The following is a 227,563-nucleotide window of genomic DNA, read 5'->3' as shown; positions in this document are numbered from 1 at the left end:
TTTAAGGAACTCTCGTTTTCCATGAGTGAGTGTGAAGTACCGTTTTTATGACACGATTTCCTCCTTGGAAATGTTGTTTTTTGGAACTTGTTTTATATTTGGAGCATCGAGCAGAAGGCACTGGAGCTGTATTTTCCTCAGTGAAGATAGTTTTCTAATAAAGTGTGGAGGTGAAGGATGTTCAGAGGAGGTGTTCGGTGGAAGAGCTTGAAGGGGAAGCATTAGGATTCATCTCCCATGCCATACCTCACCCCCTTAAAAACCAGCAAGGTGGTTACAAGAAAGCCACATTTTTAAAGGCATATTCGACCAATTTTAACCAGTGTGAAAGCCCACTCGATGCTCTCTTTGGCAGACTTTGTGTGGTTACACCTCTCTCTTGGTTTTATCCAGTTTCAAGGATTTGTTAACTTGAAGTTCTCACAGCCACCATCTTCCCAACTCTCCTCGCCTGCTTGTGATTTATGACCGAGGAAAGCGTGCAGTTCACCTCTTACCTGGCATTCCTGAGTTTCTTCAAGTTTTTCAGTTATTATCAAAGTTGTGATGACATTTTTTATGGAAGTACAATCTAAGAAATTGTTAATAATAATAATAATAATTAAAAAAAAATGTTTCAACATTATAGTACAAATCTTTGTGTCTTATTTATGGTGCTTTTGATTTATGTACTGATTTTAAATGAATGTTGTGCGTCAGAATTGCCAAAATATGAGTCACATTTTAAAGGTCAAAAATACTGGTAACGCAGTCAAACCAATAACTACACATTTATTTATTTATTTGATTAAAATGGTTAAAAATGCAGAACACTCATTAGACCAAAGCCTTAAAAGGAAAATCACAAAAAGCTGCAGTCCAAATCTTTCAAATCCACATTTGAACCTTGAACATCGGTGTTAAGAAAAAACTCGTCGGCTCCACAGTTCTGTTCTTGAATCTCATCCGTCCACATGCAGAGCTGAACGACGGGCAGACTGGACAGTTGTCAGGTGGGGCAGGGTGTGTCGGGGTTGGCGGTGGGGGTGGGTAGGGGTCAGGCGGGGCGGGGCGGGGCGGGGCGGGGAGGGGAGGGGAGGGGGGGTTCATGCTGGCTGGAGCTGAGATGAACAGAAGAAGCCTGAGTTTGTCCGCCAGGGAGCGCTATCCATAGAGCTGGAGCAAACAAGATGGCTCGTACCCAGAATTGTCGCTAGTGGGGCTAAAACGTACTTACGCACTACTCTCGGCCAACGAAAAATCTAGAAATATTATTTTATCGACAAAAATAAGTGAAGGAAAACAGGGTCAGGGCAGAGCGATAGTTGTTTAGGAGGCCCAGAAATCTTGTAGAAATTGTTGGTTGCACTATCAGAAATGTAACAGGTGTAGGAGTGATTCACAAGTTTATTCATTGTCCACCAGAGAGCCCAGTTCACTGGAATGGATACAGGAAAAATGCCCTTTCTGCTCAGTTTAATAACAGAAGAAGATAACACAGGGGATGGTTAAAGGAGCACAAATTAGTCAAGAGAGATGAACGGTAAACCATTACAGAAATGGGTTACTGGGAGAGGCTCTGTGAGGTATTGTGACAGAAAAAAAGGAGGTTGTGTGTGTTTGATGCCTGAGAAAAGTACGGTACAAGGTAAGGGTGTGTTTAAAAAGAAAAAAAAAAAAAAAAAAATCAAAACGAAGCTAATGACTGAAAGGAGACCGATATTTTGATGAGAATGGGAGGACAAAGGCAGAGAAGGAAATGCAAAAGGCCTGAGACCCACTGTAGAAAGAGAGAGATGGAAAAGACAAAATGGAAGAAGTCTGTTGAACATTTCTGGAGTAGAAAGAGCAGAGCTGTTGGGACTGAGGGAAGGGAAGGCTGGAGGTGAGGTGGATGAGAGCTAACGGCGGTCGGGCACACTGAATATTGAGGTAAAGGCTGGCAGGTCTGGTCCTCCTGTGGAGTGGAGCTCACCTGGGAGAGGATGGGCCTTTCTAGGCGTACATGGTCAACTGGAGCCACTGCACATGGAGCGAAGGGAAAGGTTCAATAAATCGGGCTTGCGCGCCTTCGCAGCGTTTTACTTGACATGCACTTGGAATGAGAAAAACCGGCAAATTCGGCTCAGTTCCACTTTTCAGTACCGAGATTCACAATTACAACCACCACATGACAGACTGTCTGTTTTCTTACTAAAAAACAGTGAATTTATGTTATGAGGTAACAGTGGTTTTACTCTTCCTGAGTGTGTCGTAATTAATACATTTCAGAGAGAGACAGATGATGGGCAGCACTCATTAGAGCAAGTGGTTCCCCTCCATTTGTTGCTGTGCAACACCAGTCCGTTGTTGACAGTAGCGCGCAGGGCCGATAACATTAATACTGCATAAAAAGTTTTAGGTCAAGAAGGAGTGACTTTCTCCTCTCGGACTGTTTCATTTTCACCTTTTTTTGAAGGCCTGAAAAAGTCAACCTACACGGTATTTATAAAACGACGCAGCAAAGATTCGAGAAAAGTCGGAAAATGTGACGATTTTGTGTTGCTGAAGGTCGATTCTTTCATCTGGCAACCCTTTGTGTGGGTCCGAGCCACTGCATTAGATGTTCCCTCACACAACATCTTGCAGAGCAAAACCCCTGGGACAGCGTTAAGATGTGAAGAACATCTAGAGCAAACCTGACTCGAGTTGGTTTCAGTGGTGGATTCCAGCTTCACGCTTACTAAATAAACTTTACCGAGCCCTTGCGCCTCTGACGTCGTATCAAAACCACCAGCCTACTGACTTCAATCCCATTACCTCGCCAGTTTAGAACGGCCTCTCTCTTGCCGCAGGTTGGTCCTTCGTTTAGATCCACCTCGGCAGCAGTAATGGACTTTAGCCAGCGCTGGGAATCAACCCAAATCGGCTGCCCCAGAGGAATACATGTATGTCTGTTTGTGAAGCGGAAGACGCTAGCATATCTAAACTGCGGTTGTGGAGTGAGTACGGTTCACCTCTTACCTCCAGGACACTTAGTCTTATTGTACCATCTCCATCCTGATCAAAGGCCTGGAACGCTCCTGGAGAGGGGAAAAAAAAAAAAAAGAAAACATCACACTGCAACTGCGATTCAACGCAAGCGCCGTTCGCCTCATTCAAGAACACAGAAAGCCTTCGGCACCTAGTATTAGGCAACAGGAAATTTCAAAAACATCGTATGGAGGCTGAAAATTAAATTTGGCCACGTTTTACTACTCTACACAAAAGGGTACCCGGGTTTTTGCACCTTCTTTTCTCTCCAAGAGCGAGGGAGGGAAGCCATCCATAGATTTAGACCAAACACAGGCGGCACTGTGCTTTGACCTACAGTTTTCCCCCCTGCAGTACATTATGAGCTGCTGTTCTGCTGAACAAAGGCATCTGCCAGGAGCAAAGTTTCACGAACAAAAAAAAAAAAAAAAAAAAAAAAAAAGGTTCAAGTCCAAGTCCCTTCCTTCTCTGCCACAAACGGACAAGAGCGGATGGGAGAGGAGGAAAGGAGTTCCTTCCTTCTCTGGACACACATGGGGGACCCCCTGGTCCCTTCCCTTTCCACGCTTATTTAGGAGGAGAGGAGGGTGTGTGTCTGGCATCTCTCTCCATCTGGTCAATCTAATTGGTCAGTCTCAGTTGGGAGGTTTCGGCCTTGCTTTTTGATTTTTTTTATTATGAAGGATTTTTTTTTTTTTTTTTTTTAGACTTTCCCGACCTGTCCTGTGCATACTACCATACATACTACAACCAGATTTCAGCTCTTCATTCTTCATTAAGGCTTTATGAGGTTTATGTTACATTCCCCCATAGGTCAATGTGTAACTGATAAAATATGTTTATGCTGCTGTGCTGCTCCTCAGGCTCTGCGGGCCTCAGCTCTAGTTCCTCCTCCCCCGTGCTGTTGGCTCAACCTGGGGATCTACGGCCAGCCACAGTCCATCTGGGGGCGCGTAAAGGCTGCGGAGTTGCACCTCTGGGCCCCGAGGCCACTTTTGCTGCCTTCCCACCCCCAGAGTACTTGTGTTTCGCGAGCTATTTGGTCAGGACTCAGTCCGTGGCTCTCTTGTACATTGTGGTAAAGGTTAGGTTCAGAAAAGTGGAGATTTTTGCAGTTAAATTTCAGTTAACCAATGAATTATTTTAAATGACTGTTTTTTTGCGTCTTAACTCCCACCTGACTCTTTGCCAGGAAGCCCTGTAGAGCAGCGCCGCCATTTTTGTTGCATTCCTTACTCTCCTGTTATTTTCTGTTGACAGGGAGTTAGGTTTATGATTGTAATTTTTCTTTTTTTTGGGGGGGGCAGTTTATTTAGGATTGTGATTTTATTTCTTCTAAGGGCTGTTTGGTTTATTATTTTGGTCAGGGCTCCACCTGAAGTTACATTCAAGCTTCTTTATCTGGCAATAAAAGACTGAAATCCTGAACAAACTGCCTCCTCATATTCTTCACCTAATTTTATTTTACTCCCCTCTCCCCTAGCCCAACTTGTGGTTGTACCATAATCCGTCCGGGTCCTACATTGGCAAACTATCTGGTGAATTTTTGGGGTCTTTGTTTTTAGTGTTTGTTTCCTTTTGGGTGTATTTGGCGGATTGTAGAAGCATAGAACTGGTGCTTTTGATTTGAGTGCGTACGATACATTTGCGAAATTCAAACCCTAGAATCCTCGTTTTCCTTGACTTCGCAACCAAATGAGGAATGTTCCAGATGTCTTGTGCATCATTTGATACGCATTTCCCCCAAAATTCAGCCCGAGACATTTGGCATCTTTGGAAACCTTGGGATCGCCACTGCAATTTAAAACAAAGTTTGTGGTGACAACTTAAAAATGCATACAGCACTTCATGGGTTACAAATGAGAACAGGAATGTGACATTTTGGTAAATGACAAAAGTTAACCGCTTTCTAAAACCTGAGACACTAGATTAAATACAACTGCAAGGCCGGAGAAGTTGCTTTATCAAATACAAGCTCTAATTTTACTGTAACTGTAATCTATTACACCTAGCTTCTTCAGCACAAACCGCATGTTCTCTCACAGTGTGCGCCAGGCGCTGACTTACTGAACATGGCTTCGAGCCGAACCAGGCAGCTGATGAAGCTGTCGAAGTCGATGTTCATGTTCTCGTTTGCGTAGCGCATGGTGATGATGTCGTACAGCTGGTTGTTGAGACGGAAGCCTGAGCGGGACACAAGACACATGACTGTACAGTGACAAGAACATTTAGAAGGATGAGTTCAAGCTGTAAGTTCGTCTGCAGCACAGACTGAATCACTCCTGCTGTCTACAAACGGCGCCTTTACATCGCAACCCGCCAAATCTGAAGAGAACAACATGAAACAAATCATCTCTGAAAGGGTATAAGGGACGGTAAGTCGATGATTGATTCATATTTTAGATATTAATATTCTTAATATTTTAGAGGAGTGATTGCCAAACAAAAAATACTTGTGATTATAGAACATTGGCATCAAAAATCTTTTTTTTCCAGCAGCTTTAATCAAATTTTTTAAAAAGAATCTGCATCAGATTTTTGGAAACCCATTGATAGTATTTTTCATATATATATATATATGTAGATCTTAAACAATTTCAAAGGATCAATTCACCCTAATCAGAAAACATACTGTTTCTCTTATCCTTAGTTTTTTTTTGTTGCTCTGTATAATGTTCAATTTTTTTAAATGTCACTTTTCAATGCTTTGAGCGCCACAGATTGACTTTCACTCACGGTCATTATATTTGGGTGGTGGACGAAATCTCGGCTGCAGATATCTGGGCAAATAAAACCAAGAGTACCAACCTGGAGCGGTGCCACTGGGACTAATTTGAATAATATGTCTGTTTGTGATTTGGATGAACTGACCCTCTAAGATTTTTCTGTGCGTGTCATTACCTGCATCATTTACAGCATTTCTCATCTCGTAACTGTTGATGCTCCCGGACTGGTCAGCGTTATAGTGTTTAAAGATTCCCTGAAAGAGAGAGCGTATGTCAATTTGACGTAGAGCGCGCAGCTGCTGAGCAAAAACTGTTTGTGCTAATTTAAAGATCTTAAAGTTCAACCGTGGATAGATACGGACATGAGTTGTCGTTTTGAATGTTTCTCCCATCAGTGACGACATAAGACGTAAGAAGAGAGGAGAGAAAGACGGAAGGTGTTTCTGCTGTCATCAAAAATGAGAGAACGGGGGGGGGGGGCTGCATTCCCACCTGCCATTGTTTGATCTTATTCCACAGATGTCTGAACTCCTGAAGATTGAGTCTACCTGTCCCGTCCATCTGAAAAGAGGCAGTTAAGACCAAAATCGTTGTAATAGAAATAGTAGTAAATAGTAAACTGACATTTCATTTAAAAACATTGTTTCAGTCTCACATTTGAGAAGTTAAAAACATTGGATTTCCACCAAAACGAGGTCGTGTTGGTTTTTTTCGTGCATCCGGGAATAACATCACTAACATATTGTATCAGCTGAGTGGATTATGTAAAGTAAAAATGAACAATTTAGAGTTTTCTCCATCATTTCAGTTTTTTTTTTCTCTGAGTGAAGTATCACGGGGTTCGTTGTGGGGTGACAAGGAGGTAAAATGGAGCCTAGGCCCTGTGAACGTCCATCACAGACCCTGCCATGGGTCTCGGCAGGTTGTGCCTCTTACAGACAACACAGCCAGCCCGAAGCACTCGATACAAAGGATACGTCCATCAGAGCAATCATGCTCCTGCAGCTCTCCAGACTGAAGCCCTCCGTGTTCAGGTCTTTATCTGGAGGGGATACACAGAGAGCGAGCTGTGAAATTATTTCAACGGGGGGCAATCGATAGAGACAGAATGTCCATATCAGATCTGTGGGAGGCCGCGATTTCCTGCATTCAGTAGTCAGTTCAGAGCTGAAAAGTGTTTTAAAATAAAAATCTGTCCCCACGCTTGAGTTTCAGGAGTCTTCCAGGATCCCTAAGTTATGTTTTTACGTTCACAGCCTGGGATTTAAGTCGTAGCAGACTAATAATACTCAAGCTGCATAAACCCTGACTGAAACCGATGGGAAATACTAAAAAGAAACACACAAATAATATTTAAATCAACTGGGAAAACTCTTCTCTCTTTCTCCTCTTCCCTCCGGAAATACAAGGTTGGCGCATTTCTCACCACAAGTCAGTGTCTTGGTAACTAACATCATTTATAATATGTCCCGGAAATTGATTGTGAAAATGATTGTTGACTTCAAGAGATATTTAGGCTTAAAGATAAGTATATTTTGAGATGCATTTCATTGACCGACAGGTGTCTCAGCTTATTATACTCGTTCCACCTCAGCAGGTCGTCGGCTAAAGCTCGTTGCACCAATTTGTATTTTCCAGGTCCGGCAACTGATGGAAATCACGAAACGCCATAGGCCGCTTTAGGCGGTCTATGACATCCGGGTATCACCGCTCAGTCAGGGGGGCTTAAATTTCGCTTAGGCGCAAAGCTGAGTTAACTGGACTCACGTTTGGTGATCACTCTGTTGAGAACATTTTTCAGTTCGCTGGCTGTGATTTCCATGTCCTGTGAGAGAAAACAAAGAGGAAGGAAAGAAGAAAAAGAGGAAGAAGAGAGAGAAGAGAGGGATTTTAATGCATCTTCATATCTCTCAAAGACACCAACAGTTACATAAACAGCCCCTGAATGGGTCCACAAGAACCCATGTTATTAGACACCAAACTTAACCGTAAATGGTGGAAAAACCTATTGTTTCCTGTCATCTTTCAATTAAAAGCGAGGGATATCGCTCTACGTTGTAAACACCTGCACCAGGACACTACTAAGGTTCTTCGCTGGTGCAGGAGAAGCTCTGTCCTTCCTGTACTCACATCTCCAGCTATCTCCTGAAAAATAGTCCGGAACTGCTGGTCCTCCTCGCTCTCTTCCCCCGCCGCGGCCGGCGCCGGCTGAGGCATCACGGAGCCACAGAGGAGAAGGAGACGGGCGAGACAGGAGGGGGAAGATGGGAAAGGAAAAATGTGGAGATCACGTTTGTGAAAAACGTCCCTTTACTCATCCGCCCCATTCTTTATCACTATCAGGAATAATGATGCTCGGTGAGCAAACTGAAGGAATAGTTTTTAATACAGGTTTCAATTCGACTCCAAACGCGGAGCTGTACGCTCCTTGGTTTGAGTTAAATGCAAAATCAAAAAAAGCTAATGGAATTTTTTTAGACAATCAACTGTTCCTAGAAGAAAACTGAGAGACCTTAATATCCTAACTCTGCAAACTCACTCAAGACACTTACCACTGGATGGTCAGCCTCGATCCTGTTCTCTATCTCCCTGGATGAAGACGAACAAACAGCAGTCACGATGGAGACAACAACATTCTCATCTGGACCATAAGCCTGTACAATTATGTTTTACTGCAGCAAGTCCTGTTATTGTTATCGGACATCGAACAAATAGTCAAATAGTCAAAGTTTAAAATCCTGAGATGAGTCATAAAAGAGGTATTTAACCAACTCCTGATACCATTTCTAAAGGCTCCTAGTCCCATACTCACATCGGACTAAAAGGGCAAAAACGATTCCAAAAAGTCTTAAAGAAGCTGTGAATAAAATGTGTTAGTTCAGTACCACCTGTTGCCTCCTCCAGTGACAGTGCTTTCTCTCGGCTTTTCTTATTTTGGGTAATCGTGCTCGCAGAGGGCGTCGTCTCCTGACTAGTTGGGGGTTTTTCTGTCAACCCGCAGTTGAAACTGTGCAGCTTGTCAGGGAACCTAACTGGGCCAAAATGAATGTGTTTAACCTACATGAAGGCAGGTGGGCAGTCGATCAAGAAATCGTTTTCAGTGAGATAACCCATACCGATCCGGTATCCAAGGAGGTTAAAACTTATGGTATTGATATTGTTTTGTTTGCCAGAAGTGGCCCAGGTATTTTCTACAACCATGTTTGGTAACTGAAAGCCCATCACAGGGATCTGTTTGCTGCGTGCACATCGATCCCCACGGCCTGGTTCACAGCCAGGTCTCGATCCATCAGAGTGCAGGCCGGCTCTGCACGCTGTCTGGTCCTCCAGGGCAGCGGGGGTGGGGGGTGGGAGTGGGGGTGGGTTAAATGTTTGCTGAGGCTTGAGTATGCAGTATTGAATATTTGGAAAGTTTACCAGATCCGGCCCAAATCTGAAGTCGCTTGTCCTAAAAAAGATTCCATAACAGCTTCGAACTGGGGCCGATTTCTTCCAGCTCTACAAATCAAATTGCCGTTAAAATTGTTTGTTCTTGGTGGTTTGTGTCCCACCCACCAAGCACCCCGACAAAACCCCACCCTCACTAACAACAACACAAACCTGCACTTTCAAATGCACATAGAGGGTAGATTAAAAAAAAGAAATCACTGTTAAACTTGGTACTTTCTAGGCTAAATGATCCTGCTGCTGCTACATTGAATATAAACAAGCAGGGCTGGGTATTGTTGGACGGGGACCTGTAGTAGCTTTTGTTTGGCTTCTATAATGTTACTTTGGGGATAGTTCCAGTGCAAAACAAAATGTACATTTCATTATCTACTAAAATAACGTTTGAGACTTGACTTTTTCAGTTTGCAAAACACACGCACATCTTTCTTTCCTCACAAAGACTTGCGATACTTTTGAAATTTTCAATCTTATTAAAGAAGAAAGAGCGCAACATTTTTAGCTCAAACCGACTCTTCCTCAGGTACAGAGGAATTAAAACAGTTTTTTATTCAAACAAGGATCGAAAACGGTTTTTATTCTGATTCCTCTGTACCTGAACAATAGCTAATTTGGGTTTGAAACATACTTTTACACATGTAGCGTTAGGGCTGAAATGATTAGCCAATTGATCAACTTGCTGATCCACGTAAAATGAATTTGGCAACAATTGTTTTCTGAACAAAAAAGCCAAACATTTGCTGGTTCCGCTTCCGTGAAAGTGAGGATTTGCTGCTTGAATCCCTTTTAGGTTTGGACTGCTGGTGGCACGAAACGAGAGATTTGTCGAAAATCACCTCCAACCGGGAGAAACGTGTTGGACATTTTGAAAAATGTACCGACAGAAAGCTTAGAGAAAATAATAAACAGATGAATCAGTAATGGAAATAATCAGTGGCTGCAGCCCTAGACAGTGTCATGACTCCTCTTGAGGAGGAAATCGTAACTTGTTTTTCCAAAAAGGGTCATGTTCAGTTAAGAGAAATACATTAAAACTACAAACAACCCCTTGATCTTGATGTGAAGCCAAACATTTGATGTTTTTTTTTTAACCTTTCATTATCCTCTAATGCCAAAAAATGACTATCAATACCAAGAACCAATACGGTTCTGATATCTGTTGTTTTTCAATACCCAGCCCTACTCAGAAACACGGGATCGACATCAATGGAATGAAATAAGCATCTACTAACAAACGTATCTAACTGTAACTGTATCATTGTAACAGGGGGAAAACCATGAACCCAGTCCCTCCTCATGCAGCCCAGCTCGCCCCCCTGCAGGCCACCCCGATCGCCCTCACCCACTCACTCTGAGGTGTTCTTCTTTTCAGAGAAGACCCGCAGGATGAACTCTCCCTCCTGGTGCGGCTCGTACGTGGAGGGCACGATGACGTACTCTCCGGGGCTCAGGCGGAAACGCTGGGTCACCTCGCGCAGGTTGATGTAGGACTTGCAGCGCGCCTTGGAGGAGTTGAACAGGAAGAAGTCCTTGTGCATGTGCTGCTTGTTCCCATGCATCTGGAAGAGGGAGAGCCACGGTGGCAACAACGGGAAGGGCTGAATGGAAACCGTTCTAATGCTCACATATAGAAAATAGACATAAACAAAAACAAAACTCTAAAAGGAACAGAGGAATTCCCTCATAGTCCAGGACTACTGTATTAACACTGGCGATGATAATAAAACCTGGAAACAGGGATAAGAAAAGAAACAGTGTAGAGTGTAATTAACTTGCAAACTGCTGGTCCACCTTGACGGTTTCGTTTGCACCTTCCTTACCTCCCTGGGCACCTGTGAAGAGACGGAGAGAACATCAGCGTCTGTGTCTCTGTTGGATGCAAATTAAAACCGAAAACCTATGATGTCCTCGTGGTGTTAAAATGATTAATGCTGGTCCAAAAAAATATCCAAAATAAACAATTTGGAATTCACTCTGACTACATACTGTGCTGTGTGCACATTTCTTGTCAGAACTGCGACTAATAGTAATTTCTAAAAAAAGATAGTTTGGTTTTTTTCATCTCGAATTGTGATGAACGACTATGGTCTTTGCAAAAAAAAAAAAAAAATTCAACAAGTGCTTTGGAGTTTCCTGACTGAATTTACATGAAAATGTTTAAAATACCCTGATAATATTAAAAAAAAAAAACCCTAGTATTTTCTAAGTGGGTTTTAACAAGGATACTGAGGATTTTGTGAAAATAATTTACCTCGGTATTAAACACAGTGTCTGAATAGGAAATGAGAACGAAAGCGGACACCTCATAAATAGCGAATCCGATGGTGAAGAGGTTGGCTCCCATCTTGCGCTCTTTCCGCCTGTTCTTCTGCATCAGAGCCACCACGAAGGTGCAGCCGACCTCGTTGTCCTCTGGATCGTCGTCCTCCTCCAGCAAACGAAGGCGGTACTGAGGGTTGGTCCAGAAAGTGTCTGCAGGACGTTTATGAGTATCTTCACAGGTGCAATAAATGGCTTTTATTCATCTTGTTTGTCATTTTGGAACTTTATATCACTTCGTATTCTGAAGATTAGCGTTTTTCTGCCATGTTCCTACGTCTTTGCTCTTTGACACATCAAGGTATTTTGAACGAGTATTTTTTCGGTGATCATAAAATGATATATCTGGCCACTGAAAGGGAGACAATCCGGGTCACTCTACATTGTCATGGCTTTTCTCAGTCATAAGAAAGAAGCAGAATTCTTGAGCTGACAAAACGCTTTTTTAGACTGTGTACCAGCACTGCGTTCCTTTTTATACATGATCAGAAAGGAAAAAAGTAACCAGACAGTATGACCCTGCTCTCCTATCTGTGAAGGTACGAACCTCTGTGAAAGAAATAAATGCATGTAAACGGATGTTATGGTTTTTTACAGCAGTATACCTGGGTAGTTCCGGCAGCCTCCGGCGGAGCAGCCTCTCACCCAGCGGCCCTCGTTCACAGAAACTGTCCACTTGTGGATCTTGTCGTCCTCCAGGGCATCAGGGGTGAGGTTACAGATCTCGATCTTGGTGTAGTTCTTCTTGAAATCCTCGAATGACATCCTGGATTGGGGAAGCGAAGAGAGCAGGACAGGGTTGGATAAAATCTCGGCGTCTGAGAAAAGCCACCGTTAAAATGTTAGCAGGGCACACAAACAGCAGCCGTCACCTCGCTTGACTCTTAAATGACAAAAATCGACACCCACACAACTTAGTGGAGGAACGTGTCGCTGGAGTCCACACGTCACAACTGGAGTAAAAAGGGTAAAAACAAGCCACTCACCAGAACTCTCCATCCTCGGCGCTCTGGTGCTGCAGCTTGTCTTTTTCAGCCCTGGACAGTGTGGTCCACTCCTTAGAGCTATCAGAGGGGAGAAAAACAGTAACATTACTTGAGGTTGAGACATAATTTCGAGCAAAAACCGAGCTAAATGTTGTAATGAAAAAAAAAAAAAAGAGAGAAAAACTATAAGATACTACAACTGTACCCTCATCAAAGTCCAGCTCCAGTGTAACAGAAATGTAAGGCTGAAAATAAAGGACTTATGGGTAAAGATGGTTAAAAACTCTACTTGTCACTCCAGGGACCGTTCCATTCCACTTGACCCCACGGGTTCCTGAGACGCACCAGACGAACTTTAACGTCCTTGTGCTGAGACGGTTTACACTGTAGGAAAACACAGATTTGCACGTCTAAACTCACACGCACTCCTGCTGTCTTTGCAAGTTCTGGACACATCAATGTAAGAAACCACGACCCCAGAACCAACTGTCCCCCTAGCACCGGCCTTGTTACTGCGCCGTCCCGTTCGGCCACTTGATGCGCAGCCGTGCAGGGCCACAGACTCAGAACAATGCCGGTGCATCACACACGTTACTGTCCTCTTTGCGCGGCGGCCGGTTTTTTACCTCCTCCACTGCCGTCACAGAGTAGGCGTGACCCTTCACAAGTCCGGTCACAGTACGAGTCTCAAAGCGAGCGGGAACCAGGGACTGCACGAAAATATGTAAGACAGCACGTAAGGACCAAAAACAAGGAGAGAGCATTTTGAGAGAGAAATACTGTAAACGCGTCCAGCATTACATTCCCAAAGAAAAAGGTGACGTTAGAAGGAATTCCCGAAGATTTTCAAATATTTTCCAAGATACTTTTTCAGATTTTTATAGTTTTAGTTTATGTGTTGGCTAATAAAACTTTAAGGAAAAAAAAATATAATTTTTTTAAAGTGTTAAATATATTCTTTGGGAAATAAAACAGTTGTTGTCAAATGAAATGAATAATGCCGGCAACAGCAATATAAAGAAGCAGGAGGCTGTTATTTAATGCAATGTTTAAGACATGCAAAGAGATTCTTTCCAAAATGATCCTTCCCAAAGTGATTTAAACACTACACTTCTGGAAGACCATACTGAGCCTGTGAAATCTGCAAACGAAACACTAATGAATAAATGCACTAATGCATAGAAGTGACCTTAGAGGAGCAAATTAACACGGGCTGAAGCTCCTGTTTTTGCTGACCTCTAGTGGTTGAAGTTCTCGGCTGATGTAGATGTAATCAGAAGGCACCCCCCCCCAACCCCCTGCACACACACACACACACACACACACACGCACACACACACTTCAAGCGGATAACCGCCGATGACGGCAAAGAGCTTAGACTTTCCCAGACTTTCGCTGAGATCCTGACCCCGAGCGAAGCCCTCACCCGATAAAAACATCGCACTCACATCAATGGAGCAGCCCATGAGGGAGCCTCTCTCCAGAGCTTTCTTCATGATCTTGTAGAGCTCCTTGGGAGCTTCCTTCATCTCGTAGAACTCAGTGACTCCACCGGTGAAATCCTCCATGGCCTCGGTGGTGTTTCCGCCCTTCAGGGCCTCGTAGGAGCCGTGCAGCCTGGACGGGGAAGGGGCACAAACTCTTTCATTTAGACGTATCCATCCCTGGTTAAATGAAGGCACTTTCTTATTATTATTATCTAGCCCTGACCTGAGTAGTAGGGTGTTTGTACGCCAAGAAGGACGTATTATATGATACAAATTGGAAAAAAAAAGCACAGCCCTCAAAATCAGCTTGGAACCAAAAAGCAATGTCTGGAAAAAAATGTAAAAACTGCAAATATACTTTTTGTAGCTACAAAATAAAATAAAAAATTGCAGCTATAACCCCTCCTAATTCACAAATCTGCAATCCAATAAAACAAAAAAGTGCTGTGTGCTCTGTAGCAGCTAACTGTAGTTGAGCCCTGGTCTTCCATGTGAGCGTCCAGGAAGAGGTAGATATTCAGAGAATACTGTACCAGCGAAAACCCAGCTCGGGAGCTCCTCTGTCCTTCACTCCGGGAAAAAATATTCAGCACACTCACTTGGCATAGGCCTTCTCCAGCAGGGCGCTCCAGAACTCGTTCCTCTCGGCGGACTTGGTGAAGACCAGCTGGTTGTTGAAGGTTGGGATGCGGTCGTCGATGACGACATCGACCCAGTCGCCATAGCGCCAGAACTGAAGCACAGGAGGAGGTCGGGGAGAGCAAACAGTACTGAGGGTCAAATACCAAAAAGGACGAGAAGCCACTGAGTTTCAAACAACTTTTACAGACTTGGAACGAGACGTCCTTCATCAGGATTATTTTCTTTGTTTGCCAAGAACATTTTAAAAGTCTAGGCAACGATTTCTCCCCTCATCTGTTTCGGCAGACGTGAAGGAAGGAACGAGTGTAAGGACGGGGATGGAGAACGTGGAAGCTTTTTTGTTTTTTTCTTTTCCTGACCTGGAAGTGGAAGATGCCGGCATAGCCCTCTGAGAAGCTTTGCTCCTGGGGAACGACACGGTAGAGAAGCTTTTCATTCAGGGTGAGACAGGCAATGGCAGCCAGCAACCAGCAGTCACCTGAACACAGGAAATCATTTCAATCAGAGCAATTTTCACCGCAGTCACGCGTCACACCAGCACACCAGCAAACAGTAACCACAGCCGGGACGACTTCCTCTACAGCCTCCGGCTCAGAAACGATTTTAAAATGTGTGCCACTGGAGTTCAAGCCGCGAGGCAAATGTAACTCGGCAGATCGAGATGGGAACTGTTTGAACTTTTCAAGCACAGACACCGATTCGCAATTGGTGAGATTTGGACGGAAATGTATCCACAGTCCCTCATTCAGCAAGAAGTCAGCTGCCACGGCAAAGAACACGTACCTTTGCGACCGTTATTTCACGCATGACAAAAAGAAAGACAGACAGGAACTTCTCTGATGGCTAGATTTTGTTTTTCAGGAGGAAAAGACCATCACTGAGTGCTGACATTTGATTTTTTTCTGATTGCCCAGGTGTGTGATAGGGTGTTAGCTGCCGGGCCGGGAAACAATGTAAGTTTTTCAACAGGGAATGGTTAACAGTGTCTGCCAGGACCTTTGTCCCTTTGGTCCCCTTTATTTGCAGTCTGAACTGGACAACAATGAGAAGTGCTGCTGGTTGGATTCCCTTCCAAAAGAGTAAGCACAATATGGGGAGGCCGCTGCAGGCAGGGAGGCCGTGTGCGGGGGATCGACGGGAGATTTGCTACCCTGTTATCCCCCGGGCTGCCTGAATACAGACTGACTGAATGTTGAATACACGGAGAGCGATTCCATACAGTATGTACAGCTCACTGTCTGTCCATGCATAGTTCTGTCACAATATATTTCAAATCCAAACGGGTCTTTTTGAACGCTCTCAAAGGAAAAATGCACCTCAGTCACGCGGCCATTAATTATTTCCCCTTTTCCCAACTCTCCTTGAGTGTTTCTGCGTCTGTCTGTGGTTAAACCGGAAAAATAACACACTACCAATAACAAGAGACGGCTGATTCAGACCTGGAAATGGAGGATGCCGGCATTTTAAGCATTTTAAGGTAGATTCCTTCCTTTCTTTTTGTTCCAAAGAGGCCGTGTTCGAGTAATTAGTTGACTTTCACTTAAATCCATGGTGACTTCAATCCGCACCGATAAATTCAAATCTCTGGGTTCATCCTAAAACCTTTGACCCATAGTGAAACTTCCACATCACAGAAAGAAGGAAAATAAACATCAGTTGACACTGTGACGCTGTAATGTTATTACTCTGTTAAAAGAAACATAATTTACCAAGATCTCCCTGGCAGATGTCTGTCCTACTGGCTCCCCCAACAATGAACTGAGGATTCTCACAGATTTCCTGCAGACAATAATAAACACAAAGAGGAGTTAAGGATCAATCTCATATTAGCTCTCTATTTAATTTAGTCAGTCCACAGACTGAGGATGCTGTACGCTGTACAGACTGTAAAGCCTTCCGAGAGAAACTGGGCTGTATAAATACCGACTGGAGCAAAAATGACAGTCATCTTTAAATCGCTAAGTAGTAAAACATCCGTTATATTAGAGCCATAAAGCCGAAAAAGTAGGAGCCAAAGGCAAAGCGACACTCGAGAGTTTGCGTGGCAATAGGGTCACTTAATTCCAATCCGTCCGTGTAGAAAGGGGGGTGGGGAGTATTTTGATCGCATCCGCATCTCCAGGTAAAGTCCCACAGTAGCAGCAGTTAGTTTCCAGCGTAAGATAATCCCTTATGAGGTTGGGAAAATGTGGTTATTTCCATGCCGCATTGCTGTTGCTTTTTTTATCAGAAATAACGTCCCACCTCCCACATGTGCGATCCATCCCCTCTTTATTTAACTTTGCCGTCACCGCGCCTCTCCGTGTGCCAAACCCGGTCTAACCCCCCCTCCTACCTTGGGCCTCTTCCAGACGATGTTCTTGACCTTGTTGGACTTGTGTCCGAGCTCCTTGAAGCCCAAAGACTCCACAGTGGCCGGGAAAGAGTCGTCCTCAAACAGGTTCCTCCTCTGAAGGCAGTCCTGTCTCAGGGTGCTAAAGTCCTGGCAGTTGAAGCGGAGGGGCTTGTTCAGAGACCCTTCCCCGTCTCTCCTTTCTCGTTCCCGGATCAACCGGTCGCAGAAGAAGCCAGACGGTGTATAGGGCATCGTCTCAGCTTTTTTTTTTTTTTTTTTTTTTTTTTTTTTAAACTGGTTTTTTGCCACTTGTACTAAAGTCTTAAAAGCCTAAAAACCCTGGCATAAATCCAAACAGCTATTGTCTGATTGGCTCTTTCTTTGTGTGACGCCCCCCTTCCCTTCGTCACAGTGTAGATGCAAAAGCTTGGTGCGAAAGAGACATTCACTCCACATGCGTTCACCTTTGCATTACCACGGACATACACAGACACATATGCACAGAAACTCACACATCACATTAATGTCTATTTGTTGCTTTCCCATTGGCCCTACTGAACAATGATCTCTCCCTGGCCGTGGTGCTGCGGTGCCATCATTGTTGGGTGACACAAAGGCCAGCGGGCCGTGCCAGAGGGCATGTAAAGAGTGGTTGGTAGATGCCTTGCCTCAGCAGAAGGCATTCAACCCCATAAACCTATTCTCAATGGAGCTCAGCATTGAGCAGTCTCAGCATAACTAGAGCAGGCTAATGCTAGGAAGAGGAGTATCATCCATTTTTAGCACTGGTCGGAAAAGAACAACTTCAGTCCGGTGTTTTGGGTTTTTTGTTAAACAGCAGAGATGATCACCAATAGCCTGCCCATGCACATGATGTATATAAAGGCCACATATGGCCCTGTCTCAAAGAGCTGTTGGTGATGGTCTATATAATTCCTCAGAGGTGGGTTTTCCTTTAAGATATGAAAGAAATTCCGGTGGGAAAAAAAAAAAACACAGAATAGGTAACAATCTCTGGCATGAAAGCAGAAAAAAAAACCCATCAAAAGTACTGAATACATCAGTCTTATCACTGTTTAGTCCGATTACTGTTGTTGCTCCTTGCCTCAGCAACAGCCTCCCACATTGTCTTAAAGAATCCAGATCAGTGCACATGTTTAAGAAGCATCTTGAAGCCAATTTGCTGTCTTCGGCTTTGTGGGTTAAACACTTATTTCTCCTTGTATAAGGTCATCTCTTTCTCTTCCGTCTCCCTATTTCTCTTACTTTCTTCCTCTCAAGCTGTTTGTAACTTTTGTTGTAAGAAGTGCTACATTACCTCAGTGTTCTTGCTTGCCTGCTAGTCTAATACATTATTAAACTATAGACTATCTCTCTTCTTATAACTCTTGTAGCACTTCCTTATCAAGCATAATCATTCCTGGAAAATAAAGGTCTGTCACAAGGATACATTACAATGTCGGGGTGTTTTTTGCTCCGATTCTTACGCTCGCTGCAGTTTCTTTGTAATGTCTCATATAGGGATTCAGCTTGTTCCAGCATTTCCTATTGTACTGTTTTGTGTCGCTTTTAAGTAAGCAAACATCTGCTTTGGGAAGAAGTCAGGTGACACGAAACAATATTGTTGAACAAACTGTTTTAGTTAACCATGACGACGTGCTAAGAATAAAAGGGTCTGTGACAGCGGGCAACATTTGAAGCTGCACATCAGTGCGTCATTTATTCATTGGAGGGAACTTTCGCCCCACTGCTTTAAAATCAGACGTAATTTTGTAATCATAATTATTATTTAGCACCCGTACTTTCATGATCCTTCGGAGCAAAAATAACTCACCGCTCACACATCAAAATAATCAGCTTTTGTTTTCGTTTTCCACGACAGATTCCCTTTTATTCACGTTTTATTAAATGTGCTTTAAAAAAAAAAAAAAAAAAAAGTACAGTGCTAAATGAAACAGAGGCAAATGGAGGGATCGGCCAAAACGTTAATCTTAGGTTTTTTCTTTAAAATGCGCAAAAAGAAAATGGGCATAATAATTAAAATACATGCAGAATGGTGCACGTGGCACAATTGCAATTGGAAATGTACTGCCGTTAGCTCTCCACGTGTAACTATGTGCTGTGAACTCCATCAGTGTCGTTCTATCAAGTATAATTCAATCAAATATTGTGTTTGCCCATTGAAACTTATGTTGATGATTTTAACCTGACACTCTCCTCACCTCTCCTATCTGGAATAACAAACCCAGGGGAGGGGGAAAAAAAAATCAGTCACTGACACTTTCTCAGTTAACGCATCTGTATCTCCCAGTCCGCCGCCACTCCGAGGTTCAGGTTGCTCAATGTCAGCGTGCAGCAGGTCTCCGTGTACTGAAATGCTGCAGAGGTGTCCTTAGAACCTGGTGATTAAAAGAAAAGATGTACACAGTTTGAAAGATTTATGCTATTCCTTGGCCTCTTTTACAGTTAAAAGGGTTTATGTTTTTCCTGAAAGACCAAACAAAGCTCTCAACTTCCAGAATGAACCTGGCTCCTCTAATTGTGCTTCATTTTATGATTTCCCACAGGAGAAATGACATTTTCATGGCCCTTCCTCTTCTGTTGTGCGTATCTCCCTTTATAATAGTTTAACAACAGAACAGAACAATGAATGTGGCAGAAATCTCTGTTTGTTTGTTTTTTGTGTTTTTCTTCTTTGAAGGACAGATACCAAACATGATGTCGTCTGTTTGGCCACTTGGATGCAGAAAAATAAGAAAAATAAGTTAAAAATAAGGCGGCATTTTTAATCCTCCCCTTTATTTTTTGATAATGCATCTCGCTGCATCATTATCCTTATGACATTATTACCCCTCCGAATGTCAGCTGCTACAGTCTATACAATGCGACAGCTGTGAATACATGTAAGTATAATGCCAGAGATCCTCACCTGACGCATGCACAATCACAGTGGACGGTTTGCTCTTCACCCCCAGGACGGTGACCGAGTGGACGGCAGTATCACAGTCAAATGTTCCCTCTTCCCTGGCAGGACTGAGCGAGGGCGGCATCAACAACAGATCTCAAATTATCATGACAAACATGTGGTCCAACACTGCATCGCTCTTCAGGGGGTGTGAGTGTGACTAACCGGCAGAGCAGCCGACCTGACCGCATGTCGAACCTGCGCAGACAGAAGGCCTTGCTGTCCCGGTAGTTGAAGGAGTGGCCGTCGTCCAGGAATAACTCGCCGTCAGCAGCACCCTGCAGAGAGGAGGGACTGCAGTCTGGACTTTGCCGATTAAATGATACAAAGGTCACAATTTACTTTACTAAAAAGTTACCAAACCGATTGGGCACGTTACAAACTAACTGTGCATCAATACAGAAATTGTCTTCTCTTTTTTCAGTAAATACACAGGTAAAACCGCTGAAACACTTAAGCAGCTACGCCTAGTATTCGTTAGTTTAGTATACTGTATTGAATATGGAGCGGGAGTGATTAGTCAATTAATTGATTAATCAATTAGTGGAACGACAGAAAATGAATCAGCTTCTCTTTTGACTAAAAACACACAATATGGATAACATCACCTTGGTTTTTTCACTATTTTCTGATATTTTTTTAGACAAAAGAATCAATCGAGAAAAATAATCGGCTCATTAATCGGGGATGAAAATAATCTTTAGTTGCAGCCCTTATTAAATACGGAATCGAAAGTCATGTAGTTAATTCACAAAGAGCTTTTGTTGCCATACCACCTCTGTATGACCAATGTCTATTGTTACAGTGCACAACAACACGATAATGTGGTGTTCTCTAAGTAAACAAACTTGTTACCATCTCAAGAGCAAAGTGTTTTCTACCATTTTGTCCATTCCTAATTACATAATGGGACTGGGAAAAATATTAAAAGGACTACTGCATTAGATTTTGCAGGGGTTTCTATTTTTCCCGTATGTGTATATCTACATATTTCTAAGTGAAATTCGAGCTCATGGCCAGAATGAAAGCCGATCTCAATGTGAATCCCGGTACACCGACAGAAGCCGGCTTTCCACATCCTCCGATTCTAACCTGAGAGCTTAGAGCCACAGTGATGGAGAGGGGCAGCTGCTGGAGTTCGGCTGTACAGGAGCCACTTCCTGCCCACCTGCAGACCACCGATCCGCCCCGCTGGAACACAGGAACCTGTAAAGAGGAACCACCTTCACTCCATCATGTCATCTTTGGCTTTATTTCAGTTTCAAATAATCCGCACTAGAACCACGACAGGAATCCAAACACTATGATTTATGTGAAATAATTAAGCAGAAATTCCCCTCATTAAATAAACCAGATAACTTCCCATTAATTCTTCTGACTTAAAAATTCATATGAAAACTACTGACAGTCCAGTCCCACCCTCCCCGCTACTGTGCGGATCATGGTAAACACTAACTGTGTCCAGGGTGACTGGAAGACTCAGAGTCTTGCCTCCTTTGTACGCCTTTGCAGAGTGGACATCATACCAGATCTAAAAGAGAAAACAAACCCTCATAAAACATCCACACTGAGGTGTAACATGAATGTATTAGAATATATAAACATGTTACTTGGAGGTTGATTTACCTCAGCAGATCCAGGAAGTAACACTCTGACTTCTTGAAGACCCGGTTCAACGACAGGACAGGCCAGCAGGGCTCCCCCTGCATGGGATCAAAGACCGTTGAACTCTGAAGAACCCCAATGCAAGGATTACAGGGTATGGCTGTGTAATAATGCAAAATCAGAGGGGTATTTATCACCAATCATATATTGGTTGTCCACAGTGAAGGTGCTCTGTTCTCTGGAGAACTCCACCCACAGAGGTCTGTTTTAAACGAAATCAGTGTTTCTATGATTCTTTGCCGACACTTAATTAACAAAACATGACAAACATATTGACCTCTAGCGCCTGAAAAACTCAGCGTTGATCCCGCAGGACCAACAGTGACGTCTGTCGTTGCAGTACGTCCGCTGAACAGCGGACGGCAGCAACACTAACCTGAGTGGAGGCAGACCAGAGGTGTGAGCCTGGTGGAACAGAGTGTACCAGTAGGGCAGCAGGCAGTATCTGAGTACAGAGGAGACGGGTCACTCACCACTGAAACCTGATCTGCACTCCTGATTTCATTATTAGATACTCGAGCTCGCCCAGTTACCTCCATAAGGATTATTAAAGTATTATTTTGTCTTGTTAAATGCATTAGTAAATTTGCACATTTGTGTTTGTATCAAGTTGAGATGAAACAGCCTTTGGAGCCTTGCTGGTGATGTGCTCATGTCCTTTGACGAAACTGGTCAATCGACCATCATTTCATCTTTCTTTCCACGCAAAGTGCGCTGGCAGCAAAGAGAAAAGCGACAGAAGGCTGCTGAAACACTTGGAAACACCGTGGTTAATGGACAATGTGTCATTTGTAATTTTGGCAAAAAAAAAAAAAAAAAAAAAAGCTCTCTTAATCCCTGTTTCAGAAATGGAAATTCAAAGGTGCTTTATTGGGATGAAAGTTAAAAAAACAAAAAAGAAAAACAAAATAACGATTTTGCCGAAGCATCAAAATATAATCTGATGCATGAGTGCACAAAAATGAACAATAATCATCTCTGGTCTCTATCGTCAATCATCAATAAACATCTCATGTGGCTGCCACCCCTTCTGACAGTACCTCTGTTGGATTACGGTGCGGATTGCAGCAGTAACCTCCTCTCCAAACAGCCAGGGCTCCCGGCGCTTTGTCCCCTTTGCAGAGTGACCGCGGAAAAACGGCTGCAGGGCGGCTGCCTGGTACCAGCGCACCAGCAGCTCTGGATCCGGATCCTTAATAAACCCGCCAACATCAGCTAAAAACGCAGAGGACGAAGGATAGAAGAGCTCGCAACTTAAAGTGTGAGACTTGGCAGTGATAAAAAAAATAAAACAGAATAATAGCAGCACATGACAATAAGTCGGAACCTTTCCTGTACTTAAATTTATACAAACTACTCAACTAGTTGACTAGTTTTTTGGGAAAAGCTATCACAGTATGTATTTTGTTAATGTCTCTGTACCAAAACTTACTTCACAAAATGACTGTCTACTAAACAAGTCTGGCAAATAAAAGCCAGCCATTCTGGCTCTAAAAAACACACTCATTCACAGGTCTAGTTGTGATTTTTCCATTTAAAAGAAATGAATCCAGTATCCACAGTACTGTGCTCACCTCCACAAAATGCTATGCCTGCCACACTAAGAGACAAAAGCATCGGGATCGAGATCTTCAGATACTCCCAAGTGGCAACGTTGTCACCTGTCCATATTGCTCCTGTGCACCAATCAAAGTCAGTGACAACATGCAACACAGCTAAGGATATGACCCTGAATGCAAAAACATGTCTGACATTTTTCCGTTTGAATAACTCACCAAGTCTCTGTGACCCAGCAAAGAAGGAGCGTGACAGAACAAAGGGTCTCTCTGAGCCGCCTGAGCGAGTTATCAGACCCTCCACTGTGGCCATGTGCTTTGAGACAAAGCATAGGTCGTTTAGTAAAGTTGTCCCATGTGCACAACAGCCTCAGGGAGTCAGTCTGTAAAAACTGCCTCACCGGCCAGAGAATTCCCCCGTTCGGGATTTCACTGGGAAGTTCTAGTGTCACTTAATGGTCTAAGATATTGTTTTGTTTTGTTTTTTTTTTTACACCCTGACAAATTTTCCTGCACAGACGATGTTGATATCACACAGGTGGAGTAACAACACTAATATTGCATGTCAGCAGCTTTAATCCAGGAAACATTGGAGCTTGATCTGCGTAAAAATAAGATAAATGAGCCCACTCACCTGGTAAAAGCCATACAGGTTGTGTAATTCCCGGTGTTCCCAGCCCCCGCAGTGCACCGCGTCCTTCGGCATCGTCTGCTCCGGCCCGTCGAACACAGACGGTTCGTTCATGTCGTTCCACACAAATAACGATGGCGTCGATCCCTGCGTCAGACATAAGGCACTTCAACAACGGCAAAACTGCCTGCTGAGAGTTTACGTGAGAAGATTCTAACTTAGAATAATTAGTCGGGCTGTAAGGTGCCGGAGTGTCAAAGCATTTGTTGATGGTGATTGCAAACATCTTAAAAGCATTTATTTCGCATCTTCTACAAAACATTTAAAAAAAAAAAGGAAAAAAATATTATTATATTATTGATTTGTGGATTATTTTTATACTTACTTTGTACTTATCCAGGGAGAAGCATCTGGAGTACCATGCTCGAGCGGCTGGGCTGCTGAAATCAAGGTAACAGGACTCACCTATGAGAGAAGATTATAAGGATGGTTATAGAAAGCAAAAAACCAGGTATAGAGGAAATAACTGTGCATTTATTTGTGTATAATGTATACGGAGGGGTTCCAAAATGCCACAGAGTCATCTTATAATAAGTGTAAAATAATCCGATGATTATATCCTGGAAAATGTCTCTAATGTGGAAGTAAAAGACACAACATACAATTTATTACAGTAGTATTTATTATAGTTAGAAAAACATTACCGGGCCAGCACGAGCCCTGATAGAGCTGTCCCTCTCTGTCTTTGACAAAGAGTCCACCGTCTCTGGCCTCACAGTACAGGGACCAATCAGGATCAGCTTTGATGTGGGGATCACTTATAACCACCAGCTAAAAGGTAGAAAAATGCACAATAAAATAACCTCAACTTTTCAGAGATAACAGCAGAAAAAGGCTCTGTGTTCCGTGCAACACACTGAAACTGACCTTCCTTTTCTTCTTCTCTAGGTGGCGCTGCAGGCCAGCCGGTTCAGGAAAAAGAACAGGGTCCCAGGTGAAGTAACGCTTCCCGTCCGTGTGCTCAATGTCCAGCCAGATGACATCGTAAGGGATGTTGTGGCGATCGAATCCCGCATCTACAGCCTTCACGTCAGCTTCATCGTTGTAGTTCCAGCGGCACTGGTGGTACCCGAGGGCAAACAGAGGGGGCAAGGCTTGGTATCCTGAAAAAAAGGGGGACAGAAAAAGTTGGGAAGGACAGTTTCACTGATGGACAATTCACAGGCATGTTGTCAACATCACACAGGATCCTTTCATTTTCCAACAATGATTCTATTCATGGGGGAATAAGGAGAAGAATTTTTTAAAAAAATGTTAATGATACCTGATCATTTTAAGTTAAACATTTAAAAAAGAAATATGTGTTTTGGTTTTTTTTTTGTTAAAAGATTAACTGGGGTTTAATCGTACGACGGACTTTACAAATATCTCTGACACCGTAAGGTGAAAACCTCCGTAATAATTCTTCTTAAGATTTCATTTACTCGTTTAAGGTAACGATTTGGTTTCATATGCAAATTAATAAGATAAAATACATCCAGCGCTGCAGACACACCTGTCAACTGAGCATACTGGCCGAAGAGCTGCTGTGGACTGGGCCCGAGCAGGACCACGCAGTCAATCACACCGCTCTCTGACAGCCAGTGGATGTCAGTCTGAGGCTGCAGCCGCCTCCTCTTTATCGGGGGTGTCTGGTCATCCTGGTTGAGGTAGGGGGGTTATTATGTGGTTATGAATATACGTTTTGGCACCTCTTCTAAAACTAGCTACCTTGGAAATGGTTTCTTTGGCTGAGCAGATTTATTTTTAGAACAATCCTGCTTTTAATAAATTTAAACAATCTTTATATTCTCAGTCACAGTCCTGCTTCTCTGAGTTTTGGGAACACGTAACTAGGCAGCTCCTGAAAAACTAGGCTTTTTGAGGGACAAGTAGACAGGCACTGTATGAGAACAAGGGTTAACAGGGGTTACCTGATGTTCAGCGGGGCTGTAATGTACGTTTACAAAAGTCTCAGATGCATTCAGCCAAAATACACCCAAAGTCCTGTCCAGTTTGTGGGCCACCAGCAGTGGCACAGACCCATACAGCCCGAGGCGACTGTACAAGTCGTAGGCAAAGACATCCAAGTTATACAGCCGGTAAGGTTCACCATCTCTGTGAAATGAAATAAATGCGTTGACAACTCTCTCTGGAAATTGAAAGCTGCAAGCCAGTGAGCCGAACGCAGCAGGTCCCACGGTTAGAAATAAAGACGTGCCGCTTTCGGCTCAAATACATGTGAGTACCTGGTGTCCCTGAGCCGCAGGCTGTCAGCATGTTCTGGAAGACCGAAGACATGGCTGAACCCATGAAGACAGAGGTCTGCCCCAATGCTGCTGGGACCTGGAGATGCACAACAAAGTACTTTAATTCATGGATTTCTTATTAGCTAGTATAGGAGTAAATCCCATTCATTTATTATTGGAAACTTTGCCCTCCATATTTACTGAAGTGTATGCCTGTATTTACGACCAGTAATTGGAACTTATTAATTGGAAGTGTACCGATTGAGCGTGTCATCATTTTCCCTATGATTAGCACCAAAATCAAATGCTTTCTAGGAAGCTTCTTGATAAATTACAGTTACGTCATTTCCTTCCCAGGACATCATTAGGAAACCTGGGGCCCACACAGTGTCATCTAATGGTTTCTTACAACATTATGTGCCATTTGCTCTCCTGGGTGGGCCTTCACGGAGAGACGCTGTGTCAAGGCAGGTCGTCTGGCTAAGATATCAACCATTTTACTTCCCCCGTTTGTTTGTTTTTTCATAAAGTGCAGTCCATAAATTAGCTGGGAAAAGTTTCTCTGCAAATATAGTTATCATTAGTATATGCATTTGGATTCACATTTTTTCATAACTTAAAACGGATCATTTTTACAGGTAAGCAGAATTAAAAAAAAAAAAAAAGACGATTTTCAAATGTAATTCGATTCAGGGTCAGTGTTATTGGGCTGGGAGGAGGACGTTCTTGGGAGTGGATTTTTAACAAGCTCAGGAAATGAGACCAAAACTATCCAAATGGCAAACATTTGGTCCTAACAGAATCACTGAAAGTTTGCCTTATAAAATATTTAACGGCAGGCACAAACCATTAGCTTTGATATCCACAAACTGCCTGAAAGTCTCTTTCCATAATAAACCCGTGGGGTCCTCTTCAAGCTGTTAGTGGAACAGAGTGAAAAAGAACAGAGGTGTTTACAGAGGGGATTGAGCTTCAATTAGGAGTAATATTATACTGGAGTTTGAACAGCACTGACATTCTCTTACCTCACTAGCGGGAGATGTGGCTCTGATGAGAAAGACACAAAGAAAAAGTGATTACATTATGTGTGGATTAGTTTGTCGTCCAGTACACAACCCGTCCCTGCAGTCCTCACCTGGGCCGATCCTGCAGTGTCTCAAACCACAATTTGCCTTTAGAGTTGAACGTAACCATCGCTGCATCTTCACACAGGATCTCCACTTGGAAAGGAAAATGCCACACACGAACCCCATGACGTCCTGAAGACCAAGAAAGGGCGACAAAGTCCTTAGTCTGCCTCTCCACTCTCAACCTGCCAGACGAGGAGGGAAAAGGTCAAACGCTGCTCGAGTGCCGCGGCAATGGCACAAATCAATACATAGTTTAAATGATTTCGCCACTGTTTGAAAAAGTAACTCAATCTATGTCGCACTTCACATGTTTTTTCACCTAAAATAACTGAACGGGTGCGTTTGAAGGAGTAAAATCAAAGATGCACAATTGTCCCGAAAGCAAGGAAAACTCATCTCAAGCAAGAATGTTTCCTGGAAATAAAGAGAAACTCATCAATTCAATTTTATCACAAAAGTTAGATTAAGATGTTGCTATTTGAACTTATAAACAAAAAACAACAGATGGAAAAGATCTCCGAGAGAAACTCCTAACCAGCCTAAAATTGATCTTGCCGACTAACATTACATGAGTATTACGGATGTGCAACACGACAAAGCCAAAAAGCTTTTAGTGCATCATGAGAGAGGAGGAGTGGATTTATGTTTTTTTTTAGTACATTGGTTGTGTCACTAGATATTTTAATAGAGGGATGATGCTGATGCAGATCTTACTGTTCACGCTGTGGTTCCCCGGTTATCACATCTGGAACTCGGTAGCGTGCTTTAATTGGCTGGAGTTCATCTATCGAAATCCTCACAGTGTCATTTTTGCAAGGTGAGACAGTGAGAAGCAGTCTGGTCTGTGAAATGAGCAAAGTAAGAGGTTTTTTTTTTTTTTATTGTAGAATTCAAAAGTGTACTTCATATATATACACAATGTATTCAGAAAATGAACACCCCTTCAGTTTTTCACATTTTATGTTGCAGCCTTATGCTAAAAAAAAAAAAAAAATAATTTTTTCCCTCATCCATCTAAGCTTAATACCTCACGACAACAAAGTGGAAATAGAATTTTAGAAATCTGTGTAAATTTATTAAGGAGGATAAACTGAAATATCACATTGACATAAGTTTTCAGACCCTTTGCTATGACACTTGATTTTTAGCTCAGGTGCCTCCCATTTCTCTTGATCACCTTTGAGATATTTCTACACCTTGATTCGAGTCCGCCTGCGGTTACATTAGTTTGAGATGATTTGGAATGGCACACACCTGTTTGTATAAAGGTCTCACAGCCGACAATGCATGTCAGGGCAAAAAAACAAGCCCTGGCATCCGTGGAACTGCCTGCAGAGCTCAGAGACTGTATTATTATGTATAGATAATTATAGTTATACTCTGAGATAATTATATTAATCACCTGCTATGTGGTTAACTAGCTTGGGTTATTGTCACCTGTAGGGAATTTCATTATTTAGCGTGAGTGTTCTGGTTACACGCAGGGTTCTGCGAAATTAACAGTCTCTGACTTCGATTTAAATTTATTACCTCAATTAAAACAAAAATCTGAATTCAAAAAATATTTCGGTTTGAAGATAATTATGACAATTCCCAACATTAATTCTTACTGAAAGATGATGCGATCTAACAAATTAGAAACAAAAATGCAATGTACAGAATTTGATTTTTTCCAATAAATAATTTTAGCGCCACAGACATGCACTAACTCAACAGAAAAATACCGGAAGCTTTTAAGTTTTTTTTTTAATGTTTCAAAGAACAACAGCTCAGAGGTTATTTTTTAGAACATTCTGCCAAAATTATGTCAAATATTTGAATAAATCGATCGTTCTTGATGTTGATTTTCAGTAATGCTAGTGTTCAGACCTGTGTGTCGGGCTCCAGCAGCTCAAAACGTGCCCCTTTCTCTGTGAGCACCATGGTGTCCAAAAGGGCTCGGTGCTGCAAGTTCGGACCCTGCATCTGTCGCCTCCGAAAAAAAAATAAAAAAAAATAAAAAAACAAATCAACATTACAAGGCACTGACATGATCTGTGGCCGAAATGCGAACTGAACACACACCAATGTTATGTTCCGCAAAATACACTTAATTGTAGGTGAGTGTAGAGTTATTTGTGGATACAAACTGCGTGTTATACTGTAACAGGCAATGCACCAGCATACCTGTAAAAAGCAACATGGTCACTTGTCTTGAACTTTTCTCTCCCTTCATCATCGGGGACAACACTGGGAAACGAGCAGAGAGAAAACCCATACAGTATACACACACAAAGGATACACATCATACACCAGGCATACAGTGGGAAATAAACCATTTCCTGCCTTTCCACCATGACTTTGACACATACACTTTTATAGGAACCACTTAGATTTCTGGAGTGTGAAACCCCCCCCCCCCCCAAATACTGGGTCACCTGCCGTAGGACTTCACATGTACCGACCAAATCTGCCCACAAAATGCAGAGGAGTTTCCTGTCATGCAGTCAGGTAAACACACATTATGAACAGACCCTAACATTTTTGCACCGCAGGGGACCCGGGCATTCGTGTGGCTTGTTTCTTTCTACAGGCTCCGTGTGAAAAGTCAAAGGTCAACAATGACACTTGCCCCTGTTGCAGAGTGGCAACAAACAGCACGTTGCCTGTACCTAATAACGGGTTGGCTCTCTTCCGCCATTTCGAGCAGACATCAAACAAAAATAAAAAATTAAATGAAATGAAATTTTAAAAATGATTTAAAAAAAAAAACCCCATCGGGCTTTTCACAGACAGGTTGTGGTCTTCAGGTCGGGGCACTGACTGCGGTATTTTTGCTAAACTTCTAAACGCTCCCTGACGCCGAGCTGACGGGACGGACGGACGCCCTCGACCCGCACGATCCGCACGGAGGACGTGACTGCACCGGCTCCACAGAAAGACCTCCGACTAAACATCCGGTGTGAATTTTCAAAGCAAAATCCCCACCGAAATGCGTACATTAACGTTGCCTTTATTTTTTTTTATAAGCCAAAAGAAAAAAAAAAAGAAAAAAAAAAGTTCCCTAACTTGCAAATCCAATGTCATTGTCATTTAAAAAAAAAATCCCCGTATCCGCCACACCTGTCCTTTGAGACTGGCGTGGGCCTGACTTTCCACAAAATTTCACCTAAATGTATTTAGCTGTCTTTTTCTTCAGACGTGATGAAAAAATGAAAAAAAAATAATAATTTGGCAGCGATGGCTATAAAATACGTGAGCTGTTTTATTGCATATGTAGCCCTTAAGGATAAAGCTAAATAAAAAATGGACGTGTGGCTTTGGCTAACGTTAACATACAAATCAGTGATAAGATGGATAAAACATGATCATTCAAAAAAAAACATGAAAACATTTTAAAAGTAATATACCTATGGTATATACATATGTTCTGCCCTTTAGCGGTGATCGTGTGAACGTGAACGAGCGGCACCCCGGAACTGGAGGCGGATACGGGTCTGACCTGCAGCGGACGCGCAAATGGAGATGCCAGATGCGGTTTCGTTGTGTCTGCTGCTTTCTGCGTCAGTTTTCCGCCTCGGGGCAGAGGCAGAGGTCTCCGTGTGGAACTTGATCAACTCGGTCAGTGTTACGCCCTCAACACGTCCGTTTTTTTTTGTATGGTTATCACGCTGTCTGTCGTGCTAAATTTACCGTAGCGGCAACTGTTAGCCGGGCTAGCTAACTAGCCCCCCCCCCCTTACAGCATCTCTACATTCCGCTGTCAGGTACCTGTCACAGATATGGACCCCGCATGCTGTGACAGTTCCGGTTTCGCCGGTCTGACAGGATGAGCCTCGTACTCTCGTACATTGCCCCTAATTCGTAAATCACAATTCTGTCCGTCAGCTATGGTTTTACCCCCTGCTACATAGCCCTGCTGAATCTGTTATGCTACCGGTGGGCTTTTTAGTGGAGGCAGGGTAAAACGAATTGGCAAATGAGTTACAGAGGAAACCAACAAGGACCTGGCTCTTCTGTCAGTGTTGTGCTGTGGTCGAGAATAACGGTAGCTCAACCGGTTATTGCCTTAGTTTATAACACCAGAGGCTACTGTTAACAATATATAGTAGTTAATCTTGACGGACAGGGCACAGTTAACCAGAAAAAGCCGCTGACTATTTATGTGTGATGTGGTTTAAAAAAAGTGCAGCACAACCTGTCTATCGTGTTATCGGGGACAGGGTTGTGTATCCTTTCAGGAAAAACAGACCGCGAGTGTTTCCAAAGGTCCTGCCTCCGTGTGTGTTTGGAAATAGGGTAGGTTGTGTGGACAGTACTTCAGACTGTACTACTGGCTGCATCGATGTGGCTCTAACAAGTGTAATCAGCCCTTGTTTCGTAGGTAACTGTTTATAAGAATGAACTACAGATGTGGCTTAATACGAGATAGCCACTTTCTTCAAAATGCATCGATGTTATCCTGGAATAGACATTGGCTTTCCCAGACATTTTGTTTTGTTTTGTTTGTTTTTTGTTCTTAAGACCTGCATTTCACAGAGTCTGCAGCTGTGACCAGTAGTTGATGTTGCACTGCACCTACAAAAAAAGGATGTGGTTTACTTTACAGCATGGTCATTTAGTAAGAAGGTTAAAATTTTCCTACTAGTTAAACAAGTACTAGTTAATCCATTTACCGGTCTCGTGGTCAACCCTTGTAGTTTGCACATTGCGCAGGGAGAAGCTGAGAGAGCTGCTCAGGGAAAAAAACAAAACACAAAGTAGTTACCAGAGATGGTAAATCAAAATCTCTGAAAACACATGACTACATCTTTCTAGTGACACAACTTGATGGGTATGGCATGTATTTTGTGGATGGGTTAAAACTGTATGGCGGATTTAATCTGTCTTTGCCTTAATACTGTCCTAAGTTTAAGGGTCTATGATTGCTTTTGCAAAGTAATATTGTTACGTTAGCCAGGTATCATCTTTTTTTCTTATTCTGTCACCTTAGAGGCTGGAAAATGTATTCTGATCACTGACTAAGAAAAGAAAGCTGTGCTGATATTATAACAGGTCATCTCTGTGAGACTGAGATGTTAGATAAGAGCCCAAACAGCAGCCGACTGATTTGTCTCTTTGTATTTTCAGACAGAAGATGCTGTGTTTCGGAAGACGCTGTACGCCAACACCACCATCTTCATTACGTGTAAGTAGTCTGACCCCTCCATCATGCATCGTTTTTTCCCTTCCCAAAAACAGGATTGGGGCATTGCATAATATATGCTGGCAATTAGAACACCATTTCCCCAGGTACATCCTTGACAGTCCTGTTCGGCTTCATATCCCTTAGTTTTGACCCAGTTATAATACACTTCAAGGTGGTTTTGGTTAAAAAAAAAAAAAACAAAACAAAAACAAACAAAATAAAAAGGAGTAACTCCAGTAGCTCCACTGTCTCAGTTTGAGAATGCCAATTGTTGTAATTACCTTGCTCAGGAATCACCACAGAGGATGCACCAAGACTGTTGGGTTTAACATTTAAATGTCAGCTGGAGTGACATTGCTGTGCTGAAATGAATGGCCCACTGAGTGTTTATGGCTCTCACTGGCCAAAATCCAAACATGACGGATAAGCGCAATGTCCTGCGACCTGAAGGGAAGATTTTCCTGGAAAGCCTGCACAGGGAACCTATTGACACTGGGAACAAAATGTCAGTATTAAAAAATGATACATAATGTTGGAAGGCATCTTACCTGCACTGCACAGATGAGTTGTAGTTTCACGCTGGAAAAAGTCTTGTTTTCCCTGCACAGGGCTTTTCATAGAATCCTATATGCTTCCTTGTTTCGCCTTCTGTTACCGTTAGTTTACAAGATGACGTGACATTACCTGACCTGAGCTGATTTGGTGGATGATTTTAAGAACAAGCACCCTTAAATTTCAGGAATTAAAACAAGGGAAATTTTGCCCTAAAACACAATACAATTTTTTTTTTTCTGGGACAATTTTATTTATGGTTGAGGTAGTTTTTATTCATGTTGATAAGTCTGTAGACATAGCCTAGATTATTATATTTTCAGCACAGCTGCAGCAGCGTTTGGGAGGAGAGAATTCAATTTAAACTTAAAATGGCAAATGTCAGGATTTGCTTTCAGTTCTTCAGAATCAAAGACTCCCTCTTCTCTCTAAGGCTTACAGTTTGCGTCAGCATTTAACAGCCGTCAGTGAGAAATCCATAATACTGTAAAGGAGGGAGAGTTACTGATTTCTACTCCCACAGTAGCAGAAAAATAGACCAGGATGCAAAGCAGCAACATGATGTAGGGAAATAGTAGAAGTCACTTCCTGGAATGCTTTCATGAAATGACTTGTGATGGTGTGTAACAGCAACAGTAATCCATTGCCTCACCCTCTGAGTAAACTGGTCGTCTTTTCACTCTCTGCAGTCCAGGGTGACCCAGCGTCATGTGAGAGAAACCTGGCGTTCAACATCAGTTGGTACCTGCGCTCCTCTGTTTGCTACAATGAGGTCTTTAACACACCAGTGAGTACTGACTTTTGTATCTTGATGTCCGACTCCTGACTGTTTGCTTTTGCCTCGAATGTATGGAAATCAGTGACACTTCTGAAATCTGAATGTCTCTAACCATTGATTTTAATTGTTCATCTCTCATATTACACTTGAAAAATACATAAAATTGAGCTGTGTATTTGTTCCATGGATTTTCTGCAAGAAAGACAAGTTTGTGTCACAGCTTTTAAGCACTTTTTGCCAACTTTCACCTTCAAAAACTTCATTTCACTGAGTTTTCACCAGTTCATCGGATTTGGCTGCACATTCAGTATCAGCAGTCTGTCAGTAGGAGCAGCTGCTGTGTCCTTCCTCAAGTGTTTTCATGGCCTCGGGCTTCACTTCCTTCTTGGTGCCAGTGCTGGCACTTTGTCCAGAAGCGTCTCAAACTCAGCAGTTGCTTTGGGTTTGATGTACTTCACCTTGTCGCTGATGGTCTCGAAGCAGAGGGTGAAAAAGCAAGGATATATTGAGGTCACCTGTAGCCCAGTCGGGATTTTTTCATTCAGATGGATTTTGAAATGTCAGGATCAACTCCAGTGTCTAGATGAGAGCAGCTGACATTGTTTTCTTCTTTGTGCCTCACTTTCTGCCAGATGACAAGTAGTGAGGATGTCCTAAACGCAACCTCCAAAAAAGAAGAGAATAAAGCAAAACAGTTTACAGTATCTAAGTTGGAGCCAAGTATTTCACTTAAACATTCAATAATCTTCAACTCTCAAACATCTGCTCATTAATTTCCCGGTAGTCATCATTAAAGTGCACTGACAACCTAATTGTCGCTTAGATGTGCAGCCAAGCCATAAATCTGTTGTGTGAGCGGCAAAGTAAGCCACATGTGTCATTGGGATTTTTGCAAGTAGTCTTTCAGTATTTATTTTACTGTATTTACCAGCCAGGGCTCTTATTTTGAGTTGTTATCAGACCTTGGACTTGCATTTTTTTTTTCCTTCTCTGTTCAATCAGGACAGACATGTTTATCAGAGGGGTTTCTTGTTGTTTAACTGATGTCTAATTTTTGCTGTATTTTATATGCGTTTCCACGAGTAACTGAGTCACCCAGTGTAGTGTGATTGGTTCAATTTAGAGTATTCGCAAGGTTGGGTGGTATTTCTAGGCATTCTTCATACTCTTCTTCACACTGTGTCTGGTTTTCACTTACTGAGTTCATTGCTGCGCCACACGTTTAGTTGTTTGCAGCCTCATGCAGCCTCACGTGTGGTTTTTGTTTTATTGCACAACGTAGTTGTCGGATGCAGCTTATACTCACAGCAGGTATATAAAGTCAAAATTTAAAATAATTGAGGTCTTTTTTTTAAACTACTGCCATGTGCAGTTTTTAATATTCATTATGCAGTTAGCATTTTAGAGATTTATATTAAAAACACATTCTTTTGCATTAATCAACCCTTATATACACTAAATTAATGTATACCTCCCATCCCTCCATGTAACCTTAAATATACATAACTACTTTTTCTAAATGTACCTGTTCATGGGTGATCAAATGACATTTTATCTTTTTTAATCATCAAACACTGTTGGATCATAATGTATTTTTCAGCCTGTTAAGTCTGCAGTCAATACATACAATGATAACCTTGAGAATCAGCTGACTGCATAGTTTAAGTAATTTCCCCCCACTTTTTTCTGCAGGACAGCAAAGCAAAGAAGATGTTTGGTATGGACCACATGCTGAAAGATGGCTGGAGTGGCTTCTACAGTCAGAGCTACATGTACTTCGACAACTGCTCCTCCCTCTTCTTACCGAAGGTTTGCTACGAAGACGAAGGTGCTGTCCTACAACGGATAGCATATAAACAAAGGGTTGCACAATTAATCATCACTATGTACATGAGTTTAACCTCGGTGTTTATCAGTGCAGCAGTTATCTAATGTCTGGGTATTTCAGGTACCTTCATAAACCTATTTGTCTTATGCATTTCTTATGTACTTCATAAGTCATTTCAGTTATTTTGCTACATGCAGTATATACATATATATGTATTTCTTTGCTCTATCCTCTCACCTAGGTGTATTATGCTGACTTCATCCCATATCAGCCCCTTACTAGCCCAAAGGTGAGTCACTTATCAAGCTGATTTACGGTACTTATAAGAAAAATATAAGTAAATATGGATTGACTGTATTGACCATGATATCTAAAAACCTTAGATATTATGGTCAATACAGTGTGTTCTGCATGTGTGTGAATTTATTTTGACTTTATTTTACACAGCCAAATCACCTAACACAGAAGCTTTTTTAAAATGTGTTTGTGTTGTCCATCTTAAAACTCTGTTCTCTTTGTTGTGTTTAGAGTGACTCATCAAATCAGAGCCTCATTTGGCCTGACAAGCCGGTAAGACCTGCTTTTATTACCTTTTAACATAAATGTCCTTAAATCTGTGTTTTTTCCAGAGGACAAGTCAAAGCATGCCCTTGGAAACCTTCGCTCTTGTCTGATATTTATCAAACTCTGAGGTACTTGAAAAACTCTAGCTCACAAAATTTAGCTCGCATACATTTTTTTGCAGGATATCGGTGCCGTGGCCAAAGCGTGGGAGGACAGTCCTTATCTGTTCATAGTAAAAGTGCAACCCTTGTTTCGTGGAGTTGAAGATGAAGACATTGGGGCAGAGCAGCTCAACTTTGCTTTCACAAGTTAGAAACAACACCTTTTATTTCACTTCAAGAGCTTTAGAATCTTTCATATTTACTCACTAGAGAAATTGGTTAAAAAAAACATAAAGAAACAGAAAATCTAACTACTGAGAATTTTAAGAAGGGACTCCTGTGTGTCAGCAGAAGTGACCTATTTTAGTTTTCTTTCCCTAGTGAGAGTTGAGATGAAGGGACCACATGACTACTCCTCTCCAGCAGACTGGCCTCACATGATGGTATGTACTATGAACTATACTGTAAGAAATGTCTCAAAGACAAATTGTATGGAAAGAACTAAATCTGAAACAGAAATTGTATGAATATATGACATTACCATCTGGAGCACACAGACCTTTAATAATAGTTGTCAAATTGAAACATACGGAATATTTAACAAAAAAACCCCAACTTAGTTATAGTTTCTGAAGCTTTTAACCACAGCTTGTGGTCTTTTTCAGTGATTGTGGAGTGTATGTGGTTGAAAGCTTCAGAAGCAACATGGAAGTTTGACCTTGGGTAGAGGTTGTTTTTTTTTTTGTCAAACTACTGTTTCCAAGGTCAAAAAATTATCTTGAAGGTCAATACTGAGTAAAGTTTCGAAGTTCACAGACTAAACAGGAGAATATCGAATGTTGGTCGGCATGAGGCTCATTTAAGACAGAGCTGAACTCTCCCCTTTCTTCTGTCCACAGTTCTTCATGGTAATGTGCATTGTGTATGTGCTGTTCGGGGCTCTCTGGCTCTTCTGGTGCGCCTGCTATTGGAGGGATCTGCTTCGGATTCAGTTCTGGATCGGCGCTGTCATCATCCTCGGCATGCTGGAGAAAGCTGTGTTTTACTCAGAGTACCAGAGTATCCGTTACAAAGGAGACTACGGTTGGTCGATTTTATACATTTTTCCTTGTTTGCATTGATGTTTCTTTGTTTCTCTCTTTACTATAGTCTGTTATAATCATTATTTTGCTTGTGTGTTTTTCTCCTCACAGTTCAAGGTGCTGTGATTTTTGCCGAGCTGCTCTCTGCACTCAAAAGATCTTTAGCCCGAATCCTGGTCCTCATTGTCAGTCTTGGCTATGGCATAGTCAAGTAAGTTCAATCTCTGCACTTTTAAGTTTAGCATTTTAAGATTCTTTTTACCAAGCAGGTGCATTTTTTTAAAAAGTGTATTTTTTTTTTTTAAAATATTGCTAATGCTCTCATTTCAGTTATTTGTCAGTAAAATTGACCTGTGTTTTCTCCCCACTTGTGTAGGCCCAGGTTGGGTACCACAGTGCACCGGCTGGTAGCTGTTGGGCTCCTCTACCTGCTTTTCTCCTCTGTGGAGGGTGTGCTGAGAGTGACAGGTGTAAGTGTCAGCTGTTAGCAAACAGCACAGCTTGTCCCACGGTCACCGCTAAACCATTATCATCCTCCATATTTGTTTCCACCAACTTGGAGTAACATGTAGGACACATGTAGGACACAGTAACAGTCACACAATTCAATACATAAAAGTTAACTACTACTACTATGTTAAATGTCCTTTTTATAACCCCTCTCATCTGGTATTTCAACCAACAATGATATGCAGATGCTTTTAAGAGGTATGCAAATCATAAAGTCATATGTCACACTCTGGCATATTGCTTATCTCTTATTTGCATTTCTATTTATTTTCTTAGTTGGTCACAAACACACAACGTTACTAACCTCACAGTTTAACTTATAAACGTTATAATCCCAAAATTTCAGTCCCGATTGATTGGATGACACCCAAGGTCACCGTGATAATAGCAAGTGCTTCATCTTCATCTAACAGTTTACTGTGACTGCTCCTTCTTTTTCCATTACTCTTATGTAATATTTAAAACTGAGCCGTTGTCAGAAAGTACCACAAACTGCCTTTTTTGCTGAGTGATAGCTGTTCTGCACTAACCTCTGCGACACATACATTGCATTTTTTTGAGACTGTGCAACATAATCCACCTCGTGTTTTGCTAGTTGAATCCTTTTTATTGTGAGGCCGCAGCAATGCGAAATCTTTGATTTGCATTAGGAGTAACTGAGGAGTGAACAGTAAATACTGAGGTTGATATGAAGGAGACAAAATTAGAAACAATAATGCTGGATTTACATGCTGCATTGTTACCTGTCAATCCCTCGTGTGTGTGTGTGTGTGTGCGGAGGGAATTTAAATTGCATGTGGGAATGCCGGTCTCCAACACTAACAATGAAAACCACCAAATAGGGAAGTTATTATAGAATGCAAATGCATTAAATGGCTATTGCTGAAAGAAATATGACCATAATTGTTAGCTTCAGATTGCAGCAAGAAGTAACTTGTTAGGAAGCATCAGTAGCCTCCACAGGACACACTAATCCAACTGAACCACCCGATGAAATATACTAAATGCATGAGAGAGGAAAAATACTTAACACTGAGTCTAGCTTTTTCTTAAAGGCACAGTCTCTCCCTGTTTTTTAGGAACACCATTTATACTTTACTTCTAAGCTTTACATATTAATTTCCTATGGCCACAGATGAATCTCACTCAGGCAGGTATAATGAACCCACTACATTTCAACTAGTGCAGATGGAGCATTATTTGTTGCAGCCTCCACAGGCTGATTGAAGCTGGTAGTGGCGGTGTATTTTTACATAAAAATGTTGCCTAGCGAAGCTTTCAAGGCACTCTGTATAAATAAATTTGATTTGAGTGGAGGAGACGATAGAGAGAGAAGGTTATGCAGGGGTTCAGTTTCCAGGAGGCAGACAAGTGATGATAATAGGGAATGACAAATTTGATCTGAGAGTGATTTTCAAACACAGCCAGAGACACTTCAGCAAGTTCAAAGAGTCATGAAAACACAGTTATAAAAACAAACATAAGATAAGGGAGATGGTAAGAAGAATGGGGAGAGCTCATGTAGTTTGGCGAGCAGATGTGTTTTGTCAGAAGGCATCTCTAAAGGCCAGAGACTTAAATCTTAACATCCAGATCTTAACACAAGCTTATCTTATGTTTAAAAAAAAAAAAAGCACCGTAACTCCCCTCGTGATTAAGTAAATCTTTTCTCTCTTAGTCTTGTTCACACACACTCTTTGTTTCTGCTGCCCACGCTGCTCTCCTTTGCCTACTTAAGCCTCATTTATTAAATCTGACTCTTGTCGTCTTTCTCCAGGGTTTCTATGGTACGGTCGCCCTGGTGGCTAATCTCAGCCTCTCCCTCATTGACTCCTGTGTCATGTGGTGGATATCCTTTACTCAAGCAGCCAGAAGGACTACTCAGGGCTACTCAGGATTTGCATTTTCAGAAGCACTGCAGATATAAGCCTTTAATTCTGCTTATTTGAATGTATATACAGCATGTTCTCCTTAATTTGCATCTACATTTTCATTAGTCTGTCTCAAACCACTCGTCTGTTGAAGCTCCGCAGAAATGTAGTGAAGCTGTCTTTGTATCAGCACTTCACCAACACTCTCATCTTTTCTGTTGTTGGTGAGTTGCAGCCATATACTGTCTATGATTACAGCTGCTCTAGCATCAGAAAAGAAGTAAGATTGCTTATTAGTTCAGATGTTAGTTCAGAAACACTTGCTACATATGAACAGTTAACAAAGTAAGCATCTGGAAATGAAATAATACATGTTTTAGTGTCTGTTGTTGAAATACTGTATGTATACTTCAGGTGCAGTAGTAAAAGTTGTGGCTGAAAGGAATAGTTCAACGTTTTGGGAAATACACGTATTTGTTTGCTTGTGGAGAGTTATATAAAAAGATATGAAGCTGGAGACAGACAATGATTATCTTAGCTTAGCACAATGACTTGAAATAGGCATGTATTTCCCAAAATTTTTGGGAAATATTCCTTTATTCCTTTAACATATCTGCCCTATACTGTTTTAATAGGCACCTTGTGTATTAAAATGCATTTATATTTTTGTCATCCCTCTGGCTGGGATAACCTTTTGTTCAATTTCTAACTCCGGTTTCACTGGTGGGAGGTTTCATGTGCTGTTTCTAAGCATTTGCATACCGTGTACAGACACCCAAATAAGACCAGTGTTTACTTTGCGTCCACAGCTTCCATCATATTCATTATCTGGACCACCAAAGTCTTCAAGCTGGTAGACTGCCAGACGGTCAGTTTGTTTTCTGTTACTGATTTATTGTCGTTTTGTGTTGCTGTTTTGTCCATGTGGTTTCCGTTTCTTGTTTATACAGAGATGTAAAATGAACTTTCCTTCCAACTTGATAAAATCCATCTCTGTATTTACTCTTTTCTATTTTTATCCTTTCCACAGGGTTGGAGGGACTTGTGGGTAGACGATGCCTTTTGGCGTCTCCTGTTCTCCACCATTCTGCTAGTCATCATGGTGCTGCTGCGGCCATCTGCTAACAGCCAGAGGTCAGTGTCAATCTGGAGCTGGAGTGACCCTGGAGTCCAAAAACCTTCTGTCCAAATGCATGGTTAACATGGTCTTTAGCAGCTAGATCTGAGCCTGTGTTCTCTTTCCTCTTAGGTTCTCCCATTCCCCTCTGATTGATGAAGACGACGAAGAGGATGAGGCCAAGGAACCCATGCTGAATGAAGCTTTTGGTAAGATGGATTAGTCCTGCTTTTCATTGCTTATTATTTAGGACACTTGCGTTAGACAATGTTTAGAATACAAAGAGAAGAGACAGCCTGTTGTGTTAGTACAGTTCAAATGCCCTGACAACCAGAGAAATATTGTATAAATATATAATCAGTATCTAAATCTTACGCCACAGCAACTGATTGCACCAGCTAACACCCTCCCTGGTGGCATTTGTTTAAAGTCTGTCATTATTAATGTTTGCCATCGAACAAGCCTATCTGCAGTGATAAATATGAGATGGTTTTCCTCATGTTTGTCTCACCAACACGAAATGTGGGAACACTAAAGTCAGTCTTTTCTGATGCCGTCTTTATTTCTCCATATTTAAAGTGGCAATCTCGAGGATCTCAGTCCTGGTTGATTTGGTGACACCTGTAGTACTACAGGTCACAGAACTCTAGGGGGGAAGAAAAACAAACTATTGTTATTTTTTATTAAAGATATCACGCATAAATTGGCCTTTTTCCATTATTCTTTGAGCAACCGTGATCTGTTTTATGCTGCACATGGCATGATCTTCAAACGGCAGGGAACAGAGAAGGAGTTGCTGAGAAGTTGGAGGTGTGCAGCCTGTCGCCTGCAGGTCATCGTCTAAGAGCTCACTGTAGCTGCTCCTTGTTGTTCTATTACTCCCTGGAATATTTCAAACATTTCCACTGTAGAAAATGCAGAAAGTGACTGTTGTCTTGTTATGATAAACAAGAGCAGGAAGTGCCAAGCTCACTGACAAACACATTGCGTTTCCTGTGACTACTTCATAATAAATTTAAAATGGTTTCGTCAGTTAAATACTTTTAATTTGAAGCTGCAGCAGTAGGAAATGTTTGCTTTAGCAGTAACATAAATACCACATTTTTTCCTGGAATGTCACCACAAACACCCTGTTCTGCAAATATATGAATACTGCAATACTTTCATCAGTGGGCCATAGGCTCAGTCACCACTGTGTTACTTCATTTGGCAATAGATAGTGAGTTAACAGACAATTATTTCAATGACAATCCTCGAGATTGCGACTTTAACCAAATCCACTAATTTATAAATAATCTAGGTCTGCCCACAATTTACCTCAGATACTCTTAAGACGATGTTGTCAGTTGGGGTGTAATGTTGTATAACCCAGTTCTACTGAGGCCATGATCTACATCTGTTCTTGCAGACATGTGGAGAAAAAATTCATTTCATTTTATAATCATATAATAGTATATATAAATGGAAAATTGAGTAACCTAGTTATGTTACAATCATGTCATTGGACAAGGGACTGTAATGTGATCTCAGCTTTTTTTTTTTTTTTTTTTTTTTTTCAGAGGGAATGAAGATGAGAGGCGCAAAGCCTGACACTAATGGCTCTCAGAAACTATTGAGTAAAGAGGTATGTTATGTCATCTCTCTTCTTTTATCCATTTATTGCTTTTTCCAAGCGTAATTCAATCATTTCGTATTTATAAACTCTTTTGTCGTCAGGATGAAGACCTGAAATGGGTTGAGGAGAACATTCCTACAACTGTTGCTGATGTGTAAGTAATACATTTATATTTTAGACATTGAACTGACATTCTCAGGGACAGTCTTTGTAAGGTCAAGGCTGCCTTGAAAATATCCTGTAATGGTTTCACAGTACAGTGTTATGCTACCTGGAACTTGTGAGAATAAGGTATTGGCTTAAAACTGTAATTCTTTTTAATATGTCATGTTGTCTCATCTTATCTAAGTGTATTAATGTAGCTTATAGCACCTCATCGAGGACATTTAAGACTAGAAAGATACACTGTTAATACCCAAATAGCAACACTTTGGAATCACAAAAGAGGTATAGAGAGTATCTTAAAATGTTTGTCTGTGTGAATGCATTGGCTGCCTCCTTCTCTAATCTCTCACTACTTTTTTCTCTCCATACAGAGCTCTCCCTGTAATGCTAGATGAGGAAGAGGTAAAGGCTTTTCCTTTCCTTGCTAGTCCCTTGATTACAGTCACATTTTTGTATTATTTTAAATGCTCTTGTTAATGACCTTTACTGTGCTATAATTCTACACCATAATATTACTGTAAATGCATTAATCTGTGTTCCCTTTTTTCAAGGAAATCCTGAAAACCAAAATGGAGAGATCCAAAATGGAGTAGAAGTAAATGTGAGAACATGATGTGAGAATCAAAAGAAAGAATTTCACTGAGGCAGCAATGAATGCATTCTGGGTGATCTGATTACCAAAAAATGTGGTCAAAGCCAAATGGTCTCTCAAGAAACTTTAACTTTTTAATTATATTTCACAGGTATTGTGTAATACCTTAATAAGCTCAAAGAAGCATGAATAGTGTGTTTTATTAAGGCAGTACTGTGCAACCCTGAGTTGGAGGGGTTGGCTGTTGTTGTTGATCTCTAGACTGCCATTCTGGGACTGGTTTGAAACTGAAGCAATTACACAGCAGGGAACTTCGATAAATGTTTTATTTGTTTCAAAGAAATTTCTTCACAGTCACAAACTTGGCCAAATTAAGCAGAAACTGGGCATTTTACACAATGCTCTCATGAAAAATAGAATATTTATCAAAATCCTGTCCTGTGGTTTTAGATTAATACAATACTTAATAGGTCATGTGGTTCTGTTTCATTCCTTTCGAACTTCAAATGGCAGTAAACAAAGTGGATATGTCTCCTTGTGCTCTGCACAGTTCGAGATCTTATATAAACAAAGTCATGTGTGTGATGTACATCTTGGCCTCTTTTATGTTCTCACTGTTCGTGTCCTCCTCTTATGCCGGCTGCTGCTGTCTTGTGCTGGCTTGTTCACCAGCTACACTAACTGTCTTAAGCCGTTGGTTGTGCAAGTGGATTCCTCCAAATGCTAGATATTCCAGTCACAAGCAGCTCTCCTCTGGTTTTCCTAGCTTAGCTTGGTAAGTTACAAGCGCAATTCAGGCAAACAGGCTGGCAGCAAGTTGGCAGAGGTTGTGATTTGCATCCTGTGGCCTTGTCAGAGTTCTCACTTGGATTAGCTGGCTACAAGTGCAATTCAGGGGAACAGGCTGGCAGCAGGTTTGATTAGCCAGACTGGCTGGCCATTTGTTTGTCTGGTTGCATTGAAATATAGAACTTCTAGAAGTTCTGATTGCATTCTGTGGCCAACCGCAGTTCTCGCTTGGATTACATGACATGACCCAGACATTTTGGGCACCACTCCAGTTTGCCTACCAGTTTGCTGTCCTTCCATTTGGCCTGTCCCTGGCTCCTCGCCTTTTTACAAGGTGCATGACGGCAGCCTTAACATCACTATGCCTGACAGGAGTAAAGAAACTCCCTTATCTCGATCACTGACTTATTTGCATCCCCTCGTTTCAGGAGGCAGAACAAGCAACGTCCAACGCCCCGCTCATATTGAGGCACTGGGCATGTCTGTAAATCGAGAGATGAGCTCGTTCCCTCCGACACAGCAGACCTTTGTTGGCTTGTCTCAGGATTCAGTGTCAATGCAGGCATGCCTGACTGTGGAGCGGGTGGAGAGGATTCATGGATTACTATGGTCTTTCCAAATGGGGGCAGTTTGACCGTCTAGACGTGGCTCAGGCTGCTTGGGATACTAACGGCAACCTCAGCATTCACACCCCTTAGGCTGCTGCATCTACGCCCTCTGCAGACGTGGTACAACAGCCTCCACATGAATCCACGTCTACACAGGTGGGTCAAGGTCAGAGTCGCTCACAAGTGCCTTGTTCTTCTCTGCCAGTGTAGGGACAGCACATTTCTGCTGCATGGTGTACCTCTTGGCTCAGTCTCATTGAGGCTCACCTCATGGTAGGGGGGCATTGTGGCAGAAGAGGTCAGTCCAGGGAGTTTGGAGCCCTCAGTGGGGAGAGCAGCGCATCAATGTCTTAGAAATCTGGACTGTCTAATTGGTGCTGAAGCACTTCTTGCCCTTTCTCAAAGGAAAGCATTAGCTCATTCGAACAGACAACACCTCATGAGTGTTTCATATCAACCATCAAGGGGGGACCAGGTCACTGGAGTCCCCAAGAGAAGCCCAGAGACTGTGGACATGGGCTTATCCTCGATTGGCCTCCTTGAGGGTGATGTATCTCCCAGGCAATACTAACTCTGTGACAGATTTGCCTCAGAGAGCACGTCTCATTGTCCTTTGGGGTTTTCCTTGGCAGAGGCCAGTGCCCGGCTTGGGATAGATTCTCTTGCCAATACCTAGCAGAGGGCTTTCTTTTATGCATTCCCTCTGATCCCCCTGATAATGCCCATGCTTCAGAGGGTGAGATTGTCAGATCACAGGGTCCTCCTAGGGGCCCCCAAATGGCCATCAAGGATTTGGTGCTCCACACTACTGTGTCTGTTGGACAGAGTTCCTTGGCAGCTCCAAGTGAGGATGGACCTCCCGTTCCAGCTGGATGGGAATGTTAGGCATCCATCTCCGACCCTCCTTCAGCTCTGGATATGGCCATTGATGGAGATTGACCACTTCTAACTGACCGTGAGCCCTCAGTTTATGAGACCTTGTAGAGCACAAGGGCTCCTTCCACAAATATGGTGTGTGACACTGTGGCCAGATATCTCTTTCCTACCAAAGGTTTTATCCCAAAGCCAAGTTAATCAGGCCATAGAACTAGTTTGCTGAAACAACCAAATAGGCTTATGCAGTAGCAGGTAAATCTGCCCCATTAGATGTTATCTGTCATTCTACCAGGGGTGTGGCCACATCCTGGACGGCAATGAGGGGGATGTCACTAGGGAAGATCCGTGTGGGAGCGCCCTGGACAGTACCTTGCACACTCTCCAAGTTCTGTTGCCTTAATGTGGCCTCTGGGTCCACGCTAGCATCAACCCTTCTGCCATTGGCTTCTACAAGTTGATCAGTAGGTGGGTATCGGTTCCTCATGACGCTACAGGTATGAGTCATGCACTTTGTTTACTGCCACAGTCAGGAAGGAATGAAATAGAACGGACGTTACCAGGGTAACTGGTTCTGTGAATTCCTGGATGACTGCCAGTGATGCCGGTCACGGGGAAGCTTTCAGGGTGAGAATATTCTGAGGCCGGAAGTAGGCTACCACATGGTATTTATAATGGGGACACCAAGTTATTGTGCATAAAAAGAGATTATATTTATGTCAACACAGCATCTGACACTTTAACTCTAGGTTATCTGCAGAGATGTGCTGTGCCATAAACTAAATGTAAAAAAATGCTGTTTTCAGCATGTGTTTTACTGCGTTACATATTTAATAGGTCACATGATGACACACGTTTAATTTTTAAATGAGCAAGCAACTGCATGGTATGATTAACCATTTAGCCAGATAACTAAAAAAGAGTAACGTTTTTACGCTTTTACCCAGCCATTGAACATTTCCTGAGCTCACTTTATGCAGCTAAACCTTTCTTACTGTTAACACATAACTAACACTTTGTTTTCTGGCTAACTGATTAATCTTGGATATCAGAATTCAGTATATTTGCCAATGTTACCGTATGTGAACACGGCTGCATTAGTGAATATTGATACATGAAGCATATCACAGTTTTCAGGGGAAAACGTGCTAACTCTGTGTTTTGGGGGATGCTGGTGTTAACTAGAAAACACTGTCTTTTGGGCTGGGAGAATGTAGTGACCCTGTTGGTGATGAAACTCTTTCGAAGCCAAGTATATGCTATCATAAACATCAAAAGTGTCCATTTTGTAGACACAAGTGCGAGACCAGATCACTTCTGAGATGTCATCTTTACACAGAACAGCTCAAGCAAGTGAAAATGCTACTCTAGTTCTGGTTATTTTCAAACTTTTACTGACAAATGAAAGATTGCATGGTCCTCAATGGGAACAATGTATAACCCTTATATAAAATATAATTTTTTTCCAGACCCATTTTCAAGCATAAGTAGTCATGAGTCCAAAGTTAAGTATGTTTATTTCATCTCTATAAAGAAGAAGATTTTGTAGATTTTCACATAACAGCAGAAATTTAGGTCTGCTTCATGTCACCAAAGTGAAAACTTTTTTTTAGTTACTGAATCACAGAATTCATTGATGAGCCTTGTGGATGTGGTGTGGGCCTAATTTCAAATATACACGTGACTGTCTATATGTATGTAATCCTTTCTCAATCACCGTCCACTGACTGGGCCAGAGCTTTATTTACGTCTTCACCTAAATTCAGTAGAACAGGGTAGTTTAAAAAAAAAAAAAAAAAAAAAAATACTGTACATGATAAATTCATATTTTTTATTTCACCAGAGGTCAAATTCCTTTAAGCCTATCCCATTCTCACTGCAAAAATAATTTTCTGACTTATCTAGCAGAATTGCACCAATCAGCCACAACATTAAAACCAGTTACGAGTTTTAATGTGGCTGAGTGGTATTTATTCCCGTCCTTGTGCAGTCTACTGCAGTATGTATGGATATTCTAAATTTCTTAATTTATGTTTTTTATATTTGTCCAAGTCTTGTTGAGGATATTTACATTTCTGAGAGATACTGAAGCCCAATTTCCGGATGTGAGTCTACATTGTAATGTGAAGCTGAGGAAATTGTATGGCTTTTTGCGAATGTCTTGCAAATAAAATTTATATTGAAACATTATTAAAATGTCAGTTCTTGTGTGTATTTAGGATGAATGTTTTAATGTACAGGGGCATTCTTAAGCATATTCTCTTTGGAACTGTTGTATGACTTATGGACTAGATGTTTTAGCACTTAAAGATGATACACATTCAAAAAAATAATGTTTGTGTTGTGAATGATTACGTCTTACTATTCTTGTAGCACTTGTATCTTTTTTTTTTTAAATCCTTTTTTAATCCTTTACTGTAACAGTTGATGGTAGTTAAGTATAAAAGTTTATCCTGAAACAGTATAACCATTACACAGAAAAAAAAAAAAAAAATACTGTACATGATAAATTCATATTTTTTATTTCACCAGAGGTCAAATTCCTTTAAGCCTATCCCATTCTCACTGCAAAAATAATTTTCTGACTTATCTAGCAGAATTGCACCAATCAGCCACAACATTAAAACCAGTTACGAGTTTTAATGTGGCTGAGTGGTATTTATTCCCGTCCTTGTGCAGTCTACTGCAGTATGTATGGATATTCTAAATTTCTTAATTTATGTTTTTTATATTTGTCCAAGTCTTGTTGAGGAGATTTACATTTCTGAGAGATACTGAAGCCCAATTTCCGGATGTGAGTCTACATTGTAATGTGAAGCTGAGGAAATTGTATGGCTTTTTGCGAATGTCTTGCAAATAAAATTTATATTGAAACATTGTTAAAATGTCAGTTCTTGTGTGTATTTAGGATGAATGTTTTAATGTACAGGGGCATTCTTAAGCATATTCTCTTTGGAACTGTTGTGTGACTTATGGACTAGATGTTTTAGCACTTAAAGATGATACACATTCCAAAAAAGAATGTTTGTGTTGTGAATGATTACGTCTTACTATTCTTGTAGCACTTGTATCTTTTTTTTTTTTTAAATCCTTTTTTAATCCTTTACTGTAACAGTTGATGGTAGTTAAGTATAAAAGTTTATCCTGAAACAGTATAACCATTACACAGAAAAAAAAAACGAGTTGCAACATTAAATTGATCCAAAATAAAAAAAAAACAACATAGCAGGACTCAAGGACAAAACAACTAAAATAATAATCATAATAATAAAACAACAAAAATAAAAGACTGGCGTCTTATCAGGAATTAAAACAAGTAATTTTGATAAATGTCCTTGGCTTATTTATGCACTTCGATGCTTTTTATAAAAAGCATCGAAGTGCTGATGGGAACAAAAGTTTAATACACTGTTACTTAAAGTCGACATCGGCAAATATATTATTACTTTTGCAACATTTCCGCTTGTTTTTTTTAGATGAAAATTCCGAATTTTTACGTCAAAAGTAATTTAAAGTAAATGGCCAAGGGTATCTTTTTTCCTTTCCTTTAAGTTTATCGTTGTTAGTTTCTGATTATGTTGCTTTTTGCGCCTATTTATCATCTTGTACTCGTCCTTAATGTCTGTTTCATGTTGCGATGTGAGACAATATTTCGTTTCCCTGTATGGTTGTCACGCACATGTAAACTTGAGCCTATTTAGTTTTGAAATGATTGTCATAACATTTTAATCACGGAAATCATTTAGGTTAAAAAAAAAAAACTCTTCGTTTCGATATCAGTGTCAAAGAAGTTGCAGCGGTTTTTATCCTTGTTGCCCAATTGTTTGCTAAAAAAAAAAAAAAAAAAAAAAAGCTTTACTTTTGCAAGTGTTTTGAAAAACTCTATGAACAAAATCTCGCGAGAATCACACACCACTATTTAGCTGCAACCACAACTTCAGTCACTTCACCTCTGCCTTTAACGCGTTCCTCGTGAGTGCAGTGACTACAGTCACGTGCCTGTCAAACCCCATTCCCTCGCGCAGCCCTCGTCAACACAACTGAGGAAGTAGCAAGAGGCTAACCTGGCTAACGAAAACAAGGTGTCAAGGCCAATGCGTTGTTCGATACCGGCCCTACTGAGTTGACTGACGTTACGTTAGTTGTTATCGACAAAGTAACTGACTGCCTTTGCTCGGTTTTCAGTTGACATGGAGTGAGAGGGAGCAATGTTTAGGGGCAAGTAGCCGTGGCTTGCTAACTTCCGAGCTAGCAGGCTAACGATCAGCTGTTGTTATGGTCGGAGAGATAGCTGGCTAACAAGCCAAACAGCATTTCATTACATCAGTCAGCGAGGTTAGGGGTTTACCAGACCAGATTTCCTCGTTGCCTGTCAAAACACTTAACTGCTCCGTCGGTTAATGGCAGCACATACAGGCGTACCAACCTAACAGATTGATCAGCGGCCAGTAAGTCAGCTGTTGTCCGACAGGCGTCAAATCCGTGGGATCGATCCATCAGCGCTACCTGTAAATTGAATCAGCAACATTGCTTCAACATGCATGACGCCTATGAACCAGTGCCTATTTTGGAAAAGCTTCCTCTTCAGATTGACTGTCTTGCGGCCTGGGGTAAGTTGTTAACACTTCATGTATCCCAAAGCTACTCTTTTATTCTTTGACATTGAACCGGTCTTTCTGGGCGTTTATGGAACTGCAGTCTCAGGTGTCCCACTTGTCTATGATGAGTTGTCTCACCACTGACATGAATGATCTTCCCGCAAGCGCTGACTGAAAAAGTTTGTTTTTCACACCATGATATGTCTGAAATGACTGACAGCATCATTTGACCTGTCATTGACTCTGAGTCTCTCTTCCCACAGAGGACTGGCTGCTTGTTGGAACAAAACCAGGGCATCTCCTCCTCTACCGAATTAAGAAAGATGCAGGTAAAAAGAAAGTCAAGGGGATGTGGGATCCGGTTGTTTCCCAAGGAATTTGAGTCTGATTCTTTCAGTTGTTCTCAACTTACTTACACATAGTTCCAAGAAAAAGATTTAGGGAAGACAGATAGCAAGAAAGAGAGAGACATACAGCTAAAAAGAAAACAAAGCTGAGGGCAGATAAAATGTAAATGCGAACATAGAAATGTTATGTACATACAAGTAGGCTGAAAAATAGATGCATTTATAATAAGCAACAATGAACAACAACATACAGTGTCTAATTTCAAGTCAAGTAGCTTGTGTAAATTATAATAAGCACACAAGAGTGCAGAGGAGTGCCAGAATAAATATTGAATGAGTAATGTAATAAGTTAATGTACATACATGAAATGGGCGGATATATACAGTGTAAGTATATAAACATTTCTATATACAATATATATGGTGTGTTTACATTTATATTTCAGAGTGATGATGATGATTTTTGATAAACATGTCTCTTTTCTCCTTAGGCACCAACCGGTTTGAGGTGACACTGGAAAAGTCCAATAAGAACTTCTCAAAGAAAATTCAGCAGGTAGATAAGACTGCAGGATGAGATTTAGGATAACCACAACTTATTTCTTCATAAATTAAAAACTCTGTGAGGAAGTAGCATTTGAAGTCTGGTGAGGGATGTTACAATTCAAATACTTCCACATTTTTAGGACTACATGCTGTATTTTCCTGTTATTGCCAGTAATAGGACTGTCTGATAGGAAACATAAGCCTCATTTCACTCTCTCCGCCTCAGTTCCTCTCTTTAAATTGCAAATGGCCATCTCCCTCTCTTTGAATGATTCTCTACACACCTCAAGACCCATCCACATGCCAACTTAGAATGCCAAACATGGTTGTTGTGATGGCTCAGATCAACCTTCAACTTGAACAGTATGGTTTTGTAAATTTATCATGCTAACGGATAGTGGCAGGAGTCCCAGCCAAATTGGGTTAAACATTTCAGCTCTTGTGTTTTCTCAGCCCACGTGTTATGTACTGTTCATGTTCACACTAATGCCTGGTTGGTCTTGGATTTATTTGGTTTGAACCCCTTTATCTGTGTTTCTTACTCTTTCTACAGCTCTACGTTGTCTCACAGTACAAAATTCTCGTCAGTCTTCTGGGTAAGTTTTTCTCAAGAACACAGTTTTAGGATTTAGAATGTGATTTTAGTGTAAGAGTTCATTCTTGACTTTTAGAACAGTATTTCACAACCTTTTTGGGACCTTGAGTTGAAAGGTCATACTTTGTTAAATCTTACTGCTTTGAAACTAAAATAAGCTTATGTATTGACACGCTCAGCATAGTATTTATCTACATTATCATCACAAATATACATAAAATCTCTTTGATTCTCTCCGGCAGAGAACAACATCCACGTCCATGACCTCCTCACCTTCCAGCAGATCACTGTGGTGTCCAAAGCCAAAGGAGCCACGCTCTTTGCATGCGACCTGCAGGTCGGTTACAGTGGATTTTAGGCAACATGTCAGCAGTATTGTTACTGCACAGCATTTCTATCATTTTGTGCATTTATATTGCCTCCCATTCTAAATTTCTACTCAGAACAGTTTTCACTTGTATAGTATGTACAATGCTACAGCCATACAGCTATACGTCAGTGGAAAAATAAAAGAGAAAAGGCAGATGTGTTAGTGACTTAATAGTAAGCTGTTTTATGACCAGGGAGCTTTAAATGAACTGGTTTATCGAGCGTGATCAAATTAGGGTTTGAGTGGGTCATTACTATTATTTTTAATTTTCTAGACAACTCATATTACTACTGACTGTTCCCTAGAGCTCACCATAGTCTGAGCAACCTCTGGCAATGGGCACCCTCTGTTTTCCAAATTGCAGTACATTTAGAAAAAAAAGAGAAGTAAAGACTTAAGATTGGTAATTTATCATTTTGAAAACCTTTGGTGCTGCTGAAGTAGTGTATGGATTAACAGATTCAAACAGAGGGCTCAAGACGTAAGAGTGGTTACAATCCTATACGAAGATTTGCATTACATGTCAGGGTCATTGTTCTTCTTCATGCAGTATCAACGCCGGCAGCGATCCTAAAATCTAATATCTGCTGCTTCTCACCAGCACATACACACACTATAAATCATAACATCTTCATTGACAAAAAAAAAAAGCAACATTATGTCTGATCAATATGAAGCTCAAGCGTCAGTCTCTATTTGCTGTGTACAATGGCTGCCTTGAAGATAGGAAAGTGCATTTAGATGTCTATTCAACAGAATATTTTAAGAATGTACTGTAATTTGCAATAAATGGACTAAAACAGGCAAAAGACAGTCATAACAATGATATTTTTCTTTTCATTTCCACATTTCTGTGTTGTACTCATATTTTCCCCGATTTTAAGTCATGAATTGTATATTTTGTCTCTTTTTTTTCTTCTTTTTCCTCAGCAAACCATCTCAGGAGAGGAAAGGTTGAGAATGTGTGTCGCAGTAAAAAAGAAACTCCAGCTGTATTACTGGAAGGATAGAGAGTTCCACGAGCTACAGGTAAAATAAAATAAATTTGAGATGTGACTCACTTCAGTGTGATCCAGATTGAGGAGGTTTTTTCCCAACCCTTTGACATATGTAGTCATTTTAATGTTTTCCTTTTGTCTATTAGGGGGACTTTGGTGCACCAGATATTCCAAAGTCCATGGCATGGTGTGAAAACTCCATATGTGTTGGTTTCAAACGAGACTATTACCTTATTCGGGTATGTGCTACAGGAAAGGTTATCGCTAAGCTTTTTAAACTCAGCTGTATTTTTCTGTCGCAGCCTACAGTTTAAAGTGATCCTCCACCCATAATCTTATCTTTTGCATTTGGAACGCTCATCCCTTTTAGTCTTGCAAGAAGCATTTTGGAGGTGCCTTTCACGGAGTGTGTCATAGACAGATCTTGAGAGGAGTATCACTTTAAAATGATATTTATATACCACTTCTGAAAACACACTTCAGAAGCGGGCTGTTAGTTCTTGTCTTGTCTGTTTTGTTGTCCTTGAATTTGTGTGTTTTAATTTAGGCATTTTTCTTTGTGTTTCTTATTCCTGTTATTTATATTATCAACTAATGCTTAGTAGAGTTATTCCTCATCTAATCGGCATTTTGTTAATGTTGTTTTATCTGTATAAAGCACTTTGTGACTGACCTTAAAGATAAAGTTTATGTCACTAAGGTATTATTAATAGTATTATTAATTATTAATGTATCTCTTGACTCACCCATATTATCTCTCCTGTAAAACCAGATGGATGGCCGTGGCTCCATCAAAGAGCTCTTCCCCACTGGGAAACAGTTAGAACCTCTGGTTGCCCCACTGGCTGATGGGAAGGTGGCTGTTGGGCAGGATGACCTAACTGTGGTCCTAAATGAAGAGGGCGTTTGCACCCAGAAGTGTGCCCTGAACTGGACAGACATCCCTATAGCGATGGGTAAGAAAGAAATGCAACATCAAATAGTATGAGGCCTTTTCTGTGGTTCGACACTGTTATGTTGTAGATGTTTGTCTATTTTATTTAAGGTTGCAGACTATAAAAATTTTAGTTGCTCAAGCTGTTATATATCCGTGCATATGAAGAACGAATTACTTCATACCTAATCGTAGTTGCTGTTTCTATCCTTTAATCACTCTTGATGTCTTTGCTAGAGTTAACTTGTATTCAGTATCAATAGAAACTGACAGCAAAGACAAAAGGAGACACACATGCAGAGTAACAATAGCCAAATATCCTCCCCCAGCTCTCTATAGTTTATTGTTAGTCCTCCAGATATCACAGAAAATGTTTTGCCAAAATGTGTCACTCCTGGCAGTTGATTTCAAAATCCGCTACATTTTTTTGTTGTGCTTTCCTTTCAGGCTTTATAAACAATAAAACCGTCATCTTAGTCACATTTCAATAATACATACTACATTTTATTAGAGTTTATTTCATCTGAAGGACAAGCATCTATTGATTTTGATGAGGACATTGTCTGTTATAAATTTGACCACTTAACTTTAACAAGCTCGCCCATGAGGATACCCCTCTGCACTGGCAAGAGAAAAATAAACACAGTAGACCAAACAAGGGAACACCACAGGGAGGCATTTTGGCACATGAGGACAGAAGACAACAATTATGACATTTAGTTTTAATGAAAGGTATAAAATTTACCTAATTCGAGGTCACACACTGGTTTTTGTTTGGCACAGAAATTAGAAAACATACTCAGTGTCTAAAATATCGTAATTGGAAGTCTTTCAGCACAGGTGTGAGCTTAGTCTGAGATTAATCTCCTTCCTCTTTGGTAAAATATAAAAGTCAAGATAAAAGTTTCTGTTCCTGTCTGATAATAGTGAGCTATTGAATTGTACAGTATGCAGCATTTACTGCATCTGTATAAAGTGTTTGGTATGTTGCTATTTGATTTCATTGACTGTTTAAGAAATGTTATGTATGCACCTTGTGCCTGTGACAGGACAGTATGTTCACTTTTTTTCCCATCAATTGAGCAGGTCTTTTCACATAGTAATCGGATATTAAAACAGACACCTGATAAAGCATTTGGCCTAAATACTGCCACTGTTCTGTCAGCTGTTGTCATCTAGCTGCTGTCTGCCTTTTCTTTTCTCTTCCTTAATCTTTCCTTCCCTTGTGTAAAGTCTTTGTTTCCAGTCTGTCTGAGCTGTGCTGCTGTTTTCCACATGTCAGAGGAGGAAAGACAGTTTTAGGACAGCTTTTTTATCCTGTGACTAAGACACCACAGGTCTGGGTTACTGATGAACTTTTCGACAGAAGTGATGCAGATGACGTATTGTTTTAAAGGCCCCTCTTTCTGTGCTCATTTGAATGCAGAGAGGAACAATATGAAGGGGAAATTAAGCCTTCAAGCATCGGTTTCATACAGTTTGCAATTTCCTCGTTTTGGTACAGTCAACACTGGCTTTGGCGTGCATCACCAGAGGATCAATGCCGGCCAATTTAAAATACTTTTAACTGACCGTCTGGACTGGTCGTGGCTGGAGCAGAGAGCCTGGGCTTCAGCCTCAGGCCTGTCTAGATGACTGTCTCCAGCTAGATTTCCTGCCCCATTAGCCTTAAGGTCGACACTCCATAATCAGAAACGAGGCACCTGCTCTCAAGACAGAGAGTTTATGTTGCATCGAAAGGCAAAACTCTCAAAGGGGAAAATTAAATAGAAAGAGATAAAAGTTATTGCTATTGCCCCCCTTTTTCTCAACGTCTGATTAAAAATCAAGAAAATAATTTGCCCACTTTTAAAGCCTAAAGAGCAACACATGCTGTATGATGCATGTTAAAACACCGTAATACACTGATTTCTCTGTGAATGGCCACACCACCAGCACCTTGATGGACACCAACTTGTCGTAATACACCACTGTCCTGTTTCCTAGCATTGAAATCTGCAGAAAAAGCAATTTTATCAAATTCACACCCATCATGGCTACTGTACTTCGACTACTACTTCTGTCTGTATGTGCTACAGGTGTCAGTTGATGTGGAGTGGCCGGTTTGTGTTCCATTATGGGGGGGAAAAAAAAACATATTGTAGGCAAAGTACTGTGTATATTACCCATTTTATACAAGTGTTATTTTATATCCAAAAACTTAAATTACCTTCTTTTCCTCAAAAAGTCGAACTGTCAACCAGACCTATGTATTAACAGTTATTAGCTGATTTGCAGAGGATATGTATTATTTTTTATATCACAGACCCACTTGTGTTAATTTGGTTGTGGTTGATGTGCACAAAAAATGTGATACTGTTGCCGCCTCTCTAATGTTCCCAGAGCACCAGCCTCCATACATCATTGCTGTTCTCCCTCGGTACGTGGAGATCAGGACCTTTGAGCCGAGGCTGCTGGTGCAGAGTGTGGAGCTGCAGAGACCTCGCTTCATCACCTCAGCTGGGTGAGGCAGGCAGTCCTCTGTGAAGTTTAGTTGTCATTAGTGAATTGTAATTTTTGTTAGATTTTTCTGTCAGTTAATTCTTGTAGAGGCAGTTATCTCAGTTGCAAACTGCAGTCAGATTTCCTGATTTTGATCAAGCTTCAGCATATACAGATTTTGCAGTCAACTGTTTACTTTAATGCAGAAGTCCAGCCTTTCACACAATGCTTTCCTTTGTTGCATTGTTGCACCTCCTAAAAAGATTTTTCTGTAGAATTCAGACTTTACCATTATATTTGTCAGACTTTGCAAAGAATGGTAGTAAATTGAAAGATTTATGATTAGTTGTGTGTACTTGTTTTATCAACATACCAACTTTTACCAACTTACCATGTTATAACGAGAAACATTTCTTGTTTTTAATGAGATACAGATTGTGTTAAAATGGGAACGTTTCAAGATATAACAAGATAAAATGATAAGAGGTTACAACAAGAAAAGGGTCTTGCATAATGGAATAATTTGCTATGTAGTAAAAAGAAAATGTCATAATAACATGAAAAATATAATGTGATATTGTGAAAAGAATCTCACTGAGATGAGAAATCTTTCATGATATAATGAGAAGCTGTGAAGTGTGTGTGTCCTTTTTTCACATAGTGGCAGCAATACCCATTCAGTGCTATAGTATTTTAGCTTAAAAAAAAAAAAAAGCCTGCAGTGGCTGTTGCAGCACTGTTGGTGTATAGTTACAGGTTTGATAATGAATGTTGACCTTTTTTTGATGATCCCACTCTGTTTACGATGCACAACATCCCTCAAAAGAATGAATATCATGTATCGTTTGCTGCTTTCATCAGTTCTCTTGTTTTCCATGTCTCCTGAGAATGAGACTGATAATGTCAGTTCCTCCTTACAAAAATAAAAACACTTTTGTTCCGACCTGTTCTCTCTAATCTTGTTTTCTCCTCTTATCTTTCACAGGCAAAATATTGTGTATGTTGCCAGCAACCACTTTGTGTGGCGCCTGGTGCCCGTGTCAATAGCCAGCCAGATCCGCCAGCTTCTTCAGGACAAGCAATTTGAGCTGGCTCTTCAGCTGGCGGTGAGCAACAGAACCATTCACTCTACTACGAAGCCTTGTTATTAAATTCCCGAGGATTCAATTTGTGCTTTTAGCTCAGAGGATAGAACACAAACACTTATCTTGATTAGGAGCAGTATGGTCAAACAGTAAGACGCTCGTGATTCGGTTCTTTATGGTCAGCTTATCTAACAATCTGGTTTTCCAGGAGCATTTCCAAGAACAAAGAAAGCCATTCATATGATTTTCTTCTCATTCTTGGAAGTTAGCATTCTGACTATTAATTTGGAGATATTTTTGCTGTAGCGTGATGAATTTTTTTCTCTGCTTTTTTTTTTTTTTTTTTCTTTTCTGCCAGAAGATGAAGGATGATTCAGATGGTGATAAGAAGCAGCAGATACATCACATCCAGAATCTCTATGCCTTCAATCTGTTTTGCCAGAAGAGATTTGATGACTCCATGCAGGTGTTTGCCAAACTCGGAACAGGTAGAGCTCTCACCTAAAATCTGTCAATTCAGGCCAAATTTGTAAAACAGAACCTAATGCCTTATTTTTAACCTGTAATACATTGTTGTAATTCACTAAGTACTGTAGGACTACACATTAAGTGTTAGACATCTGAGATTATTTTATGAAAATAATGTGTTCTGCCTTTGAAAGATTCTTACCTTTGGTCAGGTCAGCTGACTTTTACTAATGTAAATATCACCCATTTCACCCACATGATGGCAACTTAATTCAGGTGAATCGAGTCATAATTTGATCATGTTTATTCTGCCTACTTGTCTTTCCTTTCTTGTTGAACTCATTAGACATCTGTTGCTTATTGTATCTATTGATGGAAATATTTTAATTCACATATGAATTTGTACTGTATGTGTTGTGTTAATGTTTTGTGTTTATAATATAAACTCAGTCCTCAGAGCACACTTTCTTGTAATCAAGGACTGCTGAGCAAACTCAAGTGTCGTACAACGAATAAAATTTGACAAATTCTGACTCCTGTGCTCTGCAGACCCCACCCACGTGATCGGACTGTACCCGGACCTGCTCCCGTCAGACTACCGCAAACAGCTGCACTATCCCAACCCTCTGCCCACACTGTCCGGGGCAGAGCTGGAGAAGGCTCATCTCGCGCTCATTGATTACCTCACCCAGGTGTGTATGATGTCTGTCATGGCATTATGTCAGACTCCACATTATAAAGGATTTCAGCTTTAAATGAGGCTCTGTGTAAACTAATAAAAGCTGAAAGGTCGTAACATTAAAATAAAAACATATTAAGAGTGACAATAAAGGAAGTTCAGTATTCATAATCTACCTTTATTTTTTTATGTCCTCACAGAAACGCAGCCACCTGGTGAAACAGCTGAATGACTCTGACCCTTCCACAACATCTCCACTCATGGAGGGCACCCCGACTATTAAAAGCCGCAAGAAACTCCTGCAGATCATTGATACCACCCTACTGAAATGTTACCTGCATGTAAGGACATGATCTTCTTATTTTTCATTCTTTTACTTGATGTATTTAACAGCATTCTCTCCTTACAGTGTGTCAGTGTTTTGTTAATGGAACACTTAGGTGACCTACTGTCCTCTGCAATGTATCATTGTTTTTATATTATGTTTTAATTTTTCAGTTTTTTTTATTTTGGAAAGAAATACATAGTCAAAAAAAGAAATGAAAAAAAACATTTATTATAACCTTTGAACTGTAAAAGGTTTTTAAAAAAAATGTTTTTGTTCTTTTCCCTAATGGGCCTCAGTCTTTTCACTCTGTAGGTTTATGGATACACACAGGAAGGTTGGATTAACCGGGGACAGACAAATACCAGCCATTCAAGTCTAATATTGTACTTTTTGATTAACAACCAACCTGTAATTGTTAGTTCACTTTAAGTTATTTCAGCTCTTACAAACTTGGCAGTCTTCACCCTCGACTAACAGCAAAATGAAATGATTTCATAAGTAATTTCTAACACTGACAGAAACTGGCAGCAACACTAGGCAGTAAAATGTATTTCACATGTAGCCCTGATGGGTCCTGTGTTAAACAGCTCCTTGGCAGATTTACTTCGAAGCAACGAAAACTGAGTCACTGTTAAAAGTACTGTGAATTTGACTTTCATTCAGGTATAGTAGCTGCAGTAATTGGTTTCTGGTGTTTTGACGAAGTAGATACCTGGGCACCAAAGCAAAACCTTCAATTTACGAGGCAATCTATGTGTCAAACTTAATAAATGGTAAAGTTAAAAACAACGTGTTGTTTGAATGAGGAATGAGATCACAGACATAAGCATCCAAAGTAAGTTTCTCCACAGAATGGTTGGGCTCTGCTTGAGGAGTGTAACAGTCTAGATATGCATCAAAGTCTTTCTGCTGTTTCTCCACTATGAAATGGGGCAGTTCATTTGATTTGTGGACTCAGGGAACGTGCCACCAGGTGCTTCCATTTAGAGCTCATAATAAGACCTATTTCAGCAGTGAAACTCCCAGGGTAGACCCAGATTATGCTGGATGGACCTAGAAGTGCCTGGGGATCCTCTACGATAGTGCATGCTTCGGAGTGCCAAGCATCTGCACCAGATTATTTAAATGATAAACACATTGTGAAGCAGAGAAGATTCGGATAATCAGTGAAGCCACCTGCTTGTAGTCTTTGGGTGAAACACTAGCTGAAATCAGTTGAAAGGAAACTTGGAAATGTGCGGTGTTCATATTGTGTAATCTGCTTCTAACCCATCAGACCAATGTGGCCCTGGTGTCCCCCCTGCTGCGTCTCGAAAACAACCACTGCCACATCGAGGAGAGCGAGTATGTCCTCAAGAAGGCTCACAAGTATAGCGAGCTCATTATTCTGTATGAGAAGAAGGGCCTGCACCAGAAAGGTAAGAGTCTGACTGCTGGTCAACCACCTGTGCTGCAATCCATTCATGTGATATTGAATCTTAATCTGATAAATGATCCAGTGTCATCTGTAGAAAGAAGCTGTGTATAATTACGGGAGACGTCTATGCTCCTGTTGTAGTACAACAATTGTAAGACAGATCTTTGAGTCATGTCCACAGTCATTTCATGGTTCTAAGACCCCTATTAAATCTGTCTTGAATACAGCCTGTGCTTTGCGGCAGTTCTAACAATGTTTTACACTCTGGTTTTTTTGGCTTTAACAGGTCCACTGAGCCACAGATAACAATCTGAAAAGGAACAATATTTTACTTTTATTAGTTTTTTTTGTAAAATTACAAATTTATCTCAAAAGTATGAGATCATGACATTGTTTTTTAATTCAAACCAAGATATTTTGTGCATATTTTGAGTTTATACTTGACACAAGCAAAAGAAGTGATCCGCCTTACTTCAAGAGGACAGTTTATTTACAGAGTGACTTGACTTTTCACCCATCTCTGTCTAAAAGACATGCCATTAATGTCACGTCCTTAGGTGTGTATTTGCACTGATCCTTTGCAAAAGCAATTTGAATTCCATTTGATTGAGTGATTTGGTGCGTAATAATTCATTTGAAACGGTGGGGATTTATACACCTCTTTCAGCTGTTGTGGGCTCCTATGGAGAACTGGCAGATATCTCTCAGGTTCAAGTGCAGGTTCAAATATGCTTTTTTTTTTCTTCTTAATTTTCCATGAATGAGTAACGGGAAGAGGATAAACCTACAGTATAAGTAACTTTGAATAACAGAAACTGGTCAATGTACTTATGTTCACACAAGAATTTCTGTAAATCTAAGATACATGTTGGGAGTCACATTCAGACATACTGTATACTGTAGGATGGGTTCACAGGGGTATCAGACAGAATTTTTTCTCTCCGAGTGTCTTTTGGTTTAGTCTCCCTCTGTGCCTGTTTCATTCAGATGAGTTAACTGAAATCTGTATCTCTTATTCTAAAGAAATTTGCACTGACCTCAATTCGAGACGGAGCCAAACTGGTTTTAGACCTTTTCGGCAGCAGGCATTTTGACTTGTGAGACAAATTTTTTTGACGGTGGCTCAGTTCCATTAAGTGTCCCAGTAAGCCGTGACAGTACGCCTGCATGCACAATACAAGCACCCTGGAACTGGCTCACCTAAAGGAATTGCACTCATTATCAATGCTATTAATCACACTTGAGCTTTTCCTTTCTAATTTCATCCGAAATGTGAGAAAAGGAAATGTCAGCGGTGGTTTTACAATCTAAGCCATATTAGTGATCACTGCACTGTTGCTTTAATTAGAAATGTAAAAATGAAGATATGTAGACCATAATTTGTCAGCCGCAAAAGCTATATTACTGCAGAGATTCCTTTTTAGATATTTCCTCATTGGTTGACTGACATACTGTTTTCAAACTACTGGAAGTAAAAAACAGGCTTATTCTTTGTTTTGTTTTGTTTTTGTTTTTAATAAATTGTCCATATTGAAGAACAACGAAGCTTGAACAATGGCTTATTCTACAGCGAACGATCTACGGTAAATGATTTCAGCTAGTTAAAGTCCGTCCGTGAGAAAAGCCACATCTGTTGCATATAAAGTTGAGTTCATATGAAAGTACATACAGTGTCATTGTTCTGTGTATAAATCCTGCTGGTTAAAGAAATCGCTCTCTACATATTTTCAAAATGTTAAATTAAGGTTAAAAGAAAAAGAGTGTTTTATTTCAAACAAATAAAACACAATTCCGAATCACTTACCACTGACATTTCCTCTGAGATTATTGTTTTTTTCCGAAGTGGGAAATTAATCGTCCCGTGGCATACAACAGAAGTCAATCACTGGATATTGACTGATATCAGAGTTCAAGTTTATTTCTGTGGTTTGCGTAGGAGTATGGTTTATCTGTTGCACACCACAGCATGACAACTGAGCACGTCACATTAAAATGCAATGAAACATCTGTTCCCAATTTCTCTTTTAAATGGGTTGTTGAATTTGTGGTTTATTATTTAAATAAGGGATCACTTGATGCCAGACCTATGTGGGCCTTTGTCAGAATTCTCCTCATTATCTCCTCATTCAGATACAACAGCCATTGTAAGCTGGATTGTGCCATTTAAATTCACTAGGTACCAGTTATGTCCTTGTAACGAAGCCGTATAGTGGGCGTAGGTTGGAACAGCTCCGTCAGGCTTCACAGTTTGTCTCAGAGGTGGTTTCCTGCATGTGGTCGACTCGTCATCCTTTTAGATCAGGGCTGTCTTAATGTTGTTTGGTTTCTGGCAGTATTCCGTGATAGATTCTGGGCCGTTCTCGGTGTGAGTGTGGCTGGTTTTAATCGGCCCGCTGCAGTTTGTGCTCATGATGTCATGCTGCTTGAAGTCTGCCTCTCTCTTCCTCTGCCAATTCAGACCAGCTGTTCCCAGCCACCAATTAACACTGTTATGTGCTTCATCCAATTTCTGTTGACGGAGGAATTATGTACACAGCAGAGTAGATGACATCTTGCTACTTTCCATCCCTCAGACTAATCTCATATTTGTTCTTGCCCCCCTTTCACTTGCCTCCCCTCACTTCTCTACCCCCTGTTTGCCCTCTCGCAGCTCTGCAGGTGCTGCTGGACCAATCCACCAAGGCCAACTCTCCGCTGAAGGGCCACGAGCGAACAGTGGAATACCTCCAAAGACTGGGTAAGGATCAACCGCAAACTCAAGTCTGTTTTATCTTAGAGTGTCAAAGTATGTCATCTCCACTAGATATGTTAAATTTGTTGGCGTGCTTTTGGGAAAGCCTCTGAGGAAACTTTCACTCTGATTGATTGTGGATGTTGGATGAAATGTATTGTCTGCATCTGTCGCATGCAACTGTCTGTAGCCCTTCATACGTCTGGAACTGACTAAATGTGAGGCTTTTGTACAGTGTGTGCCAGTATTTTCTGTGCAACTCTGTGAATAGTTGTTGCACAATAGTTGCACAACAGTGATGCCAAGATAAATCCTGCACTCACTGGGTACTTGACAGTTAAAAGATGCTGTGTGTGTGTTTATTGTTAAAGGTGTCAGTGTCAAATTAATTGGTAAACTTTGGTATAAAGACTTGGTAACAAAGACTGTGCCCATGATTTGTTTATAAGCTTTCAGTCACAAAGAGTGTGTTATTTCTTCAGGTCGAAGGTTTTCTCTTGGCTTTAGAAAAAAAAACGTGTTGGAAGTGATTTTGTTTTGGTTTGCTCCCATCACACTTTCGCCTATTTTCTAATCTCTGATTAAATTGAAGAGCAATCCAGCAAATTTCCAACGAAATTAGTTGTAGAGGCAAAAAATATCAAACACTGTTTGCAGGCTTCTAGCCTCTGTAGCTGAGTTTTATTCTTTAATTGTAGTTAGGCTTAGTGATGGTCAATAAAATCATTACAACAATTAACTTTTTTTTTTTTTCTCGACGATTAAATAAAATCATGTTGATATTTTTTTAATAATGCATATATAGCAAATTTCTACCACTGGTATTTTATCCATCACACTGCATTGTTGGGCTGCACTTTATGGTTGTTTTCATTATAGATTAATGCAACAATTATTTTCATAATCTGTGTAAAATGCATAAGAAAATTGGATTGACGGTTTTTTACTATTTTTCCGAGTCCAGGGTGACATCTTTTAAATGTTTTGCTTTGGCCAAGATTTTACAATGACATAAAACAGAGAGACACAGCAATCCTCTTATTGCAGAGGCTGGGATTAGGGAATGTTAGTCATTTTTGCTGACAAAAAGGACTTAAATTTTTAATACAATGTCAACATAGTTGCAGTTTATTTTTCTTTCAATTGACTAATCCCTTGACTTGTGCTGCTGCCCTGGTTTTTATTTCAGAAAAATGTGCATTTATCAGAAGTAATACATTCTGATATATATTACTGTAGTATGATAGGGTTTTTATCATGATCAGCCAATTTGCCCTGTACTTCCTGTGTTAATGACTCACAGCCATTGTTGTAATCACTTATTGATGGTGCAGTGCTGCATATGACACCTTGAAAGAAGGTTTTCTGAAACTATGATGGCTGAATACAGCCATAATCGTGTGTTTTTTCCACTGATCTCCCTTGATGAAGTTAAACCTATTTACTGTAATCCTATGACACAGGAGTGGAGAATCTGGGCATAATCTTTGAGTTTTCCCCCTGGGTGCTGAAGATCTGTCCTGATGACGGCCTGAAGGTGGGACACAGAAACATTTACACAAAATTGTCACAGTGGGATGTTCAGCACGTTTTTTCCCCCACCATATTCATATGGAGAAAATTGCTTTATGTTTTTGTGTTTATATCTTGGTTTGGTTATGAATACAGGCACATTCTGTTAATTGTACCTTTTAATTCACATAACTTCCAGATATCACATCGAGAGTCAGCACCAAGAATATAAAAATAGCAAAAGGACCTCTCTTGATCAACTCTGAATTTATTTTCTACCCACTTCCCATAAGGAAAGCTCTGATGTAGGCTTAAAATCTCACTTTCCGTCCAGATTTTCACCGAGGACCTGACAGAGGTGGAGACTTTGCCCCGAGACAAGGTGCTGAATTTCCTGAAAGAGGGCTTTACCGAGCTCGCCATTCCATATTTGGAGCACATCATCTATGTGTGGGATGAGAAGGGGCCAGAGTTTCACAATGTGCTCATCCAGCTCTACCTGGAGAGGGTTCAGGTCCTTATGAAAGAGTACCTCAACTCGCTGCCAGAAGGTACAAGCAAGAGAAGGTCACAGTATCTGTAGGCGCATGAAAACTCATAAAAAGTTTTACATTAGCATATGTTTCCACTTTAAAGACTATGAAAAAGATTAATTAAATTAATGTTTTTAGACATTTCAACAAAAAAGAAATTAGGAGCTTTATTTTCATTTTTATCCTGATATAGATACTTAACATTCAGTGATGTCTACCTGAAGCAAAGCTAGAAAAGGAAATTAGTTAAATGGAAGTGTGTTATTGTAGTGTTAGAGATGCAAAGGCAATTTGACCTAAGAGCTTTAATATCTTTTTCCCAACATTTTTGAATATCAACTTAATTCCAAAAGAGTTATTTATTTTTCTAATTTATCATAGGATTTTTCACGTGATTAAATCACTTGTTCAGTTTGCCTTTGCTCCCCCATACTGAGAGCTGATTGCTTTTCAAATAAAGCCTGCGTCACGACTTATTATGAATCCGTTTATGTCTAAGTTTGTTCCTTTTAATGCTCATCCAGGGACTTTACTGTTTACATCCATGTTTGCTTGCTAGCATTCTTCCTCTTCACTGTCTTTGGCACATTACCACCACAAACACACATTGCACAATACAAAAAAAACAGGACAAACCAGAACTCGAAAAAATGCATTTTACTTAATTTTAATTTTTAATTTAACTTTGCTACTATGATTGAAACTTCTGGCTATCATAGTGTGAATGTGGCTAAATAAATCACAGAGGAATTAAAAAAGCACCAAAAAGTCACATCTAAGAAGGTGGAACCAGAGAATTTTTGGCATTTTTGCACGTTTCTGTTCCTGTACTGATCAATTAATTGAAGAACTGTTTCAGCTCTAGAAACTAGAATAAAAAAACCTCTGTGCTGTTGTAGGTGTTTCAGCCGTCGCTGCAGGAAAGGAGAAGGGCAAACTGGGAGAGTTCAGGAACAAGCTGCTGTCTTTCCTGGATATTTCTACCAGCTACGAACCAGCCAGACTCATCAGTGACTTTCCCTTTGATGGTAAGAGCTGAAGTTCCACTTAGATGACAAATATGTGGACAGAGGACAAACAGGACATTGTGTTTGCTTAAGAAATACAAAAAAGGATGTTGATTTTGTTTCTAAAGAAGCTGACTTTTTATTATGTGATCCTTTTTCGAAGAATGTGATATTGTTAAGATAATGTTTGTAGCATTTACTAGGTATTTTGTTTTGAATACAAATTAAAGCTATAATATGTAACTTTTCCGCATTAAAATGTCTAAAAACGATTAGACCTATTTAAACGGTGTATCTCCCATAGTTCCCATTACCTCATGTACATATGTTCTCAGTTATAGAGGAATGTTTTACCAAAGTTATGTACGTTTAAACTGAAGGGTGTAACTTGCACCTTTGACCTCGTTTTCGATCTCCAAGGCCTGCTGGAGGAACGGGCTCTGCTTCTGGGTCGGATGGGTAAACACGAGCAGGCGCTCTTCATCTATGTGCACATCCTGAGAGACACCCACATGGCTGAAGAGTGAGTTTTTCTGTCGTACAAACACCACATACTCCTGAACAGCTGGGTGGGACATTAACACCAACGGACAGCCAAATGTTAGCTGCTCAGTTTGAGAACTCTAGCAGCTAATTTTACTGACTGTCAGCAGTTATTTTATAACTGTAAAAGACAATAAACAGTAAGATAGTATTGAAAAGTTGTAGAAAGTTGTTTTTTGTGCTAAAACCATATTTAACTTTGAGCTTTTTCTGCCTGCTGGCCCTTAAAAAGTCATTTAGCCATGTGACCTAATTGAGCCATCATAATTACCTCATTACAGTGCTGTGAACGTTAGTCAACATTATATAAAAATAAGTAGAACAATCGTGCTTTATATTTGCTCACATTTTCTCTGTGTGCTCTGCAGATACTGTCACCGGCACTACAACAGTTTAGTTGAAGGAAATAAAGATGTAAGTTGCTTTTAGTGTATTTTCATTTTGATGTGTTTTGTCATCGTTTTGTTCATTTTAGATCCTATGACATTTCTACTTGAATGTTGTTGTTTGTTGTGTCATCTTGAATTTTATTATAGTTCTGATGTGTTTGTTTTTGGTTTTTTTGGTTTTTTTTATGACCACTTTTTTCATTTTGTACGCTCTGCCTTCTGTTAAGTGCCTTTGTGTTTGCAGAAAGTGCTGTACAAATATAATGGATTATTTATGGCACATGCACATTGCCAGTTCTACGGAAAAAACTAACATCTCCAGTTCTTCTTCTCTACCTAACCAAAAACGACAGCTCACATTGCCTACATTTTTTTTTTTTTTTCATTTTATTAAATGTTGCTTGACAAAGCCAATACTTTTGGAATACAACTGGTGCTGAAAATTAATGAATCCCAAACTCACAAAGATATAAGATGTCTGCTTGAACACTGAATATTGGGTGTCTGTGTTTAAAGTGTACTATTAAGATTAGAAGGCTAGATTTTATAAACTCAGCATGCCCTAGTCCTCTAGGTTCTTCCAACTTATTTTCTAATCTTTATAGGTTTCTTTTTTAATGACATTTTGATTTAATTTCCTGTGTGATCTCTCCCATCTAATCATTTATTCTCTAATTCGGTGTCTCGGCAGATATCACACATTGATTTATTTTATCTCCTGTTTTAAAACCTTAATCCTGTTTTTGTTCAGTAAAGGACTTTGTAATAATTATTCATTCAGTTATTCATTGTTGTCTAAAATCACATTTTGCTCTGTGTTGGCATTTACTGTGAAACTCTGAGACAAATCCCTGGTCATTTCATATATAAAAGATTCTGATTCGGATAAAACTTGGACTAAGATAACTATTAATAGTTATATTCCTGCCCTGCAGGTTTATCTGTCTCTGCTGAGAATGTACCTGTCCCCGCCTGACGTCCACTGCCTGGGGCCCATCAAGATGGAGCTGTCGGGACCTCAGGCCAACCTCCAGGCAGCCCTGCAGGTCCTGGAGCTGCACCACAGCAAGCTCAACACCACCAAGGTAAACAGCAGCAGAGCAGCACTCCATTCCTCACCAGGGTGACTCAAGACCAAACCCCAGTCTGGTAATACTGACAAATAATTGTGCTTTTACCTCCTTGGAGTATAACACATGCTTACTGCATCAAGACAGATCAGGCTGTGTTCGTATCAAGTAATTTGTCAGTCACAGAGATGAACTCGACGCTAAATGTATTTTGACTTTTGTGAGATTGGCAAAGTCTTCTGCACTTTAAATCAACTTTCCTATGCAGCAAACTCCATCAGGTTCTTCAAACCGATCATTAAACCAGAAAGCGAGAATTAGTTTCTAATTCAGTCCAAGGCTTTATTGTTATTAGACGTCGCTTTGCAATCGCTCAGATTTAGTAATCATTCCAAATTCAAACAAGATGTGTTAGTGAGATGAAACTCATAAGAGTCGGTTTGTTTCGGCTCGATTAAAATGAGATTAAATAACGTGATTAACGATGACACGCACTCGCACAAGATTAGTCATTTAGCATTTGGTGTAAAATTAAAGCAGAATGTGAAATGAAAGAACTCATTTAGAGATTTGATTTAGTTTATTTTTAGAGTGAGATCAGAAGGGTTCGCACTGTTGGGGGTGATCAAGCTGCTGCCTTTGTGACAGAGAAGATCCAGCGAACCAAAAAAGATTCCCACCAGGGTAATGATCTCCCACGGGAAGCGTCTATGTTGTAATGTGAATATCTCTAACGAAATACCTTTCATATATCTGTTTTGAATATCTGCAGCCATAACCAAAATACCAAAGGGTTAATTGAATAAAGGCTGTTCTGTTCAAAACTAGCTCATGACCTGTTTTTCTTGTCAAACCTTCATGTCACAATCCAGCGAACGCTGTCTAGTAAAGAAGGCATCCCTCGAAGAATGCTTTCTAAAGCCGTCTGCGTCTGTGGTTTTCAATGCCATCCAGCTGCCTACTGCAAAAAAATCTCCTAACACAGTCCAGATCAGCACGTTGTGCATTCTTTCTTTTCCTATCTTATCACAGAGGAGCAGACGCACAGTCTTTGAAAAGCCTCCACTGTGTCACTGTTAATATTTTAATACAGAAGGATAGCTGTTTTGAGTTATATTCTGGTCGTAGAATGCACCATAAAAACTTTGTAACTTTGATTTAAAGTCGATATGATTTTGTGCGAAAGGCACCACTGATCTATGTCCGACCATAGATATGTCAAATTAAGAGTCTCTCTAGGGGAACACTGCAGGTTTATGAGCATGTTTAGGTTCAGATCCCACGGATTGGAGCTCTCCATCTTGTCTTTCTGTGCTACTCTGCCCTGCTGTGCTCCCTCATTGATTTTAATGGCACCTTTCTTTCATTTCCCGTGGCCTTGCTCCCAGACTCTGCCTCGCCAAGAGTGAATAAGGGAGACAAGACTGTACAAAACGCCAGGAAAAACTTCTCACATGAAGCAGTTGATTTGTATGTTTATCATTTTTTTTAGCTCTTTTTTTTTTTTTCAACAATTCCTTTTGTCAGCATCACAGTTTTGTATGGATACAAGTAAAAACATTTCTTTACTTGTCGGCGGTCACATGGCCACTGAAATCTCTCAACCTGGTCTACTTCTGCTGGCTGCTCAGTGTCCGTACGTGACCAACAGGGGCCGGGCTCTGGCTCAAGGACACTTGGGCACAGTAGCTCTTGAGAGAGCAAAGCGTTTTCATTCACATCACCCAGACAGACAAATCCGCTACATTTTTCAGACCTGCTTCTTGTACCTCAAGGCCTGTGCTAAACCTCTCCTAATGTGACGGAAGGCTTATACACTCTGAAAATCTCCCTAACCTCAAGGACAAACATTTTTTTTCCTAACGTGGTAAAGACATCATTGGTCCTCTTACACAGGAAGAGTAACTGTAACTATTGATGGTGGCAGGGTGGGCTAATTGTCAGAAAGACAGTGACATATTAAAGATTAAAAACTAACAATGTCTGGTCCGCAGTGTTTAACAAGCCAACTATTCGGTTTCCAGGCCATCAATCTGCTCCCAGCAAATACTCAGATCCGAGAGATCCGGGTTTTCCTGGAGAGCGTCCTGGAGGAGAAGGCTCAGATGAAACGCTGCAACCAGGTGCTGAAGAGTCTCCTGCAGGCCGAGTTCCTCAGGGTGAGTCCCGCAGAATGTGTTCACATGGTAGTTCATGTAACTAAGATTAAAAATTTCAGTTGTTAACCTCTAATGTAGTGTCCAGGGAAGTGACTGATGGTTGGGTAAAGTCAAAGAAAACCCTTTCTTAGGAAAAGGTCATGTGGTTTCTATGCTTCACTCTGCTGAAGTCAGAGAGAAGGGGGCAGCTAAGAAATGGCTTTCCCCTCATCTGAAGGAGATTCAGGTAACTATTCAAGGACATTTCAGCACGGTGGATACTGTATGTGCATGTGTGACACAGGAAGCTTGAACCAGAGTGACCATCCAAATGTTGACCATTAGAGAGGAAATTGAAGCTTTGAACCCGGAGCAGTGAGGACAACGTCGGCATTCTCTGGCTGAGTGTCTATTGCTGAAGTACAGCAGTTTGGATTGAGTTTGTAACTCATGATAAAATGTAATAATTATAATTTATTAAATCCAACATTCCCTGGATCCTCAAATGTAATAATTTGCTACGTGTCTTTGTTGTTTATCATAGTTAACTCAATATCTTTGAGTTTTTGACAATCTGAGTATGTCGCCTTGAGCTATGGGAGACATTTTTCACCATTTTCTGACATTTCATAGACATGGCGAATAATTGAAAAAAAAATAATCGCAGAACAACTGGTGACGATAATAAGTGTTTATAAATTTATGGTTCATTTACGGTGTCGTTTATCTGCCTCTGCTCACCAAACATGTTCCTCTGTTTTCAGGTGCAGGAGGAGCGTATCTTCCACCAACAGGTGAAATGTGTCATTACAGAGGAAAAGACCTGCAGAGTTTGCAAGAAGAAAATAGGAAACAGGTAACATTGTCTCAGTGAAGGAATTAAAAACATTTTTAAGCAGGCTTTTTTGTCACTTGTATGAAAAACATTCACCTACTTAATATTTTTTTATATCTTTGAACTCTTGTACTATGTCCTTTTTTCTTATACCTTATTTATTTTTATTCCAATTATTATGGCACATTAGCCTTTTAGCATATTCTTTGGAGTACACCACCCTTGCATTTCACTGCACATATTGAAAATAGTGGGACAAAGAAAGTGCGACTCTTAAATCTGGGAAAAAGCAGGCTGAGGTTTTTTAAAGTGCTTTTCTTACACGTCGCTTGGGTTATCATCAACAGTCTCATTATTGTGGGGATTTTGACACCGTCCCTACATTGTGACCGCCCCATTTTATACCTATAATCTTTTTATAAGATTTTTTTTAATGTCTGCAGTCTCGGTATTATTAACTTGAACACAATTTTATGCCATGCGCTGCTGCTAATTTCATACCCTGTTCATTTTAAGTTTACTCTGAGTACATTTTAATTAGATGCTTGTTTATCTGCTGTGATGCAGTAAGTAATAATCCTACCCCCACAGTAAAGCGTTCTCTGTTTATCTTTCTCTAACAGTGCATTTGCCAGGTATCCCAACGGTGTGGTGGTTCATTACTTCTGCTGCAAAGACCGCAACGTGTGTCCCACTGAGCAGTAACAGCTTCTCCTCCCCAAGACTGTTTACTAATAAATAATCCCCCCATATTCCTTGTGGACTTCAGTGCTTGGACATCCATGAACTAGAAAATACATCAGAAGGTTGGAAGTGCCTGGAATTGGACGCTTGCACTATGAGTGAGGACGTTTTTTTTTAATCCCGAGTTAACCTTTGGCACTAATGTTGTCACGCTTGACTCATTGAGCAGAACCGGCGCTCCTTCTGAAAGCAAAGGCTGCGACTTTTTTGTCTCCCTGTGCGTGAGGTAACAGGAGGAATGTCCGGGGTCGCACAGCCGGAGCGGAGAAATAAAGAGACAGAGGGAGGTAAACTCTGACATTTGAAAAGCATGTGTCGCTGCAACGCTAGAGGGGATTCGTCGCCTTACGCGTCGCCTCGGAAGAAAACGGGGTGCTATTGACAGATGCCCAGAGGAAGAGGAGCTGTAACAAGAGAAGTTAGCGCTCCTTCTCACCAGGAGATGATTACAAGCCTTGGGTCAGTGCTTGTCTTTTTGTTTTTTGTTTGTTTTTTTTTCTCCCTGCCTCTCACTCTCTCTTTCCCCTCCTGTGACACTGTATAGGCCTCAAACACTGCTCGATATGCCATAAAGACTCTGCAGGAGTACTGTTCATTGCCTTCTGTGACTTGAAGATTGTACTTACAATAGAGTCAGATGTCTGTCATGAGATGTTCTTTGTTAGCATGTGCCAGTACTGATGAAGCAAAACGACATTCGTCTCAGTGTTTTGACGTTTTTGTATTTTGAGGTTTCTTCTCCAACCGAAGTTATTCACAGCTGTGTTTTTTTTTTTTTTTTTTCCATTTACTGGCTTTACAGCTCGTGAATGATTACTACCAGACAACATCCACACTTTTATGATATATATTTTGAAGTTCTCATCCAGCCCTCTTTGTGTTCATTTTCTGTTTTTTCTTTCCCAGTCGTATGAAAAGTTTGAGGTAGAACTAATTTTTTTAAAGTGGGACTATGTAACTTTTGAACAGCACCCAAGGTGGCAGTGAGTTTCGCTTAATTTCACAAGATTTGCTTGGGTCAGTGTAGAGCCGCAATGATTAGTTGATTGACCAGTTAGTTGGCTGACAGAAAATTAATCTGCAACTGTTTTAATAAAGGCTCCAGCCTCCTTAAATAGGAGCATATGCTCCTTTTCCTTGTCATAAATGAGAGTAAATTGAAAATATTCCGGTTTTGGACTGTGGATTGGACAAAACAACCATCAAACATTTAATAGATTAAACAATTAAGCAACGTGTCCGGAAAATTAACGGCAGATTTGTCAGTAAGGAAAATAATCATTTAGCCTAATCATCAAGCCTTGAATTACTGTGACAACGCTAAAACAGTGTTACAGTAGCACAAGTAGAGGTGAGTCACAAAGTCAGCAAACTGACTCAATAACGTCGGTTACACAACACCATCTTTCTAAAGTTAGTTGAGGTACTGGTGTGCACTGAATATAGAAAGAATTAGCTGTATTGCTTATGACTCCAACTTTTTATTTACAAGAGGAAGATGGTGTTACATAGTTTTGCTTTAAGAAAGACCAGACAAAAGTACAGCACTTTAAAAGTGGAGGGAGGCCTTGTTTATTTATTATCAAACCGCATATCTGCGCGATAAGAACTGGAAGTAATGTGAATAACTCGAGAGGTGTGATTGATCTGTTCATTTTAACGGCAATATTGTTATCAAATGTGACCGTTTACCGTCCACCTGGGAGGTAAGTCAAAAAAGCAGGACTCCCCAGTTTATTGAGAGCGAAATGCAAGCAATGAATGTAATGTTTTTAGAATGAATTGGGGTCCAGAGAATGAATGCTCATGACTTTCATGACTCAGACATGTCTGTTTTAACCACTAAGCCCATGTCTGAATAGTTGGAGACTTCTTGCGACTGTTTTAATTTAACGTTCCCACAAGTTGTAGCAATTTCTGCATCTCCTGCTCCTTTTTAAATACCCTCCTCCTCTGCTCCTGAAGGTCTGCACACATTCTCTGCTAAGACTGTTTCAGATTTTTTTGTTTTGTTTGTTTTGTTTTTGAGTGGGAACTTTTGTACCACTGTGTGTATACTGTATATAGACTGAGAGTGCTGATGACAAAATTCTCACTGAAGTTATTTGATTCTGAGGGGCAACCTAGCAGGTACCATCTGTGTGTCTGGCGTTAATCAGTAATAAACAAGCATTTCAACTTGTCTTTCTGTCGTCTGTGTGATACCAAACTTGTGCTGCTGGTTTTCACTGTGAAGGTGTTAACGTCTTATTTTTGCTTGCATTTAGATTTAGTAGATTCAAGGACTGTCCCTCTTTTAAGTTGAACATTCACGGGAACCCAATAAAAATGATGATGTCGGTTTTAAAATATACGTTATAAAATTTGCTCCAAACCTGCGGAAGCCGGTTAGCGCCGAGAGGAAAATGACTAAATGAATAAAATCGAAAGATATGATGTCAAGATTGTGAGAATACAAATCAAACTTATTAAGAGTCAACAAATAATGCGATAATATGTCCAATCCAATAATGGAATACTACAAGTAAATCATAAATGTTACACAAAAAAAATTAGATTTATCAGTCAACATTATTTTTTTATTAAGTAAAATCATTTAACAATTATTCAAATTTATGAAATTAAGAAGTTATTTATACATTTTTTTCATAAATTTGACGAGAATATCTTAATTTTGACTCAATCTAACTTTTGACTTAATGCCGTAATTGGGATTTAGTGTTTTTTCTATTTGACTAAGCAAACTACCACATTAAGTCATTAATTATGATGCACACTGTGATTATTCGAATCCAAATGATAATTCAAAGTTATGAAATTGTGAATTTTAAAAACTGTATTCCAATGTCAGCTATAATTTGTGGGTCAGAATCGGGATCAGAATTTTCAAGTAAAGTGTAATTATTTTTTACCGGTAAGTAAACATTTTTCACTTACTGATGATTTTAACATATCTCAATTGGTAGTTTTGACACAGGGTGAATAAAAAATTCTGCAGAGTCTCTTAACTTCATCACTTATCTTTTCTTGGTCAAAATTCTACTTTGTTTCCGAGTAGCTCATAAACACTGACCTAGTAACAGTTTTCTTTCAGCATCATAATTTGGATTTACCATGACTATTTTACTCATTACTTAATCTATTTTTATGGATTTTTATTTTCCTGGCAGTATTGGACCTCTATAAAATGAGAGATGAGCTAATTAAAAAAATTCTCTTTACACTATTAGAAAAATGAAATACACCATACAGTTATCTTTAGAGCCTGTGCAGATGCGTATGCTGACTGGATTGTGAGCTTATTAGTAACTAAGTACAGTTAATCCAGTACTGTACTTGAATACGATTTTGAGGTACTTGTACTTTACTTGAGAATTTCCATTTTATGTTAGTTTATACTTCTACTCCACTACATTTCTGAGGTAAATATTGGACTTTTCACTCCACTACATTTATTGAAAAGGTTAGTTACTAGTTACTTTCCCGATTCAGATTAATAGAACATTTAAGAAAAAGAAAATACAAAATATAAATATAAGAACTAATAAATTATTATGTGTTGTTATAATTTAAGCTGCCCGGGCAGTATATAAAGTTAGCCCCCCCCACTTACCAGCTGCATCATTAGTGGTGCTCACATATTAATGTGCCGATAATTATAATCCAGTAATGTATTTATTATTCTGAAATGGGCCATTCTAAATAATGAGTACTTTTACTTTTGGTACTTTAAGCACATTTTGATGCCAGTTCTTCTGTGCTTTTACTTTTTATAAGTAGGGTTTTAAATGCAGGAAAATTTCCTGCATTTAAAATTCTCCTGCAGTGTGGTATCGCTACTTTAACTTAAGTGAAAGTTCTGAGTATCTGTTCCGCCACTGATAGTGGATATTAAATGATGGTTTGCTTAATTGTAAAGGTATTTTCTAATAATCTAATGTGTGTGACATTTTAGATATAGAGCACTTCCTCCTCCTGTTCCCTTGAATAGAAGAGAGTGGCTCCACTCCTTATCTATTCGTGGACAGTCCAGCGTCCCCGTCTCATCTGGAAGCCTTTTTCCCAGATAGGCTCATTATCCTCGGGGCTGAGGCGCAGGAGAATACCCACAGTGTTCCTTGTCCTGCTAATGGACTTCCTACGCCGAGCGGAGCCAGCTGGAGTAACGGGGATCACAACAGCCCGACTGCTCAGCAACGCAGTTAGTCACGCACGCTCACAGCGAAGTCTGCCAACTGCTCTCCACATCGGGGCCTCGGATGGATCCCAAAGACTCCCTCGTCTGGGCAGGGAGACAGGATCGAGCCTAAGACCTCGGCCCAAACCAGTAGAATATGTTCGCCTGATGCGCCATTGGAGCACATGGAGAGTGCCAACACGATTGTGCGGAGGCTCCCCTGCGACTTTGGAAAAGCAGTGTCCATGAGGCTGAGAGAAACACTGAATTATTCACCACGCTCTGAATTATTGTAGCTCTCTTTTTGAGTGTGTGTGTGTGTGTGTTTTTACTAGGATGCTGTCATGTCTTGAAACGGTGCACCAGTGTGCAAATGGAAAAGATGTTCCAGCAAGAGTTTTCCCAGTTTCCTCCAGCCCCCCTCGGCTTTATGTTCTGTGTAGCTAGCAGGGAGGAAATAACTCCTGGGTTTTCATGGCGGGTGTATTCGTGTAAATATCGAGCAAATAATGAAGACGACGATGATGCTACGAGTGATTTTTAAGGTTCCGACAGGAAAGCGGTTTCGTTCCGGCCGGGCTCTATGAATGGCAACGTCGGTCTGCCCACCGCGTTGGTCCAGATTGAAATATGCCAACGACTATGGGGTGGATTGCCACGAAACATTATACCTGCTTGGCATCAGCATGTGAGCATTGTCACTGTGTAGCATTTAGCTCAAAGCACCGCTGTGCCTGAGCACAGCCTCGCAGCGCTGCTAGCTTGGCTGTAGGCTATAGTGCTGTTTTCTGTGGATCCCAACCTGCAGCCTGCAACCACAACAGCGATTTTTTTTTACAGTAGAAAAGTTTTTTTTTTTTTTTTCTTTTTTTCCTTTTCCTGGAGTTATTCTTCACTGACTGTGGCATATACAGTCTCTGACTTACAGTAACACACACACACACACATTGACAGCTGGCTGCGTGCTAAGCTACAGCAGGGAAAGAAGTGAGCTATTAATACCCATTTCTTAGAAAGTAAGAGCTCTGAATCAGCAAAAATACATTTCCTTTGGAATCTATTTCTCAGCAGACTGTGAAAAATGTCTTTGCAAGCCTCTTTTATTTTTTCTTATCTCACCTATACATCACTGTCTTCAGTGTGTTTGATTATGTTTGAGATGTGTGTTTAGGAGGTGTGTGTGTGTGTGTGTGTGTGTTGACACTGTGGCGGCCCCCTTTTCTTTCTTCCTAATTCCACATGTGCCTCGTTGTAACACGGCCCTCGGTGGCTTCCAGCAGTCCGCTGGCAGGTAGGATCGTTTGCTCCCTTGTGGCGAACCTGTATGTGGGACACGACAGCAGCCAAGTGCGGGTGTATCTCCCCACACGAACGTTTTAATTTATCTGCAAATATTGGCTCATGGTTTGTTTATGGTTCAGCTTAGGTGAGCGATGGGTGGGGTTTGAAATAGAGGACGCAAAAGTCAGTGGCACTATTTGACAACATGTGGATATATCATGTTAGTGTACTTTCCTGCTCATCATTTTTTTTGTATCTTGCAACTCCACTCGTCTGGTATGATTTACCTAAAACTAACCACAAATTATGTTGTTTTTTTTTTTCCATCGGACGTCACTGTTTGGAAAAAAAAGCTGTATCTACTCTTCCCAAATGACCGATTAAGAAAACAGTTGCACTTACAATGGTTAGAGTAACTTAATGAGACTATCCATCTTAAGAAAAACAACTGCTCGTGATATTGCTTAAGTGTTTTTTGGGGGGCTATTTAGTGTTTGGTGTGATATTTCACTTTTCTTACTGGTTACTGGCCAAAGGTAGAGGATGACAGACAAAAGATGTAATGTCTGAGTTTTATCCAGTGCAGCTACACTGGACATGTAGTGTAAATGCTGAGTTTCGGTGTCAAATCCCACAGAATCAAAGACCAGAAGCTTCCTATTCGACCCAGCCTTTTGCATCAACTTTGAACAATCATACGAGGATCAAATCCGTCACGGATGACACAAAGAGGCCAGTTTTTTTCATCCCCAGCCGCCTCAGTAAAACGGCTTCAGCGGCATCTGTCATTGATGTCATGTGAAACGGTCTGACTGGGTGTAGCGTGTCTGCAACAACAGAAACATCACATTAAAAAACATTTAAAAAAAACTCCACGTCAACTGAGCAAACTCCGTCCACTGATGCAGACTGTAAGATGTGGTTGAAAACCTCTGGAAAAAGCTGGTGAGCGGACATGGAGTTAGGATTATTTTGTCCAGCTACATTATCATATTCTCCACTAGCTGAAACAAGGCGATTTTTTTTTCATTGCAACCTGAAAAGTTGACCAAAGACTTTACTTACTCGATTCTTCTGTACACTCACCTTGAGACCTGAAAGCAAAAAACTCAGTATAAACCTGTTGACGACTCAAGACAAGTTTATTTCTTATAGCGCCTTTCAGTAACAGGGCTATTCAAAGAGCTTTACATAAGGCATAGAGTACAAGGCATTAAGAGAACTCGATCTCACCACAAGATCCATTTAGAAGCTGAAGCTTTCAACTGCATCACATGGTTTTCCTCGGATGGCGCTGTCCGGTTGTCATGGGTTTGTAGATGGTCACAAATCGGTTTTCCTGAGCAGCTTCCGTCCATTTCGGCTTAAAAGTTGAGATTGAAAGTGATGGGTTTAAAAGAGTCGTGAGTGAAGCTTCAAGCTCCACTTCTTAAAGAATAGGTCAACATTGTGGGAAAACTGCGTATCCGCTGTGTTGCTGAGAGCTAGATGAGAAGATCGTTGATACCTGCGTGTCTGTGTGGTAAATATGAAGCTACAGCCCGGACAGGGCTAGCCTAGCTTAGCACAGAGACTGGGAAAAGGGGGGAAAGCGCTAGCCCGGATCTGTTGTTTTTTTACACTTTGGTTTTTGTCCAGATTAATCGAGATACATTTAGCGAGCTCCGGAGGTGCCGGTGGCCAGATTTTGTCACCTGTGGACAGAGCCAGGCTAACTGGTTCCCCATGTTTCCAGTCCTTATGCGAAGCTAATCTAACCGTCCACCGGCTGTAGCTTCTAATTCAATCGGCAGGTAAGAGGGGGGCATCGATTTTCTCGTCTAATTATCGGCAAGAGAGCAAGTGAACATTGTCACCTGCCTTGAGACTTGAAAGCAAAAATCCGCAAGTGATTTTTTATTTTTATTTTTTATTTTTTTCAGCTGGTAAAATCGTGGAACAATAACAAACAAACAAGGCAGCAACAAGCTTGCCTCAAAAAAGCCGCAAAATAAATATATAACAACTTACATTCAGTTGTGTAGACACTCGGCAATATTAATGGTCAGCAAAGACATGCGTCTTATCTCGCAGTTTGCCTCTGAAGACTTGTGACTCGCCCCACGGCTGCCTGAGCAAAAAGAAGTGGATTTCAGCACAAGTGGTTTGAGAAGTTTTTGAAGTGGATGTCTTGTTTTTTTTTTTATTCTTTTCTTTCCTGCTTTGAAAACTTGTCGTCGTTAAAATCCACTGTAAAGCTACAATCTCTGTCAGCGATGGAGCAACAAAGCTTTACAGCCCCCCTCTCCAGCCTGCAGAGAGTGCTTCATACTCAGAGGACAGAGACTTTGGGCGGAGTGTGACTTTAAAGCTGGAACATGGGCTGTTGTTAAAAGACGTAAGTTACCCTGAGTTGACTCAGTAAAGCTGCTTATTGTTAACAGCCCCCTCTGGTCTGCAGCAAAGCAGCATGGGAAACCTGTGTGAGTCAACTGCTGCTCTGTTTGCCCCCACACACACACACACACAAACACACACACAAACACACACACATCAGGACAGAAACTCAGATACATTTCTGCTCGTGTGTCTGCTCTCTGACACTCTGTGTTTGCATAACACACACATAGACTCACAAGACTGAACTTGTACATCGCAGAGCTCGATGATCACTGGTGACAGCCTAGAGGCAATTGGCTGAGTTTCTATTATTATCATTGTGGAATTCCATAGAGGCTTATGGGATTGTGTGTGTGTGCGTGTGTGTGTGTGTGTGTGTGTGTGTGTGTGTGTGTGTGTGTGTGTGTGTGTGTGTGTGTGTGTGTGTGTGTGTGTGTGTGTGTGTGTGTGTGTTGCGTACCTATCCAACATAGGAGCGGCGGCGGCAGTGGCCCGAGCCTGCAGCAGAACTTGCTCTATTTTTTATAGCCTTGGAGTTTTTTTCTTCCAGGTGTGACTTCAAAGTACTCAGGGTGTTAGAGGACTGCGTGGAAGATCAGAGGTTTTGATTTTTATTAGGCTCAGTGAATTTTAAAATTCAACACCCAAAGTGAGGACTCAGAGGCTCTAAGTGATACGGATCATAATTGTCTGACCAAGCGGTTTAGGGTCCAAAGGATGAACACAGAAGGTGCAAGAAACGCGGCAGGTTTTCAGGGCGAGGGCACAATCATTGTGATGCTCACTAAATTTTGAAGTCCAGTGTCTACAACAGCAGAAGACCACGCTGGGTTCCACTCCTGTCAGCCAAGAGCAGCAATCTGAGCTGGTGTGGAGGCGCAGTGCAGGGCCGAGGCAGGTCCAAGCCTGTGTTGGGCGGTAGCGCAGTGGAGGCCGCACTACATACAGTAAAATTGCACACTACATACATGTACAAAACTCTTGCAGGTTCATGTTGCTGCAAAATATTAGCCACCCAAATTTTTTTTACTGCGTGACGCCCTGTTTCTATCTCCCTGGATGTCTGCAGGGGACCAGATAGGCAGACATCGGCCGGGGTCGCAGGTCCCCTCTTGACAATTTTTAAAAGAAAATTACAAAAGCAGTTTTGCCATTATATTATCAAATAAGACTATTAATAAAAATGTTGTATTTCTTTTTTCGTGTTTTTCAAAATAGCTCGAAATAATGATCCTCACTCGGTCGACGTAGACCAACAGTCCACTGCTGGTGAGGTAAGAATGTATGTATGTGTGTTTATGTGTGTGTGTGTGTGTGTGTGTGCGTGCCGGAATTTCTGTGTATATCTTTGTTAGCTTCTCTGGATTCACCATTTTGGCACAGTTGTCTGAAATTCCAGCAGTGATTCTCAGTGGAACTAAAAGGCTGGTAACGGTCTATGGGAGTGTCTGCGTAACGCAGACGAACACACACACACACAAAAAGAGACAAAGCCTCATCTACCATCTTACTTTCGGCAACAAATGTTGTGCATAACACAAGGCTTTGTGAAATCACTGTAGGTAAATGATCTTTTCCCAGGACGAAAAGGTCAGAGGTCATGATCAGAAGAAAAACACTCGAGCTGGTAGAGATTCTGGCTCAAGGACTCGGCAGGACACTCACTCACTCACCCCCACACACTCTCGATAACCGCTGCCTTATGTGCAAATAAATTCTTCTTGCAAAATTAATTCTCATTATCCTGTAGTATGTGGACGAATCCTCGTTTCGTGATTTACAGCCGTTCTAGCTAAATCTGCAAAACTAAGGCCCTTTCCATCAGCCTCGGCTGTGCTCTGGGTTCTGTGATAATTAGCAAATGTTAACACGCTTACAGACCAAGCTAACGTGGCAAACGTGCTAAACACTACACCTGTTTGACATCAGCATATAAAGATTGTCGCCGTGAACACGTGGGTGTGCTGATGTTAGCATTTAGCTCAAAGTTCTGCCTGACAGGAGCGTGGCTAGCACGGCCGTACTCCCTTAGCTCTGCTTGATACAGGAGTGCAGTGGCAGTAAACTTACCTGTGCCCGGCTGAATCTTCTCTCAAGTTCATGTAAAACGTAGATTTATTATTCTAAAAGTTTAATTTCAAAATTTGGTGTCCTTTATGAACAGCATTTTAACACTTCCAACCGTAAACTTGGATTATTTTTAGAAGCTTTCGTTCATGAGTTATTAGCATCCTGAGATAACGTACTAACATTTGCTGTTGGCTTATTAGAAAGTGAGAAGATCATGATCCTTTATCAGTGACTTATCAACAAACTAGCTAAAAAAAAACAAACGATTAACTTACTAAACGACCATTAATGACAGTGAGAGAAATGTTTTACAACCTGCCAACCTAAATGTTGCTGTTATTAATAGATAATATAATTGATCTATAGAGAACTGGCAGATCATTTATTAAGAATAGAAAATCCACTAGTTACACATCTTTATAAAGGAAAACGTATGGTACCATTGTTTTTCAGTTCTTTCATTTTCAATACGTCAGTTTCAAGAGAATAAACCATTTCATCATTTTATTCAGTTTTTTCAGCTTGTTGTGATTAGTGTGCTGAATCATGACTTGTCTTCGGCCAACTTTGCAGTCCTAGTTCCCACCTAGTACATTTAACTTTGGAAAGTCTCCCACTTTTTCCCTTTTTTTCACCGCCGACATGGGAATGCGGGGCTTTGTCTTTCCATGAGTCTCAGGAGAGGGACTGTTGACACGAGCAGCAGACCGACCCTGCTGGAAACTCCACATGCAGCAATCGCTTCCCTCTCGGCGCCCAGTAATCTTGACATCACCAAGCCAGTTCAGGGCTGGGTTGCCAGGTCCAGAGATCGAAAAAATGCAAGGGGGACTTCGGAGTGTGCCGTGTTCCCAACAAAGCTGGCAGTAGCAACACCTAACCACGACCGCTGTGTGCTTTTATCCTTTCCTTGTCTGAATGTGTAGAGACTTTCCGCTCCCTGCTTTGGGGCATCACTGTCTCTCCAAAAGATAACAGTGACAGCAGCGCCGCGAGGGGCGCAGCCCTGTCCGTACGAATGAAGACAAATATCTCCCAGCCTTGAGCCAGATGTGGCTCTGACCCCCGTGACCTTCCCTTTCCATAAACACAAGCTGGATGCGGAGCAGAGCTCGTTGGCTGACGGGTCTCTCGATGATGGGATGGAGGAGAGGGAATAGATGGCTCACATGAATAATGAGATTAACCTCCAAGTACAAAGCTTCAGAAAGGCAGCAGACACAGTGGCTAGATCCCTGCCCTGCAGCTTGTCAGACCTTTTTGATTTTTACATTGTGGTAATTAAATTAACTGAAGAAGAAAAGAAGCTATTTTCATGCAAATTACTGATACATATATATTTTTAAATATAAAATCCAACCTGCAAGAGTTTTACATTGTAATTGGTCATGCGCCTTTCATTTCTGGCTCTGTTTTGTTGCTGGCTATTGCATTATTCCTATTCCTGAAGTTAACTGGTAAAAAAAAAATGGGCAAAAGAATGTTAAATCAATATGTTTTCAGCAGCCAGGGAGTTTGATATAAAACAAATTTTTTTCAAGACTGTCAGTGTCAGAATGTCAGTTTTTCTCCTGAGGTGTGCACATATAACCTCCACAGCACTGAGGGTCATTTTTTATCCTATTGTCCTTTGACATTTTCCTTATTTCTCAGCCAATGCAGTGTAGCCACATTTTTATTACTTACTATCATTCTCCAGCTTACTGCATTGTACTGTACACACTCTCGCTTCTTCCTTTTTTTTTGGTTTTCTTTTGGCTAAATTTGATCTATTTTTTTCCTCAAAGAGGAAAGGCTTCTTTCTAGACTCAACCTTTTGCTCTGACATTTGATAATCGTACGAGACGAAATCAACCATTTCAACCCTGACAGCCGCCTCAACAGACCAGAATGCATTGTGGCAACACAAGCTGTTGTGTTTGTTGGATGCAAATCTTGCTTCTGTAAAACATTTTCGCTCGGTTAGAGTTATCAAAATTATATGAATACGAATCCAATAATACCATAAAAATGGTTTTCAAAAGTCAAAACCTAAATGGGAACCAACTCCTGATAGTCACTCGTTACGGTGTCTAATAACCTTATTAATGATTAATAGATCATTTACTCTACTAATACTGACCTAGTAGCTTATCATTTAGATTTTTTCTAATTTTGACTTAGTAAGTCACTTAGCATTTCAATTTTCACTCACCGTGTTTTTACTTCGTCATTCTATAATGACACCCAAAAAAAATGGCACAGGTAAATTGGCATTTAAGTGACACCGGGATGTTTTTAGAAAAACCCTCTGGCCAAACAATAGTCAATCAGGACACCAGTAGAAATCATCTTAGTTACAGACATTTCAGAGGGAACACGGTTGAATGGTTTCTGTTGGTTCTTGCAAGTCAGAAACCTAAAGGGGAAACACTTACTGATAATTAATTCTTTATAAAGAGTTTATAAGCTGCAAGTACTGGCTTTATTAATGGTTAATAGATCATTTACTAATACTCTATAGACTATAGAGCTGACATTAATAGGAGTCAATTTTGGGTTGGGTGTGGTATTTATCCTTTCTATTAGTATTATTGTAGTTATTTATGTGTTGGTTAACCATTAACTATAAATGCTGAATAATTTGGTTATTAAATGGAGTTTGGTCCAGATTCTCTGCAGCCCTTTCCCAGAGGTTTAATGGTCATATGGTCCAATCGTTCAGGTGCAATCAGTTTGTTTGTTTTTTAACTACCGAACATCTTATAACTGATGTATAAAACTGTAGTGAATGATCTATTTACCGTTAATAAAGCCAGTACTTGCAGCTTATAAGCCCTTTATAAAAGAGGCCCGTGGTAAGTTGTACTCTCAACTGTGGGGACTCACAGAGAAATAAAACCACGTGAGGCACTTTCAAACAGAATGTTGGTATAGCAACCAATTAAAGTTGCCATGTTCCATCATAAAATTATTGCCTGAATGCATCACAGATTAACGATACAACAGAGCACAGCTGCAGCTGGGATTTTTCCTTCAACTATCGATTTCATTTTACCCCATGTTGCCCCCCCTCTCTGGATCAGGTTTCTTTATGCTCATGTTCGTAATGAGGGAAAACTTGGCATTCCTAATTCCTGATGTGGTGCTGGTGGGCCCAGCTGTGTGGGTGTCGCCTCACACAAACACATTATTCTGCTGTTAGGTGGGGTTGGATGAGCTCATGCTGTGGACTGTTTTTATGTTTCTTCTAGGAGCCCAGGAATAAGACGAACATTTTCATCCTCCTCAGCTCTGTTATGCCTCTGGGGTGTTATTGCTCTGCTCTGATTCCTCTGCTGGTCTGTGTAGCCGTTTAAAGGCCGTTATGGATTTTTGGAGAGGGCCCCTCTCGGTCTAATGTATTCCGACGCCTCTGATTTATTCCTACACTGAATAAGTCATAGTCGCAGAGGTCATCCATGCAAATCCAGAATTAACTCAGGAGGGGTTGAATATTCATGGCGCTGGAGTTCAAAGACTGCAAAGGCATCCTTTCTCTTCATGATCAATTCAGCTGCATTGCTTAATGTTCTCCGCGTGAGCTGGAGGCTCTTCATTTAAATGCACAATTTAAAATGCATAGGCAGAATAATGAGCCTTCTTATAAGGTTTGAATAAACATGTTGCAGCAACTGCACAGATTCAAGTTGGATTCTGGCCGGTGGGCGAGCAGTATGGAAGAAATTAGAGGCTCGGTTCACTCAAATCAACATGTTTTCTCATTTATGTAGCGGCATGTAGCCATACGGATTGTTTTAGTTGCATTTGTCCACGTTTAACTTTCGGTTTTCGGTGAAACTACTTTAAACAGAAGAAGTACTCCATATGAAACGTGTTGAGGTTGAGATCCGTGGCTCGTTCCAGTGTACAACACTGTTTCTGGAAAAAAAAAGATGCTGCTGTTGAATTTCTTTAAGATGGAGGCAGACATTTAGGCAACGGGTGTCTCAAAAGGAGGACAAATAAAATAAAACTCGAATCCATCTGCATGGATTAGTAGCAGCGGACACAGATGAGGCATATGTCCTCAAAGGGTTTCGCTGCCTGTGCCCACTGCAGCCTCAGATTTCTGTTCTTGGCTGACAGGAGTCGAATCCAACTTTTTTTCTGTTTAATGTCACAGTAAACTGAATGTCTGCAGATTTTAGATCGAGAAAAAAAAAAAAAGACATCTGGAGACATTACCGTGGACTCTGAGAAACTGTGGTCGACATTTTGCACCATTTCCTCATCATTTATAGACTTTAATCAAGAAAGTACTTCGATTAATCAGTAACAAACATATTCCTTAATTGAGGCCATCTTCCCCTCAGGATTAAAACGAAAGATGGAGGACGTGCTAAGATACTGACTAAAGTAAAAGTAGCCACACGAGTAAAAATACTTGAACTAATACTAATAGTTATAAATCTAACTCGGTAAAAGACTTATGGGCAACAAAATTAACCGAAAGTATTTAAATGAAAAGACTCATTATGCAGAATGGTCCATGTCAGCGTTAGATTATTTTTGTTATAGGCCTGTTATTATCGCAATAACGTGCGAGAAGCACTTTAAATTTGGTAGTTGGTCGAGGTGCGGCTCATTTTTACTGCTCCATATGCTTCGGGGTGTGTCTGATCCGCCACAGTGCGTCCTGCTTTATAAACTGACCGTGTGTGTTGTGTGTAAAGTCTCAACCTGTAAAGCGACCAGTAGAAGTAAAGCAGATGTGCGAAGTGTCCGGAAATCTAAGTAGTCAAGTAAAGTAAAAAACCTCAAAACTACACTGAGGTGCAGTATCTTTGGAAATGTCATTAGTTTTTCTTCCACCGCTGCTTTTGATGCACACATTACACAAGGCGATTTAAACATGGGGAAGGGCTTTGTGTTTTAAAGGGAAAGCTGTGTTCCTGCAAGTAAAGACAACCACGGTGTTAAATGAACCGCGGAGGGAGTAAAAAAAACAAAAACAAAGGATAACGTGCATCGGAGGTGAAGAAGTGGAGACGCTAAACTCGCCCCGTCTCCCCGCCGATCTGCGCCCGTGGGCTGTGCGTCTGAAATCCGGATCTCAAGCCGCTGGATGCAGATTGGACATCCTCTCCTCGCTGTAGCCAATGGATGGATGATGTGTGAGTGTGCATGCGTGTGCGTGTGTGTGAGATCGTGTTTTTTTTGTGCAGGAGCCGGGGATGATATGCCTCGGCGCTAGGACCTCGGCTCTGTCAGTGCGCAAATCCCAGCGGAGAGGCAGCGCTCCGGCAGAGGAGCCTGTTCGCGGAGACATAGAGGTTGTCGGTCCGCGCTGCGATACATCCCATCACCGGCGGGGAGGCTGCACCTTCTGCCGCTGACGGACCTGAACCAGCCGGGCTCGCCTCCGGAGCCCTCCATATGGGCTCACCATGCGCAGGATACGGGCCAACGCCATCGCGATTCTGACCGTTGCGTGGATCCTGGGGACGTTTTATTACCTGTGGCAGGACAACAAGCCCCAGTCGTCGCCGTCGTCGTCTGCGTCGCAGACCCGCGGCAGGGGCCATGGGCAGAAGGTGGTGCCCGGTCGGCTGGAGATCCACCGGGACGACAGGACCATCCCCCTGATAGTGAGTGAGCGCGGCTGTGGGGGGATAAAGAGAAAGGGGGGAAGAGAGCGGACACTGCGCACGGCGCTGTCGCCGAAGGCGCCGAGCTGCAGGAGAGTGTGTGCTGCATGTTGATGTGCGTGCGTGCGTGTGTGTGTGTGTGTGTGTATGTGTGTGTGAAACCTGCGTTGATGAGGACGGAGGTGGAATGGTGGTTGTGGTGATGGTGCACAGCTGGGTGTCACAGCAGGAATGTGTTGCTTTTGACGGACATGTGTTGCTTTCAGCACCGTCCTCGACCTCCTCCCTGTGCAGTCGCACCATTAATCTACGGGCCGTGGATCCAGCAGCCGTGCTCATACCCCCGTTTTTGTCGGTGTTGTCCTGCCTCCCCGTGCCCTGCCCGAGCCTGAGAGAACCTCAAGTGCCCGTAAGAGGCTTTCCATAAGTCCTGTGCGTCGTGCGCAAACGCCTCGTAAACCATAATATGCTGAGACCTCTCTTGGATTGCACATGTGAGGCGAAAAACACAGGCTTTCAGGGCAAGAAGGGGCATCCTCCCTCTATCGCCTCTGCACCACAGTCTGTCATCAAAGGCCTATTTCAGTCAGGTCGGGTCCGTGTTCGCCTGTCGCTGCCTGCGCCAGGACGGAGCGGTGAAAATCCGCCCCCCCCCCCGGTAAACACTGTGACATGTAGGTGCGGTGGTGGTCGGTAACCTCGCCACACGGTCTGAAGAGTCTCTGCTGGGACTGTAGCTGGGTCCACGCCAGGTCAGATTAGGAGATCTGGTCTACTTGGCTCCAGGGGTTTCCGTTGCATTAAGTGTAAAGCGATACAAGATCTGTAGCTTGTGCTTTTAGTCTGTAAACAGGGATAAGGTGAAGAGGGCAGGGGTGCTGGAGGGATACTTGATTATTCCATTGACCAAAAAAAATAAATTAAAAAAAAGAATCAGTGGTGTTTAATCTGCCTTTTGACATGATAAGAGCCCATGAGACGGAGAGATTCACGTGAACAGAGGGAAGAAGAAAGAAAACCACAGTGCAATGCTGAATATTTCGTGGTTGCAGCCTCCCAGATGCGAGGGCATGCTGCTTTCCTGTTGCTTCACACCGCGGTAACCTGAACACCTTCGGGTTTGGGGCTGTGGGTTGGACAAAGCGCGCACTCTGAGGACGTCTCCTTTCCGCTTTTGGAAACTCGTCAGTGGCATTTTCACACTTTCCGGGCTGAGTGACCGACTATCAAAGGGAAACTAACCCAGAGAAGAACCGGCGATGAAGATAGTACTTGGTCAGCTGGAGCCTTAGAACAAACACAGAGCTGCAACTGACACTTGTTTTCATTATCGATTAATCCGCCGACTATTTTTTTTGGATTAATCGATTAATCCTTTCAAGTATAAAATGGTGAAAATAGTGAAAAATGCTTGTTATAATGTCCCACAGCTCGGGGCGATGTATTTGACCATTGGTATTTCTGCCATATATGACCATCAAAGCATCATAACCTCACATTTGAGGAGTGGAAGGAGAGAGGAAGCAGTGTATATTTGGCGTTTTCTCGTCCCGGGAAATGACATAGAAAAACAATTATTTGACTGTCAACATAGTTGCCAGTTCATATTCTGTCGGTCAACTAATGGCTGCAGCTCTAGGATAAACCCCGCTTATTTTGTCAGGTGAGTCCACTGTGTTTGGCTTTTGAGCCTGACAAAAAAAAAACTGCGAGATGCTCTGGACGTAAAAAGTGAGTGCAAATCTAGTTCAATTCTACCAGGATAGGAGATTTTAAGGGCAAAAACGTAATTTAGTTGGTTGTTTTTTTTCCCCTCTGCGGCTGCTTACTGCCACGACCCCTCCGAAACCAAGCTGACTGACCAATCAATGAAATATTTAGACCCCATTGCATTTTTAGAAGGCGGCGGCTGTTTACAGCGCACGGGAGCCTCTTTCACAATTTACTAGACCAATAAAAATTGCCTCGGCTGTTGCCGAGGATGTGTGCCAGCATGTCGGGATGTCTCGCTCCAGCAGCGGCGCGATCATTAAAACGGTGCTCACAGGATTAATTCATTCAAGGGCAAATGCCAGCTGTTGTGGCATTTATGCTACTTAGGCAGTCGCCTGGTGCGCAGAGAAAAGAGCAAACCGCGTCGGTGTGTGCGACCGCGGGCCGGAGAGTAGGGTGGGTGAGGTTTTTCGGAAGATGCGGGCCAACAAATGTGGAACCGCTCTGAACGATCAGAATGTCTGAAAGCAGTGAGCAGAGAGACGCTTCAACCTCTACCAGGACCGTTTGACGGGCTGATGCCCTAAACTGCTGCTGAACCAGGAACAGGCACCACTTCTAATCAGATCGGCCTTTGAACAGTATCCTCTGGACCCCGGCGTTTCCAAGTGGAGCTTTTTCTTTTGTGACCTTTGATCTACTCAGCGGAGTCGTTCACCTTTGTCACCAAACTGAGATTTCCTCGCTCCAGTTTGTTCTGGTGTTGTGACCTGAAGCTCAGAGGCTGCCAGACCAGGCTGGTACAGAAAGAAGGCCCTTCTTTCTTTCCTTCCTTCTTCCTTTCTTTACTCCCTCTGTCCTTCTATCCATTCTCCCTCCTTTCTTTTCTGACAGTCTTAATCTGTTTGTTTCTTTTCTTAATGCTTCAGTCCTTCCTTTAATATTTCTTCTTTACTCCTCCTCTTTCTTTCTTTCTGTCTCTTTCATTTCATTCCCTCTCTCTTTTTGCCTTTCCTTCTGTCCTTACGTCCTTCGTCTATTGTTCTTCTTCTGATCCTCTTTCTTTTTACTCCTCCTTATGTCCTCTCCTTTCAATCGTTCTTTCTCTGCTTCTCCTCCTACCTTCACTCCTTTCGTCATATCTATCCCTGGCTCCACCCCTCATTCTTTTTTCTCTCCCTCTTTCTTTTTCGCCATATGTCCCTTCATTAGCAGCATTTGATTTACAAATGACATCATCTGTGAAATCTGTTTGCCTTGGCTCCACTTTTCTTCCCTCCATTTCCTCTGTTGAGTGCTCCAAGTTCCCAGCAACACTTTTCAGTCTCTTTCTACAGTGCCAGTGTGTGAACACGCTTCTCTGTCTAATTCTATTTTAACGATACATCAGCAGTAATCGGCGGTCTCTCTCCGACCTGCACATCTGCTGTCGTGGCCTCATCATCGGCAGTTGATATAATGTAAACATCTGGCCACAGATCCACGTCCAGCCAATCCGTTTTGTCTTTATCCTCAGCTCTCACTGGATGTCACGGGTCCCATGTGTTTTCATTCAGTGTGCGTGGCCAAGTTTTCTAAGCACAGATGCAACCGAAATATTTTGAGAAACTTGCCCCACTTTTAATCAGTTATTCGATACTGAGCATTTGTCAGTGCTTGTCCTCGACTCAGGCTGCTGGTTTGGGTGCCCAGACTCCAGAGCGGTAGGTACTTTTTTCTGACTAACCCAGCGACGTTCATTTGAATGGAGCGTGTGACCGTATGAGAGGCAGGTTAAACGTGCTCTTGAGAGCGGTGCCTGAGCCAGAATTACCTACATCTTCCATTACAGTAATGCACAAAAAACCTGAAGACATTGTAAGAGTACGAACCTCCACCAATGCTGAACAATTTGGCAACTTTCGATACCCAATCCCTTTTTGTCAGTCAAAGCCCCTGAAAACATGAATTCGTAACATTAATAATCGTCAGAAAAATGTGCAATAATCCAGGTTAAAGTTCAGAAAAACACATCCATTTTAATAATTTATCAAGAGTTTAGCTCTCCAAAACTCAGCTAATCTGTTTCATCGGGACTGTGTGGGTTTTTTTATTTGATTTACAGTGGCATGATCACACAAACAAACAATCCAATTTAAATGTTGTTAAATCCCGCTTGGTCCAGGAAAATACACGACATCACCTCAAACGAGAAAGAAAAAGCAAATACAGAACATGAAATAACAAAAAAGTTTGGCAGGAGATCGTCTTCATGTCTCTTAGTTTACGTAAGAGAAACAGTGCAGGAAGAAGTCTTCGGGTCTTTAATAAACTTATCTGTACCAAAGTGTTCAAAATCTAGAAAATCTGATACATTTCAAGAAAATATGTACCAGAGAGTTTGAGATATCCTGCTGATTTTTTTTCGCACCGTGAACAACCACACCCAAAAGGCAAAATACGGAGTCAAACACAGTGAGATGCATTTCTGCAGCATCACAGAGTGAAGCGGCAGCAGCAATGCAGTGCCAACACACAGACAGAGGCAGAGCAGATGACATGTAGCACGTAGGATGGGAAGTTGCCCCGACAGTAAGTTAGGTTTTTGTAAAAACATCGCCATCTTGTCTGACGTCTGTATTGGAGTTGTCTGACGGTGTATATGATATATTGGAGTTTAGTAGAATGAAGGTGCAATGAAAGACTCCGAATTTTTCCCATTTTATTTCCCCCTTAGGTAGCCTTGTTTGCGTTTTTTTATGACTACAGTGAGTGAAATATTTAAAGCCACAGCTCCAAGTGGAAATATTCTACATATGCTGTGCCCCTTTTTAGACACATTTCTCCAAAACTCAGTGTGACTTCTTTAGTATCTTTGAAAACTTTGGGATCTCCGCTAGAAATTAAAATAAGGTATTGCAGGTTTCTTCAAAGTGCAGCTGTACAGTTTGAGTTTGTGATAATTGACCCACTGGCAGGTCACTAAAGTTAAGGTTATATGTAACAAGTAATTTAACTTTTTTATGCATTCGTGCCATATGAATCCCTCTCAGCTGCTGGTTTGCCAAACAGGAAACAAAAAAAAAATGTAAAAACTTGCAGATGAAAGTTTCTACTCGTACGCATGGATACGGTAGCTATGGTAAGGCGTCAATTAGTAAAAAACGTATTTCTTAGGGGAAATAACTCAGCAGTTTGGAGGCAAGAGGAGACTGAGCTCTTGACGGTGCGACACGTGAACGGATCCTAAATAGGACCCGAACCCACCACATCGCCACTGCGTGATCTGGTGTGCTGCGTGTCCTCGGTGGAACCTCGTCGTCTGTCACGGCAGACTCGGAGCCACAGCACTGCTTCATCCCCAGCCAGTCCGGCAGATTTTTACTTGTGTGCGACCGGTTGGGTCTTTTCACTGGGCTTGAAAGAGCCGGCAGACACACGTTCATCTTCCAGACGAGATTCATACTTTATTCAGTGCCACAAAGTGCTTTCTTTTATTTTCGTCTTATTACCCTCGGAGAACCTTTTTTTTTGGACTTAGTCATGACGACACTTGAGGATTACTGAGGGGATATGAGACACAAGATTTTGGGAAAGAGGTCTGAACTGTGAGGAGTAAAACGCCTTTACTGTCTAATACTGCTGGCGTGAGTGGCTCAGATGAAAGTTAGGATACAGTGGAATAAATGACTTGTTTAATATCATTTACAGTCGATAATCACATGAAGCTAGATGAGAGCAAATAATCACATAACAACTGAAAATGTTCAAACACTTGTTCCACTCTTCCTCCAATTTCTCTCCCCACTTTCCAGTTCATGGCCTGAATCTGTCATCTGACTGCGCTCGGTTCATGTCGGAAAAGATAAAACAGCTAAATTTCATAGTAGCGATAAATATAGGCATGTGGGCCTGCTAGTGTCCTTTCCAAGGTGATCTGGAAAATGCTAAGGGGACAGGCTAGAATCGTTTATCTTCAGAAGTGAGTGAATTTTGGCTTGAAGAGCTTGCATGGAACAAAAATCTGCATCTTCGCTCTGAAAGAAATCCACCGTGTGTGTGTGTGTGTGTGTGTGTGTGTGTGTGTGTGTGTTTTTCAATGCCTGTAAGGGGTTCGCTGAATAAAAGCACCGGCTTGGCTATCAGATCATACAATAAGATTTATTGAAGCTGTGCTCGGTCCTTGTCATGAAACCAGTGGGGTTGTGCTGTGTTGGATATTAGCTCCATATCTGTTTTACTGATACACACAGATAACTTGTTTAATCTGTGAAATGTTTGTAAAATGAATTGAGTTTCGGTAATAAACCATTTTTTTTACATGCAGAAGAGCAGCGTCATTGGACATGTAATTTTTAAATAGATGTAGAGAGGATAGAAAATTGTATCTCGTATTATTTGTCCGTAAATAGAGATGCTCCTGAAGTAAGCAGTGAAGGCCAAACATCTCGGTCGCCATTTTACGGGTGATTTGATGGACAGCGTTGAAAAATATGTACTCAGCGCAACATGGTTAGAAAACATGCCCTCAACGGATGTCGAAGCCTTTCTCTGCGGATCTAACTGCATGCAGTGTGCAGAGACCTACAGTCACATGTAACTTAAGATTTGTTATCATTTTGTGCCGCGATCTTAAGCTGCCAGTCATATTTTCATCTGCATAAATGTACCCACATGTCAGGACGTGACACAGCACCTTACGTATAAATAAAATGTATAAAAACAGGTCGGATGAGGTAGAGAACAGCACGAGTAGTGCCACCGTTACTTCAACCAAAGCTGCGCAAGAACAGTTAGCGACTCCACTGTTACGGTTTGACTTTTTTCTTTTAAATAAAGCTATATTGAAAAATTAAAAAAAACAAACAAAAAACATAAAAATACTAACCTGTACAGGTAGGTTTCTCATTATGGGTAGCCTCTAGCTATGCTGTTGTTAGGCTAGCTAGTTTGTACCTTTTAGTGTATTTTGTGCTTTTCTTTTGACAGCCTAAACAAGTCGTTTCTGTACATCTGTGAGAGCTGATCTTGTAGGATGATCTGCTGACACAGTGTGTGTGTCTGTTCGTGTTTATCAGCCCCAAAAGAGTCTGAACAGTTTGGGGTAAAGTGCCGGAGCTAATTCATCCGCTGGCTTGTGGTACATGTTTGCTAACACTGAGAGTGTCGCTCCACCTCCTCACCACAGAAGAAGACGGCAATTGTTTGTCGCCGGCCACCAGCCAGGCCAATTCAAACCTGCGTTAACTGATGTTCAGGCCACTTACAATGGTTATTTGTATAATAACAGTGTATCAAGTGACATAGCGAAAACTGTGACAGTGTGACAGGGGTTGCTCATAGCGATGAATTTACAATGGAGTGTTGCGTTTAAAGCTTGTTCCTGCTGCTCTCAAGTGGCCAAAAAACACACAACACTGACATATTATCACCTTTTAAGATGATACGGTGAATATATTAGCAAACAGTTGGGTATTTAAGCATCCGACAGAACCAGAGCAGAGCAACTTTATCATGTTTCTGGCCACCTGGGAATGTGAGTCTAATATTCACTCTCCTTTTAGCTCTTTTTTGGGTCTCTACCAATTCCTGGAGGCAATTTCCGGCTCGTTCCACTACGTTCATCGCCCAGTTGCCAACCGTATCGGTCTGCTGGTAGGTGCTGAGCAGGCAGTGTTCACAGTGGGTTTTTTAGCGCTTTACTCTTTGAAATGAATACGGCGATGTAGAAGTGGATCCGCGCTCTCTGTGCACGGCAGACGTGTTTGTGTCTGAACCTCTGAAACTTTCGGGGTCGTGCCACTCCTCTGGAGGGACCGTAAAATGCCATCGCACTCACCCGAACCTGGTCAGGAGCTTCCTCTTAATCCTCCATCTATACCGACTTTAAATAGAGCACAGAAGAAAGCCTCTGCCTCTCTGTCTTTTTCTCGTGTGTTCTGCTTCCATCTGTCCATCTTCTTGTCGTTTCTCTTTGATGAGGGCTACACCCATGTGTCTTTACGTATTCACCAGCTGGTTTAACCCTCCGCTCACCCGTCCCAGCCTGCCAGCGAGTGTTACACCTCCTTGCGAGGAAAATCCATTCATTACACAGGATTTATAGACTGTGCGTTCTGATTTGATGAGTTCCCATCCTATTTTGCTCTTTTAGCGCAGACACGGTGAGCTGAGGGGGGGGGAATGGCATTTAAATTTTAATCATTTGGCTGATACTTCTCTTCAGACTGGTTTAAGAGTTAGTGCAATAGAAGACTGCAATTTCTAGATGAGCAGTCTTGCAGCAAGATTGCAATGCAGCACCAAAGCAGAGGAGATTGTTTTTTGGCTTTTCGGTTTTAGAGACATTACCCGGATATAGAGGTGAAACAGCTGATTCGCTAATCTGGGCTGCTGAGGCTCAGGAGGTCAAGTGAGTCGTCCATTAGTCTCCGGGTTGATTTTTCGATCCGGTGTGTCCTTGAGCTGAACCCCAAATTGTTCCCAATTGGCCAGGCCAGCACCCTGCCCTGGTGTGTTAATGATTAGAGTCAAATTAGAAAGCGCTTTGACCACTAAGGTAGACAAGTGTTATCAGTCGATCAACAGAAATTTAATAAGCAAAGTTTTTGATTCGAATTGTTTAAGTCATCCAACATGCAAAATTGCCAAACACTGCAGCTTCCAAAACTGTTTCGCTCGTCATGGCTGAATAGCTCTAGGTTTTGGATTACCAGTCAAACAAAACAAGCAATTTGAATATGTCACCTTAGGTTTTTGGGAAACCTGATGGGTATTTCTCGCTATATTCTGACTTTTTATACACCAAACGCTAAATTAAAAAAGAAAATAATAATAAAAAGTGATTAATCAATAATGAAAATATTAATTTGCTGCAGTCCTAATAGAATATACAACATAAGCCTCAATCTCTACTTTGAAGCAAACTTGGACAACAAGTCCTTAAAGTGCTCTGAAAAATGGAGATTTGAATGTCTACAAGAGGGCAAACTATCTGCTGAGGAAGATAGTGTGATATGATCAAAAGGTGCTACTATACGGATCTGGTGGTGTAGCTATTTGTCAACTACTCTTTCCAAGGTCAAAAATGAACTTTCAATCTCAAGTGTGGTCTAGGCCTTAGTTGCAAATTGCTGAGATTGTAGAAAATCGTGTTTGTATTTCTGTTATATTTCTCTTTCCACTCTAGTTAAAGGTTTGCTCGGCCTTTTTATTGGCTTGTGAAATGCATTCGAAACCAACAGTGGAATTTAAGAAAATGAAATACAGATTTTCCATCTGAGCAACTTATTAACACAAACAGTTATTATATGAGGATGTTGCCTGTGGCATTCAGCCGTTTCACAGCAAATACCAGATTTGGCGGAGGAACAGTTTGTTGACAGACGCGATGGCAGCGAAGGAGCAGAGTGTTGACACCTAACACAACTCACGCTGGTGCGTTTGCCCCTTTTTGTGTGGACATGAGTGACAGAGAGAAGATTGTGTTTGTATTTCAGAACTTTCGTCATTTTTAATCACTTTTTCTTACTTTGATTTAACTTTCTAGCATTTATTTCTGCTTTGACATTGCTTTAGACTCTCAACTGTTCATACTACCCCTGTTTTTCCGGCTGATGTGAGCGCTTAAGCACGCCTCGCTTCCCTGTGTCCTCCGCAGGTGACCCAGCCCCCCCGGGCCGAGCAGCAGGGTCAGCTGCTGGGCGGCTTCGATGAGAAGGCCTACCTGGCGGGGAAGCAGCTGAAGCCCGGGGACGACCCGTACAGGGAGCACGCCTTCAACCTGCAGGAGAGCGACCGGCTGGGCAGCGAGCGAGCCATCAGAGACACCCGACACTACAGGTGAGCGGGGTTAGAGCCTCAGCCCCGGTGCTGTCTCTCTGCTTTGATCTGCACAAGTGGATCAGGGACTAATCTTATGCTTAGGGCTGGATGGACGGATTTGGCGCGTGTACAAAAAATCTGAGACATACACACACACACACGCACATATATATATTTCATCTCCGTGTCTTCTGACCTGGGTTTAAAGCTCCCACCCATAGGTAGCAGACTAAAGCAGAGGGTCAAAAATCTTTGCAACTGTTGCCGGGCAACCGGATATTTCCATGTCACTACAGCAACAATGCTGAGGCAACTCCAGAGAGCACCGTTGCTAATCGCAGCTCCCCGAAACCCTGCCCGGTGTGTGCGCGTGTTGAGGGACTGGCTATTTCTGTCACCGCGGCGGAGAGGAGTCTGAGAAAATGTCACACGTGCATGTGATCTCTGAAGAGAGAGAGAGGCTAAGCCTGCTCACACTCTGTGTTGTACTTGCCTCTCTGCAGGTGTGCCTCTCTGAATTATGACACCGACGTTCCCTCCACGAGTATCATCATCACTTTCCACAATGAGGCTCGCTCTACCCTCCTTCGCACCATCAAAAGGTAATGAGGTCGGACATAAACGGCCTGATTAGACAGGAGCAATGACACTGACTCATGCTTTTGCTCTCTGATCTCCGTCTCTCTTCTTCTCCCGCTTAGTGTCCTAATGCGAAGTCCTCCATCTCTGATTCAAGAAATAATCCTGATAGATGACTTCAGCTCTGACCGTGAGTTTCTGCTGTTTTTACTGCTGGTGAAAGCTAAGGCTAATGTGCCACTGAGCACGGTGAGGCCTTATCCTCTGTACTGTTTTCTGGAAATTGGAGAAGGAGTTCTTATAGGACTGATTCAGGCATTTTTCAAACACAATATTTTAAATTGGCTTTAGTCATATATTTTTATATGAACAATGGATCACGTGACTACTAGCATGTGAAAGGTGTTGCTCATAGTGATGAACCCACAGAGGAATATCCGCTCTGCGGTACCGCCCGGCTTTACGCAGCGCTTTATTGTCTTTCAGCTCACTGTTTTGGTTTTACGGCCCCAAACTTTAAACCCTTTTGGCTCGTTTTAAGCCACATCAGGCAGCTGTTTTCAGCTAAAAAAAAAGCTTAAAAAAAAAAAAACAACCCACTGTGCACTAACTGCTCAGCACCAAAGGGCAGACAGACAAAGTTAGCAACTAGCTGGCGAACATATCGGAGCACTTAGCGGCTAAAGAGACAGATATATCCCTCTGGAGCTAGTGGAGACCAAAAACAGAACTAAAAGTGGAGTGACTAATTGGATTTAAAATTCACTAGTTGGCCAGAAAAACGACTCTGAATAAATGATATGATGTTGCTCCGTGACTGCTGGATGTTTAAATAGGCTGAATTTTTTCTGCCCACCCAAACGGGCCAAAAGAACAGTTATACCAGGTTTACAATGGACTGTTTTAATATTTTTATAACGGCAGCATCCTGAGGCCGGGGGCCTCTGTTGCATGTCTCTCTCTCCCTCATTTCCTGTAATCTCTCCGCCATCGCTATCTAACAAAGGCATCAAATTCCCTAAAGAATAATTTAAGAAAAAAGGATTTATATTACTGGCGGTGTGGAGAAGGCTTTGAAGCGGCATTAAGGTCATGAGGCAGACACAGAAATTTACAGACGATATAATGAAACAAATGATTAAATGAAATGGGAGAAATAATCCGAATTTTACAAGCATTTTTGGTGGCTTATTAGAATTTTTTAGGATGGTGGGGCTGCGCTGAAGGAATTTGGTCTCACAGCCTGTAATTCTAAAATCCTGGCGTTAATCCTGGGTGCCAGTAGTTTAGCTCTTTTCACACTGCCATCTGCTATAAATATGTGTGATGCAAACGTCAAAGGAATATTCCAGCAGAGGAGAAGGCCCAATAATAGGAAAATGTAGGGGGGAGGATAATGTCAACAGACAGGAGTGGCTAATATCACATTCGTTCAGAGCATCCCGAGGATCTGCTCGCATTTTATGCAACTGTTCAGTGATGCCGCTGAGGGATGAAAACAACACAGCAAAAGCAGAAAGGAGCCGGAGCTGCTACAACCATCAGAAACTGCTTACTCTTTATTTAAAGGCAAATTAGTAGTCTAATTGACCTGGACATAAAGAAAACAGGGAGTTCAATCAGTTTAATGGGACCATAAAGAGTGGGTTATGCTTCTATGTAACTGACCAGGACTGTGGAATTCCAGGACAGCCACATTTTAGCAATCATTCCCCATTGTCAGCAATAGGCTGAAGATTTGCACAAGCTCATGCTTCTCACTGTTCGCGGCGCTTTCTGTAATTACCACTACATGCATCGTCTGTCTGTGGGCACAGCACAGCGACCTACATTCACTGTGTACTCGGGCACACGCGCAACACACACACACACACACACACACACAAACACACGCGCGCGCCCACACGCACACACGCAGACACACGAGACACACACACACACACACACACACACACACACACACACACACACACACACACACACACACACACACACACACACACACACACACACACACACACACACACACACACACACACACACACACACACACACACACACACACACACACACACACACACACACACACACACACACACACACACACACACACACACACACACACACACACACACACACACACACACACACACACACACACACACACACACACACACACACACACACACACACACACACACACACACACACACACACACACACACACACACACACACACACACACACACACACACACACACACACACACACACACACACACACACACACACACACACACACACACACACACACACACACACACACACACACACACACACACACACACACACACACACACACACACACACACACACACACACACACACACACACACACACACACACACACACACACACACACACACACACACACACACACACACACACACACACACACACACACACACACACACACACACACACACACACACACACACACACACACACACACACACACACACACACACACACACACACACACACACACACACACACACACACACACACACACACACACACACACACACACACACACACACACACACACACACACACACACACACACACACACACACACACACACACACACACACACACACACACACACACACACACACACACACACACACACACACACACACACACACACACACACACACACACACACACACACACACACACACACACACACACACACACACACACACACACACACACACACACACACACACACACACACACACACACACACACACACACACACACACACACACACACACACACACACACACACACACACACACACACACACACACACACACACACACACACACACACACACACACACACACACACACACACACACACACACACACACACACACACACACACACACACACACACACACACACACACACACACACACACACACACACACACACACACACACACACACACACACACACACACACACACACACACACACACACACACACACACACACACACACACACACACACACACACACACACACACACACACACACACACACACACACACACACACACACACACACACACACACACACACACACACACACACACACACACACACACACACACACACACACACACACACACACACACACACACACACACACACACACACACACACACACACACACACACACACACACACACACACACACACACACACACACACACACACACACACACACACACACACACACACACACACACACACACACACACACACACACACACACACACACACACACACACACACACACACACACACACACACACACACACACACACACACACACACACACACACACACACACACACACACACACACACACACACACACACACACACACACACACACACACACACACACACACACACACACACACACACACACACACACACACACACACACACACACACACACACACACACACACACACACACACACACACACACACACACACACACACACACACACACACACACACACACACACACACACACACACACACACACACACACACACACACACACACACACACACACACACACACACACACACACACACACACACACACACACACACACACACACACACACACACACACACACACACACACACACACACACACACACACACACACACACACACACACACACACACACACACACACACACACACACACACACACACACACACACACACACACACACACACACACACACACACACACACACACACACACACACACACACACACACACACACACACACACACACACACACACACACACACACACACACACACACACACACACACACACACACACACACACACACACACACACACACACACACACACACACACACACACACACACACACACACACACACACACACACACACACACACACACACACACACACACACACACACACACACACACACACACACACACACACACACACACACACACACACACACACACACACACACACACGCGTTTACCAGATATTCTAAACTCTCCAAGCAAATTATAAGTAAGGTTGCAAACACAGATACACATAAATGAATAATTTACACACATAGAAGCTATCTAACAATACAAATATGAAAATGTTCAAAAGACTTGAAATGCCCAAGAGTGAATGGCAGTGGCCAATCCGTAGCTGGCCAGCAACAATATCCAACACCACAGAAGCACATTATGTCAAAAAGTATCAAAGTAAAGGTGCATTTATTAATCTATACACAAGGTAAACTGACCATTCCTTGTACTGTTCACAAGCCCAAGATAGTTTAGGTTTTATTTGCCCAGATTTTTGCATTTGCTAGTCTGTCTCTGACATTTTTCTTCCACCTTAATACAATATATTTTGTAATGTATTTGTTTTTTTGTTTGCCTTTTTTATAGCGCCCATATTTTCACTATATTCATGTAAAATCAGACGGAGTGGGTTTGCCAGCTTTGTTTTTTTTATGCTATGGTTTTCACATAGCTAGCGACAACAATAAAACACACAGCAGCACAGAGATCTCACAGTTTTGCCTAGCATTAAAGATAGAGCGGCTGTCCCCAAAGTGCAGGTGAAATGCACACAGGGGGTGAGAGAGTGAGCCGATTTGTTAGTAGATGTGACCTGGCAGTGCAGAAAGCTAGAGAGGGGGTGGGGGATGTCGTACGGCAGCAGGAAGAGGAATCGTCCTGCCCGAGTGTAATCCTGTTAGGGCTCACTTTAATCATAAGCACCACGTCCTCAATCAAGGACAGTGATCTTAACTGTCCAGACGACAGCATGTGACTCCAATAGTGTTGAGACGAGAATACACTGCAGTAAACACAGCCTACGGACGTTGACAGTGCGCTAATGTGGCAATTAGGGTAGCAGAAATTAATGGAACTTACTGTGTTGTACTAACATGAAATCATACACAGTGTAGCCCGAATTACACCCACCAATTTGGATCACTACTGCTAATTTTAAATTTGATGAACTCATACTTAAAATTCACAATTCATCCATGTTTTCTTATTTCTTTATTTGCTTGTTGTTGAGTTGTTTACAGTCTTTTTTCAGTTTTCATCAGCTGGGATTAGCTCATATATTTCCATTGTGCAATGCATCATGGGACAAAATCTCCTATCAACAAAAAACTTAAATGTTTACATTTTTTCATGCAGCCTCACGTTTTTTAAAATTATATTTCATTTAGTCATGTTTTTCCCTGTGTGAACATACTTTATATTCAAAATATGCACAGTATGCAGTTAGATGCATGTAAATGTATAAAGCATGCAAGCACTCACATATGTAAATGTGCACGCACAGACACACACACACACACACACACACACACACACACACACACACACACACACACCAGCTGCCCCCTCTCTGAGAGCACTCCTGCTCCCACATATACAACAGCTTAAATGCAAATAAACAGGTTTGTAAACACAGCAAATTTAATCAAACAGGATTACGACTTGTCATGCTTGTTTCTGTCCGCATAGGGCTGTGTTGCTGTTGGGGAGGGGGTCCACTTTATCTACCCACAATCCCTTTGCAAGATCACACTCACTCTCTGCTGCTTATGCTAATCCTCTCAAGGGTGTGTGTGTGTGTGTGTGTGTGTGTGAGTCTGTGTGTGGTTACCTTTGGTTTCTGTCCGTGAGCATCAACAAAAAGGTCTGCGTCAGATATTGCTTATGTAGAGAAACTGAGTGGATGATGGGAATGGGCTGCTTACTGGATTTGTTTATGGAAAAAGGATTTTTGAATTTTACTATCCGGTGAAATGAAACTCTGTTGTTTGAGCACTCATTCGCTCTGAATAGTGCAGTTTTTTTGTGTGTTTATGTGTTTCTGATTATTTGCAGGGGGGTGATGGAGCGATGATGGATGTTGTGTGTGAATGTTATGTGTTTAGGTCATACTGCACTGTGGTTTTGAGGGGCCCGTACTGAGGATGTGCATAACCGTGCACTTGTGTGCTTGCGTTTATATGCGTTTAACTGCTCTAAATCCACGTAAGTGTGGGAATGTGGTGTGTTTGTGGGTTTGTGTGATTGACAGAGTGTGAGACAAGCCGATGAGGAGAAATGTTTTTCTCACTGTGTTCTGCTTCCACCATAATATCCCGTCCCCTCTGTTCTCCTCCTCCAGCCGAGGACTGCCAGCTGCTTTCTCAGATCCCCAAAGTGCGCTGCCTCAGGAACAGCAGGAGAGAGGGTGAGTGGAGGGACGGGGGGGACTGGGGGAAAGATGGGGAGGGGATGGAAAAACCCACGACGCTTAAAGGCGTTGTGTGTAAAATGCAAAAATGCAAGAAAAGTTTATTTGTATTTCAAACTAAGTCAATTTAAACTGGATGACATAAGGTCAAGAATTTCATTAGAACAATGTTTAAAAACAAGAAGTCCTCTTGTCGAAGTAAAGCCAATTAAAGTAAAAGAAATTGAAACAAAATTAACATAGACAAAAAATAATAGACAGGGATGAACCGTTTTCATGCAGTACCAATAGAGTAATATATCGTAAATCATCCCAAAGAAAACTGCTTGTTAACCAGGGCTGAAACTAACAAAAGGTTCATTTTTTCCAATAAATCCAATGTTTACTCAGTAAAATATAATAAAACAGTGATGAAATACCCGTCACATGTTTTAATAGCCCATGGTGACTTCTTCAAATAGCCTATTCTGTCTGAACAAAACCCAAAAATATTCAACTTGCAATGAAATAAACACATATATTAAGAGCAAATCATCACATCATAGAGGCTGGAGCCAGAGAATGTTTGGCAAAAACATAACATAACAAATACTGACCGCATTTGTATCACAGCCTCAATCAACACAAAACAACCAAAACCTACTGTATACTAAGACAGAGGGACAGCCGGCTGCCAAAGAAAAGAGAGAGAAAAAACTGAAAGTGGAAATAAATACAGTTCAAAAGTGGATAGTGCTTCTATTAAATACAGGGTCCAGAAGTAGATACATAGTCTTTTTTATTAAGTAGATACATTAAAGACTGACAAGAATGACTACTGTAGTGTTTTTTTTTCAAACGGGATAAACCGAGAAACACCACACAAAATGCAGCTGCCTGTGTTTTTACCAAAACAGGTAACAAAAGTACCAAAATATCAAAAAACAGCAGACGAACACAGTTAGAGATCAGTTGGTGAACATAGTGGAGCATTTAGCAGCTAAAGAACCAGAGATTTCCCTCAGAGATTGGAGGTGACCAAAAACAGAGCGACAAGAGAGTGATTAATGGACTTGTATGCAACAGGTGGCAGTTTAACAAAAAACTTTGTGCAAACAAAGGCACTTTGCTTAAAGTTAGGTAAAAATTATGGTTTTGGTTATATATTAATAAACCTGTTGTGTGTAAAGTAATTCTGAACTTTTTCTGTATTAAAACCGACCACAGTCTCTCCCTCAAGTGTTGTGAGTGCCTAAATATAACCATGAAAAAGTTTGGTAAAGTTGTTGTCACTACAAGTGGATAATGTACTGCAAGATCCGATATTTTGGTGGAAAACAAATATGTTGTCTGTAAATAAATTCAATTTCTAGAAGACGGCGTTGCTTGAGCTGTATCTTATTTATGCACAGTGCTTTACAAATACAGTTCTTATTATTTCTGCACATAAGTCAAAATCTGAAATCTGTCAGTAATTTTCTCAAACTTGACAAAGCTCCTACGGAGCCACAGCAGACATTTTACAACTGTTCGCTGGCCGAGGAGCAGTAAAGTAAATTGACTATGACGTGTGTGCAATTTTAATGGTGACCAAAAACATGCTTCGGTTTCATGGCAGCATGTTCTTTCCAACATCAGGTGACAAAAATGTTGACACCCTTCATTGCATTAAAGCAGCACTGAATTCGATCTAATGATGGATATCTGACCGGCTCCAGACTTCGGTATGATTTTCTACCTCGTGCTGCCCTCAGGTCTGATCCGGTCACGTGTGCGAGGAGCCAACACAGCCTCGGCCTCCATCTTGACCTTCCTGGACAGCCACTGCGAGGTCAACGCTGACTGGCTGCAGCCGATGATCCAGCGAGTCAAGGAGGTACAGACCAAACAGACTCACTGTCTGCGGTCATTCACACTCTCCAAATAGACACTTCTTACATGCAGCTGACACACACACACACACACACACACACACACACACACACACACACACACACACACACACACACACACACACACACACACACACACACATTTTGGAGGTGGAACACTTGATATTTCTGCCCCTGTGATGCAACGTGTCAGGGGATTTTGTTCCTTTTCAGGTTAGATTTTATTGGTTGTGATGTAATACGCTGGCATTGCGTGTTATTAAATAAACACTCAATTTGTTCAGCTAAGATTTAAGTCATTGTAGACCAGATGTCAGACTGCACTCTGCCACTGCTGGAAAGAGTACGGTGCCATTTTCCCAACCAATCTGTTTTCCACTTGATTCTGGATAGTTTTATTAGAGTAGTTGGTCTGTTTTGTGTTTCAGCAGTGGTTTGGGTTGTGTGTAGTGACAGCGTTAGCCCTGGCTTCAGGCTGCATGCTGGGTTCTTTCCTAACTTAAAATGCAGTGGGAAGATTCTCCCCATTCACCGCATCCTAAATTATGCAGCCCACCAGGGAAACTACCGTCACATCCACACATGAACGTTTCGCAATTCAAAACGAAAAGGCGAACAGGATGAATTGCAAAACAAGCCACTCTTCATTATCGGGGGGACATTTGGTCTGTCATTTTTAATTTCACTGGTATTTTCATGTGAATCTTCAAGGGAATTTTGGCTGTGAGCCCTCACTGTTTCCTTCCCAGTCTGCTTTTCTGTATCAGTTTCACAAAGTCATACAAGTGAAGCGCGCACAGAATGTGAATACAGATGAGCATGCGCACTTACAGAGACATGGCTGTCTGGTGTTTTTTGATAAAGAGAGATGTAGCCGTGGAAAGAGGCCTTAATCACTCCCTAATGAGTGATTGACTGGGCTCTAACCAGCACAGCTGCTCCCCAAATCTGCTGCCATCCCCCGTCACAGGCAAATATTCTCACTGACTCTGCAGCAGAAACTAGTCCATTTCATATTTCTCTCAGTAATCACTTCTCCTCTAATGTGTGCTCAGACTAAAGCCTGACACTCAGACTGAGCTGCTTCCAGTGCGCCTCATTTGTTCGTCCACTCCTTTTTCCCGTCTGGTTTTAAGGAAGCACTGCATCTCTCCCTACTGTCTCGATTCACTGTACGATTTATTCAAGGGACTCTATTAAAAAACAAGTTTATACACAAACAGTGAGCTATTTTATTGGCTCTCTCTCATCATCCCCTGCTTCTTTCCCGCGGCTCCAAATGCTTCTTCGGTCCTGTCAATTCACGGAAAATACTAGACACATTTTGGGTAATACGTTTTTTCACCTTCTTGCTGAGCGTTAGACGAGAAGATTGATATAATTTTTCATGGGAACCAGCAGTCGGTTAGCTTAGCTTAGCGTAAAGACGGGAAGCAGGGGGAAAGAGCTAGCCTGGCTCTGTCTGAAGCTAGATTTAGCCTATTACCACCTTTAACACATTATCTCAGTTGTTTCATTCTTACAAAATGACAATTTGCGGGTTACATGTTGGACTATTCTTATCCAACATTTCTAAACTTTGGTTTGTGTATAAAAAGAAGATATAATGTGTTAATTAGTGAGCGTTAGAGGTCCTGATAGGTGGGTTTCCATCCCTTCAGATACAGTCGTTTCCCTCTTTGTCCAGCCTTTATGTCAAGCAAAGTTAACTGTCTCCTGAATGCATGTTTGCTTTACAGACATGCGAGTGGTATCGATCGATCTTCTCATCTAGCTCTCGGCAAGTAAACAAGCGACGCAAAATGTTGAACTATCCCTTTATAAGAGAGCACGGAAAGTGAGCTGTCGCTTTGCTGAAGGACAAGAATCTTTGGTTTGTTCAGAAAGTACACCAGACAATAACGTAAACTCATTCAAAAACTCCGCATGCAACAAAACCTGTATTCAAGCCACATATTTGGATGTCTCTACCGTACAAAAACCTCTCGATGTTTTATTCAGAAGACTCTACACATTGCGAGTGTTTCCTTGGCTCTGGGCAGCTCTGGATCATCCGGCTTGCATTACAGTCTTGTAGTCTGGCATTCATGAGAGCGCCGGGCTCAGTGATAATTCTTCAGCTGCACCTGGCCTTGGATTCATTAATCTTCCTGGGTCACAGCCCTGTGTTCGTAAGGACCTTTGAGAGCAGGACTACCGATGATGGGTCACTGTCTAGTATATTCTAATGCGACGTAATGACGCTTTTCGTTTGTTAGTTCAGAACAGCAACTGAAAAAGCTTGAATTTAATGAATAATCAAGGACCAGTAATGAGCTCTACATGCACAAATGTTGGGGGATTGGAGTTGAAGTTCAGTAAAAGGTACGTGGTCATTTTCTGACTGAGTTTAGGTGGTAAACTAATTCCTCTTGGGTGATTTTATTTTTTAAATGTATTACGCTCTTGTAGACCATGGAAAATAACTGTAATGTGCTGAAGGTAATTTGCAACGGCAGTTATACCCCAAAGGCGTACAGTCGCTAAATATATATCATCAGGGGTTGTATGATCTTATTTTTATCCACTGACCACAGCTAATCCATTAGGCCACAGTCTTTTTGGCTTGTGACTCCTTAAACTCAAGCAGCTTGTGACCCCTCATCACCAGTTGCCAGTTATCGACAGCTCAAATTAATTCATAAGGAAAAAAAAAAAAAAAAAAAAAAGCATAGATTATGGGAAGGTCTGAAAAAAATAAACACAGTTTTTCTGTAGTAAAAATATGTTTTTTCTTCTTTCATATCCTGGTAAATCATCCTGCAACACCACAGACCTCTCAAGTTTATCTTGGGACCCGACCCCAGGCTGGGAACCTTGTTGTGTAATAGACCAAAAACAATTAGCACTTCAGTTAAGAACATTTTTTTCAGAAGCATACTGACAAGCAATTGACTTAAATAAATAGTCTCACTGATTACGTGAAAGTTAGTGCCCAAATGTTTTGTAGGCTGACATTAGCATGAGATCCAGTGAAAAAAAGAGAAAGAAGGGGAATTAAATATCATTGCAGCCTTGAATTTCCCACGTTAGCTGGTAATTTTAACTCTAGTCAGACAGGCCTATTGCCAGTGGTGGAGGAAGTATTCAGATTGCCGACCTGGGTTAAATTAGCAGTACCACAATTCAAAAATACTCTGTAACAAGTAAAAGTTGCATAGTTATAGTACAATAGTAGGCTACTATTAGTAAAATGTACTGAAAGTATCAAAAGTAAAGTTACTGTCAACCCCCCTGTCACTGTTATATTATTAAATATTATTACATTATTAAATCATGATTACTGATATTGTATTTCATCAAGATAGAGCTAAATTCAAGTACTTTATATACAGTTTGGCAATTTTATCTAAAGCAAAACGTCAAATATATGAGATCCTTTTATATTGCGTAAGTAGAGTAAAATCTTAATCTTTGAAGCTATCATTAAATACGCTTGTCAGATACCTATCAGGTGGAAAAGTACAATATTTCCCCCTGAAATCGAGTGAAACTGAAATATAAAGTGGCAGAAAATCAAAATACCCAAGTTTAGTACAGATACCTGTTTCACTCTTAATCACTCAAGATAATTTATGTTGAGGTTTAACTTTATCCACAGAAAATGCTCCTTCCATGTTTCTGTTAAGTAAAAAGTGTAATCTGTACCACAAACAACAGAATATCTCCACACAGCGTATGCCTAACAAGCGTGTCCAGCAGAGAAGGCGAATCAAGACGGAAAAACAGGAGTCTGGCTCTTGACCTTTAGCCCCAGCTGGACAGTGTGTCCACTGTTGGTCTCTTACTCAGACGCTGTTGCGACGTTGCTGGGTGATGAAGCGAGCGAACAGAGATGTCCACATGTCAAATGGCATGTGGACATTGTGAAATTCAGAGCGCACAAAACGCATGTCCATTACAGATAAAGCTTTCTATCCTATTCTACGGTTAATTCTTCATTTTTGTTCAGTTTTCTCTTTTTTCCCCCCCAAGTTTCATGGAAATCTGTGCTCTTTGCCAGAGCCATATATTGTATTTCGCAGTAGGAAAATAGGCTTAAATCACTTTATGAGTGACATTAAAATATAAGAGACGAAATCACCGCACTCTTACATTGTAATAAATTCAGACACAGAAGAGAACAAAAGAGGGTAGAGATACTGAGAGATCATCAGTGACATCCATTTTGGAACTGCAGCCACATCATGTATTATCAAATGACAGAGGCTCATTAAAAGCCCAATAAATGTCTACTGCTGAAAGCTGTTGAGAGCATCACTTTCCAAATTGCTCTCTGGCGGAGTGGCATTTCACAATCGCTCTTCCCCCTCACTTTTTTTGGTGCAATGGACACAAAGTTCAGGACGGGTTCAAATTCTGAGCAAAATGAGGGATCGCCCTAATTGGAAACAGTCATTTGGAGCGTCCCGATGCTAAGCTGTTCGACTAAACACACACACACACACACACACACACACACACACACACACACACACACACACACACACACACACACACACACACACACACACACACGCCTAGTGGGCAAATAGCAGTGTTGGCACAGACACACATTCACAGATAGATGCAGGCGACACTCACACACAAACTATCGGTGATCACCAGTTCTCTCCTCTGCTGTGTTTACTTATATGTTCGTGTTAGTTCTGCAGCAGGAGGTGGGTCAATGGTTCAGAGTTCATTTCTCATGCGTTTATGTCCATTTTGAACTGTGGGAAGAATAGGGGAGTTCGGCTCGCTCATATATTGCCCGTATGTTCTGCACAAACAAATGGTACATTAATTTATTCCCTCTCTTTTTAGTACTTTTTAGTCCAATTTTCCTCAGGCTAACACAAAAAACACTGCAACCGTACAACAGCGCTCAACTAAAGAGAAAAAAGTTGCCTTTGAGAATACATAAGTTTGTACAGTATGTTGTTCCAGTGGACCCGAAAGAGGGAGTGGGGCTGTAGTAATCCAGTAATCATCTCCGCTTATCGAAACCGGCAGTTAATCATCAAACCTGTCTTTAGTCACAAATTCCACTGGGGCAGTAATTCATTGCCCCCAGAGAGTGGTGCAATATTTAATATTCGTCAATATACATAGATTTATTCTCCTGACACACAAGGGAAAACAACTGTAGTTGTAAAGTAATTTGCTGAACTTTTACATCCTGAGAAAAATTCACGTCTGATCAAAACATTGTTTGATAAAATGTTCTCATCTTAGGCGTTGTTTTGTACCTTTTCTTACTTTTTAGCTTGGTCAGAAGTCAATTTTTTTTTTTAACGCAAAAATCCACTGTGGAATGAAATGTTTACTCTGACAAAAAGTCAAAATCCACCCAAGGCAGAAACAGCAATGCAAAACAAGTAATTGTCAGTTCTATTCTTTACTTACTGCATAGTTTGACCCGATTTCATTTTTAATCATTAAGGATAAACTGTGCCTCAAGGTTTAACTGTGTCTACCAATTACTTTTCTGCATGTAATGTTTTTATTAACATAAAATCTAATCTGTACCTCGAAAGGAGAGGAGGATATGGATAAAAGCCTTTATTGCAGTATATAAAATTTTAAATTGCGTCATTGACATACCTAATGATAAAACAGCATTTTCTGAAAAGGAAAGAAGGAGTTCAGTATTTGAATTTACACTTTTACCATGACTGTTGCAGAAAGATTTTTCGGTTGTTGATTCATCTGTTATTTAAAGACGCTATAAGTGGACGTCACAAGTTTTCGACCCTTCCAGCTTCCCTGTGAGGTTGTAACGCTCCTTGTAAAGAACCTCAAACAAAAGTTGAGGTTCAGGACGTTTTTGAACCTCAGCAGTCGTGGTGGCGTACATTTAAAGATGGCAGCGGTTGGTATGGTGATGGTTGTCATGCTGACCTGCTCACAGCAACAGTGTTAAGATGCTGATGTCTGCTGTGTTTGCATACATTGGGAAATATGAAAGTCTGCATCACATTTTGTCAAGATTTTGCGAAAGACAGCGCTGTTGGTGCCAGATGAAAAGTCCGAGGATCGGCAAAGTCGGCAATATTCATCCTCCAGGCACCGTGGATGAAAACTTCATGGCAATCCATCCGTTATTTGTTGAAATATTTCAGATGAGGCCAAAGTGGTGGACTGACCGACCGACCGACCGACCGACCCACCGACTGACGCTGCCATCCCTAGAGCCATGCCAGCCTTGTTAACATTACTCTAGCAGGATGGATATTACTATAACCACTATGACGGATAAATGTGACCATTTGATGTTGGTAATCTCTCCACAACATGCTTGTGCAGGTCTTTCATCAATGCATTTCATGATTACCCAGTTTCTGATGTACTAACACTAAAAATACGACCGGATCTAAATCTAATGGATTATAATATAAAACACAGATTAAAATGCTGACTTTAAAAACTTTTATGACTTCCAACCTTGCAGATCGGTTAAAACACAGCATATAAATACATGTACGAGTTTAAACATAAAATGTCAAATAAGTGTCTCAATGATAACGTTTCCGTCTGTCCTTCTCCCGCCCATGCAGGACCATACACGAGTGGTCAGCCCCATCATTGACGTCATTAGCCTGGATAACTTTGCCTATTTGGCTGCCTCTGCGGACTTGAGAGGAGGTCAGGGCACAAAGCACAACTCATGCACAGTAACACCTGATAACACACAGCTGCATTCAAGGAAAACCCCTGTTACACAATCCCCTTGCTATATTACATAACAAGTCTTTCCAGATCAACTCAAAACCCAGAACAGGAATTCAAAAATGGATTTAAGTCACTCTGGATATAAAGTTTGTGAAGATAGAGAGTTTTCATTCAACATCAGTAAATTATAAAAAGATTTTCTGCAAGGGGCTGATTGCTCTGATTGGCATGAATATTGGGCTCATTTAGAATCTGAAATCATGGAGCTTAGTTTAGCCAAAATCAGCAGGAGTTTCGTAACTGTCTTCTTGGCTGCTTTAGGGCTGATGTCTAGACAAGGTGACTGTAAATCTATTGTGTCGCTCGTGCTGCCTCTTTTGTCAGGATTTGACTGGAGCCTTCATTTCAAATGGGAGCAGATTCCCATCGAGCAGAAAATGGCGAGAAGTGACCCCACGCAGCCAATCAGGTATGTCTACAATGCTCACCATCACTCCTCTTCCTCCTCTTCTATGGTGTAGGGATCCATAGTGCCATAGTGCTGATTGCCAAGCTGAAAAATCCATCATGAACATACGTCATGTATGTGCATGAAATATTATGCATATTCATTAACGTACTGAAAAAACACACTGTTGTGACACATTCTGAAAATCAAAAATGATATTCATCTTCCTAGATATTCACCGCAGTGATCCGAGACTACAAAAAGGTCAAATTTTGCTCACACCAAAGTGAGTTATAGGATTGCTACTTGTTTAACGATACGAAATCTTTTTTTGCATGTCTTTCTGTAGGAACATTTGTGATATCTCTTGTTTACTGGGGGGACCCCCAGGTCTTCCAGCCCTCTGTCCACTGTTGCAGATAATGGTGGCGATATAGGAATCCAAGATTAATTACTTGCTTCAATTTGTTGTTTTCCCACGGAAACAACTCAATTCTTGGTGTTTTTTTTGTCATATAACTGGTTGAAGTACGGCAAGCTCATCTGCGGCGTGAGAAAGCTATTCAATCCTCCGGCCCGTGAAAACTCTCCAAGAAGTGGAGATATTGTAAATGACTCCCTTCCTCCATTCTCTGCAGGACTCCCGTCATCGCTGGTGGGATCTTCGTCATGGACAAGAGCTGGTTCAACCACCTGGGCCAGTATGACACCCACATGGACATCTGGGGAGGGGAGAACTTCGGTGAGCTCACTGATTATTTTGAACTTTTACTTGAATCAGAATAATGCCTTTTTATTAATCACCGTCCACAGACATCCCACTCAGAATCCCTTTAAATAAGTACAGAAAACCAGGCCTCACTCTGCCCTGCTTGCAAAATTCAGACATTGACTGTAAAACTGTTAAAATTCCCTAGGAATAAAAAACATACTGAATTGGAATATTTAACCAAATTTCCTATACGTAGTTGTCTCTAAACTTAAACATGCTACAAGTCACTTATTTTAAAAGGAATATTGATGATGGATAATGGATATGACTTGGATTCACCCCATTAATGTACATAATGAGAAGAATAATGGTTTTTTCCCATTCAGTGTATAAATAGAGAGTCCTGTGTTTGCAAGGTTTTGGAACAAAAATAATTTATCTGCGAAAATTCTGTTTATTTGGGAATGAAGAAAATCATGCTTATTTGTCAAGCTGACTGCTATGTTTATTTGGAAAACACACGACTGTTAACTGTCACCAGAGAGTCATGAAGTCAAATTCATAAACAACGATGAAATGTTCAAATTTAAGGAACAAAATAACGTTGACGACTGCAGATGCTTTTGGGTGCTGCGGAGGTCAAGCAGCCCGTGCCCCAAAATGCCCAATGTGTCCTTGGAATTTGCAAATTGGCAGAGCGTTAACTTATCAAAGCACTGATTCACAGATTATAGCCACCTGCTGCATGAAACGTGTAGCAGGTGAACGTGGCCGGGCTGATATTGGGATTGGTGCAAATTAAACTGTGTAATTTAGAGACAGACAGACAACACTTCAGATAAGCACACGCCTACGTTCTTGCCCCCCCCCCCATCTCTGTCCTCCTGCAGAGCTCTCTTTCCGGGTGTGGATGTGTGGAGGGAGTCTGGAGATTCTGCCCTGCAGCCGCGTGGGTCACGTGTTCAGGAAGCGACACCCCTACGACTTCCCAGAAGGCAACGCTCTCACCTACATTAAGTGAGCGGGTGGATCTGTTAGAACCCTGACATCCCGTCTGCTGTACAGCGTTATTACACCAGATAACAGTTTAGCAGCCGCAGAGAAGGTTAATCTTTCAGTCAGCCTTAAAAATCTTAAGTGGTACATGTTTCAGCACAGCTCAGTGGGGAGTTAAGTGCTTCACTGGGCAAATTTCACACTTTCACAAGTGGCAGCGAGAGATGAGTAAGCCAGTAAGTAACCTGGGCCTCATGTAACGATAAAACACTAGACGACTCAAAGCCAAAATTCTTCTTCCCGATGTCCAGGAAAATGTTGATAAAGATCTAACTTTCTCCGGATGGACTAGAGAAAGAGTTTAACAGGCCCCTGGCAGCAGACCAGTAGTTGGCCATGAAACATTTGTAGGAAATTATATGATTCGTCAACAAAAGCTCAACAGCAATAATATGACTTTTTTGGATCTCATAGGTCATTTTTGCTGAATTTTCCTTGAGCTTGGTGCAGTCCTTACTACATTTTTCCTCACCACTCCCTGTAATGCGCCTAACAACTACATAGTGATTGTTAACTACTTATTAGCATTCATCAGTATTAAGGAAGCCTGTGTGAGGCCACTGCCTGGGTACTGCGGAGAGCTCTATCTGTGTTTTCTTGTAGTTTAGCAAATTTGGCGGACAAAACGAATTTCTGGTGTCCGAAGGCTCCGGTGCGTGAGACGCTGCCATTACAGGTGGCTGCAGGAACGCCAGCAGCACCGTCATTACTGTGTCTGAGCAGGTGCTGTGTGTGTGTGTCCACACAGGAACACCCGGCGGGCAGCTGAGGTGTGGATGGACGAGTATAAGCAATACTACTACTCTGCAAGGCCGTCAGCCCAGGGCAAGGCCTTTGGGAGGTATGTCTGCCATCCTCTTCTCTCGCAATGTGTTATAGATACAGGTCCCATACAGGTTGGAACTTCACTGATTGCGTCTCTCTTCAGCATTGTATTGGATGAGTCTGACACCATATTTGTGCACAGTTTTTATATTGTTCCAGTCAGGCACTCCATGTGGTAAAAAACACTTGCTGATAATTCCCATAACAGTTGATGTCATACAAACTCTTGTAATAATAGACCCAGTGAGCAAGATTTCTTAATTTCACCATTTTATTGTATTCTCTTATGTGCACTATTTTCAGAGACATTTTTATGCAAAAGACCAGCACATTTGCCAAATTTGTGGATTAAAACAAAAAGCCCTGATTAGCAGAAATTAGTTACTGGCTGGGTTTTTCTTCACCAAGCTGCTAATTGTGGCTTCACAGAGTTGATATGTACAGTAGTGTCTGTCTCTCTCACCGTGTCAACACATTCTGTCTTCCTCTCTCCATCACTTTAACTCTCTTTGTCTCTACATCGCATGTTTTGTTCACGTAGCATTGCCGACCGTTTGACACTGCGGCGGAAGTTGAACTGCAAACCTTTCCGCTGGTACATGGAGAACGTCTACCCTGAGCTGAGGTACGACATGAAACTAGGCAGAAGTCACTGTCGCCCCTGCTGAATCAAGTTAATGACAAATAAATATAAAGATTCCCTCCAGACATGTTGAAGGATTTAGAAAAATAATCTTTGCGTCTGATGTGATTGTTCCACAAAAAAAAGTGAACTTACTTTGTTACAAATTCTTAAGATGACACTTACTCCTTGCCCATAATCTATGAAAACGCAAATAATTTTCAATTCAAAAGAGGTCTCCTCCTTTACTGAAACGTCCATGCTCGGTCTATGAGCCCTGGAGACCTCAAGTGTTCACATCACATTTTTCTAAGTGTCATACTGGACCCGGAATCGTTCTAAAAACTAGTTGTGGTGTCACGGGAAGTCATGTTTGAACGTCCTGATGTTCAACTCAAATTTAAGTTGAGCACAAGGAAACTTTCCCCCTTCAGCAGATGAATGTGAAAACAGCCTCCTAGAGTAAAACAAGAACGATGAGCAAAGCACATTTATGAGCAGAGGGGGACTTGAAATACGTATGTGTGAAGGTTTTCCTGAAATCTGTGGATGATTGTATGTCTGACCTGTGGCCTTTATGAAATTTTTTAATAATAATTTTGTGCTTTCTGTTATAAAACACCAAAAAGCAGCAGGGTTTTTCTTCCAAGCACCATTAAAAACCAACAAATGGAAAATGAGTTTGTTCACCCGTGTTTTTTTGATTGATTATTGGAAGAGGCCAAGGGGGAGGAAACGAGGCATAAAATGTTCATTTCAAAAAGAAAACTGAGAATGCAGTAGGAATTTCTTTTTTTTTTTTTTTTTTCCCAAGCACAAAATAGTCTTACAACCCCAATGGGGCGTCACGACCCCCAAGTCCAGAGCCAATAATCTAAATATTTATGATGTGAATGGGAATCTCTGCCTGGTTTATCAGTGTGTATCCCACCGGCTTGTTTTTCAAGCAACCCCCCCGACTCTCTGGCTGTATCTACTCTATGGCTTCTTTCCAAATAACTGTGGTCTCTCAAATTCTCATTGTATATTTTCACAAGTACGTGTTGTAATAGAGCAGATCACTTAGTGCGTTTCAGTTACTGAATAGGATGACTCATCAATTCAATCCATCTGTTCTTTACTGTTGTAATGAGATCTTCCATTGACCTCTCTCCTCTCTGTAAATGGTTCCCTCAGGGTCCCTGAGCAGGAAGCAGTGTCCAGTGTGCTGAAACAAGGCGGTTTGTGTCTGGAGACCCGCGGGACCGACATCCTGGGCCTGGCAGAGTGCAGGGGCATCGGAGCCAACAGGCCCCATTCACAGGTCAGGGCCCCCAGGAGACTGTGGGTCACACACTTAAAGTCTGAATTATTGCTATAAAATATGAAAATTGTGTGGGAATTTGACCCGATGACGCTGATGTAAGGGCATATTGACAAGCAATGCACTAATATGAGTGTATAGAAGGCACGGGGGCGATGTTAAACTTGAACAATTACGTGGATCCTTGGATGTGTACAGAACTTAAAGACTGTGGGACTTATGTGATGATATCGCATGATTTTTTTCAGAGTTCTTTGAGAAATGAAGTAACATAAATGCCTCAGTTACATGTTACCTTCATTTTGTAATGATTTTCTTTCGGAAAACATTAAATTTTTATCAACATGTTAATCGCAGGTTCCTTCAGTCTTCTTATTCCGTTGCCAAAATGAAAAAAAAACACAAAAAACTTCTGTTGCTGGGTTACACAACTGATAAAAACATGCTATTAATCATCACATAAGGAACAACATGCCAAACCCTAATTTAAGTTTAGTAACATTAGTCAACATTAATCACTGTTATGATTTCGCCATTATATTAATCATGAAGCATACAGCACCAGCTCACAGTTATTATTAGTTGTTCGGTTGGTATTTCCAACCTGTGGTTCAGATAAAGGCAGGCAAGTGATACAAAAAGATTCAAGAGCACGTCACTGACAAGGAAATGCGGTTCAAGCCAGTAAATGTGAGAAAAGCTTTGAACAGTTCTTCCCTCTACCGACCCCATTGTTAGTAGGAGACACTTGCCATCCAGCGAGGTTAGGTGTCTTGTGCGTAGCCTTTTGAGTTAGTAGCGCATGGAACCAGTGTTTACAAAAACCGGTTGGGTTGCCGCTCATTATGAAAATCATTGTACATTAGTGAAGAATACATGAACCCAAAGGTTGCTCTGACAATCACATGAACCCTAATACTGTCTGTGTCCTCTGTTTTTTTAAAACTCCTCTCAAACTGTTAACTGAGATGACAGCAGTCACCACGGTTATAATTGTTTCTGTGTTTTTGCAGAGATGGGAGCTAATAGAGCCACTGATCCGACAGCAGGACCTCTGCCTGGCCATTTCAGCCTTCACAGCGGGGTCAAAGGTCAAGATGGAGCCCTGCAATACAAAAGAGCCCAGACAGGTAAGAGGAAAATAGTGTCAGTTTCCAGTTTTGAAATAATTTTTTGAAGTTCCACAACATATTAAAAAAAGTGTCATTTCATTTGCTATAAAAGAGCCATTCTGTGAAGTTATGAAGTTAACTAAGGGTTAACAGAAGGAAACGTTACTCTAGGCTTTAATCTTCCACTATAAGTCATGTTAGCAGTAGGTCTTAGTTTTTCCAAATGGTTATGTCATTTTGGAAGCAAGCGCTTCATTTGTGCTTGATCTGCCGCTCACAATGCTGAACTCAGACATGAAAGATTTGGAGATAGGAGGTGGTTCCAGGTTAGGCGCTAAGCTGGCCCCCCTGCGGATGACGCCAGGAGCCTGGGACGATCGGAGGCGCGTTATCGATGCAGCTCCTGCCAAAGGAAGAGAAGAGTTGATTTTATAGGTGCCGTAGAACAAGCGCACCCGTAACTTCGGACCCCACCCTGTTCCTTCCTCGTTCTCCCCTTTGTGAATGTTGAACACTCACACGGTGGACTTAAGACTTCGAAGAGGGAGTATTAATTTGAACCATATGCACGAGCGTGTGAGATTCTTGCCAGACCATCCTCTCATCGCTCTGCAGGCCCATTGCAATCCTTAAAGAGTTCACTGGGAGATGGCCAATTGAAAAGCGAGCAGATTTTGCTGTGGGAGACATTTGGTCTCTTTGTCCCGAGTGTTAAATCCCCTAAAAAGGAAAAAGTTGCTTGTGTCTCTGACGTTGCTCTCTACTTGGCTGAGTGTTTAGCGCTTTCAGCAACAAGTGTTTTGTGGTGCCTTTTTAAAAAGGGTGTAAATATCTGGCGCATTTCAACATTAAACCAGAGCTAAAATTTACAGACAGAAGCATGATATTCTTTACTTCAGCACTGAATACTTTTCAGTGATGACATCCATTACCAGTATTATGGGAGGGTTTTCCCTGATCACTGCTGCATAAAAATAGTCTGGAACACTTTTGCGACATTTTATTTTGGTAGGCTAACTTTTTTATTGGGTTTTTTTGTAAATCATTTCTTAGTTTAATCCTGAAAGACTTTCGTTAGTTGCGGCTTGTATCTAAGTACTAAGCGTTGCTTTAGAAGTCTTCAGGAACTCGTATCAGCTACTAAACTGTTAAATATTCACTCTGACATTTCATTTCCTCCTTCTCTTTGTTCCACAAACATGCACAGAAACACCACACGCATGTAACAATATATGTTTACAGTAAGTGTCACACACACACACACACACACACACACACACACACACACACACACACACACACACACACACACACTCTCCCTCCTCCGGGATATTAAGATTAATAATAAGCCTCCAAGTGGCTCAAGAAATATCTACTTAGCACTTTATGCTCTGATGTTGCTCTAAATTCAGCTCTGGTGATTTGCCTGTTTATGAAGAACACACTTTCTCACTGTCTTTACTTTTGGTCTCCAGTTTCTTATCGAACTCGCTCCGGCACTTTTACACACAGTGACTAAACCCCGGGGAGTCCCTGTGGAAAGGAATATTAAATTTACCGAGAATCAAAAAAAATTGAGCCAAGGCGCTACTCAGAGGAAATACCTTACAATACAAATAAATGACACGGTGTGTTAATTAAATTAGATGTCTGAATCCCCCTTATCAGAGTGTCCTGTGATTGTTTTGGGAAAGGGTGAAGGAGTAACTAATTTTCTGACATTAGGATAAAGTACAACAATGAAAAAGAAATATAACAGCTTTCTCACACCAATTTTTGCAGCAAGGGTGATCATATGAACTTATCGCCTTTCGGTAAGAAGCACACTCCTCTGAGCTCTAGCCTCCAGTCACATACACCTCTGTACGTTGTCAGCTCACCTCAGTTTTAGATCATGTGCTGTATTCGGATTCTTCAGGTTGTCACACTGCAAAATACAGTCAGTTGCGAGCTTGTAGGTATACCTAGCTGAAAACAATACAGCAGCCCTGCCGTAAATCCAAACCTTCATCAAGGTTGTCATTTTCAGTTTTTGTTGAAACTACTTTAAGAGAGGCGTCGATTCTGCTGTATGGTCATTTTGGTGCATGTGGTTTGTTGTGCTGCTAAGTTATGTTGCGTCATGCGGAGAGGCGCTTCTAATATTTCGTCCACCCCATGTACATCGGTGAGGACAGGCTAAACAACAGAAACCCCTCTCTGTATAACGCAGTGCAGTTCAATATGTAAAATACTCCATGACAACTAGAGCTAGACCGATAAATTGGCCAGGTCGATATATATATATTGCAGATAAATTAGTGGTGTATGTGTTGGCTGATGAGTGACAAGAAGTACAGAAATGCCAAAGTAGGTTTGAGGTTGTTTAGAAACAATGTTATGTTTCCCTTAACACCACCTGCTGAGTGTGTATCTCGGTCACAGCACTTTAAAAAAAAACAAGACTAATGGGTCAGTATCAACGTTGTTGTTTATGTAAAATAAATACATTCATAAATAAACACTTATCTGCCAAAATTTCGCTATCAGATTTTTTTAAACTCTCAAATGTGGATATTAGTATCCACCTTAAAAAATCTAGCACTGGTTGCGCTATAATGCAGACAGCATTATGCCTATATATCCTGTACATATAGACATGATACATCATAACTAAAAGTCAAAAGTAAAAGTACACATAACACAAAGAAAATGGCCCCTGTGAGCGGCTTACTAATCATATTGCTTGAATATTATCACTGATATACTAATGTGTAAGTAGCATTTTACTGTTGCTGAGGTGGAGCTAATTTGACCTACTTTATGCAGTAGTAGAATAATTTATAACAGTGCGTCACATTTTATAATCTCATCGTAGTTTTTGCATCCAAAATTGTTCGGTAGCTTTGTATCTGAAAAAGTACCCGGTGGCTAAAGTTGTTGAATAATGCAGTGGCGTAGAAATGACACTATTGCCATCTGAAATGTAGTGGAGGAGAAGTATAGGGTGGTATGAAGTGGACCACTGCTGAACTCAGTACCAAATTGAGTACATACAGGACGTTTTTGCAGCAAAAACAATTTGTTTCTTCTCTTGTGGGATGGCAGGCTGCCATGTACTGCAGCTTTGCTGCACTATGATTTTTCCACTGCAAGTGCAGGAGGTCAATCGTTCGTGTGATAACTGTAATCCTGGTCTGACTCAGTCCATTACTCACCACTAACATGAACCTCCTATGCCGATACACATCATTTATACACATCAGGAAATATTTCAAACCACAGAATGCGCGAGGACGTCTGTGCTAAAGCTAACTGACGGAGATGAATTGATAGTTTTTCCCTTTTTTTCCTCTCCCTCTCTCTGCAGAAGTGGAAGCCGAAAGGCCCGGCTCTGCAGCACATGGTCAGCGGCCTCTGCCTGGACAGTCAGGCCCCGACGGGTCCTCCCGTCATCACGCAGTGTCGCCCCCAGATGGCCAGCCAGTCCTGGGAGCCACAAGTTATCACCTGAGCCACAGCTGACGGGGGAGGAGGGGGAGGAAGGAGAGGAGCAGATTCCGGACCCGGCCTTCAGAAGGACTCGGGGGATCACATCTGCACCCTGTCTGTCGCCGTGCTGAGGGATGAACAGAGTGAGAACTGTACTTTTGTGATGTCAACGTCAAGCTCCCGCTCGTTGTTTCTCGGTGACAAGAGCGTCACTGACAACATTTTACGGCCTCGCCGAGCAAAACACCTGAGGTCTTTCGTGTACAGTGCTTCATCCTTTGAGGATGCTGCAGTTCTTCTACGTAATCTAAGCTTTTCACTGAAAACTGTTGCACATCTCACTTTTCAATTCCTGTGTCTGTCCCTGGTCAACGATTTGCTTCAAATCGGAATGGTGTGGGCTGCCTCCGAACAAATGAGTGCATACTGTACTGTAGCAAGTGTGTTGAGGCTCACCTGACCGACGCTGAGTCAAAGTCGCTGCTTGTCTTGTTGCCTAGTGTTAGGTTGAGGCATGTCTGATGACGGTGTGGACCAGGGCAGCTTTATGTATAGCCAATTAAAAAAAATCCAAGTTTTTTGTTTTTCTTCATTGCTGAATAGCAGTCTTGAAAGCACCATGCAAAGCGCGGTCAGGAACATTATTTATTGTTTTGCATGGTCAGACCCAAAGAATGTTTTTTGTTTCTGTCTCTCTACAAAGTTTTATGTAAATATTTGAAGCAGACAATGGCTTGGTTTTTGTGTAAAGTAATCCATACGTTGTTTGAAAAATAAAATGTCGTAACAAAGAAGCTTATTGCTTTAGTCGTAAGTTGTAATATCGTTACTGTTATTGTTTGGTCTTGACTGTGATTTGGATCTACAGTGATGTTGCAAAGAGAAGTAACTCTCTGTAACACAATATCCTCTTGTTTCATGATTTTTAACAACAAAGACCTTTTTGCCACGATGAGTCATTTTGTAAATACTAATAAATAATGCAAAATACGTGTTTACGGTAGAAATGTCCTGGATTTTCTGATTCATCACGACGTGGGCGGCTGAATATTTAAGAGTGCATCAACCGTGAGACGTCTGTTTAACAAGTATTTCAAACAAGTAGTGGAGCAAATTTGAGGGGTTTTAGCAGTTTAGTTCTAATGCTTGGTCCGCCGGGCCACCTCTTTTCAGAGCAGCGTGAAATATTTCAACATCTATCGCATTAATGGCCGTGGAATTTGGCGCGGACATTGATGGTCCCCAGGGGATGAATACTGGTGACTTAGGTCAGTCCCTGACTTCTTATTTAGTGCCTTCAGCAGCTCAAACTTTCCGCTTGTCCAAAACTTGAGTTCATGGCAGGATAGCCCTAAAACCAATTACTAAATTGTGCCAACCTCAGCGGCACTTGGAGATTAACACCAATAGCACGCCACCATGTTATACAACATACTGAGTGTAGACGTGTTATACAATGCGAAATGTAAGGCTATGATGCGCTTTAACGTTACAAACCAAACTTGGCATATTACTACGCAGACATCAAAATGCTATGCTCCGTGTTACATCCTAAATGTCAAAAAGGAACTTGACAGTCTTGGGCAGTTCCAACGAAAACTCAACACTACAGGCATCATAGAGACAGACTCTATGGCAGAACAGTGGCATTGGATCACATTAGACTGTACAGGTGCACCTGATAAGTGGACGGTGAGTTTTTTTTGTTTTTTGTTTTCAGGTGTGTAACGAGCATTGCAGCCTTTATTCCTTGTCGTGCCTCAATTAAGGCTCTGCACACCCCTACAGGCGTTTTCAATTAGTCCGGCCGATTAGGCCTCTGCTCGGGATGGATATGGGCTCTGCCATGGCCCGAGCTCATCGTAAATCGTGTGTGAGGTGGGCCCCGTGAACATGATGCATTTTTTTTTGGACTCACACCTAGTGGCCACGAGGGGGCAGGATATCATAACAGATGTGTCAGAGGCTCACCAGCAACATCTCGTGACTCTGACCTCGACAGGGGCGGATGGACGAGCACTTGTTGTAAAACGGGAGTCGTAAAGAAGATTGGGTTTAAGATAATGAAGAGTAAAAGGAGAGTGGCGGTGAAAAGGAAGAAGAGACAATGGTTGTGTGTGTGTGTGTGTGTGTGTGAGAGAGAGAGAGAGAGGTGAGAGACTCACAGCTGTTCCAAAGAAACACATTGGCATGGCCATAATCAGCATAACAGGCTTGGCAACTTTCTTAACCAAAGCATTTTTTTTAAATTTTTTTTTTTGTTGGTTTTGAAACCTTCCAGGGCCACAAAACATGCTACACTGGAGATTAGTAAGCTTCAAAGCTATGCGAGGAATGCAACTTAATGCTGATAGGGCCGAGGTTTCATTACCGGGAGGAGGGGGGGTCAGTGGCAGACGCTGGGGAAAAAACAATAGATATGAAAAGTCAGATGAGTTTTTAATTACAGCATAGTCAATGTTAGTCACCGGAACATGTTTGCCACGGCCAAAGTTCAACGTCTGACAAATGGTATAAGAGACGTCGAGAAAACGAACATTTCAGATCTCTCCTGGGAAAGCAGCACGGGCATTAGGGCTGTGGTGCTATTCAGACGGGCATTCAGGCATTTAAACGGTGGGGTTTCACAAGTTGCTTCACTGGCAGGGCTTATTTGCATATCAGCCAGATATAGAATATGTAATGAAGAGTCAGTCACAGGTGACTGACACATACTGGACACCATTGGAGACATGTAACCAAGTACATTTACACACACACACACACACACACTCGCGCTTAAGCACTCTTCTTAAATACTTTTACCTGACTTGAGCATTACCATTATGTGCCACATTTTACATTATGTCAGTTTTAGTTACAAGTTCAGTAGTTCATACTACTACTCTAATTCATCTGCTCATTGTTCTCAATTCATTGATTTGTTGTCTTGTGTATAAAATGTCAGTCTGTAGTGAGAAATAATTCCAAGATGACGACTTCAAATATCTTGTTTTGTCTGACCAACAGTCCAAAAGCCAAAGTAATAATTGCTGTACTATAATGTATGACAAAGCATCAGATCCTCACATTTGAGAAGCTGGAAACAACAAATGTTTGGTAATTTTGCTTAAAAAATTACTGAAATGATTATTTGATTATCAAAATAGTAGAGGAATTTTCCGTTGATCAACTGGTCGAATCATCAACTAATCATTGCAGCTCTGTTGTAAAGTATTTAAAATTAGTTCCAACTCAAACAAATACAGAAGTAACATGGTACCTACTCAGTATTGCATCAGTGATAAGGATCCAGCAATAATACTATAAATAATACTAATGTAAATAACGTGCTCATATATATATATACTTATATATATATATTTTTTTTTGATACTTCAAAGACATTTTGCTGATAATACTTTCGACTGACATTAGATTTTGAATGCGAGACTTGTAACCAAGTATTTATTTTGCATTGTGTAATTTACAGAGTCTGAAGAAGTACTCAGATCCTGTACTTAACTAGAAGTACCAATACCCTGAATTTGAAATTTTACCTAAGTAAAAGTTAAAAAGTATTATCAGCTAAATTTACTTTAAGTATTACAAGTAAATGTACTTGTTCTACAGACAGTTGAACCCAGTAACTGGTATATTATAATAAGTTACATTATTAATATATTAAAATATGAATAATCATTGCGTAATGTTTGACCGAGTTTTAACTACTTTATAGACAGTTTGGTAGTTTAGTCCAGTGGGTCCCAAACTAGGGCTGACCCTATCCAAAGGGTCCAAAGATAAATTTAAGGGGTCGAGAGATGATTAATGGATATGAAAAGAAGACACCCAAATCTCTGATACACAAATCCGTTCTAAGGTTTTGAACTTTTCTGTAATCTTTTTTTTTTGAAATATTGGATAAATGAAACCATCTTCTACTCAGGGGAATACACTCACCGAAGTAGGAGTGCATACGATGAATACGTCGGAGGATGGATGATGTTGGAAGATACGTGGAAAGTGATACTAAACAAAACTAAGTAAAAGTCATTTATCTGTGCTGCAGCCATCCAGCACCTACTCTGAACCAACTCAAGAGACCTGATGAGCTCTCTTGAATTGATTTTTAAGAAGTAAAAATTTACAGTATAGAATGGCTTGTTATCACGTTTGTGAAGGGAAATATTTTTACTCTAATCTCTCCCTTTCGCACATTAATAAAATTTTTGGCTGCTTGATGAAAATGGGCCTTGGACTCTATCAGTAGGCCACAGTACAATAATTTGAGTGATTTAGTTTGAAATATTTAGAGCTGCAACGGTAAATTAATTTGGGAAGTATTTCCATAATCAAGTAATCGTTTTAGTCACTTCTTTTTATTCTTAAATATAGTTCCAGCCTCTCAGATCGGAGGATTTTGCAGCTTTTCTTTGCCAAATGTGATGATAAACTGAATATCTTTGGGTTTTATACTATTGGTCAGACGAAAAAAAAACAAACAAACAAAAAAAAAACGACATTTAAAGACATAAACCTAGGGCCCTGTACTGTTAATTTTCACGATGTTTTTACGGCTTAAAGACAAAACCTATAATCCAGAAAGTTTAATCAGTTGCAGATAAAGAAATGGTAGCAGCCAGTCACTCCCTTGCAGCGGTAGGTCGGAGTCCCTCAGCCCTGTAAGAAATGCAGTGAAAGTCCGGTTTTGATCCAGGTTGCGTTACCGTCTATCGATCACCTCCGATCCGCTCGCACCGGCCAATGAGGTCCCGCGGAGGCGGTCCGTTGCTAAGGAGGAAGTTTGGTTGAGTCTCCGAGTAGCAGCCATTCAGCGGCGGTGGCTGAAGCGATTGGACTGCGAGCGTCTCTCGCTGCACTTTCTGTGGAATTTGAATTATTTTGGCACGGCACGGTTCGTGATACATAGGTGACGGCATTAACGGGGCGTCTTCTGGGTCGCAGCGGTGATCGCAGGTAGGCTGAAAATAAAATGTGTATCGGTATATTAATTAGCCTGCCCCGTTGGAGCTTGTTAGCTCACCCAGCTAAGCTGCACTAGCTTGTGTTTTTCGGATGCGGCACACGCAGCTACGTTAGCTCCACGGCTCGTAGCTCCCCGTAGAACCAGTTGCAATGCATTTAGCTAGATGCTAACCCGACTAGATAACAGAATGAGCCAAATGTAAGCTGTGAAGCTGTCTGCCACCTATCACGGATGTTGGAAAAGGTCTGCCTCTGCCCTGCCTAATGAGCTAGGAGGTTAGTTAGCTAGCTGACCTTAGTTAGGGAGCTAACGATACTCAACTTACCTGCTTAACTTTAAGACGTGAACGTTACTCAGCAAAATAATGAACCCAACTCGGACTAAAATCGTGGGATAGCGATCAGCTTGCACTTCATTTGACATATCATTTTCAGACTGTCAATCGTACGCCTTGTGTAATATCGTTTCAAATGTCGGCTGTCGTGAAGGGGCTGTGTTCATTTGCCGTTAAATTTAGTGACTTGGCAAGTTTGTAAAAAAAATGTGTCAAGCTAAAACGAAGAATGGTTAACACACAGATAGGTGCTCGACACATACGTTCAGCTCCCAGTCATCAGACAAGTTGATTGCCCTGAAGTTATAAACTGTGACTCATGGTTTTTAACGCTCTGAATTTTTGCGAAATGTGATAATGTGCCCTAGATTCTCTTATATGGTAATGATATAATTGGTAGACCCTTAGCTTGTGTGCGAGTTTACTCCTTGGAACAACCGCGGAGCAAACGATTTCCATTCTGGTCTGCCATCCCTGATCAGATAAACATCAGTGGTCAGATTACCTTCCACATGCAGACTTTACAAAGATAGCTCCATGATAGATTGTACGATGGCCACAGAAGCACGCTCATTCGGCCCGAAACATCCTGCTTCATGGGGAGCGGCCACGTTCAGATGCCCTCGTTAGGCATCATTTTTAAGTCATTAGTGTTTTGTTGATGGGATTTGTCACTTGAATTAATACCGAGCTGAGATATGGCTTTTCTGCATTAGTTCCGGTAAGCACTGGTATATGCAGCTGTTTTGCAGTGTTCGTAGTGGAGAGACAATCATGTCAAACTTCAAGGTGAAAGCTGATAATTTAGTCTGTCTAAAACTGCTGTTACTTGTATGTCATATATAATGTTCGCTGATTAACACGTTGGCTATAACATGTCAGAAAAGAGCAAAACCTGCCCATTGTGCTGTCCCACAACCTAGTAAGATGTGTTCATATAGCTTATTTTATCAGACCAACAGCCCAAAACCCAAATATATTCAGTCTACTACCATATCTGCCAAAGAAAAACATCAAATCCACACTTTTGAGAGCCTCAACCCCACAAATGTTTCACTTTTTTCTTAAAAAAATCACAGAAACAATGAAAAATGCAGATTAATTTTTTGTTGATCCTCTAATCGATTAAATGAAAAGGTTTTTTTTAGCTCTAATGTCGCACCGTATTTCTTTTGATGGTACAGGGGATTTCTAAACCATTTGGAAAATGTATATGTCTTTTGGAAAGGACTCTGATGATCTCTCACATGCAAAGAGAGAAGAGTGATTTGCGAGTGTTTTATTGTTTTTGCCAGATTTTGGAAGTAACTCATGGTTCAGCTCATCTCACAGAATGAGGGAGGTAAGATTGGCTACCTGCCACCAAACCCACTGTGCAAGTCTGTCAGCTGTTTGAGAGAGAGGGGGAGAATGCTGGAAGTCTGTGTCCAAAGCTTTGTGATTCACTCTGTGGGAGAAAGTAGCTTCACTCTCAGCAGTTCGCCTTGCTCTCAAAGGCCTTTTCTTGGCAGCGAGCTGTACATGTGAATGCTGAGTAGTGATGCAACACCGGGAAGATAAACTTTCTGCGCGATGACAACGCAATCAAAGGGCTTCACTTTTGTCCCCTGATAGCAGCGAGATAGTCTTGCTTCTTGCCGCTTATGGTGAAAACAGAGTGAGTGTCAGTGTCAGCTTAGCTTTCAGTGCAGTGGTAACAGAATAGATATGAGATGACAGGAATGGGAGATATGCCTCTGTGTTTCTGTTCTTCTTTTTCAGCATCAAACAGTCTGGATAAGGGCAATTTTTCTGTGACCATCTCTCGGCTGCTCACCTGTCCTATTTATTTGTCATGTTTATCCTCACTGTTGGTTGCAGTTTAGATGCAGGCCATTGAATGTGTTGGCTGATGGTGTCATCTGTAAGCTGTGGGGTTTTTTTTTCAAAGTCACAGCTCACTAGAGTGTGGACACACCAAACATATTTGGAGTGATATAATAAAAAGATCAAAAGTTTACTTATTCAGATTTATTTGTTTGGGAAGGTGAGAATATGGACATGTAAACTCAGGTGCAGTGAGATGCCTGAAAATTTGGTTCTCTTCCAAGTTAAGAGTGATATTGTTCATTCCGAGTGAGAAATAATCAGAAATTGCGTGTTTTTGAAGGCATGAACGTCAGAGATTATGACAAAGACTGCCAACAAGTCAATAATTTGTTAACAAAGATACATAAACTAAAATGAGATTTTTGTTTTCTCACACTCCTCTGCCAAAGAACTAACCTTGTGGGATGATGGGTTACCGAAACACTTATTCAGTAAAAGAGCTGTTTGCAGTCAGGAGACATTTTTACTAACCACCCCTTGGTGCACTTATAATTGGACAGTGTGACTCAAGATGAATTGTGTACAAAAATGTTCCCAAGTAAACTTTTCTGCTGTGGTTGAGTACAAGGAAAATTACCTGTAAAATGGATGGCACCCTAGGGAAGTTGGAAAATGATTTTAATGATCCCTTCAAAGGACAGATGTTGTTTCGAGCATCATTAACATCTACTTGTGGCTAGATGTGGCAACTGGTAACTTTACATCATTACGAAGAAGGCATACTATCCGCACTTGTTAGATCCACACACAGAGCTCCATATTCCGAGCTGATTGGGAGTGAATCCAGCAGGGACACTCTGAGAAGATTCAACCAGAGGGGAGGTTTTACAATCAGGATCTCAAATGTGCAGCTGACCCCGTTTCAACACAAGTAGCCTAAAATAGGTTCTGTAGAACTGCAGAGTTTGTTTGAACTTGTGCCTTTGATGTGTTTGTTGGTAAGCAGGGTAAGAGTTTTATCCTCTGTCACGGAGCATAATTGTTTTTGGCCATGATTTTCTCACACAAATCAGTACATTTGGAAGATGTGTTCCTCAAACTGATTGTAAACAAATCCAAATATTCAAAAGTTCAATACTAAGGAGCATCTTTGACTATGGTTGCATGCGCACGCACGCACTCACGCACGCGCACGCACGCACGCGCGCACACACACACACCACACTCAGGTTAACTTACGAAACCGGAATTTATATCCATTGCATTGTTCTGACTGCTCCTAAACCCCAGTTTCCTTAGTGTTTGGTTATTATGACAGCCCAACCAACCCGAAAACCGACCTCATGCATTTAACTGCACACTATTGTAATCAAACATGGATTGTATGAGATGACAATTCAGTAGAAGAGGTCATAAAGTTTTTCCCTTCACTTGCAACTCACAGTTTTAGCAACAACAAGCAGTTATAACCATAGCAGCTGTATAACACTTTTCCTCCACTCCCGTTACATGCACATCATATGACAGTCATTGCATGACATTCTTTGTCTGATATATTTTTATTATACAACCAATAAAAATCTATAAGAAATCTTTCTGTGGTACAATTGCAAGAGATTGCATTTCTCCAGAACATAATCTACCTATGTTAACCAGATTATGATCAGAGTCTTTACCTGATAAAGGAGACTGAGTGTTGCGTTGAAATTAATGTTTTTGAAATCACGCTTCTGTTGTTTGTGAAGAATGGTTAGAACAGTGTGTCTGTTCGCCCTGTTTTATACGAACCAGGCAGTATTTGGCTGTGTCAGCACTCATTTTAAAAATGAAAGACAACAGTTAAAGGGTGGGTGGTTTTAATGGCGTTTTACTGTTTTGAACACAGTTCTTTGAGTGTCCCCATTTGGGACAATATCTTTAGCTCTTAATTAGGTCCAAGGGGCATTGAGCTTCTCATTTTGCCCTGGCTGTTTAAACTGTGGATTAGAGCCGGGGGGGTTGGGGGGGCGGCACAGTATGCAAGGAGTTGCCTTTCAGGTTTGCGTCTGTATCACTCCTCCCTGGGTATGGTATGGGGCTCAGGGACTCCTTTTGTCTCACTGGGCCCCTATATAGAGTGATACTTGAGCCTCCTGGGCTGGAAAAGCTCATGCTTTATTCAGCCCTATGATCTCTGCTTTAATTACGAGTGACCCAGGACGGAGAGTCCAGTGGTGTATCTCACAGGGTGGGAACTCTGCACCAGCTCCCGGTGCCAGTCAGAGTGCTAGATGTGTAGGCCATTTGGCTGAGGTGTGTTTTCCACCTCGCAAAGACAAATTTTAGTTATGAAACAAAACAAGATTGACCCAAAAGACACTAATATAAAATATTAAATCAGGTCTTTGTACTTTCCACCAGCCGTTTTTTGGCAAGTGGCAGCAGTTGCATTTTTTTGGATATGAGGATTTTGGCTTATGAGTAAAAACTTTCCCACCCTTCCTTATTCTTTCAGCCCTTCCCTGTCTGGCCTCTCAGGTGCACTGATATTATTTTTGCCACCAATATTTGACTATGGAACTGATATTTGTGTGTGTGATTTATACCAGAGTTTTGTCACTTTATTTGACCAAATCTTACTCACCTGTGTTAGAACATTTATAACCTATAAGGCTTAACCGCACGCACCTGCATTTGCAGTATAACTAAAAACTTTGTTTGATGTGGGTGACACAGAAGTAGATTTTGGTATCAGCTTTATAAAACTACCTTTGTGCATCCCACTTATCCACTGTATGCACTATTGTAAACACTGCACTGTGAGGTTGGTGTAATGACTTCCCGTCTCAAAACTGAGTGACGCATGTGTGTGCGCCTGTGGTTATGTCTAATGACTCCTTGTCCATAGCACAGATGACAGTGTGCACAATTTCTATTTTCTTGACTACAGTGACTGTCTGCATGCTGCGTCCAGTGTAGTTCTGTCTTATCTGTAGTATAGTCCCAGCTCCAAGCCTCTGTTGGCCCCGCCTACCGTCGTCACCCTGGACGTGTCTCGATGTTGCCGTGGCACCAGTTCCCTGGTAACCACTACAACGGTTGCTGGGTGATGCAGCGATAAAAAGAATATGAACCAACAAAATGTTCAGAGGTAGTTCCCCATTTCAAAAAACAGAATAACTCCTTGCTTGCAAAATGTGAAAATGTTTATTAAAGATGTTGATGCACATACAATGACAAAAGCACACATAGTGAAAAAGTGTCTGTGACAAAACATGCAGATAGGTAGGAAATGCATTTCAAGCTCAGTCTCAGCCTGAGCTGGGAACATGCTCTGTACTCTGTACAGGCTTTTATTAACATATGCAAATTAGAATCTTTTAACAATTACTTTTGATTTTTTTTTTTTTTTTTTTTAGTTTAGCCTTCTCACTATATCTGACATGAATTCTCATCATACTCATCTCCCCTCTTCTCAACTGGTTGAGTTTAGGAATTCACTGACACCAGATGAACCAGATCGGATTAAGACAGGTCAAAGTAAAGTATCGAAGTATAACTATACAAATGAAAGTGGCTTCATTGTTTTGTTTTTCACACATGAAATATTAGTTCTGTGAAATGCATACCAACAGCTCACAGCTACGTAACTTTTGTGCAGTAGCATCGAAGTGTGAAACCACAATTAGCAACCCACACTGTTCATTTCTTGTAATTATAATCACAGTTTGTACTTAATCGCAGTACCTCTGGTTCTCTGACAGAATTGTATCCATAGCATCGATTTGAAAACTAGCAGCTAAAGTTTGCACTTAATGATTGGTCAAATTTTTTGCCATGTCTACGTATTCTTTGATAAGGTATGTCTGACTGAAATCATAGTTTCCCTTGCTAAATGCTGTATTTTGGGCAAAGTTCTTATACAGCTTATAGTGTTAAGACATGATTTTGCATTGGTACATTTGAGAAATCTGGCCTGTTTTGTTCAATGTAAAAAAAAAAAAAAAAAGAAAAAAAAAAGATTTTTCAGAGAAATTTGTTTAAACTCAGCAAAATAATGTATCAAACGAAGTACAACTTTGGTATCAAGACCACGATGTTTTAAATTTCTATAAGTCTATAAAAGATGTCATTGATATGTCTTTAATCAAAAAGGCCTCCAATACAAGCTCTCTTCCCCCAGTGTAACATCTCTCATCTCTCCAGGCCTCGCAGCTTTGAGATCAGACTCTTCAGCTGACTTGTGGTGTACAGGGAAGCTCCTTCTGGCCCATATGGGTTTACTTGGACCGGCACTGGTTGTTGTGTAACTGCAGTGTGTCTGATCCAAAGTTCACCGGCTACTGTGTTTCTGTTAGATAACTGAATGGAATGAGTAGGCAAAAGATTCAGTTATGAGACAGAGAAGTTTGATGGTGTAATTGAGTTATTTTCTTACTGTAGCAGTTGCTAAAGAGTTATTGTTGTGGAAGTCTATGAACTGTTTCGGGTCAGTGAATTGTTGACAATGGAAGGAGGAGCAACACAGCAGCCAATGTTGTAGCCTGGGCTAATCGATGATGGACATTCCCCAGCACAAGAAAGATGTCAATTATTAATGAGGTGAATATCATGTTCTGCTCAAGTAGAGAGGCAAGGTTTTTGTTTATAAATCTTTGCTACTAGCTTGCATTTGAGTCAGACACCAGAGTGTTTGAAAAAATGTAACATTTATGTTGGCGAGGTCACACGGTTTCATTTACTTTGCTTTGTCAATCCAAATTCCTCTCAGATAATGTGAAGTACGTCACGAACAGGTAGTTAAAGCCTTGTTCCTGAGTAGGAAAGGGTTATCAGTGAATAGGGGCGGCGAGGAATGTTTTTCTTGTGTGTTGCATCACTGTGCAGCAAGTGCTGCCTTGAGCACTGCAGCTTTTTGTTTACCACAGAATTACAGGGACAGGTGTGTGAGCAGCATGTGTGTGCACATTTATTCTGCGTATGTTTTGTACGTTGGATTGCAGAGGAGAGGGAAAGTGTGTGAAAAACAACAAGCGTCTGCAGTAGCAGGTTCACACACAGCACACCATTGCACCATTCCTCCATCACTAGGGGGTGTGCTGGGAGGATGTCTGGCTTGTGAGAGTGCCACTGTGCTGAGTCGACAGGAGGGGAACAATGGCTTCGCTGTGCTGCTTGTCTGTTTGGCCGCCTTCATGCAGCATTTCAGCGAGGGGCACCGTCGGCTTTTGGCTCCACAAGCCTTGGCGACCAGGCCCTTGCCTGCTGGTCAGTGACCCGTTGTGCCCACAGTGCCTGCAGCTCATCGGGCCTCTGAGGGCTACCGATTATCCCACAGTAATTGGTGCCTGGGCTCTGGCTGATCAAAGGTGCCCAGCTGATTGTGGAGCCCTGGTAATTTTCCATTCTCTGGTGCTCTGCAGTCCTTGCCTGCTCGCCTGTTCATTTGTCTTCCTGCCTGCGCAGATCTTGTCTTTGGCCAAGGAAGGGAAGGCTTGACGGCTTTATTATTCTTGTTTTTCTCGTAAGAGATGACAGTGCTGGGCTGTCCTTTCCTTGGCCCACACATATTCCTTGTTAAATCAAGTTTATCAATGTGGAAAAATGGGTAGAACTCAGATTTTTAAAATCAATAAATAGATAGGCGAGGTCACAAGTTCAAGCCTGGAGCCAGGGTGTCTAACAGCCATGTGGACTTACTATAGCAAGACACCAACACTTCAGTCATGTGCCATGCAGGTTTTCAGTTCAGCTGATCTCTGCAATGGCTGATTTTACTGATTAGTTTGTTCTCTGCTAGTGGGTATGGTGGTCAGTGTCATTACCTGGTTTAGTCCTTTAGCCAGAATGAAAACCTGCTTACAATAACCCTTATTCTAACATCAATCATGAGTATACTATACTGTCTTATATGCTTGCTTTTTTTAAAGGTTGCCCAGAGTCCTAATGTATAAAATGGCTTTATTGGCTGCAGAGAAAGAGCTTAATTGCACAGCTGCTTGAACATATGAATGCTTCTTATGTCAATATTACAACCTTCTACTTTGGACGCCTTTTCAAAAGAATTGTCAAACATTTTTGGAAAAGGAAAGCATCTATCATGACTGCTGAGAGTGAAACTTGTAATGATATCATCTCATCATCTCATTCTTACTGACAATCCTTAGTTCACAGTCCAGCCTCGCACCTTAGCAGGTGCTCCCACAGAAGTTGCCCAGAAATAACCTCCAACATGAAACCATTTCTAGAATTATTTCCCTATACCTACAACGTTGGCAAAGACTGAAACCTTCCCTGTGCTTCTAGAGACAGTGCTCTGTTCACTAATCTAATTTAACCACAAAGCTAACACAATTTCAGCCAGTCGATATTTCTAGGAAACATAACATGCTCTCAGAAGGTAAAATGCGCACACATACTCATAGGTTTAAAGTAGCTCTTGACCTCCTCCATGTTATTCCTTTAGAAATTAAATCCTGCTCCACCCCGGCCCGAGCTTCACCATAAACCTGCTGGGTAAAAACCCAGTTAGCACTAGCAGTTTGGCTTAACCTGTTGCATAACTTGGTATTCTGCAGTTATCCTCGGCTAGACAAATAGCACAACCAGGAGACAGAGACTGAAACTGAGGTACATAGAAGGAATTCCTGAAATGAGTGAGCGGCTCAACAGCTGCACTGAATACTGCAGCTCCATTTACATTCATGCTCACAATACCAGTTTGGTTGGCTGATTTCTGATATCAGTATAACCCACCTTGCATCATGTGGACTCCTATTACTGTTTACCTCAGTTTCCTTGTTCACATTGAAGTGGAATCAAAAGAAGTTTTGTAGACTCAAATAACTGACCTGGAGGGTAGACGAGGTGAAAAGAAAATGATTTGTGTGTGTCGTTTGCGTGCGTACTCTGTGTGTGTGGTGTCTGTGTCTCTTGGCCTGGTCAGAGGGGCAGTGTAGCGATTGCGTGTCTGTTCGCTCAGCAGGAAGTTCCTGTTCCACTCCATCCTCTCATCACTCCTGCTGCTAGACAAATACTGCTACTGACACACACACACACACACACACACACACACACACACACACACACACACACACACTCATATACTTGTCTTACATTAGTTGTGAGGACACTCATTGGCACAATGCATTCCCTAGCCCCTAAACCTAATTCTAACCATAAACCTAAAACAGAGTCGTAATTCTAAAATAGCCCTTTGAGGATGTGTCAGAAAGTGCGGACTGGGCAAAATGTCTTCCATCCAATGATCTAAAACTGAAATTGATCCTCACAATGTATAGCACACACACATACACACACACTGTAAGTGCCACTGAAATGACACTGTGTTGCCATTTACCCATAGTGTTGTTGGGATGAAAAGCTGTATTATTGACTCAGCAGCTGGAACCATGGAGTGGGTTCTCTATGTGATATTGATTCTTCCAAGTGTTTTTCCATGTAATCTGTTTTCTTTCTCTCTCACCGTCCTTCTTACTCATTTCCATCTCTTCTGCTCATGCAGGACTTCATTCAATCACTTTTAAAACCTTTTTACACGGTCAGCTCTTTTGTATGTCTCTGTCTTTCAGCCTTTAACTCTCTGTCACTTGTGTGTGTTGCCCTCTCAGCCTTAGGCCAGTGTGTCTGTGTTTGGGCATATCTAAGTCACACGCATGTTCTCAAGTGTGTATGTAATGCTTCACAAAGTGTCAAAAGTGTGTGTGTGAATGTCATAAGCCAGCAGTGCAGTGTTTAAAGCCCCAGCAGAATATGTTTCCCCTGTAGCCATCTCCAGATTATGATTGGGAGAGCAGTGAAGAGTGACAGGTCTTCATCACTCCATGAACAGAGTGGACACACATGCCGACACAGTTCCCCGCTGCGGGTCTTTCCTTGCCTCTAACATACTCAGATAGCCTGCCTAAATGATCTTTTTGGCCACATAAATAAAAATGAAAAAAACTGTTAAGGTTGTTCTTTGTTTTTTGAAGTAATGCCTACTGGTTTCAAGTTGATAATTTGATAATTGATTGAAATTTGTCATTTGACTATTTCTGCTCCTGTGAACATGGCTGAAATTATTCTGGTTAGTCAGCAGCATGGGACTACAAATTATGATTATTGGGCCCGATGATTAAAGGAGGAAGACTTTTTTTTACCTTCTTTTTACATCTTCCATTCACATCTTTCCTCAGCTGTGTTTTTATATTGGCCCACAGACACAGGATCGTTTGCATTCTGTGTAGTGGCACCTAGGATGCATTTTACAGTTTCTAAATTCCACTGTTAATTGTTTCTCTTTTGGCTTTATAATCTCTGTTTACCAAGAGATGAGGTAGTAATGATGATAATGACAACAGTCATCTTTTAGTCATTCCAAACAGTTGCCAGAATAGCCACCACATAAAAGCGTATTATAAAGGGCCTGCTAACCGCCACAGACAGCAGAATTTAACTTCCCCTTTCTGCATTAGCACCACGCATAGGACAGAAAAATTATCCCCATGCAGTTTAATTCCTCATGGATTGGCTGGGAAACTCATTTGGGAAGCAAGTTAATTGGCACTGATCACTGGATCGTTTTTCCTGCTTTGTAGTTTTTCTTTGATGCCTAAATTGACTCACTTTCATTTTGAACTTGTGATCGTGCAACGGTCATCATGTTTAATCATAAAAGTTGATATTAACTGAGTGTTTGCCTGCAGCTGTCAAGCCATTAAGGTGAGTCAGTTCCCTATAAGCTCCTTTTAAGCGGCAAAGTCATTTGGAAGCTGCCGGACAGACATCTCCCCTGGGTCAACCTAACTGAAGGGAGGGAGAAGGATGAGAGCACTACAGGGAGGAGGACAAGCAGAGTGGGGCAAAGAGGAACCTATAACTTCTCACCATTTAATAACCACTTGACTATAACATAAAAGTAACCATAATCATGGAGCAGGATGTTTACACTCACTGGAAGTTGTCAGAATTGGCTAAAACACCAACATGTGGTCACAAGTAAAATACGAAGGGATTGTAACTTCACTGTTGTTTCTTTTCACTCCAGTTTATTTAATGACAGTTAAAGTAATCTGGCTAAAGGTTTCACTTAACCCTGTTCAGATGCTTTATTGGATACTTGCTTACACTGATTGCTTTCATCTGTGCTATTTGTAATCCTGATCACTTCTCTATGAATTAAACTGCACTTTGAAGTGGTGTTTAAATTGGAAGCATTTCACATTTTTACATTAGGAGCAGGGAGGTGGTAGCAGCTAGTGTGTGTCAGCAGTAATGACTGTGTTTTCAAAAACCCGGCTATGCACTGTCACTTGCCCTGCTGTGGTTAAATCAGAAATTACGTCACTGCTTGTGCAAAGCAAGCGCTGAGTGTTAACCATGAAATCTTTGACTTGTCATCGCTGAGGCCCAACCCAACAATGGCGCATGAAATTATCCACAGACTGCCCTCAACACATCACTCACCTATTGATGTCATTATCTGTGGTATTTTATTTTTCTCCTCTGAATCAGCAGCTCTGCAGGAAGCACACTCTGGTGCCTGTCTTTTTTCATGTATCCACTCTGCATGCTAACTGTGTCACAGTGTGACAACCAGACCCGTTTAACTTGACAGAAACCGTGTGTCTGTCTGTGTTGGATATGATGTAACACAGTCCGAGCCATTCTTCATGGGAGAAATGGTCTGCAAGTTTGTGGTGAAATCCTCCTCTGCTTGACTTGACCATAACAGGGATATAGCTTGACATTTTTTGTGGTTGATCGTAAAGTGAATGTTGGCACATGGGACTTTAACCAAAGTTCTTGGATTGTGGCAGTGTCTGCCTACTCACTAATCAACGTAGATCCTCTGGGCTCAGGTTCACAAAGTTAAAAAAAATCACAGTAGGAATACTGAACCAGGAATGGTCAGCTATCTGTTTTATTCAGCAGGGGCTCTGCTGGATTAGTTTGCTGTTATATATGAGTATATTCACAGCCTGGGGATATAAACTGCAATCTTAGATCAGCATTCTTCCTCTGAGACACTATAAATATGCTAATGCTAGCCTTTTTGTTGTGAGTCAACCATAAGTAGGATTTATAGATCATGTATTAACAGCACTTTGCTGACGCCTGGTGAATATGTAACTTTGGCTGTGTATCCTCAGGTCAGTGCTCTGGCTGGGGAGAATAACCAGTGTGTAGTATTTGGCCTGATTTCTCCACCTTGCTGCAACTCTTCTAATGGCACTTTACTTCTCTTTAGAACACCTAACTTAATAATAGAGCCATTTTGACTCTGGGGCCTTGAGAAGCTATTGTCATCTGTCTCACTTGTACGTGTGTGAGGGTGTGTTTTCATGAATATTGTGTTTTTTGAAAGTGTGTTTTGTGTTTACACTTGTGGGTGTATGGCGGGTGTGTGTTTATGCAAATGTGTATCCACTGCTGCTGTGTTCTCTGTGCTGCTGCTTCTGCTGCTGCACTGCCCGTGTGTGTAATGCAAGTGATGTCAAGGGGAAAAAGTAAACACGGTTTCCATGAGTAGCTCTTTTGCTCCGAGGTTTACTCCAAGTTTCCATGCAGACTTCTAGAGTCAGGGACCATGTATTGTAGTTCAGTCTGAGTGATTGCCTGTGAGGAAGTTAAGCTTCTTTCACATAGTTGGCACAACACTGATGTCTTCCTTACAAAGGAAAGAAGGAAGGAAAGAAGATAGTGAGTCTACTCAATTGATGACACATGGCAATTGACACATGGCTGTTTTAGGTCAGACGGTGTACAAAGTCACAGCCACTTCATAAATACATCTTCTCATGGCTGCCACATGAGTAGGTACCTATTGTGTTCTCAGGCGCATTCTGCTGTAACGAGGGACCTGGATTGATGGAGTTGGGGCACTCAGACCAGTACATCAAAACCTACCTAGCAGGCCAGTGCTTTCAGTCAGCAGCCCCTCTCCACAGCATGGCTACAGCTCTATTCATTTAATCGAAAGTACACTCTATTTGGCTTACAATTTCCTCTGGCAAGATTTTTTGAAAAACAACCAAAAATGTTGTTTTTGGGCAAATGCAAGATACATAAATTTTAAGGATGCCTTCTCGAGGCCCCTTGTGGCCTTGTGGTGGAAACCAGGTCCGACCCTCCCTATTGTTTCAGGCAGTGAATCATTGCCGGGGCACACCTGAGGGGAGTTGATACAGTAACAGTGATTTGCCACTCCCTGGTGCCAGAGTACTGCCCTGGCCGTTAAATGTGGCCTCAGCTGTTGCTCAAAGTGATGTGTGGCTCCCGGTATCGAATGGCCTGCTGGCTGGTCTACTTGCTGCCAGGCTGGGACCCCTTAATACCACGCCTGGGCGCTTCTAGATACACAAACACACAAACACAAGCATGACCACACACAAAAAGCCAGATATGATGATGTGCACACATACAGAAGTAGCTGGAGTAAAGAGCAACTCAATATCCCTTGTGCAGCAGTCTGGGCCATATCTTCTTTCTCTGTCTCAACCTTAACCCCAGTCAGTCATGTGTACTCAGGAAACGGGGGTCGTCATGTCTTGCTGGGGGCAGGGAACAGATTGAAGGACTCTGAAATGATTCACTGGCAGACACAGCGCGAGTGAGCCATGGAAACAGTAGCCAGCACTCCTATTCCCATCATTTCCTTCCTTTTGTGGAGTACCACCCATTTGTACCGAGTCCTGATCGTTCTCTCTCTGGCTCTTGTTCTGTCCCTTTAACATTTTGACCGTCCTAAAATAGATGCTTTTCAGGAATAATAGAAATATTGACTCATTGTCCTGCTGACGCACAAGGTCCATATTTTTATTGGTACAATTTGCGCTCATGTTAGTAATTCTGTCTGCATTTATCTGACGTTTACAGTTGTTGCAGGTCACGACATTACAGCCAATGACTTATCATCATGGGTGTCAGCTTATGTCTGTGGATCTCTGTACAGACACATGCCATACCTATGAAATAAAGTGATTATGACTATTTTGGGGACATTGATGGTGCAATGGAGGGGCTTTGGCTCAGGTGGTAGAGTAGGTTGTCCACTGATCGCAGGGTTGGCGGTTCAGTCCCTGATTCCTCCTGTCTACATGCCAAAATGTCCTTGGGCAAGACACTGAACCATAAGTTGCCTCAATTGTAAGTCATTTTGGATAAAAGTGTCTGCCAAATGAGTAAATGTAAATGGAAAGTACAAATCATTGAAGCAAAGTGTGGAGTGCTGAGCCGGAGCAGCTGGTGATGACTTACACTTGTTGACATTGTCTCTTTCCACCAGCTTGGACACGCTGGTGTCCACAAGAATTTTTTTTTTTTTCTTTTTTCTTTCTGTACCATTTATTTTATGTTCAGCCTCAAGTCAATTATAGTAATTGGCAGGGGAGATCCTAGCTTTGGGTTCACAGCTGTGTCGAAAATCTGTTTTGCCAGGTTAAAAAAAAAACCGCCACAATTACATACGACTTTAATTGCATGAAACTCTTTAAATGCCATCGTATTAGCTAAAAAATGTATTGTAGCCTATGATGTTTATATGTAACTGAAGTGATTATGAACCTTCGCAAGATGCATATAAAGAACGATAATTTAACATAACTCATAACCTAAAATAGACAAATTATAGAATGTTGCTTCACTTGTTGTATGTTGGTAGTTTTTTTGTTTGGTTAGTACAGACACAGATAATTTTACGTAAACAACACTGCTAAGTGATCTTTCACATTAGCAATGTTAAACTGTGCCATGCATTCACGGCACCTATGAGGCACCTGGACCAAAGGTTGCTCTCCAGTGAAAGACGAAACTTTCTTCTTTTGGTTATCCCAAAAGTTGTATTCTCTGGGGAAATATGTGTTTTTGAACTGGAAAAAAGTCTACTTAAAAAAAAAAAAAGTCTGCTAATTTTCAGCAATGGTGCTGTTTATTTTGTACTGACAACGTGCCACTGCTGAATATATATATATTGACAATGAATTAACTCCATTTTGGCCAAACTGTGACACAGTAAGGAATTCTGCACTGATCCATGTGACCCAAAATATCACATTTAAGGGTTGGCATTGATGATGGGGGCTGCAGGACGCCTGGTTCTCTTGTACTTGAACATTGAATGTCAATATCAGACTGTAATTAAATCAACTGCAGCTTGAGCAATAACATAACATGTTAGTTGTGAATTTTCCAATACCAGTCGTTGATGGTATTGGTATTAAATTTGTTGTGCAGTTATTGGTAGTAAAAATGGTAAGAGATTAGTTTGTAAACTCATTTCCCTCTCTCGTCACCATAAACTCGCCAACCAGAATGCCAGCAAGTAGACGGTCTTGGCCTTTGACCCCATCTTGGACCCAGAGTTTGTCATAGACATTTTGGTTTTCTCAGCATTTCACTTGTGTGCCTAGCCTTGCTTTCTTTCATGCAGATTTTCTACTTCTGTGTGTGTGTGTGTGTGTGTGTGTGTGTGTGTGTGGGGGGGGGGGTTTTTTTTTACATAAGCATGCCAAGCCACAAACTGGGCCCAGCAAATTGGATTACCACAGTAACAGCATTTTTCAAATTCTCTCTTCATATGGCTGTGGGAGCAGAACAGAGGCACCGTCACCTCAAGACCGTCAGTTCCCTGATAACAGGGATCGGCAGATATGCCGGACAGGCATGCTTTGCATGATGGTTTGCTGGCCTTATTGATTGAGGCTATCCTATCTCACTGTTTCTCTCCAAACTATAAACTCAGTCTGAACACAGATGACATGGAATTCCCTGAACAGAGAAATATAGAATAGGATGAAGAGTATTGGCTGGCACAGTAGTGGGGCAATTCATGAAAGGCGACAGTGGGGCCTTTTTTTTTTTTCTTGAATTGCTGCCCATTCTCTCTTTCTCTCTCTTGCTCTCACAGTCACTCGCTCTCTTAGCCTTTCCCTCCCTCCCTGTATCTCTCCTTTGAAACCCAACCGCTGTACTCATCCCTAGGATCCTTCTGCAAGGATTAATCAGTTTTCCATTCCTGGAGAGATTATTCAAATACTGTTACATCTACAGCCAGCAGCAGAACTGCCTCCCTCCTTCCCAGGCAGCAGTGCAGCACTGGCTGCGGGAAAAGTCATGTTCGTTCTCTCTGTTTTACTCTATTTCGGTAGTTTTGTTTGCTGTTTTTTCTGTCTGTGTCTCTCCTCTTTTGTTTATTTCTGTCTTAACACTTTACCACCATTGTTGAGTGTGTGTGTGTGTGTGTGTCTTGTGTATGAGTGTGTGTGTGTGTGTGTGTGTGTGTGTGTGTGTGTGTGTGTGTGTGTGTGTGTGTGTGTGTGTGTGTGTGTGTGTGTGTGTGTGTGTGTGTGTGTGTGTGTGTGTGTGTGTGTGTGTGTGTGTGTGTGTGTGTGTGTGTGTGTGTGTGTGTGTGTGTGTGTGTGTGTGTGTGTGTGTGTGTGTGTGTGTGTGTGTGTGTGTGTGTGTGTGTGTGTGTGTGTGTGTGTGTGTGTGGGGGGGGGGGTTTTTTTTTACATAAGCATGCCAAGCCACAAACTGGGCCCAGCAAATTGGATTACCACAGTAACAGCATTTTTCAAATTCTCTCTTCATATGGCTGTGGGAGCAGAACAGAGGCACCGTCACCTCAAGACCGTCAGTTCCCTGATAACAGGGATCGGCAGATATGCCGGACAGGCATGCTTTGCATGATGGTTTGCTGGCCTTATTGATTGAGGCTATCCTATCTCACTGTTGCTCTCCAAACTATAAACTCAGTCTGAACACAGATGACATGGAATTCCCTGAACAGAGAAATATAGAATAGGATGAAGAGTATTGGCTGGCACAGTAGTGGGGCAATTCATGAAAGGCGACAGTGGGGCCTTTTTTTTTTCTTTTGGTTTTTTTTTTGGGTTTTTTTTGCTCTGTTGCCATTAATGCCTCCGAAAATCATAAAGTCTGTGATATATTTGCCAGAGTTAGAAGCTATTACTGTCTGTTTTACTGCGTGTTCATTCACCTCCTTAAGGTCATGAGGTTGCATTGATTTTAATTATTTAATCCAGTTAAAAACAACTTTTGAAGCCATGCTGATGCAATGAGGAATATCATCCTTATTTTTAATTAGTCTGGAAGAAAATAAAACCTAAGGGACTGCCTTCTCCACTCTACCTTTCATCTTCTTCAGCTGTCCTGTTTTCTCTCATTTCATCTCAACCTCCTGCTCTTTTCCATCATAATCATTTTACTTCCCTCTGTCCCTCCTGCCAATTATCTTGACTTTTCCCTTGCTTTCCCTTCTCTTTAGCTGCCCTTGTCCGAATTTGCTGCTATCTTGCTCTCCCACCTTGCCTCCCTCCTTCTGGATCATGGCCAAACAAGGGGCTAAACCCACCTCACATGACCCACACCGACCCCAGCACTCTGCACCAGGCAAACACAGCCAGACTTTCCCCTCACTGCTCATTCTGTGTTCTCTGCTCCCTCTGGCCTCCATCCCTATCACTGCTCACCTTCCTGCAAACACCACATACGTGCGCACACACACACACACTAGAGTTACCTAATGCTAGTGGTAATGCAGATTTCATAAACAAGCTCGATGTTTGACATGGGATGATGAACATGTGTTCAACCCACTTTTGACCCACCAGTCTGCTTTTACAGGTTAATCCCTGGTTGTTGATGTCGACACATACCTCCCTCTGCAACTGCAGTTCAGTGCGCATATCTCTAAGACATTGTACATCGCCATTGTATGTATACTGTACATGTAATGAAATAAGTATTTGACTTCAGTTCATTATGGGGTTTTGCTGCAATTTTTTAAAACTCTGAATCAATGTTAGTTTGGCAAAATAATCTCTACCCTCAACATGAGGGTAGAATTTGTAATGTTTACAATTATTACTATTAATATCTCTCCCCCCTCAAGTACATATGCTTTGCTGAGCACTAATATTTCACCAAATATACACAAACACAGCGAATGTACACTTTCCTATCCCACGCACATGAATATATGTGCTTTCACTTATATTCCAGCTGCCTCCTTATTTGTCTCTCTTAAACACTGCAGTAGTCAGGAGAGAGGGTGAGTGGGTTGTAAGCTGGCAGTAGTGTAAGTGTTAAGTGATTTAGAATGTGAGTTTAGTAAGGTGCTGTGGGGCATTATTGGCACTACGTTGGCCTATGAGACGACAAAAATACAATTTTTCAGACTGATAGCGTGGTACCTCTGTCTGTCCCTGGGGTAAATTCAAAGAGACTCTCTAAATTGAGATTTCCTGGCAGGAAAAGTCCTCTTTTTCTGTACTTTAGTCTGAGTTGGAGGCTACTTCTTCCCAGAATTTACCAGCAATTATTACCAGTTTTCCTGAGCTAACCCTTAACCCTGAAAAATAAATGTGTGTGTGTGTGTGTGTGTGTGTGTGTGTGTGTGTGTGTGTGTGTGTGTGTGTGTGTGTGTGTGTGTGTGTGTGTGTGTGTGTGTGTGTGTGTGTGTGTGTGTGTGTGTATATGTATATGTATATGTATATGTATGTGTATATATTTATGTATATATTTATAAACTAACTAAAAAACGATTAGAGCTGAAATCATCAGTCATTTAACTGATTAGTCATTATTTTTCAAGCAAAAATAATGAAAAGGTTTCCAACATCTCAAATGGCCAGATTTGCTGCTTCTTTTTTGTCATATATAATGGTGAACTGAAAATCAGTGGGTTTTTGACTTTTGGTTAGACAAAATGAGACATTTGAAGATGTCAACTTGCGCGTGCCGAAGCTGTGATTGGCCCTTTTTCATTTTATAGACTTAATACATTGACTAATCAACAGATTAATCAATCTTTGTGGTTCCAAAACTAACTTCCATCTGGTAGTTATCTGCAGAAAATGTGTGGCTGTCAAATTGGCCAATTTTTGTTAGCCAGAGTCAAAACACAGCTGTTTCAAATTCTCAAAAGGCTAGAAAAAAAGAGATGCCTGTTTCATATTACCCTGCCTACCTCAAAGTACAACTTCCCCAAATATCATTCTACAGTATCACAAACATACGACTTTTCGTCGAGATGTGTTTAAAAAAAAAACAGTAGCACTGTTGATACATCTTGAAAATACTGTATGTTTAAAAACATCAGCACTGGGTGGTGTCATGTCTCTGACGAATATGAATATGTCGAGTGATTCAAGGTGACAATATTTACTCAAAATGTGTGCATAGCACATTGCACCAAAGATGAGGGGCTCAAGAACAGACAGATCTGTTTTCCTCCTGCTCCTCCTCTTCACTCTGCAGGCTGGAAGCATGCAGCCTGTCACTGGCACTGCAGTGAGCCCAAACATGATATGACCTAAATAAACGAGTGTGCTGGAAGAGAGCGGGATTGAGGGATGAAGCGATATTTTTTCCCTCTCGCTCAGTTGTCTTGTTTTCAAACACTTGACTCTACTGCAGGCTACAACTTTCGCCTGCCTGTGTGCACAGTCAAATGCATACAAGCACATTTTTTACACACTAGAGTCGGACTTGGTTTATTTACATTGTGGCACCTGAAAAGGGTATTTGGCTCTTATTACGCAGGGGTTTGCACACATCTAATCACTTGTTAGTCACTGTTTCTGGCCCCATTTTCAGACAGCTCCCCTTGTGAATTTGTATCTCTACCTACAGTAAGGCTCAGGGGTCACGATTGTCTTCCTACGAACAATGCTGTGAACCACAGACAGTAGACAGGAGAGGTGTTGGGTGTACCACACAATAGCTTCCATTACAGAAGACCTGGGAAAAAGGGCAACAAAAATCTACCAACTACAGCCAAAATCTCTACTTGAATTTGACGCCTGACTTGCAAGCTTGGCCACATTAGCACTCGTTTGGCCAAGGGACTAGCTGTCATTTAGGAATCATACTTAGTTCATAAAATGTAATTGGCTTGTAAAATAGCCAAAACACCAGGTTTTATTTTTTTTGTGTCTTTTGTAGGTGCACTCAGGCTATTTGAAGTGCAGATATATGCAACTGCCCTTGGGGGATTCAGGCTCTTGAGTTGTTTTGTGAGACCATGGTCCACTCCAGGTCCCCCTTTTAGTGACAGTAGGAAGTTTGATGTGTTTATGTATGTTTCCGTGACCTGGTCAAGACTCAAAGCTTCATTGTGTGCTGCCCACAGAGCTGGATCCTGGCACTGATAAGACAGCCTCACCTCAAATGCGCTTTCTACCTCCAGCCATTACTGGCTCGCAGGACAGGTTTCATTATGCAAACAGACAGCTAGTCCTGTCCAGTCGTGTGTGTGTGTGTGTGTGTGTGTGTGTGTGTGTGTGTGTGTGTGTGTGTGTGTGTGTGTGTGTGTGTGTGTGTGTGTGTGTGTGTGTGTGTGTGTGTGTGTGTGTGTGTGTGTGTGTGTGTGTGTGTGTGTGTGTGTGTGTGTGTGTGTGTTACCAGTTTAATAAGACGAATACAGTCATAGGTGAGGCCATAATTACATTAGAATTATATTTCCTTTGTGTGTCAATTGTCTTTTCACCATATACCAGATTTAGTTTTAAATCGGGATGGTATAGACTGTCAGGCCAACGTTTTTTTTTTTCGTTTTTTTTTCTTTTTTTCTTTTTCCTGTTTTTTTCAGTGAAAAGGACGATTTTTATTATTATAAAGCCCAGAATTCCAATCATTTAATGAAAATACATGCCTTTGTATACGTATTCTTGGATTCCTGTGTGTGTGCGTGTGGTTAAGCAGGTGCATGTTTGTGCGATTGCTGTGAGCATGCGTGTGTGAGTGCATGCTGCTGTGCTGCTGCTTGTTCCTGTGTGTGTACGTGTGCGGACAGGCAGTTCCCCTGGATTAAAGAGCCTTAATCCTGCCAGATCCTCATCAGCTCAGAAGTTAGTGGGGGCAACTTGTTAGTCAAGGAGTATGCTCTTTGCTCACGTGTTAAGTCAGAATTGCATGGCTGAACGACTCTTGGTCCCAAGTTATGAGTTGCTCCGGGGGACGTGAGCCAGGCTTTCTATGATGGATGCACCTCTCAGTTTTGGTTTGGATCAGCAACTTTTAATTGGGCCTCTGCTTTTTTTGTGCCTCCCAATCCCTCCAAAAGCCAATAAGACATACATGCACTAAGTGCATTTAGCCTGATTAATTGTACTGTGTTAAGAACGTGCCCTCAAGTGAAACCTACCCTCAACACCAAGAAAAAATAGAAGAAAAAATATATTGTTCTGGCCACCGTTTCTATCGGCTATGATAACATTGTACTCTCCACAGTAATTGCTTAGATCTCCGGAGACAGCGAGATCGCTGAAGTGGAAGTGTGAAAGGGCACCAAACATGAGCAGTCAAACGATCGTGCAGGTGCAAAATAAGACAAGAGTTTTGCCGAATTAACTACCACTGTATTTGAGAGTTAAAGCAAAAGTAAGCGCACCTGTAATGTCGCCTAATAGTCCCTGATTGTACAGGAAAGCCGACAAATATGGTAGCTCAAAGTTGAACCAGGAAGTGGGTTTATAAACTATGGATGATGGGTGTTTATAACCGACAAGTTTACCACATCATTCTCTCTTCCAAATAAACCCTACTAACCTGGGAGTTGGTTTATCAACCTGCCTGATTGTCTGCTTGTTGCCTTGTTGGTCCTATTTTAGGTGATTGCAAGATCTCAACAGTCACTTTGGTGTCTACAGTGTTATCATATTTAATAGAATTGATGCCCAGAGCTGGGGAAATAAAGCCCAAGTTATAATAAATCATAGTTTTCCTCAAGTCCTAAATGCTGGAGAATTTTCATGTACAGATTATTATTAAGTGTGCTGATCATGTGCTTGTTGTGTGCTATATATTCCATGACTAAAAATGTGGAGCTGAAATGATCTGGATTGCAATTTAGCTGTAAAATTCATGCTCTGGTGCAATCAGCAGGTAAAATTCTCTCGGTGGGAGCAGCAGACTTCCCTCACTGTGCTCTGTTCCCTTTTATTTGGGCCGCCTTGAATCCTAACACTGCAGAGACTCAGGCTCCAACTCTTTTGTTCCTCCTTGTGAGAGACCACAGCTGATTGTGTTGTGCACTGATGTCTGTGTTTAAAGCATTCCTGTTTACAGGCACTAACAGGATGCATGAAACTGCTCGTCCAGCGCTGTAGTTCTGTGCAATCACCAGCTTCTTATCCATTATAAAACACAGGAAGTTGACTAATTTCTGTTTTGACATACGCTATTGACTAGACGTGAATTGGTACTTTCACACACTTGAAAACATTTAGCGCTTAATATGTTTTACAGTTGTCGTTAACTGTTGCTATTTTTGGTATTTCATGAACTTTCCCACCAGTGCTGCACCTTTTTTATTTTTTTGCTGCTGTTGACCTCACCCTGGGTTTAATACAGTGTCTCTCACCACTCACAGGGACCTCAGTGATGAATAAGCTACGGCAGAGCTTCCGCCGGAAGAAAGACGTCTACGTGCCGGAGTCGAGTCGGCCGCACCAGTGGCAGACAGACGAGGAGGCGGTCCGCAGTGGCAAATGCAGCTTTGCAGTCAAGGTGACCCCCCCCCACATCCACGTTTCACAAACACACAAACTCACACACACACAGAGTGCAGTGAATATCTTACTGTGGCAGACTCATACTTCAGAGAAACTTGCATGTTGGCTAGCTCCCCGAGGATGCTGCTTGTGATTAATCATGAGCATTCGGAGAGTGTGAGCACAACTCTCATCTTGGTTGCAAGATTATCTGCTATGGCCATCCAAAACCTGTGGGCTGTGTGTGCACAATTGATTTCTGGCCTTGCCAAATAAAATATACAAAATTTTAGAAAAATCTCTTAAATAACTTAGGGACACTGCAGCAGTGAGGCGCAAGTAACGCGACTCAGTAGGATGTACAGTAACTTTCTACATGCAGTCTTCAGTGTTTCAGAAATGGACTAACTGAACCTGCAGTGCAGCAGTTGATGAAGTGGAGAGTTCGCTGTGTTGCGGCAACAAAACCTTCCCCTTTTGCAAACAGAAGCGCAATGGTACGCTTCCTCTCATCACATGGTTCCGAATGTTCAACTCACCCAGGTTAAAGGGGAATCGAAAACCTGACAGTTGAGAAAGGGAAAGCTGTCCTCAGAACAGTTGGGCTCTGGGCCTGGTCAAACGATGTGGGTTGTGCATTAGCAAGTGTACAGGTTGTGGTTTGTTTTAACGTGTGTGTTTGCGTAAACCTATTTCATTTGAGCAACAAAATACCTTTTTAGAGGGCGGAGGGAGGTGGAAGTGAAAGTGGTGTGAAAGGAATGGAAGGCATTGGAGGGGATATATAACTACCTTGAGATTTCTGTTACAAGTTGAACAGACAGAATCTTGATGTCAATGGGGTGTGCATGTGTGTGGGTTAACGGCTTCAAGTCGTGTGTGAATGCAAGTCAGCCAGTGTGGGAAATGCCCTACATTCAAGATTTTATTCTAAGCTGTCTCCCAATTGTCCCCTCAACACTCAAGCTCATACACACCTTCCCACCTGCTCCCCATAAATTGTCTCTCATTGCTGTCCACAGAAGTAGATTTGTCCATTAGCAGCTACTCTACCCTTTCTTCACACTTCTCTAAAGGCGTAGGTGAACTACGTGTTCTCACATTTAGTTTTAATTTACCACTTTCTTCAAGTGTGCACATTGTCTTTGATCTTTGTCTTTAAATAGGTCTTTATAAATTATCTTCAAGGAAAGAGTTGTCCTCAAAGTACTGTAGATTTGTTTTTCTTTCTTTAGAAATGCTCTGTCGACATAAATCAACAAAACAACAAAGCGAAATTAGGCTCTGTAACTGTAACCAGCCAGTAGGCATGCGTTGTCATATTTTAAACTCAGGTAATTAACAAATGTTGCAGGGTCTTGCACTATTCTACAAATCTCATGGTAAACTGTTCAAGTACTTAAAGCAGTCAGTGAATTGCAGAATGTATCATCCACGGTGGACAAATGAAAAAATTAGCTTATCTAAATTGTTTCGATGGTTTCGATTACTTCCGCAGCCACACACACACTTCTCAACCAGCTATTTTTTTTCCCTCTGCACTGGCTTCCACCGTGCCAGTGCAACCTACCATGCTACTCCTCTCTTTCCCTCCTCCCCCTGTCGCTCCCTGTCTCCTGCTCTAGGTGCCTCATAGGAGTCCAGTTGTGTGTGGGTTGGAATAGTTGCAGTGCAGTTATCACTGGCTGCCGCACTACAGAGTAAGGAATAGAGGGGAGAGGAGGAGATCCACGGGGGAGAGGGAGAGGGAGAGGATAGAGAGGAGTCTGTTTCAGAGTAGTGCTGGGAGGAAAAGAGGGGCTGTTGGTGATGTTAACAAGGGGGGAAATTAGCCTTTAATGTTGTGGCTTGGGGCTTCCCCCTTTACAATAGTGTCTTTAACAAGCATAGTCTAAGCCCAGTTCTCCACTGATTATCACATTTGAGTCTTTGCCTCTGACTGTCTTCAGGCTGTTATTGGCATGTCATATTAAGCAGCATTTGTGCTTATTCGTCTTCACATTTGTGTGTCTGTGTGTGTCTGTGTGTGTGTGTCTGTCTGTGTGTGTGTGTGTGTGTGTGTGTGTGTGTGTGTGTGTCTGTGTGTGTCTGTGTGTGTGTGTGTGTCTGTGTGTGTCTGTGTGTGTCTGTGTGTGTGTCTGTGTGTTTTCAAGCAAAAATCGCCTAGACAGGCAATTATTCATGATTCAAGGTTCTTGTCAAAGGCATAAAAATATGACTTGCTTTTTTGAATGGAAATGTCACTCCTATGAGACTGCTGAAGGCTGGAGATGGATGTGAGATTAAATTAAATTGCGCGTGTGTGTTGCACACCAACTAAAACAGATGAGAAGGAAATGTTCTTATATGTCCTTGGTAAGTTTAAACCATGTAGACTTATTTGTATAGAAATGGACGTGTGCGTTTTTGTGTGAGGTTGTTTTCTGCAGTTATTCACATGCTGGACAGGAGGAGTTTGTAAGGCTGCTTACAGCTTGGAACTTCCATTGAATATGACAGAATTTTTCACGTAACTGATTTATGGCCAGTGTCCTCAACTAATCCCTGGAACCCATCTGGATTACACACAGAGGATTTACACCAACAAAGTGAACTCCACTTTGTTGATATTGATATGGTTTCGTGCTAATGTGTATGTGAAGTGCCTCCTCGTACCTGTCCATCCTCAGAGCTTCTGAGCTAGAGGTGCTGGTGGGAGGTTTAGCTAGCTGTTTCCCCGTTTCCAGTCTTAATTGCTAGAGTAAGCCAACCAGCTGCTGGCTATAGCTACACATCTGTTGTTTAGACACGACACAGCTATCATCAAACTCTCGGCAAGAACGTGAATAAGTGTATTTCCCTAAATGTGTAAGTATTCCTTTAAGATTCCTTTAAGATTTGCACTCTCTGTATTTGTTACGTTAATTCTGCTGGCCCTTTTAAACTAATCACCCCCAGTGACAGAAAAATGTAAATAAAATATCTCAAGCCATTCCTCAACAGACACCAAAACTGTAGTTGCAGTAACAGCACATTAACACAAATATCATGATATGTAAACTGCATCTAATCCTAGCCCACTGTAGGATTAGTGCCAAGTGGAACTAATCCTGGGGTCAGCCCACAAACAAAACCTGGGTTTCAGAACCAAATTACCCTACACATGTACAACACACTGTTCAGGAGATGTTAATTTCATTTTTTGAAGTTGCTTTGATTGAGCGCATCTATTAAATGTGAATGTCTCAGCCTCCAGATTGTTGCTATCAGCTAGTTACTAACAGGATGGAGTGAGAGGCTACAACGGAGCATCTGTTGTGACACATCAAGCCTCCCCTTCGTTTACTCATCTCACCTCAGCCGCGTCTCCCTATTAGTGGCGCTGCGGCTTTCATTGTCCTCACTACCCACAGCTGCCTCCTCAAATCAGTTGTCTTTTACACACATGCAATTCCGGGCACATCTCTGTGCGTTTATGTGCGCAAGTGTGTATACACATGTGTATTCCGATATGCTGACAGTGTGACTCACGGTTGTGGCGTCACACTCTCAAAAATAGCAGGGCCAGAGGGCGGGGGTAACAGGCATGGGTCAGCTTCACTTGCTGTGTGTGTATCTATAAGGAAAGGGTAAGGACTTCCTCTCCGGCCCCTCATGCACAATGGCTTCTGGGGTGGACAGGGTTACGAGCCTGTGACACACAGCAGGGTGTGATGCTGCTTCAGGTCAAGGAGGAGGGAGGGAGGGAGCGTCGAGCTGGAGGAGGCAGCTTTTTCCGTTCATTCAGTTGCAGTTAATCTCACTCACGTAGGATTTCATCATAATTCCTGATATAGACTGTAATGTTTGGAGCAGAGGCTTTCTCCCCAGGAAACTGGTCATTTGGTGTTATCATTCATTCACTGTAAATTCCTGAGCTACGTCGGAGAAATCCTGACACATCTTATTTTTTGATCAATTAGTTACTAGATGGCGGTTTTAACAGTTACCTCAGTCATTAAATATGTGACACACATGGTAATGTAGTACCTCTGCTCTTTTTTCCCTGAAGGCTATTATTAGACTGTATCTTCTTTAAAAGCATGGAAATGGAAAATAGCCTGAAGAGGTCAAAAGTCCAGCAACATGTGAAGCAGAGCTGCAATGATTAGACGATTAACTGATGAGAAGATTGACAGAAAAGTAATCTACAATGAAATTAATGTTTTAGTCTTTTTTTTAAGCAAAAAAGTGCCAAAAAATATGCAGGATCCAGCTTGTCAAATGTGAGGATTTGATGCTTTTCCTTGTCATACCTGATAGTAACCTGAACACGTTTGGGCTTTGGATTGTCAGTGGGACAAAACAAGACATTCAAAAATGTTAACTTGGGCTGTGGGCAATTATAACAGGCGTTTTTCACTATTTTCTGACATGTTAATCGATTTAAAATTATTTGCAGATTAATTGATAACAACTGCAGCCCTAACTTGTAGTGTAAACAGGGACCTCATTATGAAAGCTACAGCTTGCGGCCTTCATGATGGGAATCACCCTATAAAGGCCACAAGCTGAAACGCATTGGTCTCATAGTAGAGTTGTTCTTTATAGGACAAATGTTATTAAAGGCAGTCTTGACTTCGAGTGAGGCCGGATTGCCCCGAAATACCACATCGGATTTGACGTGCTGCCCGCATACATACAATTCATGCTAGAAAGATCAAACAATTGCTGGAAGTTTTTGAAAGTCAGTTTCCTGCGACTGACTGTGGTACCTAGCCTGATCTCGATTGTCTTGCTGCATGGGATGAGCCAAAACAAAATATCTGATCCAGATCAGGTTTCCAAGTCCACATGAACACATAGGAGCTGGCCGCACGTCGAACATGCTGAGTGGATGACAAAATAGCAGCTTCTTTTTGACCCTTCATTTGGTTTTTCTCATGTAATCCCTTCCAAATGGAATCACGCACTTGCTGCTGCATCTACCCTCTGGCCCATTTGTATTTCTCAGGAACAGTTTAGCATTTTCTCCATGGATGAAATTAGGGATCAACTAGGGAGCAATTGAACTGCGATGACCTCAAAATGGGAATTAATTAGGTGTATAAATCACCAGTGCCAGCGTACCAGGGGGTATTAGACAATCTGGACTCATTTAAATACTTTATCTATTTCCCGAGTTTATTCTTGTACCCTTACTTAAACTTCAGTAGAAATAGCCACAGGAAAGATTTCTTACAGAATCTCTCTCTCTCTCTCCCTCTCTCTCCCTCCCTGCAGTACCTGGGACATGTGGAGGTGGAAGAGTCCAGGGGGATGCACATCTGCGAGGATGCAGTGAAGCGGCTGAAGACGGTAGGTTTCACTAGAAAACCCCTCTGTACTTCCAGGAACGAGGCTGCCAGACAACCTACTTCCTTCTTATCTGTTCTTTCTCTTATCTTTTCCTCCATTAACTTCCGTCTCTCTGACAGCAGCATCCTACTGACTTTTTCTAATGTCTGTTTCATGGTAGTCCTTCTTCTTTCAGTATGCAGTTTTGTTCCTCTTAATTTTTCATCACTGTTTATTCCTGCCTGGTTTTCTGCCTGAGTGCGGCAGATTGTTACCACTTGTCAGTGAGGGTGTCCACCCACCGCGACCTTCAGACAACCTCAGGGTCTGCTCTGAACGTCTCTTCCTCTCCGTGTACGTTCTCTCAGCCAGAGCAGATAGGCCGGCATATACTTCCTGCTGCAGCAGATTCCAGCAGAGTTGCACAAAAAGAACAAATTCCAGTTTGGGTAGCGGGGGGGGTAAACTGTGGAGAATTACTTTTCCATGTTGTCAATTGTTTGCCAAGGCCCCACCCAGGTTATAGAGTTCTGGGGTAAATGAGGCTGATTCTCTGAAGTCAGGGCCAAACCTTGACAGGTATGCTTCTGGTGTCTTATCTCTGTACGATTAGGGCCTGTTGAGGAGGATCAACACACCATGTCTCAGGACCAACAAAGGTGCCAACAAAGGTTACAAAACTGTTGCTTGAACCATCTGTGATTTAGCTTTTGGTTTCAATGTGAGATAACCCAGAGTAATTGAGAATTCACATCCTGTTTCTCCCGCTATCAAAAAATATTATTCTTGCTTAATAAAATTATGTAAAGGGCCTTTCAGTTGTATTGCATGTTCTACTCAACGAGCTGTTGAAGACTACTTGAGCCAATGAGAGACTGTTGATAGTGTGTTTATACTGAAGAACATGCTTGAAAGTAACTTCATATTTTATGAGAAAAATTGAATGGACACTAAAACACTTAAATATTCACACCAGTTAAAATAGAACGATATAATAAAACAAAGGTTACATAATGCAAATGAGAGAACATACCCTCACACACAGTTTTATATTTACATAGACACACACTTCTTCACGCTTCCATGCGCCGGCTGACACATTCAGGTTAACGACATTCACTCATAAAACACATTTTTATCCAACACAAAAACTCCCATATGTACGTCACTTGTGTGAAAAAGAGTGCCAACCACTATGCGCTATGTTTTCATACAGTGCTTTTAACTTACTCACAAACATGCACACACTTGTGGACACCCATATCACCGTGTGTGTGTGTGTGTGTGTGTGTGTGTGTGTGTGTGTGTGTGTGTGTGTGTGTGTGTGTGTGTGGGGAATTTACACACACACTTTCACAGCCTCACACAGTGGGACAACACACATTTGTAGCACACAGAAGCACAGCATACACACAACTAAAACATACCCTCGGATAGGGCTCACAGGCAAATAATTTGTTCACACAGAGACACACACAGAAGGAAGTGTACCCAGACATACTTCTATACACACACACACACACACACACACACACACACACACATATATATATATATATAAACATACATGCTTTAAAGTGAATACACAAAAATCGAACCCACGCATACAGGCCTAATAAACACAGGCACAGCAGCACGAACACACTGGTGCTTGATGAGGTCACATGGAGTACACGGAACCTGAGGCTGTGAGATCTTATTGAGTTACAGTCATTTCAACAAGGTGGACAAAATGGAGCCAACTCCAAAGGAGAGGCGGGGGCTTCTGCCTCCTGTCCTCCCGCGGGCAACAACCATTTGACCCTCCTCAACCTAATGACATTTCCTCGTCTGTCTCCGCTGACATTTTAATCCCTCGCTTCCCCGCTACCCACAGACCTTATTTGTAAGCTAGCACAGGCATGACTTTATTGATCTGCGTTTAAAAGCAGGGTGGGAGATTAAACCTCGCCTCCTTAAAAATATGAGTCAGGCTGGAATGATTTCGAGTCCCTCTTCTACACAATATCTTTCCTGCTAAATGGCCTTCATCCAGTTAAATCCTGCCATCGACGTAGCAGTTCACCGGTGTGCCTGAGGGGCTTGTCTTACAGGAAATGAAAGAAAACAATCACTGATGGTTGGGTAATGCATACTGTAAGCCGGTAACTGTTCATTCCAATGAAAGGCACTTACACACTGGAGATTTTTTCCCCCCTTCTTCCAGGTTTGTTTCCTTGTTGTGCGCTCCCCTACACATGAGCACTGTTTTCTCCTTCCTTAAGTCTGCTGCCTGATCCCATACACTTTACACTGCGATGCCATCACACAGGAAAAATAGCATTTCTAGCCTTTTGGAAAAGTTTTACAAATACTAAATGGTCACTATTTAAAAATTCATAACACAGGAATATTAATATTCGCTAACATTCAGCACCAGAGCTGAGAGCAGTGGAGCAACAGAGGAGTTGTGCTGCATTGCGTCACTCTGCACTTCATTTCCATTGCTCTAATTCTCTTTCCATCACAATTAGTTTTGTAGTTAAATGATTTTCAGACGAGAGTAGGCTTGTAAAGTTTATAGCCTGCCATGCTGTCATCCTGTGTTTCCCTGTCTACAAAGACTTGTTTATAAAGAATAACGCAATGGTTTGGACTTTTACAGACATCTTTTGGCGGGGGAGGGACTGGTAGCAAGCCTGACTCTGCCTCACACAGCCTAGCAGAATTTACTAGCGTACAGTCCGACTCTCCCCAATGCCAGTTGGCAGTCCACGTCAGAGCTAGATTGTCCAGACCAGACCAGGGCCGCTCTTCTTCAAACAGATGTACAATCAGCAAGGCCCTGATAGATCCCAGCTCCTCCTCACAGACTCTTTAATTAGTTAACTTTTGCCAGGCAACAATTACAGTCCCTACTAGTCGATGGAATGTGAGTTAATATTACTCAACAGTAAACTCTGTTTCCAGAAACTAATAATTAAATTGGTGAGGAACCAGACTCGCACCTGTAAGCACTTAATATCTGATGTGGGCTGATGAGAGGTTGCTGTTTCCTGAAAATCAGCTAACAGCAGTCAGACAGCAGCCACAACAGCAACACAATCTGGCAGCATCAGCACTTAAGGTCTTGGGGCGAGTGAGAGAGAAAAACATGGAAATAGATATGTTCAGATTTCCCCGTATGTGGCCTGTGCTGGAGGGTGCGTGTTGGTGGTCTAGATGTCAGTCAGTGTGTGTGTGTGTGTGTGTGTGTGTGTGTGTGTGTGTGTGACAGCTACAGTTCTACAGCCGACTCCATTGTTTTTCCCAGCAGCCTTTGGGACAGTAATGAGAGCTTTCTCGCAGCTCTGCAACCTGTGACTCAGGGGGGAGGATGGAGGCGGGTGGAGGAGGATGCTGCATTGCGGCACCGTCAACCTCCAAGCTGCCCTCTCACGTTTTCATCATGACGTCACTTCCTGCTGCTGCCGTTGGCCGGTGGCCCAGGGCTGGAGGTGTATTCCGTGTTTTAGCAGTGGTAACGTTTTAGCCGTCATTCAGGAGCTCGTAGTGACCAGGAGTGTTTCCTCCGTGTAGGCAAGGGTTGGGCATCCCACCTAGAGATGCTGACATGCTGAGAGAATTCCAGTTGTATTTGTACACCCAACACCCAGTAACCCGCAACTTTACCACACCACAATAAAAACATCATTGAAAATGTACCCTAGTCCAACAGATGGTGTGTATGTAAGCCGGTGGTTTCCGTGAAGACTTTTAGTGTCACAGTCATGAAAAGTTGTCTCAGATGCCTTTCTACCCCCACTTGAGATATTTTCCTGAGTAAACACCAAATGTGGGAAACTACATAACAAAAATTTTCCCTCAACCCAGAGCTGCATCCGCTCTGAGGGAATTCTCCAATCATGTCCTCAGCTCAACTCAACTCCGCTACAAAAGTGTCACAGAAAATACGCGCTATAAGTAAGTAACTTCCTACAGCTACCCTGCGGGGTGGTGATTTTAAAATCTTGACAACCTGTCAGATTAACAGACAAGATGACTTACACTCTGGCTTAGAATAGAGATATCTGTCATGTTTGTAGCAAATGTAGTAGGGTGTGACTTGTTGCACAAAGTAGGCCTGTCACAGATGTTGCACAAGATGTGTGTTTCGTTTTTGCACATCTGTCTGGTGGTTAGTGTTGTTTTTTGGGGCAGAATTACTGCCACGAACTGGTAGTACTGCCAAGAGGTTTTTACTTTGGTTGGTCAGGTTGTCAATTAAAAAGGAGTCAAGTATGCACAACCAAACGTTTTTTTTTTTAATCAACACAGACGCAAGTCTTGTTGGCTACAGAGTAAGTTTCCTGCTTCAGTTGTTTCATTTTTACTTTGCTGGCTTCACCCTGATCTTTAAAAACTCAGCTATCCTTTCATACCAGACAGCCTTTTCCCCTACCCTAGTTTCATAACAATTCACACATTGAATACCTGAATATTGTATTACCATTTTGTTGGTGTTATACATTTTTTTTTGTCTTTTTAAGCAGGTTTTTATTGCAGAGAAATGCCTCCAAATCCCCCTCTCCCACACTGCCCTCCCATTCTAGTTATCTTGACCATATAGATATTTTCCCCCTAACCACCAAGCTTACTAATACTAGCCGTGCAGGCTCTGCCATCATCTGCATGTCTGTGTGGTTCTCAGAAACACACACACTAACAAGCGCTTAGCTCATTCCCAATGAATCTCCAGTGCTGGTTAACACGTTAAATCATGCATTAACATGGTGCTCGAAGTGCTGTCTCCACCATGGCTGTGTAACAGGAGCCGAGTGGCACTCCTTTTCACAGTTTATGGGGAGGAGAGGAACACTCAGGATGCGGGGGAAGAAGGGAGGATTAATGCTGGGCTGGGTCTGGCTGGGCTGTCTTTATGTGGTCGCGGTGGCCTAAACTTGACCCCTGACTCTGGCTGACCAGTGAACAGTTACAAGCTTGACTCAGAGGTCAAACTGCCATCTGTGGGGATCTGTTTTCTGTCTGCTGAACAACCATGGAAGGACCGCGTCTCGGTCTAGGAATCCGAGGAGAGAGAATAAAATGGGATCTGGGATTATCTCCCCCCACAGACACACACCTGAAGGTCTGCCGTCTTTATCTCCTCTGTCCAGGCAGCTTGGTATACTGTTTTAGCTGTGGCACTGTGGTATTGTTGCAGGGTTGTTGCTGTTTATTTCAGTTGCAGAAGAACTTAAGGGTGTCATTTCCTGCTGTCAGGGTGATCTGGTGGGATGGAAACCAGTAATGTGGTTTACTGGCTTCCATTGCGGTAGTACTAACAGTGATCATCATAAAGACAATAACACCCTCATTTCACCCATTCAAACATCTATCAGTATGGAATCACGTGGAGCTACTTGATCCATTGCCTCAGTCACTCACTCATTCACTCACTCACTCCCTCTCTCACTCACTCACTCATAACCCCGTTTTCACCTTTGCCAAAAAGAAACCCCAAATCAGATCCCTCCCAGTGGGCTCCAGACAATTTTTAGACTTCCTAGGTAACATTTTCATGCCTTGTTCCTCCCTCCGTCTCCTCCATCCCTCTCACCCATCCTCCAGGACAGGAAATTCTTCAAAGGATTCTTTGCAAAAGTAAGTTATTGCTTTGTGTGTCTGAGTGTGTTTCTCTTTATTATTAGCATTATTGTTATCTTTCCTCCTCCTCACATAACACTTCACCCTTTGATCATGTCTGAAGGTTGGAAGAGACGCACATGCACACACACACATGCGCAGGGGACAAATCTTTGTGGAGAGAGACAAACAATGATGCATGTGTCTGTGAGCAGGTGGGGTGGTTCAGTCTTGGGCGGGGCACGTTTTTGTGTGTCTGAGTGTGTGTGTTTTTTTTTTTTTTTTTTGTATTAACAGGCGTGCCTTCTTTCCCTTCAGCCCTTCTTCCATGAACCAAGAATGGAACAATGAACAGCTTGTGTGAATGAACGTTTCCTTTTTGTGCACACACAGATATTTTTTTGTTGTTTCTCTAACCAATGGGGGCACAATTGTCGATTTGCATCAATGCACAAAATCTCATACCAATGTTCTTGTTTCTTTTAATTAAATTTTGGGTACTATTGAATGACACAGCACTCAGACCAAAAACAAACTCCTGACATGTGTCTTCTCTTTTGTGCCTTACCTGGTGCTTTCTCTTCATTTACAGGTGTGCTTTGTGTGTGTGTGTTAAATAGGTACCAAGGATTGGTACAAAGGGAAGTAATCTTGGGGGATACGGGCAGACTGGAAAAGTTTCTTTTGTTTCTTACTCGTTCCTCCTCCTGCTGTGTGTGTTTGCAGGCTGGGAAGAAGCCAGTGCGGGCTGTGTTGTGGGTGTCGGCAGATGGTCTTCGCGTTGTAGACGACAAAACAAAGGTAAGTCCCTTCAGTCTTCTATCACAGGCTTGATGAAAAAGAAAGAGCTACAAGAGGAAGTACTTGTGGCTTTAGCAGCTTTAAAGGCAGAAGCCGCGGAGCTGCAGCAGTTAATAATGGTTGTGAAGCTACTATACTATGCTATGGTGTACTTTGGTGACCTCCAAAAGGCCCTCTTTGGAAATATGTGTTCAGTGCACCTGCAGGAGAAAATATGAGTTGAGCAAACAGTATCACGTTAAAGGTTACATTGACACCTGCTGGAAAGCACTGGTACTGCATCAAACCTTGACATTTAATGTGGTCAGAGCACCTGCACACCTTTTAAGAGAACTGGCCTCATGGTTCCTGTGAGGCTGTAATTACAGGTTAGCGAACGTTCAATACAACTGCAGGTTATGAAAAGGGAGAATTCAAAAGAACAATAAAAAGAGAAAGAAAAGACCAGTCTTTTTTTTCTTTCTTTCTTTTATTTCTTAATCTACATAGATATGTAAGTTTTGTTATTAAATGTCTTGGTAATTATTACTAACAATGAGTTAACTTTGCTAACACGGCCACGGACGCGACCACACAAATTTGTTTGTACAAAATGTTGGACTGCGAGTCTAATTTAAAGTTTAGTTAAAAGAAGCAGTCTGTCTGAGGAGTGTCTTTTGCTCAGCAACGAGGTCAGCTGGGTTCACGTCTTTGTATATGTAGTTCTTTCCCCTATTGTTTTGACTTTATTTGCAATTCTAATTTTTCCTGCCAAGAAAATCCTTTTTTTGAGTGAGGAATTGTGTTTTTTATTGTCAATGAGTTTTACTGAATAAGTGTGTATTTTAAAAATCTGTTTTCAGACAAATGTGTTTGTCTGTGAATAAGAATGAAATAATTCCACCACAAAATCACCAAGAGAGTGGATGCTGAGCTCTGCCAATCCATGAAAATTATCTAAAATATTTATTTATTCATTTATTTATTTAGAGCAAGCACTGTTGCTTGTGAAAAGATACTGTTAAGAGGTCCATGATCCTGTATTTCTTATTTTATTCTGTTTAATTTTTTTTTGTCTTTATGTTCTATTAAAAGCAGAACAATTAAGACCAGGATCCAGGATTCCTTCCACTATCTTTTTAGTGTTGCCCTGTACGTGACGGTCAGGGTTACGGTTGTAACCGGGTGCACGCCGGTGCTTCTGGAACTGATAGTAGTTCAGTCTTTCTAAAGCACCCTTGTAGCCAGGTCTTCTCACTGAAGTACTGTTCACTGTGCACTCTTTAATCCCACATTTTGAGTAGACTTGAGTGAGAGTCCCTTAGTCCCGACCATAGTTTTTAATCTTATGATAATGAGGCAGTGGTTTATTCTTTTTTGCAGGACCTGATTCTGGACCAGACAATAGAGAAGGTGTCCTTCTGCGCTCCGGACCGGAACTTTGAGAGGGCGTTTTCTTACATCTGCAGGGACGGCACCACGCGACGCTGGATTTGCCATTGTTTTATGGCCATCAAAGACTCAGTGAGCAATCTTTCTGAAGCCTAATCGTTTTTACATGTTAGATGAAAAGTGAGAGATGAGGAAGACTATTTACTCTAAAGCATTATTGACGCTAGATAGGATACTGCTCATGGCCTCATCTTGAAGACAAAACAGATGCTATGCACAACACACAGTGCACGTAGATTTAAATCAAGATTTTTACTACACCATTAATATATATAATTTGAATGTTAGGCTGCCTGCGCTTGGGATTAAGATCTTGCTAGAGACAATTTCAGTTGCCCTAACTGCCCTGTAGTGGCCTCAAAAGGCACGGTCTTATACTGTACAATCCTCCGTCTTTCCCATGTCATGTGAAGGATGTAGTGAACACAATTAGTTGATTAATCAGTGAGTCAACTGACGGAGAATGAATGGCCAACCATTTTTTATAATCAAGTAATTGTTTAAGACATTTATCAAGTAAAAAACTCTCTGTTCTCTTCCCAAGTGTGTGGATTCTAAAAAATAATCAACAGATTAATCAGTAACGAAAATAATTGTTAGTTGTAAGTCTGTTGTAAACTACAGGTTTTATATAATTTTTATTATGGGAAAAGTAATTATTACTTTACAGTAAGACTGCTCATCTAAATAAGGCCGTTATATCAATTTCACACTCTGAATGTCAGTGAGGGTAGTGTTTTTTCTGTAGTGGTACACCACTGCTGAATGAACTCAAGAGAAAACACTGGACCCCTGCAGACCTTAAGAATTATTATTATTATTTTTATTTTTTATATCGTCCCACTTCAGGGAGAACGTCTCAGTCACGCTGTGGGTTGTGCATTCGCCGCTTGTTTGGAGCGTAAACAGAAACGGGAGAAGGAGTGTGGGGTCACGGCAACCTTTGATGCGAACAGAACTACTTTCACCCGCGAGGGCTCATTTCGCGTTACTACGGCAACAGAGGCGGCAGAGCGGGAGGAAGTCATGAGGCAGCTACAGGATGCTAAAAAAGGTCTGTATTTGTTGTGTTATTCCCTGACCTGGGAAAAAGGTTGGCCAGTTTAACCAAGGTCTTTTTATGTATACTCCCACTTCCAGCTAATGTTATTGCTACATTTGTTTGACTTATGACCCATTTGGAACAGAAAAAAGAAGTCGGCCTTTTGAGCAATGGCCAAATAACAACTACAAATAAAAATAAATACACAGCCCTGGAAAATGCAACTCAATTTTAAAAAATGTTTTTGTAAATACCACAGCGTGCAAATTTTACATTTAGTATGTGTTTCATATATTCAGATAATGTAACATGTTTGAACCTTTTGACTGAAGGAATTCATTATCCTGAAAACACATTTTTAAAACTTTGGCAAGAAACCTTTAACTCTGATTTATTTGGAATTTCTTGGCACAGCCGTTACTTTCTGTGGCGTAACACTGTCTTAAATCCGCCCTTCTGTAACAGCAGAGACAGATGTGAAGGTTGCTGGGAACTCAGCCACCAGTGTGACAAACTCCTCAGCCCATCAGACTGGAGGTTCACCATCCCCCTCGTCCTCCCCGCCCCTCTCTGTGCCCACCCTGGGTCCTCAGGCGATACCCCGCAGACACGCACCAGCCGAGGCTCTTGCCAGGCAGGGCTCCTTCAGAGGCTTCCCGGCCCTCAGTCAGAAGACGTCTCCCTTCAAACGACAACTGTCACTGCGTATGAACGAGCTGCCCTCCACCATGCAGCGCAAGTCGGACTTCCCCATCAAAAACACAGGTGAGTCTGGGATCGACCGTCCGTGTCCTCAGCTCCTTTGTTCTTTCACACATCTCACCGATAACCCTCAAGTACACTGTCTGTAAGGATTATTGGTAAGGATCCACCATAAGTCGCAAAGAACATCTGAATAAAAGGTCGTCTTTTCAGTCTGGGTTTTGAAATACTTTGAGTTTTTGGATTAGTAACTAATCCAACACATTCCCAGGACAAATTTCTTTCCTATCCTCTACTGGAGTTGTGTACTTTGTCTTACGTATTTTAGTGATATTCCCCCCCCCCCCTTTTTTTTTTTTTTTTTTAACTCTGGTTAATTCCGGTGTCCTCCTCTAGTACCTGAGGTAGAGGGGGAAGGTGACAGCATCAGTTCGCTGTGTACTCAGATCACAACAGCATTCAGCGGACCCCCAGAGGACCCCTTCTCTTCAGCACCAATGCCCAAGGCAGCTTCATCCCCGCAGTCTCCTGTGGCACCAGGTAAAACCTCTTCGTATAGCCTCCTATGTTAACCTGTGGAACTGGGCATCCACACTGCGACAACTCACAGTTGGTTACCGTGCGTTGAGGTGTTACTCAACTACAAAGTTTTAAGTAGAGAAATGACACATTACTTCTGCTCTGTTTGCTACTGTCATAAAGTTACATTGAATTAGTTCATTAGTTCCATTTCGCATTTGCCAAGCAAAACTGCCTCATTCAGTAGGGAAATAGAGAAGCACACACTAATAGATTGTTTGTTCACTGCGCATGAGAGCCAAAAGTTATCTGTGGCCAATTTTTCTGGGCAGCAGTCTCCTTCAGGGCCCACATTTTGGCTGAATTTCCGGGTAATTTGGCTCCGTAGGAAAAAGGAATAGACTTCCAATGATTTGACAAATACGTTGCTTTCAGTTAAATTTGCTGTTAGGGAATGTGTGCCTGGCCAAACTTTGTCATAACTAAGTTTATAACATATGTGTGATTAACACTTGTTAAGACTGCCAGTTAACTGCATGGTAACATTGTGCATGTCTAACACAAGATCGGTCCACGACACCCGACACACAAGCTTGCTTTGTACTAGCATCTGTCTTTTATCTGCTGTAGTGAACGGCACAGCTCCTGCCTTCTCTGTTGCTGCTGTTGCTGCTGCTGCTGCTGCTGCTACTGCTAACCCCCCAGTTCTGCCCCCTGCTCTGCCTGCTCGAGAAACTAACCCCTGGGCTAAGACCCCAGCAGGGGCCCCGGCCTCAGCACAGCCAGGTAAGCAGCTCCTCAGGAAGGTTCAATGGTAAAGTTTGGACGCACTGAGAGGGTGATACTGAAATGAAAAATATGTCATTAGGAAATTACAGTTGGCCATAGTGTGTCCTTTTGGAGATATTGCCCAGGATAAAGTTCCTCTTATCATAACGGACATGGGGATACAATGGGTGAATGTCAATAAGTTATTGGTCCTACCAGACATGTTTACTTTCATTGTACATCGAAGATTTTAATGATTCAGAGTCAGAATCACTTAAACCAGAGGTTTTCAAACTGTGAGACGGAGGGAGAGACAGTACAGCATAGGTGAAGGGGGAAGGTTCTGAACAACAGATTGTCAATCACTGATTGATCATTGATAGATTGATCTGCTGCTTTGGCCCGCCGATCAACACAGTCCGCAGCTGGAGCTGCAGCAGCGGCAGTGACAAAAAGCTCACTGAGGCAATTAAAATACTTTAAAGCCCTTAGCGCCGGATTGCTGGCAGTTGGCGAGTAAAGTAGTACTCCTTCTCCGAGTCATAACTCAGCCAAATCTGAACGTACCCATATGATCCACATACGGTATTTGTAGATTCAGCGTTACTTACACTTTCCAAGAATATCCTCATCTCTGAGGTCCATCGCATCGCATCAAGTTCTGGAGTTACGAGGAGCATAACTCCAGAACTTGACTGAGATCTACACATTTTTCAGTATTAAAGTAATCCAGTGGTACTTTGTCTGTATTTCCATGGGTACATTGGAACTGCTTATACCTAATTCGTCTTAAATGTTTTATTGACTGACTTACTTTGCCTTTTCTGTGTCCTTTCTGACAACAGGAAATGACTGGTCGTCCCCTGCTCCAGTGATAGTAGTGCCCCCCTCATCCTCCCCAGCCATACCCTCTCACAAACGCACGCCATCAGAAGCAGACCGGTGGTTAGACGAAGTCGCCAAGTCTGTCCGAGCCCCGCAGCCTAATCCAGTCATGGCGGCAGCATCGCCTCCCACCCAGCCGTTCACTGCCCCTGTGCCGATACCTGTGGCGTCTGTTCCCGCTGTTCCCTTCATGTCCTCCCTGCCCCCCGCTGTGCCCATGTTGCCCCCTCGCCAGCCCGCCTTCCACACTCAGGCTCCAGCCTCCTACCCAATGTCCAACGGGCTGCCATTCCCTCAGCCCAGCGTGCCTGTGGTCGGTATCACTCCTTCACAGATGGTGGCCAATGTGTTCGGCTCAGCCACGCAACCCCAGCCGTTCCCCGTCCCTGCCTCCACGACGCCCCAGCACGATGCCCAGGCCGTCGGCAGCGTCAGCCCGTTCATCAAACCCCCACAGCCCCCCGCCATGAACCCTGTTCACCTCCAGCCATCCAATGGTAGTGTAACCTTTAACGGGGCAGACAGCTGGGCGGCTCCATCCCAACTTGCTCCATCCTCCCCGGCCACCCAGCCACCCCCACAGCAGCAGGAAGATGCCTTTGAGGCCCAGTGGGCAGCCCTGGAGAGCCGCTCGCGTCAGCGCACCACCCCCTCCCCGACGAATCCCTTCTCCACCGAGCTGCACAAGACCTTTGAGATCCAGCTCTGAAGACGGTGCGTGAGATGAGAAAGTACTGGACAATGAGGAGTTGATTGAGCAGGTGGGTAATTGATTGCAGAGGAGAGGGGAATGTCCCGTCTCACTTCATCTCGGTTTCAGTGGACAAGCTCAACGGGGCTAAAAAGAACTGGCAGACGGTGGAGAGCAACGGGTGAATCAACAGGGAGCAGAACTCAGAAAAAAATAACAAAACAGGTTGCTGTTAACAAGAGGGCAGCTCCCCAGGCATTTCATTAGCATTGTCTGTATTGTTTTGCTTGTGCTGTGGAGCGCAAGGTCCTCATCACCCTGTGGAATATCTGTGCCCACTGTCAAGCCCCCTACCACCCACCAAGGTGTGGTAGCTCCCGTCCCCTGCCCTCCTTCGCTTGGTCCAGCTCCCAGCGCCCCCCTGTTGACAGGGCGAGACCCCCCCCCCCTCACCTGGCAGAGGAACTGCAGCACTGAGAGAACTCAGCTTCCAGATGAGAAGTTCTCCTAATAACTTCCTAATCAGAAGAAGAGTGAGACAATGCCAAAATCTTTATTTTTATGCATTAAGTATATTTTAAATAGCTTTGGAATCTAACAGAAGAGTTGTAAGTAATCTTGCCAAAGGCAGAGGCTAGCTACAATGAGACAAGTTTATGTTCGTGTATACAAGAAATGACCCTATATATATTATACATAAATATATATATATATAGATATATATATCTATATATATATATCTATAAAGAATCTATACTGTACACACAGCTCACGGCAGTGCTAATTTTTAATGTGATGTAAAGAGATTTTGTGAAGGGACAGCTGCTTTACCTTTGTGTTTTGTTTTATTTTTGAAGAAAAATCTCTTTTATTGCATCCTGTAATTGGATGTGAAGCATCTCACTGTAAATACGGTATCATTGCAGCAACAATCAATGTGGACCTAGCAATGGGTGGTGATGCCCAACTGGTTGCCTCTCTTACCTGTGCTCAGTTTTTAATAGTTTAGTACACATCAGTACTTAACATTTTACTCCTTCTGTCTTCATAGTCATTCTTTTTGTGTGGTAACGATCTTGTTTTTTATTTAACACAGTAGGATTTGTCATCTCCTGTTTCTCCATCTCTTGAACTATTATTATTTTTTTTTTTTTTTAGTAGTTGATTTATAAATTTTTATTTTGCACAAGCACTAAAGTAGACGATTTGACCTCACAGGTGACGTTGATCAACATGGGTTAGTCAGTTGTGGTGCTGCAGTAGCTGAGAAGCTGCATGCTTACCTGCCCTGACCTCTGTGAGCCTGCTGTGGTTCTGACGGTCAGCAGAAAACTGCAGGGAGATAAAACGGTTTCATCTCACTGTCTGATTTCTCTCTGTCATGTTTTTTTTTTTTTTAATCAAACCTGTGAATATGATCTATTCTCTGATCTATTTTTCCATTTTGTAATTATTTCATTACTTTATTACACTTCTTTGGAGAAATATTGAAGCTAAAAGATTGAATAAATTGATGGTGGTAGAGGAAAAAGTGGTTTGTGTTCCTGAATGAATAAAGTTTGAATGTATACAATGCATAGTGAAATCCTTTAACACAGATGAGGAAATTTTTCTCGGGGCACAAGCTAGAACTGAAAAAGAAAATATTCAGCATCTATTTTTGGATATTTATCAAACAAAAAAGACAAACATTCGCCTGTTCCAGCTTCTCAAATGTGATAATTTAGTGCTTTTTTTATGTTCTATGTGATTGTAAATTGAGTGTCTTTGGGTTTTGGGCTGGTTGTCGGAAAAAAACAAGCAATTTGAAGACATCCCCTTCAGGTTCAGGGAAATTTTGTTGGGCAGTTTTCATAGACTAAACGGTAATTACAAATGATAAATATTTAGTTTCAGCCCTACTACAAGCACGTGCATAAAATACTAAACAACAGTAAATACAAAAATATAACCAGGTAACAGATGAGTAGATTGGGATCATTTTCTGTCGATATGAAACAATTCACTACTTTGCACTTGTAGGATGCAATTATATGAGACTATTTGCAGACTGAATGAGATTATAAAAGCCAAGCTGTGACTTTCCCAAAGGCCCCAGCGGTAAGTTGCTTTGGTCTGTGGTGATGTTTGTCCATCCTTCCGCCAGGCGGCGCTGGCCGGAGATCTGTGTCCCGGTGCAGCAGCGTCGTTATAAATACAGCCAGGAGGACATGGGCTAGTTGAGCAATAAGAAAACAAGTGCACATGTGTGCGTGACACTGGTGCCGTGTTGGTTAATAACGCGAAGGTAAGAGCGACAATCCGTCTGTTAGCACGCCGAGGTACTGCACCGCTGTTATGCAGTCACGCATCCCGTCCGGTCCAAGGTCGCGGGGCTGTAGGAGCCGCAGAGTTAACGAGTTAGCAAGTTACCCGGCTAGCTATTGAGGCTAGCCGGGCAAAGGTTTGTTTTAACTTTGCCCTGACGGGGAAAAGCTGATCACAGTCACGGAGCACAGTCCCACCTTCGAAACAAGTTTCCATGGGAAAGGAGAAAGGGGGACCCGGTCAATGCCGGAAGAAGTTACACTAACTGCTAGGTGCAAGTGAGAGCTCAACTTAAACGGTTGAATGGCAGCACAGGCGGGTTTTGTTTTTTGTTTTTTTGTTTGGTTTTTTTTGCATGAAATCGTTGCCCCCGCGGCTTGGTCATATAACCGCCCTGTCTTGTGTTGAACCTGTGCTCCCAGATAGTATAACGTCGTAACCCAGCCTCTGTCTTCTACCTGCTTAGCGTCGGCGAGACGCGCGTTAGCGAGCTAGCCGGTAGCTAACCTAACACAACCCGACCTGTGGCTTGTGTGACAACAAACTCCGTCACCCGATCGGGAAAGTCTGCGAGCGTTTCACTGCCTCTGCCAGCTTTTTTTTTTTTTAGAAATAATACCTACGCGTATACTGTACTTATAGGCAGCTGTGACGGCAGAAAGTGTAGTTTATAGGTCTGTAGAGCCTTGACACCTCACTTGGTGAAACCTGGTCGACTTCTGTTGATGATGATGATGATGATGGTGATGATGATGTTGTTGGTGTTTGTTGGTGTTAGCGATATTAAACGGGCACAGAAAACCCTACCAGTGGAACAAGTCACACTTAAAAATGCAGCCTGTTGAGAAGCCACCCTGGGGTCGAAAGAATTAGGTTTTTTTTTGTTTTTGTTTTTTTCTCCAGGTCTCGAAGCTAAACAAGTGGCGTTCACTCGTAATAAAAGGCCATTTGCATTCTGTTTTGTTTTTGTTTTGAGTGCCTATATTTTCACATTTGTTTGCACAATGCACCGCGTCTTTTTACGCATTTGCAGATCCTTGCACGCATTCACAAATCTGAGTACACACGCACAGATTGAGAGACAACTCGACACACACACACACACACACACATCTGCAAAGAATATTGTCAAAGAAAGCGGAAGCTTACCATTTTTGTAATTTTCACTTTTACACGATTCTCCATAAATCTACTGTAGACAACAATGTGTATACAAGGCTCATGGAATTCCTAATAAATATGACCTTGGAACATCAAATACTGCCCCCTAGGGCCGCAACTTATGATTATTTTCATTATTGATTAATCTGCCTATTTTCTTTGATTGATTGCTTGTTTAGTCTATAAAATGTCAGAAAAAAGAGAACCTCAATCCGGACCTTCTCCAAGTCCAAGGTGACAAACTTGTGATGTCTTGTTTTGTCCGGCCAACAGGGAAAGAAACGAACAAAAAAAAAAACAGAAAATCTTTAGCAGCAGTATTTAAAATATATATTATTATTATTGTTGTTATTTTTTTTATTTCTTTATTTCTTTAACAAACACCATGTTTACTCACAGAATCTGGTGTAACACCGGTATGATTACAGTGAAGGTAGTTCCTTGGCTTTTCCATGATAACTTGTGGGTTATTATGGTCTGATAGGAAGTGTATCTGCTTTACAGAACAACTCTGGATTTAAAGTTGTGCATGGGTAATGTCACCCGTAGGGCTTTAATGTTACTACTCTTACTGTTTTATGAAAGGAGGACCTGTGGTGTTCGCCTTTTTTGTTCCAGAGGGATGCAGCGCCTGTCCCGACCGAAGAGAGAGAGCCAGGTTTACACGGGTTCCCAGTGACACAAGAAAGGTAAAACATCGCTTGCCTTTTTATTAACAAACAATTTGGGACATGCAGATCTGACCACTCAAGACAAAACATGCGTGTGTTTGGGTTTTTTTTTTTTTTGACTCTAGGTTTACACTTTTCAGCCTGTTTAAAAAAAAAAAAAAAAAATCCCTACAAGTCAACATGTCTCATCGGGGGCCTTTAACTGCTGTCATAACAACAATACTTGGGGCAGCCTTAGGAGGGCTGCTCATATGGCGAGTTTACCGAACAAAAAGGAAGAGGCTGCCTTCCATCCAGAAGGCGGCTGATCCTGCGGAGGCTCCAGGTCCTGTGGAAAAGGAGTACACAGGTGCGGAGTATCAACACATCCAACCGCAAAACCTCCTAGAGAAGGAATTCAAGGCTGTGGAGTGTCAGACCACACATGTGCCCCCTCCTGTACAGATACCTTCTTCTGAACAGCTGCTGGGGGTGAAACCGGTTATGGTGAGCTCTGAAGAGGAATGGCAGCAGCTGTGGCCGCTGATGCAAAAGGAGCTGTCAGTCTTCCCTGTGCTGGGGCTTGACTGTGAATGGGTAAAGACCAAAGGCGTAAGAAATACCTTTTTGCATGGTTTAAAATACGAAGTGGAAAAATCCACCCCAAATGATTAAGCATCGTACACTGTGTTCGTACTACTTTGTTTGTTTGGTTTACTTTCCTTATTCCTGTGGGTAACTGGCCAGATGCAGACAACATTATTCTCGAGTGGAGTTTGACAGATAGAGCTGATACAGTTAGTCGGTCAGTAGGTTTTGTATGGTTGGTTGGTCCAGCAAAACTGAAAAAAAAAAAAAATCGATTTAATGATCCATTATTCATCACTAGTTTTTCAGCAAAAAAGCTTAAAATCCCCTTCTTGTAGCCCCTTGAAAGTGTCTCTCTTCTGCCTTTCTTCTCCCATATACAATATTAATTGAATATCTTTGGTATTTTTACTGATAAAACATGCAATTTGAAGATGGCACATTGGGATTTGAGAAATTGTGATGGGGATTTTATCACTGTTTTTTACATTTCATAGACTAAATGATTAACTGAGAAAATAATTGCCATATTAATTAATAATGAAACTGATTTAGTGGCAGCCCTAATTTGAAGGGTGTCACCTTGGGTTTCAGGAAATTATGATGAGATTTTTTTTTTCTTCACCACTTTCTGACATTTTATAGACAACGGAGTGAAATGATCAAGAAAGTAATCAGTAGATTAATTGATAGTGAAAATTTGCTGCACTCCTGTTGACAGTTAGTTCAGTTCAACTGTCTGAAAAATCATCACTTTTTACTTTGGTGTCATCCCTCAGAATCCGTCACCCTTTTTTTTTTTTAACACTTAATTTAGCATTTAATTCTCAAATAGGAAAAATAAATCAAGGGAAACAGGGGAGTCATACCAGTGCTTCCAGTGACAGTTAACCAGATAGACGAGAAAGCAATTTACCCAAAGTAAATCACTACACTCGGTACAAACAACCCAGAAAATGCATAACATCCATTTGACAATCTATACCAATGTAAAGTTATCAGAAGGGTGGAATTTTCCTTTTAAAAATCCTCCTTTAATATTTCAAGTGGCTCGTGTTCTTGTCTGACCCGGCTGCTGTTTCCTGTCGCAGGTCTCGGTGAAGGGCCAAGCCTCCGCGGTCTCCCTGTTACAGATGGCCTCATATTCAGGTCTGTGTGTCCTGGTGAGGCTGCTGCCGTTCCGCAGCGGTCAGCAGCCCTTCCCGCTCAGCTTAATGGAAGTCCTCCGAGACCCCCACATTTTGAAAGTTGGCGTCGGTTGCTATGAAGATGGCAGGCGCCTGACACGTGACTACGGTCTGTCCCTGACGTGTACCGTCGACCTGCGTTATCTTGCCTTAAGACAAAGGTAGTTTGGTTGTTGACGTTTGCAGCCCTTTTTCTTAGGAAACGTGACTTTTTGCTCTTGTTTGTCGATAGTCACATTGCGAGAGGCTATGTGTGTAAATTGAGAACGCTTGTTTTCAATTCTGTCTCCATTTTCAGGCAAGCCGCAGTGAATAATGGCCTTAGCCTGAAGTCCCTGGCAGCAGATCTGTTGAATGTATCTCTAGATAAATCTCTGGAGCTGCGCTGCAGTGACTGGGAAGCAGATCAACTGACGCTGGAGCAGGTAGTGATTCATTATATTGCAACATTCTTCATATTTTTCATACTACTCATTTTTCAGATCTGCTTCAATACATAAATCAAAAAATTTAAAGATGGTATCTAAAGGGGGGAGTTATCCTGGGTGTCCCTGGTTCCATAAATCTAATTCATTTTCACAGTGGGTGTACTGCCGTAGCTTGGATGAGTATCAAACTCTCCCAGTTAAATCTTTGGGTTTTTTTTTTTTTTTTTTTGTTCTCATAAAACATCAAAGGCACAAGCCCGTGTACATAAGAGAGTAAGACGAAGTTAAAACTAAGCCCCAGTGTGCATTTTGTAAGAAACATCCAATCCCGGAGCTTAAAAATCTTTCACATTAATGCTTAATGGTGGGCAGAAGCTAAAGATTACGCTGTGGGGGGGGGACGACTGATTTTACAGTCTGTAGCTTAAATAAATTTCACTTATGGATTCTGGGTCAATTTCGGTTCAGTTCAGACTCTACAACTCCATGTTTTGTCCACAACTGCAGTGAATAGGACTTTGAAATAACTACAGCTCTGATTCGGACGTCTCACTGTGTTCTCTGTAGCAACAGCAGCTGAGACTCATGGGTAATGTAGTATGCGGAGCCGTCCGACTTGCCAGACTTACTGGAAAACAAAAAAAAACATGATTTCTCAGAAACCAAGTTGAAATAATTGAAACTGGTAGCCACAACATAAACCTACATTCTCCAGGAGACCCCTTGTTTCTATGTTGAGTAACATTGAAGAAAATTTTGAGATGGGAATTCAGAGAGGGGGAAAAAATATTTGCCTCCACCCATGTCTCTCTAGTGTTTTCCTCTGTAACTTTGTCGTCTGATCATTCTAGATGACTTATGCTGCCAGAGATGCCCAAGTTTCGATTGCTCTCTTCCTCCACCTCCTCGGCCTCCACTCTGAAGCCGGACCCGCCTCTTCCAGCGGGAGCTCCTACTCCGAGTTGGCTGCCCGCTGCCAGGGCCTGGTGGACGTGCCCTTCAGGGGCCGAGGAGACGGAGAGGACAGGGCCGCCGATGGAGAGAGGAGGCGGAGGACCCGTAAATCACCCGTTCATGAAAGTCCAGAGTCTGGAGATCAGCAAGTCCCAGACCCTCGAAAGAATAACAAGAGGAAACCTCTGGGTGTGGGCTATTCCGCCAGGTGAGGGGGGGACTACACACTTATCAAGAGCCGAAAAAGCGTTTGCAACAGCAGCTAATAATTAACCAGTTTTCATTTATTGTCTACAAGAAGTTTCATCAATGTGGTACGTGAGTGGGCCCAGCGGCCAGCAGAATGGAACCTGCATAGGCTAGATACCAGTTCCATACTCTTGTGTCTTTTTTTTGCTATGATATTGTTTCATACATGTTCAAATAGAAGTAATAGGTTTTGTTTCAGCATAAAAGCTCATTTTGATTTAATACATTTTAACTGATGCAACTCCAAAATCAACTTATCTGAAAATAAAAGTAAAACTCTGCCTGGTACAGGAAGTCTCCCCTCTATGATAACTGCTTCCTCCATGCACCCGACGGCCAGCCTCTGTGTACCTGCGACAAGAAGAAAGCCAAATGGTACCTAGATAAAGGAATAGGAGGTACAGCACAATGAGTAAAAATGAAAACAACAATCTTTCTCATTCTGCTTTTAGCTTTGAGGCTACAACATGCAACATACAGCTCTTTGCCTTAAGTTAAAAGTTTCTTCCTTATCCCTTCAGATGGGGAAGTGTACACCTGAACCAGCATCCGTAAAGTCTTCTTTACAGGCAGAATTTTTCCCCCTGCATATTTAGCTTTGTTGCTCTGTGTTTACCTGAAGTTTTCCAACACGTTGCTTTGACTTCTTGCACCGTGGCTGCTAAGGGCCAGGTTATGCTTAAAAAAAGGAGTAGCTCTTACGACGTGTTGTGGGTGTCGATGTCAGATTGTTGGTTTCCCCCTAATTCCAGAGATGGAAAAGTGTGAACATCATTAAAAGGTTTGCGTCAGGCAAACAGGTCATTTAAGCATGAACACGTACGTGTGCATGTTGACCTAATAAGATTGAAAAATTTTGTTTAAAAGTTGCATATTGTAGCTTTAAATCTTTGGTACTCACTGTGATGTTTGTTCTGAGAAAGCGAAACTGTTAATTTATCATTTCTCCACTTAACAAGCTAGGAATCTTTTCCCCCTGTATTTATAGTGCTAGTCGCCGAGGAGGAGATTCAGAAAAAGGCCTTAAAATAAGATCTGTTTCTGACCCAGTGCTTCAGAGTGAAGATCCTTTTGTTGTGAGGTTGCTGTTCGAGCCATCGGGGCGTCCCGACTCCCAACAGGACTACTATCTCACTGCGAAGGAGAACCTCTGTGTGGTCTGCGGCAAAGCGGATTCATACATCAGGTTTGACTTGCTTTACTTACCTTGTAATTACTTTTGTCTGTTTTGAAGTGGAGGGTGTTCTTTTCTTAAATTTTGTATTTATGAATGAACCTGTTCTTTGTTTTTATTTTGTTTCAGACAGAAGTAGTCTAGAACCCATAGATATTCAATATTTAGTTATATAAAGCAAGACTGAACAGTAAATCCTCGTATTTGAGAAGCCTAAACCAATGAATTTTTCATTTTTACTTGAATAATTACTTGAAGGATTAACTGATTATTAAAATAGTTTTCTATTAATTACCTGTCCGTCGACTAATAGTTTCAGGACAATGTAGACTTAAGTCTCCAGCAGTGACATAAAAAGCACTTGAGTGTCCTGTACTGAGCCATTTAGTTTTTTTTTTTTTTTTTTTTTTAATAGTGAATATCTCATTTATTGGAGACACTTAATTACTTTGCAGATGTGATTAATGCAACATTTTTCTCTGGCCACACAGGAAAAATATCGTGCCACATGAGTACAGGCGACATTTTCCCACCGAGATGAAGGACCACAACTCCCACGACATCCTGCTGCTCTGCACCAGCTGCCACGCTGCCTCCAACGTGCACGACAGCCTCCTGAAGCAGCATCTGGCCGAAGAGTTCGCCGCCCCCCAGGGTTGCGAGGAGGGGGTTCGTCTGCTGGAGGACTCGGACCGACGGCGGGTGCGCTCGGCAGCCCGGGCTCTGCTCACTGCCGCGGACGGACTTCCCGAGCAGCGGCGAGAGGAGCTGGAGGTTTTGATCAAGAGTTTCCTAAACGTGAGCGAGAGGCAGGAGCTGACAAACGAGGCTCTGCAGCAGGCTGCTGGTCTGGAGACGAGGTGAGTTTCGATTCAAGCTGTGTGTTTTTATAGATTCGCGCTCCAACAAAACAAAATCAATCTCATTTATTTTGGTTTGGTTATTTGTTCCCAGTTTGAAACAAATTTTTCTTCCCCTGAACCAACATAACAAAATCCTTTCAGAGACACAATAAAACTCAGCATACAATTTTTACTATGAATATCACCTAAACATCTAGTTTAGCTACACTAACAACTACAAATGACCCGCTTTCGAAGTATCAAGAACCATGTTAGTACTCCAATATGAATTAAAACTACAGTGATGCAAAACGGAGATGTGCCCAAGCGCTGCAGCTGCATCCAGTCGTGATCAAAATACTGAAAATATTCATGCAGGGGAGAAAGAAGTTTTGCACACAGCATCTATTACAGAGCAAGAAGTGCAGGTAACTGCAAGACTGAATGTTGGTAATCGGGAAAAATAAGCCACAAGTGATTGCGCAGCCCACAAAAGTACATGAATGCTATTTCATTAGCGTTGGCGTGAGCGGCATGTTTCACTCAGTGAGTCACGTGGCTCATGAAAGGACATAAGCAAAGGGCTTAAATAGGAGAGTACATGGGTTGATAACATACACCTGTATCCCCACGTGTGTAAAACAGGCTTAACCTCAGACAAATATCAAAAGTGATGATAAATACAGGACAAGCATCAGTCCATCGCTGTCTAAAGAAACAAAATGAATTGCTCACATCAGAAGTTCCCTGATCATACACTTCTATCATTTGATGCTGCTTTTACTACCACAAACATGTTGTTCAGTTTTTCTAACTATTGGTATCGTTAATGTCAGTATTGGACTCAATGGACGATAGTTTACTGTTGTTACTGTTACATTAAGCTGATTTTTAGGCTTGAAGTTACTTCAGATAGATCACAGAAGTATTTGATGCAGCAACTCAAAAATAAACTAAAAATTATATTTTAAATGTTGCTAAAACATTAACTGCAAGGTTGTGTTGGCTGCAGTTGAAGTCTGACCAATGCTGGATCATTTTATTTTAATTCATTTTTGAAAAAAAAACAATATCAGGAAACACTTTTACACTCGTATCTAGGATGAGCTCATACTGGATAATGATATCGGCTCAGCCAGTTTATCGGTCTATCTCTAATCATCACACTATCGTATTCATTTACTGGGTTTGCATGGGGTCTTCGTAGGACTGTATCAGTTTGTTTTCCAGACCGTCAGTGCATTCTGCAGAATCTGCCTCTCACTGCGACTCTCTCCTCCTGAAGGATATTCAACGAGGCGTACGTGCCCCACGGCCTGAAGGTGGTGCGAGCTCACGCGGACCAGGGCCTGCGGGGCCTGATGGACCTGGAGCATCGCTGGAGGCAGCATTTCCTGGCCACCATGCGACCTCGCCACCTCCCTCCTCTCTGGTCCATCGACCACAACCACAGCAAGTTGCTCCGCAAATACGGAGAGGACCTGCCCATCAAGCTCAACTGACTGTCAGCCTCCACAGAGCAGCCACAGAGCGGGAAAGGAAACTTGATTTTCTCCCGTCTGCTGGTCAAAGCGCTGGATTTGAAACTTCCACAGCCACTTGGTCATTTTTACAAGCCAAATTGCTTCTTTTTTTTTTTTTTTAGTGAGCGGATGAATGCACCAAATGTTACCAGCATGTGGCGGCGTCAGGGTCCCCCCCCCGCGATGAGTGTGAGGGAATGCACCTGATCTGTGATGGACGGCGGACGCATCGCTCTTTTGTTTGGTGATAGTTTACCCGAGAAACCGGTGAGATGCTGCTAGGTTGCTATGTGGACCCTGAATGAACTTAAGCAGAGACTGTTTCTGTGGAGAGGAAAACCAGCACCGAATCTGAAAAACAATGACTCTGCAACAGTAGGATGGATGTTCTATAAATGCATATGGACACTTTTTTATTATTAAAAAATGTATAAATATTTATGAAAAGGGTTAAGATATTGAAATGTATGAATTGATTTTTAGAAAAAGCTGCGGCCTGCTCTTACTGTCCCCTTAAATTCGATTTAACAACCCCACCTCCCCTGCAGGTTAGCAGCTTATTACCTCCATCAGTCCGAGAATAATTGATTTGCTTTGTAGAGAGAGGGTCGTTTTAATTCGACCTTAAATTATATGGCGCTCCACCCTGCTTTTTGTTTCAGTCTGTTGTCTGTTCTAAGTCAATAGCTGAAAGATGAGTTTCCCAGAGGCAACTTGAAATCAAATTTAATCTTTGGCCATTTTGCTTTTTAAAAGATGAGTTCGGTCTCAAGGTGCCTTTAGGTCTAAACGTGTTCCGTTGTTTTTTTTGTTTTGTTTTTTTCTGCAGGGGGGAGATGAATGGTAGCAGGGTAAAGTTGGCCCTTTTTGGTTGATCATTTAAACATGTGATGTTTATGTCCTGCAGCTGATTCTCCCAACGGTTGGGAAATCCCCATGGCTCATGTTTTAATGTGCCTCTTAATCCCCAAACCTGGCCGGAGACTTGTCACAGCGTCAGGACATGACCTCGTTTCAGTCTTGAGCAGTTTCACTACGACGTCTTCTCACAGAACCCAAACTGCACAGTGAAGAAAAGGTGCCAACATAGATGTGAATATGAAAATTAACTCACCCTCCCCCCTTTTTTGAGTGTAATCAATTTATTGACAATATACGAAACTGTAAATTATGAAAACAGCTGCTTTGTCATTATTCATATCTTCCTGGATTTAAGCCCTTAAGCCTTTGTTTTTCCTAAATTGTGAATGTTAAAAGTATGCATTAATAAAATTCATGTTTGTATTAATCTTCTGTGACATGTTTTGCTGGTGAACACACCTTTACACACAGCCCTTAAAAAGACACGACGCGATTCACCGTTTGTTTTTGTTTTTTGTTTTGTTTATTTTATTTCTTACAAAATCACAGTTTAATAAATAGTCTGTAAAAATGAGTACAAAAGCGGTTTTCTTAACATTTCATATATGAATCACTCATGACTTTCAGGTCAAAGGAGTCTTTAGTTGGATTTTTTTTGTCAGGAATGACTTTTTTTTTTTTTGTTTTTTTGTTACAATCTAGTTTTGCTGAATTAAGGCCTCTTGATTTTGGCATCAGAACAATCTGTCAGTCAAATGTTTTGTATCTGAAGTTGAATTAGTGTAAGAGTTATGAGCTCCCCTGGTTTCACAGTAAAGTCAGAAAAATGAAAACACATTCACAAATAAATAACAAGATGGCTCAACATGCAGATGTTAATCCCTTTGTCCTAAAATGCTGACAAAACTAAGCATATTTCTAATGGTCAGTGTTCGACACTGCAGACAATAATGCAACAGTAACATTGGCACATGAGGCTGCTTCATGGAAGGGGATTCCATCAAAGTTGACTTGAGAATTTACTTTTCGTTTATTCTGAGTGTCCTTGAATCGTTGAAGAGAAGAAATTTTGGCGAAATTTTGGAGGTGCTCCCCCCCAAAAATAAAAACATAAGTAAATTTTGGTGGAATTCCCCTTTTTTTTAAGAAGTTTTGCGGTGACAAGGAGTGCAATCCCGTGTTGTGAAAGACACTCTGACATCTTTACTGCATTACGGCGAAACCTCTGCGAGGGTGGAAACACACCTGAAGATTGAATCAGTTTTTTACATCCTCGGATTTACAAATTCTGTTTAAAGAAACGAACGAATCGGGAATTGTGTTCATTCGCCCTCTTACTGACCGCTGGCGAGAAGAACGACAGTCCCTCCCGTGCCCGCACGGTAAGTACGAAGCTACGGCCGGTTAGCCGGTTAGCCTTAGCTTAGCATGAAGACTGGAAACGGGGGAACGGCCCGCCTGGCTCCCCCAGAATCCGCCTACCAGCACATCTAACGGTCACCAATTAACATTTTATGTTTCCTTTTGTGTAACTAATTCGTAAAAAAAATAAAAATAAACAGAGCTCCAGACTATTTCCTGGAGTCTGCTGTCACTGCGTTGCTGTCGGACAACCATCAAAACTGAAAACTAGCAATGAGTAATTTTTATTTATTTTTTTTCAGAAACATTTTCTGAGCACAACATTAGGTGGGTTATTCGTCCAAATGTAGCAAAAAAAAATGTTTAAAAATAAAAGGAAAATGCGAATTAATGCTCGTGTCCATCCACTGCTGTCACACGGATGTTAAGAGGTGGACTTGCCGAGATAAAACGGGCGGGGGCGCTAATTCCCTCGTCGGCTGCCATTAAAACCGCCTCTAGAAGGAAGAGGGCGCAAACAAGAACATGCAGTTTAGAGCGGCGGTTAAACAAGGTAGAAAACATGATGAAAACGCGGCATCCCTGCTTGTTTGGCGTATTAATTAATTAAAGGAAGGTAACGATAATATTAACATATCTTTTAAGTTGATGAGGCGAAATTGTTATCGAACAATAGCTTAATTTATACATTCAACAGTTATGGAGCGACATTATTGTTTATTCGGCGTCGCGTTCCTGGCAACTTGGTAAATTTTAAAATATGTTCGCCAGCTGGTCTCTCAACTTTTATCCCGCCGCTGTTTTGGCGCAGACCAGGTAGGGCACAGTGGCTTTTTTTTTTTTTTTTTTTTTTTAAAGAGCCTTTTCTCTGAAAAAATTTGCGTGCCGTGGTCAGAACAACACTACGAGAGCGGCGAGAGCGAACCAGAACTGTGAAGTGAAGTTGTGGTCCGGACAGAGAGACGGTGAGTCTCAACTCACCATAAAGTTCTTTAAAAAATCACGCCTGAGCCGCAGGTTCGTCACTGCGAGCGACCCGTTCACACCCTCAAGAAACCGGGTCCCTGTAACGCTGCAGCATGCCTGTTTTTTTTTTTTTTAAATAAACTATCAGGTTTTTGGACGTTTTAGTTAGCGAGCTTCAGAGGTGCTGGTAGGACGATTTGGTGACCTTTGGACAGAGCCTGGCTAGCTGTTCCCACCCGTGTGCCATTTTCTTCGGCTACGCTAGGCTAGGCTAAGCTAACTGTAGCTAAATATCCACCATACATCAGTGACATCAGTCTTCTCATCTAACTCAGCAAGAAGGCATAACTGTATTTACGAAAAAAAAAAAAAAAAGAAACTATTCCTTTATGAATCCTCTAGTGTGTGTCTACCCAAACTACTGCAGAGAGTTTCAACACTAAAGTACTGCATATTATAACTCCCTTTGTTCATTCCAACAAAAGACGATTTTACATATAAAAATTGACAATGCAATTTAAGAAATGAGAAGTCCTGCTTGATTTAGCCCCAGATCTCATACGTTTTCTTTTTCTTCCTTTTTTTGAAGGGACAGGTTACTTTCACATTTCAGAACACCAGATGTTGTAGTATTTTAAACTTCACAATAATTATCTTTTCTTTGCAGATTCCATTTCCTTAAAGGTACACTGAATTAAAGGCATATTCATAACAATTCCAATTTGCAAGTCAAGCCTCGACCCCTAACAGTAACTCCAAAAGCTAAAATTTCGAAGCAGATTTTCAATTTATATTACAAAAATTAAAGACATTTTGCAGATTTTACATTTTGACCTTCGAGGTAAAATCCATCTACAAAGAATATTTTGCACAGGTTTCATGAGGGAAAGTCCTACAACTGATACAAATGACCTCAACTCTCTCTCGCAAATTTCATGGGAACGGAATTCGCATTTTCGCTCAGACCAATAAGATTGTCACATTAACGTAAGATGTTGCAGAAATTAGGTATTGCTCCCAAAATGGCTGCGTGAAAATAAATCTTCGGCTTAGTACAGCGGGCTATAGACCAAGAGTTTAATAAATAAAGAGAAGTCAACTTCGAAATGGGAAAATGTGAAGCGGATGATTCCTCTAGTTTTTTGGTCAAAGGCTGTTTGATGATGCAGAGAGGCTCGAGTTCTGTACAGTGTCTGTCACGGGGGGAAAAAGTTGAGTTTTGGTGTTTTTCTCTCTTAAACTTGACATTTTCCGCGGCCATTTCTGCCATTAAGTGACCTCAAGCCCTTGAAACATGATAGAAAACACCATTTCTAAGCTACACGGGCTTCAATGACAAAATAAGCATCTTTCATTTCCCGAAAAACAAACTCGATTTTTATCCAATGACGACGATAAGCAAAACAGGCAAAAATCTCCCTCCTCCTCCTCCTCCTCCTCCTCCTCCTCCTCCTCCTCACTGCACCACCACTGCTCCTAACAACCCTAACTCATTATTGCTTGCATGTTAATACATACAGTGTGGGAGACTATTCTTGTCTCTGAAAACAAACAGAAAACTATTTCACAGTCAGACTCCAGCATGAGTGACGACAAGGGTCCAAAAGAGGAAAAAAAAAAAAAAGCACGACTGCCTAATTTTTTTTTTTTTTTCTGTGCCGCCTCGGGTTCTTTCTGCTATAACAAAGACAGACTCCAGTTTGTGGGAAGAGACACAATATGGACGTTTGCTGGTGTATTCAGGATGTAGCAAGTCACAAATTCTTTGGAGTTTCATTCGTTAAGCCGAGATGATGGAGCCTGCGGGATTTTTTTTTTTAATGTAACCGTACCATCGCAGGATGCAATGTTGTCACACTCTCTCTTTAGAACCACGCAAATTATTTCCAAATGAAGACACACACACACACACACACACACACACACACACACACACACACACACACACACACACACACACACACACACACACACACACACGCACTCGTCGCCTTTCTCAATGCAGCTCATCTGAAAACACAATTGGCACAGATTATCAAAATAAATACCCTGGAAGCTTGGCACTATGCAAAAGAAACTTCACATTTTTGAAAGAAATCTTATAAAAAACTATTGAATAATCTCAGTCTACTCCACGTTTTTGTTATCCTCACTATTACTTATATACTATATGCTGATGAAGGTTACACCAGTGTCGTAAACCTCTGAATGACTTAACTACCACTGAAACAATATAGCTCCTATTCAAATAGATTTTTTTTTTCCACAAACATACATCGAAATGAAGTATCTAACATCTATCAGACTATAGATAGTGCTGTTGTCTGGTATGCATCTCTTTATAGTGCCTCCAATCTTTTTCCTCCTCCCTCTTCTTTCAAACAATCAGTTCCTTAAAAGTAAAATCTGAAGCCCAGAAACAAAATCTCTTTTAGCTCTGGGAACAGATAAGAAGTCACTTACACCTCCCTTTGTTTTATCCCACCTCAGACAGATGTTTCTGTATCTGTGTGGACATCTGTCCGGGCAGATTAACTCACAGGTGTCCCTCCAGGATGCTGGTGACAGCCTGGTCCAGTGAAGGGCCTGACGTGGCCCTGGTCGGGGCTGCAGAGGGGCCCTGCAGGCGCTGGAGCTCCAGGATGCTGTCGATGGCACTCTGTAGATGTTCACTGAGCATGTTTTCCTCTTGGAGGGGTGGAGGCGGCGGGCTGAACCGCTGCTCCGGCTGAGGCGACGCATCCAGCCTGTAACATTTCAGTTTTGGGGCACTGACATCTCTGGGAGGCAACTCCAAGCAAGCAGCCTGTGGCTCTGGCATAGAAAGAGGATTTGGGGCTTTTATTTTGGAATTTGGTGCTGTCTGTGGGACTTCCTCTGCAGTGTTACCAGGCAGAGCTCCGTTGGAGATCTCCTCATCATGCCGAGGCCGCTGGGGTGCTCCGTTGGGTGCCTGAGAGTGGCGCTCGTTCACGGCGCCACCGCCATTGGTCAGCTGCCCCGTGTGGTCCCTCTTGAGTCCCGGGTCACAGGCCGAGTTGTGGACCACCTTACGGGAGCCGGACTCCTGCTTGATGGTGAGCCTGAGAGCCCCGCGGGAGCTGGAGCGGTACGTCTTCAGTCCTGGAGGCCGGTCGGACAGTCTGGTCCAAGCTGGTGGAGAGGAGGGGCTGCCAGAGGAGTACAGGTGAGAGGGACCGGAGGAGTGGGCACCATGGGGGGAAGACGCTGATGTAGCCAAGGCCATCATGAATGACTCTGGAAGAAAGAGGGGTGGATATGATTCAACAGCATCACTGACCTCCTGAATATACTCGGGTCAGTTCACCCAGATTAAAGGATACCCCAAATCACTGTGTCTTGCCATGGAGATAGTTCTGGTTTCAGTCACCCGTGTTTTTAGATATTGGTCTCTGAGACTTTTGCCCCCACCCCAGTACAGTGGTGGTGAAATGAAGTCTGCTTGTGTCGCTCTGAAAAGTTAAGTTCAGAAATGTGTCCGTTACTCTGCATGACCTACACACCTCACTACTGAATTTATCAAATTGATTAAAATTGATTTTCTGGGATGGTTGGTGATGACATGTCTGTGCTGCTGTTCTGCGCTATGGAGCGCTTCAAGGGTCTATTCTTGGCCCTAGATTAGTTTCTACTTATGTGCTACTGTTGGGCCTTTTCATTCATCATTTAAGCGTTTAAACTTTTTTAATTTTATGCAGAGTTCACTCAGCTGTCAAACATGAGGTCTTTTAAGTCTGTTCCCAGACTTTTTATATATATAAAATGAATAAATAAAAATATATATATATAATTTTTTATTTATTCATTTTTATTTTTTAATTAATTTATGGGTTAAAAAACCCCTTTACATTGTAGTCAAAATTTCCAACGATACCACTTAGATGTGTGGGTTTAATTAGAGGGGAATGTTGGTGACAAATTGGATGACTGGAACAGAGCATATGTATAATATTCTTATATAATATGGAGAAATGTTAACTAAAAGCAGAAGCTACGTAAGGGTACATTTAAGAGGAATATTGGGAAGTTAAAGGTTTAGATTTTTTTCTTAACGTATAAACCATTACTTCCTGCTCTGGATGAGGGTTAACTTTTGTTTTTTACTTTTTCACACTGAGTCTGGTCCTGTTCTTGTAGGTTTTTGCTCTTAGATCCTGTTGTTTTTCCAGCATTAATCCATTTTTTTTATGAACTATATTAGTGTGAATCTGTACAATCCTTCAAGGGATTGTGGACGAAAAACACATTTGCAGCAATGTTTATTAATTTGCAAAAAAAATAATGAATGAATTTAAGGGTTTTGTTTTGGAGAGAATCAAATATCACTTGAGATTTGCATAATAAGAGAATCAGTTCTATTTTTGGATTATTATTCATTCATAAATCCCAGGGTCTGACAGCAGCCAGGCCAGGCCAGACATTTAACACTTTTCAGCCTCCTTCCCCTTTTCCAACTTTTTAATTAACAAAACAGCCCCGCTTTAATTTGGTCTTAACCTCTCACACGTAATTTTTTTTATCATCACGCTGAGTCATTCTCAGCACGACCTTGCTCCACATTTACGCAGCTTAATTACACATTCACACCTGGGATCTGCTCTGAAGCAAATATGGAGGTTAAGTGCTGCGCTCCGAGGCTCCGCTAAATTAGTTTTAGTTAAGAAAAAAAGCGTGTCACTAATTCACTTTTCCCTGTCCAGATTTTCTTTCTCTGTCCCGGGGATTGGAAACAGCATCTTTCTTGGCAAAACAGACAGGGCAGCTAAACACAGACAGACAGAGACAGACAGACACCCAGCACACACACACACACACACACACACACACACACAGCCTCCATCTAATACAGTAGGTGGTGATGACAGTTGCTATCTCCAGCCGGGACACTGACCTGGGTCTCTGCGGGCTCTCCGTCTGTCCTCCGCCAAAGCGTATCGCTCAGCCTGAAGGAAGAGACGCTCCAGCATCACCATCTCTGCTGACGGACTCTCCTGCTGTGGAAACCGATTCATAGCCCATCAAACAAACAGCTTCATTGGCTGCTCCAAGCAGTACTGGGTAGACGACTGTGCTGAGTTTTTGTTTTTGGCTCATTTAGGTCCTCACTGCCCATTTACACATGAAGGAGGGCTCATAAACAAGCAGATTACTGCTTGTTCACTGCAGCTATGTGGTAGTGATGTTTGGCAGTTTAATGACAGACTATCAGCAATAACAAAGTATCAATTTACATTTAACTCACCTATTAATGACCTTTGTTAGAGATGCTGGAGAGAATCAACATTCTGAACTGAAAGTTAACTCCTATCCAGACTTAGTTTGGATTTGGGAGTGATATTAGATACAGAGCTGATAAATACGGCTGAAGAGAGAGAGAGCAGGGTCCCGTGTCTCACCTGGGCTTCTCTGACCAGTAGCTGCCTGTATTTGTTGACCATGTCCTTGGTGCGTTTCAGCAGGAAACCGGACACAGTGTCAAACTCCTGGTCCACTGTGGAAAGAGAAACGTCGTCACACTACGTTAATGATGTTATTACACCGCAATATGGGACTGAAAAGATTACAGAGCTGTCAGGACTCATATATTTCTGACATAACCTTTGTATAATTACCGTATCCCTGTTCATCTTACACCAAATATCAGTTTTTGGAAGCAGATTTTCATATTTGTATTGACCTTTAAATTTGACGAAAGGTCACAGGATTTTATCGTTGGCAAGGTGGGGAAAAAAAGCCTCTGAAACACAACTCACAAAGGGGACACTAAGACACTCGCCTGAAACCCAAAGTGATGTTAATTATAAGTATTTATACTTCGGCGCAAAATGGTGCAATGCAGTCGATTTAGCATGAGGACTTTCCATAGACAACCAGTGTATCACTGATTAATTTACACTATAAATATGTATAATCGGACAAACATACTATACTATGTGTTACGTGTAAACCAAGGGGCGCCGCTCACTCACGTAGGCGACTTGTCAGTAACAGCAATAGTTTTTGACATGTTTTTGTAGATAAGTTGGTTAGCTCTTTTCTTTGGGTGTTCATTTTGAACAAGAGTTTACTTTATTAAAGTAAAATAAAGTTATCTCTATTAATTTCATTAATTTTGGCGCAACCACTTCGTCCTGTCCAAAAGCCAACATTTTTTGTCCATAGAAATATTGTAAACAGTCCAATAAATGCCTTAAGGACAGCAGGACTTAAGGACAGCAGATGGTTAATTTTCACCAACCAAAGCTCACCAACCTAAACTGAAGTCATTCTGAGTTGGCAGGTGACCAGCACAGGTGTGGTACGGCAGCAGGCGTCTAACAGCGTCCCTCAGGGTGGAAAAGGCCGGGCCAGTGAACGGGCGCTGCACTGCTCCGTGGTCCAAACAAAGCTGCTGCTGGAACCTGAAGAACACGGAGAAAACACCGCGTTCAGCCTGGGCTCCTGTTCACAATGGCCCGGAGACTACAACTGGTAAAGTGATAAAACAAGGCAATTCCATCCAAACAAATTTCTGATTTGTCAATAGCTTAGTATCAAAGGAAGAGGAGAAGGAAAAAAATTATTACTAACTAGTAGCAGTAGGACAAATGAACTTTGAGGCTCTGTTGCCTCCAAGTTCCCAGCTTCATTATGTTTTTCACAAAGAGCCAGAAACTGGCCGGCACGCTGGAATACTACCTGGCCCTGGGTTTCGTGCACACCAGTTAGTTTGTGGTAACTGGATGAAACACGACCTTATTTAGGAAAATGCACTTTGTGAGCACAACATAACCAGAAAATAAATAAATAAATAAACGGTGTGAGAATCAGATTTTGACACAAGGCCCCTCTACGAGACAGGATCACAAGATCACATGATAATCAAGAACCCAGATGATATTGTACTTTTGAAGTGCAAAATCCCCTAAAAGGAAAATTCAAATGATCAAATTACCAAAAAGCAAGTGATATGCAGTGCACTTGGGGCTCTAGTGGTAGCTCCAGGCCTGTAGTGCCGGCCATGGCAGCAACAGGAACAGCAGTAGCAGAGGTTGTTGTAGCAGTAGTAATAATAGCAAATAGTAGCAGTAGCAGTAGAAACGGGGAAAGCAGTCCCAGAGGACTGAGATTAAAAGACCATCCGTGTCTGTGAAAACCAGCCAACTGTTACTTAATTAATTAATTAACCGAGGCAAGAAAGCTCCCCTGCAGTACATCGTATCCAGTTATATGACAATTACAGTCCTGAGGAAGCCGTCGAGTTTTTTAAGGAGGTAACATCAGTTTCTCCGTGTTGCCAACGAAACTGAAGATCAGCTCTGGGTCCGTATTTATCAAACTGACGTTTTGGACATAAGTTAAAGATTACATTGAACATCCTTCACCTTTAAAATCTGTTTATTACATTTCTTTGACCTACAAATCAATTAAAAAGGCAATAAATAAAGTAGCATATTTCTGGTCAATGGAGTCCAGAATTCAGTAAAGAGGTATTTCAAACAAAATGTACTTAGAGTATCAAAACAAAAAGTGCAGAACTGCCACATTTATAGGGTTTTACTATTTTATAATTTATGTTATTGGATTCTTGCTGATCCAATAACATACACCGATCAGCCACAAGGTCAAGACCAGTTACCGGTTTTAACGTTGCGGCTGATCGATGTATGAGCAGCCAGAGGTGGAGCAAATTTTAACAACTTTACATAATACAAAAGTGTAATGCGTTTAATCAGATACTAATAGGTTTTGTGTGAAAAAAATCTTTATCAGAAAATTAACTAATAACCCCAACTGTATATGGAGTATAGTGTAGTATGTGTAGTGGAGTTTTTACCGAAAAGTAACAGAAAAGGGAAATACTCAAGTCAAGCACAAGTATCCCAAAAGGTACAGTACGGCAATTCATGTACTGAATTACTTTTCACCCATGGTGACTGCGGTACAGAGACAGAGGTCGATACATGAGATGCGTCTCCAAATGAATATTTTATAGGATGTTACACCCTTCTTACTTTGTTTTAGTATTCATGAGAGGTGCATACAAACAAAGAATGAAGCTGCCGTTGATTCTTTCTGCAGTCACTTTCCATGCGTCTTCATAATTTGTTTTCCGTTTCAGCCAACTCCCTGTTATTCCACGCCCGAGACATTCGTGCAAAAGTGAGTCTGAGGAGTAGTGTTTCTTTCTAAATGTGAGTGTAGTTATCTGTCTCATGGTGACCTCCATCAGCACAGAACAGGATCAGAGTCCGTGCTCTGTGTCTCTTACCTGTGCCTGCGCATTGCTGGTGTGAGCCTCTCCTCTCTCTGCTGCTCCAGAGGACCTGCCAGCTGGCAGACACGTAACGTTTTGGAAGAGAGCAGAGGACAGAGACAACGGGTGCGTTTTGAAGTCATTAATAATAAATTTGCTGCATTTAAAAAATATAAAAGCCTGCTATCTCTGTTTCAAGACTGTAGCCAAAAAATAAATTATTTTGGTGAATTTGTAGAAATTCTAATACTAATTATTCTCAGTGTAAAGCAAAACACACAAGTTATACAATATAATTAGAGCTGAAACGATTAGTCACTTAATCAGTGTCTGGGCTGACTGAAAATTCATCAGCTTCAGCTTCTAAAATGTGAATATTTCCTGGTTTTCTAGTAAATTTTATATCCTTGGTGTTTAAACTGTTCTTCCGGCAAAACAAGACATTTAAATGTGTCACCTCGGACTTTGGGAAAGTGTCAGTTTTCACAAATTTCTGACATTTTATTGACCAAACAATTTATCTGTTGGTTGAGAAAATAACTGACAGATTAATTAATAATAAAACATAATCTGTAGTTGCAGCCCTAAATACAATATGATATAGAGAAATAAATGAATATATTTAGTTTACATTGTCATTTTTGGTAAACATTTATTTTTTCTACCAAATCAAGAATTACAAATAATCAAAAAGCAACTGGTTAAACAAGAAAAAAATGAACTGGACCTAAGGTGAATGGATTTCCCACCTTGGTGCCGGTCTGCTGGTTCGTCTGGATGGGGGCACACTCCCTGGGAGCTGGGGGCCCTTGAACCTGTACACCCTGGCCTGCAGGAGAGGGTGGATGGACATCGAGGGTAAACACTTTACTCTCCACGGCCAAGGCAGCTGTTGGCTCTGAGAGGGGACACAGTGACAGTGACGATAGAGTTGATGATGGTGATGATGATGATGATGGCAGCGGTGATTACAGTGATGGTGAAGGGGAAGAGCAATGATGAGGGTGAAACGAGTGATAATAGTTAGACCCCCACAGGAAATGTCCTCATCGTTAGTCACAGAGTAATGGTTGGACTTACTAAGCAGGAGGTGAAACTCACTGTTCTGTGTGTGCTGTTGGACAGCTGAGTCGTCTCCTCCTTTGGAGAGACTAGCAGCTGTGGGTTCAGGCCGCTGCTGAGGCACCGAGCCGCTGACAAGCAGAGAGGCGGGGCTGCTGCGGACTGAAGTTTGGGTCGAGGACTGAGGCTGGGAAACCGACGGCTGGACCTGGACCTGGACCTGTACCTGGACCTGGGGCAGAGGCTGGGAAACAGACGACTGGATCTGCACCTGGTTCTGGGCAAATAAGGCCTGTGAGACCTGAAGCTGCTGTGGGGCGTGGTACTGGACTTGGGGTTCGATGAGGGGCTGGGGAGCTGTGGTCTGGGGGACTGAACTCTCAGGTCCCGGTAGAGGGATCTGAGGTCCAGCTGGAGGGGAGAAAGTTGCCGAAGCTGTTCTCCCGATGTCCTGAATCGGAGGGGAGGAGCAGAGCAGAGGTGTGTCCTCGGGGTCCGAGTGAAGCGGAGAAGCCTCAACATGCTGCTCAGACATCACGGTGTGGGTGTCCTGACCGGGGACGGCACGGGTCTGAGGTTGGGTCTCCCTCTCGCTGGCCACGGGGGAGGCGAGAGACTCCATCGGCACCACTGGCAGCGCTCCAACCAGCAATTCAGACGCGAGGGGAGAGCTAAGTGCTTGCTGAGGTAGAAATGGAGAGAAAACGAACAAGTTTGATTAGATGGATCCCTGAAGTTGACAGTGAAGCTGCATTTAGCTACTGTGTTTCACAGAGATGCAACCAGATTCCAGCTTTAGTCACTCTCACATCCAGATTAAAAACACTCCCGTTTTTCTGTCTCTAAATTTCACCTGGCTCCCAGAGGAATTTCCCCTCACTGATTTTGTGTTTGACAGGTGTCCATGGGCGCGTTGACTACCTTCTGCTAACAATCCCACAAAGCAATGGGTCCCATTCTATAGATGTAAAAATAATCATCTCAACTTACTGCTCACTACAGAGTAAACTGCTGAACCTCTGTTATATACTCCAAGGAGCAGCGGATGAGTTTTGAATGAGTTTGCCTGTTACTCTAGTCGTTTGTTGTTTTTCTTTTAAATATTTTTGGTATTGTTTGCTGTTGTATTTAGCAGGCTGCATAACTGTGCCACAACACCTATAGTGAGGCCAGAAGAAGAATCATATCAACAAAATGTAATTCAATAAACCAATAACATTGAATTATCACCCAGCCCTATTAATAACACTACTGTAAACCTGAGAAGCACAGTCACACAAAAACATAATCTAAACGGCCACAAGCATTTTATCTCTATGTAAAAATCCACATGAATTTGCAGAATCTCTGACCTGTTGCAGATGTTGCATAAAGGCCTGGTTCTGACTCAGCGAGTGGGCCACCTCTTCCACTACTTGGGTCATGTCTGCTGGGGGCATCAAAAGTTTGGGCATCTCCACAGCTGGATCGGGGGCCAGAGGTGGCTCAGGATGAGGCTGCAGGACTGTAACTACAGGGGGAGAGGTGGCCCGCAGCCCTGCAGAGGTGGGCTGCACCGAGATGTGCTGGAGCACGTGTCCATAGGGCTAAAGAGGGAGAAACCAGACAGAGTGAGATAAAGCTGCATTGGGTTGGTGTGCGGTGCCAGAGAGATTGGGTTTGTCACCTAAACAACCTAACAACTACCAGGTTTAGAGAAGCGCAGCTAGGTATTCGATGATTTGACCAAAACATGTAAAAAAAAAAAAAAAAAAAAGTGCTTTCATATAAGTCTTATGAATAGTAAAAACAATTTCATCTGATATCTTTTGCTACTTGACTGAGACGCTATATAAACAGAATTCTCCTTAGAAAATACACTGTAACAAAGATAAAAGATCTGATGACTCGTTTACATTTTAAAGCGTATTTCAATACTGAATCACACGCGACAGAAATACAGTTCTGCGCTGCTCTACAGCCTGAAACAGTCGAGCATGTTGAAATTCGGGCCACACCTAAATTAAGCGGCGTAAACTCGGGTGTTTTCCGTCATATGTCTTCATCAAAATAGTTCTTTTAACATCTCAGGATTGGGAGGGTAACCAGAAGTGCAATATGCTTGTTTTAACCCCGCAAGAGCAATGACTTAACTACTTAGTGAAACTACAGAACCAGTATTTTTTTTTTTTATTTTTTTTAAACCTTTCCTAGCTTCCACTGGTTTCCAAACATTTACACACAGGAAGAGAATCAGATAGTGGTCTCTTGAAACTTGTTTGAGTTGTATAACCCATAACAGTGAATATAAAGTCTAGTTTGTCAAAGTTCATTATCATTATGTGGTGGTTATGTTTAAGAGCAGGTTGGTTTGAAAAATCTGCAAGTCACTACAGCACTCAGACAAGTTTTGTGAGTCTACTAATAGAGTTTTTAACCAATGTAAACCTGGGACGGTAAACAAAATACATTTCATCAATTCAAACACAGCAACATGCTCGGCAGAATGGTTTTCTGTTGTGTAAAGTTGCTGACTTACAGTAAACAGACTCAAACCTGTCGGTATAGTCCTTTAAATTACAGTTCAATACTTTCACTCCAAGCTGTGAGTTAACATCTGGCTGACGTAGAGAACGTGTGATGGTGTAAATCTGCGCTCAAGTCGAAAAACAACATCCAGGGGATATAATGATACATAACGAGAGATGGTTAAGAGATCTGGCAACTGTTTTCACAGAGGGAAATAGGAACTTAATATCTCCGGTTGTAATAAGTCACTGTGGGCAAAGTGGCAAATCAGTCAGCAGGATATGTGCACAAATGTGATGAATCAATCTTGATTTGTCAGGTGTTTCATTCACTACATTAGCCAAAAATAGACATTCATATCTGCATATTTTCATCTATCAATTGTAACGGTTACCCAATTTAATTTCCAAACAATCTACTGTATAAAAACAGCAAATGTAATATGCCATTATAGAAGATTTTATAATGTAATTATAACCTCCATCCAGAGGTCCGGACATGGCAGGGGTGGCAGCTTACCTGTGGCAGTTGGTGGTAAGTCTCCTCTGAAGTGGTCCTCTCTTCTTGAACAGTTCTCTCTGACAGCAGCACCACAGACGCCTGCTGGAGGCTCAGCTGTCCCTCTGTCACGCCTGCCTGAGGAGCCGGGGCCTGGGCAGCAAAAGGCAGCCCCTGAACCACTGAGGGGCCATTGACGATCGAGATGGAAGTGAGATCTGGGGGAAGCACCCCTGAACTGTTGATCAAAGTAATGTGGTTTCCAAGAGCGGGACTGTGGACCAGGGTGGCACGTTGCCCCTGCCCTCCTGGAGTGTAGGTTCCAGCCAGCTGTGCTGGCATCTGGAAGACAGTAGGGGGTGCTGACTGTAGATGCAAGGGTCCTGAAAGCACAGTGGCCTGGCGGAGCGCTAGTTGTCCCGTGGGGGTGGTGAAGACGGGGCTGAAGTTCAGCTGTCTTTGGGGCACAGTTAGGATCTGAGAGCCGTCTACGAGCTGCCCGGTGGACGGAGTCACGCCGTGAACCGACGGGCCGTGGTGACTGGGAGTCAGCAGTGGTCGAGCTGCACTGGCAGGCTGGGAGATTGTAACAGGGGACTGGCCTGGAAGAAGGAACTGGTTTTGGCCTTGGAAGAGTCCCTGAGGCTGGAGCACAAAGGAGCCGCCCTGGTTGACTAACTGCAGGCTGACTGGTTTTGGGAGCTGCTGGGTGGGCTGTGACGGTGGAGCTGTAGGCTTTTGGCCTGGAGGTTGGGACAATAAAATATTTGGTGAGGCAGTCCCAGGGACAAATGTAAGACCTGGAGTGGGTTTCTGCCCAGAAGGCTTGGGGCTAATTTGAACCAGTCTGGGCTGTATGCTGATGGGGAGCTTGGGTTGGATGGGGAGAGGGGCCCTCTGCAGGACGATTCCTGGTGTTGCTGCTGTGGCTCTCAGAGTTGGAGTGATAAGAGGACGACTGGTCACACTGGGAACAGCCTTGTGGATGATCATACTGGAGCCCTGGGCAGGACTCAGAGAGAAGGAGGTCTCTGGTGAAGGGGCAGGGAACACATTTCCTGGCAGGAGCCCCATCAACTGAGGCGGGGCAGCAGGTTTTAGTGAAGGGCAGCCAGGCCCAACAGCCAGGAGGGAGGGCTGCGGAGGCTCCACTGCTGCCTGGGTGTCTCTGGGCAACGCCGGGGTGACGGGCAAGGTCACAGACTTGGGTACGAATGGTATGGTGGGGGGAGAGAGGAGAGGGGCAGGTGAGTACAGGGACAGACTGTCCCCAGGTTGGGCCAGACCTGCCTCCAGAGCCATGGTCTGCTCAGTGATCTCAGCCTCCTGCAGGCTCTGCTGGAGGATATCGCACGCCACCTCCGCCTCCTCCTCTTCCTGCGCTTCTCCTTTCTTCGCCTCACATCCACTCTCCAGAGGTGGCCCACCCTGCACCACATGTGGGTCTTCTCCACCTTCTGGCGATGACAGGAGGGCCTCCTCCAGGAAGGACAGGTCCACACACCCTGGCGGAGGCGTGTCCGGGGAAACCCTGCCATCTCCCAGCAGAGAGACGGGGCTCTGCAGGAAGAAACAGTGGGAGATAGAAAGAGAGGTGCAGACCACAGGAGAGAGGAAGCAGAGTGAAAAGGAAGGGGGAACTGTGTGATATACAGGAAGCAGTTTCAGGCACAGAAGGAGAGGGGGAAAAAAATCCTTCTCCTGGGGAAAATGCTGGTTGGTGTGACAATGCTGGCTGTGGATGCAGACACTCACCGGGGCATCTGTGAAGAGGGAGGGCTCCCCAGAGGAGGAGTTAATGAGCAGGTCTTCAGTCTGCAGCTGTTGGGATAAAATCAGTCGATTTTGGGTTGGGCTCGTACTACACGCACGCAATATTACAACTCCCTTTCCACACCGTCAGCCCTCCTCCGCACATCTTGCAAGAGCGTGTGCCAAGAAATATTTCCATCTCAAATTTTGCACTATTGATTCTTTTAAATCTGAGTCTCTCTCTATTTCAGACTACTCTTGTTACCTCATTGGTCCCATGAAGGAAGTCGTTCAGGGCTTGGGGGTCACTGCAAAGACGAGGAGAGGGAGGAGATATTTAATCGCAATCCAAATCTGTTCAGTCTCAGTGAATATTTAGTGCAACAACTACACTTTGAAGAAGGTGGCAAAATGGCAATTCAAGAAAGTGTTAGACTAAATTATGTACATTAAAAACCCCTTCAGTGTACTTTATTGCTCCTTTTTGATTATTCCTGCTGTATCCCTGTAAAAATCGGACAAAACTCACCACAAAACATCAAGTAGACAAGTCCCATCTTCATCCTCCATGTCAACTGAGAGGGAGAGGAGGACAAATGCATCATGTGAACAACATTTATGTCATCGGGATTAAACGAGGAAGATTAGTCAGCAAGGGAGAAGCAACTCATTACACATATTTTCATTGTTGTTATGAGAATAATATGAGGCTTTCGATCCACGTCTGACTCCCGTCAACTTCAGCGTGCCTCTGACATGAGCAGGCTGGACTACTGCAGTTCCCTGTTTTTGGGGTCTTCCTGCACATAGCTCACTAAGAAAGCTGCTGCGTGAGTCCCAACCAGGACAAAAGACCACATCCTTCTGGTCCAGAGAAACCCCCCCCCACTGATAACCTGTTGCTGTCTGAATTTAGGATCCTCCTCATGGTATACACTGTACATATCAGACATGCTCTCAGTTTACAAACCTCTTTTTCCGGTGTAGCATCCTCCTAAAGCAATTTACTTGTGCCTTATCATTATCTCAGAGTCTACATGGACGTATGTGTACGAGTGTGTATACTGTAACACGTACTTATTGGCTTTTCTAGTATTCTGTAAAGGTGCTTTTGTATGAAATGATGCTATAAAAATAAAATCCATTTTAAAAATACAGATCCGTGAAAAACATCTTATCTTTGCATTTGAAGGAATTTGCCGGAATCAGCAGATGTTTGGCATTTCTGGTCGATTAAAAGATTTAGATGCCTGATAAGCGACCACGTTGCTGTTCGTTAAATTTACCGTTGATTGAATATTTTATTAATCGACAGATTGCTTCAGCCCTGACTGTGGCACCCATCCCTAGTTCCCAAAACGGTTTTGGCTTGTGACCCTTTTTAAAATAAGGGTCATGGCTTGAGTGTGGACACCAATTTTGAGCAGTTCAACCAGAGAGGGATTGATTTTTTTTGTTTTCCTCTCGGTTTTTCTTTTTAAAAGGGTTTTTAGAGGCCTGAAGAGGTTTTTGAGAAGGAATAGGAAAAAACCATAGCTCATTATTTGGGGTAACAGAAGTGTTTGGTGGCCCTGAAATCTCTCTCTTGACCCCAGGTTGGGAACCACTGAAGCATTTCATAGTTAACACGATGACACGACTGTTAATGATGCCACCTAGTTATAAACCGTGCAAACCACCAAGTGTCATCCGAAAACCCCAAACAGCCCGAGGCCTCCGCGCGTCCAGACTTACAGAGACCACGATATGAACCTACTTCATATGTGAGAGGCCCCATACAGAGCGGTCGAGCTGAGTTCTGGTGGTGGCCTCATGGGAAGTCGTGGCCGGGCTTCAGTGTCTGGAGGCGGGGGGAAGCCAGGCCGAGGCGGCGGGACGGAGACGGGTCCTCCCTCTGCCGGGGCATCGCTGCGTCCTCACGGTGCGGGAAGCCGGTGGAGAGGCTGGATGTGGGGAAGGGAAAGGCACAGACACACCACCGCATGCCGTCAGGTCGCTCGAGGTTAGCAGAAGCCAAAACACGTTCTCACCTCACGGCTGAGACACAAGATCAATATATGATTCATCAGTTTCTCATCAGCTGTGGGCAGCGCTGGTGTGACTCGGTTGCGGACATCAGGGTAGACCGGACCAAATCTGTACCGGTAATAGCATCATATATATATATATATATATATATATTTTTTTGACTGTATTGATTATGCCGGAGGCTGATGAGGAAAATGGAAGCTATTGTTGTGGCTATCACAGACGCGAGAGGCAGATCTGAACGCCTCAGCTGTAAATAGACGGCTCCCCCTGCGCCTCGGATGTGACTTGTCCTCTCCTCACGGCTGGAAAAAAAAAAAAAAAAAAAGGGGAGCAATGTGGGGAAAAGCTCGGGCACATTGCGGAGCCCGTCGCAACATTACTCACTGCCTTGCGCTCAATATCCCGGGGAGGTCCCTTGGAAAAAAAAAAAAAAAAAAAAAAGCCAAGACAAGCCTCCCTCTCCGGTCCCGCTGACATATTTTTGTTTACAACGCGACAACCGCATTAACACCCTCCGGGCTACCGCGTCGCCCAATGAAATCCAGGCGCACGACCCTCATCTAAATCTGCAGCCGCGAGTGCACGCTATTCTCTGGTGATACCGGGACCGGGACGCAGCCGCGCATTTACAGGTTACGTAAGGTGAATGTGTGTTCGCGTGAAATTGAGGTCCCCGACGATGCAGGGTGCGGAGCCGCTGTTTGCACCTTGTGGTGTTTTTCTGATTTATTTATTTATTTATTTATTTATTTTTTATTATTATCCCCCCACTCCCCACCCCACACTCCCCACCACCACCACCACCAGCACCACCACCTACCCCCCCACCACCCCCCTACCCCCTCCATGAGTGGGACCACGGCAGCTGACGCCTGCTGTAAATCATATCGCGGTAACAAAAGATGCCTTGTGTCAAATATCATTTCCACGCAGCCAGCCCCGAGCGATTCCCTCATCCTTGTGCCATTAGAGTAATTCCGCAATTCCAAAAAAAAAAAAACAACCAAGAGGAGGGAAAAAAAAACTCACCCCTTCTTTGTGGTTTATTGTCCTGTCAAGCGGGCCTCTGCGCCATCGATTCTCACTCAGTGGTCTTTTCAGATGCTAAAAGGAGGAGAGGGGGTGGTGGTGGTGGTGGAGGGGGTGGTGGATGGGGTAGGGTAGGGTAGGGTAGGGTGGGATGGAGGTGGGGTGGAGAAGGAGGGGTGTAGAGAGGGGGTACCGGGGTGGGTGTGAGAAACAGACTGACTGGGAGAGCCGATCACAACACAAAGGTGGGGGGGAAGAAGAAAAAAAAAATACAACTGAGAGGAGGAGGAGGAGGAGGAGGAGGAGGCGAGGATCCAGCTTCAGCAGCGCGACTGCAGGAGCGGAGACTGGCCGCCTCCTGCGCCCCGTCAGGCGGCAGACGCGTCTGATGTGCCCGCGCCTCAGTGCGGAGCTCCTTCGTCTCGGTTACAGATGTTTTTCATCTAGTTTATTGATTTTGTTTTTCTTATTCAAAAAAATCAATTTGCTACTGTGCCAAAAGGGGAGAAGAAACAGAAGGGCTGGGGGGGGGGGGGTTCATTTCTGAAATTTTATTCCCATGTAACACCACTGCAGTGCAAATGGGGATCCTCAGCACTTTTCTACAGTCAACACCAAACTGATCAGAAGGGAGGAAGAAGGAAAAAGAAAACAAATAAGTGAGGGAAAAAACGATGAGAGAAACAGAAGGAATGGAAACCAAAAAGAAGAAAAATATAGGTCTAATCTTAATCCCACGGCCCCATCTATTTTGAGAGTCCAGGAAACTAAATATTTTTCCCCAGGTATTTTAAAAATAGGAACATTTCCACAGTCGCTGATTTGCCACTGTATTGAGTGAAAAAGGGGGGAGTTACCATGAACGCTGCTGCTAAACAAATTGTCATTGTAGTGACAATTTCCTACTTTCAACAGCATATTCAAGAGAAAGAAAGGGTAAAGAAAGGAAACAGATGAAAAAATATACAGAAAAAAGACAAAGAGAGGCGAAAAAAGAAAAGTCAGGGCAGTAGGAAACTGTGGAAGGAGGAATATTTCATCTGTTTTAGGTCCAGATGTTTTAAAAGTTAAGGAAACTAAATATCTCCAGACTTGCTTATTTGCCGCTGTATTGGGTGAAAACTGCAAAGCAAACTGACAGTTTTCTACAGTCAGCACCTCGCCGTCAAAGAGGGATAAAGGCGAAAGAAAAGAAGACTGATCCATGGAAAGAGGCGTAAGACACTAAGTAAAAGTAACAAGACAAAGTAAAAAGAAGAGCAGAGGGATTAAAGACAGGCGAGTACGAGAAGGAAATGTATTGTTCCCGCAAAGCCCCTCTACTTTGAAAGTGCAGGAAATTGAAAATGTTCAATATTCTTCTTCTTGTGCTTGTTTGCCGCTGTACTGAGTGAAAAAGGAGGAAATTGCCATGTGCGCAACAGCAAAGCAAATTGACATCCGCAGTTGTACTTCTGAAAAGAGACAGAGGAGTAGACCAGCAAAAGAAAGGCAACAATGACAGAAAGAAGGACAAAGAGGAAGTAAAAGGAGCTAAGACAGGATAGGGAGAAAGCAAACAAATGGATGAAGGACCTTTTCATTTTTTTTAAAATCTTATTTCCATAAAGTCCGTCTATTTTGAAAGTCCAAGAAATTTTAAATGCTTCTCCCAAGCAAAGATTTAAAAAAAAAAAAAAAAAAATCAATACTGAGAGGATTACTTGCTTGTATTGGACATAAAAAGAAGGAAATTACCATGAGCACAACTTCATTTCATTAAGTCGCACTTTTCTGTAGTCAACACCAAAATGTCGACCAATGAAAAAAGGGTGAAAAAAGGAAAAAAAGACTGATTTAAACAAAACAAAGCAAAAAATGACAAGAGAAAGGAACAAACAAAAGAAAAGAAAGACCAAAAAGAGAAGACAGGAAAGATAGACTGGACACCAATGTAAGAAGGACAACGTTTGAAGCTGTATTCTTACACGGCCCATTTATTTTGAAAATCGAAAAACATAAAAAAAGGACTTTTTTTTTTAACCAGACACAAAAATATCAATATTTCATGACATGCTTATTTGTCACTGTATTGAGCGATAAAAGGGGGAAGTTACCATGTGCAATACTTTCAAGCAAACTGTAATAATGGGAAGCTTTTTTTTGTACAGTCAACACTTAACTGTTCAAGTGGGAGAGGAAGAAAAAAAATCTACAGTAGGAAACATACACAATATAGAGAGAAATGAGGAAGTAAAGGGGAAAGGAAGACAAAAAAAAAAAACAAGATGAAAAAAATGGAAAAAAGGAGAAAAGAGAGCCAAAAAAATGACATAATGGAAGAAGGAAAAACCAAGGACAACAAATAAAAAGGGACAGAGAGAAAAAAAGAGGACAAATTCAGAAACAATGTTATGTAAAGGAAATCTTTATTAATAAGTCAAACATTAAAATACAAAATACACCTCCTCTCCACGAAGAAAAAAAGAAGTTACAGATAGTAAAAATAATATTGAACCCCCACCCAGTCTCCACCCCTCCATTCACCTCCTCAGAGGCTTCACTTTGCTGCCTGCTGGGCCTGACGGCGAAGCAGCACGTAGATCTTCTCTTTGATCCAGTCCTTGTTGTACGGCTGGTATGTCTGTGTGTCGGCGCGATACCTGAGGCGGCACAAGAAATTACATTAAGTTTTAGGTTTGTTTTTTTGGTTTTTTTCCTCCCTGGCCTGGCTGCACTGGATACTCACTTTTCTAGTGAGCAAGCTCCAGTCTGCACATAAACGTGAACCACTGATCAAATGACACACAGCCTCTCTCGCTCGTCCTCTCCTCGAGGTCAGAGGTCAAGTTCAGCTACTAGGAGAGAAAGAAGCACCGTGGCAGCTGGAAGGGCATGTGTTTCAGTCAGGAGACCTTAAGCAGAGCGGTTGCTTCTATAGACACGGGCTTGAACTTCTCATGTGAAACCATCAAAAATGCCCCAAATTGACAGGGCCTCAGGCACAGAGAGCTTCACCTGCTCTTACAGAATATTTGCAGCTGTTTGAATGCAGGCTCCTCCTCAGCTCTGCGAGGCTAAACATTTTCGGCACTCGCTTATACAATAAAGATGGGCCCTGCCTTGAAAAGGAGGTGTAACATTGCAAGGGTTTTATCCTTATATATCATGATTTTGAACGTGAGAGAGCAGAAAGAATATTGGTAAAAAGATAGAAATGTGAGTGAAGGCTCAGATTTGCCCATTTCTACCAGATACACAAGAAAGGCTGGAGACCAACAATCTTTAGAAAGTTAACATTTAAATGTAAAATAACATGACTGACAAAGACTGAGAGAATGGATGAGAGAGAGAGAGAGAAAGAGAGAGATATAGATATTTAATTTTTTTTTTTTTTTTGTTGGAATAGGGAATGAGGCTGGTAGTTTGCCCATCTCACCCTCACTCCTTAAAATCTCATTTAGTTTGCGAACCATAGAGAATTGCAAATTTTGTAGAGCTGCTTGAAGACTTTCTGTCCATGATATATAACATTTGTGATGTGGAGGAACATGATAGATGACAGTGGCAGCGCTGTGCTGTGCTAGTGTTTTTGGACAAAGATTTTCTAATCAAATCTAAGTCTAACTGAAATCAAACGGAGATCCCAATAATTTGCATCAAAGCTTTTTGGCCAGGAGTGTTTCATCTGTTTAACCACTACAAGATGCCTAAATTATGACACCTGCTTTTAAATTATTCACGTGTTTCTGTATCTCCCGAAAACAAATCAAAATTCCCATGGGTTTATGTCTTTTAGGGATTCAGGGCACTTCCCAAACTGTTCCTTCCCCACAACCACCTCGGCTATGGAGTAAGTCCAGACCAGCTTTATCATTAATTTGTTAGACAGTATACATCTACTCAGGAGACCTGTACAGGCTGCTTTGTTGCCAGCAGTTTCAACGCACTGAGGCCAGTTTGCTTGTCAAACTTACACCAAACAGCTGAGGTCAGCCAGGTCATCGATGAAGTCAAACAGCTGGCTGATGTCGTATGTTATCGACGGGCTGTTGGGGTTCATTCTCTTTAAATGCTCCTCGTACATCTTACACACACCTGTGCGGGAGACAGAAAACACAGCATATCACACTTCTCGCTATAAATCTACAAAAAATTAACCCAACCATCTACATTAACGAGAGAAAATTGCTGCGGATTAAGAAACTTGCTTTACTGTTGCACACCTGTCAGCTAAATACCTGATAAATTAAGTTATATTTATATATTTCCATTTCTATATCCTATTCAAATCATACAAAACAAGCACTATGTAGATCCGCAACTTAAAAATCTCTAATAATAATAATAATTATATTTCACTCAAGACAATCACACAACAACGGGTATAACAAATAACATATATCCCAAGTGGTTCGTATGACTTTTTCCTAATTATGATAAGATACCGCCTGAGTTTTATGTTACATGTGTTTAACGGCTGTATACTGACTATATTCACAATACTTGTAAAGAACAACTGTGTTAGAAGCAACTAGATACAATGTTACTGTACGTGTGTATTTAATCATTACTTTTTAATCTGGAGGTAGTTGCCTCAGATCAACCATCAACTGCTCATGTGAAAACAGACGACAAACGATGAACAGAACCTTTTACTCGACTGTTCACCAATTCAGAGTCAAGCACTGAAGCGTCAAAGTGTTACTGAAAGGTTACTAAGTCTGACCTGTTGAGACTGCCGTTGTGATTTTTACAGGAAAGTGACTCGAGGGGTTTTTAAAAACATGACATGTCAAACTGTTATCACATGTACACAACAAAGTGCATGCATCTAAGGGACCTTTATTTGTGTAACAGTGGAGGGACATGCAAGAAAAGTCCTAGGGCGTGCAAACAAAGCACGCACAAGTACGGCACAGAGAAATTAGAAATCGTGTTAAGTCGTTATGGATGCTGTAGTCAGGCCTTCAGAAGAGCAGGGCACAAACGCATCATCAGCTCACCCTCCATACACTCGTTGACTGATTCATAATCAGCGTATGTCCTCCCCTCTGGCCTCTTGGTGGGCTGCACCAGCAGGATGGTGTGGGACTGAAAAACCAGACAAATGTTGTTAGACTGTGGTTAAGCTATTCATCTCTATGTCCCGTTGAAACAATGAGCTGGTTTGGCCAAATAAGTCTGTTCCAGGTGTCGTAATCAATGTATCATGTAGAGAAAGCACAAAGCACTATAAATAGTCGCAGATGTGCAGACTGGGTTGTTTTGCTCCCTATTATATTGATATAAGCTGAATATGCTGATGTCTTTTTTGTGAGTGTTTGTACAAACTAACCAATTTTAGGTCACTGCTTTGAGCCTTGATGGTTTGTTAACGAATGACAGGTAACTGTTACAATGTTTAAGGTGTTATAGAGGAATATTGGCAGGTAATTAGTTAGCAATCATCACAATTAGTCTTAGTCTTATAGGTTTCAGTTTTTCAAATGTGATGATCCGCTGTTTCTGGGTCATATATGACAGTAAATTGGATTTCTTTGGGTTTCTGACTGTTGGTCGGACCAAAATAAAGGCAAACTGAAGACACCACCCGGAACTCTAAGCAATTGTAAATGGCATTTCTCACTACTTTTTAAACATTTGTATACAAAGTGATTATCAGCAGATTAATCGATATGGAAAATGACTGTTAGTAGAAGCCTGAGTTCTGTTAACATGTAGCCTCAAATCTTTCTTAAGATCCGTCGCCATTACACACACACACAAAAAAAAAACGATTTTTTTTTTTTTGGCTGATTTCAAGATTCAAAGAAGTCGTTATAAATTAAAGACTCGCTAAGCTAACAGGCGCACACCTGAGCACACCTGAGAATCTTCATCTCAGCTACTTAGCTGTGTTAGCCACCACTGACTTAGTGATAAGAACATTGGTGGAAAGTATCCAAGTACATATACAAGTACAAATTGGACGTACTTGTATATTAGTTACTAGTTACTTTACAAATGTAGATTTTATAAACATATGAAGAACTTTTATATTATGATGCATTGTAAAAAAAAAAAAAAAAAAAAGTTGATTTGTGAATTATTAGAAAAGAGCGAACTTTTTCATGGTGACTGGGAAACATTTCATGATTTTAGATTCTTAAATCTGAGGATTTTGCTGCCGGTCCTTGTGTTAAATTACAGTAAACTTTCCAGTAAACTCACTTTAAGCCCTGGGTAGTTGTGACTCGCTAATTTTCTTACATTTTTACAAACCAAACAATGATCGGATTGGGGGCCGTTTTGTTGCAGCTGCTCAACTGCCAAACGTCCCCCACATTCATGCTAGCGTTAGCCGAGAGCTTGTATCTTTACCAAACACCTGTTCTGCTGAGGTAAAATCGACACGCTCGTTTGACCTGACACGATCATACAAAAAAATATCCGGTTGTAAACATTGGATCACAGGGTACTAACCATGTTTTTAATAGCTTTTCAGTCGGTTTCAGTCGATCTTCTTTTTTTTTTTTTCTCTTCTTCTTCTTCTTCTTCTTCTTTTTCTACTTCGTCCTCGTCTTCTTCTTGACCTTTGCCACAGGAAGAACAACTGATCGTTAATGCTGCATTCACGTATTGTCGCCAGAATGGGGGAAAAAAGAAAAACACCCCTTTTTCTGGCTTAGGGCTGTTCACGCATTATCCCCGAGGTGGTTAACCTTAGTGCTAACCTAAATTAGCAATTGTTTCCGTGTTATGCATTTGTAGCAGTTCGTTACCAACAGTGTACAGAATAAAACTGGCTGAGTGGGTTGTATTATTATCAATAAACGACTCTATTTTATTTGGCGTAACTGCCTGCGGTGGTGCATTTGTGGCCAACAGTTTGTTGACATCTCTGTAATTCTTTTCACCAAGCGGTGTCAGACATTGCCCGCTCAGAATTACAAGTCGGAGGCCGATGTGAACGGCTTTTCCCACTAGGCTTCATTTAATCACGGATTAAACGATATGACATGACGCGGCACGGCTATTTCAGTTTCTAAGGGTAATGTTTTCTGTTAATAATTTTAGTCTGTTGTTGGTTTAAAAGCAATCACTGAGTCGACGGGATCATATAAACAAGATGTTGATATATTTTGATCAATGCTATCAATATTTATTTTATTTTATTTTATTTTTTTAACGTTAACGAAATAAACAACAATACAAACAAATCCTAAACAACGTTTTGATCGTGAACGCCTCCCAATCTGTGAGACCAGGAGGAAGTAGTTTGCGTTAATTTACACCAGCGGCCGGATGTTCTGTGTGAAGACAGGAACAACAAAGAGGGGAAAGCGACCGGGTTTTAAACCTACTTCAAAACATAAACTCAAGGAAAATATCTACTGCTTATAGCAGGTAAGTTTCATTATTTCAACGCTGCTTTTCGGGTACTATATTTTGTTCGAGCTATGAAAGTTAAGTAGCGTTAGCCACCCAGCGCGGCCGCTGCCTGCTCTGTCGTTATGACATTATTGGCTAACTGGCCATTTTAGCGACTCGCTGAAGATAAAATACCTCAGTCAGTAATGAATACAGTTAAATGACTAACTTAGCTTTTAAACAATTACTAAAATAACGTTAGTAACGAGTCATATAACAAATAATAACTAAATATGGTTTCAGTAACATGAACGCTACATTTCCGCAGTAGTTAGCTGTTAATGGTTAAAAATCTTATTTTTGATCAGTATTTGTCAAACTTACGTCCACAGGATGATGTCTAACGGTATACTTAACTACCACGTTGACCTGTGATAAATCAGCTCGGTTGCTGTCATATTTGACAAAGGATTGGTTCACATTTTACCTTAATATAATACTCGTATGCAGTGGTGGAAAGTATATTTACGCAAGAGCAAATCTGATGCATTTGTACTTTACTTGAGTATTTCCATTTTCTGCTATTTTCTACTTCTACCCCACTCTGAAATCATAATTTCAGAGGCTCTTATTGTACATTTTACTCCGCCACTTTTATATGATAGCTGTAGTTTCTAGTTATATTGCAGATGGAGATTTTACTAAAACAAAATAAGTTAAGGTTATAAAATAGTGGGTCCCAACTTTTTTGGCTAATGACCTTTTCATAAATTAAACAGTGTGTAGCTGGTGTTGGTCAAATTTGGGATTGTCTATTAGAGGCAATACCCCTCCAAACTTCTCAAAAAGTTTTATTTAAATAATTGTTTGAGGCACAAAGAGGTAAAATTATCCAATATTTCACAAATGACAGCAAACATCAGTGAAGTAGTCAAAAAAATTGAAACAGATTAGTGTAACAGAACTGTGTTTTTTCTTCTCTCCTGCCTCATCAATCATATCATGATCACCCAGATTTTTCTCATGACCCTTTCCAGGGTCCCAACCCCTAGGTTGGGAACCACTGGACCAAACCGCCTAACTGGGTATGAAGTAGTTAAAAGTAGCTCGCACTTCAACCTGCTGCTTACACATTTGCATTGGTATTAACAATCTAATAATGCTGTATATCATTTTATATCAGCCAGAGGGGCTGTTATTCTCCAGAATCTATATTTTAACTTTTAATACTTTAAGTGCATTTTGCTGATGATACTTTTGTGCTTTTAGTTAAGTAAGATTTTGAATGTACTTTTTACTGGTGTAAAATATCTGAGTACTTCTTCCACCACTGCTCACATGTCCATGTGTACACTGAAAGAGTTACTGGTCGCTGCTATCATTCCTCCTGTAATCGAGTTTAACATAATAATTTAGGTTTCTTATTAGGATGTAAAATATATTGTCATAAGCTGTATATTTCAATAGGAGTAATTCCACAATACTATGTTGGAATGAAGTAATGACATCATATATAATAAATATTATCATTTACTGAAATTTTGTATTCGTGTATTTATATGTGTAACGCTCAAGTTGCTTATTCATGTCCCCTTGTGTGCCATGTGCCATTGTTTTACGGGGATCAGTTCTGAGTGTTAGGGTCACAGAGTAACATGCAACCTTAGATCGGGGAGTCTGCTCTGAACCCAGACAGGCAGAAGTTGGGTGTATACTGTCTTGCCGTGTTGATGTGCATTACCCATACCCATAGCTCAGAGTGACTGGAGAATACTACCTATCTAGAAAAAAGGGTTACACAAATTTGAGTCTTCAACAGCTGGTGTCTCCCAAAGTTACTGTTCTTTGGTGCAGAATTCACTCTTACTATCTGTCCACTGCCTCTCAGCAAGGAGACACTGTCACAAAGAGGGAATCTCATATAAAGAGAACTTTGGGAGATATCCACTTGATTCACCTAATTCAAGACTGTTGAGACCCAATAATGTCAGCTTTGGCTGGTCTTTAAAATACATTTTTGAACATAGTGAGGACTGTGGATTGTGGAGAGTCACCCTAGGAAGGGAACAATTTATGATGAGTATGGACAGAAGGAATGATTAAGTCAACCAGTAACTCTTTGAATGTACATATGGGCATACGGCTATTAGTTAAAGATACTTTTTTGGAGTAACTCTAATCCTATTTGTTTAAATATCAGTGGATCCCTGGGATCCCCTTTTTTTGTATCTAACATTAGTGTAATTTCTTTTAAAAGCAACACACCTTTTACAATGGAAATCTACAGAATAAGATGCTCTCTCTTTGTTTAAAAAAAAAAAATCACTGTCAAGTCAATTTCAGGTCACAAATTAGCCTCACAGGGCTTTACATTCAGTACAACAGGTGACACCCTCTATGTTAATACCCTTGATTCGATTTTGTTGCCACTTATATGCCTTTGCTGTATCTATTTCTGATGCCATAGGCTTAATATTGTCCCCTAATCTCTTTCATCAGGGCAAAAGAATTTGGTTTGCATGTGAGGACAAGTGTCTGCCGAGCCAACAATGGTGAACAATGCAGAGGATATTGAAAACAATATGGTGAGTATGAAAGAATGTGTCACAGTTGCTCTAACACTATATCTGTCTGTGTGACTGTATTGGGTAATGATTAGCCATCATTTTAGTTGTTGTCAAAAAAGTGTTTCAGTGTCACGTCAGTGATAAAAGAGTCCTGTGTTTCTTAGTCAGTCGCCACAAACTGTGGAGGAGTTTTAGTCTGATAATTTTGGTTTTATTTGGCACCTCATATAATAAATGATGTTTATTTTCTGATAAGGAAAGATGTTAGACTTTGAATCATTAAAGTAGAAACATTAGGAACAGGAATTTGAGTGCGCTGTCTTTGCTCTCTGCATTTTGCTCTCTCTGTAAATAAAGGTGTGGCCCCCCTAGCGTATTCAGAGGGTCAAAGTACCCCCTTACTGTCACAGTCCACTTGGCAATCTTAAGCCTGATCCAATTTTTTGTTTACCCCAAAGCAGTTGTGCATGTACAGTTCACCAATATTTCGTAGTCTTGGAGGCCTACAGTTGTGTTTCGAATTGCATATTATGGTCATTATGATGTCCGGTCAGTATGGCTATAAAGGTATTTAACACACATTTAGATATACTATTACAGTATCACTACCCTCAACAACTGGTCAACTGAAAAGTAATTCACTAAAGTAGTCTGTATGTTTTGTGTCATTGGTGCTAACATTGGCCATATTCCCAGGATTAAGAAACAAAGCGGTGTACCACAGTGAGGTCATTTTGTACAGCAGTCTGTTTTAAGAGCTGTGGCTGCTTTGACTATTCAGGTCAGCCTCCTGAGATACCTCCTGTCTTAATTTCTGTGTACCTGGTAGGATTGCTTCACGTCTGGGCTGCCGCACGTCTCGACTTGCCTGGCAGCCTGACAGTTTTAGTTCACAAAGTCTCCCAGAATTTCCTCTTTATATTTTTCCTGATGGAACAGGTCCTCGGGGTGGGTGGGAATGAGCACAGTGTTGTTATCCTTGGAGGAACTGGTGTAGTGAGTGTAAATGTGCTAGTTTAGCTCTGAAATACAAACATGGATGGCCTGATAACAGTTTGCTGTTGTACAGTTTCTGGGCATTTTTGCCAAAAAAGACTTGTGTTTCATCTAATAATATGATGGTCTTGTTCACATGTGTGTTTTTCAAGGACTTTTGCAAATAGATAGAAGAAGAAAGATAGATCGGGACTATTTATGTGGCAAATTCTGGCATAGGATTTTTCAAAATGTCCTGGTTCTCTAGTTTACAAAGCCGTAAACATAGAATATATGCAGAGGATTCAATAGGAAGGGGTGCACATGTGGCCCAAGGGTTTAAAAGGGACAACCATGAACCACAGTGTATCTGTTTGATGGCAGCATCACATTTCACAAGTTATTGTTGCTTGCTAAATTTGTGAAATCTTGCAATGTTGCAAATTAGATTATGTTAGCCTCTGGCCAGGGAAATTTTGTTGCATGCCATTTCCTATATCTCACTCTTCATCTGGTGTTGTTTTTGCTATGCTCAGTCTACTATCTGTATGTTTTGCACTGTTGACCTCTGATCATTTACTGTATATTTTGTTTTGTGTTTATGTAATTATAGAAATATGCTGTTTAAACTGTGCCTACACCAGTATTGCGCAAAAAACAGCTAAAAAAGACCAAAAAAAAGGGATTGTTCTCCCATACCAACAGGACCAGCAGGAGTCCAGTGTGGCCCCTGAACCCACCCAGAAGCCTCCAGAGGCTGGGGTGACCAGAGCACGATCCAGGGGAAGTTCAGGAGCTGAAGGAGGAGGAGGAGGCCATGGGGGAGGTGGCAATGGTAGTGGACCAGAGCAGAACGGACAGCCACCTGCCGCTCATCCTCCGCGTGTGGTAGAGACTGACGAGGACGAGGACGAGGAATTGACCTTGAAATATGGGGCCAAGCATGTCATCATGCTGTTCGTTCCCGTCACCCTCTGCATGGTGGTTGTCGTGGCAACCATAAAGTCTGTCAGCTTCTACACCCAGAATGACGGGCAGAGATTGTGAGTGTTATGACGCTTATCAGACGGATGGTGATAGAGAGGGGAAATAATATGGGATTTGAGCCAGAGTCACAGCTCCTCTGCTCTGGTGTTTGACTGAAATGCAATACAACCGCAGTGCCACTAGGTGGAGTTAATGCAATATATGCTGTATCTTTCCTGCATAGTTTAAATACCAAGACATTACTGTAATTGCATAACATCATTATGGCAGAGTCTGAATCTGGGTCAGAGCACTTTAAACATTTTATATTTTTACAGCTTATCCAGAGCAGTTCAACACCCTGACATAGCAGTAAACAGAAATGCCAAGCTCACTAACTTCGAAGTAAACCAGCTGTAATAAGAACCACAGTGAGAGCAACTGAACCCAGACAATACATGAAGAATTTCTGTTGTATATGTAAAAAATTTTGATACCGTGAGGTAGATAAATTCACATTTTCATCCTCATGAGATATGTCGTCGTAATGTTTCCTTGAAATGTCACCCTCAGGATCTATACACCATTCCCTGAAGACACAGACACAGTAGCCCAGAGAGCCCTAAACTCCATCCTGAACGCTACCATCATGATCACTGTGATCATCGTTATGACTTTGGTGCTGGTGCTGTTATACAAGTACCGCTGCTACAAGGTACAGTCTAACACTTTTCACGTCACACTGCATCACATATACTGTTGTTCCACCCTGCTTGTTTACAACACCCGGGCACTAGACTGGTATTTCTAGTGCCGACTTGCGAGGGCAGCGGTGTTTAATCGTTTATTCGACTAATCACGCACATCCCTAGCCAAGAGTAACAGCATGCACACATGCAGCTACATGGAATTCAGCCATCATAATAAAATTTTATTATTTAAACCTGTGCTACTCCTGTTGTGACAAAATGTCAAAATTTCCTCGTTCAAAAATGCTTAATGGCAAATCAGGCTGATATTGACATTTTTGTAACCACTGCCAGCATCTATCCACTGATATGATGGATATTCCTTCATGAACACCTCTACATCAAAACAATTTATAAAAAACCTGAGGTCAAAATCTGTTATTTAATATACTGTGGTGTATCACCCTGCTCCAAAAAGCTGGTAATGCTTTTTTAAGAATGTCACTAGTTTGAGCTTTATTAGAGACTAATTGTGCTTGCAAGACCAATGTTGACTCAACCGTTTGGGACTTATCTATGTTGTGAAATTAATATTTAAAAAAAAAAAAAAGAATGTTAATGCCCTCTGATCAGACGTGGGTCGCCCACCTCCCCCAGCAACCGTCCTCAAATGGTAGTCTGTGAAGCCACGCTCATTTTCAGATATGTACCAATCGAGACTCATCATTCTTGCTAACCCTCTACTTAGTATATTTCAATCTGGGCGCAGTGGTTCGGACTTGTGCTTCTGACGGCTGTAGAGGCACCCCCGGACTGCACTCTTTGCCCTCAGACCCTCATATGGCTCGGCAGTTAGCAGCAGGTCCCTCGATAGCAACACACTGTTATGTACATTTGAAATCGGCATTTTTCACAAGAGTGCTATTCTAACTACATGCTCGGCTCTGAAATTGATATGGCTCGGGAACACCATGGTCCTCCACTTCAGGGAATTCTGGAGTGGAAAAGACTTCCATCTCCAAAGAGCCCTCTGGTATGGGTGCCTTGTTGCCACTGAGCAACTCCTACCTCACAAATCCAGGCCATCTATAAAATGTAAAGACTTGCATTGTGTGATTTTTGACATAAAGTAGTGTCCATTCCATGGACACTATTTCTTCTTTCCAATGTTGGAATATTTGAGGGAACTATATAGTGGATAAACTTACAAGCTCAGAATTATGACTCTAAAATAAAATGGTGGAGGGCATTTATAATCCGCTATATAGTAAATGGGGAGTGGTTGGGAGGGAGTGAACATACCCATGGTGTTTTACTCTCAATCAATAGACCTCTGTGGAGTCCATGTACTAATACACCGTTTTCTCAGGGGACATTTTGACTTGCCAAACACAGGTGTACCTACCATTAAAATGGCTGCATTATATATAGGTATGCCACTACCAACCCCCTGTTCTCTCCCGGTCTTCCTGCATGTTGGGACACTGTCATGACTTACTGGGACAATTCAATGGAGCAGAGCCATTATTAATGTTATTAGTAACATCTGTGCTGTTCATGCTCTGACAAGCCAAAATATCTCCTGTGAAAAAAGGTCTATAAGAATGAGAGAGGTGTGTACGTTGTTCTGCCCTAACTGTTGCACCCCGACTAATAGCATAGTGAAGAAAATGTCAATAAAGCACTTTCTGTAAGCCTGCGAAGTCCCACGTGGAGGTTTTATCACGGAAAATAAGTGAAGTGTTTAAAATAATGGCAGTTGCCTCTAATTTTGAACGGTTTAAACCCCAAATTAACTGAACTCCTGTTAAAACCAGACACCAGGTGAACCAGACAGGTGAGGATGAGCACATTAGGACAATGGATTTTAAGATTTTTAGTCTAAACTCTGTGATGATCATTGTTTTGCCCTCTGTGGTAAACCCCACCCATTGGTAGTTTTGGTAGTTTAAAACAAACATTAGTAATAAGTATTTGCAAGTACTGATTTGTTTAAACAGTGCCATACATTAACTTTAAATTAAATCCCATGACTCTGATCTTTGCCTTCACAGGTGATCCAAGGCTGGCTCTTCCTCTCCTCTCTCCTCCTGCTTTTCTTCTTCTCCTACATCTACCTCAAGTAAGCCACACCCCTTAACATTTTATTTCATTTTCCAAACTTGCCATAGATTCTCATAAATGTCAAGTTGTCTAATTCTTTCTGATGATAGATTGAGTGATTCCATGTACTGTATTCCCATCATGTCTCTGCTTTGTCCGACAGAGAGGTTTTCAAGACCTACAATGTGGCCATGGACTACTTCACCCTGGCGATAATCATTTGGAACTTTGGAGTGGTGGGCATGATGTGTATTCACTGGAAAGGACCTCTGCGGCTTCAGCAGGCCTACCTCATCATGATCAGCGCCCTCATGGCCCTGGTTTTCATCAAGTACCTGCCAGAGTGGACCGCCTGGCTTATATTAGCCGTCATATCTGTCTATGGTAAACCCCCCACTCTCCTCTTCCTTTCGCTTTGACCTTTGTATACTTTTAAGGAAGAAAGATGAAGTCTTCACTCAACCTTTGAAGATGTTTTTGTGCATCAACATTCAGTCATCTGGTTCCTTTTAGTGCTTGAGGAAAAAGGGAAAACTCAAAATATGTAATTAACTTTCTCTCTAAAAAACAAAGAGTTGATGTACGCAATCATTATATTAGAGAAAAAGCACCCAAGGAAAAAGAGTTTAGCACTTTTAGATTTTACAAAATTGTAAAACGCAATGCCATTTGAACCAAAGCCTAGTTTATTAACAAGTAAAATTTGCAGCATAAAACTTTTAAACAGAAACAGTGCTATGTTACGACTTTAGTATATATACATCATGTATAGTAAGGATTTGTTTTTTCTCTCCAGCATTATGTTATAGTATATACAGTAAGGAATGAGCAATGTCATCATCAGTGTGCTGAAAGGAAGGATATGTCTCAAGACCTAAAGCCTTTCCACAAATGCTTTAAGGAAATGTGTGCTGACAGAAAAATCTATGATGAAAGGAAGTCGACAGCAAAAATAGCTGCCATGCCAATTTCACGTACGCTTCCGTCTTGCTGATAGGCGGATGTGGTCGATCAAAATAGCGGGGGACAAATAATAATTGTGGGTAGTCTGATTTTACCAGGTATGCCAGATTGGTGATGAAAATAAGGGCAGGTCAGCTTGATTAGATAACAATCACATAGATATTTTGCATCCTGTCAAAAAAATAACCTTATTCTTTTTTTTTTGTCTGTCAAGGACTAATAAGTAAAAACTGTACTTTTGAAAACGTAACTTTATTGACCAACGTAATGGACAGTAAAGTTTCAGATGCTGCCACTTTTTATGAAGACGGCACAGTCAACAGGTAGTTTAGTTCAAAACCTTTCAAATGCTTCGGACAAAATCCAGCGTCAGAATATAACCAATACATTTAAATTACAAGGCATCTCCTTTAGTTGACAGTTAGTGTGGCAATGACTTGTTTTGTTATTTCACGGATTTCTTTTCCCTGGCAGAAATCCTTAACTGGCAACTGGCACAGAGTGAAAGTTGATTTTTAGAATCTGGTCTAGATTGATCTCAAAATCTCGTTGCACTTATTGTAATTAAATGTACAGTGAAGTAAACATTTTACACTACCTGTAGACCACCTCTCTACTCCGCCAGAGCCAGAAACTGTGTATTCTGACTGAAGCCCCGGCTTCCTTTTATCACAGATGTCATGTCTGGCTGCTGTTTTTGGCCTCTCGAAGAGTCCCCTGTTTTGGCGGCTCACATCACTCGTCTGGCCTCTGTCTTCTTTCCTCTCACAGATCTGTTAGCGGTGCTCTGTCCAAAAGGGCCTCTGAGGATCCTGGTGGAGACGGCTCAGGAGAGGAACGAACCCATCTTTCCAGCTCTCATCTACTCTTGTAAGATAAACACTGACTTTAGACCTAAATTTATTGAAATGTATTTTTAATAAAACAGGACAGTGAAACACTTGACATTTGAAAGCTAAATATAGAGAAACATAGAGGAAATAAAAGTGCTTACACACCAACTGCTTTCTGTGCTTTCACTTTGACTCACTTTGATTCCCTTCAGTATTTTCACTTCAAGTGACTCTTAAACCCCCATCAGCACATTTACTTCGGATGACACTTCAGTTCAATTCAGTCCTTGCAAATCAAGTACTTACCCTTAAACTGCTCCTACAGTTTTTTGTAGTGCTAAAAAGTGCTTGGACTTCAACTCCTTAGTGGTTTAGACACCATCTGACACCTCAACTCCTTTCAGAAACCATCAGCTTTTCTTTGCTTTCACTAAAGGTGACACTTAATCTCTTTGGAGTGGTTTAACTTCTTTGAGCAGTTTTATTGCAGGTAACTCTCAAACCCCTTCCACACATTCACTTCAGCTGACACTTCAGTTACTTTTAGCACAGTCACTTGAAATGACATTTCAACTCCATTCAGTGCCTCCATCTTATCTTACATCTTAACTGCTTTATATGGTTACACTTCAAATATCACTGACGCTGCTTTTAAATAGTGAGACAATGGCTGATCCTTCGACTCTGTTTAAATACTTCAGATGCTTTCAGATCTTTCACTTCAGCTGACATTTGAGCTTATTTTAGCGCATTAACTTCACGTGACTCCTCAGTTACTTTCAGCAAAGTCGCTTGTAATGCGACTTTTACTCCTTTCAGTACTCTCAAATCAACTAAAATGTAAACATTTTTCACGCTTAAACAGCCTTCCCTTAAACATCTGTAGCTTCCTTCAAACTGTTTCCTCATTTTGTTTCAGTGCTTCTGTTTGAACTTTCAGTTCAGCTGATTTTAGTACTTAAACTTTAGCTGTGACGTCTATACGAATAGCTGTTGCACAGAATCAATATTTTAAGACATTAAAGCTGTTTTAAATGTTTCAGTTGGTTTTTCTTTGACTCTGCTTGTAACACAAACCTTGAACCCTCTTACTGTTTCGACTCACTCGCTTCTTCCCCAGCTACAATGGTGTGGCTCGTCAACATGGCCGACACTGATAGGCCAAAGAGGAACTCGACAGAAGCAGCTTCACCTCAACAAGATACTCAAGAACGTGAGTGGGGTGTCAAAGTGTTCATGATGACCTTTCGCAGACTGTGGTCGTTGTTAAGTCTGACTGATATCACTTGTTTGCAGCCGTGGCGTCTCCCGCTCCCTCCAGTCTTTCACAGGACAACGGAGGCTTCACCTGTTCTTGGGTCAACCAGCAGGAGCACCAGCTCGGACCGCTCCAGTCCACCGAGGAGACCAGGCGGGAGATCCAGGAGATGCCCTCGGCTCGTCCTCCCGTTGAAGATGACGATGAAGAGAGTGAGTGCTGAATGGTTTATACTTTACATTTTTGTCATTCCGCTGACATTGATATCCAAACCAAGTTGTTTGGCGTTTTAAGGATCCACATTGTGTGTTCAACCATGTGACCTTCCAGTTACAAGAGATTTTTAAAAACATATTTTAAAACAAGGGTTCTACATGTACAGTGTAGTGACAGGCTTGTATTCTGAATATTGTATTTACTTTGAATGTTGCTTTTCAGTCTTTTTTTGGGTTTTTTTTTTCTGTTATTCATTTCTGATATTGATGCCAGTGAAGCTTTAGTGCCTGTCCTGGCCTCTGCAGTAGCATAGATCCGGCTTCTGTAATATGCCTGAGCTTTAAAGTTTATGACAGATGCAGATGGATCAGATAATACAGTAAAAAAAAAAAAAACAATACTTTAGCTTGTGAGCCAGATTTTAGCCATCAGTGGTATCTTCTTAATTATTCAAATGAACTGATTAATTCATAATTTTTTAATTTGTAGGCAAATTAATTTTCTTGTTGTTTTAAATGCTCATAATCAAAAAGGAAGCTAATGTGTTTTCTTTCCTACACAGCTGTCCATCCCTGTACCATCATAAGTATCATGCATTGGGGGGAAAAAACTAAAAAATATCGTTACACCACCAAATACATGAGTAAAACTAGATTATGATCATTTTAGATTTACTGCCGAGCTCTAATATGAAGCTGAGCTCTGTAATTCGAAGTTGTGAATTCCCAGATTGTCTGACTGCCTCCTCCTCAGTGTGTAATCATCATCTTTCAGTTCCCTCTTCTCCCAACACATGAAATATTTTGAGAGATTTTCGTGGGTTTCGTGTCCTTGCTATTTGGGGGCCTGCGTTCTTTCTAACCTAAAACTTGAGTTAATATGGGGTGGGAGCTCTTATTTGTACGGTAATTACAGTAGAGGAAAGTTTTCTATGGGGGTTGGAGGGTGTGGGGCTAAAGCGAATCATGTGTTTGAATTGACTCCACCCTGAATGTGGTGTCCTGTGTTCTCAGGGGGCGTCAAGCTGGGGCTCGGAGACTTCATCTTCTACAGCATGCTGGTGGGAAAGGCCTCGGCCGCAGCCAGTGGTGACTGGAACACCACGCTTGCCTGCTTTGTAGCCATCCTCATTGTGAGTGAGCACAGCTGCTTATTTTGGTGTCAGGCTCAAGTCACCACAACCTCGTCTTTGTCTCGCAGCACATTATCCAACCCCGCTTTTTGTAAACCACTTGATTGTATAACAGGCCTTTTTTTTTCTTTTTTTCTTCTCCCTCACAGCTGATTTTGTTTGGTACAAAATCCCTTAATGTGTTATTTCCTCTGTTTTATTTTGTCTATCTCTGCCTCCACAGGGCCTGTGTCTGACCCTTCTCCTCCTCGCCATCTTCAAGAAAGCGCTCCCCGCGCTGCCCATCTCCATTTTTTTCGGCCTGGTCTTCTACTTCGCCACTGACAACTTGGTACGGCCCTTCATGGACAAGCTCGCGCTACACCAGTTCTACATTTAGCAGGACGCTGCCCTGATAACCCTCAACCACATAGCTCTCTGGCCAACAATGCAAGAGCAGTCCCTTAACAGCAGGGGAACAAAGGGTGATGCAGGGGTCCCTCCTGCCCCCATATCCCTTCCTAGGAACTCATGATGTTGGGACACAAGTTGTTTTTTTTTTTTGTTTTTTTTTTTCTCTTTTTCCTGCCTTTCTTCCTGGCGCCAAGAGAGGGTATTCCCCACAGCAGCTGTTCTTAAATGTTTTATTTCCATTTTAACCCAAGAAGTGATATTTCTCGCTCAACTTGGGACCTCATCTTCAAATTTGTTGTCGATCACCGGTCTCAGGCACAATCTAACAAGTTAGTGAGAATATTTTACCTTTATTTATCCAGGGAAGCTTTACAAGAGCTCGTCTGCTCATTTTTCAGCAGCGCCCTGATTCACATCCGCACACGTTCATATCTGGGAGCTGCCCAGTACAACCACGGTCTTCTACAACTGGGGCTTTGCAGTAGGTGCCTTGCTAATGGACACCTTGGCGGTAGCTGTTGGGCAAAGGGAGACGGTTTGGTTGAATCTCCCCCTCAAAGACTTGAATCAAAAAATCTTTCCTGTTGCAAGTCTGTTTTCATGACTTATGAGCTACCACCAGCCCCAAACATAACCGAAGATTCAAAAAGCCTTCATCAAACTAATGGACACACAAATGATGAAATTGATTATAGATTGGTAAATGTGTAGTTTGATTATGTATGAGCTGTCAGTCACCAGAGCGTGATTTCCTCACAGCTGTTAAGAATGGTTAAGACCTTTTTTGTTTGACTTTAGACACTCTGATGCCAGAGCAAGTTACACCCAGAAAGATTTACACTGAACAGGATGTTTTGTACATGTGGATCTTTCACATGTGGAAAAGTGGAAAAATATCATTAAAAAAAAATTATCAAGAATTTAAAAATATGAGTGTTTTTGTGACACTGACTGGCTGATTTCGCCATGTTTTCTGCCCTTAATTTTACCTTAAATCACATTTGAATTCACAGCCTGCGGGGGGGGGGGGGGTTCACACACACACACTCACACCTGTGACTTGCCTGCCATTTTAGCCATGTGCTGTCAGCCACTGAGCAGTTCTGCTGGAGCAGTTGGAGGTTCAGTGCCTTGCTCAAGGGCATTTCAGTAGTAGTAGTAGTAGTTGTTGTTGTTGTTGTTGTTGATATTGTGGGACAGAAATGTGCTTTTCATTCTCTACCCTGACTGAGATTAAATGGTTTTGTTTTTGTTTTTTTTCTAACCTGTCCAGGGATTGTAACCTGTGATCATCTGGTCACAAACTCTGAACCTTTAGGCTATAGCTGCCCTCATGATGCTCGCCTGGTGCTGTCTTGAACTATGCTACATGAAACACTAAAATGATTTCGTCTATTCACAGATATTGTTCTGTTTTTTCAATATATGCAGAAGAAAAAACTTTGTACTTTTCGAAACATGGGGGTAAATGTTAAGAGGTTCCTAAACAGATCAGGAAAATCTGGGAAAGTGTGTCAACAAAACAAAAAAAACTCTTGACGGAAATAATGTGCAGGTATTGAGTAAAAAACACTTGAGTCCTGGTAAGTGAGGGAGTTGTAGATCTATTTAAATTTGAATTTGTGAACATTTTTGAAAAGCATAATCTCCAGTCATCAAGCATTGTTAGCTTAACTGATGGTTTTAATCAAGTTCAAAACAAACCAAAAAGTTTAAATTAAGATAATAAAAATAACGGTCTGGTATGAAAAATTGGCTTCTCATATGTGAGATCATGCTGAGTAGTAGAGAAAAGACGATCTGCATTGATTGCTCCTCTTTTGTTGCACTCGAGTTTCATGCTTGCAGAGAAAAGAAAAGAGGGAACGATATAACAATATTTGTTCTGAGACTGTTTATTCTCCCCTTTTTGTTTTTAGGGAATATGTTGGGTGACTGGCTTTTTTTCTGTCCACATGAATATGTGTGTTATGCAAGGTTATTCAATTCAGATTTTGTTCTTTTTTTAAATAAATAATGAAACTTAAAATGGCCTTTTTTCCTCCGTTTATTATTGTTGTCGTGCCTGCAGATTCTCAAGTGTCTAATTTATATTTTTTTCTCAGCCTGTGCAGCCAGTGTAGCCCACAATATAACACTCAAAGTGGTAATCTGTGAAATCATAGTTTGGTGGTGTTTTTGTGGCTGCATCTGTGATGCCAAGTGGTGACTGTCTCTTTGTTTTTGCTTTTTTTTTTTGCTCTTTATCAGCCAGAGTTAAACTGTCCATCAAAATATGGGTGTGTGTGCAGTGCTAAGAGAGCACAGTTAGCCTCCTGTTCACACATACACATTACATGTGCTGTAGGTGTAAAGCTATTGGAAATCAGCACTGATGAAAAGAGTAAACCCTGCACTCTGACTCCCATCCATAAATGTATTTAAATTGACAATGTTTTGATCTTCGTTGAGTCAACAAGTTTAAAATTGGTTACCACACCCATATGTATACTAATAATAATTCATCATCCAATCTGCCCAAATTGATTGATATTTTAAAACAATCAAAAATTCAAGAATTACACGATGAAAACTATCAAAAATACATATATACTGTGTCTACATCAATACTAAATATTTCCATTGTGTCCAGTACTGTGACATCTTTTTTCTTATTTCATTCTTATAAGGTTTACATTTCTGAATGTTTGTTCTGCTATAATATTGCCCGTTAACCCTCGAGTTTCTTTTTCTTCATTCTAGACAAACCAAAAGAAGACAAAGAGATTCAAGACAAAGGACTTTTACTCAGCGAATTTAAAAGGGCCACTCAGCCGACTTTACACGTCAACGTCAGTTTACTCGTAAAGAGAAACACTATTCAGCCTGCAAAAACAGTTGTATAATATATGGTGGCGTGGAGTTTGAAAGACCTGAGCGTTTACCGAGCGGGGAAGGTCTAACAAAAAGATGCTATCGAGTTGCATCTTGGGAAATGTAGGATCCAGTATTTTTGGAGCTTGACCCTTGCTAGACACTAAAAGAGAGGATATCTCAGCCTCCCATGCTACAGTTTTGGCTATTCCTTTTTTTTATTTATTTTTTTTATTCTGTACCTCATAAGTCCACCAACTTTATGGTTGTGCAGTATCAAATCACTGGAGCAGTCTTTTGATGATTCTCATCTCTGTGAACTATGTGCTGAACTAAACGCTGTACTACTTCCTTAGTAGGACTGTGAAGTGCTGGCAATGGTTATCACAGAGAAGACCTCAGTAATGCTGACAATTCTTGGTCATGCCTGTCCATCTTAGCAGTCCAACTTGTCCTTTGAGCGTTCTCACTGTGGTTGTACAAGCTTTGTGAGCCTGTTAAATTAAAAATTGCAAAACAACAATCTAAAAATACATTACAGTTAGGCTGTCCTGTATTCAAAATCCTAAGTAACAGAATGCAGGATTATTTAGTTCTTCTGTATCAAAAGTAAAAGTACTCATGTACAGCAGAATGGCCTTGGTCATTATTATACTATATACTCTACTGTGTTATACTGATTATTACTAATTAATTATTATGTAAGAAGCATTTTGATGTGTTAGTTGGTTGAAGTGGAGACATTTTAACAGCTTTATGTGCTGTTGGACAGTTGATAACATTTCATATTTTGTAAACAGAGATTTTTTTTTTGTTGGTAAAATTCAAATTTGCAAAGTAACTAGTAACTATAAGATATAAATCATTTTAGTGGATATAAAAAGTACAATATTTCCCTCTCAAATATGGTGATGTAAAAGCATAAAGTAGCAGAAAAAGAAATTACAAGTACAGATACCCCTGAAATTGTACGTAATTTCAGTACTTGAGTAAATGTACTTTGTTATATTCCAACACTGCACACTTGATACACGGCACAAAACAACAGATGAAGTTATGTGACCTGAGCTTTTTTTCTTGTTTCTCTGAAACTATACTGTTTTTTTTTCTACTAATTTGTCCCCCACGACACAGAGGTCATAGGTCAAGCTCAACACCCCTGGACCTGTTTTATATACGTTTGCGCGGTGACAAAATGCTGTTGTCTCTCATGCTTCATCTGCACTGATTTCCCCCTCGGGATTTGACACAAAGCATCTCTGCAGACAGTGGGAACATTGTGGAAATTCCTCGGCATGCTGATTCACTGTCATCCCGCGCTCGCCCTCCCCCGGTGCCAACTGGCTGACGGGCGCGGTTGGCACGTCGCCTGGAGCGCTGGATGCATTAGCTGTCACCATGGGGACTGTTTGGCCTCGCTGGCCGGGACAGTGGCACAGTATGGCAGTTTACCCAGAATGTTTAGCCTCATACTGAGACTTACCTAACATGCCCTCGGTGAGGCCTCATTCTGGCATGTGAATCCCTCTGCTCAGCTGGGGAACAACCACAGAGGTAATTCCGTAAGGCCTCTCTTGCATCGATTCCAGACACCTGCTCTGTTCAGATTATAATGCTACTCCATACGCTTGAAACTGTTTGGCATTCTTTCCCAGGAAGGATTGACCCATAAGCCCATACGACTTAATTTTTCCAAGTGACGAGGAACTCCCATCGAAAGAAATTTGAACCTTTTGTTTCTGTTTTGTCTTTCTCCTTGCAGATAATAAATTAGACGTCACATTTCTTTGTCGGCCTTTAATCTTATTTACTGACAAGTGGATGAGACTACAGAGTAAATTGAGGTAATCTGTCAATCACTGTCATCCTCTGTATAGAGTGGACTTAGGCAGGAGACATTGTGACTGTGTGTCACACCTATGTGCATTAGAGGTTTCCCAGGATAGCTCTGCTAATGGGATTACTGAGAAGGGAGGGATGGCTGCTCCATGCCAGACATGTAAGGAATTGAGGATCAGACCTAAATAATCCCTCTACGCAGGCAACAAGCGCAGACACTCAACGACACCGGAGAAAAGAGACAAATCTGGAACAAAAAACTCCGTAAAGGTGAATAAAACATTTCAAAGAAGATGTCTAAGGACAAGCTGGAGAGTCTGGTGAAGCGAATGGAGGACACGCTCTCTGAGATGGAGCAGCTGAAGCTTCACTGCGGGAAGCAGAGCGAGGAGCTGAGCCAGCTGGTGGTGGAGCTCCGGAGAGAGAACCAGGAGCTGGTGGAGAAGTACAACCAGCTCACTGTGGAGATGAAGGAAGCCAAGGAGATTATAGAACAGTTACAGGACACAAAATATGCCTTCAATGCAAAGGAGAGGCAGGCGCAGAAGCTCAGCCGGCAGCTCTGAAGGTGTGCGGGGAGAATGGCGGCAGGACTGCAGGTGGATGTGACCTGGGTGTGCTGAAAACAGAGTCCTGGAGGGAAACGAGCGGACAAGGCAGATGAAACAAGCAGCTGAAGATTTCTAAAGACTGGGTGGTTATGAAAGCTAAACTGGGCACAGCTGTTTCCTTTAACATATAGAAAGAGTCTTTTTTTTCCTGTCTCCATATGTGTACATTTTAGGTCCGGAGGAGGATGCGTGTAAAGTTGAGTAATTTGAATGTTAACTGAAATCCTGCGGTTTAGGGCTCCTTTTAGATCCACGGATAGACTTAATAACCAGGAATCAAAACTGGAGGTCTCCAAGAAATGTGGGTGTGGAAAGTGTGGAATCTGGCTGAGAAGGGGTTTTTGAAAAGTGGGTGAAGATTATGCCTGAGGCATTGTGCTCATTAGGTTTCTATAAAACAACAACAAGCCTGGGAGCTCAGCTGCACCGGCCCTGTAAAGAGTTTATTTGATGACAGCCACTGGATATTATTTTTAGCGCTGCAGTGACCAGAGGAAGTGGGCGGTCAGCCAATTTTGGACCTTGAAGAGCTAAAGTGCTAAGAAATACCCGATTATCCCTTCCTGCCATCAACCTTGTGAAATGTGAGACTTCAAGGTGCCTCCTTCCACACTGGGCCACAGTCCACGGAATAACAGAAAAGAGAGCAAATGTGGCTTTATGTGAATTATTAACGTACCGCTATAAAGTATTGTTAATGTTTAGTATTTTGTTTTAAATTCTGCTAATCAGCGGATTTTTTTGAAACTGAAAATAGCTGGTGTTGAAGGCTTTTTGCATCTATTACTCTGTGTAATTTAACTCTGTGGGGTTGATGGGCCAAGTCAAAGCTAGCTTTGGGCTTGATTGTATGGATTTTATTGAGCCTGAATATGGCATTAAACGTGTTTATGGAATCAGAATGCCTTTGCAAATCTGTGCGGGTTTAACTTTTTAGCAAAGAGAACTACATTTTTATGGAGCTACAGCTAGCAGTTCATTAGCGTACCTTAGCATAAAGACTGTAAACAACTAGCTTGGCTTTGTCCAAATGTAAGAAAATGCACCAGCACCTCTAAAGCTCACTAACTGACATGTTATACTGGATCTTGTTTGTGTAAAATGACAAGTTATGATTTTGCAAAGCGTTGTGTGCTAGCTGCCGGCCTTTATGCTAAGCTAAGCTAACCCACCGCTGGCTGGAGCTTCATATTTAACAGATAAAAATGAGATTGCTATTGACCTTCTCCCCTAACTCTAAGCAAGAAATCTTAGAGTTATGTACAAAGCAGCTCAGATGTTTACAGGAATGGTGGCTGGATGAGAGCCAGGAAGTCCTTTGGATTATGAATTAGACCTCATCCATCAAAGGTACGTCACTTAATCTGTCCCACGACACCCAAAGAAGACTGTGGAGTCCAAGTCATCTCTCACACCACATTACACAAACACACAAACACACACACTCACACACACTCACACACACTCACACCAGGGCTTCAAACTTTACTCTTCTATTCTCCACTTAACTGCTTACACCAGTGGTTCCCAACCATCACATCAGCCTCAGTTATGAGCGGTAAAACCAAGGAGTGTTTTTTCTTTCTTGGATTGTTTCATTTAAAGAAAAAAGTTTTTTTAAAAAAAGGACATTATTTTGTTTAGCAGATTTTTGTTTTCTTTTCTTATACTTTAAATTGTCTTGGAATTCAATTATCTCGGGGTCCATTTGGAGTCCCAAATGGTCTGCACACAGTTCGTAGTATTCCGCCCAATTACCTCCAACTCCCACAACTCATTTTAAAAACTATATAGCAAGGTGTTGACTGACTAAAATTACGTGACAGTAACTCTAAAGTAATGTTATTGAGCTCACCAAAGTCAATAGATTTTGAAATTTGTTTGTGTCCAGAAAACGATACTGTAGGTTTCCAAGTGACCAAATCTTCAACAAGCTAAAAGTTTGCCCTGATGGTGGCGATATAGGAACGGTAGCTAGGTCACCATAACCAGTCGTTTCCCGCTGCTGGGAGCGCGAATGCGAACCCAAGATTTAACTTCTATCCATAATTGTAGACGTTTGGTCACAGACAAAGAGATAAATTCTAAAAGATATCGGCAGAACCAGCTCTCCGTCGCTGAATGATGGGTTTGACAAAAGACGACGGCCCCCTTCACTGTTCCCCTGCGAAAACATTGTTAATTGTTAAAGCAATACTTTGATGTATAATGAAAAAAAAGAACCACCCTTAAGATTCATTTGGTGGCTGTTCTGGAGCTTTCCATTGTATCATATCCAAGATGCAGTTTGCCAGCTGACCTGAACCTCGCCTTAAGTTCAGCTGTTACCTACTCACCCACAAGAGCGTCAAAAACTCTGAGGTGAAGGTGAAGCTCTAGTTGGTCAGTTCCATTAGGTCCAAGAAGCAAAAAAAATATCCTTTACATTTCTGTAAGGAGTCAAATATTTACCTCAGTCGCTCCTAAATCTTCCATACACTAGTGGTGGAAAGTAAATAAGTGCATTAACTCAAGTATTGCACTTGCACTTTACTTGAGTATTTCCATTTAAATACAGTTCACGCAGAAAGATTATACTCTCTACTCTACTACACTTATCTGACAAGTGCAAGTTGCTTTACGGATTACACTACAATGTGTACAGTATGGTAAAATGCTATAAACTGTTATAGATTAAACCACCAAACGGTACATAAAGTAGTTAAAATAAGCCCAACCTTGACAAAATACTAAAGTAAAATGCTGCTTACACATTGATGCATCAAAAAAGATAATCTAATAATGTGATATGTATCAGTATAACACTCCCAGGAGCCATGTTTCTGCATTATTAATACTTTTACTTTTCACGGTTTAAGTACGTTTTACTAACAATTCTTAAATACTTTTACTTGAGTAACACAAATGCAAGGCTTTGACATATAATAGTGTATTTTTATTGTGTGCTGCTTTTGCTTAGGTAAAGGATCTGAGTGCTTTCTCCCCCATTGCCTCATACTGGTATCCTCGTACACTGTACAGGAAACAAACAAGGGAATAAATATTGTACATGTGCTATGAACCACTTGGACCAGCTGCCTGTGGACGCTGGATGGACGTGATATACCTTTTGGGAGCTACAAATACGTGGCAAAAATTTTTACGTTTTCTATGAAAAGGTTGAGATGGAACTGCAGTAGATGGCTCAATTTTCTGCTTGATGGTCCACTGGACTTGAGCGGCGTCTCTGCTGTCGTGAGACCGAGGAGACACGGAGGGGTTATGGCTACCAGTCAGATGGTATGATTTCAAATATTTACGCTCAGCCCTGTGTGTCGTTCAGTCCAGGCCCAAACGTGTAACAAGATCTTTCGGTGTAACCAGACAAACAAAACACGTGGCGTTGATGGGTTTCGTTGGCACGTTTGCCGTTGAGACACTTTTCCAGTCGCAAGTTGGCCCATGATTTATGAGAAGTGCACATTGCACCCAAGATGAGTTTTTACATGAGCCCACAAGTCTCTGCAATTTCGGTAGAGGCCTTTGGGACGTTCTGAAAAACCTAACCCCCAAAAGAGAGGAAAGAAGAGGGGAGGGGTCGAACATCTTTCAGGGAGATATACATCGACAGATGTTTAAACATAGCTTTGGTAGTGGCAGCGGTGGTTTCCTCTTTAAAGCCCAAAATAATCACTTTTCTCTGTTGTTTTCATGCAACTTTAACATGTTCAGGATGACATAGGAATGAAATAGTCAAGTTCTTCCAAGAGCCTCTGTGTTACTGTTTGATTTGAGATCAGTCTTTTGAATTATCGACAAGACAAAATTCCAAAAAAAAAACTTCAGGGACTGTTTTAGTTTGGTTTTTGCTTTTTTTTTTTTAAACTCTAATTTTCTGTCTGGGCTCCTGGGGACTGCGGTCCCCTCTTTGACAGCTTGAAAAACGCACACATTCTAATTTTAAGAGAGCTGCTTATAAACATGATGTATCACATGCGTTTGGGGTCTTGGGGGCTTTTAGTGGTAAGACATGCCTGAAAAACCGCGGATATTTTCTTACGCTATCCATTGTGTCTGATTGATGCTGACAGATACTTTTTTACTGTGTACTACGCCTCCCAAATCCCAAATCGGGGTTTGGATTTCTGCTATTGGAATTTTATAACAGTTTGAGGATAAGACGCATAACGGGAGGTTAGTCCTCAACCATACTGTATGTAAGATAACGTATTTCTTTGTTTTCTGAACGAGTTTTGGCAGATTTGTTGTTGATGCACACCCCCGCTCACGGATAAAACATTAAGTATTTACTTAAGTGGT

The 227,563-nt window shown here is 41.8% G+C and overlaps 10 protein-coding genes and 1 long non-coding RNA gene across 20 annotated transcripts; 7 read left to right on the top strand and 4 right to left on the bottom strand.

Moving 5' to 3' along the window:
* Positions 1-1,116: 1,116 nt before the first annotated feature.
* capn3a (calpain 3a, (p94)) lies at positions 1,117-17,185 on the bottom strand. Its single transcript, XM_040137425.1, has 21 exons — positions 16,934-17,185; positions 16,308-16,389; positions 14,958-15,076; positions 14,556-14,689; positions 13,918-14,086; positions 13,096-13,179; positions 12,759-12,853; positions 12,470-12,547; positions 12,089-12,249; positions 11,467-11,636; positions 10,985-10,996; positions 10,515-10,723; positions 8,270-8,306; positions 7,848-7,925; positions 7,485-7,542; positions 6,695-6,759; positions 6,210-6,278; positions 5,893-5,971; positions 5,059-5,175; positions 2,983-3,041; positions 1,117-2,001 (listed from the first exon to the last, which is right to left on the bottom strand). Exons 1-21 carry the CDS (start codon positions 17,183-17,185, stop codon positions 1,975-1,977), a joined length of 2,154 nt encoding a protein of 717 aa, XP_039993359.1. The 3' UTR covers positions 1,117-1,974.
* A 1,696-nt stretch (positions 17,186-18,881) lies between these two features.
* Positions 18,882-30,083, bottom strand: ganc (glucosidase, alpha; neutral C). 2 transcript variants are annotated; one of them, XM_040137470.1, is made up of 25 exons: positions 29,820-30,083; positions 29,335-29,397; positions 29,038-29,140; positions 27,883-28,010; positions 27,174-27,350; positions 27,064-27,085; positions 26,886-26,955; positions 26,039-26,135; positions 25,724-25,907; positions 25,306-25,450; positions 24,678-24,913; positions 24,455-24,581; positions 24,136-24,215; positions 23,754-23,897; positions 23,339-23,435; positions 23,138-23,239; positions 22,604-22,778; positions 21,940-22,008; positions 21,701-21,765; positions 21,525-21,601; positions 21,355-21,429; positions 20,991-21,104; positions 20,064-20,176; positions 19,863-19,966; positions 18,882-19,332 (listed from the first exon to the last, which is right to left on the bottom strand). In XM_040137470.1, exons 1-25 carry the CDS (start codon positions 29,846-29,848, stop codon positions 19,223-19,225), a joined length of 2,706 nt encoding a protein of 901 aa, XP_039993404.1. In that variant the 5' UTR covers positions 29,849-30,083; the 3' UTR covers positions 18,882-19,222. The 2 variants fall into 2 exon arrangements, with proteins under 2 accessions (XP_039993404.1, XP_039993403.1); XM_040137469.1 differs by lacking the exon at positions 29,820-30,083 and having other exon boundaries at positions 29,335-29,813.
* On the top strand, positions 23,476-24,793 carry LOC120795519. The gene is made up of 3 exons (XR_005708236.1): positions 23,476-23,657; positions 24,151-24,201; positions 24,699-24,793. It is a non-coding gene; the product is annotated as an uncharacterized LOC120795519 (long non-coding RNA).
* Positions 30,084-30,609: 526 nt separating the features above from the next.
* LOC120795518 (transmembrane protein 87A-like) lies at positions 30,610-47,570 on the top strand. Its single transcript, XM_040137472.1, has 20 exons — positions 30,610-30,768; positions 32,278-32,335; positions 33,577-33,674; positions 35,358-35,474; positions 35,735-35,782; positions 36,022-36,063; positions 36,239-36,365; positions 36,540-36,601; positions 37,058-37,241; positions 37,352-37,451; positions 37,617-37,710; positions 39,528-39,599; positions 39,737-39,845; positions 40,431-40,489; positions 40,652-40,755; positions 40,871-40,947; positions 42,298-42,362; positions 42,455-42,507; positions 42,890-42,920; positions 43,070-47,570. Exons 1-20 carry the CDS (start codon positions 30,667-30,669, stop codon positions 43,109-43,111), a joined length of 1,644 nt encoding a protein of 547 aa, XP_039993406.1. The 5' UTR covers positions 30,610-30,666; the 3' UTR covers positions 43,112-47,570.
* Positions 47,571-49,313: 1,743 nt separating this feature from the next.
* vps39 (VPS39 subunit of HOPS complex) lies at positions 49,314-73,911 on the top strand. 2 transcript variants are annotated; one of them, XM_040137465.1, is made up of 24 exons: positions 49,314-49,990; positions 50,242-50,307; positions 50,817-50,881; positions 51,425-51,467; positions 51,709-51,803; positions 52,767-52,865; positions 52,981-53,073; positions 53,607-53,790; positions 56,151-56,271; positions 57,235-57,355; positions 57,696-57,822; positions 58,352-58,494; positions 58,682-58,822; positions 60,086-60,227; positions 62,877-62,963; positions 64,421-64,494; positions 64,804-65,020; positions 65,902-66,030; positions 66,430-66,532; positions 66,921-66,966; positions 67,877-68,026; positions 70,036-70,170; positions 70,914-71,005; positions 71,608-73,911. In XM_040137465.1, the coding sequence occupies exons 1-24, from the start codon at positions 49,918-49,920 to the stop codon at positions 71,687-71,689; spliced, it is 2,628 nt and encodes an 875-aa protein (XP_039993399.1). In that variant the 5' UTR covers positions 49,314-49,917; the 3' UTR covers positions 71,690-73,911. The 2 variants fall into 2 exon arrangements, with proteins under 2 accessions (XP_039993399.1, XP_039993398.1); XM_040137464.1 differs by having other exon boundaries at positions 57,693-57,822.
* A 12,966-nt stretch (positions 73,912-86,877) lies between these two features.
* galnt16 (UDP-N-acetyl-alpha-D-galactosamine:polypeptide N-acetylgalactosaminyltransferase 16) lies at positions 86,878-122,837 on the top strand. Its single transcript, XM_040137366.1, has 15 exons — positions 86,878-87,244; positions 96,597-96,778; positions 97,264-97,362; positions 97,462-97,529; positions 103,616-103,681; positions 105,418-105,539; positions 112,134-112,221; positions 112,633-112,717; positions 113,335-113,438; positions 114,299-114,425; positions 115,213-115,305; positions 115,831-115,914; positions 117,088-117,214; positions 118,228-118,344; positions 121,676-122,837. Exons 1-15 carry the CDS (start codon positions 87,044-87,046, stop codon positions 121,817-121,819), a joined length of 1,707 nt encoding a protein of 568 aa, XP_039993300.1. The 5' UTR covers positions 86,878-87,043; the 3' UTR covers positions 121,820-122,837.
* A 3,716-nt stretch (positions 122,838-126,553) lies between these two features.
* On the top strand, positions 126,554-168,703 carry numb (NUMB endocytic adaptor protein). Of its 6 annotated transcripts, none has more exons than XM_040137476.1 (11): positions 126,555-126,756; positions 149,287-149,423; positions 154,649-154,723; positions 160,292-160,324; positions 161,033-161,107; positions 162,470-162,610; positions 163,388-163,592; positions 164,049-164,345; positions 164,679-164,822; positions 165,432-165,587; positions 166,415-168,703. In XM_040137476.1, the coding sequence occupies exons 2-11, from the start codon at positions 149,298-149,300 to the stop codon at positions 167,161-167,163; spliced, it is 2,001 nt and encodes a 666-aa protein (XP_039993410.1). In that variant the 5' UTR covers positions 126,555-126,756; positions 149,287-149,297; the 3' UTR covers positions 167,164-168,703. The 6 variants fall into 6 exon arrangements, with proteins under 6 accessions (XP_039993412.1, XP_039993410.1, XP_039993411.1 ...); XM_040137475.1 differs by having other exon boundaries at positions 126,558-126,756; positions 164,046-164,345; XM_040137478.1 differs by lacking the exon at positions 160,292-160,324 and having other exon boundaries at positions 126,554-126,756.
* A 589-nt stretch (positions 168,704-169,292) lies between these two features.
* exd2 (exonuclease 3'-5' domain containing 2) lies at positions 169,293-179,496 on the top strand. 3 transcript variants are annotated; one of them, XM_040138008.1, is made up of 11 exons: positions 169,293-169,432; positions 171,199-171,302; positions 171,410-171,875; positions 172,943-173,199; positions 173,337-173,463; positions 174,318-174,628; positions 174,961-175,067; positions 175,720-175,855; positions 176,335-176,703; positions 177,971-178,224; positions 178,331-179,496. In XM_040138008.1, the coding sequence occupies exons 3-10, from the start codon at positions 171,465-171,467 to the stop codon at positions 178,185-178,187; spliced, it is 1,935 nt and encodes a 644-aa protein (XP_039993942.1). In that variant the 5' UTR covers positions 169,293-169,432; positions 171,199-171,302; positions 171,410-171,464; the 3' UTR covers positions 178,188-178,224; positions 178,331-179,496. The 3 variants fall into 3 exon arrangements, with proteins under 3 accessions (XP_039993942.1, XP_039993941.1, XP_039993940.1); XM_040138007.1 differs by having other exon boundaries at positions 171,232-171,302; positions 177,971-179,496; XM_040138006.1 differs by having other exon boundaries at positions 177,971-179,496.
* Positions 179,497-183,933: 4,437 nt separating this feature from the next.
* On the bottom strand, positions 183,934-197,297 carry si:ch211-168d23.3 (BRD4-interacting chromatin-remodeling complex-associated protein). Its single transcript, XM_040137707.1, has 13 exons — positions 197,231-197,297; positions 196,004-196,049; positions 195,740-195,782; positions 195,478-195,543; positions 193,744-195,282; positions 192,069-192,302; positions 190,756-191,398; positions 190,404-190,552; positions 189,670-189,731; positions 187,671-187,819; positions 186,815-186,909; positions 186,310-186,412; positions 183,934-184,655 (listed from the first exon to the last, which is right to left on the bottom strand). Exons 2-13 carry the CDS (start codon positions 196,042-196,044, stop codon positions 183,934-183,936), a joined length of 3,846 nt encoding a protein of 1,281 aa, XP_039993641.1. The 5' UTR covers positions 196,045-196,049; positions 197,231-197,297.
* A 3,628-nt stretch (positions 197,298-200,925) lies between these two features.
* On the bottom strand, positions 200,926-205,168 carry LOC120794993 (enhancer of rudimentary homolog). The gene is made up of 4 exons (XM_040136419.1): positions 204,979-205,168; positions 203,520-203,607; positions 202,491-202,611; positions 200,926-201,176 (listed from the first exon to the last, which is right to left on the bottom strand). Exons 1-4 carry the CDS (start codon positions 204,979-204,981, stop codon positions 201,074-201,076), a joined length of 315 nt encoding a protein of 104 aa, XP_039992353.1. The 5' UTR covers positions 204,982-205,168; the 3' UTR covers positions 200,926-201,073.
* A 629-nt stretch (positions 205,169-205,797) lies between these two features.
* psen1 (presenilin 1) lies at positions 205,798-219,951 on the top strand. Its single transcript, XM_040137999.1, has 11 exons — positions 205,798-205,902; positions 208,366-208,451; positions 210,114-210,451; positions 210,948-211,089; positions 213,118-213,185; positions 213,330-213,550; positions 214,901-214,999; positions 216,083-216,175; positions 216,259-216,432; positions 217,450-217,568; positions 217,792-219,951. Exons 2-11 carry the CDS (start codon positions 208,416-208,418, stop codon positions 217,945-217,947), a joined length of 1,446 nt encoding a protein of 481 aa, XP_039993933.1. The 5' UTR covers positions 205,798-205,902; positions 208,366-208,415; the 3' UTR covers positions 217,948-219,951.
* The last annotated feature ends 7,612 nt before the right edge of the window (positions 219,952-227,563 follow it).

Source organism: Xiphias gladius, chromosome 10, assembly GCF_016859285.1.
Source record: "Xiphias gladius isolate SHS-SW01 ecotype Sanya breed wild chromosome 10, ASM1685928v1, whole genome shotgun sequence".
NCBI classification, from domain to species: Eukaryota; Metazoa; Chordata; class Actinopteri; order Istiophoriformes; family Xiphiidae; genus Xiphias; species Xiphias gladius.
This window is presented reverse-complemented; position numbering and strand designations above follow the sequence as displayed.

What these genes read in the sequence shown, in the direction of transcription:
- numb (XM_040137475.1), top strand. Translation starts at nt 149,298, where the DNA reads ATGAATAAGCTACGGCAGAGCTTCCGCCGGAAGAAAGACGTCTACGTG. An exon ending in AATGCAGCTTTGCAGTCAAG is followed by an intron (nt 149,424 to 154,648) that starts GTGACCCCCCCC and finishes CCCTCCCTGCAG; the next exon opens with TACCTGGGACATGTGGAGGT. An exon ending in GCAGTCTCCTGTGGCACCAG is followed by an intron (nt 164,823 to 165,431) that starts GTAAAACCTCTT and finishes TATCTGCTGTAG; the next exon opens with TGAACGGCACAGCTCCTGCC.
- LOC120795518 (XM_040137472.1), top strand. Translation starts at nt 30,667, where the DNA reads ATGGAGATGCCAGATGCGGTTTCGTTGTGTCTGCTGCTTTCTGCGTCA. An exon ending in TCATTTGGCCTGACAAGCCG is followed by an intron (nt 36,064 to 36,238) that starts GTAAGACCTGCT and finishes ATTTTTTTGCAG; the next exon opens with GATATCGGTGCCGTGGCCAA. An exon ending in CCGTTACAAAGGAGACTACG is followed by an intron (nt 37,242 to 37,351) that starts GTTGGTCGATTT and finishes TTCTCCTCACAG; the next exon opens with TTCAAGGTGCTGTGATTTTT.
- capn3a (XM_040137425.1), bottom strand. Translation starts at nt 17,185, where the DNA reads ATGCCCTATACACCGTCTGGCTTCTTCTGCGACCGGTTGATCCGGGAA. An exon ending in AACGGTCCCTGGAGTGACAA is followed by an intron (nt 12,548 to 12,758) that starts GTAGAGTTTTTA and finishes CCCCTCTGATAG; the next exon opens with CTCTAAGGAGTGGACCACAC. An exon ending in GCCGAGGATGGAGAGTTCTG is followed by an intron (nt 12,250 to 12,469) that starts GTGAGTGGCTTG and finishes TCCCCAATCCAG; the next exon opens with GATGTCATTCGAGGATTTCA.
- psen1 (XM_040137999.1), top strand. Translation starts at nt 208,416, where the DNA reads ATGGTGAACAATGCAGAGGATATTGAAAACAATATG. An exon ending in AGGATATTGAAAACAATATG is followed by an intron (nt 208,452 to 210,113) that starts GTGAGTATGAAA and finishes CCATACCAACAG; the next exon opens with GACCAGCAGGAGTCCAGTGT. An exon ending in AGCCGTCATATCTGTCTATG is followed by an intron (nt 213,551 to 214,900) that starts GTAAACCCCCCA and finishes TTCCTCTCACAG; the next exon opens with ATCTGTTAGCGGTGCTCTGT.
- vps39 (XM_040137464.1), top strand. Translation starts at nt 49,918, where the DNA reads ATGCATGACGCCTATGAACCAGTGCCTATTTTGGAAAAGCTTCCTCTT. An exon ending in TCATTGATTACCTCACCCAG is followed by an intron (nt 58,495 to 58,681) that starts GTGTGTATGATG and finishes ATGTCCTCACAG; the next exon opens with AAACGCAGCCACCTGGTGAA. An exon ending in TGCAGGCCGAGTTCCTCAGG is followed by an intron (nt 70,171 to 70,913) that starts GTGAGTCCCGCA and finishes CTCTGTTTTCAG; the next exon opens with GTGCAGGAGGAGCGTATCTT.
- exd2 (XM_040138007.1), top strand. Translation starts at nt 171,465, where the DNA reads ATGTCTCATCGGGGGCCTTTAACTGCTGTCATAACAACAATACTTGGG. An exon ending in AATGGGTAAAGACCAAAGGC is followed by an intron (nt 171,876 to 172,942) that starts GTAAGAAATACC and finishes TTCCTGTCGCAG; the next exon opens with GTCTCGGTGAAGGGCCAAGC. An exon ending in ATCAACTGACGCTGGAGCAG is followed by an intron (nt 173,464 to 174,317) that starts GTAGTGATTCAT and finishes TGATCATTCTAG; the next exon opens with ATGACTTATGCTGCCAGAGA.
- galnt16 (XM_040137366.1), top strand. Translation starts at nt 87,044, where the DNA reads ATGCGCAGGATACGGGCCAACGCCATCGCGATTCTGACCGTTGCGTGG. An exon ending in AGATGACTTCAGCTCTGACC is followed by an intron (nt 97,530 to 103,615) that starts GTGAGTTTCTGC and finishes CTCCTCCTCCAG; the next exon opens with CCGAGGACTGCCAGCTGCTT. An exon ending in CAGGAACAGCAGGAGAGAGG is followed by an intron (nt 103,682 to 105,417) that starts GTGAGTGGAGGG and finishes TGCTGCCCTCAG; the next exon opens with GTCTGATCCGGTCACGTGTG.
- si:ch211-168d23.3 (XM_040137707.1), bottom strand. Translation starts at nt 196,044, where the DNA reads ATGGAGGATGAAGATGGGACTTGTCTACTTGATGTTTTGTG. An exon ending in CCAACAGCACACACAGAACA is followed by an intron (nt 190,553 to 190,755) that starts GTGAGTTTCACC and finishes GTCCCCTCTCAG; the next exon opens with AGCCAACAGCTGCCTTGGCC. An exon ending in CCAGCAATGCGCAGGCACAG is followed by an intron (nt 187,820 to 189,669) that starts GTAAGAGACACA and finishes CGTGTTCTTCAG; the next exon opens with GTTCCAGCAGCAGCTTTGTT.
- ganc (XM_040137469.1), bottom strand. Translation starts at nt 29,504, where the DNA reads ATGGTGGAAAGGCAGGAAATGGTTTATTTCCCACTGTATGCCTGGTGT. An exon ending in TCTGGTCTGCCTCCACTCAG is followed by an intron (nt 21,766 to 21,939) that starts GTTAGTGTTGCT and finishes CGTTTAAAACAG; the next exon opens with ACCTCTGTGGGTGGAGTTCT. An exon ending in CTGTGGCTCTAAGCTCTCAG is followed by an intron (nt 20,177 to 20,990) that starts GTTAGAATCGGA and finishes TCCTCTCTGCAG; the next exon opens with GGTGCTGCTGACGGCGAGTT.
- LOC120794993 (XM_040136419.1), bottom strand. An exon ending in AGTCAACGAGTGTATGGAGG is followed by an intron (nt 202,612 to 203,519) that starts GTGAGCTGATGA and finishes TCTCCCGCACAG; the next exon opens with GTGTGTGTAAGATGTACGAG. An exon ending in GCTGACCTCAGCTGTTTGGT is followed by an intron (nt 201,177 to 202,490) that starts GTAAGTTTGACA and finishes GTGCCGCCTCAG; the next exon opens with GTATCGCGCCGACACACAGA.